The 242539-nt window shown below is 38.2% G+C and overlaps 1 protein-coding gene and 1 long non-coding RNA gene across 9 annotated transcripts; one reads left to right on the top strand and one right to left on the bottom strand.

Annotated features, from left to right (window-relative positions):
* Positions 1-23702: 23702 nt before the first annotated feature.
* adamts17 (ADAM metallopeptidase with thrombospondin type 1 motif, 17) lies at positions 23703-239847 on the bottom strand. Of its 3 annotated transcripts, XM_065294289.2 has the most exons (25): positions 239659-239847; positions 237893-238239; positions 224141-224303; positions 203798-203854; positions 202308-202480; positions 193054-193137; positions 192307-192461; positions 177768-177811; positions 137534-137639; positions 125522-125662; positions 119598-119748; positions 117812-117913; positions 114085-114230; positions 112103-112272; positions 105935-106062; positions 97751-97871; positions 97493-97567; positions 88385-88465; positions 82335-82492; positions 76857-77016; positions 67814-67949; positions 56037-56241; positions 48843-48995; positions 25760-25937; positions 23703-24220 (listed from the first exon to the last, which is right to left on the bottom strand). In XM_065294289.2, exons 1-25 carry the CDS (start codon positions 239732-239734, stop codon positions 24069-24071), a joined length of 3462 nt encoding a protein of 1153 aa, XP_065150361.1. In that variant the 5' UTR covers positions 239735-239847; the 3' UTR covers positions 23703-24068. The 3 variants fall into 3 exon arrangements, with proteins under 3 accessions (XP_065150361.1, XP_073667992.1, XP_065150362.1); XM_073811891.1 differs by lacking the exon at positions 203798-203854; XM_065294290.2 differs by lacking the exon at positions 97493-97567.
* LOC135783533 (uncharacterized) lies at positions 210083-216058 on the top strand. 6 transcript variants are annotated; one of them, XR_012335088.1, is made up of 10 exons: positions 210083-210361; positions 210555-210717; positions 211048-211109; positions 211218-211270; positions 211405-211466; positions 211555-211629; positions 211742-211790; positions 211878-211954; positions 212135-212196; positions 215652-216058. It is a non-coding gene; the product is annotated as an uncharacterized lncRNA (long non-coding RNA). The 6 variants fall into 6 exon arrangements; XR_010545663.2 differs by having other exon boundaries at positions 210087-210361; positions 210555-210696; XR_010545664.2 differs by having other exon boundaries at positions 210088-210361; positions 211218-211291.
* Positions 239848-242539: the final 2692 nt, after the last annotated feature.

Raw genomic sequence — 242539 nt, forward strand, 5'->3', positions numbered from 1 at the left:
TTCTGGGTTGGCAAAGTGCGCGAAGCCTGCTGTAGTGCGGGCTTCGCTGAAGACCGCATCAAGGGGGCAAAGGAGGCACTGATGAGCACACTTCAAAGCGTAAAAATGACAGATGGGACACCCTACGGACTCGTAGACTAAGCGAGAACGCGCAATTTAAGGCCACGAGACCGAAAGTCCACATGAAGTGCGCCATTTGGGACAGGGCCTTAGACTCCTTGAAACAACTTACTTCCTGTCATGAGGAATTGTGTGAGGGTGGGGCCCAGAAAACAATAGCAGTGATTAGCAAATAGCAAAATGACCCAACTTACAACTTTTCACTAGCATATACGTCACAACATGGAAAATAAGACAACCGCTACTTCCGTTTCATGACGACTTAAAGCACTGTATCTTTTCTAGAAATTTTAGGACCATGAATTGTTCTTCAATCACTGCATTTAGTTTGAAATTGCCTCCACTAGCTTTAAATTCATGAAGAATATGCAGGATACTTGATTTTAAAAATCATAAAGGGGTCAAGCCACACTTCAAGACGAGTTGCTCACACTACAGACCGTTAAACAGTCAATGATAATTTTCACCTCATGCACACAGTTTGGCCTGGAATTCATCAGGTCACAACAGGCAGTTGTAAACAGTCCAGACTAGTTTAAATATGTCAACCCAACGATTTGTCATTGTGCTTTATTGCAGGTATGCACATAGGGGACTGGATTGACCTTTTGGTGAATCTGCTCCAAAGTGATTTCTTGGATTTACAGCACCATCCATTCTATGAAGTGCAGCATTTGTCTTTATGTCACAAGGCCTCAGCTGCCCCTTTTTCCATCAGAGCTGAAAGCAACAGAGAAACTGCAGCTCTATTGGAGAGATGTTGTGATTGCAGGTGTTTACCTCAGGAAAGGTTCAGAAGAGAACAACAGCCATTTGTCATCAGAACGTCACAAGTACCTCATATCGCACTGCTTGTTTCATGGTCGAGGCTCACTGCTTTGCCATGGCAACGGTACATTTATCAGGTGCTCATTGGGGAAATCAAAAGTGGCAATTTAGCCAAATGCATCCACAGTTTGGGACCAACGTCATGAGGTCAGCTAGTACAAACATTAAGAGGAATAATCAGCGGCGATGGGCAGACCGTTTTTGATTCCAGTACTCTGCCATTTTAAAATCCTCTCTTTACGTTCTTGTAGCACCTATGAAAAGGATTGCAAATTCATTCAATCTCAGGTATAAATAAGCTTGTCTGACAGGAGCAGGGATGGAGATTCTTTGTCATTCTTGAGCTTGGCAGATAATGGATTGGGTATATATGCCATGCAGTCTTGAGTGAATGGCACAAAGAGGTTGGTCCGGTATAGTTATGGTAAAGTGCTCTTTAAAAGGTCACACTTGATGTGCTGTCCGTGACCGTCTCCCCAGAGCTTTAATGTGAAGAAAATCGACCGTGAATATGACAGTCGGCTATATATGCAGTATAGCACTTAAAGGGCGATTTGCAGGTAAAATTTTTCAACGAATTTGTGCAATTTGCTTGTTGATAATAAACATTTAAACTGTTATCCATTGTATTTTATGTTGTTGGGTATCACAAAACCCGAAAAAGTATGAAAAAGTACAGCGGTTTGCAATGATTCTCCTTTCCCCCACAACGCACTGTATGACGTCACGCTGGGGAGAGAATTTCCCAAAGCCGCATTGAGAGCATTGAGAATGACTATAGAAAGACGAGTAAAGTACAGTTCTGATAGCGCAGATTATAGATAGATAGATAGATAGATAGATAGACAGACAGACAGACAGACAGACAGACAGACAGACAGACAGATGGATAGGCTAGTATAGAGAGATAGGCAGACAGACAGCCAGATAGCATAACGTTAGCATATCTTCGTGTAGAAAGTAAACAAACAATTAACATACTCGTGCATGCTGGCTTGAGGGGGATGATCCTGCCTGAAATGGGTGTAACTTTATGCGATCTTCAGCACAAACGGTTTTGGCAGCATGTCTCTAATCCTGGAAGGTGAGTGAGGCACGTCACATCTGTTCGCGGGGACCAGCGACCCAAACGCACTCACTTTCTTACAACCAGTAGCGGAATGGCAATCGAGAGAGTCGGGACGTTCCCGGTGGGTTGATCTGATAATAGTTATACATCTCGAGTTAACACAGTCTGGCGGCGTATATGCGTCCGGTTCCCGCAGCCCGCTGGTCAAACTGCTCAACCTCTCTGCTAAACAAAGTATATGAAAGTCCTCAACCTGTTCGGCAGGTCCAAACATGTACAGGATTTATAAAAATACGGTGATCAATGAGCGGTTCCTCCTCAAATGGCATAGTCTGTCGTGATGTAAAAAGCCGCTGAACGCCTGTTTATTACAGTATGTTTGCGGTCGGATCCGAGTGTGCTGCAGCTGCTGACTGCTGCGTATAAAATGATCGTGTGATTCGTTATCGCATAAACAATATAACAAAGCATTCTTTTATTTCACAAAACAATATATTTGAGATATTATTTGATAGACTAGTAAGTGTGGATTAGGGATGTTTAAAAATCTCTAGCCTGGTGGTCAGGACATGAATGGATCAAATCAGCAGATTTGCGAAGTTTTATTTATTTCCACAGATATCATAAATAATAATTATCATGGTAACTTTGCAGTATAACACATTATATATTTACTACGATGTATATATGATTTCCAAATTGTATACGTAAGTATTAAACAGCAATAAATGTCTCATCTATCTCTATGGCTCTGGCTGAGGCTTCCTTCACTTCTCCCCAACGTGACGTCATCGCAGAATTGCGTAAATAAACCGTTAATACCAAAAACTTAAAAAAAGTGGTCTTTAAGACCATTTTTGAGACATTTTAAAAATTATACACATATCTTGAGTGATTTATGTACCCATTAATCGACAGTGGTGGTTAACCTGCAAGACGCACTTTAAACGTTTCAGTGGAAGATTGGGGTAACTGCCCTGTGAAATTCCAATTAACAAATTATTACAGAAGGATTTTGAGCCAAACACCTGTAACTTCATCATAGTCATACTGTCATGTCATAAAGGAGCACTGCAATGTATCCATACAGATGTATACAAAGATGGCACATAGCAACTTTTTAAACTTAACACTTTTTTTTTTCCATAAATGGATGCTGGCATTATAACCACAATTTTCTTCAATGGATAACATAAAATAAAAATAGGCCACCTGTTAACTAAAGGTGCATTGTTGAGTTCGCCGTTCACCTACTCTAGACAGTTTATTCTGTTTGTCCAACTGAAATAATGAATAAAAACACATATTTTATTGTATCTACTTTTTGAAGAACTTTTGACTGAAAGAGTTAAAACGTAACTTTCAACAACACAAAACATACTTTTGGTATGTTTAAATTAGGGCTGTCAAAATTAATGTGTTAATAGCGCATTTACACAAATTCATTTTAACGCCACTAATTTCAATAACGGGCAATAAATGTGACCCGTATACTGTCTAAATTAGTCAGAGGTTTTCATAAAAATAAGAACATTAAGCCCAAGTGATCGCAATGCTTTAAATGGTCATTGAACATCTAAAATGATCTCTTGTGTTTTCTGAGAGGTGTACCGTCCAAAACGCTTAACTAACTCACTAATTCAAAGGATGGTTTTTCATCCACTTGCGGTCTGACATTTTGGTTTCGGTTTTAAAAACGCAGGAGTAGAAAATAGCATGCAGAACTTGGTTGATGTTAAAGCTCACGTAACACACACTGTTTCTGCATTTCTGATGTTAATCTGGAGTACCTATGGAGTAGTATGACATCCTTTATATCTCCGAAAAGTCTTTAGTTTAATCAGATTTATAAAAGAAAGATTAGCTTTAACGAATCTTTCCGATAACGTACGAAACAATGAAGAAGGAGGAGTTACTACCCTGGGAGGAGCGAGTACGAGTCATGCAACACTATACAACACTTATAACTTATGATTCACTACATGTTCGTGTCATTTATATAATATGCACGCACATATTTCCAACATAAGACAGAAGTCTTACTTACCGCGTGCAACTCGTCATGACCCGGTTGGGAAAATCCAGCGCATCAAACACACAAGCAAAACTCCGCTGCTACCCCGGATAATAAACTTTATCCATTGTTTTCATAAGGCTGGCTTTCTTCTCCTTACATCCAAAAACACATTTCTTCGTTCGTGCCATTGTTAAGTTTTGAAATTAAACAAAGCTGTCGCGTGATGTGAATGTTTGTACTGTAAGTTCTAGCGTCTCCCGCTGATTGACGGGTGGGCGGGGTTTTCCGGGGGAAGTGCCCATATAAAGAAGTGATATGTATAGAAAACCCCTGAAACATCAGTTGGACCTGTAATCGAAAAAAACTTTCTGAAACTTGTACGAACCCTGGCGAAGTGCATTCAGCACAGAAATACTCTGTAACACGTCCAACTGCTTTTTTGACACTTTGCCTACGTTTAGCATGAGGAAACAACTCTATAACTGTGTTAATAAGTCAGAATGCATGAAATACCATTGCCCCCCCCCTTTAAAAGAGTAAATAAGAGAGATAAAGTTTGATTAATGTAAAAATGTTATTAGGAGCGACAATGCTGACTGACACAACTAAAACGCATGACCCTTATAATATATATTATATTATATAAACATATAAACAGAATTAGATTTTTAAAATGTATCTCAAAATATCTGTTTTGACGAGAATTCATGCAGATGTCTTAGATAATTGTTTGGTTAACTGTTGGAAAACATATCTGATGTGAAACATTATATTAGACCCTTGCATTACTGTAGATCTTAAAGCTGTCGGTCTCAATGCCAATCAAACAATAAAAGAAAAAAAGTTTAACATATATTGATGTTTTTTTTTAACTTTGTGTGTGCCCAATCAAATTTTTTACGGTATGGATGTGATAACTTTTGTGGTAATTTAGAATTTTTCTCAAAATTAACTTAGCTGACTCTGTCAAATTCAAACAGGTGTATTTTTGTCATGTTTTGTCAGATTCCAACAAATCATGGATTGTTTTATAGTTTTATTTTAATAGAGAATTTCAAAATATAAATAACTCACACTGTAAACCCGAACAGTACAATGTACTCATTTAAAATGAGTGAACTGAACTCAATACTGTGAAAAAGTTTATTGAGCTTAAAATTTTTATGTGTTTTCAACAAGTTCGCCATTTTAAGTTCCACAAACTCAAATAAAATGAGTCAAAGAACTCAAAAAATTTATTTATTACTTCCAAACGGAGTCATTTCAATACCACAGCCTCATTGTAACAAACACTGCAAATAAGTACAAACTTTTGGTGATTGTGATCAGTTCAATTTGCCAGGTTAGCTAAGAAAGAGTCTGGCACTGCAAATTTACTTCAGTTTAAAGTTAAATCAACACGATTGGTTGAGGAGGTTCCAGTTCCCAGCATGCTTTGCATGAGCCTGCAATACGAGAGCATTTTTTTGAAATTAAGTGCTATTTTATGTGTTTTTTAGTAAAGAGAAAGACTAAATGGTGTTAAACATTTATTTATGTTGGAGATTTAGAAGAGTTTGCTATTTTTTAGTTTTGTGGTTACCATTGTTCAGAAGTGTAGTGCCTGTGCTTAGGCTGTAGGTCGGATACATGTTGGTTTATCATATAAACCATGATGACTGTGTGAAAGTCTGCACTGAGTTCAGTCTCAACACACTTTCAGTGGTATTACATTTTCATAAGTCACATGATCTATTTCTGTGACTTGTGAACAAAATTTAATGGTAAAAAGAGGTTTTAAGTACGGTATACAAAAAATATTTATCGTAAACAGTCCTTATAATAAACAGTAGTTTTATGTATATTGTACTTGAAGAATTAATAAAATGAAGCGTAAACTTTTAAATTTGGGTTAACTGAAATTTTTTAAGTTATCTTTACTTAAAATTTTTGATGTTGGCTTACTTAAAAAAAATTATGTAATCAGTTTCAACAAAATTTTTGAGTACTCTGAACTTGTCGGGTTTTACAGTGCAGTTTTGAAAATGTACTCATTCTGACTAATTTTGCCAGCACGGGTCACAAATGACGCAAACAGAAAGAAAGAAAAGAGTCTTCTGTAAGGAAAATTCATACTATATAAAACAATAGCTGATGGTTCTGTCAAAAATGTAAACAGGCAGGTGTAAACATACATTTGTATATTTGTCCACACCCATGTTGATAAGAGTATTGTTAAAATAAGGTGTTCAAATAAGGTAAATTAAAAACAGTTTAAAAAGTGTGATTAATTTGTGATAAAACGTAAGTTAACTCATGACAATCATTAATTGTCAGACAGCGATTAATCTAGATTAAATATTTTATTGACAGCCCTAGTTTAAATAGATGCTAAAACGTACAATGTAGATGTATTTGCAACATTTAATCATAGCATTATTACGTTTTTACAGCTACAAAACGTAAAACATTTCGTCTTTCATACCATAAAGATTGCTTTATAATTTCCTTTTACCAATTTTTTATCAATAGCCTACCCCTAACCTTACCCTAAACACAGACATTTAAAAAGCAAAAATTTTATATATTCTTTTATATTATGCAATGTAACGGACAGAAATGTGTAGGAAATTTTTTTAACAATAGTTACAATATAGCATTTAAAAGCCGCTAATACAGTCCTACCCCTAAACCTACCCAAAACAATTTATCAAAATAATGTACTGTTAGAAATAAAAAGCATAATAGATAGAATCACAATAGTGTAATCACAATAACCTATTTATTGCGAAATTTCAAAAACAGTACCAAAAGAAGTTAAAATGACGATGTGCTGCTGCCACGGTCTTCTCTGGAGTATAAGTACAGAGAAAAATTAAAGTTATTAATCCACGAGAACATTAATCTGGCTTCTCTCTGCCAATTTTTTAATTTCAAAATTACATCGACTAAAAGACGGCAAAGTCGCAAATCTGTGACGTAGGACCCAAGAGCCAATGAGTGTTTGATATCACTGCCGTAAAGCAATGTGTCTTGAGGCGCAATATTTGAATTCAAATTCATAGATTTGATGGCATCAAGATCACTGGATAAAGGGCTGACTTTGGATCTATTCCTTTGCAATTGTATGAATGTTAAAGATGTGGACTACAGAGAATGAATAATATGTATATATTTTGTGAATTTATTTTGTTTTTTGGTGTAATTATTGTTGAATAGGAGCACTGTAAAAAGTAATACCTAAATCTAACTCATAAAAATTGAGGCAAGTGGCTGCATTGGATGTTTTAAGTTGAGTAAACTTGCAGCCTTTTTAAGTATGATAAACACTGTAATATTACTTAATACAAACGCAACACAATTAAGTTGGGTTAACTAATAGTTCTAGTATTACTCTATTTAGTTTAATTTGCTTTTCTTGGTACAGGTAACTTTTTAATGGTTGTTTGTTGTTTCCATAAACATTGATTTAGACTTCATCTTTATGTGAGATGAGGGCACGAATTGTTTATTCAATCAACCCGCCCACCCAGTTTGGATTGGGGCAGCTGTAAACTACGAGTCCACTAGGCCTGGCAAACTCGATTCCTTTTAAGGATCCGGGTTATTGTGAGTCACTCACTAAAGTGATCCGGGTTGTGCGAGTCACTTGAGTCACTTGAGTCAGTATTGCTAAATTGCCAAGGAAACTCAGTACAGACCCACTTGTAACCGGCTGATCCACGCGACTCGAGATTCTCAGAGCCGGAAACATTGCAGACTCGCAGACCATGGGCATGAGACTCGCTCTACAGATCCACTAACCGGCTGATTCGCGTGGATCAGCCGGAGCCTGTTAGTTAGTGGATCTATAGAGCGACTGAAGTCTCCTCAAAAGCAAATCCATAACAAAAGCCTTTCAATTCTGAAATAACATGCTTATAGGTTTTAGGTTTGGTGTGTATGGTCGACCATTTAAAAAAGAAGCCTAACAATAGCATAATAATATAGAGAAAATGTAGAAAAAAACTGTCCTGCTTATGTAGCCCCCAGAGCCGGAGAGACAGTTCGCGCAGATCAGCCGGTTACGGATCAGCCGGTTACGAGTTGAGAGACTCTCGAGTCAGAGCAGATTCGCATGTCTCTCGAGTTTGCAATGTTTCCGGCTCTGAGTGAGAATCTCGGGTCAATTCGCGGATCCGCAGGTCTCTCGAGTTTGCAATGTTTCCGGCTCCGAGTGAGAATCTCGGGTCAGTTCTCGCGCAAATCAGCCGGTTACGAGTGGATCTGTAGTGCGAGCGAAGTCTCATCAATAATGTTGAAAGAGGTTTGTGTGTGTGGTGGCGCTGTTTATGGTTTTACATTGAATTGTAGTAGGACTCAACTGATCCGGGTAAATGACACTAGAGACTCGCGACTCATGAGTTAATTTAAAGATCCGGGTTAAAGATCCGAGTGAGTCACGACTCGAACAGGTCTAGAGTCCACTGCCTAGTTAGCTATGTTTACTAAAATCATTCATGTAGTTTCAACACAAAACGAATAAGTTAATTTCCTTCTTACAAATTTAAGTGGATTTTAAATGATAAAATGAAGCTGAATTTACTCAATAAAGTGTTCATTTAGAATTACTCAAATTATTCAACTTTTTATGTTATTTTAACTCAAATTTCGATAATTAAAAAATATATATTCTTGTTTTTTTATAGTTTACTCATTTTATCTTTGTTAAATCTACCAAGGCACAAAAACACTTTTTACAGTGAGGAGAAAAACGCCTTTTGGGTGTCATGGCAAACAAACTTAGCATTACAAAATGGTTAAATGATTTCAGAAATGTTATTTATTTTAAGGTTTAAGATAGTAGTCTTGTTTAATATTATGTAAATCTCTGAAAGTCATGAACATTTCATTAGGTAAACTGTCTTAAATAAGCCATAAAATACGAATTTAACATGTCATTTTAATGAGTAAGAAACGCCAAAGCCCACAATTTTAATATTTATGAAAAGGAATACGTACAAATTTGTAAACCTGTACATCTGTAAAATACGTTTGAGTGTGTATTAAAACGTGAATAAATGTATGTGTGGTAGCACAACACTATACGTAAAAATACATACATATTCTCATGCGATTACTTTGGATATAGCTGTGATTGCCTCCGGCATTCATTCTTATATTTTAATCCAAGGAGAAACATTAATATGTCACATTTGAAGAATTTTTTTTTAAATGTTTAAAAAACAAAACATAAAAAACACAAAATTTCAACATGTATACAATATTTGTGACCCTGGACCACAAAGCCAGTTATAAGGGTAATTTGTTTGAAATTGAGATTTATACATCGGTTGAATGATTTGCTATCTTTAACGGTCCACCCAGAAACAACACAAAAGCGTCTAATTGAGGCATGTTTAAAGGCGGGGTGCACGATTTTTGAAAGACAATGTTGAATTTTTAAATCACCTAAACAAACACGCCAATAGAATCCTAGACCCGCCACACACATACGCAATCCAGACAACGATGCCGGTTAGTAGACACACCCCTTACTGCTGATTGGCTAAAAGTGTGTTTTGGTACCTGGCCCGTCTCTCTTTTCCAAAGTGTTTTTCAAAAATCATGCAGCCCGCCTTTAAATATGCAAGGTATTTTAACGTGTTGGCCATTGTTGATATAAATGAGATGTTCGTGAATGATGGTTACACACTGTTGTGTTATTGTGGTAGCGTCTCCATGCCCCTAAACATGTTTCAGTACCAAGCGAAATGTGTTTGGATGCTTTATGTGTCAGTCATATGACCTCTTGGGTAGTTATTGGCCATTCAAAGCTGTCATGTTTCCCAGACCTTCAGTGTTCTCATTATGGCCACTCTTCAAGCAAGCTTTTTTAATTTATTGTATTTTTTAAATTGCATGTATGTATTGGGTCTCACGTGCAGTACAGTTGTAATAAAAATGCCTGATCCAGACCGGTAGTTTTGGCTGAAATATGACATCCATTCGATCCATTGTTTAATCTGTAAAGTTGTGAAAAAGATGATCTTGACATCTTTTTCAAGGTTATTCAATGTCGGTAAATGTCAGAACGCCTCTATCTAAAGGTCATTATAGCACCAATCATCTCCCACCCTGCTACATTCAGAGAAGGACAAAGCTTATGGGCTGCTAGTGACTTGGTTGTTTTTGCTGTGTGAGGTGAATTAAATGAGTCTAGAGAGAGAAACTTGTCAGAAATGGCTTACAGATCTGCTGTTTAATAGCTGCATTGATCTCTTTGTCCTAGAGGTCATCTCCCAGAATCCTTTGGAGATGTAATTATAGTGGTGGCTGCTTTCACAGAATCCCCCTTACTTGTATCAGGTTGTCACTGAGGTGGTACCTTTTAAAAAACGACACTTTTGTACCTAATAGGTGCATATTGGTACGTATCTGTACAAGAAAGGTACAAAATTAGGACCTTTTGAAAAGGAACTGTCCCAGTGACAACTTTTGAACCGTTTATTCTGAGAGTGTACTTTATTACATATAAATTAAATATTTTTAATGTATTATTCATTATATCAGAGGGAATTTCAGGGGGTTTGTGAGTTAATGAAAACAATTAATTCATTACTTATAATTAAATCATAACATGTAAATAAATAACTTTACCAGAAAACTGAGTACTCATGCAAAATTGACTCATGCTTTTTAGTGTATATAATAATACACATGTAAAGAAAATAAGTAATTTTACATAATTATATCAGAAAGATTTAATCAAAGAAGTCAGCTTTTAAAAGTACTTAAATAATGATGTATAATATTGTTACCAATATTATTTTTACAGCTAACTTTACAAAATAAAAATTAGGTCAATTTTACAGTTTTTTCAGTGTATAAATGGCATATTTAACAAAGGTGCAACAGAATCAAGATGATCCATGTGATGGTCACTTCAATTTAACATTATATTTGCTTCATAAAAGGTGTCTGAAAAGGGTTTTGTAGAGCATGGCTTAAAAATAATTTCTAATGCTGTCACATTAGTTTCTTTTGGATTCACTGGGAGGTCTTTCCAAAAAAGGATGAACAGAACATGATGAACACTAGAACAAAGACATTAGCTAGACTGTGACAACCCCTCTGCCATTCCATTTTAATCGAACAGAAGAGGAAGGCATCAGTGCACTGAACATAATTGAGCTTTTGAAAACACTAAAGACTCCTGCTGAGAAAGTGAAGGGCATGTGTGACTTTGATACAGGCCCGGAATTGGCTAATCGAGAGCACCGGGAGAGAATTCCCAGTGGGCCGGTCTGTTTCTTTAAATGAGAGGGCCGATGTTATCAAGTCACCGGGTTGAAGGTTGCTGTCCCTAGGCTGCCTGCACTCACAAGCATCCCACTCTCACCATTTGTGGGTGGGAGATGTCCCCACCACTTTATTATACCCAAGTTGTGTCCCACACACAATTGGGCCTTAAGTGTGCCAGTCTTAAGCATGAAACTCGAGGGCTAAAAAATTAGTCTGACTCCGACCCTGCTTTGATGATGTGTAAACTTTTTTGAGTGGTGCGGCATCTTGAACGGTGTGAGCGTCAAGGAGAGTTGAAATCAGCTCAACTTTATGGTAATGAGCTATGACGTGGTTCGTCGGCAACCAATCGGAAGGCAGAAACGTTTGGCGCAACCAATCAAAATGGAAAAAGCAATATAAGTCCTCCACTTGAGAGGATTCCAGAAAATGAATTTGAGCATCCGAGCGCCCACTACTCTTTTTGTAGAGCGTCGTTGGGCAGCCAGAGCAATTATTATTAATTAATTTAAGGCAGATCCAGAAACATTTTTAGTCATGCTGGTTGAAAGTCTCCTCACATCCTTATAGCAGTCACTATGTTTAAATGTATTTGTATAAATACCTGTATGTGTCATCTGTTAAAAGCATAGGACCAAAAAATGTTCAATAAACCATAGAACTCGGACCGAATGCAATCATTGGACGCTTACAATTTTTGTTTCTCTTCTGTGAATGTGTTTTGCATGCCACTGCGCACCCTGTTTACACAGACATCATACATCATCAGCGTGTTCACTACCTTTCTGTAAACAGAGGAAAACAAACTTTCCTGCTGACTTGACAACCTGCAAAGGAGCCGCCAAACTGCAATTGTTTTTTTTGTTTTTTTTGCATTTTTTTCGAGCCCCAAGTTCAAATTCCCCTGTGGTAAGACAGATGAGGAAAGAGCAAAACTAAGGAGTAGATTTGGGGAGGAGGAGGGATGCCGGATGAATTGTCACTGGAAAGATGTGGAAACCTTGTCTAAATAGGCTCTCAGGGTGACTGACGGGACAGATTGTTAAGGCGCCTACCGAACCTTCGTTTAGAACTTCACAAATGTAAGTTTGTAATAGCATCTCAACTATCACTGCAAAAAAACTAACTGTACTATAAATGTATACAATGTTAACTACAAACCAGCTGCTAAACCTCCCTTCACATAGTGCTGATTCATGATCGCCATCTCCCCCTTCTTTAGGAAACCAAAACATTTGTTATTTTTGACGAGGTATTTGTTGCAGTGTTCAGTTTAGCCACTAGTCAGACCATTAAACAAACAGAAACCGGAAGTAAAGTTCTGACCAGATGCGTGACCGCGACAACGCATGTGCGTCCGATAAAACCGCCTACAGTATACAACTGGTAATATATTACTATGATGTATTTTAAATCCTTATACGTCAGTGACCCATAAACATCTTTACACAGTTATTCTATTTCTTAATAAAAATTGTTTATAAATCAAAGTGTCCCAATATCATATAATACAAGTTAGGAAATACGACTTACCAGTTGCTAGATGTAGTCTTTGTCCAAAACATTGCAATTGTGTCCAAGCGTGACAGCCTTTAGTAGCCTACTATATAACACCCATTTTCTGTGCTGATAGACATTTGCTAGAAGCTTCCTTTAAATCTTGAGACATATTTTCTTCAGTATGCTCTTCTAGAAAAATGTAGTTTGCAAGCAACTATCAATTTAAAACAAAATATACAATTACAAAATGAACTCATATACGACGCTGTTGTTCTGCTTGACCAGATATTCAGCTTGAAATCAACACTTAAAAATCAACACTTCAGGGATAGCAATTCATGAGTAATGGCAGTTGGCATATTGGGTGTTTGTATTGTTTTTTGTAAACAGACTTTACTGCACGCTCGCGGTGTAAAGCGCGTCCACGCTATTCTCTGAGATGTTTATCAACTGGCTAGTTATCCTCCAGACAGTGACGGTCTGGACCACGTCTTTCTCATTTTGGCCGTGTGGCGCGCGTGCACGCTCGCGGTGTGTGAAGCGTGTCGGTGGTATTCTCCGAGATGCACTTGACAGCCTTTTGTGCAGCAAATTTTTTGGACGACCTAGTTAAGGCGTTACTGTGGATTCACACCAGCCGCGGAAGAGGCGGCAAGCTCGGATGATTTACATGTTAAGTCAATGCAAACACGCGATTAGGCATCCTGCGGCGCGGTACACGCGGTAGCCGCGGCGCGGATGTCGCGGAACGCGTGGAAGGCGCGGGGCGTTCCGCGCGTTCTGCGTGAATTGAGCGTTGCCGCGGGAAACGCGCGAGTTCAAAAATCTGAACTTTGGCGGAATTCCGCGCCGCGTTAACCAATCAGGAGCTTGCTGTAGTAGTGACGTGATTACAGGAAGCGAGCGGAGTGGTGTAGTCTCCGCGGAGTCGCAGAAGCCCCTCCCATGACGCGGATTTCCGCGTGAATTTCTCGAATGACTAGAATTTCACGCGCGGCGTTCACGCGCGGATTAAGCGAGTAAACTCAAAATGTTCAAGCGGCAAACTGGACGCGGTTCACGCGTTTTTGCCGCCTCTTCCGCGGCTGGTGTGAACCTACAGTTAGGGTTTCCAAGCTTAGGCAGGCCACCCAAACTACAAAATGCTGCGGGGAAACCCTGCTATATAAAATCATCCTATATAATGTAAAAAAAAGTAAAAATATGACCTTACTCTGTCAATATTAAATAAATCATGGTTATGTCAAATATTGAAAAGGCAAATTGAGTGCATTAACTAAGTAAAAGTTTCATATATAATTTTATGTGGACTTCAAGAAAAGTTAAGGGGTGGGGGGTTATGAAACTATCTCATACATTTTGACTTATTAACACTGTTTAACTCTTTCCCCGCCATTGACGAGATATCTCGTCAATTAAGAGAAAACGCTTCCCCGCCAATGACGAGATTTTCCGTCTTTCCGCAATACCGCTATTATCCACCAGGTGGCGCCCTTCCGCAACTTTTAAAAACCGGAAGTATTGCCCTATGGCAAGCGGCTGCATGTCCGTGTCTGTTTTAAAGATCGCTCTGAATGGGATCTCTATGAAAAGTCCGTCACAAAAATGGAATTATCTCTGCTTTTTGCTCAAAATATGGTGTTTTTGCAAAAACCTACCCATATTCAAAAGCTGATTGCAAAAGAACCACTAAAGGTAGGATGAAACGGTTTTTTTTGTTTGAAAGCAGAGGGTCTGTTCTTTCATTTGGTATATTGTATGTTTATATATTTAAAGAAGAACATTTTCTGGAAGGCATTAAACTTTGGTGAAAATCATGAAAAACGCTGGCGCTGGCTGGCAACTTTTTTTAAAAACGCTGGCGGTGAAAGAGTTAAAGGGACACTCCACTTTTTTTGAAAATAGGCTCCCCTAGAGTTTTGCTGATCTCTGTGTCTCCCGGTACCACTTGTAGCATAGCTTAGCATTATCCATTGAATCCGATTAGACCATTAGCATTGAGCTCAAAAGTTTCGATATTTTTTCCCATTTAAAACTTGACTCTTCTGAAGTTACATTGTGTACTAAGACCGACGGAAAATTAAAAGTTGGGATTTTCTAGGCCGATATGGCTAGGAACTATACTCTCATTCTGGCGTAATAATAAAGGACTTTGCTGCCTTAGCATAGCTGCAGCAGGCACACTGATATTACGCACTGCCAAAAATAGTCCCCTGCTATTGAAAGTAACCAAGAGGACTTTTTTCAGGTGCTGCGTAATATCATTGCACCTGCTGCAGCCATGGAAAGTTCTATTTTCAAAAAAAGTGTAGTGTCCCTTTAAGAGTTGGATTCCTCATATTAAACATACTGTAGGCAAAGTTTTACTAAAGCAGTTGGATGTATGAGTATTTCAGTGCCAAATGCACTTCGCCAGGGTTCGTATACGTTTCAGAAAGCTTCATGTGTAAAAATCTTGCTTTATTCTTTTATAGGCAGATTCATTACAGTGAAAGTCCTTATATGGGCACTTTAACCGGAGAGTCATGATTCGCAGGCCATAAGTAAAACTGCATCATAAGTCTGTGTTTTGTTGGCAATCGGTGCGCAAGTGCATATAATGTAAATTACACAAACCTGTATGTGTTGCATACTCATGACTTGCTCGCTCGCCTAAGGTACGCCTCCAGGAGCTCGGGTTTATTCAGAAAGAATCCGTACAGCTGATCTGTCTTTTATTAATCTGATAAAGACTCGTTGGATATATGAAGGGTGTAATCCTACTCTATATGTATTTAAGATTAACATAAGATAAGCAGAAACAGCATGTGTTATTGGAGCTTTAATGTGAGATTCTGCATACCGAGGGCTTCCGACCATCACGTGAACCTGCAGTGACTTTCTGCTGGTGTCCTTCACAGCCTTGCTGGAGTCATTACACCGACAGCAGGAGATTTACAGGTGAGAACAGCCGGCTGTACTACCATTAGTCAAGAACACGCTTACAGTTCATCTAACCGTAATATTTTCACAGCGGTGTCATGAAGAACGTGCTGCAGAATGAGCCATGCAATTTCAAAAGGTTGCAACAGTGATGATTGTAAATCCACAGAGCTGTCATCTAAGAAGATCACATAGAAAACATTTTGACTAAAATGAATGAATTATTTTGTATTTACTTTATTTTTAAAGAAGGGTATTATTTACTGCCATCAGAAAACATGCAAACCTACACAAATATAAACCGTAAAAGTGACCGCACATTTAGTTGCCTTGCCGGAAGTTCTCGATTCATTTTCTTAGTCACTATTCCAGCACTGATCACAATTTTTTTTACATTTTGAGGATTCAAACCTAAAACTATTTGAAAATAGTTTGAAGAATTTACAAGGCAAGTAATGGCATCTCATCCCATGAAGCACTAGGATGGATGTTATCGTGTCAGAAAAGTAAAAATAACTATAGCTTAAGAAAACTAACATGCAATGAACTTCTTGTCACAATTTGGCAGCTTCGCAGCTTCTTTAGCCTCATGGGACATCTTGCTTCGAGACCTCACATTTTTGAATATGCTTATCTTTTCACATACTGTATAAATGAGAAAACGATAAATGATATCAGACACAGTCACATCAAGATATTTAAATATATATAACATCAAGATATATCATATTTTTATTTAAAAAATAAAAACTATTTATTTTTTTATGTTTAAACCATGCTCTTGGGCTGTAAGTAAATAATATAACAGATATACACAAAAATGATTGGACTACACAATAATATGTATATTTGACATATTTATTATATATTTTTATGAACAGTTTAAAATTTTCAAAAAAGCACCATAAAATGTGGCAGTTAATGTACAGGTACCAATCACATGTGCAATGACATACAGTACTGGAATACCAAAGCTAATTTCACTACAGCTGTATATTATATATGAAGCTTTTGCACAAGTTAGATCTGACACAAGCAGGTAGTTAATTTTTTTATCATGTATTAAATAATCCTAACAAACACGTTTTATTTAAATACAAACAAAGGTACAAGAACAAAACGTGAATAGAAAAACAACTGAATTTCACAGTAGTGAAATCTGTCTAGCACCTTTTGCAACCTTGTGCTGCCTTTAAAGATAGGAGCCAAGGTCTCTAAACCAACAATCTCAAAGACACACGCACACGAAACTCCAAAATCCAGGGATAGCATTTTAAATGACATCATCATTTTGAAGGCTGTTCCAAAAGAAAAGCTCCAACCTTGTATCCCCTTTTGTTGCTTAATTTTATGGCACTATCGTATGCAGCATACTTATGTACACAACAATGTTTAATATCCAACCTATCATCCAATCCATATGACCGTTAAAGGTACATTCACATTATAAGCCACTTTGTCGCTGTGTGTCGCTCTTCTTTTTCAAAAGAAAAATCCACTCCACTAACTGACGAGAGACAGATGACGTGAACTCCCCTGCTTCGTTCTCATTGGTAGTCGCTCCCGAATGTCGCTCATAATTTGCATTAAGTTAACTATTTCTCAACTTTGTCGCGCGACTGGACACGCCCATCCATCCGTAACTGACGAGAGACAGATGACGTGAACTCCCCTGCTTCGTTCTCATTGGTAGTCGCTCCCGAATGTCGCTCATAATTTGCATTAAGTTAACTATTTCTCAACTTTGTCGCGCGACTGGACACGCCCATCCATCCGTAACTGACGAGAGACAGATGACGTGAACTCCCCTGCTTCGTTCTCAATGGTAGTCGCTCCCGAATGTCGCTCATAATTTGCATTAAGTTAACTATTTCTCCACTTTGTCACGCGACTAGACACGCCCATCCATCCGTAAACGGTCACTGTCGCCGGATGCCGCCGAGCTTCCATTGAAATCAATGAGATTGTATCGCTCTGCTGGTGCTAGTCGCTTATAATGTGAATGTACCTTTAAGCTGTTTGTCGCCAGAAGAAGCGATACATCATCTTTGATTGTGCAATAGCATTGTCTCTCCTGTGTCTTGTGATCGATTATATCATTACATCATCTTGGAATGTTCCTGTTTATGTTTGAATGAGATCTGACTGTGTGCATTGTGTTCACTTCATATAAAGTGATCTTATGGCTTCAGTTCGCTCGATTTGACGCAAGTTGTTTGTATATCTTTGAATTTGATGATAAACTATTTCCGACCTATTGGCGACTTATCTCGTCAATTAACTCATTCACCGCCATTGACGAGTTATCTCGTCAATTATGAGTTAATATTTAACTAATAAATAAGCCTTTCTGGACGAATTTCAAAGTGAAAGTGTAAAACCGAATTTATCAAAAACGGAAGTTAAAATTTTATGATTTATTTTAACTGCCTTTATGTTTGATAGTCATTCTGAGTCTGATCTCTAACATAAATTCCTTTACAAAAACGCAATTTTTTAAGCTTTTTGCTCAAAATGTTGTATTTTTGAAGAGAAATATCCATATTTCAGTGGTTAAATTAAATGGAAAAAGTAAATATATAATGAAACGTTTTTTCCCCATTTTTTTTGTTTGTTTGTTTGTTTAATGTTTGTTTGAAAGCAGAAGGTGTGTTCTTTATTTGGATATAATTTGTATGTTTATATATTTATAGAAGATAATTTTTCCTGCAAGGAATTTTGTGAAACTTTTGTTAAAATCACAAAAATGCAGGTGGGCAACTTTTCTCAAAAAGGCAGGCGGTGAATGAGTTAATAAAAACGCTTCCCTGCCAATGACGAGTTTTTAGGGCAAATCATATTCTGCTATCCACTAGGTGGCGCTCTTACCCAACTTATAAAACACTAACTTTTGTGAAAATCACATAAATGCTGGCACTTGCTGGCAACTTTCTTTTTAAATGCTGGCGGGAAAAGAGTTAAGAAGTGGTTGGGTTTAAGGTAAGGGTTGGGGTTAGATGCTCCAAAATATCTTTAAAACTATAAATGTATATGAAATAATTTCTAATTTAACAAATGGAGACAATTAAATCTGTCTAATCTGACGCATAAGGCAAACGACCTTGAAACATAAATGTAGGTCGTAAGAAGCTGCTAGAGGGCAATTATCAATAAAACGTTACTGTACATAGTAATAAGCTGCTGGCAAAATGGCCCATGGGGGTCGTTATTTTTGGAGGACAGTCTCTTGATATTTCTGGCATGTGAGGTACTGTTAGGATATCATCAGGCTGCGAACTATGTTTTGGAACAGAGCCTTATACCCTTACAAATATACACACACACACATACATAAATACACACACAATGCAGTGTTGCTTTTGGCCATGTGGCTATTGTATGTAATACAAACTTACGATCTTAAGTTCACATTTTATTCACATCTGACATCCTAACCCATTATTACTCATGTGGGTATATAAGTACAATGTGTCCTCTTGAAACATGAAACAATTCTTGCACCCAAATATTAGGTTTTGGCCCCAAAGTGCAATTCATGTAACAAATCTGTAGCTGTTCTGACAAAAGCACTCATGATTTTAAACCCTGGGTTAACATAATCTCACATTTTTCACAAGGTTAAAAAAATATTAACTTTGGGTTAAAGGGCACATATTATGCACATTTTTACAAGATGTAATAGAAGTCTCAGGTGTGCCTAGAATGTGTCTGTGAAGTTTTGGCTTAAAATAGCCCACAGATAATTTATTGTAGCACATCCAAAATGCCCCTATTTGGGTGGGAGCAAACAAGCACTGTTTCGTGTGTGTGTGCTAGAGTACAAATGAGTTACAGCTCCTCACTCCCTTATGCTGCGTTTACACCAGCCGCGGTAGAGGCGTCAAGCGCGAGTGATTTCAATGTTAAGTCAATGCGAAGACGCGTTGACGCGCGTCTGGAGATCTTGCGGCACTAATGAGGCATTTAGCACGGTAGATGCAATTCCGCCTCATTCGCACGTCTAGTTTGTGTGAATTGAGCATCTGGCTCGGTACGCGCGAATGGTGCTTTTTGTGCACTTTGCGTTTTTGACGCAAATTTGCGGCTGATGCCCGAGTTGAAAAATTTGACCTTTGGCGGATTTTCACACTGCGTTTACCAATCAGGAGCCTGCTTGCTGCTGTGGCGGCAGCCCCGCCCGTCACTCATTCAACATTGAGGAACGCTTGATATTGTCCGTGATTAGTCACCCGGGGCCATACGACACAAGTTCTTATTTCTAGAGACAGGAATAAAAAGGACCTCGGTTGGAAGAGTGTCAGTGAGGACATTGGGCAACCTGGTAAGTTGTTAATACACATTTCACTTTTGAGTCACGTGACGTATATCGAACCACGGCATTTCCACCGTTTTTTTTAAAGATTTTCCCCCTATAGTAAGGTGACCAAATACAAACCGGTAACTCTCTCGATAAATGCCATCTTGCAAACAGACAACCGCATAGCACTTGCCCCTCCCACAAGAAGCGGATTTTGCCTCTGATGCGTGTCAAATGCTTGCTTTTTCTGCGCGTCTACTTCCCTCTAGACGCGCGAATGCATTCAAACTGTTCAAGTTGCAAACTAGACGCAGTAGCAATTTTGACGCCTAATGCTGAATTTACACCAAACACGTTTTGGGTGTCAAAATCGCGTCTACCGCGCGTGGTTTGCCGCTTGAACAATTTGGATGCATTCGCGCGTATAGAGCGGAGTAGACGCGCGGATAAAAGCAAGCATTTGACGCGCGTCAGAGGCAAACTCCGCTTCTTGTGGGAGGGGCAAGTGCTATGCGGTTGTCTGTTTGCAAAATGACTGATGTAGATTGTGCCTTTATCGAGAGAGTTACCAGTTTGTATTTGGTAACCTTACTATGGGGAAAATAAACGACACGGGTCGATAAACGTCACGTGCCTCAAAAGTGAAGTGTGTACAATTACCAGGTTGCCCAATGTCCTCACTGACACTCTTCCAAGCGAGGTCCTTTTTATTCCTGTCTCCTCTATAGAAATAAGAACTTGTGTCGTATAGCTCCGGGTGTCTGCTTATGGACAATATCAAGCCTTGGTTGAATGAGTGACTCTGGGCTGGGCTGCCACCACAGCAGCAAGCAGGCTCCTGATTGGTTAACGCGGCGCGAAATTCCGCCAAAGTTCAAATTTTTCAACTCGGGCGTCAGCCGCAAATTCGCGTGAACCGCAAGATGCACAAAAACCACCATTCGCGCTTACCGCGCACAACGCTCAATTCGCGCGAGCTTCACACGCGAAAGAGGCGGAAACGCGTCTTCCACGCCGAACGCCTCTTCCGCGCCGAGGGACCTCCTGACGCGCGTCAACGCGTCTTCATATTGACTTAACATTAAAATCACTCGCGCTTCACGCCTCTACCGCGGTTGGTGTAAATGCAGCATTACAAACAGACAGTGAGTGCTTTCGGCTAAAAATAGATCTGATTCCTATGAATACAGTCTGTATTTAGCCATATTAGCGCTGGAATGTGCTAACAAACACGTTTAGAAATGCTTTTGGGTAATATTAAACTGTCAGTCAGTGGCCATGGGTGGGGCTTTGTTTGTGTGAAGTCACATTAACAAGAAAATCAGAACAGCGTGTCTAAGCACTTTGGTTTAAAGGGCAATAAAAAAGAAGAAGAGGGTGGATATTTTTCATAGTAGGGTTGTTGTGTTCACAAACTGCCAACATATATTTATTTCTAAACACCTTGTAAAAGTGGATTTTGCATAATATGTGTCCTTAAAGCATGGTGTGAAAAGCCTTCAAGAATATTCAGTTTATTTCTAAGAATATTGCTAGATTAGGACACACATGGTGTATTATTTTCTTATATTCAGGTAGATGACATGCTGTGAAAATCGGATTGTTAAAGCACCAAAGTCAATTGTTGGCAGCTAAGTGCATTCATTGTGACAACAAAGCACCATTAGACCGACAGATGATCTTAAAATAAGACACATAAAGGACACCATGATTTCACTGAACCTTAAAGGAAAAAGAAATGTAAATTCGCTCATCATTTACTAATCCCTTTGTTGTTCCAAATACTTATTTTAATTGTAATTGGCTCGCTCATATATTTAAAACATCCTTTAGAGGTTTGGAAAGACACGAAGGTGAGTAAATAATGAGAGAATGATCATTTATCAGGGTCAATTGAACACCTTAATGTTTTATGAGACACATCTTTGGTCTTTTTTTCACTTTACACTGCACCAGAGATCATGTATATTAAAAATGTATAAAACAGCACGACGACAAACATCTAACACATATACAAAGTTTGATTAATAATGTGATTATAAACAGCATATGGGCCACTGTTTAATTGCACCATGAATAACCTACATGAGAAAAGAAAGGTGGCCACATCCTGGGTCATCTCCTCAGGACCCTCCAATTAGCCATTGGTTGTTATAAAAAAATACTTTCTTTTGACTAATGGGTCACCTGTTTGTACAGAGAGCGTAAAGGTGACACTTTATGCAAAAACAACGCTAGGCGTTTCATTGTAATTATGGCTCTGTTCCCAAATCTAGTGAGGCAGTATTGCACTGTAAAGATTGGCAGTGGCACGATGACAGCAATGGAGCTCACATGCTTTTGTAACAGAGCCTATATAACAATACAAATCAGAAAAAAAATTAGAGTTCATATGATTTTGGCCAACCAGTGGCCTTAAGAAAGCACTCAGCTGGCTATCTTTGGAAACGATTCATTATCCAGCTTTACACAGTGCAACAGGCAGGCCAGTATTGCTGAAAAAAATATTTTCCAGAGCCAAGTTTGATTTACAGCAAAACACGACAAACATGGAGCTCTTTCCAAATCAAATAAAGTTTTCAGGTCCGAAACATACTTCACGCAAACATGCAAACACGTATGCGCTCCTAAATGACAATGGTGCTGACTCAAGGAGCCCTACAGATAATACTATATCTTTATACATTTAATGAATCAAGATTTAATCTTCAATCTGCTGCACCACCACCACGGGAAATGAATAAGTGTACAGTCAGGACGTCCTTATTGTAAAACCAACCATTCGCAAGAGGACACAGTGTGAAGGCGGCTTAAGTCCTCATCAAAGATCAATAACTATAAACATGATTATGTTTATATAACTTTATGAGCATCCACACCAACAGACGACAACATTGTGCTATCATTTAATTATGTTTGATCATTTTTCAGCTGTAAAAATCAATCTAAAAGTGATCCCAGCTAGCACTAGGTGGTATATTGGGTTTTGGTAATTTCAGATGCGGCTGCTGACTTCTTTTCCGAGGAGGCACGGATGTGAAACTCGTCAAAACATTGTCGTGTGTGGATCGTCATGTCAAAATATGTGAACCTATAGACCCTTTAACAGCTCACGTGATCAAATAGCCTGGGCGCGCATTTTGGCAACGGATGTGGTGTTGTTTCCCAGTGGTTCTAATGTGTTAGCAACTCAGAAAGTTTATCAAAACGGTTTTCCAGCATCAAAATGCCTGGTTGTTGTGTTTGGTTGCACTAATATTACATACTAATATACGTATATATGTATTATATTTGGCCATCTGCTAACGTCTTCTATCCACTCCACTATAGTACACGGATCTGGTAGCTGTGTTGAAAAAGTTGATAAGTCAACTTTTTAAAAATAACTTTGTGTTGCTTCACTGCTGATTCTTGCCATACTTTCGTTGCCAAAATGCGCGCGCAAACGTTGCCACGTCATCATTGTGTATAAACAGTAAAAGGGTTTATGTGCATTGCACATCAAGTCAAAATATGTTCCTGCTACAGTCGCATCGTAATGGTTTATGATAAAAGAGACAATCGTGTTTGCTAGATAGTTGCTCAATCTCCTTATTATCTCCTTGTTATCGTCTTTGGTGTGACTGGGCTTTAACACAACTACTTGCCGCATAAGTATTTGGAAAAAATACTAATCCACGTTAATTGTTAAGCAATTAAGTAGCACCAATAAAGTAGTCCACATGATTTGTGCTGGTTATTCGATTGAACGGTATATATTCGACTGTTGGATGATGTGACTGACCAATCAGAATTGAGTATTCCAGATAATGCCTGCTATAGCACCCCTGGCTGCAATGCTGAGATAACACACTTTCGTTGCTTTGTGAATTGCAGTCAGACATTTCAGACATTGCATAGTTAAATGTATTCACATATGTGAATAAAGAATGTTTAGGTCCTTTTGTGCATCTTGTTAGTTTTTCCACTGCTGATTTCAATTTATAAAACATTATTTTGACAGTACAAATATAATAGGCAAAAATAAACCTCTGTGTTTATGTGTGGGATCATTAACTCTTGGGTGGCATTTTGCTGGTGTAAAAGTCTCTGCAGGTTTGGCAGCAGCGCTGGTACCAGCGCATGTCCTGGCACAGGTTCTTCTCTCGGACCACCTTGCAATATACCGCCCACTGGTCTCCTGTGCACTTGTATGTCAACGCAGCTGTCAGGAATGAAACAAAGAAAAGACATGGTATAAATTAAGCACATGGTATAAATAAAGTCTTAAAAATGCCATAAAAATGACAAAAATATGTAATTTGTGTTGATTATAATGGTTATAGACTAAGCCTTCAAAGAAACATTACTTAAACTTTTATTTATAGCATTGAGGACACTACGACATCAAGGACACTACGTCAGTCTATGGACAAAACTTTAAAAATTTTTGTGCCAAAAATACAGAAATTTTTTATCGTCTTTGTGTTCACTATAGGCACAGAAACACCTCATTTTTTATCATTCGTTTTAGGAACCTCTTTATTATCATTAGAAAGTGAAAAATACTATAATTTTAATTTGCATAAGCGACAATCACGTCCGTGCCAGACAAGGCATAAAAATTGCGACTTTAGCTGGGTTCTCATTTTTGTGTGGATAGATTACCGAAATTTCAAGAACAGCTTATCTGTTAAAATAATTAAGTTTTTGGATGCAGATGTGTTATCTTTGTCAATATTAAAGAAACCAAAGTGATATTTTCACAGAATGATCTTTACTTTATATCTTTATATCTCTCAATAGGTATTGTTTCGGAATAGTGAAAACTTGTAACTTGGTATAAGCAACTTACAAATTGTTTCCTAATCTTTGTAAGTAACTTTAGATAAAAGTGACTGCTAAATGCCTAAATTTAAATGTAATGTAAATGAAATAATTTGTATAAAAAAACAGAAAAATAATGAACACCCACGGACCATTTCTCAACCAATCAGAATAAAGCATTCAACAGGCCCGTGGAATAAGTTCAGTTCAATTCAGTACATAATTTTTTTAATCAAATGAATTAAACTGAAAAGTAACTTGCATTACTTTTTTAAAAAAAGTAACTCAAATATTAATGTGTACATTTATAAAGAAATGCGTTCCTTTACTCGTTACTTCAGAAAAGTAATATTATTATGTAATGCAAGTTACTTGTAATGCGTTACCCCCAACACTGAAGATCGATATATTATAGCAACAGGCCTAATTTTAAGATGATGACTTGGCAACATACTGTACATGTACTTACTGAGATGAACAGATTTATGAAACGCAAATGTTAAAAGCAAATATGGCTCTGTTTCAAAACCTAGTGAGCTACCTTGCTTTCTGCTGCCTACATAGGCAGCTACATAGGCAAAGGGACTGATCTGGATTACTAGATAGGCAACAAATCATAGAAATAAAAATTGGATGCTGAAATGAACTCGTGCTGTTCACACAGTATGCGTAAATCTGGTTTTATAAAATTCTCTCTACGATTATCTGTCCTAAAATGTTGCCCTTATAAGCAGCTCAGCAGGTTTTGGACCACAGCGGAAATATTAATAATTCATTAAACTAAAAATATCATAGCTAATTGAAACACTAGCAATACCCTGAAAAACGCAGTGATGAAAACAAACAGTGGCTTAGATCTCAAGCATGATAAAAGAATATGAAAACAAACATTGTTTTCCTCATGTTTCACGTCATTAACTAAATGATGAAGTCTTACCGAGTCTAGGGGACGTGATGGTGTTGACGTTGACTTTGACATTACACATCCCCTGTTGACACTGTCTGTATGCGGGTGGCTTCTGAACTCCTGGACAGTCGCTGCCATGGCGACCTGTCACTATGTGCATACACTGAACAACTCTGGATTGCAAGCCCCGCCCACATGATGATGAGCACTGAAAGAAATCGATTGACACTGACATTTCATCATAGATGAAAAACTATATTTTCCACATTACATCCATCTCTGTCAGCTTGAAATGACAGGACTCATTTTATCCATCAAAACATTCACCAAGGGCAAAGTAACATTTCTGAGGTTCTTTCAAGTAGATTTAGAAAATGACATTTTTGTGTTTTTTTCTATAGTGTGTTTTTTGTTGATTGATTTGGCTTTGGGCTAATTCTCATTTTTTTTAAACTGTATAGCACATTTACATGTTCAAATTAAAAACTGTTTTCCATTTTTTTCAGTAGATTTTTTTTACGTAGTTATATATTGTAGTGTTTTTACATTTTTAAATTATTAATGTACATTTTAAGATTTAATTGTAATTATTTAATTGTTTTCATCAACTAACGAACCCCCTGCAATTTCCCCGCAAACCACAAGGGGCCAGTTGCACCAGCTGGGCGTAAACCCGGTCGTAAGACTATTCTGGACGTAAAATGCGATTTACGTCGGACATAGAATTCACACCTGTTGCACCCTCTAGCCGTATTGCACGTCTGAGACTTAAAGGTGCTCTAAGCGAATTCACGCGTTTTAGACCATAAAACATTTTTTGTTACATACAGCAAACATCTCCTTACTATCTGCTTGCTGCCTGTCTGCTGATCAAACTGTAAAAAAACGCGATCTCTGTAGACAGCCCAGGCTGTACAAACTTCAATATACACACAGTGGCCAAACCTGCACCACGAAACAAAACAAAGTTTTCCAGCCAATAAACGCCAAGAAGGATTTGGGGGTTGGGTTTGGGCGCGTTCATGAAAGCACAGAAGGGAGGGGGAGGGGGAGGAGTTAACTACACTCAGTTTGTTTGAAAACACATTTCAAAAATCAACACACCGATTTGCTTAGAATGCCTTTAAAGCAACACTAAAGGGTTTTTGCTCTTTGCTCCCCCTACAGGTTTGAAGCGGAATTGTCCATTACCACTGTCGTAAATAATTTAGCCTACTGCAGCAAAGCTGGCTCTGATTGGATTGTAGGTCTGCCGTAAAGCAAGTTTTTGTAGTTTTCACTCGAACTACAGGACCGCGACCCGACGGTTGGAAATTTCTTTAGTGCGGTTTTGGCCGATAGAGGGCTGCAAAGCGAATGTGAAAGTGCCAGTCACCCTGTTTCGAGTGGATGAACCACTGAAACTTTTTTGGAAAGGTTATTTAAGGTAAAAAAAACTCTTTGGTGTTTTTTGGTGTTAAACTTACGTCTAGTCAAGGGTAGGCGTAAGAATAAAGTATTGACTTTTTTCTGTGTCAAAAAAGAAATAACGAATTGTGCAGAGACATTGGCCCGTCTAATGCACAGAATACGTGACACGCGCATCTTGAGGGAGAGCGCACTGGTAAACATGAGAAAAGCTCTCATATGTCATCTTTTAGCTGGTGGCAAAAAGTGTATGTTTTTAACCATAGTAAACTTGAATGGCATCTAAATATCACCGAGGTTAAATGAATACGCGGGGGCGCGCATCATCTACGCTCAGTGTAGCTGCGTCTGGTCGTAGTTTCAGATGGTGCAACAGGAGTAAATATTTATCACAATGTCAAGCCCGACGTAGGACTTACACCCAACTTTTTTACATCCGGCTGGTGAAACCGGCCCCAGGGGTTTGTGAACCCCAGTTTGGGAAACCCTGCGGTAGTTTATGATTTAATCAGAAGGAAAAATGTACAGTGGTTTTTCAAGTTAGAAATCGCAGATAATAAGCAAACAAAAATCCACCAAGTGCACGATTACAATTACATTACACACCGTGTGGTGTCTTTACAAGTTCTTTACAGGATGTGTGTGAATGCATTGGAATATAGTGCATAAATAAAGTAACTACTGTAATTGTAGTTCCTTGTTAAATTCATAACTTTAATGGGGTAACAGTGGATCCTTCTCACGTTTGTGATTTGTTTTTGCACCACACCATTGTTTCTTATTTTTCCCTGAAACATTAAATTATGCATCGTGGCGGTAGGCCAGTGTGTTGTTGTTGTGTGGCAGGATTTAGGTGTGCGTGGTTTACCCGCTAATAAGGTAGACCTGGCAGCATTTGATTTACATTACTTTATTCAGTACTTTGTCAAAGCTTTAATGGGGTTTTCTGTAGCATTTATGGTCACTCATATAAACTGTTGTATGGAAAAGACTTTCATCATTCTGCTTTCTGCTGAAAAAGAACCACATACAGGTTTGGAATGACATGAGGGAATTAATAATAAACTTTTCATTTAATTGAACTGTCGACTCAGGAGGAGGCTGTAGTTTCTGACTCTGAACTAATGCTAGTCTTTGTATTAAAGGCAGGGGGTGTTAATGGTACCCTAATGAGCAATGTTATCTCCAGGCAAAACTTTCAGTTTCCACTTTTCTGTTATGAAACAAATCAGTTAATGAGCCTGGCCGGATCTCATTGTCTGCTGTAAGCGCTCAACGCCTCTCAAACATCTTTGGGCTTCACTTGACATTTCTTTTGATGATGCCTTATAATGACACTATATTAATGCAAACCACTATACATCACAGCTTGGATGAGAGAACACAGATGGCTCTGCACGACATTCCTCCAAACCCTCTTACACATCTACACCCCATCAAGACCCTTGAAGTAAGCAAATAAGCGATGTCTTGTGGTACCTACACAAAGTCATTCTCCAGCTCGTTCACCATGACTTTGATGTTTATGTTTTAAGCATAAAGGCATCTGCTAAATGCCTTAAATGAGTCATATGACCCGATTTTAGTTTAAAGTTTCAAATCCAAAGAGATCTTCTTTTTAAAAGCAAAGCCTCATTCACGCCTACCTAAAACGGCTAGCTCAAACACGCATATGCAGTTAGACGTCATACTGGTTTGAACATTGGCATAACACCGCCCTAATGTATACGCAAAGATAGAGGGTGTAACTTTCAATCACGCTGTAGTAATGTTGTTTCCGCCATGTCGAGTGGATGCTGTGTGTTTTGTTTGGCCGTCCAATAGAGAAAACAACAAAAAACCTGGGATTAGGTTTTATTTACAACGCTGTTTCAGAACAACACAGCCCAAATGTTCGATTGTGTGCTGAGCATTATAGGACAACTTTCTAAACATGGGAAAGTTACGAGGCTGGATGTACACCAAGGCTTTGTCTAAAAAGTGGAGCAATTCCAAGTTTGCAACTACACTCTGGTTCTTCTGACGGACAGCCGATGTTTTCATATTTAATTAATTTCCTACTGATGATTCAAACGCAAGTTTTGTATGGTAATATGGTAGTAAAGACGATATTATCTCCTGGCTTTCACTATTGCTTTGGGAGCTCCATCTTTCAAACATGGTACTAAGGATCATCACATTTCCATTTACATAATTGAGGTATTTGGCCAATCACAACGCACTGGATTGCTATGATACCAAACGTGACGCGAAAACACCGTAGATCACTGATTGGTCTGAGAGAATCGTCACTTCCAGCATCATCGCTATAATGTAAAGATTAGCTTTACCTTAGCTTGCGCTGTCTCGAGCAAACATGTTGTCATCTGTGCTCTGCTATAAGTTCCCAAACTCCCTTTAAGGCTATATCCACATGAAGCCAGTGCATTCCCTATCCGATCATTTTTTTTCCTTGCTCTAAAAAAATATGCCGGACCAGTATGGGGCGCTGTAATTCTGCCACAGATATACACTATACACGGAGAAGAAGACTTTGAGCATGCGCATAGCCAACGTATGGTGTTGTCCATTATCGCTTGTTGGTCACCACAATTGCATAGAAGCAATAGATTTTGCTGTAATAAAGCTAGTAGGCTTTAGTAGCTTCTGTAGCACGAACACAATCACGTAGTCTGCTGTTATTGTTGTTGCTGTTACGTGTGACGCTTCCGAAACGTGATGTGATGACGTTTTCGCTTCACAAAATATACGGATTGGCTGTACAGACGAAACCGCAAGGGTGTCATCTTCAGATTTATCCACTTTAGGACCTGGTTTCAAAAAATAGCGGATTCAGTCTCCCAAAACGCCGGATCCGTGTGGATGAAATGCCAATACAATAACAAATTTATACGTATACAGTGATACGCGTCTCCGTGTGGACAGCCCCTAAGTGATGAAAAACATCCACAGGTTGAGAACCAGGAAAACCATACCAGTTTTTTCCAGACTTGCAGTTTGTAGCGGTACATTAGCAACACACGTGCGCATTATATGTGTATATGCAACTTAAATGAGGCTCAGTGGGGCGCGTCAAATGACGACGCCACCAGTGTTTGTGCAGAAACTGTCATGTGATACAGAGGTAGTGATAAACACGATGTGCAAACATCTTTGTGGTGGTCAATTTTAATTTGTGGCAGACTGAAAAATAAATAAATGTATGGAGATGTTTAGCATTCCAACAATTCTCTCACTTGTATGATACAGTAGCAGGAGCGCAAATATAACGACACGCCCTATAATCCCTCCCACTGCGAAGTGTTACTTAACTCGATGGAAAAGCTAACCAAGCAAAAGTGAGGTGAGCTGACCCGACCTGACCCAAACCAAACCCTGGGGTACTATGCAATGGAAAAGCCCCATAAGAGGTGCTACAAAAATGTACGGTATGTGGAAAATAATGCGTTTTTTAAACATGAACCACGCCAACACTTTGTATTACACCAAATAAACAAAGTGATGTGATTTTTAGCCACGAAATATGGGCCCTTTAATGTAAATCCAAATGGAAACCACCTTTATAAATATTTCAACATTTTTGCGCACTTCAACCTAACTGCATTTGATATATCATTCGATATGCCTGACGCAACTGACAAAATGAAATTACAATATATTCAATTCAATTTTAAATATACACACACCTGTGACTGCACAATAACTAAATCTATTTTGATACTTGGTATTTTAAACACAATAAGAGTAACAATCAAACCAATTGTTACCCAACTTATAAAACAATGAAGCATCCACTGTTCCAGAAACAGTAGAAACTCTATGTATGTTTTGATCATGGTTCTGAATCTGATCTTTTTATTTGCTTATTTTTTCATTGTCTGAATATTAGCCGTGATCCTGCACATAAGGTTAAGACCCAAACAAAGTTTTTCCAAAAACCCAGCAGCACAATTTAAAAAACAACTCTCAGTGAATATTTAAAGGATTTTAATAAACTTCAACTTTGACAGTACAGAAACTAATTCAGCTTTTGTTGCCAACCTTAATCGATTTACCATTGAGTTTGCTTTATTTGACTCTTGTGAAAGTACATTTCTGAACCCGAATACCAATACCATACAAATGAACTCTTTTACCGTTCGCGACTGCTAACAGAGTAATCTGTCCTGACCTGTGGAAGTGAGCTGATACTGATTATATTAGTTTTCAACTTTGTTTCTCCCAGTCACACTTATTATGCTATGATGCATGTCTCGCTGTTGCTTTTCTCCAAATAAATTGCATTCAAAGAGCATTTTTACATTACTTGCAATATAACTGGGAAAGACAGTAATATGCTATTCTGTGTGTGTAAAATTTAAAGAGACAAATCCTTAATAACATTGAAACTGTTCATAAAAATGTTCCTTTTTCAAAACATCACTACTTAAAGTAATATTTGTGTTGCAAAAGGACCCCAAAAACAAACAACTATAGGCCAATCATTCAAAATACTAAAATATACTTATATTTAAATCCAAAAAATACAATGGGTCAGTGGTCAAGAAAGATAGATGCTATGCAACTTGTTACTATGGTTACAGACGACACGAACATGTTTCCAAAGTGGCAAAAAAGGAAAATAAAGCACCATACTTTTTTCAATGCCATACAAATCCTTGCTTTACAAGGGATGACAGGCTGTAGAAATCAGTGTGGCAGCATTAGTGTTAAGCTCTGCCTGTCGTCTTAGTCTAGTAAACAACTCATCAAGAGTGTGACTTATATAGGCTTGAGTGATTTGAGAGCGGCTTGCTGATCCAGACATGATATCGCGCAAACTGGCGTCTAACCCAAACACCTGACAGAAAAAAATCGAATGCACTAATCAAACGCAGGGCATGTCTCCTTCTAGAGAAGTCACTGTTGTACTAGAAATATGATAAAAATATGGCAGAAATGCTCAGATTACGTTCAGACTGGTTTCAATTGAAACTGCTTGAAATAAAAGCCCCCGTCAGTGGAAAAGAAATGCAGAAAAACATTGCAAATCTCATGGCAAATGAATTTCAGAATTTTGTATAACTGTAATGTTTGAAAAAATGGTCAAAATATGTTCCTCAGCTGTCACTGGGGATATCCCCTTTAATAAGGTCCTAATACATACCATTAGGTACAGGCCAAAATCAGTATTATATCAGGTCAGTATTTAAAAGTAAATTCTTAATTTTACACAAAATGCAATATCCGCCATGTTATTCTGTCATGTTTTCTCCCTTTTTTCCCAAAACGCAATAAACGCCACTCCTCTTTTTCGCGGAATGCAAATAACAAATAACAGCACACCATTCCATGCATTGTAAACAAAAATTGGCGTCGCTTTGAGTATACAAAATCCTCATCTTGTACTTCGTGATCAACAAACAAACAAAAACTAAATAATACTTTAATGGCATTGATAAACCTGTGATGGTGTCTTTGATGGGAAAGAAACGTAAGCCATCAACATCTAATTATTTACACGAGAGGCACCTGGGAGCCGGTTGCTTGTTCTCCAGACAGCATCAAGCTTCTGTCATGCTAACATATATATATATATATATATATATATATATATATATATATATATATCTTTGTGGTACCAACCTCTGATAAACTATTGAACTCTTTAGGTCCAAAGGTGTACTTTGTTGAAAGTACTATGGTACATATTTTGATCATTTGTGACCCTGGACCCTGGAGTAAATTATTTTGAAATTGAGATTCATATATCATCTGAATATTTGCTGTGATCCTGCACATAAGGTTAAGACCCAAACAAAGTTTCTTTAACTCATTCACCGCCATTGACGAGTTATCTCGTCAATTATGAGTTAATATTTAAAGCGTAACTAAACCCCTGGTCGGAGCCTGACTCCACCCACTGCAATATTTGAAAAATGCAAGAAAAGTGGGCAGATCCCAACGGAGATAGAGGGGACGAACTAAGTGTGTGGTGAGATCGTAACAAGGGCGTGGTGAGCTTGAACCTGCTTACGTCACGAGTCATTTCTTGGACCCAACATCCAATAGGAAAATTCAACTGCAGTAGCCACCGTTCAACCTCAAGAGGGCAGCACTCAGACGTTTTTACACCATATATTGTAGTATTGAAACACTTTATATCCAAATGTCAAAAAACTTACTAAAATCAATGAACAGCACTAATAAAACATCATTCTTACAGATCATTAACTAAAAAAAGTTGGTTTGGGGTTTAGTTACTCTTTAACTAATAAATATGCCTTTCTGGAAGAAATTCAAAGTGAAAGTGTAATACCACTTTTATCCACTAGCCCAAACCGAATTTATCAAAAACGGAAGTTAAAAAGATTTAATGATTTATTTTAACTGCCTTTATGTTTGATAGTCATTCTGAGTCTGATCTCTAACATAAATTCCTTTACAAAAACGCAATTGTTTAAGCTTTTTGCTCAAAATGTTGTATTTTTGAAGAGAAATATCCATATTTCAGTGGTTAAATTAAGTGGAAAAAGTAAATATATAATGAAACGTTTTTTTTTTCCCATTTTGTTTGTTTGTTTGTTTGTTTTTTGTTTGTTTGAAAGCAGAAGGTGTGTTCTTTAATTTGATATAATTTGTATGTTTATATATTTATAGAAGATAATTTTTCCTGCAAGGAATTTTGTGAAACTTTTGTTAAAATCACAAAAATGCAGGTGGGCAACTTTTCTCAAAAAGGCAGGCGGTGAATGAGTTAAAAACCCAGCAGCACAATTTAATCAACAACTCTCAGCGAATATTTAAAATATTTTAATAAACTTCAAGCTAAATAAAATTTTTTAAATGAAATAAAATAAAAAACTAGCTTGTCATGATGTATTGTTTGTTAGGATAGGATAGGAAATCACCTTTAAAGTTGTCCAAATTAAGTCCTTAGCACTTTTATATAGGAAGATAAAAAGAAAAAAGTAGGAAATTCATTTAGATTCATGATCATTTTGACCCATACAGTGTATTTTTGGCTATTGCTACAAATATACCCGTGCTACTTCTGATTGGTTTTGTGGTCAACAATTTTTTTCTGACAGTGTACTGTAAAACAGTAGTTTTTGATTTTTTGTTGACTTGAATTTACTCACTTATATTCCCGTGCAAATCTTCTGAAGGATATAAAGTCAAATTTATTGCAATCTTTCAGTTCATTAATAAACATAATATCTAATTGTCATTTTGTGCCAGTAATAACAATGTGGTCCCCGTAATTGAAAAAAGAGGACACTCACAGCCCGGATAAAAGGGAACAGCTGCCAAATCATTTCATTTTAAATTGGCTGTTTCTTTAAAGCAGTCAGTTCAAGTCATGTCGGCCACACAGACTGAAAGGGTAATATTCATCTGTGTAAATCCCTGCTTGTAATAGTCTGGCAAGATTCAGTAGTCATTTATGTTGTGATAGCTGGTCTGTCCACGGAGGCTCTGTGGATTGCATTACAGAGAGGAAGAAACTCTACAGAGGAAACATCTGTTCTTTAGATAGATAACAACAAACACAGAAATAGAACAAGCTTTCTGTACCTATATTCAGTAACGAGAGTGAGATTTTTTTCTGTTTTATTTTGTCCCAAAAAAGCTACAGCCGACACAAGCAAATGTAGAACCTTGTATACTGGATACTGAGTTTACTTCGATACGTGTAAAAACAAGCCATGCCAGCCTGTATGTTACCACTCTTTACTCTGAGCACAACAAATATTAAATGAAATGAGTCTTACTGTTTTTATCCTTAAATATTTGGTCTGTCAACCTTGTGCTACAGCAGCACATCTCTCTGGCATAGTGTCAATATGTTTTCTCAAAACTTTATTAGTAATGTTACGCCTTCTGCAACTCCAGCCAATGGCTTATTTTGACATTTGATTTAAAGCATTTGGATTTATTTCAGTTTATTATTTGACTTTTATTGTTCACTGTATTTTTCGTGCAAGATTTGGCAACACTAGTAAATAAACGCTTGTGCCCCTGCCATTTTCTGCATCGCGCATAAAAAAAACGTTTTTCATTAGAGACCTGTCATGTCCATGATGCACGTTTAAATACTTCATCAACAACTAGTTGTTCAGTTAAGCCTGGTTCACACGGCAGGATAATTAGGCCGATTTTAGCCCCGATTCACCCTTTCCGACAATCTTAAGGATGCTCCGATTATCGTTAAATAATCTGATCAGATATTCCTGCGGTGTGTGGTGTGTTAAGACTGCTCTCGTCTACTCGGAAGGACCTCAGGACCGCTCCGATCTCAAATCGGGGATATCCAACATGTTGGATTTTTTGGTCTGATTTCTTCTTGTGTGTGGTGTCTCCCCGGGACAAACGAGCAGGCAGCCTGTGGACTACGACGTGTAGCCAATCAGAAAGTGATGTGACGAGGCAGCGATGAAGCACCGGGAAACAAAATCAAAACAGCCGGCGGCATGGTGCACCAGAAAGTCCGGTTGACGTCGGAGATGGAGGACCAATTCGTCGACCTGTGGCAACACCGTGAATGTTTGTGCAACGTTTCGTGTAAAGAATATTATAACCGATCAATGCATCCAACTATGGGCTAGACCAAGGGTAAAACAGAAATTGCGATTTGCGTTAAGCGCACGTTAATAAAATGAGTGGCGTTAAAACGATTTTTAAATGAAAAGTACGTAACAACATTTCTATCAGAAAAAACAACAACTCACTATCATAACATGATGTAGCAAGTATAGTCCATGCTCGCGTTGTCTCTACTTCTTGGACCATCGCCTTTTCTTTTGATAACGTTTTTTTTTTCGGTTAAAAACAAACTACAAAAAAATCGCCACTGCATCCTCTTCGTCCGCCATGATTGTTTACTCTGAAATCATGTTTGATCTCGAGAGATTTTGCGAGATTTCCCATCTGACCTGGGAATGCTCGGGAGTCAAATCGGTTCGTGTATGATGTGTTGATTTTGCCACGTGGCTGCGCACCACTCAATGTACGACCAAAACTGTTAGATCCGTGATGTTTTATCGCTGTGTGTGGGGTCTCTCAGAGTTGGAAAATCGGCCAACGATTTTAAATTTGTCCCATCTGAACCAGCCTTTAGGTTCTGTACACACTACGCAGTGTTTCTACCTGGGAGCTAATTTGGTAGTAGAATGTGGTTGTCATTTCCGTAAATGTGTGAAGTGTGTGTGTGCAGAACAGGATTAAGCCCTAAAAGGTGAAGTGACAACCAAATTTATATGAAGTGTCTATGAGGCCAAAGGTTCATTAAAGGGAAACTTCTTTTTTTGAAAATATACTCATGTTCCCCTAGAGCAAAACATTTGATTTTTACAGTTTTGAAATCCATTCAGCTGGTCTCTGGGTCTGGCGGAACTGCTTTTAGCATAGCTTAGCATAATCCATTGAATCTGATTAGACCATTAGCATCGTGCTCAAAAATGACCAAAGTGTTTCTATATTTTTCCTATTTAAAACTTCTCTGTCGGTCTTAGAGCAGATTGTAACTACAGAAGAGTCAAGTTTTAAATAGGAAAAATATTGGTCATTTTTGAGCACGATGCTAATGGTCTAATCAGATTCAATGGATTGTGCTAAGCTATGCTAAAAGCGGTTTCGCCAGACCAAGAGACCAGCTGAATGGATTTCAAAATGGTAAAAATAAAATGTTTAACTCTAGGAGAGCTGGAAAATGAAACTATTTTCAAAAAAGTGGAGTGTCCCTTTAAGGTGAAAAAAGGTTATTCAGATTATAAAAATGTATAAAAGAAATGGTTCTTTAAAGAACCTTTGACTAAATGGTTATTTGAGGAAACCAAAAAGGTTATTCCATGGCATTGCTGTAAAGCACCTTTATAAAGATCATATTCAAAGATTCCTACCAAATTCATATAATTGCAGAAAACCAGTCCTAAATAATCATAATGGAATAAAAAAAATCTAGAAATCACTCTAAGGTCCAACCACAGACTTCTCGTCAGTATGAAAACTGAAACCATATTAGACACAACCTTCAAATGTCTTTCTGAGCCTCCATCTCAGACGAATTCAACATCTGTGGCCACTGATGCAGAGCAGTGGGAAGGTGAATCCAGCACTTAGAAGCTCAGAAAGAAACATAATCCTCAAACAGGAACCTCCTACTGATCCTGAGGCTCCAATTAGCTGTGCACTGTTGAGATGTAATTTAAAAAGTAACAAATTTCAATGTGATTTGCTTATTAGTATAACTAGATGTTATAAGGCAGAAGTGAGGGCTCTTAGTGTAAGCTGCTCTGTAGGTAGCATTTTAAAGGGGCTGTTACTTTTAGGGTCGTCACCAGAACATGCAGAACAGAGGGGCATTCTGTTTTCATGGAAAGGCAAAACTTTTATGACCTAAACAATTCGACATTCAACAAAACAAAACAAAAATCTGTATTTGAAATAGACCAAGTTTTATATTACAACGTAACTCCAAATAACAAGGTCATGCAGACTAGAACTACAACTGTATAAACATCTTATTTAATTTTTATATCTACTGTACATCATGCTACAAACAAACTGCATATTCTAATTAAACAGAACTACTTCTAAAAACAAAAATATAAAAATAATTAAAGGTTCACAGCTGGGGACTTGCAATTGGCTTTGCATTAAAATAAATAATGGGGTGAATCTATATAAGTGAGCACTTCTCCTTTGCCGAGACAATCCATCCACCTCAAATGCTGCTTAATGCACAGGTGTGCCTTAGGCTGAGCCTAATAAAAGGCCACTCTAAAATGTGCAGCTTTACTATATTGGGGGTGGGGTCCAAAAACAGTCAGTATCTGGTTTAAACACCAAAAGTGTTGCACTTATAATTTTGGTCGTGTATGTAAATGCTAATGAACATTTTTAGTCAGTATTTGTGACCGTCACGGAAACCAGTGTCACAAGTTGGCAGCACAAGTTTCGAGAAAATGAGAAACAAAGTTTTTTTTTTTTTTTTTTTGATTTTCGTTTTATTGCAGAATCTGTTAGTTGAGATCACGAAGAAGCCTCTCCATGTTTGAGATAGCAGTTTTTGTACATTTAAAAGCGTACATTTTTCGGTTGAAATCGGCTTGTTTTTCCAGAGATTCTAGCGTGCAGCGGGGGGCGTCATTGTCTGTGTGTATGTTTACATACTGTATAAGCTTGTGTTTTCGCCTCGTCCCTCAGACATGTTTGCTAAGTTGATTGTTTTTCAAATTTAAAAATTGTGCGTCTCCCCAGACTTTAAACAAAGCTCGGGCGAACACAACAGAAGAAAAATAAAAGAAGCTGGGGGGCGTTACAGATAACAGTCAGCCGCCTCGTACGTCAGTCGCGTCACTGACTTTTCACAGCGCCGCAGTCGGATGACGTCAAAGTACCGCGAGAGGGAAATCTTACGGAGTAGTTTCATTTGGACTCGCTCTCGCGGTACTTTGACGTCATGTCTCTGTCAGTTCTTGCAGTGCAGCATGAAGTCAAACACATAATTTACACAGATTGTTGAATTCTTTATATAATTGGCTACATGTTTTGTCTATCAATATTTTCCATGAAGTCATTGGCTGATGGAGGAACGAGCGAGCAATTGGCAACATCTCTAAAGGACATCACGTTTTCAACGGCGCTGTTTGGATTATCTATTATACTACCTCCCTATTTTAAATACAAACTTTGAAGGCGGGTTCATGTGTTTAACGGAACGTACCGGAGTGTAATCTCATATACCCCTACATGTTACGATGTAAATAGTCCTCAGATTGTATATTATATTCTATTACCATACGGTCATGCGAAATCTGATGTAAACAATAGACTATATATCTATATTTCACGAATAATACGCATTTGTGGACAAAAAGATCATTGAATGATTCACACATCTGAAACAGACTGGATTTGACTTGTGATCCCCACAAAGGTAAAAAGTTCTGTTTATTTTTGCATGTTGTCATACGGACTTCTTTCACAAAATACTACATATGATGCTAGAACACCTGTATCTCAATACGGCTTTACAGGGGGTATGGCTTAGCTAAATGAGATGTAAATGAGCCCTATTGTCTCTCCAGGCCGGGAAAAGTGTTAACTCTTCTTTCTCAAATTTCTAAGCATTCTCTTTCTTGAATGTGTTATATTCAAATGGCCACAACTTCTCCAAATCTTATCAGATTTTCATGTGTTACACATCGTTGGAAAGCTTAGAAACTGCACTTGCAGAATCTGTGAATAACTCAAAATGCCCCAGATCCGACTTGTGTCACTACTTTCCGTGACTGGTCACATATTATCTTCTTTTTTAATTATTATTGATCTTAGCTCTGCATTTGACACATTCTCCCATAAGCTCCTTATTTCACCTCTCTCCGACATTTGTATCTCTGGTTCAGCACTGTCCTGGCTTATTTCTTATATTAATGATATACATTTTTATCTCATCATACAGGGGCCATAACTTTAAATTCATATGCTGTTCCTCAAGGTTCAGTCCTGGGTCCACTACTGTTTATTATATACATACTGTATATCCACTTGGTTACATTAAACACAGGCATGGAATTCAATTTCATTTCTATGCTGATTATGTCCAAATCTATCTTACTAGCAGTTCCTATCAGCCACAACTTCCTGACTCACTTATTTCATGCACCAGGGACATCAAGCACTGGTTGCCCTTGGACATTCTTAAATTAAATAATAACAACACCGAAATACGGATGAGTGGCTCTGACAAATCAGTCAATAGGATGGATTTGTCCTTTAAACTGGATAATGATCATGTTAAGCCTTCTAACTTTGTACATAACCTTGTGTGTCTTATTTCACTCATCTCTCTCTTTTGCCTCTCACATCTGTCGTTGTTGTTAAAACCTTGTTTTTCATCTTCGAAAATATTGCACGTCTTCAATCTTCTCTATCTGATACTGAAATCCTAATTCATGCCTTATTCTCACATCCACCAGGCGCAAAGCTCACATAACTCCTGTACTGCATGTTCTTCACTGGTTGCCGTTGGCATCATGTATCCATTTTAAGTTCTTATTGCTTACATTAAAGACATTAAATGGTCTTGCACCTCCTTATCTTTCTGAGCTACTTCACATCTACTCTCCTACAGGTCCCTCAGATTGGCTGAACAGGGTCTTTTGTCCATTCCTCGCTATCGGTTGTCTGATGCAAGTCATTTGGGGCTAATACCCCAAAATTGTAGAATTCTTTACCATTTACTTTCCCTAAACATTTATCTTTGTTTTCCTTCAAGACTCAGCTAAAACGTATCTCTTTAATTTGTACTTTGGAAAAACTTGTACTGTACTGTACAGTATGTTGTATCTGGAAGTATTAACTCTTTCACCGCCATTGACGAGATTTTCCGTCTTTCCGCAATACCACTATTATCCACAAGATATAGTGCGACTTATCGCACTTCCGCAACTTATACAACCCGGAATTAGCGCCTCACGTGAAAGAGAAAGAACTCGGTGTATGTTTTAAAGATCGCTCTGAATCTGATCTCTATCAAAAGTCCTTCACAAAAATTTAATTATCTCAGCTTTTTGCTCAAAATTGGGTGTTTTTAAAGAAACCTACCCATGTTTGAGAGGTGATTACTACCGGAAGGTATTTATTTTCGTTAATAAAGTTTAAATATGGATATTTCTACAACAACACCGCGCGGATTACACTCAGAAGACCTTTGTTTATCATCTTGGAGCCGTTTGGATTTAATTTGTGAAGGATGGACGCACTTTTTTTGGACTTGAAGGTCGTGGACTATGGGTGGACCCCGTAACATTACATTTAATCAACTGAAAGATCTAAAACATTTTATAAAATATCCGAAAATGTGTTTGTCTGAAAAACGATGGACATATGCAACTCGGACAGCTTGGTGGGTGAGTAAATCATGGGTTTAATATCATTTTTGGCCGAACTATCCCTTTAATATCAGACACAAAATAGATAGAATTAGCATGAAAAAGGCTGATGTAGCAAGAGCTTGTTATTTACAAAACGAGAAAGAGAGATAGAAAGAGAGAGAGAATAAGATAGAGAGGCTGTGTCCAAAAAAACTATTAACTGCTGCCGTCAGAAGCAGCATTCCAAAGCAGTAAGGGGCTGTGTACACCAAAACTTTTAAACGCGTCTGAAAACGCGTTGAGGACGCCCAATGCCAGCTGTTTTTCAGCTGAGTGCCAGCTTTCATCAGCTGAGCGCTTTGATAGCTGTGATACTTCAGCTGCGAGCCGGTTGGTTGCTGTGGTAATGTCCCACCCCTGCTCCACTGTGATTGGGCGGCCGTGTGAGAACTGACATTGACGAGCGGAGCTTTTCTCCCAAAGTTGAATCTCTTTCAACTCTAGACTCTCAGCGCCGAGCGCGTGAAAACCACCGAGCGCCGGTTTTCAGCGCGGAAAAAACCCGCTCGCTGCTGGCTTATTTGAAAAACGCCGAGCTTCCATTGGAAACAATTGAAAACATGCGCCGGCCGCGGGCGTAAAAGTTTTGGTGTACACAACCCCTAAGGCATCAAGACACGTCCAAATCCAATGTTTGCTTTACTTGCCGACTCCTGAGATACCTCATTGTCTTTTCCTACAATTTTATGTGTGTGTGCACCAGGAATGTGATTGGTCAAGTAAAAAAAATTTAATGGCGACAATAAAAGCATGTGGAGCTCAAATTTATAAATAATGGTACACTTTCACTTTTACACCTTTTGATTGCATTTCTAGTGAGAAATTAGTATTGCAGTTTTCAAATATGGGATTAGTTATCACAAAGGCGCTCTCTGTTTATATTTCTAACAGAATTCAAATACACTGCCTATGAAGGCTGTCCAAATGCATTTCCCGGAGCTGCCTCCATGCCCCTAAAGTCATTGCCTAATGAGGCAACAGGGCAACAAGTCAGCTGCCTTGTGTTTCGGACGCAGGCAGAGAGAGAGAGAGCGATAGAGCAGATGGTTGATCTTGATCCTGTGTTACTGCTGTGACTGCAGTAAGGTAATTGGTGACAAGCAACATGCTTCCCATTCACCATTAAAACCTGGCCACCAATGCCAAATCCAAACACTGGTTTAGCTGAAGATTTCCTGATACATGCACACCACTGTCTTACTGGCTTCAGTTTGACTTTCTTTGTATGCCTGTTTTCAGACTATCAAAGACACGCTTTGTTGTTTTGTTAATTATAGTTAAGTGTCCTTTTTCACTTTCTAACTACATTGTTATTTCTTTGACACTCTTGTGAGTTAAATGAGAAAACTGGTGTAGTTACAGCTAGCTTTTAACAGGTATACGCAGTAAACCAGACACAGTAATGTTACACAAACATTTCAAAGTGCTACAGCAACAGGCATTTACAGTACATTGTATAATTTTGTACACCTCATCTTGAGCAGGTGCATTGAGATTATAAAAATCTTCGCATATCTCTTCAGTCTTAATCTGGCCCAAACCAGACAGAACTGTGACAAGAAATGCGTGACAAGACATTTTGTCAGTCTGTTTCTATTTTTATTGTATAAACCCCACAGCGAAATCTAAAAGTCTCACTTCACAAACAATAGCTGCATATTAAACATCAAACATGTTCCGATTTGTTGTCGTTTTCTATCTTTCATTCAAGACAGAAAAAATTCTTGGCCTAGGGATTTCAAAAATTCCAGCTATTTGGTACAAAATCAACGCTAAAATACAATGTAGAGATATTTGGCTCCCATGGGTATTCCCATAAACGATCTGTGAAGCGATCGTGACTTGCTGTAATGTGGCTAGAGTTTAACCCAGGGGAGGCCTTCAAGGTTATCTCAAAAATAAATAACGCAGCAGGGTCCCAACAGGGAGACTAGCGGTTGGTCTATCTGAATAGATGAGATGCATCGATATGCTGAATAAACATACAAAATATGCTGTTTTTGTTCTGGAAAACTTTTTGTCCTCAAATCTATGTTTGACATATTTATTTGAAGAGTATTGTGTTTGCTGCCAAAAATTTTTTAGTGCAGTCACAGAAATTTGATATTTGACAGTAAGATTGCCTTACAGAAAATGAATGTAAAGGCATGACAAGAAAACAGAAATACGTCATAACGTCTGTGTGACTTCAGTATTTCAAAATTTAGTTGAATAATCGCAACTGCTGTTGGATACCTGAACACCTGTATACTCAAACAATGAGTATTTAGTAACATCATTTAAGTGAGTAGTTTAAGTTTAATTACATTTGTTTTAAATTCATGTATTTGGTAGACACAGTTTACAATGCATTCAAGATATACATTTTATTAGCGTTCGAATACGGCTTATTACGTCTGCCGCCATGTTGATTTTAAACAAAGGCTGTGAGGAATAGACGTCCAGAGAGTACACAGAGTTTTCTATGTTGTTAAATTAGTTGATGCGTTAGCTATTTATAAGTGGTGTAAGAGCGCCCCCTAGTGGATAATAGCGGAATTATAAATTACCGTAAAAACTAGTCAGGGAAGCTTCATTGGCAGGGAATAACTCATAAATGGCAGGGAAAGAGTTAAAACACCAATATACTGCAACAATACAATATTTTATAAACTAAGGCTGTTTCTCAATTCTAAGAACACAAAGAATAGACTTGTGTTCTCGTGGAGATCGGTCTTGCCAGGCGACCTTGCCTGAAGATCGCGAGAACACAGAATGCACTTGTGAGAATTGAGATATGTGCGATCTTCCTGTTGGTCACCTGACCTACGCCATTGTTTTGCCGCAATGACTTATGGGGTGTAAAGCGATTTCAGCGTCCAAGGCTGCGTCCGAAACCGCATACTGTACAGTAGGTACTGAATAAGATGAAGTACCTACTTACTTGCCGTTAAAACAGTAGGTACTGTATAGTATGAATCCTAGTAGTATGAATGAGATTCAGACATACTACATCCGCCATGTTGCTACATCACGTGACATACGTCGTCGTCATGTCATTCCAGCGCGAAAACAGCCGCATACCTCTTCTTCTTCGTTTTATAACTCCTCTCCCGGGGCATCATGGGATAGTGAAGTGTCCATTGTATGCACACTGCAAAATCTAACCGGAAGTAGTAGGTCATCCGGGTACTTTTCGCATACTGTATTTCGAATACTATGTATTCAGAAATACTACTTGACTCGCCTATTGCTTTTCGCGTACTATATAGTATGAAGTAGGCGGTTTCGAACGCAGCACAAGTCTGCACTCGCTGCATCTTTGATATCAAGAACACATCCGTGTATTTTCTGTACTTGCGTTCTTGAGAATTGGAATTGAACTTCGACAGTTAATGATGCATAAAGCGAGGTTCAGAAGGACGCAAGATCGATAAAGAACGCATATTGAGAAACAGCCTAAATATACATCTCCAGTATGTACAGAACATAAGAGGATGTCTCATGTATCCATCCATTATGTTTTCTAAGACATGCACATAAGCTTAATAACATTTGATTGACTTATTACATTAAAACACTTCACCCTGCTCAAATAATATCATTTTTAAACATTATGCTCTCAAGAAACATGTTTTGTGTGGCTGGGGTATAGGAAGAAATCCAACTAATCTAGTAAAAAGTCTGTGCCAGTGGTTGTATGGCAGCAGGATCTCATTCAGTTTCAAATTAATAAGTTATGTTACTGGTTTGATTCATTTGACATTACAGCAATGACAAACTTGACATTTTGCGTGGCGGCTTAACTTGAACATAATGACAAACTAAATACCTAAAAATATCTGCTGTTCAGCACACAGTAAACAGATGTTTGTGTATGATAAATTAAAAATTATAGATCTGTGTGGTTAAAATACACTTAGTGGACACTTTATTGGATGCTTTTTAATTGCTTGTTAACACAAATTGCTAATCAGCCAATCATATGGCAGTATCTCAATTCATTTAGGTATCTAGATGTGGTGAAGACGACTTGTTAAAGTTCGACTCAAACATCAGAATGGAGAAGAAAGAGGATTTAGGTGACTCTGAACATAGCATGGTTGTCGGTGCCAGACGGTCGGGTTTGAGTATTTCAAAAACTACTGATCTACTGGGATTTTCACACCCCAACCATCTCTAGGGTTTATAGAGAATGGTCTGAAAAAGAGAAAATATCCAGTAAGCTCCGATTGTGTGAACAAAAAAGTCTTGTTGATGTCAGAGGTCTGAATATTGGGCAGACTGGTTTGAGATGATAGAAAGGCAACAATAACTCAAACAATCCCTTGCTGCAACCAAGGTATGCAGAAAATCATCTCCGAACACACAACATGTCAAACCTTAAAGCAGCACGAGAACACACCACACTGTCAGAAATAAAGGTACAAAACTGTACCTTTACTGTCACTGGGGGTGTACCCCAAGTTTCCGTTTGGTACCTTTACATGAATAAAAAACAGAATACAATTTTGGGTAGATTACCAGACCTTTAGAACCTACATTGTTAAAAAAAAGTCAAAATATGTACCCTAGCTGTCAGTGAGGTAGCACCCTTTAAGTAGGTAATTGTATGGACCATTAGTTACAGATATGTAAACATTTAGTACCAATATGTACCTTTGAAATACTTATATGTATTTTTGAAATGAAAAATTAAATCCTTTGGTGTAAAGTTGTATTTTTTGAAAGGGTACAGCCCCAGTGACAGAAAAGGTACAGTTTTGTACCTTTATTTCTGAGAGTACGGGTGCCACTCCTGTCAGCTAAGAACAGAAAACTGAAGCTACAATTCACACAGGCTCAGCAAAATTGGAAAACAGAATATTGCCTGGACTGATAAGTCTTGATTATAGCTGCGACATTCAGATGGTAGGGTTATAATTTATTACATAAAACATGAAGCATGGATCCATCCTGCCTAGTATTAATGGTTCAGGCTGGTGGTGTGATAGTGTAAGGGGTAATATTTTATAGGAAAGGGGTCTCAAACTCAAACTGGCTTGGGACCATTTCTAAAACAGACATTTTATTGGGGGGCCGCAAAGCTATTTTAACGTTAAGAAAAGTACTATATTTCTGTAAATGTCATGTTTATTTTCAATTATTTAATGTATAATAATACTTGAAAATATATAAGCAGTGGTTTTATCTTTTTAAAATACATTATTTTATAAAAGTAAGTAAATCTTTTCTTAACCTTATCTTAAATAATCTTAAAATTAAGACCTATTAAAACCTTGCACTAAACTAACAAATTTAATTCCTGTATAGATTTATAAACTATTATAAAAAAATTACCACCAGTAAGTGTTTCTGTTTTGATTTATTTTGGACTGTTTTCAGTCATAGTATTGACTTCATTATGTTTTTTGTTATTTCAGTTTTAATTAATTTTCTATTATTATGTAGAAAAATATTAATAAGTGAAAGTGATCACATACATTTTGAATGGGTAGTCAATGTTACACAAGCTAGTTTGACAAAAAAAATAATACTGCTCTATGTGTAATTGAATAGTAAGCTACATAATAATATTTTATACTTCGTTATATATTCGGCCAGATTATGTTATATTTTTGAAAGGTGACGCGGGCCGCAGAGAGAGGGAGGGCGGGCCGCAAATGGCCCGCGGGCCGGGAGTTTGAGACCACTGTATAGGGGATTATTACGCTTCCGTGTTTCGTGGGCGGAACTTGTCAACTTTGTGCATGGCCACTTCCGGCAAGCATACCCAAGTATTGTTACTGACCATGTCAATCCCTTTATGACCACAGTGTACCATTGTCTGATGGCTACTTCTAGCAGGATAATGAACCATGTCACAAAGCTCAAATCATCTCAATCTTGTTTGTTAACACTCTGGGGTCGGCTGCGGCGCGGGCGCCGCAAACTCTTTATTTTTCAATCACTCCCTAAAGAGACTTAGATAACTCTGCTGATTTTGGACATACAGATATGACTTATACATCATTTAAAACGTTAAATTGTCTAGTTTTTTTCTGTCCACTCCCAATAAAAACAGCATGTTGTGCTTTTCGCAAAATTAAGAAAATAAACATAATGCGCGTTTTGTTCTCTCTCCCTCAGTAAATTCCTTTCAGAAACACGTCAGAAAAATGAACTGTAACTTAACGAATACTTGTCATACAAACAAAAGATAAATGTCTACATAATGCTTGGAATGTCTACTTTTGGAAGATGTAAGTGAAATCGAAAAACAAATATTGTAATTCGTTGTTAACTGTATTAGAAGAGAGATATGTACCGTCTTTCTTCTGTTGCTTCATTATCTATAATGAGCCACGCCCCACTCCATTGAAGAGAAGAGCAGAGATCATCCATATTCATTAGTCAACCCCACAGTCAATGGACATTCCGTCTCTGCAGCCATTCACTGCTGTGTTGAGTTTTAATCCGAGTGCTGGAAACATGACATCTACTTGTTTACTCGCGACTGTAACTAAAGTTATCTCCAGACGCGAGTGTGACTCGATCGACGTCCAAACGCACACACAAACACACAATGCCTCATATTTGAAGCGCTTTGTGGTATAATTATAAAAAAATGCGATTGCACACATCACATAACTGTTTACTCGCGCCTAAATCTCCAGACAGACGCGAGTGCGTGTGCTTCGTCAGTGTGATGGGGTCGATGTCCAGACTCACACACAAACACACGATGCCTCATATTTGACGCGCTTTGTGATATTCTTATAAAAGATGCAAGTGTGTGTGCTTAGTCTGTGTGACGCAATGTCCAAATGCACACACAAAGACACGATGCCTCATTTGACGTGCTGTTTGGTATTCTTATAAAAGAGGATTGCAAACATCACATCTACTTGGTTACTCTCGCCTAGTAAATAAAAGTTATCTCCATGCGCCCATGTTTTCTTTGTGCTTCCGTCAGACGCGATCAACGGCCAAACGCACACACAAACACAAACACACAATGCCTCATATTTGACGCACTTTGTCTTAAGACGCATCTAAACACATCTAAAACCCAGTTTATTCGCGTATATCTCTGCACAGTAAGTTTATTTAACACAGGATCATGCATGTGAAGGCATTTCTTTTGTGTTGCTTTCACAAACAAACACGTAACAATAATGGCATCTTCACATTCCTGCCTAAAGGCTCATTATGCAGCTCATTATGCAATTGTTTTGTTCTTCAGCTGTCAATCACAGATTATTCAAGAGCTTCCAGCCTCCTTGCATATTGCCTTCCTAACCAAAAAGTGACGTTGAAATTGTAAATCAATATATTGTGTTATGTGAAGGAGTAAGCAGAATGATTTTCACATCATTTTAAAGAAAAAACTCTAGACTACTAGATCCTGTTTTGAAAAGTCTTGGGAAAACATGTTTAGAATGAGTTTTGTGGAGTTATATCAGTCACCTCAATTTTTTTCTTTTTCAAAAACCATGCATAAACATTTTTCTATCAAAAATACAAACATGTACATACATGTTAATCATATAATATAGTAACCCAGTTTGTGCTGAATGCAGTGTTATAAGACTTTTGCCATTACTATGTTTTTAAGCAACTGAAAAAAGCACAAATGTCAGGGCAGGTCAAAACTTCTCCAGGGCCCTAAAAACCCCTTAGACCCCAGAGGGTTAAACATGACAATTAGTCCACCATACTCAAAATGCTTCCAGAGTCACTAGATCTCAGTCCAACAAAGCATCTTTGGGATGTTTTTTGAAATTCTGAAAGAAAATTCATTAGCTCAGGTATCGTGTAAATCTTACCTTAGACCATTCACCGGTCTTCCACTCATAACATTTGGTGTGATCCTCACAGGTCTCCTCTTTTGGAGGGCAAGATGCAGGATCACAAAGGCCCTGAGGATTTCTGCAGGTCACCGTCCTCTTCCTGATGCCTCGACCACATTCAGAGGAGCACTGAAAGAGAGGGGGGGGGGGGTCATTCAGTGAGTGACAATATAACACATAGCAAATGAGAGAGCAAGTGAGCAATTGCGTGAAAAAGCAAAGGATGGAGAAATATAAAGTCGTAAACAAGAGATGAAAACGGGACAACTCGTGGTCATTAAAACCGAACTCCTGCAGAGTCCCATTAAAGCTTCTCTACGCTGGCTGAATCCACTCTAATTAAGTGCTTATAACACCAATATGATGAGCTGAAAAAGACATAGACATAGAAAAACAGCCACAGTGCCCCCCGCAGGCCAGGCCAAAGTCTCACAGACACAATCAAACACATCCCATAGGCTCTTCTGACGCCGCAATATAATCGTGTCCCTCAAACTTTTCAGAAACTTTTTTGATTGAACTTTCAAGCACCACCTATTCAAAGTTTCTACATCTAGCAGGTTGAATCTTTGGTTGCCTCAGTAGCTTAATTGCAATGAGTGGCATAATGATGTGTTTTGATTAATAACTACAGTCTTGTAGTCAAATTATGGTGATCCATCAAAACCACCATTAGTCCCTTGACTGGGCCTTTCCAAATTGGAGCAGTATCAGAGCAGTATCAAAAACATTTTTATAGAGCAATATGCAAATTGAATATGCAAATCTTGCAGCACATTCCAAAGGCAATAATACAAAATATAGGCCTAAATAATATATCGACATACTATGCTCCAAATGATTTCAATGCTGAATCCAGTGTTGAATCGGTCATTCTAGAGCCTCTAGATACATACAGGACAGTTAGAAGAATACCCCTGTAGTTGAATGGCTCAGTCTTTTAAGAACTATCCTGTTTTCCATGATATGCAGGGCTGGGGTCAGTGTGAATGATGCTCAGGACAGAACTGCCCCTTGCCTGATCAGGGAAGTGCTGCAAAATTATAACTGCACTTTTTCAGGCCTTGCCAATAAAAAATTCAAGCAATGACGTGAAAGAGATTTCAATGCCCTACTCGTGCCGTTTGAGAAGCACACATCCGAAGGAAAGCCGCATTGAAAGGCTTCAGAAAGCGTTCAAATACACACAAATAGTTTATACAGTGCCCAAATACAGAGTTTACGTTTCATTGCGCTTGAACCGACATATTTAGAAAAAATTCTCTCAAAATTACTGGGTTATGACCATTAATTTGATATGTGACCCGTCACGGAAACCAGGGACTCAAGTCGACAGCACAAGTTTCGAGAAAATGAGAAACAAAGTTTTTTTTTCGAAATTTGTGATTTTCGTTTTATTGCAGAATCTGTTAGTTGAGATCACGAAGAAGCCTCTCCATGTTTGAGATAGCAGTTTTTGTATATTTAAAAGCGTACATTTTGCGGTTAAAATAGGCTTGTTTTTCCGGAGATTCTAGCGTGCAGCGGGGGGCGTCATTGTCTGTGTGTATATTTACATACTGTATAAGCTTGTGTTTTCGCCTCCGCCCCCAAAGGGAACAGCGTGACTACTAAATAAGGATAGTTCGCCCAAAAATGACAATAATGTAAGTAATGACTCACCCTTATGTCGTTCTAAACTCGGAAGACCTCCGTTCATCTTCGGAACACAGTTTAAGATGTTTTATCGTTAGATTTAGTCCGAGAGCTTTACCCTTCATTGAAAATCTATGTATGGTTTCCATGTCCAGAAAGTTAATAAAAACATCATCAAAGTAGTCCATGTGACATCAGTGGGTCAGTAAGATTGTGTTGATGCATCGAAAATACAGTTTGGTCCAAAAATAGCAGAATTACGACTTTATTCAGCATTGTCTTCTCTTCCGGCTCGAGCGTGAAGTCACGTGACTGTAGTGACGCGGCTGCCCTGTTCCTCAGACATGTTTGCTAAGTTTTTTTTTTTTTCAAACTTATAGCCTGCGTCTCCCCAGACTGTAAAGCTCGGGCGCACAAAACAAAAGAAAAATAAAAGAAGCTGGGGCGGAACAAATAACAGTCAGCCGCATCGTACGTCAGCCGCGTCACTGACTTTATGCGGCGCCGCAGTCGGATGACGTCAAAGTACCGCGAGAGCTCTTCAAGAAATCTTACGGAGTAGTTTAATGTAGACTCGCTCTCGCGGTACTTTGACGTCATCTGTATGTCAGTTCTTGCAGCGCAGCATGAGTCCAAACACACAGAAGTTACACAGATATCGTTGTATTCTTCATATAATTGGCTACATGTTTTGTCTATCAATATTTTCCATGAAGTCATTGGCTGATGGAGGAACGAGCGAGCCATTGGTAACCTCTCTAAAGGATGTCACGTTTTCGACGGCGCTGTTTGGATGATCTATTATACTACTTCCCTATTTTAAATACAAACTTTGAAGGCGGGTTCATGTGTTTAACGAAGTGTAAGCTCATATACCCTTACATGTTACGATTTAAATAGTCTTCAGATTATATATTATATTGTATTACCAGACATTCATGCGAAATCTGATGTAAACAATAGACTATACATCTACATTTCACGGATTATACGCATTTGTGGACAAATATGGTTATTGGATAATCTGAAACAGACTGGATTCGACTTGTGATCCCCACAAAGGTAAAAGAGTCATGTTTATTTTTGCGGGTTGTCATTTGGTCATAAAATACTACGTATGATGCTAGAACATCTCAAAAAGGGTTTTACAGGGGGCATGGCTTAGCTAAATGAGATGTAAATGAGCCCTATTGTCTCCCCCAGCTGAAAAGAAGAGTCCCTTTCGTCTCGATTTTCTCGGTTTGAGTATTTCTGAGTTCCTATATTCAAATGGCCACAACTTCTCCAAATCTTATCAGATTTCCATGTGTTACACATCGTTGGAAAGCTTAGAAACTGCACTTTCAGAATCTGTGAATAACTCAAAATGCCCAGATCCGACTTGTGTCCCTACTTTCCGTGACTGGTCACATATTCATGGGTTATTAGCATTAAATTAGAATATTCCACTTTCATAAAAAAATCTGATAATTTACTCATCCCATGTCATCCAAGATGTTTATGTCTTTCTTTGTTCAGTTGAGAAGAAATTAACTTTTTATAGAAAAATGTTCCAGGGTTTTTCTTCATATACTAGACTTTAGTGGACCTTAACAGCTGACAGTTTCAGTGCAGTTTAAAATTGTAGTTTCAATCCAGTTTGAAAGGGCTCTAAACCATGGGTCTTCAACCGGGGGAACTGCAGGGGGTCCGCCAAATGATGTTTCACCACAAGCTATTTTTTGCTAAAGCCGCGAAGGCGCGCGTTCAGTTTAGCAAGCGGACCAAAATAAAATATCTGAAGATTATAATGTACACTCAGGAAGCAGCAGTAGCGACAGAAAAGGCATCATAAAACAGGTAAACCTTATAGGTATGTGTGACTTTCTTTCAGAAAGTTATTTTAGAATCAGTGCGACATTGTCTCATCTAAGTTATATTTCTGAACTTGGACGGCTGTTTCACGCGGTTCAGATTTAAAGCGCAAACTCAACAGGCAAATGACACCACACCGCGTCTGCATTATAAACTTTGACAAACTATCGCTCGCATTTAAAAATGTATGAAACGCGCTCCGTGATGGTGCTTTGTGCAAGATTCATAGTCAGGTTGAAATCCGCCTCTCAAAAAGTTGCCCCAAAGAGATGTGCGCGGACTCAATGCATGTTTTCTCCTGAGTCTGATATTAAGCAATGCAAAAAATAAACCTGCGTTAGTCAAACTCGTGACAATGACGATACACAAGAAAGGGCAACAAACCTCTGAATTATAAAGTAGCACAACCTCTATCCCCACCAGAATAGACAGTCTTTGTTCACCATGGTCTGTCATCTTTATAAACTGAAAGCCCAAGTTCAGGTAAATTCACAGTAAAATGAAAATCTATTACACTGCAAATACCTTAAAATAATATTATATTAGTATTATTATATTCATATTATTATTATTATTCATATAAAAACTAAATCTACTTTAACAAAAAAATTATGCATGTACAACAGTAGCATAATAGTGCCAATGTACTGTTTTAATATAGTATGGCTGTGTGACAATATGGTTTGTTTCTATTTATAAAACAGCTCCAGTCCTTGATTCTGATTGGTCATCAGTTGTACTTTACTCCACTTTGCGTTGTGCCTAATACGAAAAGGCAGCCTCTCGTACCTTACTGATTACTTAAATATCAGTTTTACACATTTAGTATCAGGGGGTCCCTGCTCCATGCCTTTCTCATCTAAGGGGTCCCCGACCCAAAAAACGTTGAAGACCCCTGCTCTAAACAATCCCAACCGAGGTATAAGGGTCTTATCTAGCAAATCAATCATCATTTTTGGCAAAAAAATTAAAAATAAGTGCTTCTCATCCACAACTTCTGGTCTTGCACTAGCCTTGTGATGCACCAGCATGACCTTACTCTGAGGAGCTCGATCACGGCTTGCATCAACGGCGTGGGGCAGCCTTGTGACACGGAGGACACAACATCTCATTCCCATGGTTACAGTCATAACAAAGATGTTTCCTTTCTGTTTCCTTTCTGTCATCCACTCACCGTTGTGTATATGATGACAATAGGGGTCCTTATGGAGCGCCACAGCGCTGCTCCCTGTCTTGTTGTCCATAAAGCTGGTACAGGCAGGTCAGCACATGCCATATTGAACGCTTAATGACATCACAACCTCCTAGTAAAGTGCAAGGGGGTCCTCGTCAGAAAGGAGGAGAAGTAGACCCTATACCAGTATCACCAGCAGTGCATTTCAAGAAGATAATATCAGCATCTGCAGGGTACTGAGAGAAAACTGGTAAGCGCTATCTAATTCACACAAAAAAAGAGGCAAAACTCACTGCACACCTCGCACCATTAGTATGAGAAAAGATGCCATTAAAGGGCACAGAGCCACCTAGTAGAGGGGGCTCTAACTTGGGCGATTGTCTCAGCCACAGCTGGCGAAAGGCCAGCTAAAACGTCTTCGTCCCATCTAAGAGCCAGATATTCAGAGGCCTGACAATGGGTGCCAGATCGTGCCCTACCCTTTAAGAAGGTCCTGCCTCAGAGGGACCGCCAGGGAGGAGCGGTTAATAGAAGTGAGAGCTCCGAAAACTAGGTCTAATTGGGCCAAAGAGGCACAAACACAAGCGCCTGTTGCTCCTCTACCCTGGTCTTCCTCAGAACTTAAGCAATGAGGCTCACTCGGGGAAGGCATATTTCTTCAGGTGACGTGGCCAGGTGTGCACTAAAGCGTTCATACTGAGGGAACCCTTGGTCAGGGCAAATCCTAGCGGGCAATGAATGTTGATCACTAGACAATCACAGGTGGTTAAGTTTGATTAGGGTTGGAGCTAAACTATGCAGTGCTCGGCCCTCCAGGGTAAAATGAATAGCCCTGCAATAGGGTGTCGGTATGGTATATGTTTATACTTCTCATCCAACCACAATCAAATTTACTCTATCCAGATGGCGTGAATTATCTGGATAGGTGATTTTTTAACAATAACAAGCCAATGTGAAATAGGAGTAACAAGGCTATTTTTTAAAGTGCCCGTATTATGAAAAACTCACTTTTTCTGGGTTTTGGGGTGTTATTTTGTGTCTCTGATGCTCCCACACGCATACAAACTTGGAAAAAAATCCATCCATGCTGTTTTGAGTGAGATACAGGTTTCTGAATGTCCTCTGCCTTGAGTCTCAGATTGCGGGAGTTCAAACTCAGCTCCGTTGTGACGTAACAAAAAGTTTCGTCACATTCAGTTTGAGGTAGCTAGAGAGCATAGAGCAGTCACTTGAATGAGACCCTCTGTGCTGTTATCATCTCTCACGGAAATAACAGCGCTATTTGGATATTATGGATTATACTCCCACCTACTTTTAAAAACAAAGTTTTAACGCGTGGTTATTGGAACCCGGAGTAATCTTATATACACTATGTTACGACGCAAACAGTCCTCAGATTGTAGGCGATAAGACCTTCATGCGAAATCTGATGTAAACAACAGACTATGTATCTATATTTCACGGATTATAAGCATTTGTGGACAAAAATGGTAATTGGATGTATTTTATTGGACTTTCATGGATCATTCACACATCTGAAACAGACTGGATTCGATTCGCGATCGCGTTGTTTCATCACAAAAGGTAAGAAGTCACGTTATATTTTGCATGTTGTCATCTTCTGTCACAAAATACTACATTTATGATGCTAGAGCTAAAAGCTTTTTGCCAAACTAACCGAGACCGTACGCCCCGGCTTTTCTGACGAGGCGAGCCTCTTAATAACTTTACGGTCCGCTTAGATATATACACGGTCGGTCCGGACCTCCCGCTAGCTTCTAGCAAATAGCACGCGGTCCACAAGCAGTATACACCCCCCGCCGGGTCTTAATTTCTGTAATTTGCGAAAATAATGCACATGAAAATGTTTTATAATGGGAATATGTTAGCATTGTCCAGGGAAAACAAGTTTATTGTTGTGACTGTTAACGTAACATCACAATTTACTCTGGAATCATTGTGTGTCATGAGTTTCTTCTCCTGTAGTGTACTTATTAGTGATACTTTTCTGCATGATTTGTCTGTTGGCAACATAAACCGTTAATAATAATAATAATATATAAAATAATAACACAGTATGGTCTGTACTGCTCACGATACCACTGAGCATGCGCACGGGCACATGACGTTAGTAGTGGGGCGTGATCAAAGGAGCAGCAGCTCATAAATATGTAAGACTAGCTTAAAACGGCACAATCTGAACTGCTCTGAAACAGAGGCTACTAGAGATGGGTAACAATCTTTTCCTACAAGCTATTTCGAGCAAACAACTTTTGAAACATGCTTTATGGAACTCATACACCTATATAACTTGTGGAAAAGCAGTCATAAGATGGGCACTTTAAATGTAATGAGTAGAAAGTACAGATAGTTGCATAAAAATGTAAGTAGTACAAGTTAAAAGTTGTCTGAAAAATAATTATTCCAGTAAAGTATAGTATATATGGTATATAACCATACATTGGTCATTACGTCACTTTCACTAAATTTGAATGTTATGCACAAACCTTGGACCACTCGGAGGCCTCCCAAACGGTTAGACAGTCTCGACCCTCACAGTGTTGTACGCCGGCTGGTTTGGAGCTGACGCAGTACAGGTCTCTGGTGTGAATGTACGTGCCATTCTGCAGCTGGTATACGCAGCCAACTTCCCGCTCCTGCAGACCTTTACCGCAAGTTGCTGAACACTGCCCCCAGTCACCAGTGACCCACCTGAGAGCACGAAAGAGAGACAGACATTAATACAACAGTTTAAGACATGGGTCAAACCCTTCTCAATACATTGAAATATCTGGAGTAAAGGATTAAGATACAGCTACAGTAGTCTTGAATAGCCAAACATTAGGGGGCATTTTCCCAGACAAGGATTCGCTTAACCCAGGACTAGGCCTATATAACTAGTTTTAACAAAAATGTCTTAAGCCCAGGATACACTGCACGATTATTGGTTGTCCCAAACGAAAGATTGCCATCGTGAAACAATCGTTGCGATTTCTGTGATCATGGCTCTTCATCGGTGGTCCTATGTCATACAATGAGAGAGGTTCAAAGAGTGCCGTTTTCCCGGTCTTGCATCCAAAGATAGCCTACGATAGTTTTCTGACAGTGTCAGAAATTCAGCATGATCACCGCACAGTGTGTTTGCTGCAACGACCTGCGCGCCGATATTTGTTTACCACGAGCGCATGCTGGTGACGTTGCGCAATGTGTGACGCTGACGCCGAAGCTTACGTGTCATCGTCGTACAGTCTACATGCCTCTCGTACCCGAGTTTAAACGATACATGTCGCACAGTGTGATAAGGTAATGATCTTATAGGAGGGCAAAAATCGTGCAGTGTATTCCCGGCTTTACAAAAAACATAACTTTAGTGCTCTTTGTTTTGCCTCAAAATGCACACATGTATTTTAAGATACGTCACTGCAAGTTGTTTTCAGTTTGAACACCTCTAACATTTATTTTAGTCTAGGACTAGTCTAATCCCTGTCCGGGAAACCGCCCCCCAAATTTGTTGGATAATTTTGTCCAGGACTCAATCGTTCAAAGTGGAAAAATTAGCCTGGCTGATATAAAATACCCAGCTTAAGTTTTTTTAGTTAAAGGCGCTCTAAGCGAATTCACGCGTTTTAGACCATAAAACATTTTTTGTTACATACAGCAAACATCTCCTTACTATCTGCTTGCTGCCTGTCCGCTGATCAAACTGTAAAAAACCGCAATCTCTTTAGACAGCCCAGGCTCTACAAACTTCAATATAAACACAGTGGCCAAACCTGGACCAAGAAACAAAGTGTTCCAGCCAATAAATGACAAGAAGGATTTGGGGGTTGGGTTTGGGCGCGTTCATGAAAGCACGGAAGGGAGGGGGAGGGGGAGGAGTTAACTACGCTCAGTTTGTTTGAAAACAGATTTCAAAAATCAACACATCGATTCGCTTAGAATGCCTTTAAGGTTCATACTGTTTACGGATGAGTTATCTCAAAACAGCTGGCACCACCATAAAAGACTAGCAAAAATACACATTAAAAAAATGCCAAAGGTCAAACACAAGGAGTAAATGTTTAGAAACGTGAGTTTCCTTTTTTATTAGAATTAATGTCTGTCCTAAAGTATTGATTATTTTACAAAGTAAAGTTTACAATTTTTTCTTATTTTTTCAAGAACTTGTATTCACTACCATGTATCTCCATTAAAGCCCTGCATTTCAGCCCTAGCCCGACATGTCACAGCTGATATTTTTTAGCTGTGGCATTTTTTTTCTTGTTTGAGATTGGACTTTATTTTTAATACGCTCTCATATCGAATTAAGCAAGATATTTCATCAGTTTTACAACACAATGTAAATATATATTTTTCTTGTAAACAGATTTGAAATGGTTAAGGACTGTCGTGTCACGTAGAGAAGATTGAGATCTACTTAACTTCTCAGAGGTAAGATTTATTTCAAGTTTCACATATCAAATATTAAATGGTTTGTGCTTTCTCTAACAAAAAAAAGTCACAGCAAACAGCACAGACGACTTCTACTCACAAACACAAACGCGCGGTATGTATGCTTATCAGTTGCTTATCAGCTGATAAGCTGTCGGGCAAGGGCCAGGTTTAAGCGTCTCAGCGCAGGGCCTAGACTTAAGGCAGGGCTCTAGTCTCCATTAATCAAATTTACTGAGTATCATTCAAAGGTTTAATACCACTAACTACGGTGGTACTTAATTTGAATCTGGTCATTATCTCGGCTGGGTAGCTTGTAAATGTAACTTTTCCAGCTGGACTGTTGCAGCCGACTGCCCAAAAAACTGCACAAAGGCCAGCCAGTTGTTACTTAGCAACCTCGTAAAAGCTCTTATGTGATGCTATCAGGATTACTTTATGTGGAGGTCACATGAAGCTTGTGTTGAGAGGTATGTTGTAGTCCTGACATGAGTCTGACTGGCTTATTGGCTTCTGGGCAATCTATGGCAATCTGTCTGCACCAGTCTTCCTGATAAAACCCTAAAAATCAGCTGAACAATGGCCACCATTTATTTCTTTTGATTTTTTTTCTGAACAGTGCACAAAAACAGGAACAAATTTTAATAAAGTAAATCATGGAAATTTTTATTTTAGACTAAGGTCTGAAAGCTTAAGAGCTTTTCAGGATAATAATATCAGTGTGCTAATACCATCAACACCCTTATATCCCATCCCAGGTGTATATGACTTCCTTTTCTTCAGCTAAATACAATTGGAGTTATATGAAATAATATCCTCTTGTAAGCTTTGTAATACCACTGAAGGGTGTACAACACATCTATCATTAACTCATTCCCTGCCAGCTTTTTTTTTAAAGTTGCCCGCCAGCATTTTTGTGACTTGCACAAAAGTTTCACAAAATGCCTTCCAGGAAAATTTTCTTCTACAAATATATAAACATACAATATAACAAATGAAATAACAGACCCTGCTTTCAAACAAAACTGAAAAAAAAACATTTTATCCTATCTTCATTTGTTCTCTTTTGTAACCTCAAAAATATAAGTAGGTTTCTTTAAAAATACCAAATTTTGAGCAAAAAGCTGAAATAATTGAATTTTTGTGCTTTTTTAGAGATCAGATTCAGACCGATGAATTCAGAAAATTTGGGGTGTGTCCTTTTCAATGCAACTGAGCTGATGAAATGCAAACACTGATTACCATGATAGTGGTTTGTTGAAAATGTAACTAAATGGTAGTGCTGTGGTTGGATAGTGCAGATTAAGGGGCGGTATTATCATAATAAGATCCCTTACTCGCCATCACAAGGGTAGCCAAATTTCACATACTTGCAGAGAATGGTTTGACAAAACTAAGTTACAGGGTTGTTCTTTTTCACATTTTCTAGGTTGATAGAAGCAAGGGGGACCCGCATGTCAAAAAGTCATATTTGAATGATATGTCCCCTTTAACTCTGGCCAGTCACAACCACCCAGAAAACCATAGTGACTGGCATTAAAAAAATGAAGATTTGCACAGGCAAGCAACACTATATCTCATATTCTACAAAAAACATATAAATCTAGTTGACATTCTTCAAAGTTCACACGCAACTAAAAAAGAAATCGGCATCTGGAGTCCAAACAATAAGATAAGATTGAAGGTGTTGGTTAGAATATGCCCTTTGAAAAATCTGCTTTCCAAAAAAAGTGTTGAATGATGCGAACCATGCATTCACATGTCGGTACAGCTAAGATTAATAACTCTTGACTTGCATGAAGCTGGGAAGCCCTGATGTTCATCAGACCATGAGACAAATTGTTTATCACTGTTATTGCTTCTTCTAAAAATGGGTGCCCTGTAATATTACTCAACTTAAGTCAAGTAAAGACTTACACACTTTAAGAAAATCATTTAAGTGAAAAAAAAAAACAAGTAACGTAGATCAGCCCAACATTACAACACGACAAATTACTTTCAAACATCGAAAGTCGAGTGCTTTAAACAACCGTGCGTTATCTGGTGTGTCTTTTGATCACAAAATGAGATAGAAAACTATTTTAGAGAACTATTTTATGCTCGATTGTTATAAAATACCCACCATAGCGTGAAGAACACAGATAAACCGTATGACATCTCAATCGTGTTTAATGTCTCTATGCTTTAAAACATCACAACATCTAAATTTGCCTGTTATTGAATAAAGTGGCGATCTCCATGTGACACTACGTCTTCTTCATTAAGTTATGAGACAGTCTGTCATAAGTGCCCTCTAGAGTCACGTATGAATAAAACAGATGTCATTCTCAATGACAGTGACTGAGGGTCATACTTAAAAATTAAATACAAATTCATAACTCCTGAAAAAAATGAAGACATTACTGTCACTATTGGATTTTCTGAATAAAATAAAGGTCAAAAACTGAATCTTAAGTCTTAACGCTTTTTAATGCCATATAGTTCTTTGAGGTTAGTATACTTAAACTAACAGTAACTTTGAATTAATGTAAATAAAGAACTCTTTAGGATGCCAGTGTCCTCGTACGGGTTAACAGGGTTGGGTGCTTGTAAAACTGCGGCGTTAAATGTGATGCAGTCAAAAATTTGGGTGCACCTAACTTTTGTTCTGGTGCACCTTAGAAACGCACCAGTGAACCAGTAAAAAAAGTTAGTCTCAAGGCCTGTTTTTACAGTAGAGCCCGACCGATATGCATTTTTTGGGACCGATGCCGATACAGATATTAGGGAGTAAAAAAACACAGATAACGATATATCGGCCGATATTCTTTATGTGTATATTATAGTACAGTACATATACTACAGTATATTATACTACAGCAGGCTTCTGTACATATAATACACTATATACATTAACAGAATATACTATATATAAATACTTTTTTTGCAGTGATCACTCACAAATGTGGTGATCAAACACTTAAAATGACGTGACAAAGATATGTAATATAGGCAGGTGTGTTTTACAAGTTAACAATAAACTTTATTATCCAAAATGATTCTGATATAAGTGCACAAAACCATGAGAAAATGCCATTCATAATGAGAAACCAAAAAACTGTGGATTATTTGGATCTGTTGATAGATGAAACTAAAGCTAATGTTTTGGGGAGAAAATCCAACCAACATGTAGAAAATGTCATTCATAGTGGGACACCAAACAACTGTGGATTATTTGGATCTGTTGACAGATGAAACCCAAGCTAATTTTAAGGGGAGAAAAACAAACCAACATGTAGAAACGAGGAACAATCTCACATCATCAATTAAACCTCATCTAAGCTGTCAAATATGGTAAAGGGGCCATCAGGGCTTGGGGATGCTTGGCTGCTTCAGGGTCAGCACAGCATGCCATCATCAACGAAAATATGAATTCCCATGTTTATTGGGACAGTTTGCAGGAGTATGTGGGACCATCTGTCTGCCAAGTGAAGCTGGGTGATGCGAAGGGACAACGACCCAAAGCACAGGAATAAATCATCAGCGAGTGGCTTCAACAGAGGAAAAGACACCTGGAGTGGCCCAGATGTCAACAGAGTGATTAACATCACACATCTCAAGAATACTCCTGAGATGAAATAGCTTTGTAAAGAGGAATGGTGCCAAATTCTTCCTGACTGGTGTGTAACGCTGAGCCACGATTACGGGAACTGTTTGGTAAAGGTTTTTGCTGCCAAAATAAAATATCTATAAATCCAAATGGTGCTCATACTTACAGTTACATTGCATTTATGCAATAGACTTTATGCCCAGCTGCACTACTTCCTGAACTTCAGCCAGCTCCTTGTTTCCTGTCTGCCATTATTGGACAAACTGATTAATCCAGGTGTGTCTGATTATTGTTGTGATTAATCAGTTTGTCCAATAATGGCAGACAGGAAACAAGGAGCTGACTAAAGTTCAGGAAGTAGTGCAGTAGGGCATAAAGCCTATTGGCATAAATCCAAAGTGACTTTTAATGCATTACAAGGTATTTTTTAATCAGTATCTGTGCCTATGACCTTTTGCACTGTTAATGCAATGCTCTACCACTTAGCCATACAGGAACACACATTTCTGGTGTATAAATAAACACTATGGGCCCTATTTTAACGATCTGAAACGCATGTACGAAGCGCAATGCGCAAGTGACTTTGTGGGCGGATCTTGGGCGCTGTTGCTATTTTACCGGCGTGAGAAATAACTCTTGCGCCGGGCGCAAATCAATAAGAGGTTGGTCTGAAGTAGGTTCATTATTCATAGGCGTGGTTTGGGCGTAACGTCAAATAAACCAATCAGAACGCTATCCAACATTCCCTTTAAACGCAAGGGCGCAAGTTCCATGGCGGGTTGCTATTATTATGACGGATTTACCAGGCGCACGCCAGGAGCGGTTCACAGCCGAGGAGACCGACGTTCTTGTAAGAGCAGTCAAAGACAGAGAAGTTGTTTTGTATGGGGATAGGAGAAACCCGCCCAAATCAGCATAGGTTAAACAGGCGTGAGAGGAAATAGCCACAGTCTCATCAGCTGGCATCCCCATCGTTGCGCCAAGCACTACAATGATGTCAGGAGACGGGGAATCCCAAGCTTGCCAGCATAAATCGGGCACGCCGTGTAACGGGAGGTGGATCTGCCTCAGGACCTGACGCCAGCAGAGGACATCGCTGCGTCCACCCTCACCGCTGAAAGGGTTTGGGGGCTTTGAAATCGGACCCAAGAAACGCAAGCAAGGTCCAACCCCAAAGTACTCTTACAAATCAAGTTCATATACATTAAGGTTTCTTATGAAAACATTTTAATTATTATTTACATAAAATAAACGTAATACAGCCACACAACAAACTTATGAAAATATTTTAATCGTTATTTGCATGAGAATTTTTTAACGCAGCCACACAATAAATAAAAACTATCACCACAATGCTCACCACTATGATTCCCCTTATCTCGTGTATTAATATTTTTAAGTGTAACAATTTATGATTTGCAAAAAAAACTGTTGCATCTGTGTAGATTAGATAAGCAAATTGTGTGCGCGTTGTGCACGCTATACATTATGGTCAAGCATGCGCCCTTAAAATAGCATAATGAACCACGCGCAACGCGCCACTGACTTTAAACTTTTTTTTTCTGGTCAGTGGCGCAATTGTTTTTTGAAACTGCAAAATAGCACCAGGGATGGTTTGCGCCGGAACACGCCTCTTTTTTGCGCTGAACCGCCGAGGGAGCGCAAGTTCATTCCCTAGTTTGCCGACGTGCATCTGTGGAGGGAAAAACCCGCTGTGCGCCGGTGCAAAATACGAATGATACATGCGTCACTGACAAAGTCAATTGCGCTGGCTGCAAGATAGGGCCCTATAAGTGAACATATGCCAATTAATCTGGATAATCGAATTGCATCCAAAGAAAAGTGCAACGCTTTCATAAAACCGCCAGTTAGAGAGAGACAAATATTTATTCCTGCTTTTATTTTAATGAGAGGATAATACTTCATAATGTGTATTTTCAGGGACAACCCTTTATCATTTCAATAGCACTACACGTTTTGTCAATGCAGCATCCCTTTGATTTATATTCTTCCTAGAAAACAATGATTTTGTGTTTTTCATCTTTACAGAGATGATGGGAACAGAAGAGGTTATGTATTATGTTTGGGTGTCCTTGTGTCCTGCCCGGAACCAGGTTTGATCGAAGGGAAATCGAGTTTGTTGAACACATTATTCATAAGTGCAATATTGTCTCCCGAGTGCTCTAGAGAGAGAAAAAAAAGAGAGAGAGAGAGAGGCCATGGCTCTGTGCCAAAACCAAATTCACAATTGTCTTGCTGTCTACTGCCTACATAAGCAGCTGCCTTCCAAAAGGTCCATTACTCTTTTGCATATTTATAAATTTGTGTTTATATGTTTGTAGTTGCCTTGGTGTATCTGCGTCATTATGCAAGTCCACAGCCAAAATCTAGATGGTGGTGTTCATTTTTATAATGCCATGGTCACACAATACGTGACCTTTTCATGAAATTCAAAATGGAGGAATCATTAAAAGTAGCTGTGTCGCACAATCCTGTATTGTTCAACACTGCTTTGAACAGTCCCTCCTGTTTTTCACAAATTCTTGATTGTGGAACACAGCGCAAAATCAACAAAATATTGGGTTATTTTGCTATCCTGCATAATTTGTTATTTCATCGCAAAAAATTAAAAAGGTCTCAATATTTGTATAAAATGATCTAATATTCTGTCATGATACAGTGTAGACAACTTGGTGAACATTTCTAGCTTTATTTTGCCATGAACAATCTTTCTCTCCAGAAGCAATGAAGCAATGTCATGCATTTCAATTTACTGTTTTGTATTCCTTATATGAAGTTGTTGGGGACTTGGGACACAAAAGAAAGGCATCTGTCCACTATCATCTCATCTCAGCAAACATGTGCGCATGCCGCCTGTCAGTGCATAAGGACCGAACTGTTCTCCATTCGGGATTTGCACTGGAACAGTCACATACACGCATAATAATAACGCATTTTAGGGAAACTGTAGTTTTGTACTTGTGGCTATTGTGCATTACTGTAGGTCAGTTACTTTCAAACATTTTAAAGTGTGACCCTAAAATATAAAAAAAATAGGATAACACAACGCACCTCTCTTATTGTTTGGGATAAGGATTGATTCATATGTTCAAACATTAATTATACATTTATGCAACTTAAATGGTTTATTATTTGAATACAATTTTTAAAACTACTGTGTTACAGCTGTATATGTTAATTAAAAAACAAACAGTGTCCTAAAGATATATTCATTTGTCATATTTCTTTTATTTTGTTTCTCTGTTCACTGACTGTTTACTTAATTATTTAATTAATTAGAACTTCATTTTGATCACAAAAATAAATCATGAAATCCTGGAGGGACTGTTTGAAAGATTATAAAAATATATTAGAAGCGGCTTGGATGACACTGTCGCTGTATACTGGACTAGATGGTATATTTTAACATTTAAACAAATATGTTTAAATTTTTTTTTCAAAGGCAATGGCTTACCGTGTAACGTCATATCCGTTTTCTCAGAGTTCTAGAAGAACTTGCAAAAAATGGAAAAAATGGAAGTGTGACGGTGGCATTATGCTGGAGGATGTGGCTTTACTCAAAGATTTAATATAGTAATACTATAGTAATACACGGTCTGTGGGCCCTATCATACACCCAGCGCAATGCGCGACGCAAGTGTCTTTTGCTAGTTTCTATCCAGGCGCAATTATCATTTTCACGTTTAGCACCACGTTGTTTAAATAGCAAATGCATTTGCGCCCAATTTTGCGACCGTGGGTGTTCTGGTCTTAAAACGAGGTGTGTTCAGGCGCATTGTTGGCGCGCTGCTATTTTGAGGCAACTAAAATAGACTACGCCATTGACCAACTAAAACCTGGTCTAAAGTCTAAAGTCTATGGTGCAATAGTGTTTTTGTTATTTAATGAGCGCATTAGAAATATGCGCCTATAAACGGGATGACAGCGCGGGTTTGCTTATCATGCACATGGATGCGCAGCAGCACAAAAAAGTTTTAAAATATGAAAAATTGAAGATTACTATTGAGTCTCTTGGACATAAATGATTACCGATTATGAGACATTATAAGGCGTAAAGAGCTGCTTCACCTGTAGCCTGGTAAGTAAATAAATGCTTTGCTTTAAACAAATGCATCTGTTTTTAAATGTTTTTTATACCCCATGGATATATTGTATATGATGACTTTGTACCTGTGGATATGGTGAGATGAGAAAATTTTTTAAGTAATGCTTAAAAAAACCTCATGGCGCTGTCCGAGTGCTGAAACGGCCCTCCGCACATTTGTTAATTCTTTATGTCTTGTTTGTATTTTTTGAGTACAAACCTTTTCTTGAACATTTGCAAATTATTTTATGATATTACAATGATTATGTACAATATCAATAAATTTGCAGCAATTAAAAGCCTCCTATTTTTACTTTCATGACTGAAAGAAAATGGCTTTTAAAGGTTTTAATACAAAAAAATAATTTTTCAATACAAATAAAAGCAATAATTTTTTTTAAATATTATTCTTAAACTGGGGGTCTTCTTCCTCCTCTTAGTTTTTCAGTTTACAAATTCTCCTTTCTAAATATGTTTTAGGCATGGCGCCATGCGCAACTTGCTTTTAAAGGGGTGAGAGCTGAGGCTCTCATTGGTTTACAGCACGTTATGCCCAAAACACACTCATCCCTCATTACAAGAATAGGAACCACTCTTTTAGGGCGTGCGCCTGCCGCATAAACCATTTTTCCCATCGTTAAATTAGCAAAAGTGGGTTCGGAAATGCCATTTTAGACCGTGAGCTTTATGCCGAGTTCAGACTGCACGATTTTAGCCCTGATTTTGACTCGCCGACAGGTTTTGAGAAATCGCCGACAAACGCACGAAATCACAGGCAAATCGCAATAACACAGTGTGAATTATAAAAAACGCGTTCTGAGAAAATCGCAGACGATTCACAGACACCCGTGGGATATTTGGCATGCTAAATATCTGGACCGGTCGGCGATTCCAATCATGCCGTGTGAAATTTGTTTTGACTGACAATAACATCGCTGATGACCTACAGCCAATGAGAGGGCAACATACAGGGCAGCTGGAAGTTCGGGGAGGAGTCTCTCAAAACATTTCCTCCTTCATAATCTTTATTTCTTCTTCTTTCTGCTGCAAATGAGCGCACATGCAATTTGTATGGTAAGCTTCTTGCGAGCTACCATTTTTTATAATAATCCCACTCTCACGTGAGGTCCGGTCTTGCAAGTGTGACCTCGCGTTGTTTCCTTCACGTCACTACTCGTGTGCGTTTGGTTGTGAGACGTAGTTTGCGTACCGGCACAAAGTTATCGGCGATTCTTCTTACGGTAAAGTCATGCAGTATAAAAAAAAACCCGTCGCCAATCCACATGCAGTCTGAAACAGCAGCGACTGAACGCTACCCCAGATAATCACGCAGTGAGACCCGACTAGTTTAAAAATCATGCAGTCTGAACTCGGCATTAGACAATGCCCTTAGATCGTTAAAATAGGGCCCTGTATTTATTTCAGTCTGGCTAGTGGCCAAACTGATCTCTGAAACAAATACCATGTCAAAAATAAAATGTTTTCGTTTGCTAAAGAGGAGGGGAGACGACGAGCATGGATTACAACTGTGTGGAGAGGTTTGGCAGCCAGGCAAGAATTCAAGGACCTGTACAGTAGCTAACATTATTTATATATATATATATATATATATTTCACACAGTATCGTTTGCTCAGTTTAATACTTAATACGCGTTAGATATGATATATAAACAAAGGTAATGTACTTGTCATTTATTTCCCTTGTAATCGGAAATAAACTACTGTAAAGGGACTCTATTGTTATTGATCCTATGTGGAAGTCTACAGAGAGTTACGTTTAGTCCACAAAAGCCGTTTGTTTATGTTGTTGAAACGGTCTATTAAAGTATAGTGCTCAAGATGTGTGGACTACTGTATGTGTGATGTGTTGGATGAGTAAATTAATAAATAATGATAGACACCTTGGGATAGATTATTACTTTAAACAAGTGGTTTTCAAGCTTTTCGGCAATGGACCCCTCCCTTGTGTAGGGTGCATCCCTTCGCGGCCCCCTCCGGAGAAAAATGAAATGAAATAATCTCAAACTCTAAATATGAATTAAACAAAGCATATTAAATGATTCAATGCAGTGCCCCCTGGCACTATCTCATGCCCCCCAAGTTGGAGAACCACTGCTTTACACCATTCAAAGCAATATTTCAGTGTTTTTAGTTTATACCTGTACTGGCAGGGGTGTGTGTTGCACTGGCGAATCTGTGGCGGAGGTCTGTTATCCACCTGACAATAGCTGTCGTTCACTTGGGTCATGGTCTTGTTGACAATCCTCATGCACGAGACCACAGTCCTTCTCTCTCCTGAAACAGTGAGCGGCCAAAGATTAATGTCACAACAGAAAAGATTAACGACTTAGATTGTGAGTTTGAACAAGAGGTTTGAGAATCTTTTGTTTGTGAGAATTGCCAAGTTGTAGACACAGACTAATTCAATTCAACATAATTCAGAAGGAATATTACACACCAGAGAGACAAGGTAATAAGATAAGTGTTACTTATTCTGAACACCGCGCAGGTGTAAAGTAGAGGTGGGCACATTATTACATATGCTGTGAGGGTGTGGGAAATTAAAAAATTCTTGGAGAGGATGTTACATAATATTTATAAAATCACTCAGGACTGCACAATGAGAATCTATTGAACCTATGAATCTGTTGAAAATGCAGATGTGTGGTTTACAGAGTTGCATGAGATTTGTTAGCTTCTTGTTATATACTGTAGCCCACTTTATTTTGTTATTACAGAGCTAAACAAGACAGACAAGGAAAACGAAACGAATCATAAAACATTTACTATATGCTGTGCTCTGTGGAACCAGAAAACTGCAGATGTCTGTTTAACAGCAAATAGTAGCAATAGCTCCATCTTTGAGAAGTGTTGTTAAACTAAGCTCGTAACCTTGCGCAGTCAGCAATAAGGTATCAGTTCACCTCACGTTATTAGCCGCCGGTGACTTCTTTTTCAAGGGCGTTCGATGCAAATTTCGTCACAACATGTATGTAGCCCATCATGTGTGTGGTTCTGTTTTTCTAAATATGTAGGGCCCTATAAAATCCGTTTTATTTTTTCCCAAATTTCGTTTTCTCCGTTTAAATTTTTGCAAATTCCGTTTTATCCGTTTTAATTTTTGGCAATAATTTTTTTTGCCCTTTACTGTTATTTTAGTCATAAAAAGCGTGTGCCTTTAATGTTAATGATTAAAATGTAAATGATTTGGGGAAAAACGGGATAACACGATTACTTAATGACTGTAAAACATGCATTTACACACGCACGCACACACACGCGCGCACGCACACACAACTCAATTCAATGCATTGTTTAGTGTTGTTGCAGAAGGCTACGCGTGCACAGTCCCTTGAAATGCATATAACTTCGGACAGCATGAGCGCGCAGCTCTTTGCACATGTGAGCGAAAGACAGACAGAGAGCAGCGCCATGACGCAGATGATTATATTTTAAATGCGAGGGATATTTAGTTTGCCTCAGCTCGCTTGAAATGCAGAAAACTGAACAAATACATGAGGATTTGTGTTCGGACTTCGGACAGATGCATGAGTGCGTGCACGTGAGAGAGGTGCAGTGAGACAGACGTTAATGAGAGTGTGCATGTATCTTTGCGCTCACAGTGAACAGAGTGTTGACAAAACTTACAAAATAACACTTCTCCGGTCACATAAAAGTCATGTGGGAACTGCTCGGAACTAAGTGCTTAGCATCGAATTTCTTAATTTTTTCGCTGACGAAAGCAGAGTCGTGGAGAGCCGCTTTGCCATGGTTTCAGTGTTTTAAAGGGGGTCTGAAACTACGGGAGGGGGTGCGTCGCCCAGATTTACTTCCCCCGGTCTGTATTTCCCCCAGACATATGTTCGTCTCCCACACAAAAACAGAATTTTATTCAAAATATGTAAAATTCCGTGAAATTACGCATTAACACTAGATTCCGTTAATTTGCCAATTTTGCTATTCCGTAAATTATAGGGCCCTAAATATGTGTACTGTGCATCTAGAGATCCTGTGTGCATCACGTGTCTTGTCAAAATAAGGGCCTGCTGCAGACGCGTCTAAAGGGTTTATGATAAAAGAGACGCTCTCATACGTAATCAGAGTTTACTGTTAAGGGAGTGTCTTGCGTGTATTTTGTGAATGTGAGCGTCTCTTTTATCGGTTTTAACGCGTCTGCACAGGAACTTATATTTTAAAAACACAAGCAACACACATGACACTCCGAACACTTATTTTGAACTAGCGCCCCTTGAATTGGCAGTAAAGAGCCACTACTGGTTATTTGTTAAATAATGTTAAATTCAGATCTTGTTAGATCTGTCTGTTGTTCTTCCTGGAAAACCACTGAGCGGAGTGCATTCTCCACAACTGGCATTATTGTAAAACAGGCTTTCACCAGACCAGGTAGGCTAAATACGATTGTCTGTCTTCACAAAAACATGTCAAAGTAAATAAAAACTGTGCATATGCAGAATGTGCAGTCTGTTATGTAGCCTATGTTTTTCGTTTGCTCCGAGCTCTCACTTGGTGTTTCGAGTTTGACTTTGTCAAGTCCTCAATCTTTAAACTTTGCTTGGGTATAATATTTGGTATAATATAATTTCTGTAAGAACTTAATTTGTACTAACGACCCACTTGAAAAAGCAAAGATTTAAACTCAGATTTCGCTTATCGTGGGGTTTTAACGCCATTTTCCTCTAGGCTATTATTTAAAGCGTAACTAAACCCCTGTTCAGAGCCTGACTCCACCCACTGGCAATATTTGAAAAGTGGGCAGATCCCAACGGAGATAGAGGGGATACAAACGGTGCTATATAGCACCAAAAGTGGTTCTTTGCTCGTAATCATAGAAGAACCGTTTTTTAGTGCCATATAGCACCGGTGAAGCACCAGTGAAGCACCTGTGTAGAACCATATAGTGCTATGTAGAACCATATGTGGTGCTATATGGCCCCTATTTGGTTCTACACAGGTGCTTCACTGGTGCTTTACTGGTGCTATATGGCACTAAAAACGGTTCTTCTATGATTACGAGCAAAGAACCACTTTTGGTGCTATATAGCACCGTTTGTTTTTAGAGTGTAAGCTCGTACCAAGTGTGTGGTGAGATCGTAACAAGGGCGTGGTGCAAATGTCAAAAAACGTACTAAAATCAATGAACAGCACTAATAAAGAATCATTCTTACAGATCATTAACTGAAAAAAGTTGGTTTAGGGTTAAGCTACTCTTTAAAATAAAAATAAAAAAGTTATCCAACCATGAGTTATAATAACTAGGGATGGGCATTTTACAGTAATATAATATTCAAATATTTGAGCTAATAAAAACAAATATTCGAAAATGTGTTTATTTAAATGACGTTTATAAAGAAGTTTAATATATTTTTCATTTTGTCACAATTTCAAAACTTCTGTGAAATTACGACAAAATTAAAAATACATAAAACTTCAAAAACGTTTTAATAAACATCATTTAAATAAACAAATATTACAATATCAGTTTTTTAATAGCTCAAATGTTTGAATATTATTTTACTAAAAAAGGCCCTTTCCTAGTTATTTTAACCCATGGTTGTATAACAACAACCCAACATTGGGTCATTTTTAAACCAGCATGTGTTCTGTCCAATATTAACCCAGCATGGTTAAAAAATAACCCAGCCATTTATACAGTGTTGAAACTTTTCCACTATTTCTTCACTTTTATTACACATGAATATTCTCTTAATTATTTTCTTGTAAAACAAAGTATATAGTAAAACATCCAATTTTGTTTCAGAATATTTTTGTTTTAATTTACAACAAAATGGGGCGGTTTCCTGGACAAAAAAATCCTTGTTTGAGCTGCCTTCAGTTAAAACATCTTGCAATGACATATCTTAACAAATATCAGTGCCATTGTTTTGTCTCAAGTTGAACACCAGTATTGTTTTTTGTAAGGTATGTTTGTAAAAATATAACTAAGGCCTATTCCTGGATTAATCTAAACCCTGTCTGGGAAACCGTCCCATAATTCATTCCCATAACAGGATGCATTACAGTAATGAGACTGACAGCAGCAAAAGCAATAAAATACAAAAATAATTCATATCTATGTTGAAATTACTCAAGGTAGAGAACACAATTGTTTTTTATGGTAATTTTTTGTGCTACTGAACGTTTCAGTGGTTTCGTAAGAATGACACAAATATACTTTACAGTTTATGCAAGCGTTTATATTAGTGAAATAACAAAAGCATCATATGGATGCATTTTTAGATCCTTCCAAAAACAGATACGCCTTAGGTTAGAAAGCCTGCGATTTGCAGCTGGTGTCGACAATATAAAGAAGTCCTATTAATCACACTAAAACAATACCCATAAAAAAGAACCTCATGTTATTTAGATGCAATAGCACATCAATTGCTTTAAAAATAGATTTGACTCGTATTATATTGCATGTAAATTTAGATGCTTACGCAATGGCGAAAAACCCTTCTTAGATCCAATTACACTACAATTCACAGCTCTTAGGAAGCAATTACCCGGTAAAATGAACAAGTAAATCAGTTTTTAAAAGGGAGCTATTTTAGATGAAAAGTTTTTTTTTTGAGACTGCATGCTGGGGTATCACAGATAAACGTCTGTCTGTCACATTCAGTACTCAAGAGAATGGAACAAACAGAACTGTCACACTCGGGCAGCCTTCGAAAATGAGACACTTGGGTTTATTTTATGCATGCAGTTGACATGTTCTCAGTCTCAAGTGAATATCAATTCCGCCACACTGGAGAGCTAATGAAAGATAATTTGTTGAGAAAAAACATCATTACCGGGATAATCCATTAGAAAAAAATGTATTATGTTATCATTTACACAACCTAACATCATGATTGTCTTGCATTTAAATAAAAAGCACCTATTCAATTTATTCAGTAGCTTGGACATTCAGCTCAGGAAGAAAAGTTGTCTTCCTGTAGCTAAACTTTTTTTTTTTTTTTTTTTTTTTTTACCGTACCTCACAGCACATCTTTTTTTTTTTTTTTTTTTTTTTTATTGTGCTTTAAACAAGAATACAACAACTCGTAGAGGTAACAGCATAAAAAAACTCAAAGACAAACAACACCAGGGGATACACACTAATTGCAAGGAGTGGAAAAAAAAATTATAATACATACATACAATTTTAGAGGACAAGAAATTTAGATATGTTTGTGGACAATTTCAAAGCATGACAGTTCTTCAGTAGTTTCAGTGAAGAGTGAAATAGTTTAAATTCACTCATAAAGTGTTGAAAACATGGGTGAGAATTTCTCCATTTGCAACAATGGATATGATATTTACCAAAAAGAAGAACAATGTTTACAATGTCTGATAAAGGATTCTTTAAACCATCAACGTAATATAAAATGTGGTGTATGTTAAATACAGGGATGTTTGGCATTTTTGAAATCAGCCAATTTCTGACATCATTCCAAAACTGGTTTGAAATAGGACAGGTGAAAAACAAATGATCTAAAGATTCATCAGAAAAGTCACAAAAAACACATCCCGCCTTGTCAAATTTAAAACGCTTATGAAGAAAAGTGGAGACTGGGTAGATCTTGTGACAAATTTTAAAGTGTGTTTCTTTGACCTTAGGTGGAATTGGCCATTTAACATACTTAGAAAAAGACTTTTTCTCCTGTAGCTAAACTAGTAGAGCAGTGCTCTAGTTTTGGTAACACATCTGCTGTTAAAAATTTATATTTTGAAACCATAGTTCAAACGAGCATACGCAAGCTGTATCTCAAACATGTGTGGTTTGAACGAAAGCTCTTCACCTGTGGTTAGATGCATAGTTCCTTGTTATAATAATATGTTAACTCACATTTGATCATGCTTTTGAACAAAATAAGCAAAAAACATATAGTGCATTCTATATTCATCATTCTAAATATATACAAAATATTTTATTTTACATCTTTAAGTTTGTAAACAGAATTAAGCGTTTTATTTCAAAACTGCGCATGTGCGCATCCTACGAGTTTTAAGACCTTGAGGAATCCCTGGGAGAAGTGACAAAAGAGGGAACTTGCACATTAATGAAATATCCTTAAAGGACAAGTTTGGTATTTTACACTTAAAGCCCTTTTTTCAGATTGTTTATGATGAAATAGAACGGTTTTGACTGAAATTTGGACATATGATGCTTTCTTGTATCACCTCCCACCTCTATAATGGCTTTATAGGTGCACAGGAACAATCCTTCCTAAAATGCATTAAATTTTCGTTTACAAAGACGTGAAACTCACCGAGTGGTCAGGGGTGTTCACTGATATCCTCACACAAAAATCGCTTTCCAACAGGTTTTATCGTAGTTTTTACCAACTCCATTGACTTGTATTAGATGTGCTGTGAGGTACGGTATTACTCCGCGTCGGGAACTTTGTTTCTATTCTTGCAATTGACAAAGGCGGATTATCGCCACCAACTGGGCTGGAGTGTCTATTATTTAAGCTCTCAGCGGAAGAATGTACGGGTGTGAGGCGTTGGGAAAAATAGGTCCACAAGTTTACAACGAATGCTAAAACACCTGTTGGAAAGCATCTTTTGCAGCGATTTTTGCGTGAGCATATCAGTGAAGACCCCTGACCACTCGGTGAGTTTCAAGTCTTTGTAAACGAAAGTTTAATGCATTTTAGGAAGGATTGTTCCTGTGCACCATTAAACCCATTGTAGAGGTGTGAGGGGAAACACAAACACGCGAAAATTCTCGGGGCAGCCGCATATGTCCAAATTTCAGTCAAAACCGTTCTATTTCATCATAAACAATCTGAAAACAGGGCTTTAAGTGTAAAATACAGAACTTGTCCTTTAAATAAAACAACAAGGAACTATATCACCGTGGTTCAATGGTTCTAATGACAAATGTGCGACAAAGTTACTATGTTTTTGGGACAAGGACCTTCGTTTTTCCAACTATGCATTGTACTATGGTGGTCCCGTTGTTCGGGAACCGCACCCCTGGACGTTTTTTGCTAACAATTTAGCCTAATTTTAGTCCGACAACTTAGTTTTTTCCTTTCAATCCTGAAATTATAGAAATATTATAATTATGATGATATGGGATGTACATTATACAACAAATAAATCTAATTTAAAATAAAATAACACCTATGTTTTATCTTTGATCATTAAAAAAATATTGGTTCAACTTAAAAAAGTGCTCATGCGGTCACTTAAGCCTGTTAGCAAGCAAATAAAAATTTTGTTCATGTACACGTTTAGTCTTTCTTGTCTGTTGCTTAAACAAAGATTTTTTTGGGTGATCTGTTACTTTAACTTCTATTGAGAATGTCTCTATAACAACTGTAATCTTGAGCCACATAATCAGAGACTTGAGTCAACTTACATAATAAGGACTGTTTCCCCATTTGAACTATAATAAAGATTGCAAAAAAAAAAAAAATGCAAAATAGTACATTTTTTGTTTTGCATATACTAAATAAAATTTGCCAAAACTTGTCGCTAACAAAGATTTACTGGACAAACTATTTTACATTTTTAACAAGGGCTTTGAAAGTTCCCATCATGCATTATGGCATGTTAAAGGAATAGTCTACCCTTTTGCCATATTAAACTATGTTATTACCTCAAATTAGACGAATTAATACATATCTATCTTTTTACAATGCGTGCACTGTACAGCGCGTCGTGAATGTGTTAGCATTTAGCCTAGACCCATTCATTCCTATGGTACCAAACAGGGAAGCCACCAAACACTTCCGTGTTTTCCCTATTTAAAGACTGTTACATGAGGAGTTATACCAGTAAGTATGGTGCCACAAAATAAAACTTTTTTATATTCATAGGAATGAATGGGGCTAGGCTAAATGCTAACACATTCACAACGCGCTGTACAGTGCACGCATTGAAAAAAGATAGATATGTATTCATTCGTCTAAGTTGAGGTAATAACATAGTTCAATATGGCAAAAGAGTAGACTATTCCTTTAATTTCGGTTGTTAATTTTTTAAAGGGGACAGAGAATGACAAACCATTTTTACCTTGTCTTTGTTGAATAATGGTAGTCTTCCCGCATTCACGAACATACAAAAAGTGCTAGACATGCTAAACATCTCAGTCTCATAGAAATTCCTCTTTAAGAAATGTCAGCCAGAAAACGGCCCAATCTGAAAAACTGATGCTTATGACATCACAGGCATCTCACTGCCCCTCCACTTTAAAATAATTGGCTACATTTTTTGAGTGGCAGCAAAGTCAGCCAATCAGTAATGAGATTGCAAGTTAAGCCAGTAGGGGGAGCCAAATAGGTGCAAAACCACTTGTTTAAAATCCCCCTCCCTAATAGAGCTATCTGAGAGAGGTTTTTAGGAAGCTTCTAAGGCATAACAGACCCAAACAAAAAAATCTTTGTCTACATGTGACATCACAGCACAAGGATAAATACCCCGTTCAACCTTTAAGATTTCTAGCAAAGTCTGATCACAAAATTTAAGATTATAACAAGACGGTTCATTCGTGATATTATTTTTATAAATTAGAATAAATGTAGAGTAGAGTAAATGAAGAGTAGAGTAATGCAATGTGCTATACTGCCCTACAAAGCCAAAGCGCAGTAACTACGCATTTGGTCAAAATTGAGTTAAGGATTGAAATGGGCTTTTTGAGATCTGATGTGTCTTTTGACAAAGTCTCCTAATTCAATTTTGCCCCATTTCAGAGAAACGTGTGTGCCAAAATTGGAGGGCAGTATAGGCGGACAGTCGTGACTTTGAAAACAAGAGCTAATTGTCAATTGCCATAGAAACAAGAAGCAAGCTTTGATACTGCACATGCGCTAAAGCTAGGGTCTTGGGTCTTTGAGTCTTTTGTTAATAGAGTTTATATTTTTATTGCATCTAACCTGCAATGACAGAAACACAGCTGTACTATACAACAGGCCTGCATTCTGTGTGCTTTCTGTCAACAATTTATCTTGATTTATGTGCTCTGCAATGAAAATCAGCGGGTGTATGTATGGATTTAAAGACGTAAAGTTAATTTAAACTTTAGGAGATTTGGAAATTTCTTTGATCAGCTCTGAATGGCTAAGAATAAACTGTGGTGTAACTTGATACTAATATACAAGGCCATATACTGTACAAGTGTACTGCTGCACCACAGCTCTCACTATGCTGAACACTTCATAAAAATGGGTAACGTCTGTTGATACTGACCTCCACCGCAGTACACGGTGCAGTCCTCCCAGCTGCTATGAGTCCACAGGTACATGTGATCAGGTTCTTTTACTGTCTCGCTGCGGTTCTCCTGCGATTGGTTAAGGGCAACAGTGTACTCATAGTGGATCCCATACGTCTGATCGTGAAACAGAAGAACCTTGGGGCACATGGAAAAACATGAAGAAAATGTTGAAAAATAGCTGCAAGAAGACTTTCAAAAAATACTTCAAAAAAGTATTTCAGTTAGGACAAACATAAGGATGGAAAAAGATATACTACAATTGTTTTATTTTTGAGTGATTTAGTAGCTCTGTTCCACCGTTGGAACCTAACCCTAAGAAACGGCAAGGAACAATTATATTTATGTTACCATTTGAGCCTGGTTTCAGCATGGCACGATTACATGGTTGTGCAATGATGTCCCGGTTCAGGATTCGTCACCCGTCTGTCATTTAAAAATTTGTCCTTAAAAAACTATTCTTCTCCACAATACCCTCAATATCGCATGCAATCTTCAAACTCTTGCATTGTCATGAAAACGACTGACACGCTTGTGTTAAATTGTAAAGGAATCTATTATGAACCTCTAGGTTGAAAATGAAACCATAACCGTACTGGCTTGGCTGGATCGGCACATAATGGCGCAGGTAAGTGGCCCCCTCCAATAAGTCTTTCACAGAAATATAATTTTCTTGACTTGGTTTCTGCTTGAAAACATACTCCAGACATTGAACCACCTCCAGAGGCCTGGGAACAAGCATGATGTCAGATTCCAAGTGGCTACCCAGACGCCAGGAGAAAAGAGAGAGCTCACTACCATTCATTCCCTGTAATCGCTTCCAGTGACAGGATGAGGCAGAGAGCCCTTTGCTCTATCACAGGTTCCATCTGATGAGAGTCATTTTCCTCCCTTATTGTGCAGCCAGTGGAGGTTAATAGCCTGTGAGCTGACCATAAGCCCATCCTCTCAAAAAGACCCCTTTCATTCAATGCCTAATGACATGAATGAAACTATACGGGCAACTAGGCCTGCATGATAAATCGCATGCGTTAGTCAAGTGCATCTTGCAGTAAAAGCAGGTTCCTTAATTAGCAGTAAATCGCCATCACCTGCTTTTAGAAGGAGCAGCATTTACTGCACAAAGCTGACAAGACGTGATACGTCTGCGATTATTAATGCGAAATTGCCCCGATTGTCATTGAACTATGGCTTTGTGTAGTAAATGCTGCTCTATCTGAAAGCAGGTGATGGCGATTTACTAATCAAGGAACCGGCTTTATTGACGAGATGCGCATGACAATCACATGCGATTATTTGTGCAGCCCTACGGGCAACAATACGTTTAAGCCTATTAACGAACAAGAACACAATGGTCATTGGTCTCTGATTTTGTGCTGCAACTAATAAAAAGCTAAAATGTTACATTGTAGCCCAAAATCAAACACAAATTTTTTGCTGTTCTTTTGCTGTTAAAAGAATGACTGGGGGAAACATGCTTAAGCCCAATTTGTACTTCTGCGTTGAGTGTACGGTGTAGCCTACCCTATTTTCATTTGTTCTCTTTTTATCACCTCTCAAATGGGGGTAGGTTTCTTCAAAAATACCAAATTTTGAACAAAAAATTGCATTTTCGTAGAGGACTTTTGTTAGAGATAAGATTCAGAGCGATGTTCAAAACATACACAGAGTTTTTATTGTTTTTGGCTTTAGTGGATGTGTCAGTGTTTTATAAGTTGGGTAAGAGTGCCACCTAGTGCAGAGTTTCCCGCAGCACATTTCAGTTCAGGAGGCCCGCCTAAGCTTGGAAACCCTACCGCCTTAACTAAGTCATCCAAAAAAAAAGAATTGCTGCACAAAAGGCCGTCAAGTGCATCTCGGAGAATAGCGCGTACACGCTTCAAACTGTGAGCAAGGACACGCGCCACATGGCCGAAATGAGAAAGACGTGGTCCGGATAGTCACTGTTTCAAAGATAACTAGCCAATTGATAAAACATCTCGAAGAATAGCGCGGGCGCGCTTCACACGGCCGAAATGAGAGAAAGACGTGGTCGGTCATGTCTGGAGGATAGCCAGTTGATAAAACGCGTGTCCGTGAGAACTGTAAGTGGACTTATGTTTTGGGGTTGTTTAAGCCTGTTATTGTATTAGTCTATAATTCTTTCAAATTTAAAGTAAGTTAGCTGGTGATTTGTTGTTTGTGCAACCTGCTAGCTAGGTTTCACGTGCCTGTTGATTAGATATAATTGTTGAGCGCTCTTGCTCACTTTATTTATGAGAATTATTTACATGCTACAGTAGTTACACTCCTTTAAGATAATGTAAGTAATAGTGGGAAATAATCAGTTTTTAAAATATTTGCGCCATCTATCATCGTTCGCCTGACGTTCTACAACATCTGCTTTAGTTTGTGTTTATTAACCCTTTAGTTTCACTTCATCACGCAGCTATTCCCATTAGAGGTATCTGTTAAAAAACATTTAATTCATTAATAATCTATTATGTGTTCATTTTCTGTCATAGTTTCGTCAAAATTAAGTTTTATTTGAGTGCTTTAAATAAAAATATTTAAATTTTCATCATGATGCATACGCCCCGCCCCCTTGATTGCCACACCCTCTCCACCCCGCCCACTCGCCCAGCCCTACCACCTTAACTAACAATTTTGATAATAGTGGATAATAGCGGAAATATGTAATTAATATCAATTTCTTAATTGATGAGATAACTTGTCAATGGCGGTGAAAGAGTTAGCAACTCAAGCTGCAACAAAATTTGCTGTCTATTTACCTCCATCACTTCCGTTGCTTCATCCACTATGTACACAACAACAAGCTTCTTCTTTGGCTTTTGTCTTGATACTTTATTTCCATGAGCATGTTACACGTAATACGCTCATGGACATTGCCTACTAGCAATCTGCATATGTAATTGCACGTCTGCATGAACATCAACGCAGAAGTATAAATGAAAACTGATGTGTAGCCTACGGCATAGAGGCTACGGTGTAGGCCCTACCCATAAGTATATGGGTGATTCTCACGAAAACTTGGTTTTAAAAATGTCAAGCATGAAAATGTAAAAATTGCTTAAATTTACTTTTTTCCCCACCAGACATTGAAAAACAAAGTCTGGAGTAAATGGGAACATTAATTTAAACACTTTTACTTATCATTTAACACTTTTTGTAACATAATTAAAAAAATTAGTCCTAAAAAATCTCATTACCGCAACAGTCAGAAAACATCAACACTGACATATTTTCAAAATGACATGACAAACCTGAAAGAACATAATTTGGAGATTCTGCACATGCATTTAAAATCAAAGTATTATGCTTCTATTAATTAAATTAACATTTAATAAGCATCTGTTGCGGTAATGATAATCAAAATGTCGTGTAAGCATTCTGACAAGACAATATTTCAAATTAACTGTAAAAAAATTATCTTACCTGGTAGCCATCTTGAAGTAACTGGTCCATGTGTTTGGTCACTCAAAATCAAACTTTATTAAAATTCTGTATGTGTGCTTAAACTGTTCTCAAAAAGTGTTGCGGAGGATGAGAACATCAGGCATGGACACATAATTTTCCTAATTTTTCTTCATTATTATTATACATGAATATTCAGTAAATATTTTTTCTGTCATCTAAAGTAGTCTAGCAAAACATCCATTAATTTTTTTTCTAAATATTTTTGTGTTAATTTGATTAAATTACAACATAACACATGTTCAAACACAGCCGGACACATTGCGGTAATGAGAATTTCAGCAGAAAATGAGATAAAATTGACAAATTATAAATTCTTATGTTGAAATCACACATTGTGCAAGGTAGAACACAGTATTGTGTTAATTCTGATGCTTTTTAATATTACTATATTACACATTTTATAGCTAAAATCATTAGTGCCGTGGTGTTTCAATGGTTTCGTGAGAATCACCCATTATATCAGATTTTAACTGTCACAAGTCACGACAATAACATAAATATTCCAAAGTCAACAGCGCACATTTACTACAATACTACAACTAGCACGCCAATGTGTAGTACAATGGCAACTGCTGTAATAACCTTAAATCTACCTTTATTTTCTTTAAGAAAAACAAACTTTTTAAATTAAGTTAAATTTTTGGGTGATATTGAACCAGACATGCTGTGACATTTCCCTCAAATTACAAAACATTTCCATTCATACAGCCTGCCACTCAAATGTCTAAGAACTGTAAAACTATTAATTGTGCACGGCTAATGTTTACTTTTTTAACCTAATTATCTTGCAAACTTTTTTGGAATATTTTGCATCTATTCATTCAAGGTCAGACAAAAACTTCTGTCAGCAGTCTCTAAGCTGACCAAAGGCACATTACCAATTACGCTAAAATATTCTAGGCGAGGACGTAAGCACCTTCAAAACGTTTGAAGTCGGGCATCAGTGTGCCAAAAAACTTCTCAGCGGCTGGCATCTTTTAAAGCCTGTTTCATTGCTTAATTGTACTATTAGGGATCTCTGAGGATGACTTCTGGCATTCTAGACTAAACAAACCTTTTCCTTTAAACTCTTTCTGACTGCGAAGGGAACTGGAGATTATGCACCCAATCGTCAAGGGATTCGGTAAGATATTTACTGAAACAATGTGCTAAGAGGATTGCATTTCATTTGAAAGCGAGATTTAATGTGTTACCAAAGCACTAACGCAAGATGACGTCATAATCACAGATGATGTCCGCACGGGCGCAATAGGTGGAAAGCAGTTCCAGATGTTCGTAAAGGTGAAGGCTCCAGGTTCAGCTGTGGCTCCAAAACATCTGCATTAATGCTTTTAAAACATTTCAAGCGTCCTGTTTTCCATTCATTTCATATATTTGTTTTGGATGGAGGCTAGAATGTTTTCCAAATATAAAACAGCATCTTGTATTAATCGTGAACATGTCTTAGGTTTCTTAGATCATTGGAAGCCACTTGCAAGAAACTCTTTATGGTGAGGAAGAAAAATTAAGAACATGTAATGTTAAATTTAACATTAAATCATAATTGACAAATTTTTATTATTGTTGCATGTCATTATTGTGCATTAATCTGACTTCCTGAACTTCAGCCAGCTCCTTGTTTCCTGTCTGCCATTATTGGACAAACTGATTAATCCAGGTGTGTCTGATTATTGTTGTTGTGACTACTGAGGTCAGGCACACCTGGATTAATCAGTTTGTCCAATAATCGCAGACAGGAAACAAGGAGCTGGCTGAAGTTCAGGAAGTAGTGCAGCTGGGCATAAAGCCAATTAATAAAATCCTGCCCAATATGTTTTGTTCTACAATTTTTCTTCAATCTGTGTTTAATTCTGAATCATGTCGTATTACGGAAACAAAATAGATTGCGTATTGCATTTCTTGAGTGCACCTCATTAATCAACATCTGACAAAAAGCTCAGTGTCTCCCAGGGGGTGTGTGTTAGGACCTAAAGTTTTACCATGAGATGAAGTGGCATCTTAGTAGGTCCCTTGGCAGACATCTTTTCCCACAGTCCTCTCCTCACATATCGGACCGTAGTACCAGCAATTTCAAACTCTCCAGGCAGCTCGATTTTCCAGTCACTATTTATGGATCGTTTGCTGGAGTCCTTCAAGGCTAAACCAGCCAATCAGAAATGAAGAAGTATATTTATCTAAATGAACAAGCATCACAATACAAAACTGATGGTACAGTGGTTTTCTAGTATCAAAATGCATAGGGAAAGAGTTAAAAATTTACTAGATTTTTTTCTCTTACAGGCACAATATGTAATTTTCACCGCAAGGGTCTTCATGCAAAAACAAAATCGCTGCATTCAAACATTGCAGAAAACATTTGGGATAATGTAAGTACACATGTGAACTAAATATATAATGTTGTGCCAGTAGTTTTTGGAAATTTAAATGCAAAAAATATTACATATTGTGCCTTACGAAAAGATAATTTCAAAAAGGTTATATTTGTAAAATACATGCTCTCTAATTTAAATACAGTTAACGCTAACAACAACGTACCTTATGATAAAATATGTAATCAATTTTACACTTATTTCTTTTATACGTATTCATCAATTTCAAGTACATGACTTCAAGTACAGGTAATGATAATGCACTGTATATTTGCTCTTGACTTTAACCAGGAAAGATAATACAATACCTCTGCCATTACATTCAATTCGGACTGCAAGCTCACATTTCAGATAAAGCATTTCGTTTGCAGTGGTATTTTAGATTCAAGTAGTTTAATGCTTATATTGCCTAACACCCAATATATGTTTTCTATTTGGCTATTAACACTGCCATTAAGATTTCCTAAAATGATTAAATGATTATCTTAATTGAAAAATTAGGATCTTAAAACTGAAAAGATATCATTATCATACCACTTTGCATATTATTGCCTCCTAGGAAAAATCGCTTTGTAGCGTTTCTCAATTTAGTAGATCACTATGCATAAAAGCTTTTGGTGGAGCGCGTCCTCTTAGAAAATACCAGCCTGATCTCAAGAATTTCCGTGGGATAGTCACAGAATTTTTTGCTTCTTTTTTCCATGGCATTCTCACGGAATTTTCGCATTTTGCGTGGCCCTGCTACGGACTGTCTTTTTCCGCGGCATTCTCACGGATTGGTTACTCAACTGTTTTGTCCTATTTCTTACCATTTTCGCTTCAGTTTAGGGTTAGATTTACATGAAATGACATCCCTACCCAAACCCAACTCTAACCCCAACGCCAGGCAACAATTGTTTAAAGTTTAGAAAATATAAACGAATACATCAGAATAAACCAATATTTAAAGTGACATACTAACGCAAACACCAAATCTAACCCTAAACCGAACCGAAAATGGTTTGAAAATAGGAACAAGCAGTTAAGTAACCAATCCGTGAGAATGCCATGGAAAAAAACAGTTAGTAGCAGGGCCACAGAAAAATGCGGAGATCCGTGAGAATGCCACGGAAAAATTTGCAAAAAATTCTGGGACTATCTCAGGTTGGAAAATACACATATCTCTGTAAAAGCAATGAGAGAAGACCAAATCTGCCCATCGCACATGAGCAACGGGTTATAAAAATACTTGCACTACGTAAAAATGCTCTCTAACTGTAGCCGCATTCAGGAGCCCTATGATGACAAACGTAAAAACTCAAAGATCGGACCATGAGATCGGCAAATTTAGCGAGTACAGATCATGTAATTTAATGTCGTTATTAGCCGATACCGATCTGCGGTCGATCGATCGCAGCATCCCTACCCAAATCACATTTTACCCGAACCCGATGTTCATAAATTTTTTTTTAAAGAAAGACCCGCCTCGACCCGAGACAAACGCAAGAAAAAAAGACCTGAGTCTGACCAGACCATAGACTGTAAAAAAAGATGGACGATGCGACGTCGCGTCCCACTAGTGTAATGAATTGAAGCCAAAAATGTCCGACCACGGTCGCCGCCATGTTACGTAAAAACTTTGGAGCCAAGGCATGCGCAGAAGGAATCGTCCGTGGAGCCAGAGGCGAAGCCGCGGTATCAAAGTTCCGCCCAAACACCCGCTCGACCAATTCGACCACGCCAATCATAACGTCACGCCCCGTTTCTATTGCATCAAATTACATGCTAAAATGAAACTTACCACAATAATGAAGACTTGAACATATACAAGCGTGATAAAAACTACTTAAAAGAACCAAAACCATCTTTCGGAAACTTTTATTGGAAGAGTAAATATTTGTTTTATTTACAGTAGAGTCCCGAGTCCCATTCGTTTGAATGGAGAGGGCGGGGTTTATGACTTGTACTGCAGCCAGCCACCAGGGGGCGATCAAAGAGCCAGAGGCTTCACTTTTCAAGGCTTATGAGGCACAGCCGGACCAGACCCAGTGGCAATTTTTTTAACCCAATTCTGCAGCCACGCACACAACAGTCAGAAAGAAACCCTGGTGGCCTTGCAACCCATTTGTCCCGCTGCTTCTTTTATTTTCATTTGTTTTCTGACAACGACACCAAGATGACAGCTAAAATTGACTGACAGGTCTGGCTCAACAAAAATTAACCTACTGCCAGCCACACAATGTCACAAGCACTCTTGGCAAACAAAGAAGGGGTTGGAAAAGGACGCCATGCACACATGCCAGATAGATCGGGTCTTCTCTTGTCTTTTTGGCAAAAACACATTTATTTTAAATTACCTGAGACCTGATCCCACTAATAATATACCTGACGTGTGTCCGAGGCACACATTAAACTTTTAGACCCGAATTTGCTCGGGTCTTGGGTCGGACCCTGGGTTTTCGGCTCTAAGTGGACCAGTGAAGACATCTAGTGCAAACCACAACTGTAAGTTACAATAAAGCTATTTTGAAGGATCTCTTTCAACTAATGAATTTAAATGACATGGATTTTAGAGTCCTAGGTGTATTCAAATTAATAGTAGGACAAATTAAGAAATTGCTTGCATGCACCACTGGTAATGTGGTAGAAACTGTTAATGTTATTATGAAATTTAAACAATTAATGTTGTTTTGATTGTCTTTCATCATTCTCACTGTCTAGCCAATTAACACTAACACTCCCGTCAATCACTTCTTGTCTTTTATGTCTAGCAAGAACAAATCCCTGATTTGACAGAGGTGCTATGAGTACTGTGATTTTAACATTATGTGTGGTAGTCCAACTGTAGGACAGGCACTTAACTTGTCTTGAATATCGTATTATTTCAAAAGTTTAACTCAGTACCAACAGCACCTGCACCTGAAAAGAGGTGCAAAGTCAGTTCTTCTTGATGATTGATTTAATAGATTGTGTAAAAAAGGGTTGAAATTTGAAGTTACTTTTAACACAGAAAACATATCTTTCTTCACCTATGTTCCCAGCATTTACCGTGTAATGGGGCCACAATAAAATATATGCACTGGCCTTATCTGTGTCGACCTTATCTGCTGAAAAACACTAAACTGGTTTGATTTAGAGAGGAGGGCTTTGCTTTCATAAAACTTCATGTACATTTTTTTTGGCTGTTATTCAAAATTATCTCCTGTCCTCTGACTAAAGATAGCAGACTAAACCATAATTGAATGCTATATTTACACCCCCGCACATATAAATTGGCACATTTCTGCATTTCTGACTTCCAGACTGCCCTCCACAAGATAAAATATTTTATGAATCAACAATGACAACAATGAGTCTATAAACATGAAAATCTTAAACCGTTGTCATTGTACAACTAAAAGGTCATATAACCAGGGGTGTAAACTTGTGATACGTGTAGATCCGATGAGTTTTTGAAAATGGGGGTAGAAGGGGGTCTGCGACAGGGTTGCTGTGAATTAAATTTTAAAATTCGTGTCCAGCTATTGCGTAACAATGTCAAATCACAAACCATTTTGGCAGGTTATGTTTTACAATTTATAGTTATTTTATTGTTGCCAAAGTTTAAGCAGTCTGTGCAGATTGAGCGCACATACTCAACTCTCATCATGGCAATGGCAACATGCTTTATTAAGGTAGCGTTAATGGTGTCATGCCCTGTACATTCTGCAGATTGTGTCTTTTATAAATTTACATAAAGCAATAAAGTAGCGTTCTACACAAGAAATCTATCGTACACAAGCTAAAAAAAGTTTGAGAATCACTGCAGTAGTAGATGTCCTTTAAGGTATCTAGAACACCAAAGCGTTTACACTACCAGCTGGTGTATGTTTTCAATTCTTTCCAATGGAAGCACTAGGCTTTTCAAAATTGACAGCATCTGGTGTTTTTTCTGCGCTAAGCTCTGCGTTTTTCCACTCTGAGTGTTAAAGGGGACAGAGAATGAAAAACCATTTTACCTTGTCTTTGTTGAATAATGGTAGTCTACCCGCATTCACGAACATACAAAAAGTGCTAGACATGCTAAACATCTCAGTCTCATAGAAATTCCTCTTTTAGAAATGTCAGCCAGAAAACGGCCCAATCTGAAAAACTGATGCTTATGACATCACAGGCATCTCACTGCCCCTCCACTTTAAAATAATTGGCTAAATTTTTTGAGTGGCAGCAAAGTCAGCCAATCAGTAATGAGATTGCAAGTTAAGCCAGTAGGGGGAGCCAAATAGGTGCAAAACCACTTGTTTAAAATCCCCCACGCTAATAAAGCTATCTGAGAGAGGTTTTTAGGAAGCTTCTAAGGCATTACAGACCCAAACAAAAACTTTTTTATCTACATGTCACATCACAGAAAAAGGATAAATACCCCATTCAATCATTCTATGTCACCTTTATGCGCCCAGAGTTGAAAATTGTTCAGAGTTGAAAATTGTAAATGTCACTTCTTACTTGGTCGTCCAATCACAGTGGAAGAGGGGCGAGACAAATATCACAACAACCAACCGCCGCATCAGTCAACGTCTGATTAACAAATCAGAAGTATCCTAGCAAACCAAAGAACTTAGCTAAAAAACTGTTGGCAAGCTCCCACAGTCGGCGTCCGCCTGCCGTTTTCAGCTGCGTTTAAACGCTTTGATGTACGCGCCTAAGACAACATCCCAACAGAAATGACTAACCTAAAAACAAAAGCAGCATCTCTACGTGCCATACAAAAAGCATTCCTCAAGTAAAGCGCACAATGCATTCTGCGATTGCCTTATTCATGAAAAAAAATGTGATTATGCCTCGGAAAGCAGCTTAATGTTTGAAACAGCTTCTGCCTATAAAGTTCACTAGGTATTGGAACAAAACTACTGCTTTTATCCAGAATAAAGAACCTCATTTGTCTGAATCTCACAATGTAATGAAGTCTGTGATTTACGACAGCCTGTCATTTTTAATAACTTATTACCCAGGCAATCAAATAATACTAACCTTGGGAGAAGAGATGTTTATTTAAGAATATGGAGTGTAAAATGTTATTATGACTTGCCAAGTATTACTGTTTTGAAGTTGGATGGCAGGACACATTAATTCTGAAAGCTGAAGGCGTCCTTTCCAAAACCTCTAACTGATCAGGATGGATTGCATTACCATAAATATGCCAGACGAATCACGTCTTAATTAAGTTTTACAGGATTTAGAACATTAAATGAGTTCCAATAAATAGAGTCAGTTTCACAAACCCTGTCAAGATGACGTCTGGGTGAATGTTTTAAACAAAGGAAAATGTAATGGAAAAATATAAACGCCTATTTTAGTACTAAAGCCTATTTTAGGAATAAGAATCTTTGTATTCTTTAAGTTCTTTAAAATGTATTTGGTCCACTTAAAATATGTCCTCTAATTAGTATTGTGTGTTTGCAGTTGCATATCTACAAATACACATCTACAATACGCATCTCATGGTGTTATAAATCATTATTGTGACAAGCAGCTTCACAAGTCACCTGCAGCGGAGAAAAGTCATTTGTCACAGTGTAGCAAAACACCTGGCATAGTCAAAGCCATTATCCAGTTCCTGTTCTGCTGAGTCTAGTCTCAATGAGATCCATTTGTGTGGTCATTTGGAACGCAGTTGTTATGGCAACAGGTTGAGTAATTACCCAGAAAGCTATGGGACGGTTTGTCCTCCACAATTTTGATTCTCCGTGCTCCCACCGGAATGACCACTGCCTCGATGTAACCTTTGAGGAGGAAACAAAACAAAAGGAAATGATAGAAAGAGAGATGGAAAAGCAAGAACATCAATGTTTAACAATAGTGCATACAAATGCATGCTTGTGTGCGCATGTTTGTATGCAATTGTAGATAAGCAACTTCCCATTGTATTGAAAAACAAGTTCATATAGAACAAAAGTGTGTGTCCACATAAAAAAGTGTGTCCTCCCTGTCCAATCAGAGCAGACCATTCACAATGATTACAAAATGTTTAAATCATAACTAAGGCTTACATGGCTAAATTGTCTGGGTCTTTCAAACCTGACAAGCAAAACATGCTCCACACCGTCAGTAGTCTCCTAATTGATTGTGCCTCACACCAGATTTGGTGTAAAGTCTACTGCACACCACAAGACAGAAGCTCTTCTCCCGGTCATGTTTTACAAAAAGCACCAGATTGTAGCCAGCTGTGCCTGTAAATTAAATGATGGGACCTGTCGCATATGCTACGGTAAATTAAAAATGGTTTGAAATCATGTGTGCACACCGTCTCTGATGAGCAAGAGACCAGCAGTGAGCATCAACCAATGAAACTGTGATCATGCATACTGTTGCTGGGGAACCTTGTAATTTTACATCTATAATGGGAAATATTGTAGAGTAAAATGTGATTTTTATAATTGTATGATGAAAAGTGAGCACTAAAAACAACAGTCCAGGCCCAGATTGGCTAATCGGGACAATTCTCGCAGCCTTACTGCTTTTCATTTATTATTTTCTCACAGCCCCACTTGCAGTGCATGTTTGACTCTTTAAAAAAAATTACATCAGTTGTTGGAGATACTAATGCGAGTAAAAAATAAGAGATAAAATTTGATAATAGAAGGCTAAAAACCACAGAATGAAAGTGGAAGCTTTGGAAACTTTCCTTAAAACAAGAAAGAGTACAACGAATGAAGACAATGAGATGCACGGTAAGCTAACATTAAGCTAGTTTGGAGCAGTGCAAGATGCTAACAGGCCTGAACACTAATTCTAATGCTAGGTACACACCACACTCACTCTAGATTACTCGCGGGATTTAACTTCGAGTCATGGGAATTTTCCGCCCGAGTTAAATATTTTCGCAAATAGCGCGTGTTTTCACGGCAAACGCGCCGCCCATATCGGGTCATTCACATCGCCCAATGCGAGAACGCTTCTGATCGCGTCTTTGCATTGACTTTGTATGTAATCTACTCACGCAAATCATTGAACTTGCGTCCGGTATAAACCCACAGTTATGCTGCATTACACCAGCCGCGGTAGAGGTGGCAAGCGCGGGTGATTTACATGTTAAGTCAATGCAAAGACACGATTAGGCATCCTGCGGCGCGGTACACGCGGTAAGCACGGCACGAATGGTGCGGAACGCGCGGCAGGTGCAGTGCGGAACGAGCGAATTGAGTGTTGCCGTGGGAAACTCGTGAGTTGAAAAATCTGAAGTACGGCGGATTTCCGCGCCGCGTTAACCGATCAGCCCCTTGCTGTAGTAGTGACGTGATTACAAGAAGTCTCAGCGGAGTCGCAGAAGCCCCTCCCATGACGCAAATTTCCACGTGAATCTCTCGAATGACTAGAATTTCACGCGCAAATGAAGCGGGTGAACTCAAATGTTCAAGTGTCCAACAACCTCTACCGCGGCTGGTGTAAATGCAGCATTAGAGATTGAAGCATTTATTTATTTATAAAAAAATAAATATAAAAAAGGTGATTAAAAAAAAAAATACGGCCAATTTGAATAGTAAAAGTGCACAGGACAGCAAAAATCTGTCTTGAAGAGTGCGCTTAGCCTCAAGCCTGCACGCTCCATGATGCGTTCTTGCATACTTAGGGCTCACATAAAGGACCAGCGTGAGAAATGCTCAGGCCCGTAAACAGTATTGTCACTTGCCCCGATCGGGCCGGTAATTCGCCCTCAGTCCCTAAAATATATATTTTCTGCCGGTGGCCGTTTGGCTGTACTGTATGTATTCTTATGAAATTTAAAATTGCCAATTGTCTTAACAAATGATAAGTAAATAAATGTACAGGTATACAATTATACACTGCTTAAAAAAATAAAGGGAACACTTAAACAACACAATGTAACTCCAAGTCAATCACACTTCTGTGAAATCAAACTGTCCACTTAGGAAGCAACATTGATTGACAATTAATTTCACATGCTGTTGTGGAAATGGAATAGATTACCGGTGGAAATTATAGGCAATTAGCAAGACACCCCTAATAAAAGAGCGGTTCTGCAGGTGTTGACCACAGACCAATTCTCAGTTCCTATGCTTCCTGGCTGATGTTTTGGTCACTTTTGAATGCTGGCAGTGCTTTTACTCTATTTGTAGCATGAGACGGAGTCTACAACCCACACAAGTGGCTCAGGTAGTGCAGCTCATCAATGCGAGCTGTGGCAAAAAGGTTTGCTGTGTCTGTCAGCGTAGTGTCCAGAGCATGGAGGCGCTACCAGGAGATAGGCCAGTACATCAGGAGACGTGGAGAAGGCTGTAGGAGGGCAACAACCCAGCAGCAGGACTGCTACTTCCACCTTTGTGCAAGGAGGAGCAAGAGGAGCACTGCCAGAGCCCTGAAAAATGACCTCCAGAAGGCCACAAATGTGCATGTGTCTGCTCAAACGGTCAGAAAAAGACTCCATGAGGGTGGTTTGAGCGACCGATGTCCACAGGTGGAGGTTGTGCTTAGAGCCCAACACCGTGCAGAACGTTTGGCATTTGCCAGATAACACCAAGATTGGTAAATTCACCACTGGCGCCCTGTGCTCTTCACAGATGAAAGCAGGTTCACACTGAGCATGTGACAGAGTCTGGAGATGCCGTGGATAACGTTCTGCTGCCTACAACATCCTCTAGCATGACCGGTTTGGCGATTGGTCATTAATGGTGTGGGGTGGCATTTCTTTGGGGGGGGCACACAGCCCTCCATGTGCTTGCCAGAGGTAGCCTGACGGCCATTAGGTACGGAGATGAGATCCTCAGACCCCTTGTGAGACCATATGCTGGTGCAGTTGGCCCTGGGATCCTCCTAATGCAAGACAATGCTAGACCTCATGTGGCTGGAGTGTGTCAGCAGTTCCTGCAAGAGGAAGGCATTGATGGTATGGACTGACCCGCCCATTCCCAAGACCTGAATCCAATTGACCACATTCGGGACATCATCCACCAACACCATGTTGCACCACAGACTGTCCAGGAGTTGGGGGATGCTTTAGTCCAGGTCTGGGAGGAGATCCCTCAGGAGACCATTCGCCACCTCTTCAGGAGCATGCCCACGCGTTGTAGGGATGTCATACCGGCACGTGAAGGCCACAAACAATACCAAACCTCATTTTGACTTGTTTAAAGACATTACATCAAAGTTGGATCAGCCTGTAGTGTAGTTTTCCAATTCAATTTGAGTGTGAGTTCAAATCCAGACCTCCATGGGTTGATAAATTTGATTTCCATTGATAATTTTTGTGTGATCTTGTTGTCAACACTTTCAACTATGCAAAGAAAAAAGTATTTAATAAAATTATTTTATTCATTCAGATCTAGGATGTGTTATTTTAGTGTTCCCTTTATTTTTTGAGCAGTGTATTTGACTTTTAAATTATTTTTAAATATGTGAAACTGAAATCTTTTTTTTTTGTGGGGCCCTGATACCCCAAAAAATGCTGGGTTATTTTCAATCAGTTGGATGAGAATGGTACAATGGTACCCAGGTATTGGGGCAAATTAACACAGAAAATATTTATATTTGACCCAACAATGGATTAAAACAACCCAGCATTGTACAGCCAACGTGCCAGCATTACAACCCAACGTGTTGCATTCGTCCATTTTTGACAAAACGCTGGGTTGAAAATAAATCAGCATTTGTACACTGATAAAGGGTTTTAGACTGTGAAGCTAATATACATTATAATAAGTTGATTTGGATTTTAAAATGGTAAACTCTGAATGGAACCAGGATTTTCCACTGAGACACACAATTTCCCCTTCCGACCCACTGGTGCCACAAAGTGTCTGGGCAGTAATGATAAAACAAATCGCCTGTTTTATTAAGTATACACAGTGTCCAAATTAAGAATTAACCTTATCTAGACATTGCTTAAAGTTTTTTCCATGCTGGGTATGGAAAAGGGCCTTTAAAAAAGAATAATAGCTCACATATAGCTGATGGTGCTTCTGTATTCTGAACGACTCCTATCAGTCCATCTCCTTTTAAAGGCCAGAACTGGACTATTTCAATAGCACCATTGATACCGTGATCTGTGGTCTTTTTTAAAGATTTCCCATATGAAAGTGCTTGAGATAAGGTGCTGTGACCCAGATTGAGATCAATGAGCTGTGGTTTGTATGCCAGCCTGAAGCAGTTTTTGTAAAGTGCTGGAGGCTTTTACTTTCTCAGGATATAAATAGCTTTTCTTTACTGCCCCACACTTTGCACCAAGCCTGATTTACATATGCAGTATTTCTCCTGATGTAATCACAAACATGCAGATATCACTCCACACGTGAAAGATCACCACCACCACCCCTACAAACCAATATTAAACCGAACCCAAGACACCTGGATTTCCAGCTCGATATTAGCATAAAAAACACCAACCCCAGAGCAGAAACACATTAATTTCCACCACTTTCATGTGTATGATAAAGGATAACTTCAATATGTTGGACTCTTTGTTTCAAATTCAGTCAGATTTTTTTTTTAAGAAAGTAAGAGGTTTCATTTTTGTCCACTGATCGTAAAACAAAGAGAGTTGATAATAGGAAACGTTAGCGATAGATTTTCTTCCAAAGGTTTATTGGCCTCTCCTGAAAGACGGAGCAAAATGCAGGAAATGTCAGGAAACACTATCGTAACACAAATGTCGACTGTTCTAAGATAGAAATAGTTTCCCCCAATAATGAACAAGTTGTCATCGTTTACTCATTTTCTTCCATGAAACACAAAAGGATATTTCGGGCAGAACATCTGAATATTTTTATCGGAGTAATGCCATACAAGGTAAATGGATGGATGTATACTGCTTACTGAGAAACAGTCAATAAATGGTACTGCGGCAGTACCCTTTAAAATAAGTCCTAAAATATAATTTAGATTGAGATAATACATATGTTTCTTTGAGGTGCAATGGTGTACTTTTTGAAGTTATAGCGAAAGACTATAAAATGTCACTAGCGTAGATGTTTAGTTTAAAAATGGTTGCAGGGTTTTATGAGAATAACATCAAGGCATTGGTTCTCAGAAAATATCGAATTTGATTTAAAAGCTTCAGACGATTTTAAGTCAATAACCGTCTTTTAAAGACTATAGAGACAGAGCGCATTTATGCTAATTTGAAACCCACGCCCAACCATTTCCATTGACTTTGTATTGCGTGAGGCTGCCTCCTTGTCATTTCTGGCTTATAACAAAAAACAGAATAATGCCTAAAAGCTGATGTGTGACAGGATGTACAGCTAACAAGCCAATAAAACCCAGAAATATGTTTTTATAAGCTGTCAAGCCGTAAAACCCAGCCTTTGAAGGGACACTTCACCCATTTGCATTAAGCTTTGTATAGTTAGAACCCCGGTCATGTTTTTGAATGGTCAAGCATAATTTCTTCAGTTGCCGCTGAGACAGGAGAAATACAGATTTCAGTGTTGCACTTCCTTCTTTCAATGATGTAAAAATCATCATTTTGCATCATTGAAAGCAGGAAGTCCGATATCTTTGTTGAAGGGGTGAGACTACAAACACCCCTTTTCTCGGTCAAACAGGCACCAAGTTCGAAATTACATTTCGACTACAAATATGACGCACTTTCAATAAAGATTCATGTTTCTACGGGTGAAATGCTCCTTTAAGTAGAAAAAAGTGGATCACAGACATCGTTTCCCTCTAGAGGGGGCTCTTCTACTAATAGTAGTACTGTGAAAAGTTGCTTGTTTCCACTTTTGTGTCTTTAAACGCTCGTTTTTTGGGGTCGACAGTTTATAAAAACGTATTTACAGATAAAACTTAAAAACAGAATAATGCCTTATGCTATGTTTACACCAACCGCGTTTGAGGCGTCAAAATCGTGTCTACCGCGCCTAGTTTGCTGCTGGAACAGTTTGAATGCATTCGCGGTCAGTAGAGCGAAGTAGACGTACGGAAAAAGCAAGCATTTGACGCGTGTCAGAGGCAAAATCCGATTTTGTGAGAGGAGCAAGTGCAATGCGGTTGTCTGTTTGCAAGATGGCTGATGTTGATTGTGCATTTATCAAGAGAGTTACCGGTTTGTATTTGGTAACCTTACTATAGGGGGAAAATAAACGGCGCGGGTCGATAACCGTAACGTGACTCAAAAGTGAAATGTGTATCACAACTTACCAGGTTGCCCAATGTCCTCACTGACACTCTTCCAAGCGAGGTCCTTTTTAATTCCTGTCTCTATAGAAATAAGAACTTGTGTCGTATAGCTCCGGGTGACTGCTTCGGACAATATCAGACCTCCAGGCGTGCGTCAAAGCATCTTCACATTGACTTAGCATTGAAATCACTCACGCGGCTGGTGTAAACGCAGCATATAAAAGCTGCTGTGTGACATGGTGTACAGCTAACAAGCCAAAAAACCCAGAAATAAGTTTTTATAAGCTGGCTTGCTGTAAAACCCAGCCTTTAAGGAGAAAAAAGTGGATCACTGACTACGTTTCCCCCTAGTGGGCGCAGTTCTACTAATAGAAGTACTATGAAAAGTTGCCTGTTTCCACTTTTGTGTCTTTAAACGCTTGTTTTTGGGGGTCGACAGCTTATAAAAATATATTTCTGTTTTTTGGCTTGTAAGCTGTACATCCTGTCACACAGCAGCTTTTAGGCATTATTCTGTTTTTTGTTATAAGCCAGAAATGACAAGGAGACGGCCTCTCGCAATAGAAAGTCAATGGAGACAGATGGATTGTTTTCCCCTCCTGGTGGCCGTGGTTTTCAGGTTATGATGCGCTGTGGTCTGTCTCTATAGCGTGTACTGTTATTATATGGCATTTTTGTCAACTTTTGTCATACAAAAATTGGAAGCATGGGTATCATATTGTTTTTCGGACAAAGAAAATAATGAGGTCGTAAAAACTTTAAGGTTATGGGAGTGATGACAAAATGTTCATTTTGGTTGATCTTATGATATCAGACAATAGTAAAGATATTAGTAGCTGTATTTTAGCATTCAGTATAGGAAATGTATATAGCTTCATGTCTTTTAATTTACATACATCAGTGGTCAAACGATCATGTTTTTGCGTAAACAATCTGGTTAACAAGTATCTGAGTTTAACAAAACAGAGAAATTGAGAAAGACTGAATCACTGAGTGGTATAAAACTGCTTGGTACTTCTTCTAGGAGGGCTTTTATTTTGATACATACACTCTGAAAATACACTCTGTTTATCTAGTGTGACCTTAATAGAGTGACAGGTCCAGAAGTAAAAATCCCATTCATATTCTTCATAGAGAAACTAAAAAAATATTTGTTATGTTAGCAGCCAAATTTCCAGAGAACTATGTTACCCAAGAGTGATATACCTAAGAAGTTGTTGTTGCTATGGAAACCATGAGCAGTCTCCTATACTCTATATTATTATATATTATATATTTTTTCTATATACTAGAGTGTCTGTAGCTACTTTCTGATTTAGGTAAGTTATTCATAAATTTTTTTATTTCTGAGTTGCTTGATTTGGTTCAATTTTGAAACTTTATTAAAAATAATGAGTATTCAAATCCCTATGTAGAAAATAAATGGGGTAAATACTTTTGGAACCAAATTCGGACGGTCACTGCTGACCCAAGCACTTAAAAGGAAAAGAGTGAGACAAAGGCATACATGCATCCATTGAAGCTCTTTTAAACACACCTTTACCCAGAGAGAGAGAGTTTTAAAAGCCTCATCCAGCTTTTGATCTCTACCAAAACTTTTGGTACTCAACCTGCGAATTGTGGGCATCATTGCATCATAGTGTTCTTTGCAAAATAATTTATAACATTTTCTTCAACACGGTACTATTTTTGACAGTCTGCCACATTAATGATTGCTGCAGCAAAGAGACAAGATTTTTTTTTTTCAAATTTATACCAATGGATTTATACCGTTAAGTATATGACTGTTGCTGTCAATATTATAGCTAATTGAAATTTGCTAAGCAAGCCATTGTGCTGTGACATCAGAATTTTTAAATCACTTGACGACCATGTCACCAAGAAATTGTTAACTTCGATATTGTAGCAAACATCATATAGTGTGCATCCAGTATTTTGGTTTGAACCTAAGGCTGTCCTTGGTGCCAAAATTTGCTGTCCTTGGTTTGGTCCCTGTATGCCTTTGCATGCATTCTCTGACATTCAGTATTGTATAGATGATAATGGCCTAAAGCTAGAGGAGCAGTTGTCCAATGGGACATCTGGAATTAAAGCAGTTTTAGGAGGCACAGTGACCTTGGAGTTATCCGGACTGAATTTAGTGTATGATGGAAAACCCAAGAGTGATTGGAGGTTGCTTCCTTAGCTGAGGATAAGGGGAACAAAAGAGCTGTTTGGCATGACAAAAGTTTCATCTGCATCCCTTCCTGAAATTTCAAACCAAACTGGCCTCATTAGCAACAGCACTGTGTCCGAATCCAGATCAAAGTAGGTTTAAAAAAATTTGGGCAGGGGTGGTATAATTTAATATTTTATGGGCCTGTAAGTCTCCAGTATACAATATTTGATCATCAGTTACTGCCAAACTGTGAATACAATTTGTTAAACAAGTAATAGCACACACGAGTCTGGCAGATTGGTGAAAGTATCTTGGAAGCTAAAGTTACACATTTTTATATATTTTTGTCTAGGGGTTTTGCTAAACAATTTGGGAATCCAGGGCTTCTAAAGAAGAAAGTGAAATCTCATAGCTTAAAGGTGTGTTTAATAGAGCTTGAGTAGTTGGTTGACAGTCTTATAGAGTAGTTTGGATGAAAACAGCTTTGCACACATGCACAGCAAGCCATGCATCTTACATGAGAAACACTTGAGAACAGCTCTGGGTTTCGACATCACACACGTAGAAACCTTCTTACAATGGCTACGGGGGACTGAGAGACACAAAACCAAAACTGTAAAACTAAAAACAAACTGAGATGATATCCTGTGGGGGTCTGTCAGAGGAGGCATGACTGATTCTACATGTACTGCTGCAATAACCATAAACAGGCCCGATGATGCACTAAAGCAAATATAAAAATAAGAAAAAAGTGCCTCTTTTTCTTTGCACTCACCCATCCCTCTGGAGTGGTTGAAGTCTCCTTTGATGATTTTGCACGACTTGCCGTCCCCGTTGCAGACACCGCACCGATCTTCTTTAGCGGATGAACCGATAATGCTGTCACATCCGATTTTCTAAAGAAGTTCATTTAGAAAGGGAACCAAACACCACATAAATACTAGTCTTACTTATCCATACATTTGCGGCAAAAGTGCTTTTTCGCAGCTTTGACTGGCTGTTCACATTATATTGATAACTATAACGTTAACCAGTTGTGGCCAGTGACTTCTTTTTTCGAGGGTACACGATGCGAAGTTTGTCACAACCTGTATGTAGCCCGTCATGTGTGTGGTTCGTAACTTCAAAATGTTAGTCGTGTCTGCAGATGCGTCTAAAGGGTTTATGATAAAAAAGACGCTTGCGTTTGCCAGATACTCGCTTAACCTCATACGTAATCAGAGTTTAATGTTAAGTTGGTGTCTTGCGTGTTTTTTGTGAATGTGAGCGTCTCTTTTATCATAAACAATTTTGATGCATGTGCAGCAGGCACTTATTTTGACAAAACACGTGATGCACATGATTCACATGACACTCTGTACACATTTTTTGAATTTGCGCCCATCAGAAGAGCAGTCACGAGGCGCCACTTACATTAACTGTAATGATAACTATATTAGTATCCACAAAACAATAACTTTATGGTAATTAGCTTGCGAGGGGCAGTTTCCTTTAACAAAAACTTTTGTAATTGTTCACATGTCATTAAATGTATAAATATGCTGTTCTTGTTGCATTTACAGTGGCTATAACCAGCAGATGTTCTTAACACCCTGCATTTTGCGTATCTGACCAGTGAATACATTTTTTATATAGTCTTTGTAGTCAAATAAAAATGTTATGAAGCCAATTTCACTGAAACATCACTGGACACCTGAGGTAATTTTATGTAATAGACCTCAGCAATGAGCTTTTACACGGCAAAAAATGACAAGCAAAAAAATCTGCCAATGGAATAATAAATTTTTTCTTGAATTTACCTAATACAAGTAAAATAGGGTGACCATACCTGCCATTCTTCCCGGACGGGTCCTGGCCAGGATTTCGGTTTCGTCTTTCAAAAAGTCGTATTTGTCAACTGCATACTTCATAGAGGATTATTATTATTATTATTACAGAAAAGCAACCGTTACATTTTAAGGTAAGAATAAAACTACGATTGCATGTCTTATGTTTTAACTGAATGGCATATGCAGTCAACAAATACGACTTCCGGAAGACGCACCAAAATCCTGGCCAGGATGCGTCCGGGAAGAATGGCACGTATGGTCACCCTAAGTAAAATTAAGCAAAAAATTTATTTTTCCATTTGCAGATTTTTTTGCTTGTTTTAAGGACAAATTCGCTTAAATTTGATATGTTTTGTCCAAAAACTAGACTTATTTTCTTAGGTAATTTGCTCATCAAGAAAATACATCTTGATTTAGAAATTTTTGGATATTTCTACTGAAAACAAGACAAGTAAGAAAGTCATTTTTTTGCAGTGTACACAGTGTCATCTGCCATTTCAAATGCGCTTGCACTTTAAATAAAAAAATTTGATTGGCTGTCAATGGTTTATCGTTCATCAGTTGTGGTGTGAACGCCGCTATTCTCCAAGTAAAACAATTTTTAAAATGACTTTTTTACAATTATCGTTATTATGTGAATGGCCCTTTAAAGTTTGCTTTGTTTAACATGACATTTAGGGGCAGAGTAAAAGGGATAGTTCTGCCAAAAATGATATTAAACCCATGATTTACTCACCCTGAAGCCTTCCGAGATCCACATGTCCATCGTTTTTCAGACAAACACATTTTCAGTTATTTTAGAAAATGTCTTATATCTTTCAGCTGCTTAACAGTAAAGTTACCGGGTCCACATCCTTTAAGTCCAAAAAATTTGTATATATCCTATCCCAAAGAAATCCAAACGCCTCCAGGATGATAAACAAAGGTCTTCTGAGGGTTATCCGTGTTGTTGTAGAAATATCCATATTCAAAACTTTATAATCGAAAATAACTACCTTGCAGTAGCGCCACTATCTTATGCTGCATTTACACCAACCGCGTTTCAGGCGTCAAAATCACGTCTACCGCGCCGAACAGTTTGAATGCATTCGCGGGTGTAGAGCGGAGTAGACGCGCAGAAAAAGCAAGCATTTCACGCGCGTCAGAGGCAAACTCTGCTTCTTGTGGGAGTTCCTGTTTGCAAGATGACTGATGTAGATTGTGCATTTATCGAGAGAGTTACCGGTTTGTATTTGGTAACCTTACTACAGGGGGAAAATAAACGGCTTGGGTCGATAAACGTCACGTGGCTCAAAAGTGAAATGTGTTTTACAACTTACCAGGTTGCCCAATGTCCTAACTGACACTCTTCCAAGCAAGGTCCTTTTAATTCCTCTCTCCTCTATAGAAATAAAAACTTGTGTCGTATAGCTCTGGGTGACTACTCACGGACAATATCAAGCGTGGGTTGAATGAGTGACTCCGAGCGGGGTTGCCACCACAGCAGCAAGCAGGCTCCTGATTGGTTAACGCGGCGCGAAATTCCGCCAAAGTTCACATTTTTCAACTCGGGCGTCAGCCGCAAATTTGCATGAACCGCAAAATGCACAAAAAGCACCATTCGCGCGTACCGGGCACAAAGCTAATTTAGAGCCTTTCGCGTGAAGAAGACGCGCGAATGAGGCGGAAACGTGCCACACGCCTCATCCGCGCTGAGGGACCTCCAGATGCATGTCAACGCATCTTCACATTGACTTAACATTGAAATCACTCACGCTTCACGCCTCTACCGCGGTTGGTGTAAACACAGCATTAGACTCCTCTGTATTCAGGCGAGAGTATCAGGGTAGTGAACGCACTTTTCTTAGTGACGTACGACAAATAGGAAGGGCGGGGGCAAAGAGCAGCAGCAGAGAAACCTCCGTAAGCTGCGTACGCTCTCATCTTGAACGCGGACACGACGAAGATGGCGGCATTACCGGAAGCGAGTTATATTCGTTTATAAAGTTTTAAATGTGGATTTTCTACAACAAAACTGCGCGGATTACCCTCAGGATACCTTTGTATATCATCGCGGAGCCGTTTGGATTTACATATTTTGTGAAGGATTGATGCACATTTTTTGGACTTGAAGGACGTGGACCCCATAACTTCACATTTGATAAACTGAAAGATCTAAAACATTTTTGTAAATAACTGAAAATGTGTTCGTCTGAAAAACGATGGACATATGCATCTCAGACAGCTTCGGAATGAGTAAATCATGGGTTTAATATCATTTTTGGCTGAACTATCCCTCTAAGGCCGTTGCACACTAGAAGATAACAGGCCCAAATTTGGGCTGATTTTCTCCCTTTGACAATCTTAGGTCAAGCCCAATCAGGGCATAACATAAAGGACTGCCTGGTGGCCCGGAGCAAGCGTGAGAGACGTTCGGCCCAGTGCTTCACCCTTAGTCACTAAAATATATTTTCTTCAATGTATATTATTAAACATCTTGAAAGCAGACATTTACTTGGGTATAACATGACGAAAGAAACAATGCAATATTTAGCAAAATTTTCTGTCAGTTTACAGGTAAAGCAGAAAAGTTGGACGCCTTTTTTTCGTTGGAACATGTCTGTTGTATGTGTATACAATTATATTTGACACACAGAGTATTTTTTTTATTGGGGCCAGAGACATTTTTGGCCAAAACCTGCCAATGGTTTTGGTGATTGTACCGATTGCCTCATCAGATTTTTCTGTGGTGTGTTAAGAGTGATTTAATCTGTTCGAAAGCATGTCAGGGCTGTTCCAATCGCACATCGTAAATATACAACATGTTGAATTTATGATCACAAATGCTGTTGTGTGCGGGGAACCCCAAAGACAAACGCGCTTACACACACAGTGGATTTTTCTGTGAAACAAAACAATGCCCAATCAGAAAGCAAGCTACTGAATGATTTTGTCTGAGTAATAAAGCAAATACTCTCTGGTTTCTAATGTGACAATGAGGGGTTTTGGGTACACTGAGGACATGGAAACAGCCAAGGGCTGAGAGATACTTTCATTACAGAGAGTTTGTGTCTTCCACTAATCCAATGTGCATTACAACTACAGAAGTTTCTCAAACACATCGCAACCTTCTCCTATTTCTTTATAATATATAAAATCTTTTGTCTAATAAAATGCAAACCCAGACACACACATTATGACACAATTAATCTCAGAACTCAAACAGAATTAATATAGCAACCTAGGTACATGCTAAAGTTTTAGGATTGCCAAAAGACCCACAATAGTGTGCCACTACTTTTATTACAGAGCAATTTGGGCATTTTTAAACTGGGCTTGTTTGTTTGTCTTTTTATATTTTACTTTGCTGTGGGATTCATCAGTTTTCATGGTAATCGTGCGTTGTGGAACTAATGATCGTCTTAATTGGCTAAAACGCATGCACAGGTTACTTTGCTTCCTGGACTAGTGCCACCCGAGGTACTTTCACATTCACATCTCATTTTTCAGCTCCCCTGGAGTTAAACATTTGATTCTTACTGTTACTAATCCATTCAGCTGGTCTCTGGGTCTGGCGCTAGCACTTTTAGCGTAGCTTAGCACAATCCATTGAATCTGATTAGACCATTAGCATCGCGCTAAATATAACCAAAGAGTTTCAATATTTTTTCTATTTAAAACTTGACTCTTCTGTAGTTACATCGTGTACTAAGACTGACAGGAAATTAAAGTTGGTTATTTTTTTGCGCGATGCTAATGGTCTAATCAGATTCAATGGATTGTGCTAAGTTATGCTAAAAGTGTCTGAAATGGTCCACAAGTGTGCATCACATGGCTACTGACTATTAAATACTTTTCCCCCTTTTTTTCAAACATGAGGATCGTTTCACTACATAAGACCCTTATGCCTTAGTTGGGATTGTTTACAGCCCCCTGAAGCTGCAATTTTAAACTGCATGAAAATGTAAACTGTTGAGGTCGGTCCAAAAAAGTCTATTAAATTGAGAATAATCCTGGAATGTTTTCTTCAAAAAAAAAAAAAAAAAAAAACTGAACAAAAAAAAGACATAAACTTCTTAGATAACATGGAGGTGAGTAAATGATCAGGATTTTTTATGAAAGTGGAGTAATCATTTAACATTTTTAAAACCCAAAGCAAAGATTTTCTTCTTAAAGGGACATTCCACTTTTTTTGAAAATATGCTCATTTTCCAGCTCCCCTAGAGTTAAACATTTGAGGCAGATATGGTTAGGACTATACCCTCATAGCGTAATAATCAAGGACTTTGCTGATGTAATATGGCTGCAGCAGGCGTAGTGATATTATGCACTGCCCGAAAATAGTCCCCTGCCATTGGAAGGCCCCAAATAGCGCACTTCATGTGGACTTTCGGTCTCGTGGCCTTAAATTGCGCGTTCTCGCTTAGTCTACGAGTCCGTAGGGTGTCCCATCTGTCATTTTTACGCTTTGAAGTGTGCTCATCAGCGCCTCCTTTGCCCCCTTAATGTGGTCTTCAGCGAAGCCCGTACTGCAGCAGGCTTCGCGCACTTTGCCAACCCAGAAGTCCTTGCGAAAGGGCAATCAGACCAATCAGACGACAGAAGGGAGGAGTTCACACTGACGGGCAACTTCTCTACCTATTTCCGGTGTGATGCTCGAGTCTGTCCCAAAATACGACTCCGGTGCACCCACGTGGACTCGCATCAAGGGTCCCTAAAGTCTGGACTACGTGATGTCATCAAAGTGTGGACTCTGAGGAGGACCACAAGTCCGGAGTGTGCCATTTGGGACAGGGCGAAAGTAACCAAGGGGACTATTTTCGGGCAGTGTGTAATATCACTACGCCTGCTGCAGCCATGTTACATCAGCAAAGTCACTGATTATTACACCAGTTTGAGAGTGTAGTTCCTAACCATATCTGCCTAGAAAATCGCAGCTTTTTATTTTCTGTCGGTCTTAGTACATGATGTAACTGCAGAAGAGTCAAGTTTTCAATAGGAAAAATTATTTTATTTGCGCGATGCTAATGGTCTAATCAGATTCAATGGATTATGCTAAGCTATGCTAAGTGTTAGCGCCAGACCCAGAGATCAGCTGAATGGATTTCAAAACGGTAAGAATCAAATGTTTAACTCTAGGGGAGCTGGAAAATGAGCATATTTTCAAAAAAGTGGAATGTCCCTTTAAGTGGCTAGCTTTTAGGTAAAATCCAAACAAGCTACAATCCAGTAAACAAACAGCAAATTGTTGTTTAAATCTTCATTTCGGCTCTCTAGAAGTTTTTAAAACACACATGTCTGGGAATACATAAGCACTGACACTAGATCAGTGCTGCTATGATTGTGCTCTGCATAAACCAGAAAAGATTCTGAGCCTGAATCAGTATATCTCTTTCTAAATAAACTACGTCCTTTACAGGCGCCAAGGCAGAGTCTTGTTTATATTATAGCATGAAGTGATGTATGTTCAGGCCTGATGAACCCCTCAACTTTGAGTGTTTTACAGTAACAACACGTGCGCTTGTGTGTGTGTAAAATCATCAGACACTTTGACCTTGCAGGCCTGCTTAAAATACAGTAAGTCCAGCTGGATTGCACACTGTGACCTGCTTTCAGTCCTGCACTCTTTCTGGTGCTTTATTGGTATTTTTGTGATATTATCCCTGCTGATATCTAAAAAAATATCTAATAACTAATTTAAGATGTATTTTTTGATAAGCAAAATGATCTAAGAAAATAATTTTACTTTTTAGACAATAAACATACAATTTAAAAGAATTTGTTCTTAAACAAGCAAAAAAATATGCCAGTGGAATAAGAAAAAAAATCAATTCAATTCAAGAAAAATGTAAGAAAAAAATCCCTATCCCATTGACAGATTTGTTTGCTTGTTTTAGCACAAATTCACTTAAATTATATATTTCTTAGGTCAGTTTGCTCATCAAGAAAATACATCTTGATTAGGGCTGGGCAAAAAAATCGATATTTCGATTAATCGTTTTTTAAAATGTGGTCGATTCAGAATCGATTCTTAAAGAGCAGAATCGATTTTTTTCTTTCATATTTATTTCTGCAAACATTAAACGAAAGATTAACGTAAATCGAATTACTAGTCTTCTTCACTAGATGTCACCCTATTTTTTGCTTTGTGCGAGGTTACCAAGGAGCGAGAGGCAAGCCTGTCATTCATTAATTCAGTGCTTAAAATGGCGGTTTCAGGTGCTTCATCGATTTTAATAATTAATTACCCACTTGAAACCTGCTGTTCACTGTTCTTTTTATTAGTATAGTATTTGTATTTAATCTATATTTATTGAGTTGAATCGAGAATTGAGTATAAAAACTGCCCGAGAACCGGAATCGAAAATTGAATCGAGAATCGAAATCGAATCGATTTGACAGCTTGTGAATCGAAATTGAATCGATCTGGAAAATCTGAATCGATACCCAGCCCTAATCTTGATATAGGAATTTTTAGATATTTGTACTGAAAACAAAACAAAAACACTAAGTAAGAAAGTCATTTTTTACTGTGTACAGCTAAATATACTGTACATGATACCCACAGGACTCAAAAACCCAATTCGTAAATCCCTGAATCGATTCCTAATGTACGTGCTTTACTTCAGGTAGGCTTCGTAAGGACAGCCCGATGGCCTGAGGCAAACGTGAACAATGCTCAGGACAGTCACTTGCTCGCATGGGCCAGCGCTACATTATCACGAAAGTTCATCATTTGCATGTGTTTTAGGCCATGCCAATTAAAATATCTAAGCAAAGAAGATGCGAAACAGATTTCAATGCGCTAAGTTTGTATGCACGCATCCAAAGCCTGCATACAAGGCAAGCCTCATCTCAAGGTTTCAGACTGCAACGCAAATACTGAGTTCATGTTTCCTTGCACTTGAAGAGACATATTTACACAAAATATATATTTAAAATGCCGCAATTATCCTCATAAACGTAGTCTGTAAAGTGACAGCACACCAAATAAATGCCATGTGTGCAAAACTAAACTATTTAATGAAATATTGATAACTAATCCATATTGGACTGAATCGAAACAAAAGCATATACAAATCAAATTGAATTGCCAAACTGGTCCCAATAACCAGCCCTATTGTATTGTAACACAAACCACAGATACATACCTGACACTTTCCGCTTACACACATGTCGCTCTCGTAGGGTCCACATGGCGTACCATCCTGCACGCGCTCCGCCACTAAAACTGAAGCATCTTTGCCCACTGGCGTACAATACAGAGTGCACGGCTTTTCTGGAAATTGACATAAACACACACACAAGTACATTTATACCTTTTCCAATCATATTAAAAAAATATTTTGACAGAAATGCAATATAAGATACATTACTGCAGGTCCACGCCGCCATGTTTCTACAGTAGCCCTAAACGGATAAACTGCTCTACAAAGTGTGTTTTGTCACTACTTTGTCTCATACAGTGACATGTTTGTCCTGTGGCGGCTACCGTAGCTTCTCTTTGCATTTCGAAAGGGAGGGGTGAGCTATGTACTGAGCCGTTGGTTGCAATTCACAATCTTACCACTAGATGCGCTAAAAATCTACACAGTACTAGAGTCAAAGTACAAAGATCAGATTTCTCTGGGTATTGAACCCTTTGACCTTTAGGATCTTTGAGTGTTTTTACCACTGTGGTTAGGGTTAGTCAACCAGTGGAGATACAGGAACTCTAAAAAGAGTATATCGTCGCCGTCCGATGAAAACCACGTATGTCCATTTTGCCGATTTTGAGATTTTTCGACGATTGAATGTCCAGGTTCATATCCGTATACAGTATGCTTCACATATCTAAATGGCCTATGAAAAGTTGTGAAATCATGTCATCTGATTTTCACGTATATCCATTTGGTGTCAAAGCTGTCAATCACGCCGCGTATTCCCCGCCCTGTGGAAGCATCTTGCCGGTGTCGCGAATTACGGAAAATTACGGTAGGACTGTACAAACAAAGTATCTGTCTAGCATTACCATGACAGTGTATTGTTTCGTTGTCCCTTCATAGTTTGCAAGAGACATTAAATAAATGTATAATTAATATTAAATAAACTAAGAATATTTAATAAACTAAGACATAGGCTATTTAATAAACTGAGCGTATTCATCTGTTAACTCTTTCCCCGCCAGCATTTTTTTTTAAAGTTGCCAGCCAGCGCCAGCATTTTTCATGATTTTCACAAAAGTTTAATGCCTTCCAGAAAATGTTCTTCTTTAAATATATAAACAAACAATATATCAGATGAAAGAACAGACCCTCTGCTTTCAAAAAAAAAAAAAAAAACTTTCATCCTACCTTCATTAGTTCTCTTGTAATCACCTCTCAAACATGGGTAGGTTTCTTCAAAAACACCCAATTTTGAGCAAAAAGCTGAGATAATTCCAGGTTTGCGAAGGACTTTTGATAGAGATCAGATGCAGAGCAATCTTTAAAACATACACGGAGTTCTTTCTCTTTCACGAGAGGCGCTACTTCCGGGTTGTATAAGTTGTTGCCACCTGGTGGATAATAGCGGTATTGCGGAAAGACGGAATATCTCGTCATTGGCGGGGAAGCGTTTTCTCTTAATTGACGAGATATCTCGTCAATGGCGGTGAAAGAGTTAATATCAACGCTAAATTTAACTGCTTTTGAAATACAGTGGTTTTTTTCACTTCCTGAAAAGTAACTGTTTTTGACATAAGTGAGTTTCATCGGGCATCGACGATATATGATTTGTTTTTTAATGTGGTAACAAAATTGTGTTTTACCAGACCCAATCTGCCTTTGAATAAATGCTCTGAAACTGAAAGAGCCGTACAATTTTTTTACTTTCAACTCTAAAACATATAGTATCAAGTGCACTGATGGTATTACAAGCTGTATTTGTTCTGAAAAGTCTACTTAAGAAGATCAGAGGCCTGTTTTGTCAGTGACATGTTTTGATTTGAGCGCAATCTGGTGAAGATGAAAGTTGCTGGGACTCATATTGATAAAATGAATGCTTGTAAGAGACTCTTGAGCTATCAGAGTTTTGAAAGCATGTGTTTTGTATCGTGAATGAAGGGCTTTCAGGTGCTCCGCAGAATGCACTTGGCCTCTTTTGTGAATTTGCATATAGTGCTTATATTGTAATTGGAATGCGTGCTTCTCTCTGAAATAATATTGCGACCGCGCTGCTTTCCTCCTTCTTTCCAATGTGCTCTAGGTGTGTGTGTGTGTGTGTGTGTGTGTGTGTGTGTGTGCGTGTTCACTACTCACTGGGATGGGTTAACTTTATGGGTTACCATACTTGACAAAACATGTCACACTTACGCTTTTACTAAATCGGTGCCTGAATAAAGCTCACGTACACTAAAACAAGTTTGGCCAATTTACACTTTGGCAAGCACACAGTTGAGAGATTATAAATGACAGCAAGCTTATATGTTGGAATCCACTGAACTGCTTCATTCCAGATTATATAAAAACCCTGATCTGCAAGGACACTGGATAAAACAAGGCGATTTAGTAAATGAATTTCAGCTATGTGTTTGGACTCATCTAAGCTTTAACAAGACACATTCACCCTGTAGCTCATAGGCTGCCTAGTAATGAACATGTGTCCTTGATCAAGAGCTTGGAGTTTAAAATTAGGCCGTGTTTTTAATCTAGTTTAGACAGCAAAGCTCCATGAATAGGGTATAATGTGGCCTGAAACGTCCTTTTTTTGTCAACCAGAAATGCCTCCCAATGACCTCATTGAAGAGTCGGGCGACACACAGCGACAAAGTTCGTGAAAAACCTATAGAAAATGTTGATCGTCAACTTAAAGTATTAGGGCCAAATATACTTCATCAATTAAATATATTTTTTTTCTCCCACCCCTAGGTAATAGTTGATGTGTTATCAACTAAACAAGATACTACAGAACATTTTTGATCTTATACAGATTCTCAATATAGCAGTGTGTGCTTTTATCACTTTTTATTGACGTGGACCAAAAACAGAGAGGGGACAGAATAGGATTACGACAGGACACAGGCTTAATTTAAATTCATTGTTTACCGCATGAGCACCACATGTTAACACATCCGCAAGGCCTTGACTCTGATCAACTCAATGGCCTTTTGGAAAAGTTGGGATTGAAAAATTGTTCACGTTGGACTTGAACTCACAGAACCTGCTGAGCACATGTGCTACTGTTATTGCTTGGCTTTGACCATTTTTATGTCTTCTGTTTATATATTATACTGTAGTTACACAGTGATGTTAAAAAGAGTTGGCCCGTCCTGATTTTTTTGGCATGTTTGTCACATGTTTATCACACCTGAGTTTAGTTTCTCTAACCATAAAGACCTGATTACAGCCAAACCTCAACAAATCACTCAAATAGGACCTGCCGAAAGATCCTTAAAAGCTACACATCATTTTGAGATCCAAATTAATTTAGGAACAAATGAGAAAGAAAGTAATTGAGATCTATCAATCAAGGTTATAAAGCCATTTCTAAAGCTTTGGCACTGCAGCAAACCACAGTGAGAACCATTATCCACAAATGGCGAAAACATGAAACAGTGGTGAACCTTCCAAGAAGTGGCCATCTGACCAAAATTACCACAAGAGCGCAGCGACGACTCATCCAGGCTCTTCTCAGTTTGGCCAGAAAACATCTTGATGATCCCCAAGACTTTTGTGAAAATACACTCCGGACTGACGAGACAAAAGTTTAACTTTTTGGAAGGCGTGTGTCCCATTACATCTGGCGTAAAAGTAACGTTAACTGAAATCTGACACCTGCTGCTCTGTGACGTGACGCGCTTTCAGCTCCGCTGAATTCAGGCAGCAGACACATTCAGTTGTTAGTGTTTGCTCTCTCTAATGAAACTAAATTATTTAATTACAAGAAAATATCAAAATGACGGTGAAAGACGGTGGGAAAGTGGTCTAACCGGTAAGCACCGTTTCACCGACTATCGCGACAAGCCTAGTGGTGGTAGTGTGATGGTCTGGGGCTGTTTTGCTGCTTCAGGACTTGCTGTGATAAATAGAACCATGAATTCTGCTGTCTACCAAAAAATCCTGAAGGGCAATGTCTGGCCATCTGTTTGTGACCTCAAGCTGAAGCGAACTTGAGTTCTGCAGCAGGACAAAACATAACAGCAAGTCCACCTCTGAATGGCTGAAGTGGCCTAGTCAAAGTCCTGACCTCAATCTTATTGAGGCGCTGTGAAATGACCTTAAAAAAGTGGTTTGTGCCCGAAAACCCTTTAATATGACTAAATTACATTCTGCAAAGATGAGTGGGCCAAAATTCCTCCACAGCGCTGTAACAGCAGAGCCGGCGCCAGACCATAACTAACAGGGGGGCATTTGGCTTCCAACGGGGGGCACGCAATAGCAACAATAACTTGCAAAAACAAGACATTAAACAACAAATACAGTTCAAGCACACACTCATACAACTGGTACAGCCTGTCAGCTCATTTCCTGTATAAAGTGCAAAGACCACAAACTATGCGCAAAACTATTGAACTTCGACCACGGCGTAAGCGCAAGCTGAGCTCCGCTGCGCTCGCGCTACTCGACGCAACAACAAACCGTCCTCGCGCGGCGCAAGCCATTGGAATGAATGGGTTTCATAGCGCATCGCATAGCGCAGCGCACACCGCGTCCTGGCTTGAAAAAAGCCGCTTTACCATAATCACGTCGTAATGCTGTTAACGGTCTATAGCCACACTTCACATTTAAGCTTACGTAATTTAAAACAACGCTAACTTACCTTTAAAATAGCTGAAGACGGCGTGTACGAACATAAACTTCCTTAAAACAGGGTCCTGTAGATTTGTAAATTCCAACTCGACCTCTAATCTCTGAGTTTGAGCCAGTCTGTGTTTGCATGAAGTCAGATGAAGCAGGCGGTGCTGATTCGTTCTAAATGTTCTAATATCCATATTTTACACGATCCATAAAATGCCGCGAAAAAAAACGTTGCTAGTATCAAGTCACAAATATGCTAAAGACGTAAGACGGGTGAGACGCGGCAATACATCCAATCAGAGAAACTGGTCTATTTTAATTAAAGAAAACATATATCAACTATATTTTCCTCATTTGATTTCATTACAAGTCACGAAACATTCAATGTTTAATTTATTTTAATCATTCTTGATATATATAAAATTAATAAAAAACATTTTAGGGGGGCACAACAACCTGTTTGGGGGGGCCCTGCCCGTGAATGCCCCCCCTTGACGCCGGCCCTGTGTAACAGACTCATTGCAAGTTATTGCAAAAGCTTAACTGCAGTTCTTACTGCTACGGGTGGGCCAACCAGTTATTAGGTTTAGGGGGATTGCACTTTTTCACACAGGGCCATGTGGGTTTGGATTTTGTTTTCCCTTCATAATAAAAACCTTCATTTAAAAACTGCATGTTGTGTTTACTTGTGCTATCTTTGAATAATATTTACATTTGTTTCATGATCTGAAACGAAACAAAACAAAAAAAATCAGGAAGGGTGACAACACCTTTTCACACCACTGTATTATTATATTAAAGGAGTAGTATTATTATATTAAAGGAGTAGTCCACTTTAAAGATGTGGTCCATTGACTTTTCATAGTAGGACAAAAATATACTATGGTAAGTCAATGGGACCCATCTATAAAGTGGACTACTCCTTTAATACATTATATATCATATTTATTTATTTATTTATTAATAATTCTTATTAAACAACACTCTAAAATGCTTGATTCTGATTGGCTAACCACAACATTCCAAAGTTAGTTCTTTTTAGATAACTACCACTCAAAACTAATAAAAATGCTGGCGCATCACAAGGCTAGTGCAAGATGAGAAGTTGTGGTAAAAAAGTACATATTATTTTGGCGAACATGACAATCGTTTCGCTAGATAAGACCCTTATGCCTCGGTTTGGATCATTTACAGCCCTTTGAAGCTGCATTAAAAAAGTCCACTTAAAGTCCATATGGAGAAAAATCCTGCAATGTTTTCTTCAAAAAAAAAAAAACTTAATTTATCCTCGACTCAACAAAGAAAAAAAATAAACATCTTGGATGACATGGGGGTGAGTAAATCAAATATTTTTTATGAAAGTAGAGAAATCCTTTAACGATTACGCCAAAGTGTCCTAAACTCATAGTTGCTTTACTCACAAGCAGCACAGCTTTAGTACAGAATGTTCCTAACACTTTTACAACATCTTTGCTAGAATTTTGACAACAGAAAAAAGCCATCATTTAAAGTCAATATAACAGACTGTGTCTATACTCTTGTAAAGTGTATTTCTGACCTTACCATCATTGATCACAGCTGTCCACATTTGGTTTTTCTTCTTACTGGCCTGGCGGTCATGAGACTGACACTGCTGGTCTCTAAACGTGGGCAGACCTTTCGAACAGGGTGGTCCCTCACACACTTTGTGCTCCACACTTGCTTTCTGACAGTACTTTCCTCCTGGGCCGGGCCTGGAGCACCAGAACAAAAATAAATACAATTATATATTTTGTCTATATTAATGATTTGTAACATTATGTATGAACTGTAACAAGCTCCCTCCTCAACAAGAAAATTGAAATTATGTTTTTCTTTTTAATAGAAAAACCCTTAAAATGCACATAGATTACCCTTACGCAGAACGTAACAGTAAAACCTTAGACAAATACAAAACTGCACTTTCAATACCTTTTCAATATTCCAGCTCAATTGTTTGTTTGTTTTTTTGGCCCATGCTTTGTTAGGCTAAGTATGATGTAAGTGTGAAGAACTCAGAACAGGCACAGTGAAAGCTAATAAAAACTGAATGTAAACAGATTTATTAAGAGAAACGAAATGAAAATGACCAATAATAAGGAAATATTACTCTGCTGTAAGCCCAAGCTCTACATGGACTTGGTTTAGTGTGGTAAAAAACAAAACACTGTTACTACAGTTACCCATTCATTTTTATAAGAAAAATTAAATGATCACAAAAGTGGGTTCCAGTGTTAAGAGAGCGTTTTACTTCCTGCTTTTTTCAAAACAATTGCATCTTAATGGCGAAAGGGCGCCCGGGCTCGGATCCATAAAAGTACAGTGTGAGTGCGTGCATCTCGGGGAGTAGGGAGGGGTGACAATCACGCTGGGGCATGGTTTGGTTTGGATAGTGCAGATTAAGGGGTGGTATTATTATAAATTTCAACAACCAATTTTTTCATGTGCTTTTAGAGAATGGTTAACCAAAACTAAGTTACTGGGTTGATCTTTTTCGCATTTTCTAGGTTGATAGAAGCACTGGGAACCCAATCATAGCACTTAAAAGGGGACAGAGAATGAAAAACCATTTGACCTTGTCTTTGTTGAATAATGGTAGTCTACCCGCATTCACAAACATACAAAAAGTACTAGACATGCTAAACATCTCAGTCTCATAGAAATTCCTCTTTTAGAAATGTCAGCCAGAAAACAGCCCAATCTGAAAAACTGATGCTTATGACATCACAGGCATCTAACTGCCCCTCCACTTTAAAATAATTGGCTACATTTTTTGAGTGGCAGCAAAGTCAGCCAATCAGTAATGAGATTGCAAGTTAAGCCAGTAGGGGGAGCCAAATAGGTGCAAAACCGCTTGTTTAAAATCCCCCACCCTAATAGAGCTATCTGAGAGAGGTTTTTAGGAAGCTTCTAAGGCATTACAGACCCAAACAACAAAATTTTGTCTACATGTCACATCACAGAACAAGAATAAATACTCCGTTCAATCATTCTATGTCACCTTTAAACATGGAAAAAGTCCCCTTTAACTATCTTCTCTATTCATTTTTATTCATCTTCTGTCTTTCTCAGTTAGAACGTGACTTTTACAGTGTTTTTCCTTTACTTTTTTCATTTCCATTTGCTTAATGAAACCCCAGGAGTTTAACAGCCCAAGGTGGGCCCATGCTCCAAAGAATGATTACCTCACAAACACAGCAAAGAACACGAGTTTTGTTCGCTAATGGCACGCCGGTCTGTGCTGGCAATAACCGAAAAGCTGAGTTTTCCCCTCTAAAATATTATGTCATGTTTCTAATGTATAACAAACCCATAACAAGCTCTGACAGGCTGTGAGAGGCAGATTTTAGAAAAAAGAAATCCTTAGAAGGAGAAGTAGAGCGAAGAAAAAGATGGTTTGTGCCAGGATTATTGCGGTGCAGGGGGTTTGGATAGTGACTAAGCCTCATCATCTCTGGATAGGGAGTGCAGTGAGGTTACGGTGTGTGTGTGTTCATGAAAATAGGGAGAAATATGGAAAGGCTTACGGGGGATTGTCGCATTTCCTCTGCCTGAAACGTGCTCCGGTGCCACACGATCGACTGCACATGCTCCACGCGCCCCATGGACTCCAGTCTCCATCCACATGTTGAGGGATTGGAGTTTTGCTGACACACTCACCGGCCCTGCACCACTGAAACACACACATGCACACACACCTGCTTGTTAATCTAGCTATGTGTATAAGGACAAAACATAGACTTCTGTTGTTTTTAGGGCTACAACAACTAAACGATAAAATCAATAAAAATCGATAATGAAATTTGTTGTCGGACAGCGCAGACACGCGTGTGCTTTATACAGCGTGAACTGTGCACTTAGAATTAAAGTCAGACGCTGTTTCTTCATACAGGGTCAGCGGCATGCTCAGAGTCAGCCATGTTTTATTTCATACAACACAAGCTGCACGTTTATCAGGCGTTTCTTCTTCTCACCGCACAACCAGCTTGTTTTAAAGTTGCCAGGTTCAGAGCCTTTTGGCGGAGTTGTAAATTGGGCTACTGTTAAAGTGTTTTTGCAGGTTGATGTTTTTCTGTCTAGCATTACCATGTCAGTGTATTGATTCATTGTCCCTTCATAGTTTGCAAGAGACATTTAATAAATGTATAATTAATATTAAATAAACTAAGTGTATTTAATAAACTAAGACGTAGGCTATTTCATAACTGAGCGTTTTTATCTGTCAATATGAAACGCGAATTGGCCATTCTAATTAATAATCGAAAGAACGCGTATCGACCACCGTTACTGTAAAATATGCACGTATGTCCATTTAAACTCAATTTTGGTCAAATGTGGATTATATCATTACATTGGCAAGAATATGATTACATGTTAAGATGCCGTATCAAGTATGACAATGCTACATTCAACTGCTTTTTTTGCGGTGTTTTTTTTTCACTTGCTTAAAAGTAACCGTTTTGGACATACGTGAGTTTCATTGGGCAGCGACGACGATATGTTAAACTTTTTTTTCTTTTGTTTGATTGACCTTGAGACAGACAACTTTAAGATCTACTATAATGCAAGGATCTTAATGTTAACACATCAGATATTTTTCCACAGTTAACCAAACATTCACTTCAGATATAACAGATTATAGGTTCTACCTGCGTGAATTCTTGTCAAAACAGATATTTTAAAAACTGTAATTTTGTGTAGATGTCTACATATCGGGGTTGCACACTTGTGCCTCAGTGTGCACACAGGGAAGATAGTTTTTGAGTATTGTCATTTTTAATAACTCTTTAAACATTAATCAGGTCCCAAACTTTATCTTTCTTAATAGCCCTTTTAACATCAAGCAAGTCTTTTTACATTTCTGCATGCTTTAAAAGCGAAACGAAAATACATGGATGGAGACCCATCTTTGCATTAGATCATTTATGATGGTTCACCTCTCAGAAAACGTACAAATAAATCATTTTAGATGTTTAATGACTATTTAGAGCATTGGATTTGCTAGACGAGAGCTTAACTCTTTCACCACCATTGACGAGATATCTGATCAATTAAGAGAAAACGCTTCCCCGCCAATGACGAGATTTTCCGTCTTTCCGCAATACCGCTATTATTTCCGCAACTTTTTAAACCCGGAAGTATTGCCCTATGGCAAGCGGCTGCATGTCCGTGTCTGTTTTAAAGATCGCTCTGAATGGGATCTCTATGAAAACTCTGTCACAAAAATGGAATTATCTCTGCTTTTTGCTCAAAATGTGGTGTTTTTGCAGAAACCTACCCATATTCAAAAGCTGATTGCAAAAGAACCACTAAAGGTAGGATGAAACGGTTTTTTTGTTTGAAAGCAGAGGGTCTGTTCTTTCATTTGGTATATTGTATGTTTATAAATTTAAAGAAGAACATTTTCTGGAAGGCATTAAACTTTGGTAAAAATCATGAAAAACGCTGGCACTGGCTGGCAACTTTTTTTAAAAAACGCTGGCGGTGAAAGAGTTAATGTTCTTATTTTATGAAAACCTTTGACTCATATAGACAACACGGGTCACAGTAAGGCTGCGTCCTAATATATCCAACTAGCCTATAGGCTGCAGGGCTCCAGACTAATTTTTTTCACTAGGAGCACACATGGCCCCCAACTGAACATTTTAGGGGCGCAACCAGAAAATTTAGGGGCACATACCGTAAATCAACATGCTAACCAAATATTCAAATTTCTACTAAGTAATACACTGTATTACTAATAAGTACTTTGATGATAGATGCAGAAATTACAATGTGCTGTTTTAAATTTAGTGTCACATCACAAAAAAAGGTCAAATTTACTGGTCGCACATGTGCGACTGGATGTAAAATTCAGTGGCACACTCTCAAATTTTGGTGGCAAAATGCCACCATTTGGTGGCAGTCTGGAGCCCTGGGCTGGACCAAGGGTGTTGCGTTAATAAAATTAGTGGCGTTAAAATTAATTTACGTTAACGCGTTATTTTGACAGCCCTAGTGAATACCCTATTTTAGTGCCTTATTTAGCTATATTAAGTTGAAAAATTTAATTGAGTAATTTTCATGTTTTTATCCGATTAGTCGATTAAACGAAAAAATTATCGCCCAATTAATTAATTATGAAAATAGTCGCTTTTTTGCAGCCCTAATTGTTTATAAATTAAGTTTATTTAACTAAGTTCACAACCAATCAGCACGAAGAGGTGCCTATAAATAGCCGTTCCTCCGTCACTAAACTTAATAACCAAACTTAATAAAGCACCCCTGTATGATGTTCCTCAAACTTTACCGTAGGCTTTGTTCTTGGTCTCTGCATATATTTAAACATTATTGCTGTCTTCACACTGCACATTGAAGATCAAATTTTCGACTAATGCTGTCTCCAGCTTCTCTTTTATTTTAAGTCTCAAATTTCATTTCCAATTCTTCCAAGACCAATTTATCTAAACTGTGTCTACAAAAGCTTTCTTACTGCCTATAATCTTACTATATGTCAACAGCTGTCTCATTTATTTCTTTTTAAGACTTTTAGGAGGAACATGATAAGAAATTGATACTCAAATAAAACGTAATTAAGACGTACAGCTCTTAAAGACCAAGTGCAATGTTTCGCTGGATACTGTTTATACTCTTCATGAAGTCACTACTCTTCACTACTAAAGGCTTTTTTATAGCTATAGCATTTCTGCACTTTTAACTAGTATAGGGGGAAAAACACTATTTACTATTCCAAGGTTGACTTTAAGGTGAACATAGTACTATATAATGTCCTATATAAATAAATATATACACCATGGCAATATAACACATATAAGGCATTACAAATATCTTTAAAATGCATCATTCAGTATAAAATGTCTTTACCAACAGACAGTGAGCGCTTTCAGTTAAAAATAGATATACTTCCTGTACATTCAATAGTATCTTTAGCCTCATTAGCTCTACAACATGCCAACAAACACATTTTCAATTTAAAAAAACGTATGGGTAAAATGAATCAGTCAGTCAGTGGCTGTGCACGGGGCTTTATCAGAGTGATGTCACATTAACAAGAGAATCAAAACAGAATGTCTAATGAGACTGCTTTGGTTTAATAAATGGATTAAAAAAGAATGAGAGGGTAAATTTTGGTGTGTTCACACACTGCCAACACACATTTACAGTCAAACTTTTCCTTCATATGTACCCTTTAAATGGATGTTTCTTTAAAATTGATACACAACATCAAAAGAGCTGTGTTATTTTAATATCTACCTTGTCAGCACCACATTCAGTGCCATCGAGAGGTGGATCCAGTTTAGTCTTACATGATGCGTCTCCTTCAACCAAACACCAAAGACCCGCACACATCAGGTGCTGAAACAACAATCACAGTTTGCAGTACAGGCGAGAAAATTAACTTTATGCAAATGAGAAACGATAGAGTAAAGACATTGAGTCCATCTCCTGTGAGATACTAGATGTGATGGACTTGGTCTGTGCCCATATACAAGGAAATGATTAAAAAATGATGCATGGAAAATCGTGGTAGGAATTGCATTATGAATAAGTCTGATTCATGAATTATGCATTGCACTTTCCAATTTATATACAAATGCTTTTCTTCAATAAAGGTTCATTTTTAGCAGCAAAAAGTATTTTTATTATTTTTTTACTGCCTATATGAACCATGTGTCAAATACTTAAATACTCAAATACTACTATACATTTCACATACAGATCTTTGCATACAACGTATGTAACATGTAAACGTGCATGTTCAGTGCAAAATATTACATTACAGTTATTGTCACATAACCATGATGTTTGTAATCCTGCAAACATTTGATGTATTTACATAAACGTCTCCATCTCAAACAAAGAGACTCCTTTACCCTACAGCCCTTAAGATGGACAGAATTTTCCATGTCAGTGTGACAAGGTGTCCATTTGTTTTCCCCCAGCATAACCACTCAATCACTTTTTCCAATCTTAAAGAGAGAAACATGTCAAAGGTTGCAAGACGGATATTACACAGCTTTTTTATACCTTATTGTAGACATCTCTAATGTTTGAAGATGGACCACTCATCTTTCAAATTCCTGTCTTACATGTATGTAGCACCCCACATCTAAGCATCTGGTCTAGAACGTGACAGGATGGTTTACAGGCATTTAAATGTTCTGATGAATGGGGAGCAAGTGATGATTTGAACATTTACAGTCAATGATTACATGCTCAGAAAAGCATGAACTTACTCGGTGAGCTGATCAAATCGAGCCTGATATGGCAGCACCTGATGTTCCCATTGCAGTTGCAACTTTAGACCTCCGGTGATCTACAAGGGATTGTGTGGGAGGTGGGATTGCGTGGAAAATGTGATTTATGATTGAAACTGGCATTTCTTTTATGTTCCCCAACTGCTACAACTGTAACTTTGACAGTTTTATATCTTTACTAGGTACGTGGGGAAATTATTTGAAAGCTGGAACAACAGCTTGACAGCCTGTAGGGGCTGCATGCAGGGGCGTCATGCACCTATTTTTATTTTTAAGGGGGCACTGGTGACTGTCCTTGCTTACTTGTGCCATTGGTAAGAGAAAAACAACACTTTTTAACGCTTACATTTATGCTTTACCACTTCTTATATTGCATTCAAGTTTGACATTTTATTAATAATAGATTAAAAATCCAACATTGGAATTGCTACCACAATGCTCTAACATAACAAAAGTAGATTTTCACACATGGAATATGAATTGCTCAGATGCAAAAGCTGCCAAACGTCACCTTTGTCAAAAAATGAATTAATGATATTAACCGAGATTTATTATACATTCATCAAAAATGTTTGCTTCAAATTTGCTTAATCCTTGCCTCATGCTATTCAGAAATACAGATTTTTGGGAGAATGATGAAAAATGCTCATTTACAAGAAAACATGTCAGATGCACTTAGCGATTTTGAATCTGAGCTCTTCATACACAGTAAAACGTTAATGCAAAAAATGATGTTTATGTACACTGCATATCAGTATTGGTATCAGCTGAAAGACACAAACCTCCATATCAGTGCAGAAGGTTGCGTTGGTGCCGAACAGAATCTGGCACTGTTCGTCAGCGCTGTAGTGCATCCCGGGTAGTTTGGCTGGCAGGCGAACAAGGTAGCGGTTACGGGGGTCTGTGTGCAGCAGACAGGAACTCGACTTGGATCTGAAAGGAAATTAGATGTCAGGGTAGAGGTTCGCTGATATTACCATAAATGTGAGTTTAGGAAGTGGTACTTCAAATTTTACTCAATAAAACTGTCAGGAGAAATACCGCCTAATTCCTTGAGGGGTTACGGGTACGTCCCATTTCTCTACAGGTAAAATCCCACTGTCTGAAAGCCCACTTCTTTCACATTCTTCATTTTGTATGTCTTGTGAAAGTAGACAGCTTGTTAGGCCACAGTTTACTGAACAGCACTGCCATTTCCAAGCTCTTATTCATTCTTAAATACGTCTGCTTGCTGTTAATATTCTAACACAAAAGTTCACTATAAAAAAATTAGATTTAACTTAACTCTTTCCCCACCATTGAGTTATTTCTTCAATTAAGAGAAATGCTTCCCAGCCAATGATGCGTTTTTACGGCAATCCATATTTCCACTATTATCCACCAGGTGGTGCACTTACCCAACTTATAAAACACTAAATCATCTACGGATCCAAAATCAGTAAATACTGTGTCTATGTTTTGATCTTCGTTCTGAATCTGGACCCGTATTTATGAAAAATCTTAACGCAAAGAGTTGCTCCTAGTAACAAAATTCTTAGAAAGTTCTTACAAACGTGGGTGTTTCCCTTTAAAATTGAAGAAAAAAATCTTAAGTAATTCAGAAAGCATTTTAACCCATAAAAGAACGTCCAAAATTGTTAGGAGGATCGACGAGGACTTTTAAGAGGCTTAAGAGTTTCTTTAGCAGCAGGGAAAGTGGACAAAAAGAGAAGAGAACATAATGCATGACAGTGGGTTAATAAAACACAACACATTAGATTGTGCAGGGATTATGTTTGTGACCGATCTTATTAGAGACATGCTAACATCTCAGACACAATGCAGAAATGCCATAATGGCAGAAACAGAAGTAATCACTACATTAAGTACAGTAACAGATTCAACAAACTAGAAAAAAAGCAACTATGCAGCAGAGATGATTTGGGTTTGTTAGATCCCGTACACACTGTATTTTAATTTGGTTGTCACTTCACCTTTTACTGCTTAATCCTGTTCTGTACACACACAGTTCAGTAATTTACGGGACTGACAACCGCATTCTACAACTGAATTAACTCCCGCAAAATGCACGTAGTGACAACCGCATTTACAGAAACTCTGCACAGTGTGTACATAACCGAACTGAACAACTAGTAGTTAATCAAGTTTAAATGTGCATCATAAACATGACAGATCTCTCTTCTGAAAAAATAAATTCCTAGAAGGGGAAAAAGTCTTCTCTGTATGTGCGGTTCAGAAAATGGCACAAGCGTTTGCTGACTAGTGTTGCCGGATCTTGCACTAAAAAAAACAGCCAACAAGAAAAATCCAATAATAAACCAAAATAAATCTAAATGCTTTACCTCAAAGATCAAAATATTGGGACTGGAACCTTCACACTTTATTAACACCAAAAACAAGATCGCCTCATGAGCCAAAAGCCATAAACGGTTAAGCGCCAAAAATGGGATTTACGTACAAAAAAGACGAGGACCTGGCAACACTGCAAGACCGCGCGCTGTGAAGCAGCCTCACAAAAGCGTACAATAAACAACGCCAAGATGGAGGATTATTGCAAAACACAATGCTGTTTAATTGTTTTGGTCAAAGCTGTGAGTGATAAGCACGTGAGACGGCAGAACGTTGCTATGGTTATTTCGGTGTCAATCATCACATTTTCGGGAGTGAGTCCAGACATGTTCCGTACAGACATGAAATTAACATTTAGGGGATTCACTCCCGTATTTAAATGCGGTTGTCACTCCCGAAAGTTTGCATTGTGTACGAGACCTTACAGACTTGTATTATTGTGTTCTTTTATGATGCGTTTTGTAATTTTTATTATTTATTAATGTATTATGTATGGTTGTACAGCACTTTGGTTGTTGAAATAGTGCTTTAGAACTAAACTACCACTACTTCTACTACTATTTGTATAAGCAAACTGATCACACAAACTTACAGAACCTTGTGTCGCTGGCAGTTTATTTCCTATTAAATACATATGAAGAGTTTCGTTGCAAAACGAGATAACTCAGTTATTTTAATTTTTCAGAAATCTCGTTTTTTGGTTGTGCATTCCAATTAATATAAATTCAACTGCAGTTGGTTTGTTTTGATTTAAACCTTTATAACTTAAAAAATACAGCTAAGAAGCACCATAAAACAAAATAATAACATGATAACATAATGATAAACATGTTTTGACAAAAATGTTAAAAACTGAGTTATCTCATTTTTCAACAAAACTCTTCATATATATATATATATATATATATATTTAAGCAATATCGCTCGAGTAGGAGTGTGATATAGCTCTATATCATCACGGCTGTGATTAGGCCAGAGGCACGAGGCCGTAGGCCGAGTGCCGGAGGCAATCACAGCCGTGATGATATAGAGCTATATCACACGACTCCGAGAGCGATATTGCTTTTATACAACAGTTCGACGGCACACGTTTGAAAAACGAAAACTAAAAAACAACAACGGAGTTATTTTAAAAGCCTCTTTGTTTGAGAACTACTTCTTCCGCCACGGATTTGAGGGCGGCCAGAATGACAGGTAAAACTTTCGGCTGCTTTGAAGCTCATAACAACTCAATGGACGGAAAAGCCGTTTCTTTATATTACCGTTTCTTGGTCACAAAGTGTAGTTTTAAGATTAGTTTAGTCGAGAATGTATATGTATTATATTTAAATCTGCAGTCGATTAGTAAAGATAGCGCCTGTTTGAACGAGTGCTTACTGAGATTCGGTACGAATGAGAACCAAAGCATGAGCGGACGTGAGTGTTCACTCGCCCCGCTGACCACCGCCCTCTCTGGGCTACATCTCTGACAGAGATACCCTGGCTCTCATGTTGGCCTTGTTTGTTTATGATCGTCAAAATGAGATCAAATCAGCAGTATGTGGTGTCATGATCAAACGATTACTTGTTTTTTTATTCATATTTAGTGTCTTTTGTGTTGTTATTGTTTTGGCGCGAGGTAAAAGTTAATAAAACTATACTTGTTTAACGTTACTATTGCTTTCTCATATATTCTTAACGCGATACGAGCAATCGATTATTATTATTAAACTTTGTTCTTGTCAGTACTATACAAAATGGTTTTTTATAAGTGTCAGAGAAATGTTTTTGCATGCTGCTTATAAATATACCAGTGGCGATATCTCATAACATGTTTTAATAGTCACATCACGATAAAGTAAATGATCAATGTCCACATTTAAAAGCTGCGGTGCTTACCTGCATTTCCACAGTGTTTTCGCGTTCTGATAAAAGATATAGCTCCAGAAAAAAACGAGTGTTTATATTCCTCTTTCCAAGTGTTAATCGTCCACACGATGTGACAAGACATTTCTCCCATTAACTTTAACGTAACATCCAAGAGCGCTGATCTTTGACAGAATAATTACTTCCGATTGGGGATTCACAGACTGATTTATGAGCTAGTAAACTAATGAGACACACGGAGAGTGATTCAAAACAGCGCGTCTGTGTTTTTCCATTCAGAGATGAGCCTGCTTAGGACCTCCATTCACTAGGTGGCGGAATGATACAGTGAAGGTGATGCGGTTATAGTGCCGTTATCAGCACAATATCGCATGGCTCTTAGCCAATCAGATTCGAGAACCAGAAAGAACTGTTGTATAAATATATATATATATATATATATATATATATATATATATATATATATATATATATATATATATATATATATATATATATATATATATATATATATATATATACACACAGTTTGGCAAATCAGGAAAAAGTATACCTGTAATTTCAAACTGATTGCTTATAATAGACCCTATTCTCAAAAGCCCTCTTTTATTCCTTCTTGGAAACCCAACAAATTACAGTCTTCAAAAGACTGTGTTGTTCATAGGAACAAGGTCAGCCCGGCCTCCTTACTAAGATGAAGTTTTTTTTATTTTGTCAGATTGGTTCTGAATCGATCCTAAGCTAAGAATCTTATACGTTTTTAAGCTAAATTAGGAGCTCTCTGAGAGGATTTTACAGTGTAAGTAGCTTTAAAAATACAGGCCCTGATCTCTAACAAAAGTCCTTTACAAAAATGCAATTATGTATGTTATTTTTAGAATTAACTAACATTTTTGAGTCAAGTCAACTAAAAAAATGTAAGGCAACCAAGTAGCTTACTCTTTTAAGTTGAACCAACACAATTTTTACACTAATAAATTAACCAAAACCAGGATGGCATGGCCTGAATTTTAGAATGTATCAGATTAATTAATAAATAAAACTTTATGTGGAGTATTCAATACATAAAGGTATAAATTATTTATAAATACAATGTAAAAAGTGAAAGCTGCTCTACTTAAACAACCTTATAAACTTACATCTTCTCACTTAAAATTTTCTCACTAAAATTACAATAATTGGTAACACCTAAAATATTTAAACATTTTCACTTATAGTGAGAAAATTTAAGTTGAAAAACTTCACATTTTTAGGCGTTACCATTTTTTTTGTTAATCCAACTTTTACTTTTTAGAGTGTAAACTGTGAGTTGACTTAAAAAATAATAATAATAAAAATTATGACTAAACAGACAACATCTGTTTTTTATGACCAACTATAAACATGCCACTTGCTTTACATCATGTTTCGCACAGTGTGTAAAAAATCTACTTTAAAGACTCAAAAACAACAAAAGAGGTGAATTAAAATGCAGTTTTTAAACGTGTGACATTTTGCTACGAGTCCCTCATCAAGGAAACCACCAACTGTAAACTCTTATCACCTATGAGTGTGATGACCTACCTTTGGGTTTCAAAGCCAATCAGATGCTGGAAAAATTGCAAGCTTCCACACAGCAGGGGTGATTCTGATTTACCATTCGTGCAACATCAAGCTATGCATTAAACAGGCACCAGAGTAAAGTTCTCTCATAAAGTTTTGAATGTGAATGTTTGTGTCCGTACTTGAGTGACAATGTGCAGTTAGTGTTCATCCCATGTGACATTTAGCCTCTTTTGCCAGGGCTTTACTGTACTGTATTTGCTACACATAAATATCTATAAAGTTATAATATGCACTCTTTGGTACCAATATGTATGCCTGAGTTACTAATATACTCTTTAGGTGCAAAGATATACTTTTTTCAGATAGTGTGTAGTACTGGTGTCTCCACAAGGCTTTTTTATTTGGTTAATTAGCTATAGTTTTGACATTGCTAGTTAGTCTACCAGCTGGAAAAGCACCAAATCAGTATAAACCAGCATAGAATGACACAGAATTTTTATCGGTGCATGCCTCCTTAAAATATTTTTAAGATGAAGTATCTTAAAAGTTCAAGTATATTCTTCCTGACCTTGCTGTTCAATATGTGCATATTATGCAACAAAATGCTGTTTAAAGAGGCAGCTGAAAAGGTTTTTGAAAAAGGGTGAATATAGTTTAAAATGAGATTTGCACCACTCAAAATTGTATTATTATTATGTCAATGGCTGCCGTATTTCCACGTATTTTGTGTTTATAGAGCCGGAGCAGACATTATTAAGCTTGAACTTCGTGAATGAACTCTCTTAGTTAAAAGCCTAAATAAATATTTTGCTTTTCGTCTTTCTCAAGGACATTTGGAGTCACAAGCTAAAAAATGAAAATAGCCTATATTTCGTTTGCTAGTAACACCTAAAGCAGATGCTGGTTTTGAGATTTATTCCTTAGGGCAAAATGTCCAGATTCTCACCTCAGAAACTTTTCCAGGTCATCACGACTGCAGGTCGACCAGGACAGGTCGCTGGGGTTACGACCCTTAACCCATTCACCAGACATGATGTGAGAGTGGCCTGTGCACCTGGGATGGTCATCATCGTGGCTTATCCCTATGCTGAACAGAGAAAACGGTAACATACCACAAATGTGATATTTTCTGTAAAATTCAGGCTTAAGTCTCATAATCAAATAATGAGAATCTCTGACGTGACCTTACTAGTCAATATTAAAAATAACAAGGTTAAAACAACTAAAACATTTTAGCTGGGTTTTCATTTATAATTTTAGTTTATATAATTATTTATTGGATTACTAGGAAAATGTAATTGCATTGTAAAATGTAACTTACTGGGACATAAATGAGTTTTGTTGTTAAACATGTATATTCCCATGTAATAAATATTATTATTCTTGTTAAACAAAACAGTACAGAACAAAAGCTACACTAGAGTCAGAAAGGATGGTAACAATACACTTTCTGTTAAGCTCTGACCCACATTTCCCAAATTAAAAACAAGCAAAACTTAAGCAGCGGCAGTGAACATAGGAACTAATAACGAGAGCGGTGTAGATTTCTAGGGTTTGTCTTAGCCCCGCTAAAGACCGAAGCAATAAAAGTCCAAAGACGCACATTTAGCACAAAAGAAATCAGATAGTTGCCACGGCAAGCTAAATTAACAAGAGGAAAAATGCGAACGCTACAACGATTTCTTTAAAGCTTGACATGGATGGGTGATTTTTGAGTCAATTGGGCGATTTAGTTCAAAACTGGACTGAGATCACAATCTAAATAGACATCTTTCTTGCTCTCACACCCCTTTAAACTAAAACAATAGTGGGAGGTTCTGAGAAGATGCCAAATGCCTGTTTTGATGTAGTTGTTTAAGTGGAAAAATGGCGTTTCAATGCCAAGCTTATAACACTGTAAGCTAAACACCTTTACAAGCCAAATATTCTCACAGAACCTACAGTAAAAGCCTGGGAAGGAAAAACAAAGGTTGTAGGTTTAAACTCTATAAGAAATGATCCATGAACTGTACCATTTATAGTTAAAGCTTTACAATACACCCACGTTATGGGTCACGCAAGGTCAAAGATAATGGAAATAACAAGATTGTGCACTGCTATTACGATGAATAGCAGACCATGCAAGGCTCAGTATGGCTGATCTGGTGATGGTAGTCCAACCTTACAGTTAAAAGAAAACTTTGGTCACATTAATGCCAGAACTTGAGTCTCTTTCATTGAATGAACCATATGCGAATCATATTTATGGCGTGCGTTACCATAAGATGTTGTTTATAGGTTAGTTAAAACGTGAATATTTTTCTAATTAAAACCCATCATTTCACTTCAGAAGACGTTCATTAAATCGCTTTAGTCCTATGGATTACTATAATGGATGAATGTGCTTTTGGAGCATTAAAAACTCGGGCATTATTTAATACCATTACAAGCTGGGAAAAGTCGTGATATAATTCAAAATGTGTTCGGCTAAAAGAAAAAACTCATATACGCTTAGGAGGATAGTCCCGGCTGGGTCAGGTGGCCTTTCTGTGTAGAGTTTGTGGGTTAGTGTCAGCATCAAACGTGCCGCACAAGCCCTGAAAAGTGAAGCCATAACATCTGGATCGACCCCCAGTGACTGGTCCCAGTAAAGGTCATAAACCCTGCCTCCCCCATGTTATTCATTGGGACTTGAGACCAACTAAACAATTTAATTACACTACAATTATCTTTTTTCCGAAGCTGGTTTCTATCATTTACTGTAGTTTTCATCACGTTGATGTAAACTCAAGTGTTTTTTTTAAATAAGCTTGTTTTTATAATACTAATAATTAGGGATGCACCGATACCGATACTGGTATCGGCCTCGATACCACATTTCTTAAGTACTCGTACTCGTTAAAAGTCCCCCGATACCTGGAATCGATACCACGGTCTGAGAAATGTCTATGTTTGAGCGGCGTGTAAGGGGTTAATGCCTCTTGTGTTGTCCAAAGAGGCAGAGTTTACAACAAACTGGAAAACTAGTCCTTTGTTTTTTTGTTAAATTATATGACTAAAGCTGTTACCTGTAAATTTAAATCATGTTTTTTTATTAAGTACTCGGTATCGGCAAGTACTGAAATGCAAGTACTCGTACTCGTACTTGTATTCCTAAAAAGTGGTATCGGTATACATTTTATTTATAGCGCACTTTACATCAACTCAATGACCTCAAAGTGCTACAAAACACACAAAACATCATAAAAGACTAAAACAACAAAAACATTAAAAATAGCAATATTAGGCATATGCTTTTCTAAAAAGATGAGTTTTGAGGCCTTTTTTAAAAGAGTCCACAGTCTGTGGGGACCTTAGATGGACAGGGAGAGTGTTCCACAAACTGGGTGCTGCTGAGCAAAAGGCACGGCACCCATTGTTCGAAGCCTTGTCCTCAGAGGCTGGAGGAGGTTGGCCTGTCCAGAGCGGAGCTGGCGTGAAAAGGAAAGGGGATTGATGAGCTGTTTAAGGTATAAGGGTGCAGTGCCATTGAGGCACTGGTAAGTCAAAAGGGAAATTTTATATTCAATCCTGTACTGATCAGGAAGCCAGTGGAGGGATTTGAGGATGGGTGTGATATGATGATACTTCCGTACCCCCATCAGAATCCTGGCAGCACAGTTCTGAATGTCCTGCAACTGTTGGATGTTCTTGCTAGGGATCCCGATGAGGAGTGCGTTGTAATAATCCATCCTGGAGGAGACAAAGGGCATGGACAAGTTTTTCAGCATCAGTGAGAGTAAGTATGGGGCGGAGTTTTGCAATGTTCCTGATGTGGAAAAAGAAGGTTTTGCAAAGATGTTTAATGTGGGCCTCAAAAGTCAGGTGAGGGTCCATTATAACACCGATGTTTGTGACTGAGAACAAGAGGTGGATGTCATGACCGGAGAAGGTGATACTGGAGATAGTGGATGACTGGATCTGATGTGGGGTGCCAACAAGAATGGCTTCCTTTTTTGAACTGTTAAGTTGCAGAAAGTTAGCCTTCATCCATGTCTTTATCTCCTCCAGGCAAGTGGAAAGTGTAGAAAGGTCTGCAGAGTGGGTTGGGTTTGTCTTGATGTAAAGTTGGGTGTCATCAGCGTAGCAATGGAAAGATATTCCATGTCGGCTAATGACACGACCAAGGGGGAGCATGTACAGCGTGAAGAGGGTGGGGCCAAGGACTGATCCTTGAGGGACACCACAGGTGACAAAGTGTGTGTCCGATTTAGCACCACCTAGTGATACATACTCTGTTCTGTCCATGAGATATGATGTAAACCAGGTAAGAGTAGTTTCAGAGAGGCCAATGGAGGAGCGAAGGCGGTGTAACAGGATGTGGTGATCCACGGTGTCAAATGCTGCGGTGAGGTCAAGAAGGATAAGAAGTAAGGGAAAGCCAGCATCAGCCATCATCAGCAAATCATTTGTGACCCTGACCAGGGCAGTTTCTGTACTGTGGCCAGGGCGAAAACCAGATTTAAACTTCTCGTAAAGACTGTTTGTTATGAGATGGTTTTGAAGTTGGGCAGAAACTACCTTTTCCAACACCATTGACAGGAAAGGGAGGTTGGAGATGGGACGGTAGTTGGCAGGTACTTTAGGGTCAAGGCTGGGCTTTTTGAGTAGTGGTTTGATGACAGCAGTTTTCAAAGACATGGAGACATGTCCGGACCGGAGGGACTGATTGATGATTTTAGTGATCAAGGGACATATTGCAGAGGAATGCCTTTTTATCAGGGCTGAGGGAAATGGGTCCAGATCACAAGTGGAGGGCTTCATCTTCTTTAAGAGGTCTTCGATCTTTTGCTGAGTGATGTCTGTAAAACAGCAGAGGAGTTGAGTAGTCCTAGATTGAGGATTTAGGTGGGGGGTGGATGGTGGGGAGGCAGGGGGGATGGAGAGAAGGGAGCGGATGTTCTCTACTTTCATTTTAAAGAAAGAGATGAAGCTGTTGCACCGCTCCTGCATGTTATCTAAGTGTAGTGAGGTCTGAGGTTTGAGGAGATGATTTATTGTTGAGAACAGTTGCTTGGAGTTTCCATGGCTATTTCACTAAGGGACTTGCTGTAGGCCTTCTGGTGTTCCCAGTAGTTCCAGGACACGTCCCATTCTCTTCTTTTGCCGCAGCTCCTTTGTATACCAGGGGGCTGAGCATGTGAAAGTGATGGTTCTGAGTTTGACTGGAGCACGGCGATCCAGAAGGGTACAGAGTGATGAATTATACAAATCCACAGATTCAGTGACGGAGAGTGGGGTAGCCACAGAGAGATGACAGGGGTCAGTAGTCAGGGTGACTGGGTTGATGTTTTTAAGATTCCTGAAACTGATTTGTCTACTGGGCTTACTGAGGGGAGACTGGATAAGTAACTCCATTGAGATGGCCTTATGGTCGGACACGCCCAGGTCGTGCACAGAGAGCTTGCTGATGGATGTGGAATTAGTAATCAGCAAATCAAGAGTATGGCCTCTGGAGTGTGTTGGAACATTCACGTGTTGGGTGAGGTTAAGACTGTCAAGAAGATTGATAAATTCAGCTGCAAGTAGGAAGGGGGATTGTTAACATGGATATTAAAATCGCCAAGTATGACGATATTTCCTGGGGTTGTATAACATGTAGAGAAAAATCATGTATCTCGGGAATAAAATCTGGATTTGGTTTGGGGGGCTGGTAAATCAGAAAAATTGTGGTGGACATTGGCGGTTTGCATTTAAAAGCAAGGCTTTCACATGAAGAATTGGTAGGCTAGGACAGAAGGGACAACTCAAAATCTACCCAGTAAAAAACGGCAAGCAGTACTGCAGGCTTTGCTAAGGTAGCCATAGCCAGGGGGACATGCTTTATTGAGACACGAATAAACCTCAGGTTGTTGCCAGGTTTCAACTAGGCACATGAAGTGTATCTGCTCATTGATGATATGGTCATAAATAAAAGATGTCTTATTGTTGAGGGATTGTGTATTTAAAAATTCAATTTTAACAGGGGGTGCTTGGTTGGTGGTAGCAGAGTAGGCTGTAATCCACTCCACGTTTTCTGTCCTGCTTGCATTGAAAAAGCCTCTGGGTGGCAGTGTTCTGATGACGTATCAGTTGTGCGACAGGCATCCAGATTGAAGGAATGCACTGCTCAGGTTGCTGGTGATAAACAAAACTTCTGCGTGTACTCCGATGGACATAACGACTAACGAGAGCGACTCAAAATTTCAGAGTGTTTTTTTTAGTTAGTTATTTTGATATGCGCATTCTGCGAGAGCGAGGCCTTGATTTCACGGCTTTACTTTCTGCTCACTACTGGGCAGTACTTCTCCCGAAATCGCTTCTGCAGGACTTTTCACCAATGGAAGAGAGCAAACAGGCGTCATCCATCTTTTTTACAGTCTATGGTCAGCATGGGTTTCCTTGGCGCAACTCGAGTTCCCTCCGGGTCTCACAGGCCAAAAACATGCAAACTGGAGAATCTTAGGTGTCAAATTGCCCTTTCCCCAGTAGATAAACTTGTGTATAGATTAGCTTAGTGGTCTCCAACATTGTGCCCGCAGACACGAGGTTGTCTACACAGAGTCTGTGAGTTGCCAGCCAAAGCACATTCTTACAGGGTTCCCACACCTTAGTTAACTTCAAATTTAAGGACATTTCAAGAATTTTCCAGGTCCAATACCCTCAAATTCAAGAACTAAATGTAGGGACACATTACAAGTAAGAGCAAGGTAACATCGTGTAACATTTTAAGATATATTGTTACAGTTCCCTTTCGAGGGAACTCGCCCTGCGTCACTGCAGTGACTCTTTGGGGACGCCTCCAGGGGTAAGTGGGTCTGAATGTGTATATCAAATTAAACCAATGGTAAGGCTTAACAACAATGACAGGGTGGCGTGGGAGTCAAAAAGTATATCGCTATCTGAAATATTGCCAAAGACGCCGTTACAGGGACGCAGGAAGTATGGCAAGGGAGACGCAGTGTCTCGTTCCCTTCTCAGGGAACAACAGTTCAGGGTTGCTGCAGGTTTCACCAAGTCAAATTTAAGACTTTTTAAGACCTTTTTAAGACCATTATGAGTGAAATTTAGGACCAATGTGACACAATGATCTCAGAAATTCTCAAAACATATTTTTATTATATCTTTTTTTTTACAAATAAAATCCACTACTATGGGAAGATCAGTATGGTCAGCTGCTGATATGTGCCTTGTAAACCTGTTTTACACTTTCTCCACCCATACGTTATATGCATAAATATGCGCTATACCGCCATCGCATTTATTCGCCTCTCTAATTAACTCTTTCCCCGCCATTGACGAGATTTCTCGTCAATTAAGAGAAAACGCTTCCCCGCCAATGACGAGATATTCCGTCTTTCCGCAATACCGCTATTATCCACCAGGTGGCGCCCTTCCGCAACTTTTTAAAACCGGAAGTATTGCCCTATGACAAGCTGCTGCATGTCCGTGTCTGTTTTAAAGATCGCTCTGAATCGGATCTCTATGAAAAGTCCGTCATAAAAATGGAATTATTTCTGCTTTTTGCTCAAAATATGGTGTTTTTGCAAAAACCTACCCATATTCAAAAGCTGATTGCAAAAGAACCACTAAAGGTAGGATGAAACGGTTTTTTTTGTTTGAAAGCAGAGGGTCTGTTCTTTCATTTGGTATATTGTATGTTTATATATTTAAAGAAGAACATTTTCTGGAAGGCATTAAACTTTGGTGAAAATCATGAAAAACGCTGGCGCTGGCTGGCAACTTTTTTTAAAAACGCTGGCGGTGAAAGAGTTAAACAATAATTAAATGAAAAGGAAATTTACCATTAAAAGGCTGTTCCTGGTTCGTTTTGTGTTGCTAACAAGGCCGTTTCTAAATCCGAAGACTGTAGCTCCAGAGGTTGCATTTGTAGGCTGCATATGCCTAAGTGAAAACTGTGTAACACTAACGTTGACTTCTTGTTGGTGGCTCGGGACTCGACGGCTGACTGTTTAAGGTGATTTTCAATTAAGCAGTGTTGATTTTTTCGCAGGTAAGCCACGGGCTAGTTGGTTAAATTAACACAGAAAATATTTTTGCTTATAAAAAACTGCATTTAAGGTTTGTTTCTTGCCAAACCTACAGTATACAGTCAGATCACAACACCTGAAATATAGCTTATGGCATGAATTGCGTGGATTATAATAGCTTACATTCGTATCCTCTTTAAAAACTAATGATTAAAAACTGGATTAAAGTGACATTCAGTGACACGCGAAGTGCAGAACTTTTCTTTTTAGAGGCCCACCCATCAAATACTTTCTTCCTCCGTCACTGATTAGTTCTACAGCATTTTAATTTACTATTTTATTTTTTCGGACAATTCTTTTCGGGAATAAATGGAGGTAAGAAATTTAAGACTTGGGTTAATTAAATTTAAGACCTAGGATGAAAATCTGGCCATTTTTAAGATTTTTATGGCCTTAAATATAACTTTCTAAATTTCAGACTTTTTAAGACCCCGCGGTAACCCTTCAGTTACATACGTAACCCGAGACGTTTTCATGTGTCAAACATAACTATGCAAAAAAGCATTTTGGTATGAATCAACATTCGCATACAGAAAATATAAGCATTTAAAGAGAACAGTTTAGCATGTGTGCTTAAAAGTCTAGAATTTTTATGGTATTATCCTACACTACACAGGGAATAATATGATTTTTTTTCCAGAAAACTTAGATTAAAGATAAAATAGATTAAAGCACTTCAATGACCTGTATCTATGTATGTATATTTTCAAAAATCTTCCCAGGGCCTTGATTTTTTTCCCCCAGATTCACAAACTTTCAAGGATTTTAACGCCCAGTGGGAACCCTGATTTATTATATATTTTTATATTAGCTTGGCTTTTTATTAGGGATGTCCCGATCCAATCACGTGATCGGAAATCGGCCACGATCACGTGGTTTCAGACTCGATTGGAATCGGACGTTATCTTCCGATCAGGACTCGGATACATATGCAGGGTTTAAATTGGGCCAGGACCGCACACATACTGAAGGTCTCGCTCTGCTCCGCGCCAGTGTACGCGCTGTGCTGGTGCATGTGCAGTGACGCGAATAATAACGTGTTTTCATTCATAGGCTTCAGACACTCGTGCATGCGCGACAAAAACGGGTTTTTACCGCTCATTTAAACAACGCGTCGACCGTTTTTTGTCACTATGAGCTCAGTTAATCTACATCAGTACGCAGCTCCGTGTCTCACTCAGAACCTCAAGAAGGGGCATTCGCGCAGGATTATCACATTACACATTGTAGAGATGAGAGATAGAGAGAGAGAGAGAGGTAAGAATGGTGCACACGTCGAAAAAACTTAAAAGAAGTCTAGAAACAAAGTATTAAAGTATGTATAGCCATGTCAATCATTTTATTAAAATATGTTATCTAGATAACTGGATACAACTTATTGTATAGTTTAATAAAATTATGTATTTTGATTATACAAATCAATTACGACCTAACTATAGTGATTGTTTAACTAACTGCTGACCAGCTTAGGGAATCTCTATGGCTAATTTATAAGACATATTGCTGAATCAGTTTGTTGTTTTTCTTGTTAATTTAGTCTTTTTGGGTAGTCTATCTTATGCCTAGAATTAGTCAAGGAGGTCTTATAACTTCCTTCAAAGTTTGATCAATACTGCATAATGACATGTGCAACAAATTCATATAGGGTGTCAGACTCATAGATTTGCATAATTTAAAGTTCAGGTTTTAAAGTTTGGGTCAACATGTGGCACAGCTTTAAAGCTGAAACTAAAATCAGAGGTCCAAAATGTCATTGAAACACACCAGTGGCTTTGCTGTCATCAGGATAAAACATGTTACCCCTCGAACCCTCCCTCCCAATAGAGCATCCCCACAAAACAAACCCCAATTTAACCCCTGAACATATATACTATATTCTCATTATTTTTTAACACATCAATAGTTATGTGCTGGCACAGAGTTAGACCCGTTTGACTCCACACAGAAACAGCAATGTGTGCGGCATGACATAAGGAGCATCCTGGTTCTGTTTTTTCGCTCTTCTTTATTCTTTTTTTTATGTATTATAGAAGTATCGGATCGGGACTCGGTATCGGCAGATCCTCAAAATCAAATGACTCGGAGGCAAAAAAACCTGACCGGGACATTCCTACTTTTTATGTATGTTAACATTTAAAGGCGGGGTGCATGATTCTTGAGAAACGCTTTGAAAAAGGTAGTCAGGCCGAGTACCAAAACACACTTGTAGCCAATTAGCAGAAAGGGGCGTATCTACTAACCGACATCTCTGCCTGGGTTGCGTATGTGTGGGGCGGGTCTATCAAAAGAAGGTCCAGATTCTACTGGGGTAGGGGCGTGTTTGTATAGGTGATTTCAAATGTCAACATTGGCTGTCAGAGATCGTGCACTCCGACTTTAAGTAGAATTAACAAGTAAAAGAAAAAAGTTGGGTCCATGTGTTTACTAGTGACAATTGTTAGTCAGAACGTTAAGAAAAATAACACGCCTGTAAAGTTGTGTTTCATAACCCTCATCACTATTGGGATTCATTATTTAATAAGCACTGCAGAACCACATGGCGACCTACGTTAGCAACCATTACATCCATTCATTAGAAAGAAACTCATTTATCTTTATGCTGAAAGGTACTTTGACTAATGACCAGACAGTGATGACTCTCTAAAGTGTGGATTGTGGGTAGACTGAAATATGAACTGTTGTGTGCAGGATATTTTCATTTTGAACGAGTTAATCAATACGGGGAACCCTATTAGTGATTTGCCAATGTTTGGAGATAAAGGGAATTGTGTTCTATGGCTGAGATTATTGGAAAATGATCAGCATAGTGTTGATGAAGTAAGACAAATGGAGCAACGCTGAAACAAGAATACAAGCCATTTATTAAACTTTGTTGTGCCTGTGCGGCGAATCAAAAGGTCACGACTAGATCCCACCAGATGGACTTGCGATAAAAGATGACAAATGAGGCATTGAGCTAAATAAGACCGGAGAGAGTGAAACATGGCCGTGGATGCTTTTTCGAAGCCAGTAAATGGCATGCTGACAGTAGCTGGGTTTCCATCACCCAAATTGCATGCACATTTTAAAGTATCGCATACAAAACGGATGATGGAAATGCCACATCTCAAATAAAAATCCCTTAATTCGCAAAAACTTTTTACGCTTGCTTCAGGTGGTTTTTACCGAGCCCCTAAGGTGACATTGGAGTAAAAAAAATCTAAAGTTTAGTTTCATGTGCTCACGTGAAACTTTCATGTGCTCACGCAAAACCTTCATGTGCAGAAGTTTAGTTTCGTGTCCTCGCGTGATAGTTTCGGGTGAGCAAGCAATAGTTTCACGTGCTTGCGCGATAGTTCATGTGAGCACGCGATAGCTTCACTTGAGCACGCAAAACTAAACTTTAAAAAAAAATTCTGCATATGAAGGTTTTGCGTGAGCACATGAAAGTTTCACGTGAGCACATGAAAGTTTCACGTGAGCACATGAAAGTTTCACGTGAGCACATGAAACTAAAATTTATTAAATTTTTGCTCCATGTCCCCTTAGGGGCTCCGTAGGTTTTTGACTTTTGCGAAAAAGATTAAATGTGAATAATGGGAGATGGGAAGCATTTGTTGAATAAATTCTGACATAGCGAACATTAAACCCACGTGACTGATTCTGCACACCGCATTCAGCTTGGCAATTACAAGCTGCACTGCTAATAAATTTATAACTTGCCCAATCGTAACTTGATGCAGTCCTGTCTCCATTTTCTAAGCATGGCTTGATTTATTTACTGTTGGTTACTTGATTACCAATTCCATTGTTATTCGCTCTAACAACTTGAAGGAAACGCACCTATTTCGCACGTGTTTTTTTTTTTAATTTTGAAAAGATTCGCTTTACATTTGGATGGAAACCCCACTATTTAACAACATGCTATTTCTGACGACTCTATTAAAATATCTGGAAAATTTCGGAAAATAGCTTTATAGTAATTTTAAAGGCAAAAGTGCTCATAAAAACATAATATACATGAATACTTTTTAGACAATGAAGCCCTGTGTTGGCGTGATAAAGGTGCCCTGGTATCAGTACCAGTCGGGCGTGCTACATGCCAGCTCATAACTGTTGGGCATTAAAGCTGGCTTTTGCCAGGTGTCTCGCTTCACGCTACTGCAGCAGGTAGAGCGATAACTCCTCAAGTCTGGTGCTGCTACAAAGAGTGCGCTAATGTTAATGTAGCTTGGCCATTTTTCCAGACACATTTTGGTGTTGGCTGCCCATCATTGTTCAATCAAAAGGAGCTTTATGTTAGCAAAGAGATGAAGGGAAGTGATTGTAAAGAACCACGTATGAGTAGCTAAGGGTGAAACTTGTTTCTGTGGCATTCAGTTCAAAGCAATGAATTCATTTAAGTGATGTGTGAATGTGAAATGTTTTACAGTATGTTCTTTTCATGAATTTCACTAGACCTTCCCAAGTACACAATGGGAAAGGATGTTAGTTTGAAGCCTGGTTATGGTTTTAAAGTCACTGTTATGAAGAGACAACTGATATACCTACACAAGTAACATGTAGTTAATATTTGAAAAAAGTATTTAAATTTGGCACAAGAAGCCATTTCAAACATTAATTTATATGGGGAGGTGGAATATTGTAATAATTACTAGATCTTACATTTTTTTAATCTTGTTAAATTTGAACTATTTTAGATTTTGTCTGAATTGTGCATTCATGTCTAAAGATTATAGCAACCTGTGAAAATAACACATTGACATTCAGTGACATCAAACATGGCACAACACATCATGATAGGTACATCCAAATCGCACACTTATGCACTATTCTACACCATTTTCTAGTATAATTAGTGTAAGTAGTGTGCTCACCCTGAAAATACCAAGAAAATAAACTGCACTTTAAGCATTTGTGATTGAACTCACCTGTGACCCAGCTCGTGAGCGATAGTGAAAGCCAGGTTGAGTCCGTTGTCCTCCGCCAGTACACACTTCCTCTTGGCACTGCAGGTGCCGCCCAAATAAGCAATTCCTGTAGAAAAACCAAAGCTGAGATGATAATGAACAGTCAAAAAATCTGAACCACAATTTAATTCTTAATGGTGTGGTCACCATGACACTTATTTACTCTTTCCCCACCATTGACAAGTTAACTTGTCAATTAAGAGAAAACGCTTCCCCGCCAATGACAAGTTTTTCTGGCAATCCGTATTTGAGTACCAAGCGGTGCTCTTACCCAAGTTACAAAACCTGGAAGCAACCCCTTGTGGCAAACAAAAAGAAATCTATGCCATCGCTCTTAAAGGAACACACACACATTTTGGGAATTTAGCTTATTCACCGTATCCCCCAGAGTTGGATAAGTCCATACATACCTCTCTCATCTCCGTGCGTGCTTTAACTCTGTCTGACGCAGCCCCCACTAGCTTAGCACAAAGACTGGAAGTGAATGGCTCCAGCTAGCAAACTACTCCCAATAAGTGACAAAATAACGCGAACATTTTCCTATTTATGTGTTGTGATTTATATAATCACACCTTGTACAAATAACAAGGCCATATGAGACACAGCCATCTTTTAACAGTATTCATACTGGGAACTATATTCTCAGACGGCAAAGCTCTGCTACTTGGGCGGAGTGATTTGTACAACTCTGACCGAACTCTCTGCTCCTCACCAAGGGGCTTTTCGGGTGCTGTGAGCAAATCACTTCATCCAAGTAGCAGTGCTTCCCAGTATGTATACTGTTAAAGATGGCTGTGTCTCATATGACCTTGTTATTTGTGTACACGGTGTGACTATACAAATCATAACACATAAATAGGAAATGTTCGCGTTATTTTGTGACTTATTGAGAGCATTGGAGCCATTCAATTCCAGTCTTTGTGCTAAGCTAAGCTAGCGGGGGCTGCATCAGACAGAGGTAAAGCACACACAGATGAGAATAGTATGTATGGACTTATCTAACTCTGGGGGATACGGTGAATAAGCTAAATTCCCAAAATGTGGGCGTGTTCCTTTAATCTAATCTCTATCAAATGAAGGTAGGATGAAATGGTTTATTTTTGAAAGCATTAAAATTATTTGATATATTGTATGTTTATATATTTAAAGAATAACATTTTCTGGAAGGCATAAAACTTTTGTAAAAATCATAAAAAATGCTGCCGCTGGCAGGCAACTTAAAAGAAACGCTGACAGAGAAAGCGTTATTAACTAGAGGTCTAAATGTCCGCACTTCTATTGGCTTTAAAACTCAACTCTATTATTGTCACATCACTACTGGTTGCTGACTGAAAATGGTCAATTCACGTTGAAATTTGTTTTGTAAATGCAAAAAACCCTTTACACTGACTTGTAATTTGTAATCTGATCAAACCATAGCATGACTATTTTAATGTACTAGTTGTCTAAGCCAGTAGTTTTTAAACTTTTTCAGAGAAAATTGTGCCGCTTTGGGTGTGTCCTAACTGCAAATGAGCTGATCTCTGCACTAAATGGAAGTGTTGTGGTTGGATAGTGCAGATTTAGGGGCACTATTATCCTCTTCTGACATCACAGGGGGAGCCAAATTTAAAGGGGCCATGGCACAAGACTTTTTTAAGATGTCAATTAAATCTTTGGTATCCCCAGAGCACATATGTGAAGTTTTAGCTCAAAATACCTTATAAATAATTTATTATAGCATGTTAAAATTGTCACTTTGTAGGTGTGTTCAAAAATGTGCCGTTTTGGGTGTGTCCTTTAAAATGCAAATGAGCTGATGAAATTCATACACTGATCAACATGATGGTGGTTTGTTGCAATTAAAACTCAATTGTGCTTTTCTCTGCACTAAATGGCAGTGCTGTGGTTGGATAGTGCAGATTAAGGGGTGGTATTATTATAATAAGAGCTCCTTAAGGAGAGCCAAATTTCAACGACCTATTTTTTCATGTGCTTGTAGAGAATGGTTTACCAAAACTAAGTTACTGGGTTGATCTTTTTCACATTTTCTAGGTTGATAAAAGAACTGGGAACCCAATCATAGCACTTAAACATGGAAAAAGTCAGATTTTCATGCCATGGCCCCTTTAAGTGACCTATTTTTTCACATTCTTGCAGAGAATGGTTTACCAAAAACTAAGTTACTGGGTTGATCTTTTTCACATTTTCTAGGTAGATAGAAGCACTGGGGACCCAATTATAGCACTTAAACATGAAAAAAGACAGATTTTCATGATATGTCCCCTTTAAGTTATAAAATATATGCTTTTAGTTAGTAGCCTTATTTTTCTGAGGTTTAATTACACAGAATTCATGATAGGTTAATGTATTTTATAAAATACCATAAAACTGGGGCCCGCTGGCAGTTTGAGAACCACTGGTCTAAGCTTTATTGCAATATAAAAGCTTGAAATTACTTGCGTGTTGGTCAAATCAACTACAAATCCAATTTCACAGTCATTTATAATATGACACACAACTGACATGTAGTCATATATGTACAGTAAAATACTGAAATAATAAACAATACACTTGATTGTCTATGACAAATCTCATACACTGATAGCAAACTCATGCTCTTACAGTTTAAAAACACTAAATGAGGCAACAAATATGGCATCAGATGGGCTATATTACATCACAGACCAATGTGAAAATGTAAAGCAACTGGTCTGTGCCTGACGCTGGACGAAACTGAGAAATCAATAACAAAAAAGAAGTCTTGCCCAGATGCTATCATAAAAAATGTAAAACAAAAATAAAAATATGGTAAAAGATGTTTGTATATGTTTGTCTTGTTTCAGCGCTATTCCAATTTCTCTAGTAATATGTGCCACTTTTTGTATTGTTATGCTCGTAGATTAGAAACATGCTTTGACTTTGAGGAAAACTGAAATAATTGAAGATATGAAACGTTCAACGGGTCATATCCAATTGACGGTGTCGCACGCCAGCAGATGGTAAAGCTCCAGCTATTCCTACATGTATTATGATTAAAGGCAGTGGGGTGTAACTAACATACTGGAGTGAGCGCAGACAGACACGGCAGGTGTGGCTGTCATGCACTGATGTGGCATTTATATTACAAAAGCGTAAATCTGAAAGGACGGCTTCCTGTCAGATAGTTGTAGCACGTTTCTAATTTAGCGAAGCAATTTTTCTAATTATCATAAAAATAATGGCTGTCAATCAAAGAAAATCTTTAATCTGAATGAATGATCTACGTTGCTATAATGTTACCAGGGATATCAAATGGGTTCAAATTAGAGCTGATCCGATTACCAGTTTATGAACTTTAAAGCTTTGGTAATAATCAACACCGAATGTTCAAAGCTTCGGTTGGAGGGGGCTGAACATACTCTTTTTAATACAGGCAGAAATCTCTGTGTGTCTGTCTGTCTGTCTGTTTCCATTTTAATTATGTTGAGAATCGTTCATCCTATCAACTTCAGGTGTTGCTGAGAAGCAAAAGGGAGTGCAGTTTTTGCATTTTGGTGCAATATGGGCACACAACATGTTCAAAATAAACTTTTACACAGGCAGGGCTTAGGTCGGGTATAATATTAGTAGCCTCGGGTAATTTAAAATTAATGTGTTTTTGCAGAATAAACCCAAGAAGACCTGAACTATCTTGTGTGTGTGTGTGCATCGAGTCCTTTTCCAACCCCTCCTCTGTTTACATTGAGACAGACCTGTCAATCAATTTTGAATGCACATTTTAGTGAAAACCTTGGAGCCATCGACAGACAACAAATGAAATAAATGGAGCAGCGGGCCAAATTGGTTGCGAGGCTACAGGGGATTGTGTCAGTGTCGTTTAAATTCGGGTCAAGTGGGGTTAAAAAAGTGACATGGCCAGACACTAATACCATTAATACACATACCTGTCCATACACACAAGCACACAGCGAATCTTTGTTGGCAGAAGCAATGTTTGCTTGAATAATATACAGCTGGTTATTATCACAAAATGACACCAGTGATCTACCCGTGGGCCCACAGAGAAAACGAAGTGATATACAAGCACTTCACACATCTAAAGGAAAAGAAATGAGACTTGAAAGAAGATGATCTCATATGTTTTATGCAGTGCTACAGTAAATGTTGTTGTATTTAAAATAAACCCTGCTTGAGTTTTAAAGCCTCTTTTGTGATACCGAGGAGGACAGTGGATGACAAATTTGGAATCTCCGTCGTGGCCCATAAATTGTTGTTCCTTTAATGTATGCTTATGAAGTTTTATGGCTGATCGTAAAAATAATTCCCATGTAGAACCCACTGAAGATTCATTCAAAAGATCTGTGCTTGATCATTCTTCATTTTGGCAAGTATAATCTGTCCAAACTCTTTATTCTTCCCCAGCTATTTATATACTAATAATAAACAGTTTTAAATCAATCAAACATACTGTATCATTTAAAACATGAATTGCTTTGCCTGTTTAAAATAAAATGATTCAAACGAATTACACTGTATTCAATTTATATCAAGTAAATCATATTAACTCTTTCGCCACCAGCATTTTAAAAAAAAAGTTGCCAGCCAGCGCCAGCGTTTTTCATGATTTTCACAAAAGTTTAATGCCTTCCAGAAAATGTTCTTCTTTAAATATATAAACATACAATATACCAAATGAAAGAACAGACCCTCTGCTTTCAAACAAAAAAAAATGTTTCATCCTACCTTCAGTTGTTCTTTTGTAATTAGCTTTTAAATATGGGTAGGTTTCTGCAAAAACACCACATTTTGAGCAAAAAGCAGAGATAATTCCAGTTTTGTGACGGACTTTTCATAGAGATCCCATTCAGAGCGATCTTTAAAACAGACACGGACATGCAGCCGCTTGCCATAGGGCAATACTTCCGGGTTTAAAAAGATGTGGAAGGGCGCCACCTGGTGAATAATAGCGGTATTGCGGAAAGCCGGAAATACTCGTCACTGGCAGGGAAGCATTTTCTCTTGATTGACGAGATATCTCGTCAATGGCAGTGAAAGAGTTAAAACTGATTATAAGAAGAATATAAAGATGCCCCAACCCTAACCACGCCCCTAAACCTTAAAATTACAGGGGCAAAATCACAAAAAGTAAAAATTTTTACAAAATAGCCACTTTGTAAAATACTGTATGTTTTAATTGCCGTGAGTTTGTGTTGGAAACTTCATAAGTAACCTGCTTTGAAATGCGAAATTTCACAAAGCCACTCTTTATTTATATATACACTCCTTATAAAATCACCGGTTAAATCATAACCTACTAATAGGCTCTGGGATAACGAAACTGGATAGGACCGCTTAAAGGACACATACAGGTATTATGCCTTTTTCAAGATCCCGATGTGCCTAAAATGTGTCTGTTATACAGTCCTTCCAAAAAAAGTTTTTTTGTGATTGTTGCAAACAAAAATCCTTGATCTTGCGGCACGTTTTCTTAAAGGAATAGTCTACTCATTTTCAATATTAAACTATGTTGTTACCTTAACTAAGAATTGTTGATGCATCCCTCTATCATCTGTGTGCTTGCACGTAAGCGCTGGGGCGCGCTGCGACACTTCGATAGCATTTAGCTTAGCCCCATTCATTCAATGGTACCACTCAGAGATAAAGTTAGAAGTGACCAAACACATCAACGTTTTTCCTATTTAAGGATTTAAAAGGGTAACTATATTGTATGGCGGAACAGCACTTTTGGGAGTACTTCGACTCGCCTGAAAAATCCGCTCCCCTTCTCCCTCTCATAATGGGAGAGGGAGGGTGTTACTGCGCCGAGTCGAAGTACTCCCAAAAGTGCTGTTCCGCCATACAATATAGTTCCTCTTTTAAATCCGCTCAGAAAAGCGTTACGTTTTATTTTGTACCACCAAACTTGCTCGTATAAATACTCGTCTTAAATAGGAAAAACGTTGATGTGTTTGGTCACTTCTAACTTTATCTCTGAGTGGTACCATTGAATGAATGGGCTAAGCTAAATGCTATCGAAGTGTCGCAGTGCGCTCCAGCGCTTACGTGCATGCACACAGATGATAGAGGGATGTATCAACTCTTCTTAGTTAAGGTAATAACATAGTTTAATATTGAAAATGAGTAGACTATTCCTTTAAAAAATGCGATGGAATATGCAGGATATTTATGCAATTTTATCCGATGAAAACAGCATGCCCAACGAGCCTGCTTTGGTTTAATGGAGATTAAAAAAGAAGGAGAGGTTCATGGCTCAAAATTCACTTTTTTATTTGGTAGCACTGGTGCTTCCAACTTTAAAGAGTTAGGAGCACCAGCAAAAATTTAGGCGCATCCATCCAAAAATTTAAAAGCACCACAACTACAATGTATATGTTAATAGATTTATTTTATTATTACTATAATTATTAGTATAGTATATAATAATCTAATTATTATTTAATATAAATTAATACGCAAATACTGTTGAAATAGTAGAGCAGCAATAATAATTTAACAATTACAGGTAACATGATTAAGATTACAATAAAAGAATCTAGCAAACACGTAAAAAACTGATTAAATGGGACATTACAAAAGTGACCTTAATATAGAAGGCTAATATACATTGGTATTGATAACTGCATTACCAAAATGCTATTACTACTAAATAGGCAATGTTTTAAAAAATACAACAAAAACATACCATCAGCATTGTCATGTTCCACATCAATATGTGTTCTATTGGACAAGCTTATTTAATATATTCATGACTATAGCCAATGGTTGATTGCCAGAAATGATCATGGGTGTATCCTTTTTCACATATGGAGTGATTGGTGTAGGAACCTATAAGAGGCATTAGCGCCTTATGACGTGTTTCGAAGTTGTGACACTGATGATGGGCTAAGCCCGAAACGTTTGTCTTTGTGTTTGTTATGGCCTGTGAACACGATTCGGTATTTTAATACAGTTTTTGTATTTGATTCAGTCCCTGAGTGCGGTCTCTTTTTTACCATTATATTCATTTCCCTTGGAGTTACGCACCGGGCATATAATATAGACATTAGGCGCAGACGCCATTTTTTCTCACACATTTTGTCCTTTGGATGTTTCTGCTGCCACCACATTTTATAGTGGAGTATGTCTTCTTTTGCCGAAATCAGAGGCCTGACAGACGCACAAGCCCGCACTTTATCTTATACTGAAGCGGACATTGAAAATATACTGTTCCCTGACGCAGGATCATTATTTGTGATGAATCCTACCACAGAGGATTTTACACGGAATATGAAGCATCTTCTATTTAAAGAGGTGAGACTACAGCTCCATGGTATTACGCTGAGTGAATATGTTCGGTCTAAAAGAATCCCTAGAGGTTTACGTATACAAAAGGCACCAACATTGGGCTGCACCGATGATGAATTCTGCACTAAGTGGTGCGAAATCATGAATAAAGCCTCGCTAGATCTAATGGTTTTGATTATTGACCATACACAAAAGGAACTGACAAAAACACAGAAAGATATAGCTGAAATGAAGGAGAAGATCCAGACATCTATTGAACCACCGGCTTTTAAAACATTGGAAGATGAACTCAAGAGCATAACAGGGAAGTACAAGGAAGAGACGCACAAAATGAAGCTTAGTAAGTTACGAAGGGACACCATTGATTACCGTGATGGAAAGGTGTATCCTTGGCGTCTCCAGGCCGTTTCTTTTATGAGTAGGCCTAAGAAACAGGTACGTTTCAGGAATACGCAGGCTTTTACCTCCGGATCCAGCTCCGAATACCCTTCCGATTCAGATCAGGATTTTTTAAGAGAGGAAGAATTACGACAGAAGACTACCCCTCCAGTTGGGAAAACTTACCGCACAAGACAAAGAGGAAGACTCGAAGAGGCCAACGGGGCAAACATCACAGTAAGAGGAAAGGGAAGGAGGATACTCAATTGACAGATGAAAATTATATTCACAATCAAGAGCAATTGGTATTTAATCTTTCTGAAACACAACTGTCCTCATCTGAATTACGGGTTTTAAATAAAGGTTTATCGTATGTTCCTCCTACCCCGACGGATCCTTTTAAGCTTAAATTGGAAATGTTCAAGTTTTACAGATCCATAAAATTGAAATACTTTTTTTTACAAGGATAACACACGGGAATATGTCTCTTTGGATAAGCAACAATGCAGGCTGAAACCAAGAAGTACCTTTTGCCCCCCTGTTAATTGTGCAGCGATTACCACCTTTTGCAACTTGGTTGATGGTGATATTGATAAGATTCTATCTGGAAATGATGGCACGTATTATGGCAATGAGGAGCGGAGAATATAGTCCCAATTGGGTAAAAATCAAGACATCATTTGGAAACCAGCTGATAAAGGAGGGGGCATTGTCCTAATGGACAGAGTGCAATACACTTCGGAAATACAATCGCAGCTATCTAATGAAGTTTGTTATATGAAACTGGAACGGAATCCGACGGAGGACTTTAAACAAGATATCAACAACTTTCTACAAGACTCGTGTGAGAGAGGTTATATTACCCAGACAGAATTGAAATGTCTCAAGAAAGACCATCCTACCACACCAGTGATGTATGTTTTACTCAAAGTCCACAAAACTTTGAAAAACCCCCCAGGACGTCCTATCGTTGCGTGTAGCGACAGCCTGATGGAACCTATATCGCTATGTATCGATCGGATCCTTAGACCTCTGGTGGTGACGTTACCCTCTTATTTAAGAGATACAGGTGACTTTATTGAACAACTGTCTAAGACACGTATAGATCAGGAGATCCAGGATATTTATCTTATAACGATGGATGTGGTGTCTCTCTACACGAACATTCCACATGACAAAGGTATGATCGCTATGGAACATTTTCTGAATTTAAGAACTGATAAAAATCCCCCCACATTGTTTCTGCTGGAGATGATATCTATTCTGCTATATAAGAATTTTTTTCTGTTTGGAAATGAATATTATTTACAGAAACAAGGGGCTGCCATGGGCTCCAGATTTTCTCCTGATTATGCTTGTCTGTTTATGGGCTATTTGGAAGAAAGATATGTATGGAATAATAATCCTTTTTATGATAACATACTTTTGTGGAAGAGATATGTGGATGATGTATTTTGTATATTTAAGGGCACAGTGGAATTGTTTCATGATTTTTGTCCCACTTGAACAACATGGTGGACTCCATTAAATTCAGTGCGCTCATTGACGTGAAATCCGTTTCGTTTCTTGACACCACTGTGTTTTTGGAGGGTGGCACTTTATCGACCAGTTTATACACGAAGCCTACTGATAAGAATAGCATTTTACATGCTTCAAGTGCGCATCCGACATATTTAAAAAGAGGTCTTCCGTATACACAGTTCCTTAGAATTAAACGGATATGCACTAGGGAATCCGATTTTAATAACGAAATAAGGAAAATGTACAAACAATTTAGCCTGAGAGGATACCCGTCTACTTGGCTAAATGAAGCCCTGGAAAAAGTTCATAACAACGAAACTACTCTTAAGACGGTGAGGCGTGCTCCGGTAGTTTGCACTACCACATACACAAGACAGAGTTCCCTAATCAAAGAATCCATACGAAAACATTGGCATATACTCGGTAGTGAACCTATAGGCCGTGTTCTTTTTTCCTGAACTTCCTCTTTTTTCCCATTACAGAGCGAGTAACATCAGAGATTTTTTGGTAAGAGCGGACAGTTACAATACACATGATAACAGAGAGGGACGGCTAAAGAATATCTCCGGTTTTTTCCCATGTCGTACTTGCGCAGCATGCAGAAACAACACTCGAAAAACAACTTCTTTTACATGTTCGGTCACAGAAAGGAGCTACAAAATTAAACAATTCACTACATGTCGTACAACTAATGTAGTATATCTGATCACATGTCCATGTAAGAAACAATACGTTGGGAAAACAAATAGACCGATTAAAACACGCATGATTGAGCACAATAGTGCAATCAGACGTAAGAATGAGAAATCTTCGGTAGCTAGACATTTTGTTGAAGCTAACCATTCTCTATCTTCTCTTGCTTTCACTGTTATTGAACACATAAAAGCGGCACGTAGGGGTGGAGATATTGAAAATAAACTTTTGCAAAGAGAATGTTTCTGGATCTCTACTCTCAAAACCTTACATCCGAGTGGTATGAATGAAGAATTGGATTTTACATGTTTTTTGTAAGAGAAATATTTATTGATTGGTTACCTGTATGTATATATGCCCTGGTTTTTGCTCTGTTGTTCTTTTTCTTTTTCTCCTTTTTTTTGCTCTAGTATGGTATTATATGATAGATGGTTGACTATTGAGCATTATGTTTCACTTTTGTATTTTTCGCTTTTGGCTTATTTAGTTTTCTCTATGGTATTATTAGTGTATTTTGATATATATATATAAAACATTTTGGTTGTTTAAAAAATTTGGTTTAAAAATTTTTTTTTGTTTTCTTGAAGTTTATTATATTTTTGTCTCTCGTAGTACATTTTATCATGGTTGGGATTGATAGGATGTTCTATTGGACAAGCTTATTTAATATATTCATGACTATAGCCAATGGTTGATTGCCAGTAATTATCATGGGTGTATCCTTTTTCACATATGGAGTGATTGGTGTAGGAACCTATAAGAGGCATTAGCGCCTTATGACGTGTTTCGAAGTTGTGACACTGATGATGGGCTAAGCCCGAAACGTTTGTCTTTGTGTTTGTTATGGCCTGTGAACACGATTCGGTATTTTAATACAGTTTTTGTATTTGATTCAGTCCCTGAGTGCGGTCTCTTTTTTACCATTATATTCATTTCCCTTGGAGTTACGCACCGGGCATATAATATAGACATTAGGCGCAGATGCCATTTTTTCTCCCACATCAATATGGACCACAAGGATGTCAAACACTCTTTGACAGACAGGTCGGTGTCTCCATCAATAATGAACACATTTGTCATGACACTTCTTGTGTTTTCGGCACTTTCGCCATGTTTAAGCAAGGTCTGGCGCTTAAAATGTTTTGATTCCGCCACCAACGCCATTTTACAGGATTTACAGTAAACACAGTAAGTTACATCGAGCCATTTTCATAGCGGAGACACTCGAAATCTTTAAGCCACTCTCTCCGAAAGGTTTAACGTTAAGTCGTATTTTCCGGTGGTGGAGTCGCATTTGAATCTGGATCGGTGTCATTAATTACAGTAGTAACAGTGGCTGTAATCGGCTCGTTCTCGTCACGCTCGCCGTTCGTCTTTTCACATTTTCGCGCTTGATGTTCCAACGTAGCACGGCAACAAGGAATGATTGACGCTCATATTAGCCAATCTGCGGTCTTCATTAAACGCAAGAACTTAATGGTAACATTTTATTGGCTATGTAACCTTGGAGAGAACACTGAACCTGGGACAGCAGCACGCAGCATCAAAATCTAAATCAAGTCGCACCCGGTCGCACCCCAACAAAATGGGCAGTCGCACAAATGCTCTCAAATATATTTTAAGGTCGCACAGATTACATTTCGGGCGCATATGCGACCAAAATAGTCGCAATTTCGAGCCCTGGAGGTTGTTTTTATTGTAGGGTTGTTGTGTTCACACACTGCAAACACACATTTATGTCCAAATACCTTGTAAAAAGACACCCAGTAAATCGAATTGAATTCACAGTATCAAATTGAAACCGGATTAAAAAAAAATTATGATGGTTTTGTTACAAAGATATTAAAATATTTATTTTTGGTGTACACAGTCACAGTCACATACTACTACACTATTTGCTGAATAGATTATATATATATATATATATATATATATATATATATATATATATATATATATATATATATATATATATATATATTTAAATCAAACAATATTTGGAGGACCCTGTTTAAGACCCATGGGATAGAGTAAGATAATAACTTTGAATTCAGTAAGTACACATAACTTTTAAGATGCATATCCACAATGAATTACAGACTATTTAACATTTGCTAAAATCTTGTTCATCTGTTGCACAATTAAAAAAACGTCATTACAAATAGACTAAAACATCCAGTATGTTGAAAAAAAACGGGCCATTCCAATGTTTTTTTACAATGACCGGAATTCAATGATTAAATTTTTTTTCCTTGAATGCCATTAAAACAGCAGGTTGTTTGGAAAACAGATGTTGTTTGAAATTCCTCTATAGACTTTTATTCTTCATTTTTCCCCTTTTTATAACCATGCATACTTAGAAAAAGCTACAATTATCTCTGCTGTGTCTGTCATCGGATGATTTACCGTTTGAGGTCAACTAGGATCATATTTCTGTCTGCAAGTCTCTGCAGTCGTACTGTGCGGTGTAACGCGCTGTGGAAGTGGAAGTTATTTTAATAGCTCACTGTGAGTTGTGTTATCTGTAAAAGTCAAACCTGTAATGATTGTCTGGCTGATTAAACTACACTGACTTTATAGAAATAACTTTCATCGCATGAGCTTGCATACACATGATGTTTCTCATTCAGCTCCCTAGCTCATGAATCAGTTTGGGCACAGGTAAGGACCCTAGCTCACCTCACATTGGGACACTGTTCACTTATTTTCCCTGTCACATGGCTGCTTTTGTGTTGTGATAATTTACAGCTGTTATTCATCAACATCCAGCAAATCCAACATCTAATAACACAAATGCCGCTACATCCAAAAACCAGAGAGGGCGCTTTCATAGAAACTAAATATGCGCCATGAGAGAAGTACCATTACACAGCGATCTCCAGGAAATGAATAAGCATATATAATCGCTGACGACGCGTATGACTCAAACTCAATAATTTTAGATTGATAAGGACTTCCTACTGATTAAAGAGCAGTAGAACATGAAAGAGCTGTGCATAATATCATCTTTGCGATTCAGAATTGATATCGGACAGGTATTATTAGTGTGTAGCGTGAATTATTGTTACACCTTTAGCAAGAATGTTTAGGTAACATGTAACTTATGCCCCAAAAGAGTCTCTCCACGTCGGTGGCAAGTAATTCTGATCTAATAAAGCACCTCACGTCGCCACATGTTGCCACAAGATTTGTGCTTTCTCTTTAGTTTCCATTACTGTAGCTGATTACCCGCAGGCCTTTTTTTAAAAGTTGCCCGCCAGCATTTTTTTGTGATTTTCACAAAAGTTTCACAAAATGCCTTCCAGGATAATCAGTCCAAGGACCCCTTAATGGATAGAGAGGAGGACCAAGGACCCCCAGTACATGAATCAAATTAAACTGGATTTACATTCTTTGTTATGATTGGTAGGTTACAAATATATCAAATTATCTTTTTTTGTATACATAGATACATACAGTTGACTACATGACTACATTTATTTTAGTAAAGTTTATATTTTTATATAAAGGAACTTTCATTTCAATCAAGTTTAGTTTTTTATCATTTCTGATAAAAGCCTATTAACTCTTTCCCCGCCATTGACGAGTTCAACTCTTCAATTAAGAGAAAACGCTTCCCTGCCAATGACAAGAATTTCTGGCAATCCATATTTCCACTATTATCCAGCAGCTGGCGCTCTTACCTAACTTATAAATCCCAAAAGCAACCCCTTACGTCAAACAGTTCAAACTACGTGTATGTTTTGATCTCTCTGAATATGATCCCTAGCAAAAGTCCTTTTGTCCAATTTTATTATCTCAAAAAAAAAAGGGTATTTTTGAAGAAACGTACTCATATTTGAGAGGTGATAAAAAGAGAACAAATGAAGGTTTTTTCATATGATTGATCATAAAAAATGCTAGCGCTGGCTGGTAACTAAAAAAAAAAAAAAAACGCTGGCAGGGAAAGAGTTAATTTTTGTTTAATGCCTAATATTATCCCCTCCCCCCCCAAAAAATGAATTCAAATAATATTTGAAGGACACCCAGTAATACCACCACGGACCCCCATGGGGCCCTGGACCCCCTGTTGAAGACCCATGATCTAGTGGATAATCGCGGCATTACAGATTACTCGTCAATGGCGGGGAATGAGTTAATATTGGGTGCATTCAAGTTATTTGACATATTTTTATATTATTTTATAAAAATCCATCAAAAAATGTATCTATATACTAAACCGTATAAATATATAAATAAGATTATATTAAATTTTTTCTTAAAGTTTTAATATCTACATAACAAAACCTTTTATACGAGAGAAAGGGGACGGACAAATAATGTAAATTGTGGAAAAATATTGCCATTATTGAGAGTCCCCCACTGCTATAAAAGTTGTAATGGGTCACAGTAGTGCTGGGCGATAATTCGATAACGATAATTTTACCGGTATAAACTTTTTCGATAAAACGATAAGGACAGTTCGATAAGTGATCGATAATGTTTACGCACTGTGCGTAATGTTGCGCGAGCACTTCCGGATGCGGCACGCGCTCTTGGTTTACGATCACAGTGTCAGTTAGACTTGAAGGAGTGGAAGATGAGGCAAGTTATTCATTTATTAGTAGAGACCTATGATTTTCGCCATGCGGATGACGCGGACGGAATCACGGAACCCAAATGCGCGGAAACATTTTCTTGTGTGTTATGTTGGACGCGCAAACAGGGTTCGTCAAACACAGCAGACACATGAGGTGCAGTATACTGTACTTTCATTCAGCGTCCGCCTTGCACACACACACATCGGCACAGCTTTAAAAGTATATTTACAGGACATTCACAAATTCAGGAAACTGAGGAAAAGCAGCAGATCCAACACTGCAGTGAATATAGTGTTTGCGTATGTGCGCTCCCACAGCAACGTGACACTCTTGACATACATTTATCAGCGTGTATAGCTCGTATATGTATAACACACGCGTGATCACTGAACTAAGTTTTCTTTTTTGTTTAAGTGAACATAAACAGCTGTTACTCAGTATATTGAAACTTAAATCAGTCTGTCTTGGGTCTTAAAGTGACAGTGGTCTGCTGCTTTTGTGTCAGAAATGTGTTGATTTCATAACAAATAGATTTACATTTAATACAATACAGATGCATTAAAACAAGATTTTAGTATTTGTATTTGTCATGTTCTGAATATAAAATAGTTCAAAACCATTATTAAATGTCTGGTTTTTACAATTTTCATTCAGGAGCAAAAATCTGCCTTTAAATTTGACAGGAGTAAAGATTTGTTATTTATCATGATAATTATCGATATCGACTGATAAGGAAAACATTTTCTCGAAATTTTTTTGGGTCATATCGCCCAGCCCTAGGTCACAGCAAGTTTTTAAATTCAATAAAGATTGAAAAAATAACTGTGCACCAGTCAACTAAGAAATTATGACAAGAAACATTTACTACGAAATTAACTGGGATCGACCGCACCATAAACACTTTATTTTTCAATCACTGCGCAAAGATTCTTAGATTATTCTGCTGATTTTGGACATACAGATATGATTTATACAATGTTTAAAACATTAAAAAGTGTCTAGTGTTGAGCTTTCTGTAAAATTAAGAAAATAAACATGATCCGTGTTCTGTTCTCTCTCCCTCCGTGAAGTCCTTTCAGAAACGCTTCACAAAATTAATTTAATAATTAGTTACATTTATATAGCGCTTTTCCAGTGCTCAAAGCGCTTTACATATGAATGGGGGAATCTCCTCAACCACCACCAATGTGCAGCATCCACCTGGATGATGCGACGGCAGCCATATTGCGCCAGAACGCCCACCACACACCAGCTTATTAGTGGAGAGGAGACCGAGTGATATAGCCAATTAGTATGAGGGATGATTAGTAGGCCAATGGGCAAGTTTGGCCAGGATGCCGGGGCACACCCCTACTCTTTTTCGAAGGACATCCTGGGATTTTTAATGACCACAGAGAGTCAGGACCTCGATTTAACGTCTCATCCGAAGGCAATCCGTTAACTGTAACTTAACAAATACTTGTCATACAAACAAAAGATAAATGTCTACATAATGCTTGGAATGTCTTCTTTTAAATGATGTAAAACACAAATGTCAGTGCAAGTCAAGGATGCAAAATCAGCTAAGACCCCAGAGGGGTAAGATCTGTTACATTTCGACTTCATATAAATGTCAGGATGTCAGCACAACCAATTACAGAAGCTCCGCTACAGTAAAACAACTTCACAGAGCGGTGACATCACCAGATTTGTTTGACTCAGCGTTTGTCGGATCAAACGTGACCACAGGCCCCATAGCTCAAAGCTGGAGCGTCCTGCCAGACAGACTCAGAAAGCCATGCCTAAGTACACATGCCACAGAGAAATATTTTCACCATTATTTATCTGGGGTTAATTTGCCGTTAGCACATGAAGAGTGGTTTGCATTCACAAGCTGAGCCCTTTTGTGATGAGAACAGCAAATCTACCCATTTAGCAGCCTGAGCGGCCCGGCTGAACTGGGACAAATTCTTTGTTATTAGTTGTGAGATGCGCCTTTTGTCAGCTGGTTTAACAATCTTTACTGACAACAAGCATGCCAGAGACAGCAATGTCATTTAGAATTCACTTTACTTATTTTATCTTTCTATCCTTAGTTTTCTTATAAACCAAAAAAATCCAGAGGAAACAGAATAAAATAAAAATAAAAAAGTTCTTCACAGCAATGCCATAGAAGAACAATTTCTAGTTCCTTAAAGAACCATTATGTCAAAGGTTATTAAAAGAACAATTTCTTTCTTTCATGCATTTTTATAATTTACAGTAGTGAGTCACGCAAGATAAATAAGGGAAATTCCTTCACCGCGACAGCCCCAATCTAAAGAACCTTTTTTCATTACAAAAAGTTTTTGTGCAACACAAAGTTCTTCAGATGTTAAAGGATTTTTTCATCCAGAAATGGTTCTTCTATGGCATTTATAAGGAAATAATTTCCCTAGTTTCTCACAGTGCAAGAAAACAAACTGAATTCAAACCCTGGAGCAACAAACATCCAAGCAAACTCAAAAAGTTTGATTTATTATTTCACTCTTGTCACTCAGAAGCAGGCCCGGCCCCACGAGGGGGGCATTGCCCCCCAGATCTGATTTGTGCCCCCTCGGTTTCATTTCTGTATTCATGGTTACAAATAAAATGTTCAACCTTTTGAGTTAAATAATAATTTAACCTTATCCCCATACGGGATTTAGAATGTTAAGTGACGTGACATTACTGCCAGATTCAAACGTCTTTCGCATTGGTTGGCGCTGAGCCAGACGGACGAGCTCTGTGCTGTCATATATCAACACTATGCAGTGTTTTCAACCTCAATGCTTATTTTAGATTTCAGACATTTAAATACACATAAGCACTGGTAAAACAAAAGCCTACATTTAGTTTGTAAAATACACACTGATTTCTGTGGAAGCAGCAATAATCTATTCAAAATCTATTCAAAATAAGATAATAATTTGCAAACTTATAAATAAATATTATTTTCAAATAATAATAATTTGGCGACGTGTGTTATTTATATCAGACAAACACAGTGGAAGTAAATATAAAGTTTACTCTTTTGTTAAAGGTTATAATGATACCTGTTTGAAAGACGTGGCTGCGCACCTGTCAAGCTATTAAATAACAGAGCGAGGCCAGAGACGAACGTGCTCTTAAACAGGAATTAATATATGGGATAATTTGTGCATCTTTGAATAACTATAAAAATAAATTTCCTTTAAATATCATTTTTGTCATATAAAGTTTTAAGAGATATAATGTTTTTTCCACTTTTATTGCTTATTAAGCATGTCACATTTACCTCAGAGTTTATTTCAGTAATATTGCTGTTTTTCCGGTAATAATAATACAATTTACATGTCAATCCTGCTTCCTTGTCTGTTTATTAATTTCATTGTGCTGTTATGTTAAGTTATATGTGGATATTTATTTGCCATATGAGACGTTCATTGGCGTTATATGAATACTCTCGTCTAATATTCAAATCATATGCGGAATAATGTGTGCATCTTTGAATAACTGTAAGAATACAGTTCCTTTGAAATTCATTTTTGTCAAAGTTTTGAGAAATAATAATGTTGTGAGGATATTTATTGCCATATGAGACTTTGCCGTTGAATATTCTTGTCTATAATATGGAAATCACATAGGAAATATATAATGTCGTGCTAATTTTAATTAATATGTGGAGATAAATAAAACTTTTGCAAATCTGCTGATTTGATGTTTCATGTCCTGACCACCAGACTAGAGATTTTAAAAATCCTTAAAGGGATAGTTTGGCCAAAAATGATATTAAACCCATGATTTACTCACCCCCAAGCTGTCCGAGAAGCATATGTCCATCGTTTTTCAGACAAACACATTTTCAGATATTTTAAAAAATGTTTTAGATCTTTCAGTTGATTAAATGTGAAGGTACGGGGTCCACGTCCTTCAAGTCTAAAAAATGTGCGTCCATCCTTCACAAAATAAATCCAAACGGCTCCAGGATGATAAACAAAGGTCTTCTAAGGGTAATCCGCGCGATGTTGTTGTAGAAATATCCATATTTAAAACGAAAATAACAACCTTCCGGTAGCGCTGCCATCTTAGACTCCTCTGTATTCAGGAGAGAGTATTAGCGTAGTGTACGCACTTTTCTTAGTGACGTATGACAAATTCGAAGGGCGGGGGCACAGAGCAGCAGCAGAGTAACCTCCGTAAGAGGCGTAAAGCTCTGATCTTGAATGCGGAGGTGACTAAGATGGCGGCGCTGCCGGAAGGTATTTATTTTTGTTTATAAAGTTTTAAATATGGATATTTCTACAACAACACCGCGCGGATTACCCTCAGAAGACCTTTGTTTATCATCCTGGAGCCGTTTGGATTTATTTTGTGAAGAATGGATGCATATTTTTTGGACTTGAAGGACGTGGACCCTGTTACTTCACAATTAATTAACTGAAAGATCTAAAACATTTTCTAAAATATCCGAAAATGTGTTTGTCTGAAAAACGATAGAAATATGCATCTCGAACAGCTTGGGGGTGAGTAAATCATGGGTTTAATATCATTTTTGGCCGAACTATCCCTTTAATCCACACTTACTAGTATAACAAATAATATCTCATGATCTATCATCTTTACGCTGTTCAAATTTTGCTAATTTCTGTGCAGTTGCATATGGAGTGTTTTATGGAGCGCTGCATTTAAAAATCTGTCGTTCCAAAGTTAGATCTCAGTGTGTATTATTCATTGATGGTATAGAGTTAAGCCCCCTCAACAATTTCAAAAACCCCCTCAGTCATTTCATCCTACAGCCGGGCCTGCTCAGAAGCTCCCTAATCCATAGAGAAAAAACTTTAATAAACTGTCTGTAATATCTCATATGTTTCTCTAAGACACACCTCATCACATCTCATTTTACTTTCATAACAGAAGTAAAAAAAAATTAGGACCTGACCTAATTCTATCCAGCAGCAAAAAATTCAGGTGTAATCAAAAGAAACAGAAAATCCAGACCAAATTATAACTACATTCCCCTTTTCTGAAAATGTTCCCTGACAAACAGGAAACACAAAAGAAAAAAACACATTAATCTTTCATATTTCTCCTTGACAGCAATAAGATTAAAGGAAAACCAAATAAAGACTTATAAATAATTTCAATAACAGAACAGACCTTAACAATCTCACAATGTGTTCTGCAATCAAAACAAGTCAGAGATTTCAATGAGAACTTTCAGTTCTACCAATATCACATTACTTGACCTACAGTATTCTGTCCATGTTCATTAAAAGCGCTATACTTTTGTACCTTTATGCATTTATACTTTTGTGTGCTAAACTTATATTAAAACAAAGCCAGGAAAGACTTACAGCAGGTGTATTATTACTATTTCCCACATTTTAAAATAAAAGTCACAAAAAATACCCAACGTGATCTCATGAGAATATGTGTATATTTTTACATAAAAGTGCAGTTATACCACACATACTTTTTTAACTTACGTTTTAAAACACACTGAAATGTATACAGGACTAACACACTCACCTAAAGGATTAATAGGAACACCATACTAATACAGTGTTTAACCCCCTTTCACCTTCAGAACTGCCTTAATTCTACGTAGCATTGATTCAACAAGGTGCCGAAAGCATTTTTTAGAAATGTTGGCTCATATTAATAGGATAGCATCTTGCAGTTGATGGAGATTTGGGGGATGCACATCTAGGGCATGAAGCTCCCGTTCGACCACATCCAAAAGATGCTCTGTTGGGTTGAGATCTGTTGACTGTGGGGGCCATTTTAGTACAGTGAACTCATTGTCATGTTCAAGAAACCAATTTGAAATGATTCAAGCTTTGTGACATGGTGCATTGTCCTGCTGAAAGTAGCCATCAGAGGATGAGTGAGTACATGGTGGTCATAAAGGGATGGACATGGTCAGAAACAATGCTCAGGTAGGCCATGGCATTTAAAAGATGCCCAATTGGCACTAAGGGGCCTAAAGTGTGCCAAGAAAACATCCCCCAAACCATTACACCACCACCAGCAGCCTGCACAGTGGTAACAAGGGTTGATGGATCCATGTTCTCATTCCGTTTACACCAAATTCTGACTCTATCATCTGAATGTCTCAACAGAAATCTAGACTCATCAGACCAGGCAACATTTTTCCAGTCTTCAACTGTCCAATTTTGTTGAGTTCATGCAAATTGTAGCCTCTTTTCCCTATTTGTAGTGGAGATGAGTGGTACCCGGTGGGGTCTTCTGATGTTGTAGCCCTTCCGCCTCAAGGTTGTGTGTGTTGTGGTTTCACAAATGCTTTGCTGCATACCTCGGTTGTAACGAGTGGTAATTTCAGTTAAAGTTGCTCTTCTATCAGCTTAAATCAGTCGGCCCATTCTCCTCTGACCTCTGGCATCAACAAGGCATTTTTGCCCACAGGACTGCCGCATACTGGATGATTTTCCCTTTTCACACCATTTTTTGTAAACCCTAGAAATGGTTGTGCGTGAAAATCCCAGTAACTGTGCAGATTGTGAAATACTCAGACCGGCCCGTCTGGCACCAACAACCATGCCACGCTCAAAATCGCTTAAATCATCTTTCTTTCCCATTCTGACATTCAGTTTGGAGTTTAGGAGATTGTCTTGACCAGGACCACACCCCTAAATGCATTGAAGCAACTGCCATGTGATTGGTTGATTAGATAATTGCATTAATGAGAAATTAAACAGGTGTTCCTAATAATCCTTTAGGTGAGTGTATGTGTACACTGTACGCTTAAGCATCTATTTAAATGTATAAAAAAGTACTTTTGTGTTTTTGAAAGTTGGTAGTATTAACAGTAAGACAATGCAGAAATACCACATGCATAAAAAGCAGCATCCTTTGCATGGATCTGCATAATTTACAGCTCTGCATATCTGGACTAACTTCACGAGGTGCATTATGATATATTTTTTAAACAGTATTGAAGTATCTACTTTATGTGTGCTGCATACTAGCTAGATGCAATTACTTTAATTTCTGTTCTAATGAAAAAAGAACCTCTTAGCAACAAAACGTTTCCTCTGGGAAATTACTGATGGTTACATAAACAGTTTATTTCTTTTTACTCAAAAGATCTTGGTTTGAAAATAGTCCATTGGGTTCATTTTACACGGGAGATCTTAAAATCCAGTTCATATATTCAATGCATGTTCTGTGAGAAGTTAGACAGGGAGGAATAGACTTTAGGCAAAGGCCAACCAAAACTATGGTACAATATATATATAGAGATATAAATGGGAGAAATAAAAATGCATTCTGCATCACTACAAGAGAAGTATTTGAGCGGGCCTTGAATGGCTCGGGAACAACATTCATGTATAATTTTTAAAATAATTGGTCTTGGAGGACTGCAGAGAAAAGTTTCATATTTAAATTCAGGAGATCAGAAAATATCCAGTTTTTCACCAACTGCTTCCTTTAAAATGCCAATCCTCTCCATAACTCATATGGGCAACAGAAAACAGGAAACGGTGAACCTTCTGCGCAGGAGTGCTTACAAAAAACACAGAGATGTTCCACAGAACTGAGAGTCAGGATCATTTCCATATTTCCCAGTATACTGCGCTTCACTATTCCTCACATAACTGAAATTCCAATACATATGAAACAGAAGTGAGCAACGGGGCAATGGAAACTTCAAACAAACTCAAACCAGCATTGACACTCCCAGTCCACACATGAATGCAGGTCTGTGGGTTTCTTTCGACTGCTAGGTTCCCCCTGGCCTACAGCTGAATGTCTCCATTATGTTCAATGAAGGATGTCTCAGACCATCATTTAAAGTTCAGCTTATGGCAATGAAGCAAAAATCAATAAACACTGAAAAGTAGGAACGGCTGAAACGGAGTAGGTCCAAGTATCCCACATCCGTGTCAGGACACGATGGAAATCCTGACACCCCAAAGGATATCTGTCTGTTTTCACAAGAAATAGGTCAGCTTCGGAAACTACAGTATGAGGCCTCAAAGTATCAAAAGCAAAACTATTACTACAACTATTGTTCATAATTACGTTTTGAGTAATTCAAGGGTCCACTTAGATCTGAAAAGCCTGAGCGGGTTTGGGTTTAAAAGTTTCATGTATTTTGGGTATAATATAATGGCCTTGGGTAATTTAAAATGAATGTGTTTTTGGTGAACGGCCCCGATAAGACTATCTTGCGTGTGTGAATCGAGTCCCTTTTTAACCCCCTGATTGCCAAAAGCGTTTGCGACATCGTGGCTGGTGGTAGGTTCGTTTTCATTAAGCCAGACCTGTCAATCAATTTTGAATACACACAAACAATAAAAAAAACTAATGGAAACAAATGGAGCAGCGGGCAGCATTGGTTGTGAGGCCACGGGAGTGTCTTTCTGTCTGACTGGTGCGTGTGGGGCTGCAAACTGCACAGACGTCGGTTATGTTCGGGTCAGACTCTGGTCTAATTTTGTTAGGTTTGTCTTAAATCGGGTCTTTATTTAAAAAAAGGATTTATGCATGTTGGGTTTGTGTAAAAAGTGATTTCAGGCCATTTGGCTTTGGGGTACATTTCTTTGGACCTGGGAAGACCTCTAGTGTGGGTGTTGCACAAACACCTTACCCAAACTGTTTCTGCTACGTACATGAATGATACAGTGTACAGGGTTTTTCAGTTCGGGCGGCCCGCCTAAGCTGGAAAACCCTACCACCTTAACTAGGTCGTCCAAAAAAAAAAAATGTTTTTGCTGCACAAAAGGCTGTCAAGTGCATTTGGAGAAAAGGCGCGTACCCACTCACACCTCGAGCGGAGACGCGCACCTCATGGCCGAAATGAGAAAGACATGGTCCGGACCGTCACTGTCTCGAGGATAACTAGCCAGTTGATAAAACATCTCGGAGAATAACACGGACGCGCTTCACACCGCCAGCGTGCACGCGCGCCATACGGCTGATATTAGATAAAGACGTGGTTCGTCGTGTCTGGAGGATAGCCAGTTGATAAAACGCGTGTCCGTAAGAACTGTAAGTGGACTTATGTTTTGGGATTATTTAAGCCTGTTATTGTATTAGTCTATAGTTCTTGCAAATTTAAAGTAAGTTAGCTGGTGATTTTGTTGTTTGAGCAACCTGCTAGCTAGGTTTCATGCGCCTGGTGATTAGATATAATTGTTGAGCGGTCTTGCTGACTTTATTCATGTGCATTATTTAAATGCTACAGTAGTTACACTCCTTTAAGATGATGTAATTCGTAGTGGGAAATAATCAGCTTTTGCGCTATCTATCATCGTTCCCCAGACGTTCTACAACATCTGCTTTAGTTTGTGTTTTTTAACCCTTTAGTTTCACTTTATCACGCAGCTATTCCCATGAAGAGGTAAAAACATTTAATGTATGAATGATCTAGTATGTGTTAATTTTTTGTCATGGTTTCTTCAAAATTACGTTTTATTTGATTGTTTTTAATAAAAATATTTTAATTTTCATCATGGCGCGTACACCCCGCCCCTTTGATTGCCACGCCCTTGGCCCCACCCACCCAGCCAACCCTACCATCTTAACTAACAAATTTTCTGTGGGAAACCCTGGTGTACCTTAAGTTGCATAACAAATTGTTGGAGAGAGATGTTTCCAAGTCACGGTTTCATCTGGCGAAAAAGTAGTTTTTATATAACACTCAGAACACCTAAGCAACCGCACAGCAACACCGAAGATATTGGATAAAACATGCACCATTATTATTATGAATAGGGGACAATGCAACGTGGCCGCTCTGGCAACATAAGCGCCGCCTTTAAGATAAAACATTGCAAATATGTTTGCTGAGTGGTGTGACTTCCCTTAAGAGACTTTGGCAACACTCTGGTGAACACCCATAACAGCCTAGTGTTGCTGAGGCAAATTTTGGACAAACATGGGCTAGCAAATATTAAAAAAGCTTGGCTTTCTTCAGAGTTCAGCAAAAATAAATCACTTTGTTTAAAGAGCACCTATTATCCCATTCAAAAATTTTACCTTTTCTTTGGTGAGTAAGTGTGTACATGTCAACTATATGAATAGGTACAAATCCCAAAGTTAACAATGATGTGAGTTATCGTCACCAACTTAAATCTCTTTTTTTGGACTACAACAAACACACGGGTTGTAAGCTTTCAGTTTACTTCCGCGGCCTGTTGACGTGGACACGACGGTCATTATTATAATTCTGCCTTTTATATTTAAAGAATTTACTACTGACTGAACCATACTACTTTAAACCATGACTCAAACACAATTTTTGATCAGTGCAGAGTAGCGCATTTTGTTTGTCGTTTTTACAGTCACAAATGAAGACATGGTTTTATGTTTTAGTATCATTACTTTACAAATCTGTTATGTTCTGCTCAAGCCGCGCTGGTAAAGTTGATCGATTAGCTTGATCATCGGCATTCAGATTCGGCTCGTATTGATAAGGTAGTAAAGATGATATTAAATAATGCATAGACAGTAATGCATTGGTAGCTGATCTTCCAAATACGGTAAGGAGCGTAATATTTCAGGCTGACGACAGAGGTATTCAGGCCAATCACAACATTCTGGTTAGCTGGCCAATCGGAGGACACTGCGCTTTTCAGAACGATGAGCTTCGCACAAAATCAATGTGTTTCAGGGAGACAGGGCATAGTGGAGCAATATGTACTGTATGTGGAAAATAATGTGGTTTTTGAACCACAAATCACGCAAACACTTTGTATTACAGCAAATACATAAAATAACGCTTTTTTGCAATGTTATAGGTCATCTTTAATGTTTGTACCTGTTTTTGTTTGTCTTGTTTTATCTCTATATTTATTTACTATATAAAATAATGCATCGGACCCCAGTTCAGATACAGGTTTACTGTAGTATAGAGTCTTGTGGGGCAGCTGTAAAAGTAGAAACTCTCATATCAGATCTCGCATAAATTGCCGACCGTTGCTTAGGGCAAGAAGCGTAGACTTCAAAAGCCAGGAAGTGAATGAGAGATTGGAGACGTTAAGCCTGAGGTATGAGCTTATCCCTTCTCAAATCCAGCTATATCTCAATGGGATCCTTGTACATCAATTGAAAAGAGAGGAGCTTCATCTTTCCGTTAAAAGATCACCAAGACAAGACGTCTGTGATCCTGGGTCACCTTTAAAACAGTCGTCATACCTGACTGAATGGGAAATTACTTTCGATAATTGTAACCTTTAACCCGATTTAAAAGGGTGATTCCAGACAGTTAGACATGAGTTTGAATAGGTGGGGCCTGAAGCTTTAAAAGGATTGAAAACCAGATGAGGTTACATGGTGTTTTCATTAAACAATTCCACATGCTTGATTTGACATCTTTTCTAGGCAAATCCGTCTTGTGTCGTAATCCCATGAGCGCATCTTGGCCGATTTTCTGCACGTTTATACACAATAATGATCTTCAAAATTGCAAAATTGTCTTTTTGACTTTTTAAAGGAGTTTTTGAGTGCAAATAAATTGTAGTTTGCATTGGATAATCTCCAGCATTGCATAATCTGGCGAGGATTCCTTGGTGCTTACCTAATTTGTAAACCACTGGATTTGAAACAGTACCATTTTGTAAGTTACACAGACTTACTTTTGTGCTAAGATAAACACTACTAATAAGCAGGCAGATATGATTTTCAATCTGAAAGCTAACATCATAACCCAACAGATTTTTCGTGCACCCTTGCTAATAGGCAGAAAACATGCTTATCTTTAACACTGGCATTGAAGCGTCTGCAGAATGTTTAAGGTTATCAAGCTATGGCAGCTAAATGCACGTCTCATTTTAAAACACATCAAGCCTGACGCCACACACCACAGTGTTGCTAACGCTAATGATTTAAACTTGACTTGAGAATGGATCGTCTGTTTTTCTAAGTTAACACTGCTGGTGAGGAATGAGGTGGACTTGATGCCTGTGAGATCATTGATTTGGTCAAATTCCACGCCTGGGCTTTGTGAATGTTAAAATTGCTGTCACTAAACGTCATTCGGTTACTCTGAACCTAATACCAATCGACTCGAGACAACCATATACAGTAAAATAACTGTACAGTGGCATCATCTAAGTGTTAAATCAGAAACAAAGACATGAAACAAAAATTGAAAGTCTGCTTATCCAGCGTGTAGTTTTCACGATTAATGTCAACATTGCCCCGATGGGAAACCGGGCCACCCATAAAGAGTGACATCCGCTTAAACTAGTTATGCTAGGGATGCCATTCCAGCCCTACCATGACCAAATTATTTCCATCATGCCATAACAATTATGTCCGCTTCGATTGTCTGAAACTTACAATATGGCCTTGAGGTACATTCCCTGCTTTCAATCCACAGAGAAAACGATTTAGATGTGATGGTTGAGGTAGCAAACAGAATGCAAAACTGTCATTGTTCACAAGCCATTTTTACAGAAACAATAGTTGATAATATTAATAAATTAATTCTAAAATAAATAAAGCGTGGATCAAAGTTTAGGGTCACTTGCGTATTTTACTATTTTTCCACATATGCATGCCAAACTACACGTGAAAATCAAAACCATCTGACAAAAATCCTTTCAGTATGTGTGATATAAATACAGTATATACACTATGGTTTTGTGTCACTCACTTATTTTCTTCATGCTTTAGTGTATTAGTAAACTCAAAACTTCGTAATGGCACAAATGTAACTATGTAAATTAAAGGGGACATTTCACAAGGCTTTTTTAAGATGCCAAATAAATCTTTGGTGTCCCCAGAGAACGTATGTGAAGTTTTAGTATACAGATAATTTATTATAACATGTTAAAATTGCCACTTTGTAGGTGTAAGCAAAAACATGCCGTTTTTGAGTGCGTCCTTTTAAATGAAAATGAGCTGATCTCTGCACTAAATGTCTGTGCAGTGGTTGCGTAGTGCAGATTAAGGGGCAGTATCATCCCCTTCTGACATCACAAGGGAACCCGCATTTTTAAAGGCGCTCTAAGCGAATCTGTGAGACGTCACTTTTTGTTGATGTTTGAACTGTTTTCAAAGAAACGGAGCGTAGCAAACTCCTCCCCCTCCCTTCTGTGCCTTTATGAACGCGCCCAACCCCCACCCCCAAATCCTTCTTGTCGTTTATTGGCTGGAACACTTTGTTTTGTTTTCGTGGTGCTAGGTTTGGCCACTGTGTTTATATTGAAGTTTGTAGAGCCTGGGCTGTCTACAGAAATCAAAAAATGTGTTACTGGGTTGATCTTTTTCACATTTTCACTGGGGACCCGATTATAGCACTTAAACATGGAAAAGTCCGATTTTAATGGTATGTCCCCTTTAAGTTGATTGAAATTTCAAAATAAAGTGTATAAATCTGTATATATTTAGAATTTTTAAAGCAGTCACCCTGCAATTTTCAAAAATGTCTTGGCATTTAATCAACCGGCTTCTTGAGGTCTCACGCTGAGATGCTTTTTATCCAAATAAAGAAATAAATTTATATGTTAGCATTTTTCTCCTCAAAACGAATTTCAAACACTCAAATAACAAGTTTTAAAGATCATGAAAAACATTTCAGTGAAGTGACCCTAAAATTTTGAATAGTAATACGTGCACACATTAATTAAGTATTTGTCACGGTTTGCACACAGATGAGAAGAGGACGGATCCAAATGCAGTTTAAACAAATATTATTTTCCTCAGGTAGCAAAACAAACACGAAAACTCAGAGCACAAACACCGTAACATAACACAATAGACCGTGACAAAGGGGTGAACAGGAAGTGGATATATACACAACATTGACCAATGAATTAACCAGAACAATGAAACACTATGACAACAAACAAGGAGAGGAGCATGAAGACAATGAGTAACCAGGGTAACAAAGGACTAGGCGGAGACAATAAATCAACACGAGGAGCAACAGACAAGACTCAAATACAAACATAATCACTAGAAATAATACTTTAACCACAGGGACAAAACTACTCAAATACAAAGACAGGGTAAGAAACAAAACAAGATATAATACAAATCAAAAACCATAATCAAAGACCCCAATCAAAAAACAGTACATAATACAGTAAACAAGGAACACAGGTAACAATAAGTAAAATAAAACAAAACATGACAAGGAAATAATAAATCTCAAAAACACACAAACCGAATCCCAACAGTACCCCCCCTACGGAAACGGATACCAGACGTTTACATGAAACAGGTAACAAATCAGGTGGGAGGTGGAGCAGAGGCGGAACGGGGGAGGGATGGAGGGCCAACAAAAGTCCAATAACCAAAATCCAAGGCGGAGCCGGCAGGGCAGGGGGCCAGGGCGGCGCCGGCAGGGCAGGGGGCCAGGGCGGCGCCGCGGGCAGCGACAGAGTCCAGGGCGTCGCCGCGGGCAGCGACAGAGTCCAGGGCGTCGCCGCGGGCAGCGACAGAGTCCAGGGCGTCGCCGCGGGCAGCGACAGAGTCCAGGGCGGCGCCGCGGGCAGCGACAGAGTCCAGGGCGGCGCCGCGGGCAGCGACAGAGTCCAGGGCGGCGCCGCGGGCACTCTGGACCTGTAGACAGGAACAGGGCAAAGAGAGGCTGGCAAAGCCAGGGAAACAGGACACAAAGACAACACAGGGAAAGTGGTCAATTCGAACACATTTAACTTAGCCCCAGCAGGAAGTTCATGACTGGCCATTATAAGTGTGGCAGAGAGTTCAACGCCAGTAATCTTGTCCTGGGCAAAGAGTTCGTAACTCTTCATCTTATGTGGGACACAGAGTTCAAAATCAGTCAAGTTAGACGATGCAGAGAGCTCATCACTGGGCGTAACAGACAATGTTGACTCACGTGTCCCTTGTAACTCAGGTGGCTCAAAAGTGACATAAGCTTGACTTGTGACAGAATGGGTGAGATTCTCAGGTTCGGACCCCCTAACTATGACAGGAGGAGAAACCGGTGAGTCCGATGGCTCAACCTCAGGAGCTTGAAAAACATCACAGGAGGTAGAAGAGCAAAAGACAGACCACACACACCCCAGGGCTATGGCAAATGCAGGAAGTAGAGAGTTCAAAAGGCATACCTCAGATCTCGTAGACATCACAGAGCTAAAGACCATCGGACAGGGAATGCCAGCCGCCCGTACAGACACCAATGGGGTGTCATCCAGACCGGCAATTAATCGATGGGTCTTAGTCCATACAGGAGAGATCAAAGAGGCAATCGATTGATAAATAGGTGCGGGTGTGGCAGCCACTTTAAGTTCTGGTGCAGACATAAAGACAGCTCTTTCCAGAACTGGTGTTGTCGTGACGATGGCTCTCTGAAAAATAGGTGAAAGGATGATGGGCGCCATCTTGAAGACAGGTGCAGGCAAAACAACAGCCGTTCTGGGAACGGAGACAGACGTGATGGCGGCCATCTTGATAGCGGTATCGGATGTCAACACAGGATGAACGGGATCACCACTGACCGTGGACCTCCTCCTCCGTCGACCGCGGGAACAGCGCGAGGGAGTCGTGCTCACCGGCTCGGCGTACGCGGACGCTGCAGCCTTCGCCTCGGGCAACTCTGGCATGTACCCAGCACGTCCTCTGCAAAGGGAATCAGCATGGCGAGCGAAGAGAAAAAAATCCATCTCATCAAACTCATAAATCGCGTGCATCGGGATCGGCTCACCAAGGCAATGGTTAAACCAAATGATCATCTCGGAGTCGTTTAAGAGAAGACCGCGAGAATCTGCCCAAAACCTCCGAGCGAACTCGTCCACTGTTTCACCCCGTGGACGTAGCGAAGCCAACTTGGTGCGCCTCTTTCTGAACTCCTTCTCCGAAATTGCAGGGGATATACGCACAGAGGAACAAACTACTCCCTTAACTGGGCTCGTGGATACTGCTGGATCCTGGTATGGATGGTCCATTCTGTCACGGTTTGCACACAGATGAGAAGAGGACGGATCCAAATGCAGTTTAAACAAATATTATTTTCCTCAGGTAGCAAAACAAACACGAAAACTCAGAGCACAAACACCGTAACATAACACAATGGACCTTGACAAAGGGGTGAACAGGAAGTGGATATATACACAACATTGACCAATGAATTAACCAGAACAATGAAACACTATGACAACAAACAAGGAGAGGAGCATGAAGACAATGAGTAACCAGGGTAACAAAGGACTAGGCGGAGACAATAAATCAACACGAGGAGCAACAGACAAGACTCAAATACAAACATAATCACTAGAAATAATACTTTAACCACAGGGACAAAACTACTCAAATACAAAGACAGGGTAAGAAACAAAACAAGATATAATACAAATCAAAAACCATAATCAAAGACCCCAATCAAAAAACAGTACATAATACAGTAAACAAGGAACACAGGTAACAATAAGTAAAATAAAACAAAACATGACAAGGAAATAATAAATCTCAAAAACACACAAACCGAATCCCAACAGTATTAATATACACTCCTCTAGATGTAATAAATGCAGTTTCTTCTTGTGTACATTTCAGTCTGCTGCTGAGTGTGAGCTTTAAACCTATTGTTTTGTATCAGGATGCTGTTCGTTCAGCCACCAAAACACAGAAAATACATCGATTTACAAATTCCCACAGGAAAAAGAACCTCAGAAATCTTATATTGTTAAAATTAAAAGAGACATAAGACCTAATTTGAAATGAGTATAGCACATTGTGTACATAATATCTGTTTTGGATACTAGCCTGTTGGCTGCTTAGGGTGGCCATTCAAGCCAGTTCTGCCGGACACGTCCCAAACATGTTTTCGGGTGCGTTCTCCGGAAGTCGCGTTGGGCGACCGCATAGGTCATCAAGGTTTAATATTTCGAGTTCAATTTCAGAAAAGGAACCGTTACATTTCAAGGTAAACTACAATGAATGTATGTCTTAAAAGAAATAAATCTAAATTTTCTAATGTTTTTTAACTGAAATGTGAGAACCTCAATGACGTATGTGGTCGTGCAAAACGACTTCCGGAGAACGAACCCGAAAACATGTTTGGGATGTGTCCGGCGGAACTGGCACAAATGGCCAACCTATGGCTATTGCTTACAGTATGTTTTATGTTGTAAGCATGTTTGCTTTGCTTTAAAACACCAATATAGTGCAACAATACAATATTTTATGACAACAACTAAGTATACATCTCCAGTTTGTATAGAAAATAAGAGTATGTCCCATGTATTTTCTCTGAACATTGACTTAATAATGTGTGATTAACTTGATAACAAGCTATTTGTGTGATAGTTTGTTGTGTGCAAGTATTGGTAGAGGTAAAACCCTATGAACCCCCAAAAGTTGTGTACAAATGTTATTTAGTTAAAAATAAATCCTGCTTCTGCTGAATAAGGTATATGGCAAAAATTTTATATCTAAAATTCTTTGATAATTAAGCTGAATAAGGGACGCTTCACATTTCGTGTCTAAAACAGATACACCACTTTCCTCCTTCTTTCCAAAGCGTTTGGGCACTCCCATCTCCTGTCTGTTATAGCCCCAGTCGGTCTACTTCCCTTGGTATTTGTCATTTGCCCTTACCTGAACTACATTTCCTATCATCCTTTACGCTTCCTCACCTGTTCATTGTCTGCAATAATCCTCACCTGCCAGCCATTCTGCCTGAAAATCCCCATTATATAAGCTCACTTTGTTAACTCTTTGTTGTCCAGTCTCGATTGTCACTGTGTTACAGTATGTTAGTTTGTATATTTGTATCATTGTTTTTAGTTCATTAAACCTGTTGCTTTTATATATATTCTCGTCTCTCCTTCTTCCTACACCACACTACCATAGTCTTATTTCACAGAAATTTTAACTTAACATCAAACACCACTGCTAAAGAGGTGAGGTTGTAATCTCTCAGCTACGTCAAACAATTTTCACTCCAGGCTTAACTGTGGTTTTGTTTTGCATTCCCTAAAGGGAAGGGTATGCTGGGATACAGGTAATTGTCACCTGGCTCTGCTATTCAATGCCTGGAATTGAAGGGGTCAGGAGATGGGAAGAAAGACGACTATTTTCGAATCCCCCACACTATTTTTACAACAGCAGGTTGCCGTGCAGTTTTAAGATTTTGTTTTGTTTGTGGGAGGACAACATTGATATATCATGTTTTTTTACAGTACCAAGATCAAAGGCATTCTTAAACAACAACTCAATACTGACGATATATCAGACATTTTCTAGTATTTGATACTTTTTTATCAAATAGTATTTTAGTAAACTTCATATTCTCTGAATTTGATTGTCTGAAGGGGGCATAAAGATTTTTTAAAGAGAATTTGGCGTTTGTGGGTGGTGTTTGTGTCTATATAACCTCCCACCCCAAAACTTGGGTGTTCTGTTTCTCAGGTGCAGTTCCTGACATGTTTAAATGCATTTTTAGTATGTTTTTGGCTGTGGTGAAAATGATATGCATTGTTATGCTTATATTTTTTTGGACCCTGTGTCCCAGATTGTCGTCATACTGTACTTTAAAAAAAGCATTTGATGCATTTGGCAGGTTTAGGGTTAGGGGTGGGTTTAGGGTTTGCGATAGGGTCAAGAGGATAATTACGTAAGGGATAATGTAGAGGCAGCCGGTAGTTATTGGGAAATAAGCCCCGACAGTGTGTTGGCTTCGTAGCTGTCATGCTCTATTTTGTCAAGTTCAGTCTCAGTAAGCTCTCTGTGTCTTGTCGTGGTTGTCGAGTGTTTGTCACAAGATGGCGCCAAACAGACAGTCATCTTTATTGATCTTTATTGGCGCGGAGCGATTTTACTCGTGCAAGTAGTCCGGCTATGCGTTATTATTTTGGAGCGGTTATTATTTGAAAAGAACGAACCTGCAAATGTCTCAACTGACCAATCAGAATCAAGCATTCCAGAGAGCCGTGTCATAAATCCAGATATCATTCACGGCTGTAGTACAGATATGCAGGAAGAGATACATGCTAGATTTCAGGACTTTTACCTTAAGGTTTCTTTAAATCTCTTATCTCTAGAAATGAGATAACAAATACTAAACTGCAAAAAATTGCAATTACACTGCAAAAAATTTTCTTTCTTAGTATTTTTATCTTTTTTTCAATAGAAATATCTAAAAATTCTTAAATTAAGTTGTTTTTTCTTGATGAGCAAAACGAAGTAAATAAGTCTAGTTTTAAGACAAATAATATACAATTTAAGTGAAATTGTCCTTAAAAAAAGCTAAATTATCTGCCAATGGGGTGAGAAAAAAAATTGTGAAATAAGATTTCTTTTTTCTTAAACACTTAATTCAAGTAAAATTTTCTCACCCCATTGGCAGATATTTTTGTTTGTTTTATGCACAAATTCACTTAATTTGTATATTTTTTGTCTAAAAACTAGTATTATTTTCTTAGGTCATTTTGCTCATCAAGAAAATACATCTTGATTTAAGAATTTTTAGATATTTCTACTGAAAACAAGACAAAAATACTAAGTAAGAAAGTCATTTTTTGCAGTGTACTTAGTATTTTTGTTTTGTTTACAGTATAAATATAAAAAAATATTCAAATTAAGATGCATTTTCTTGATGAGCAAAATGACCTAGGAAAATAAATCTGCCAATGGGGTAAGAAATCTTGATCTTTTTTTCTTAAACACTTAATTCAAGAAACTTTAAGAATTTTTTTACCCCATTGTCAGATTTAGCTTGTTTTAAAACTAGACTTATTTTCAGAGGGCAGTTTGCCCATAAAGAAAATACAGTCAAATACACACAGCGGCTTGAAGTAGCTGTGATCTGAAACGGTTCGTATTTCCGTAAAATCCTGATGTCAGGAATACAGTCGCCACCTTCAGTCTCCACCCCGAACACTCTCCACGTCCACCTCCCCACCCCCTTTTTTCCAAACAAACCCCTAAGGAATATAGCACCATGTGAGAAAATGCAGTTCAAACGATGGATGTCAGGAAACTTAATCATTGCACAGGCTTCTGAAAAACATTAATATACGAGAACAATGGCTAATGTTCATTTATTCAGAAATTTCTCAACAATTAGTTCGTCTTTAGCCGTCTGTCCTAAACATTTCACAAGTGACTGCTTCAGTGTGCCAGTTCAATGCTGGTTTCTCCAAGTACAGTAAGTACAGTAGGGCTGCATGATAAATTGCACGTGATTCTTGCGCACATCTCATTGATTAGTAGTGAAGCGGCATCACCTGCTTTCGGAAATGGCTGCCGGTTGCCAAATCTAAAAGCAGCTGATGTTGATTTACTACTAATCAATTAACTTGCTTTACTGACGAGGTAAGCGAAACAATCGTATGCGATTTATCGCCGGCCCTGTTGGTGTCTGTTTGTTTATGGAGTTAAAGACCCTTGTGATGATACATCAACTTAAAATAGGTTGAATGGCATGTCCATCGTAGCCTGATGGGGTCTGTATCGCTTTTACTCGTACTTTTAAACTTGGGGTTTCGGGTAGTAACACGAGCACATAAAAAGAAAAATGGCCTACGTCACTTCCTCCACTTCCTCAAATTCGGACGTGAGAGCGCAACTATTTATTTTCCTGATGTTTTTGTAATGGCCGAAGCAGCAACTAAGAAAAGAAACCTAAGGTTTTGTCGGAGGAGACCAGAAAGAGAAAACGGGAGAGTGACAGAATAAAAGAAAGGACGAGGATCAGTATTGGGTCAGCGTTTACTCACTGGCACGAACAAAAAGAGGAGGAGGGGTTCCTAACCGATGCTGACTTGGCCGTCATGCTTTTGGACTAGTAAGTAATGATATATTGCTTGCATATATAAGTCCTGTCTGGCACCCGAACACAAATTTTTTTAACATGAATTTCGCTGAAGGCTACTGTTGAGAGTTTAGAGAATGACTTGTAGTGTCACGGACCTACGACACAGCTTTGACTTCAATCTTCTTTTATTTGTTAATGTTCGTTCTCCTGAAGGTGATTGTATATTTCATCTAACTTCTTAAATCAAAAACCTAAAGAGTTGTTTTATTTTCCTTTGCGACAGTGTGCAGCGCTTGTGGCCTCTAGGGGGGCTAGACATGAAAAATACATGTCTAGCGCCCCTAGTGGCCAAAAAGTTCTGCGGTGTGCCTTTAAACATGGAAAGGTTAAAATCTCCTAGTATCTGTGTCTGTTGGTTTATTAACCTTTACTAATGCTGCGTTTACACCAACCGCGTTTCGGGCGTCAAAATCGCGTCTACCACGCCTAGTTTTCCGCTTGAACAGTTTGAATGCATTCGCGCATCTAGAGCAAAGTAGACACGCGGAAAAAGCAAGCATTTGATGCGCTTCAGAAGCAAAATCCGCTTCTTGTGGGAGGGGCAAGTGCTATGCAGTTGTCTGTTTACAGGATGGCTGATGTTGATTGTGCATTTATCGAGAGAGTTACTGGTTTGTATTTAGTCACCTTACTATAGGGGAAAAGAAACGGCGCTGGTCAATAAACGTCACGTGAAATGTGTATTTACAACTTACCAGGTTGCCCAATGTCCTCGTTGACACTCTTCCAAGCGAGGTCCTTTTTATTCCTGTCTCTATAGAAATAAGAACTTGTATAGCTCCAGGGGACTGCTCATGGACAATATCAAGCATTCATGCTGAATGAGTGACTCAGGACGGGGCTGCCTCCACAGCAGCAAGCAGGCTCCTGATTGGTTAACACTGCGTGAAAATCCCCCAAAGTTCAAACTTTTCAACTCAGGCATCAGCCGCAAATTCGCGTCAAACACAAAATGTATCGCAAACTAGACGCACGAATGAGGCGGAAACGCGTATACCGCGCCACGCTAAACGCCTCATCCGCGCCGCAGGACCTCCAGACGCGCGTCAACGCATCTTCACATTGACTTAACATTGAAATCACTTGAGCTTGCCGCCTCTAACGCGTCTGGTGTAAGCGCAGCATTAGTGTACTTCCATGAGTAACGTTATTTCAACTACATATTTCACTCATAAAACTCAAAACTACATTCCAATCAGAGGAGAGGCTCAGTAACATTACTTATTATTACTTTATTTATCTTCTTGTTTAATATGACCCAGGCTTTGTAAAATTAAACTGGTAATGCATAGTACACCACTTACAATGCCAAGGTCATGGGATGGCAGGCCAAAACGACCTGTTCTTAGCAGAGCTCCTGAAAGAGGAGCTGTGAAAAATATATAGAGATTGATTTTGGTCCATAAACTGCACATATATATTCTAAAGCAACACTATGTAGTTTCCATGTAAAAATGACTTACAGCACCCCCATGTGGTTGAAAAGTGCAACAGTGCCTGGTATCAGACACTCTTCTGCAGGCAGGGGGAGTGGCGTTGCTGTGTTTCCCACCCTCCACCGCCACTTTCAGAGTGTGCTTGTAGCAGCTAGGAGGCTGCTCAGGTTGCAGCAACAGTACAATTTGTCCAGTTAAAAGTTGTTCTATCACTGAAATAATTTTAGAGACATTATTTAAAGGTAAAAAACTACATCCAAGGTTCTCAACAGGCGGCCCGCGGGCCGAATACGGCCCGTGTCCCTTTAAGATGTGGCACGCAGCCTCGCGGACTTGAATTGCTCTCACGGGACTTTTACGTCATACGCCGAGCGGTCTGCGCAGTGAAGTGGAGCACACTTTTTTAAGTCATGAACACCAACAAAAACTTTTACATTTTATTATTAAAATTATGTGATCACAACAGAACAAATCATTATATTTATTATATAACTTAAATAATTTAAAAAAATAAATTACATGTGTAAAATGTTCATGCAACCTATCGCGAGACTAGTCTGTAAGCGCCAACTCAGTTTACTTCATTAGCAAAACCCACAGAACTTTTTCAACTCTTACGTTTTTATTTTGATGGCGACCAAAAAACGAAAAGTGGACGATGAAAACAGGACTTTTAACCCTGCGTGGGAATCTGAATTTGCTTTCCTTGAGGTAAAGGGCAAACCAGTCTGTCTCATCTGTCAAAAGACGATTGCTGTATTAAAGCGGGCTAATCTGCAACGACACCACGAAAAACTTCACCCGGACTTCAAGGACGTGTATCCTCCTGACAGTAATCTCAGAAAACATAAAATACAGACTTTGCGAGATGGCTTTCAGTCACAACAATCGCTGTTTCACCGTCATGTTAAATGCAGTGACAGTGTTACGGAGGCATCGTTCAAAATCGCCTGGAATATTGCAAAAGCAAAAAAGCCAGCTACAGAAGGAGAATTTCTGAAAAATACATTTATGGACTGCGCGGAAACACTATTTTCAGATTTCAAGAACAAGGATGACATTATTAGACAAATTTCTAAACTACAGTTGTCCGACTCAACAATTACCAGGCGAGTAGAGGTCATTACAGATGATCTCTTCTCGCAGCTTTTAAAAGACATTGAACGTGCGGAGTATTTTAGTCTGGCATTGGATGAATGCACCGACGGCACAGACATTGCACAGCTTATAGTCTGGGTACGTTTTCTCAAAGGAGAAAAGTTTGCCGAAGAAATGCTGACTTTGTTACCATTAAAAGGCCAGACGCGAGGAGAGGACATTTACTCTGCGTTAAAAAACTTTTTCCATGGTCCAGGCAACAGCATCAATCTTAAAAACCTTGTTTCTGTGACCACCGATGGAGCTCCTTCAATGGTCGGAAAGGAGAAAGGTTTAATTGCTCTGCTAAGAAAAGATCCTGAAATGTCGGCATTCTTTTCATATCATTGCATTCTGCATCAGGAGCAATTATGCAGCAAACTAAGAGGCGGAGCACTCAAAGAAACAATGGACAGTGTGGTACGTATAGTGAACTTTATTCTTGCACACAAAACAAAACTGGAACTATTTGTTCAACAACTTAAGGAAAAGGACCTGACACACTTCCCTGTTCTGCAGTCCGTTGCACGATCATTGTCACCTATTGCCTACTGCCCATACATCACTGAACTAAAAGAGCAGTTTTCTCGACGATTTGCAGACATCAAGGCCATGAAACCTGTGCTGGCATTTACAGAAAATCCGTTTGCTTGTGACGTACTTTCTACTTCACTGTCAGTCAGAGATCTCCAGCTTGGAGTCGAAAGGGCTGTGTTTGAGGAGCAGCTAATCGACTTGCAGCACAATACCATTCTCAAAGAAAGGCACAAGGAAGAAAGCGCAGACAGATTCTGGATATCCTTCGTTCCTAAGGACAAATATCCCACACTATTTCAGTGTGCTCAGAAAATCCTGACCTGCTTTGGATCTACATATGTTTGTGAGAGCTCCTTCTCTGCCATGGGAATTATAAAATCAAAGCTCCGCTCCCGTCTAACTGATAGACATCTCACAGACTATCTCAGAGCAGCTACAAGTGAACAACAACCAGAACTTAAAGTACTTGTGAAAAATATGCAGACTCAAATCTCTCACTAGTAAAAATCCACAATGCAACCATACTGGGACTGCAAGAAAATACCACTTCATGTACTTTTCAACTTAGTTTTTAAGATGTGTGGAAATATCATTTGGAGTTCATTGTTTTTACTGTTTCCATGAAAAGAAAAGTATTGTGCAGTTTATGCATTATTTTAAAAATAATAAGTAAACATCAGTAATGCTTTGTGCTTATTAAGCTATGAAGTAATGTGTAGTTATAGTTTTCTCATACTCTTTTCCCATGCAACAATGTGCTTTATCTAGAAAACTGTTTTCACTGTTTCCATGAAAAGAAAAGTATTGTGCAGTTTGTGCATTATTTGAAAAATAATAAGTAAACATCAGTAATGTTTTGTGCTTATTAAGCTATGAAGTAATGTATAGTTATAGTTTTCTCATACTCCTTTCCCATGCAACAATGTGCTTTATCTAGAAAACCTGGTTCAAACGAATAAAAAAGGTTAAATAAAAATTTAAAATCCAGTGGCCCTTTGTATCTTATGTGATCAAAATGTGGCCCTCTAGGCCCTTGAAGTTGAGTACCTCTGAACTACATAGTGTTGCTTTAAGGACATCATAACCTAAATAAAACTTTAGAAAGATTAGAAATATGTGACCTTTAAAAAAATGCATATTAGATGCCATATGTTGACTTTTAGGCTATGTTTACACGTGATCGGCTACTTTCATAAACGGACATTTCAACCTCTTCGGTTTCAAAAATAACATCGTGCACACATGTCAGTTTTCAGAAAGTGTTCATTTACACTTACCCGTGTATGTATGCCATCAAGAGCATGCCAAACTTGTAGGTGGTGGTGTACTGAGAAGCTCAAGCCCACGTAAGCCAATCAGAAACCCGAAAATAGCAACAAATCCCTTTCTCTTCCTCTTTTGAACAAGGTTGCACTTTTGACGTAGGTGCCAGCTCTAGAGCATATTGTGACGTTGGCTGGCTAAACATCCGTTTGTCTCAGTTTACATACAAACGTGCAAATGAAGATTTTCAAAATCTCCACTCTGGCCGGAGTTTTTAGAAAGAATCGGTTTTAGAGTTTAATTCTCCATTTGCATGTAAACGAAGGGAAATGTTTTTCAAAATAACCATGTATGTGTAAACGGGGCCTTAGATCAAGTTTCCAATATCTCACACGGTTCAATATGGCTTTGCAGCACAACAAATCAAAACCCTGAGAAATCTTTAATGGCTGTGTGCTACAGTGATGTTTTTACTGTTAACTAGGCATTGTACCGTTCAATGTGACATTGTGAGTTTTAATAATGAAAACATTTAGCTTTTTCAAAGATTTTTGAGATTTTTAGTAGATGACAAGAGATTATCATCAAAATCTTGAGAATTATTCACCAAAATATGCAAAAAAAGCAGTTTAGGAGGACATACTCACCAACTGTATCACAAGGCTCATTTTTGTGGACACAAAAATCTGTTCTAGAGAAAGAAAACAAGAGGGGAAAGAAAAAAAGAGTTGTCAGCCCATAGGAAAACATCACAAACGAGTTTTATGTCTGTTGAGCTTTAAGTGAATAAGGAATCAGAGCGTGATATAGCTTTGTATGTAACAATGAACAAAATTTGGGAATTTTCTTTAGCTGTTGTTTTGATTGGATGCTATCTGTATCTGACCTTTGATTGTAAAACTGTTCAGTGTGGGAAATATTCGGTGCTGCTGTTGTAACTGTACACTACTTGTCCTCTGATGTGATCTTACACCATCACTCTCGAAAGTACAGCAAATAATCAAATCCAGCTCATATCCTGTCCAACTCCTGAAACTATTTTGTTTATATGAGGGTGGACCCCGCCACAAATGTTCAAGAGGTCACAATAACAAGACAAAAGTGGCATGTGCTCGACATGACACCAAAACCAGTAATGTTTATGTGACGACTGATGTGAAATTACAATCAAGAGCTTAGAAGAGGCTTTACTCTGAAGTACCTTAAGTATATTCAAGCTAAACAATTACAAGCAACAGTATGTGTTTTTGGTAAGCTTAAACCCATGACCTTAGGGAATTTTACAAAGCCTGGGTCATATTTAACAAGAATAGATCAATAAAAAAGGAATTTTTATAAAACCTTTTCATATTTATATCTATATTATCTGTTTTTGTATTGCAGTATTTTTATGACAATCCACATTCCCTATATTTAAATTGTAAGGCATCTACATTTTAATTAATTATATGCAGAGGATGTTTCTATATATGTATTGAATTTACAGTACAACGCATTATTTTATTTTCAAATTTTGAATTTGATTTATCTCCCGATAATTTATACATATTTTATGACTTGGCTAATTCCTATGAATTAGTACAACGATAATCGTGCAAAAACCCCCAAAAATTACAAAACCCCACCCCTAACAGCAAAGTCACAGGGATCAAGGCAAATTGTACAAAAATGTACGAATATGGTAGTATGAATTAAAGGGATAGTTGACCCAAAAATTTAAATTCTGTCATCATTTTCACTAGCCTGGCTCTGCCCTCCTACGTGCTTCCGGTTAATTTTCATTTCGCTTCAGCGGTACGTCTGGGATTTCTCTATAGAGTTTCATTTTCTCCTGCAAAAATCTGCAGGACCAATCAGCGAACAGATGGGGGTGGCTAAGAACGATGACATTGAGGTCGTGCGTCAGTTTAAATTGTAGTTCAGTAATGGCAGCGGAGAAAGACGTGAGAAAAGCTATTCGGTCCGTTGTTGCAAAACTGCCGAATATACAGAAGTTAAAGCCGGAGCAAGAACCAGGTTTGCCAAGTTTTGTTTGTCTGATTATTCTGACTTCTTGTTTCCGGGCGGTTTTGGTGCATGATATACGTCACGACCACACGTTAGCGATTGGCTTTTGCAGATCCTGAGTGACTCTGGGCAGATCCAATAGTTTTAAACTTCAACAATGGACCCTCCTTAATGAAAGTAACGCTTTGCAGTGGAGCGTGACCAGACTCTCTGTACAAATGAAATGAATGTACGAGAATCTGGTTGGACCAGGCTACATTTTCACATCCTCATGTTGTTCTAAACCTGTATTCATTTATTTTTCTGATGAACACAAAAGAAGATGTTTTGACAAATGGTAAGCACACAGCTGATTGTAACCATTGACTTCCATAGTAGGAAAACAAATAGTATGGAAGTGATTAAATGATAAAGAAGTTGTTTTCCTACTATAAGCTGTGAGCATCATTTATCAAAATATCTTTTGTGTTCATCAGAAAACAGACATTTATACAGATGTAGAACAACATGAGAATGAGAAATGACAGAATTTAAATTTTTAGGTGAACTATCCCTTTAATACAAATGAGCCACCTCGTAAATATGTAGTTATTATGAATTAGACAGAGAGCATATATGGGTCGGGTTGGGTGTGCAATGGCAAACAGATGCTTTACAAAGAGGTGTTTTCCCACGCACCCCTATAGTGAGCCTTCTGACTGACCAAGGTGCTGACAGCTTCTCGTCAGCGTGTGAGTATGAATAAATGTGAAGTGCACTAAGCATATATCATGGATTAGGGTGTTGCCGGAGGTGCGGACAGATAGAAGAAAGACGGCGGTGAAAGCAGGAGACACCAGAAACAGACTGAGACAAAAGCAAGCACTTGACGTCTGGATATCGTCCAGCTCCGCTTGCGAAAACGAACGATGGCCCCCGCTTCCCGACTGGCCTGAATTCAAACAGATTCGTCCCCACATAACAACCCCATCTTCTCCTCCTCTCCAAAGGAAACCCAGCTGACATCCAAGAGAATTTGTTTTTGCTTTCCCAGCCTGCTGCAAATACCAGGCGCTTGCAGGTCCCTTAAAGATTTGGCTCCTGCTAACAGCTAAAACACAATGAAACGGCCAATCCCGAAGGGTCAATGTTAGTTCAAGCAGACGATACCTTTTGAATCACTCAATTATCAGTCAAAAAGGGGTGGGGAGGACTGAAAAGCATTCCTGAGACTAGCACAACCATGTCAGATGGCTCCAACTCTGCAAACAACAATGGGTTAATGTCGTCTGAGATGCTTCCTCTTGTAATTGTATTTGGCAGGGCTAAAAAGGCAGTGGCTACAACCTCCAACCCTGCAATTTGCCTTTACCAAAACCGTATTTTTCAGCTTAACAATGAATAAGAGGTAAGGAACCTAGAGAGATACTTTTAAGTGTTAACAAATCAGAAGCAGAGGCGATTGTGCTGAGATTGCGCTGAGTTTAAGTCATCAAAGGTCATTCTGGTCCGAAGCTGATTTATTTCATATGTTTTTTACTTTAGTTTTTGTTCTTTCACAGCTTCAGTGAATTTGACACACATCTAGGTGAAGAAAGATCATGTTCAGAAACAAACAGGTTGGGATGGATAAATATAAGAACGGTGATATCTAGCACAGATGATATGACATAATACCCATGATCTGTCTTCTGACTGTCACAAAGCTGAGCAATAGTGAACAGCGATGACGGATGCATTTCAGATTCTTTCTTGTTTCTTGCTTTATAGTACAACAACACATAAGAAAAAAATAAGAAAAAATAAAAGTATAAAAAACACATCAATCATTTACATTTGAAAGTTTGACAGCACTTGGCACAAAAGATAATTGATAATTTTTCCTTATTGCTTGTGGTTGCCTATAACGTCTTCCTGATGGAAACAACTGAAACTCTGTGTAGGGGGTGAGACACATCCTCGACTATTATTAAAGCCTTTTTCTTGACTTTACATCAATAGAGATCATTCAATTGTCTCTGTGTCTTACGGTACATTCACACGGGGCGTAAGCGTTAACGCTTTACGGAAGGCTTGTCTGAAGCGTGGCCAACAGCCAATCACTGTGGCCGCAACACAAGCTCCGGCAGGGCTCCAGACTGCCACCAAATGGGGGCATTTTGCCACCAAAATTTGAGATTGTGCCACTGAATTTTACATCCAGTCGCACATGTGCAACCAGTATATTTGACCTTTTTTTTGTGATGTGACACTGAATTTGAAACAGCACATTGTACTTTCTGCATCTATCATCAAAGTATTAATTAGTAATACAGTGTTAATTAGTAAAAATGTGATTATTTGGTTAGCATGTTGATTTACGGTGTGCCCCTAAATTTTTTGGTTGCGCCCCTAAAATTTTCAAATTTCCACTGTGCTCCTAGTAAAAAAAGTTAGTCTGGAGCCCTGTCCGGTCTTCCATAAACGTAATTGGCTGGCTCTGCCTAGGTTATTTGCATAAGGCGATATGATTGGCTGACGCACGCGTTGCCGCTTGAAAAGTTGAGAAATGTTCAACTTCTGCCGCGAGCAACGGCACTGACGCGGCGCCGACGGATCCACAATTCAGTTCGCCAACGCTTGACGTCACCCATTAAAAGTGAATGGGAAGCGTCAATGCTTACGCCCCGTGTGAATGCGCCGTTACCTTCTTACTTGCCTCATTCACAATCTTGGACAACTTAGCTTTATTTACAACACCCAGGTTACCATACACAATGTTTCACAAATTTTTTATAAACTATTTCAAGTATAATCTTTCTCACACCAAAGTAATTCAACCTTCTAATTAAATATAATTTTTGCTAAGCTTGCTTACAAATGTTGTCAGTATTCTCTAAAACAGTGTTTCTCAATCCTGGTCCTCAAGTACCCCCTTCCAGAAAGTTTTAGATGTCTCCTTATTTAAAACACCTGATTCAACTCATCAGCTTGTTCGGGAGACAATTGAACCATTCTGAAAGGAGACTGATGAGTTGATCAGGTGTTTTAAATAGGGAGATATCTAAAACTTTCTGGAGGGGGGTACTTGAGGACCAGGATTGGGAAACACTGCTCTAAAAAGTTGAGCATCAATATATGAAGAGTTGGTCCCATTTAAAAAAAAATTGTTACCCAAAATCCAATATCCGGCATGTTATTCTGTCATCTTTTCTCGCTTTTTTCCAAACCGCGACAAACGCCAGTCCTTCTTTTCTGCATAATGTGATACATCCGCTTAACCAATCACAGCACACCATTCCATGCATTGTAAAAATAATGGTGGTGCTTTGAATACAGACTGATTACTAGTTATCCTCATCTACTTCGTAATCAACAAACAAACAAAAACAAAATAATACTTTGATGGCATTGATAAACCTGTGGTGGTTTTCTGTGGCGGGGAAGAAACGTAAGCAATCAAAATCGAATAATTTACATGAGAGGCACTCTGGCGAAGGAAAAATGCCGGCTGTTGCTTGTTCACCTGACAGCATCAAGCTTCTGTCATGCTAACACATTGACCCCAGGGAATCTTATGAAAAACTTTTATTATTTTACTCGAAGTCAATAAAAATCAAGCAGGACCAAAACATTTTACAGCTGATCGCTGTCAAAAAAGTTCTACGATCATGTGTGATACATTTTGAATTTAGTTGGCGCGAAGGGGAAGATGTCAATAAACGGCTGAGAATGTCTAAAGTTTGGGATCATTACATTCTTATCATTACATTACATTCAGCATCTGAAACGAAAACATCCACTGCTGTCTCACCAAGCGTCGCTGAAACATGGTAACGTAGCCTAAGTGTATTGATGTTGATTTTAATCCCAAACTCTATTTGTAGCAATGTCGTTATGCTGTTTGACTAGATATTATGTTAAGCTTTGATGTTTTTAAGTAGTAAACTTATTCACGTTCAATTGCCAGAGAGTATAGCCTAAAAAAGAACCCCTTCACACACACACAAACGCATGCACCCTCGTCTCTCTCACGCGAGTCAGACCAATCGCGCAATGCATCACATATGCTTAAACTTTTATGTAGCCACCCAACAATAATTTCAGCATGCATTCACTGTATACACTGTGACGTGATGTTGTAATTTTTCGAACGGATGCTTCACCTAAAATTGTAGTTTTGTTTTTAATTTTTTTTTTATATATATTTCCTGTATTTTCTGTTTGTATATTAAAAAAGAGTGAAATATACATATGGATGGACATTAAAACTTTGTTAAAGGACAAGTTCGGTATTTTACACTTAAAGCCCTGTTTTCAGATTGTTTATGATCAAATAGAACGGTTTTGACTGAAATTTGGACATAGGATGCTGGCCCGAGAATTTTCGGTTTCTGTTGTATCAGCCCCCACCTCTGCAATGGCTGTATAGGTGCACTGGAACAATCCTTCCTAAAATGCATTTAACTTTCGTTGACAAAAACGTGAAGTGGTCAGGGGTGTTCACTTATATGCTCACACAAAAATCGCTGCAAAAGATGCTCTATTGACAAAAATGTTAAAAACTGAGTTATCTCGTTTTGCAATATATATAGTTTGTGTCTTTGTCACCCCTGATGAGTTTGTACCCCTGACTTTCTGAGTTGAATCGGGCATGGCATCAATTTTTATCAAGTAAGATCAAATTAGAAATGCTTTCTGTCACCTAAAGTCTAGGATCTGTGAACTTCTTTTAGAAGCAGTCAAAGTTTCCACTGACTTGAGAGCCAAATTACATAACTGACCTGCCCACAAGTAACATAGGTGTTTCTGTATAAGTCTTTTAAGTTTTGAACCCATTTTAACATTTAATGTAATACAAAGAGCTACTGTTTGGCTATTTGACATTTCTACTTTCTTTAGTCTGCAAAGTTTCAAGTCCACTCCAAACGGAGACAGACTACAATAAATGTCTCATTAGCTATGTTTTCATCCACCAATTTTTATGAACATTTTGGCGTATTGCATTAAAAAAAATTGCTGGATGAAAATGGTAAGATGTGCATAAACTCTAAAAATGTGCATAAAAACATATGCGATCAATTAAATGGGAATAAATTTTTATTCATAGAATATCTATGGAAAACATGTGCATGAACTACAATGAAAACACTAAATAAATCGCATCAAAAAGTTATGTGACTTTGCACGTTGGATTGCATAACTGGACCAGCCAATTTACGAAACAGTTCTAAAATGTATTTTTTAAACTTTACATCGCCTTTTCAAACAATGAAGATTCCTATTCTGATTCAGGGACTAATTGATTTGGGGTAAATGGGGGACTTACAGTATTTGGTGGATCAAAGATTTTCTTTTAAATCGCCCACAAAGAGTTCCTATCAATAGCTGGGTTTCCATCCAAACATAAAGCGAATCTTTTCACAAAAGAAAAACAAACAAATGTGATTTAGGTGCATTTCCATCAAGTTGTTTGAGCGAATGAATGGTATTGGTAACCTAGTAACAAACAGTAAATAAAACAAGGCACGTTTGGAAAATGGAGACAGGACTGCATGTAGTCACAATGGGGCAAGTTATCACTTTATTAGCAGTGCAGCTTGTAATTGCCAAACTGAATATGGTGCACAAAAGAAGAAATGCTGAATTTTTGATACAGGCAATAGCAGCAATGGCATTCCGAAAACGTCGAGCCCCATATATGGTGAAGCAACCAGGGGTCCACTGCCCACATGGTGTCTGCCAAATTATGTTTAATCTATATATATATCGTAGCTGTCCGATGAAAACCACGTATGTCCATTTTGCCGATTTTGAGATTTTTCGACGGATTGAATGTCCAGGTTAATTTCTGTATACAGTATGCTTCACGTATCTAAATGGCCAAAGAAAAGTTGTAAAACAATGTCATTTGATTTTCACGTATATCCATTTGGTGTCAAAGCTGTCAATCACGCCGCGTATCTCACGCCCTGTGGAAACATCTCGCCGGTCTCGTGAAGTTTCATCGAGCACTGGATAGCCAAATAAACATAGCTTGGTATGACTTTCCTTCATCAAGGTAAACGTTTCCCCCCTGACGCCAGACGTACGTCTAGGAGTGACAAAATTATGGTAGGACTATGCAAACAAAGTATCTGTCTAGCTTACAAGGGTGTCCAATACGCTGATTATATATTCCGATCATTAATTAAAATGGCCAAGTCGCATTTCATATTGACAGATGAATACGCTCAGTTTATTAAAAAGCCTACGTCTTAGTTTATTAAATACGCTTAGTTTATTTAATATTAATTATAAATTTATTAAATGTCTCTTGCAAACTATGTAGGGACAATTAATGTATATATGAAGAATTTGGTTCCAAAACGCAATAAATCAATTTTGACAAATTTCGGTAAAAACGTGTTTTCTATATCAGGAAAGTGACAAGATGAAAACCACTATTTTCTGTTACAAACATTCACATAGCATCTTTAGGTTATAAAAACAAAAAATTCAAATCCATAACTTGATTTTCAAAGATTTATTATAAAAATGAATTATTTTTCCACAAAATGCAATAAATCCATGACGGTTTTTTTTTCAAAATTCTATGAATCTATTCAATCAGTGTATAAATGTGCATTAATTTTTGCCATTTTATATTCATTTAGTTGAACAGTTGTACACACTGGTTAAAAAAATAAACATTAATGGCATTAATTAAAACACTTACTTTGTCATATTATGAACACTATCATTGCTGCGGTTATACTTGACGTTGTCGCTTAACATTTTTCGCAGCGATCAGCTGTGCTTCTCGTTGACTTTGAGTACAATTATGGAAATTATGGGGTCTATGTGTTAGCACGAGAGAAGCTTGATGCTGTCGGGAGAACAAGCGATCGTCTCCCGAGTGCCTCTCGCGTAAATTATTAGATGTTGATGGCTTACGTTTCTTTCCCGTCACAGAAAACCACAGGTTTATCAATGCTATTAAAGTATTATTTCGTTTTTGTTTGTTTGTTGATTATGAAGTACAAAGTAGATGAGGAAAACTAGAACTCTGTGTGCTCAACGCGCCACCATTGTTTGTTTACAGTGCGTGGAATGATGCGCTGTAATTAAGCATAACACGGCGGATATTGGATTTTGCGTAAAATTAATAATTTACTTTTAAATCCTGCCCTGATATAATACTGATTTTGGTATATATACTAATATATATATATATATATACTAATATATATATATATATATATATATATATATATATATATATATATATATATATATATATATATATATATATATATATATATATATATATATATATATATATATATATTCTAAATAATTTTCGTTGTTTTTACAGTTTTTTTCTTTTTCTCATCAGTTTCTTACTGTATACGTTGTTTACAGTTTGGTACTGTAGATTTGTTGTTTCTACAGTATTATTAATGTATTTTCAACAGTTTTTATTGCATAAACTTTGTACAGTAGGCTACTGTAGTTTTCCAGTGCATTATAAGAAATATTACTCTGAATACAGTATTACCAACCAACTGTAAAACACATTGACAAACATCCATTTACATCTTAAATGCGTTATTTTTTGTGAGATATTTGGTTTAATGTATGTTTTCACATCAGATGCTCGGTATGTTCCTTTAACATAAATCACAAGACCTTTTCTGAGGCTTCAGACCCTTTCTCACCTATTTTCAAAAACTCATCGGATCTAGACGAATTACAAGAATGACCTTTTTTGAATCTAAATCGGCAAATTTTGCAGAAAGGTGAACAGTTTGCACCCCTGAAAAAGTTATCATTACAAAATTTCCACTTAAAAAAGGAGTGGGATGACAACTCAAAAATCGACATTTGTACTAAATTGCAAATTTAACACTTTGCATTTACAAGAAAAATTATAAATGATATTCAAACGCATCAAAGTTCCTATCACTTTAAAAAATACTGAGAATTTTTGTAAATTCAACAATTTTTTATGTTACTTTAACTTAAAACATCAAGTTGAAATTGTTTCATTTTTTAAGTTATGTTAACTTTTCACAAACCAAAACTTACAATAGTAGGTTGAGTTGATTTGCAAAACCAAGCTGTTTTAACTTTAAGCTGCATTTTTTACAGTGTTTTACAGTGTTATTAATAATAATACTTTACTCTGAAAGTAAATACAAAATAAAATGTATTATTTACCTCATAGGTCGAAAGGTTAAACATTACTTATTAGCACCTCACACACATGCAGTCTTTATTTGTAAATTACTAAATTAATGATAATTAGAGATCATGTGTGAACAGGAACTTTTCAAAAGTACCAGTAAATCAATCCTGGAAACTTTTGGGTATAAGAAGTTTTAACAACCAGTAAATAACTAAAATGATTCTATATGTTTACAGTATGAAATCATATTGTAGGAGGTCAAAAATTTGCCCATAAGAATATATCTGGGCTAAACATGACATCTAACGCAGAAGATGTGTTTACTCAGCACTGTTTACGAAATGAAAGCAAGCATTTTTTCCTTGCAGTTCAGTAGTTCCCTTTGAACTCACCGAATATGATGTCAGTGGGTCAAAAGCAGATCCATGAATATAAACATTTACAACAAAAAAAATGTAAACATCAGCAAATATGCAGACCGAGTACGCTTGAAAACAGTCATACCTAGCTATTATTTCAAACACGACACCGGCAGTGATGCAGCTGTTTAAAGTTCAGTGTCTGTTAATAACATTGCAGTCTTAACTGTTATTTTGGTTCTCGTGTGTGAATGATGTCTTACCAAAACTGCCAAATTTTCCATATACTCTACCTATTATTTGTATTACTTTAAAACTGTACACTTCTGCAATATGGATACACTAAATTACTCGTAATTGTAACAGACATTTCATTTGTGTAAATCTGCTTTCTGAAATTTGTACAGTATTATGAAAACTGCTATTTAAATAAATGTGAATTTAACTGAAATGTGAATTATTAAACAACATTGCTTCTGTTGACAGCACAATTGTGTATTTTTTGGAAAAGTAATTCTGGTTATTTAACAGTAATTTACCAGGATTACTACCTGACTCCTCCATCAAAATATTACATAAGGATATTAACCGAATGCTCTGGGCATGTATTATATGTTTTTCAGATATATTCAAATCTGTTTAATCCCCACTTCAGGCCATTCAGAAATACAGCTTTGTTGGCAGAATCCCCTAAACGCCACATCAATTTTCAGCAAAATCCTCTAACTGCATTACGGTTAACTGATAAGATTTTAATATTAACTCATTCTGACAAGCCTTTTTTTAAAAGTTTCCCGCCAGCATTTTTTTGTGATTTTAACAAAAGTTTCAGGAAACGCTTCCAGGAAAATTTTCTTCTATAAATATATAAACAAACAAATATATCAAATGAAAGAACAGACCCTCTGCTTTCAATCAAATAAACAAACAAACAAAGTGGGAAAAACATCCTATCTTCATTTGTTTTCTTTTTGTAACCACTTAAATATGGGTATCATATTAATCAATCTTTGTTGTTTACTTTTGTCATCATAGGGCTCCTGAAATCGGCCGCAATTGGAGACCATTTTTTACACAGTGCCATCCGTCTTTACATCCCCATCACACAGCGTATCCATATCGTAACACATATCAATCGCGGACAGTTTTTTTTTTGCATGCGTTTAAAGTTTTGACAGTTTTAACTTTAATTTTCCTCACAGCTGTTCTTTCCGCATATACACGATGCACGCATACACAGCAGCCTGTCATCAGCGCACATGTACAGAGCGATCCCTCTCTCATCTTAAAGCTACAGTAACCTAAATGTTCTCTTAATAAAATCACTCTCTGCTCTTTACTGAAGAACTGTTGTACTTTATACGCATATGTGTATATTTAATTCATACAATAAAGTGATATATTTGCATTCATTTTAACAGGCAATAAAGTGCTCTTTGTAGAATTTTGTAAATTATTGTGCTTATTAATCTGATTATCTATTAAAACAATAATATAGGCTACCTTATTACTACAAGCGGTATAACAAAAACAACATCTGTAGTATTACTATATCTAGAATTTTTTTTACAGGTACAGTCATCAAAGGGCTTGCATATTAGCATGAAGAATCAGTACCGGCTATTGGTAACAACCGATCATGAATTAGTACTCAGTACTGGCTGCAAAAATCCTGATCTGAGCATCCCTATTAGGGTTGTTCAAAAATATCAAATTTAACTCCAAAAGTTGGGAAAATTGAATTATTAGCAATCAATTTTAGAACAATGATCAAAACAAACCTGCTTTTTTACCGCTTTTGGATCTGTAGAAAATGTAATTTTTTAAGTTGGGTAAGAGCACCACCTAGTGCAGGGGTCGGCAACAGGCGGCCCGCGGGCCAAGAGTGGCCCGCCAGCAATATTTTCTGGCCCGCCGGATTATTTTGGAAGTCTGTTTTTTTATCAGACTATTTTTATTTTACAATAACAGTTTGCAAATATGGCTCCTATCATTCCTTCATTCGTTTTTTCAAATTTAAACCAAAAAGAAAACAAAGAAAAACGACTTGTTTTTCTATTATTTATTTTCTGAACTAAAAAGAAAAAAAAAACAAATAGGCCTAACGACTCGTTTTCCGATTTTCTGCTTGTGCGCTCAGATCAAAAATAGAAAAAATTAATGAAACGGGTTAAGACAAATTTTTATTTAACACCTTAGCAGACATATACTAATGAAATAATTTTAAACAGATCAGGTACTATTGTGGTAACAGATTATAGCCGTTTTAATAATGGTTTGAATAGCAACCATGCGCCAGTTTTATTCGCTTACAGTCCGACTTTTGAACTTTTTTCATTATTATTTATTTGTAATAAATAATATGTATTACCTGATAAAACATATTTTCACTAAATGCTGCACAAAACTCTTCCACTAGCCTACTTGAGAAAAGCCGTAGCCGCGCGGCGATTTCCCCGCTGCATAGTGTATGAAACATCCAAAAGGATTCATGCGGTGCATGATGAAATTTTAAAGTATAAAGACGGTAGCGGAACTCTGGGGTACCTATACTTTGGACGGAGCGGGTGGTCTGACTGACAGCCCTCGCTTGACAGCGTATCCGCACTTCATTCTGACCACCTGTACAGCTTTAGGAGCTATTTGGTACTGAAACCATTGTCAGCCAACAACATTATTTTTGTGCAAGTATGTTTGAAATAGTTTGGCAGAAAATAGCTTACTTCATTTGTCAGTAGGGCAATATGGTTTCAGTTTATGTTGGTTAGATATTTGAGTTATAGGCGTCCTATTTAATATGTTATTTATATTTCATAATTTTTTCTGTGACATTTTTTCTCTGCTGACAGTACAATGTTAAAATAATATTTATATTGACACGAACACAATTTTTGTATAGCATTTATAATTGTTATAGGCTACTTAATCTCTCTCTTTCAGTTAGAGACATTTGAATTTGAGATTCTGGAAACGAGATTTAGGTTTTGCGGACCCGTCAGGTCGGGAAATAAAGCGGGTGAACAGAGTGTATTTTAAGCGTTGCTGAATAGAAACTTGTGGGAGCTGGACGAAAAAAAAAATAACAGTCCAGCACATACCTCCTTAAACCTTAGGTGTGTATGTGTGTGTCCCGTATAAATGATAATTAAAAAAGGAATAAAGTTCAAAAGCCGGACTGTAAGAGACTTTTATGGGAGCATAAATGCCTGTAAAATGTTACCACTATAGCACTTGATCTGCTTAAAATGATTTCATTGATATATGCATATAAAGGTGTTAAGGAATAAATAATGGAAAAACAAGTCGTTTTTTTCATTTTTTTTATTTTTGTTTTTAATTTGAAGAAAAACGATTGAACAAATGATACACGGACCCATCATATTCCATGATTATAGGCCTATTGTGGGTGCAAATAGACAAAGAAACAGCAGAACAACCATGTTTTAAGCAATTTTTAATGCCGTCTTTCGTCTTTTAAATAGGAAATAAAAACGTTTCTTGACAAAAGATTAGATTAAATTTAAAAAAAATCAGCTGGCCCGCCATCTACTGGCTAAAAAAAATATTGGCCCGCGGCCAAAGTTACTTGCCGACCCCTGACCTAGTGGATAATAGCGGAAATATGGATTGGCATAAAAACTCGTCATTGGCAGGGAAGCGCTTTCTCTTAATTGACAAGATAACTCGTCAATGTCGGGGAAAGAGTGAAATTTCTGAACCTTAACATAAGAGCCTGAATAAAATGCATATTTACAAGAAAACATGTCAAACGCACTTAGATGGTTTTGCATCTAAGCTCCTCATTTACACCTTTATGTAAACCTGCTTACAGTTCATTCAAGCTATGCAATTCTTCACCTTTGCAGTGCAAACGCAATGCTCTACCAATGAGCTACAGTACAGAAACTCTTCTGTACATACAGAAACATTTCTAAACATTCATCCATATCAAAAGTTTCTTTATTTCTGCTCCTGCGGGAACCCTTTAATAACATTGTCGGATCATCTGCCATAGATGTGTTAAGAAGATAATCTTTCTTCTCAGTCACTAAGTGCCGCGGGAACTCGGAACCAGCCGCTGACATCTCCAAAGAAGCAGTGAGAGGAAAAAACCGAGCCACACCTTGTCATGCCTTAATTTGCCTTTGATGCATTCCCACCGCCTTGAGCCGTCTTGGCATGCATGCCGAGACAGATGTTGCTCCTGTATGCCGCATCCTTATAGACAGTTGCTTTTGTATGCTGGCGGAGATCATATTTAACCCGGCACAGGGGGAACAAAAGCCCCCTCTGTGCGCGATCACTCTCCCTGTGAGCTCCTCGGGCCCAGGAAGACAGATACTATCTGACAGGCTCTCATAACCAGGACATTTTAACAAAAGAATCTGACTCTTTGGACTCTGAAAATTACAGCAGGCTAATAACACCTAATCCCAAACTGGGAATGCAATGTTTTTGGCTACCGGTAGTAATCTGTTGTACTGAAAAGGAGACGATTGGGAACAAACTCGTCTTGATGACAGAAGGATGATTAAGTGGATTATTAGGGTCTGTCAGAGCTCAGATACTGATTTGAATTTGCATCGGATCTGAATTAAAGGAGCTAAGTATTTAATCTGTCACAAATTGCAAAAGCTGAAAGATACTGCACTTCAAAGAAGGATGCAATGTCAAAGTGAGGTTGAGAGGTACCTGGTGACCAGCACGGCCGCATCCACAGGAGGTGGATCATCTCTGCTTCCGGGAACGTGATTGTTGCCCAGGAAACGAGCACCGTATTCCTCGTGCTGCCAGTGACAGAAGCTCTCCAGGGCTTTTTCTCCATGATGGCCCACCTTTAACTTTTCCTGAGAAAGCCAACATTTTCACATTACACTATAACTTACAAACTATGGTGCAATAAAACATCAAAATAGACTTTTAAAGGGTCAAAGCATTGAAAGTACTGACATTGGCCAGCAAGGACCCTAAATGGGCCACCATAATTAATTGGAAGTTGTGTTTAAAGCTAGTGAAATTCATTGAGACTAACAAAGAGATTTTTTCCAAGAATCTAAATCCCCTATATTTTTGATGTAACAGGTTGTGAGTTTAAAAGGTTTGCCCTGCAGCAGCACTATATATATTTAGACTAATGGCTATTCAATGATATCCTGACATACATCATCTTAGACTTTAGAGGTGCACACTCAAAACAAAGCATTCTTTCTGGCAGACTTTATGGAGAACACAATCCAGCAATAAATGTAGGGGAAAACCAGTCATTAAAACACACACACATAAGAGGCAGATAAGATCACAGGTCCTAAGGATACGGATAAAACAGAGAAGGAACGGAACAAAAATTTGCTAGTTAAGTCAAGACGTACTGAATTTGGATCTTAATTTTGTGTTTGTAGATCTCAGGGGTCAAATTCAAGGTTTACAGATGTTTCTTACCGGACGGCTGTGCAAGAGAACCAGCTTGGTGACTCGGATATTCAACCTCACACCCAAATTCTGGTGCAGAAACATGTTGTACACCTGTGGGGGAAAGGGCATGGAAATGAGACATATTGATAGATTTAAGTTTCTGTTTATTACATGTATCGAGACACTGGATGTTATGTTTGAAGTTGTTGTATTGTTTGGTGTTATACTCATATAGGGTTATTTTGGCTGTCAGTGATTTAATTTAAAAGAATATTCCACTTTTATTAAAATATACAATTCTGATAATTTACTCACCCCCATGTCATCAAAGATGTTTATGTCTTTCTTTGTTCAGTAGAGAAGATTTTTTTTGTTGAGGAAAACAAAGTGGACCTCAACAGTTTACAGTTTCAATGCAGTTTCAAATTGCAGTTTAAAATGGCTCTAAATCAGTGTTCTTCACATCCAACCCTGGAGAGCCGGTGCCCTGCAGAGTTGATCTCCAACCTTAATCAAACACATATACCTGTGATTTTCTAGGGATCATGAAGACATTGATTAGCTTGCTCAGGTGTGTTTGATTAAGGTTGGAGCTAAACTGTGCAGGGCACCGGCTCTCCAGGGTTGGATGTGAAGAACAATGCTCTAAATGATCCCAAATGAGGCATAAGGGTCTTATCTAGCAAAACGATCATAATTTTCGCCAAAAAATAAAAATAAATAAATAAATATGTACTTTTAAAGGGACATTCCACTTTTTTTGGAAATAAGCCCGTTTTCTAGCTACCCTAGAGTTAAACATTTGATTCTTCCCATTTTGGAATCCATTCAGCTGAACTCCGGGTCTGGCGCTAGCACTTTTAGCATAGCTTAGCACAATCCATTGAATCTGATTAGACCATTAGCATCGTGCTAAAAAAATAACAAAAGAGTTTTGATATTTCTCCTATTTAAAACTTGACTTTTCTGTAGGTACATCGTGTACTTAGACCGACAGAAAATTAAAAGCTGCGAATTTCTAGGACGTAGTGTAGTAGGCGTAGTGATATTACGCACTGCCCGAAAATAGTCCCCTGCTATTGAAAGTAACCAAGGGGACTATTTTCGGTTTTATTATGTGGCTTTATTAAGTGCAAAAATGATGCAGAGAGTTTTGCATGTCCATTTTAACCCTAGGATTTGCCAGATTGAAATGGTCTATTATTACCTAATTTGAAAGGGTCATGAATAATAATGTTGAGCTCTGCTCTGATTGGCTGTTTCTCAGAGCGGTTCAATTCAGTAGCTCTGTGTGTGTAAACAGACCTTATGTTTAAGCCTGTATTAGACGAAAATATGGAATTAAAGGAATAATCAATTGTTTGAAGATTGTTAATGGAAGTTTCTGAGTGGTTAGTTTTTGTTTTTTCAGTATGGACCTGCAAAACATAACTGTAATGTCAATAGTAGTACTTCAGCCTCAACGCTAGCATATAGCATTAATTAGCATATGCGCTAACTCAGCAGTCACAACTTTGTTTTAATTTAATGTGTAATTTAAAGGAGCAGTGAATCAAAGAATTAAATTTGAACTTAGAGGTCATTGTACATAAACGAACACCTGCAAGTTTCAGAACTGAAAATGTCCTTGTTACTGAAATATAAGAGTTTTGACACCAAGCCCAAAAAACAGTCAGTTCAGGTCAGGCCAATGTGTGACGTTCTAGAGATTTTAAACACCACCTCAAGTCGAATAGCAACGTCTGCTTTTGTAGCCCTAACCACAGTTTCACGTGTAGGGAAGTAACACATGTGGGGGCCAGGGGCAAAGCAAACCATATCCAGTGTCCCAATAATCAGCAAACATGCCTTTAAAGTTGCCAAAGTTTTTGCTTTGCCTGGTTGTGGAAGAACCGGTATAAACCTAACATTAGCAATGTGTGGTTGAAGTTTGTTTTTAAAGAAGTTCTAGCTCGCATGGGGAAAACAGAGAGTTTGCCCCTTTAATGTTGGGGCGTACATCACGACTTTTTCCTCACAATTAATGTTATGTTGGGATTGGCGTGTTTTACTGCAGTCTTTTGTATGCACAAGGTTTACATAAGAAGGAGGAAACAAGGCTTTTTGACGTGATTACGCAATACGCACGGTTGCGCTGGCGCGTCACATGGCTAGTGCAAGACGAGAAGTTCTGGTTTAGAAGTACTTTTTTTGTCGAAAATGCCGATCGTTTTGCTAGATAAGACCCTTATGCCTTGGTTGGGATCATTTAGAGCCCTTTAAAACTACAGCAATCTATTGAGGTCCACTAAAGTCCACTATATGGAGAAAAATAAAATGTTTTCCTTAAAAAAATTTATTTCTTTTCGAAATGAACAAAGAAAAACATAAACATCTTGGATGACATGGGGGTGAGTAAATTATCAGGATCTTTTTAATGAAAATGGAGTAATCCTTTAATAGACATCTAACCATAGCCCAAAAATAAAATAAATAAATGAAACCAAACACTGTTATTTTATCAAAAGAAGGTGAAAATGACAGCTATTGCTTGCTGTGTATTGACCGTGTGACCATTTTGGGAGAGAATGATAAAGATTAAAGACTGTAGACTGTTAGAAGCTGAACTTTAGGGAGGGCTCAGATATTGAGAAGCAACTAACAGATGTAAGGAAAGTCACCTAAGAGATACTCTTAAAATCAGCGTTTATCTAAATAACAGCACAAATTTTTCCAGGGTTGTCGACCTTCTGTGTAAAACATGTAAATCTCAGGCCCTTAGGGAGAACAAAAGAAGGCTTATTTTTCACCAAATCACACACATCTGGACGATTCCTGTAATTTTATATTCATCATCTCATGACTCACCATTGAAGAGAAGAAACGGTCAATTTGTAAAATAGCTTTGCATTTTCCCAAAAGATTACAGAGAAACATCTCACAGCATACAAACCTGTTCTGCATAACTGACAAGACATAGTGAGGTAATTCACTCTGGGATAGAGCTGAAATTACACAAAACATACGTTTTTGACTTTCGAAGCTAGACGCAAACTTATGATCTTGTACAACAGATTATGTAGACAAGCTGCTTTGTTCTAGTTTACATCAAACCTATTTATCATCTTAATGTAAGTTTCTGTTGTTTTTGCATGTTCTTATTTCACAATATTCCAAAAACAAATGTTTTTCTTTGTGATCTTTGATCAACCACACTGCAGGACTTTTTGATTAGTGCTGATGTCAAACTGGTATGGTGTTCCTTATTCTCAACCTGTGGATGTTTTTCATCGCTAAAAGGGAGTTTGGGAACTTACAGCAAAGCACAGATGACAACACGTTTACTCGAGACATCCAAGCAAGCACAAAGGTATAGTAGGGCACTATAAAATCCGTTTTATTTTTTCCCAAATTCCGTTTTATTTTTTCCCAAATTCCGTTTTCTCCGTTTAAATTTTTGCAAATTCCGTTTTATCCGTTTTAATTTTGGCAATTATATTTTTTACCCATGCATATAAAATGCATATAACTTTACAAACATACACAGGATAGTGATCTGACTTAGGACAGCATGAGCATGCAGCTCTTTGCACGTGCGAGCGAAAGAGAGACAGAGAGCAGCGCCATGATGCAGATGGTTATATTTTAAATGCGAGGGATAGTTAGTTTGCCTCAGATCGCTTGAAATGCATAAAACTGAACAAATACATGAGGATTTGTGTTCACACTTCGGACAGATGCGTGAGCGCGTGCACGTGTGAGAGGTGCAGTGAGACAGACGTGGATGAGAGAGTGCATGTATCTTTGCGCTCACCGTGAACAGAGTGTAGACAAAACTTACAAAATAACAGTTCTCCGGTCACATAAAAGTGATGTGAGACCTGCTCAGAACTAGGTGCTTAGCATCAAATTTCTTAATTTTTTCGCTGACGAAAGCAGAGTCGTGGAGAGCCGCTTCGCCATGGTTTCAGTGTTTTGGAGGGGTTCTGAAACGACGGGAGGGGGCGTGTCGCCCAGATTTACTTCCCCCGGTCTGCATTTCCCCAGACATACATTCGTCTCCCACACAAAAACATAATTTTATTCAAAATATATGTAAAATTCCGTGAAATTCCACGTTAATACTAGATTCCGTGTTAATTAGCCTATTCCGCAATTCCGTCCGCGATTCCGTTATTGTGGAAATTATAGGGCCCTAGTATAGTGATGACGCTGGTTTTGATGATTCTCTCAGACCAATCAGTAATCTACAGTGTTTTCACATCAAGTTTTGGTATCAGCTCAAGTCGCTTGGAACCCCAACCGAGGTGGTACTAAAAAAAGTAAGTATCGGGTACTACGTACTGCACCCAGTGGAAAAGCCCCCAAAAGTAAGCTGACCCGACCTAAACCATGGGGTACTATGCAATGGAAAAGCGCCATTATACAGTGAAGATTTCTTTCACTTTGTCTGCCATCTTGGAAGGATATTTTTTTGTATAGAGGTCGTAAAAATGCATTATGGGATTGCCTTTTCAGTAAAAGATATATGAGACATTGCCTTGAAATCTGACCAAAAGAAGATATGAGGAGCTCAGATGGGTTAGGTTATGGCGCTTTTCCATTGCATAGTACCCCACGGTTTGGTTTGGTTTAGTTTGGGTCGGGTCAGCTTACTTTTGGGAGCTTTTTCTATTGGGTGCAGTATGTAGTACCCAATACTTTTTTCGTACCGTCTCGGTTGGGGTTCCAAGCGACCCGAGCTGATACCAAACGTGACGCAAAAACACAGTAGATCACTGATTGGTCTGAGAAAATCGTCATCTACTTGCGTCATCGCTATAATGTAAAAGATTAGCTTTACCTTTAGTGCTAGCTTGCACTGTCTTGAGCAAGTATGTTGTCATCTGTGCTCTGCTATAAGTTCCCAAACTCCCTTATAGCGATTAAAAACATCCACAGGTTGAGAATCTGGAACACCATAACAGTGTTTTCCAAACTTGCAGTTTGTGGCGGAACATTCGCGACGAGCACGTCAGCATTATATGCTTAAATGCAACCTTTAATGCGTTCAGCGGAGTGCGTCGACTACTGGCGCCACTGGTGTTTGAACAGAAACTGTCATGTGAGACTGAGGTAACATTAGTGATAAAAACGCGATGTGCAAACATCTATTTGTGGTGGCCAATTTTAATTTTGTAGCGAACTGAGAAATAATAAATGTATGGGAATGTACAAGGACGCTTTCACTTGTATGATGTCACAGCAGTAGGCAGCGCAAATATAACGACACACCTATAATCCCTCCCACTGCGAAGTGTTACTAAACTCGATGGAAAAGCTAACCAAGCAAAAGTGAGGTGGGCTGACCCGACCCGACTAAACTAAACCGTGGATGCAACTATGCAATGGAAAAGCGCCATTAGTGTCGCTAAATGCCACCTTCGTCAAAAATGGGATAATGATATTAACCGAATGCTATCAGCACGTATTATATATTGATAAAATACTTTCTTTTCAAATCTGCTTAATCCTGGACTAGGGCAATTTAGAAAAAACACATTGTTGGCAGAATCCTGATAAAAATGAATTTACAAGAAAACATGTCAGACACACTTAGAGGGTTTTGCATCTGAGCTTTCTATATCTTAAAAGAAAGCATAATTTAACGGCCAACGTTTCAGAACAGCTTGTGATGCTTTGAAATGCTGCCTAAGTAAGCATCTTACTAGCTTTTGGAACAGAGCCAGAGCTATTATTCTTTGTTTTTGAGGAAAAATACAGGTGTGTATGTGTGTGTGTCAGAGAGCTGTCGACTCATGAATATCACACATTGCACAGCTGTGGTCAGCAGAGCAAATGTTACACACATTTCTCACCCCTGGCTGTCTCTCTGTCTCGTTCTCTTTCCTGCTTCTCATTTTTTTTTTACTTTTGCTAGGAGCTACACGAGTGTCCATAAGCTCTGATTTAATCCCCATGAGCTGTCTGTCTATAAATCATAGGTAAGCTTTTGCCGTGAGAGCTGTTTAAAGGCGGAAAAATGGGAAGTCTGCACAAAGGGAATCTGATGCTACGCTCAAATTTAAGAACATGTGTGATTAAAGTCCGAGAGACTACCGTACAGTGGTGTGAAAGAGTGTTGGCCCCCTTCCTGATTTTTATTTTTTATTTGTCACACTTTAATTTTCAGATCATCAAACAAATTTAAATATTAATCAAAGATAACTCAAGTGAACACAACATGCAGTTTTTAAATGAAGGTTTTTATTAGGGATGCACCGATACCGATACTGGTATCGGGTATCGGCCTCGATACAACATTTTCTAAAGTATTCGTACTAGTTAAAAGTGCCCCGATACAAGGGATCGATACCAGGTCTGAGAAATGTCTATGTTTAAGCGGCGTGTAAGGGGTTAATGCCTCTTGTGTTGTCCAAAGAGGCAGAGTTTAAACAAACTGGAAAACTAGTCCCTTGTTTTTTTGTCAAATGATATGACTAAAGCTGTTACCTGTAAATTTAAATCATGTTTTTACTCGGTACTCGGTATCGGCAAGTACTGAAATGCAAGTACTCGTACTCGTACTCGTATTCCAAAAAAGTGGTATCGGTGCATCCCTAGTTTTTATTATGAAAGGAAAACAAAATCCAAACCCCATGTCCCTGTGTGAAAAAGTGCTCCCCCGCCACAGCTCCCGTTAAAACATAACTTAACTATGGTTTATTACACCTGAGTTCAGTTTCTCTAGCCACACCCAGGCCTGATTACTACCACACCTGTTTGCAATCAAGAAATCAGTTAAATAGGGCCTGCCTGACAATGTGAAGTAGACCAAAAGATCCTCAAAAAGCTACACATCATGTTGAGATCCCAACAAAAACAGGAACAAACGAGAAAGAAAGTAATTGAGATCTATCAATCTGGAAAAGGTTATAAAGCTATTTCTAAAGCTTTGGGACTCCAGGGAACCACAATGAGAGCCATTATCCACAAATAGCGAAAACATGGAACAGTGGTGAACCTTCCCAGGAGTGGCCGGCCGACCAAAATGAACCCAAGAGTGCAGCGACGACTCATCCAGGAGGTCACAAACAGCCCTACAACAACATACAAAGAACTGCAGGCCTCACTTGCCTCAGTTACGGTCAGTGTTCATGACTCCACCATAAGAAAGAAACTGGGCGTTGGAGCCGGTGGTGTAGTGGACAGTGCTCCGACATATGGTGCAGACGCACTTCCGGCGACCCAAGTTCAAATCACTCGAGGTCCTTTGCCGATCCTATACCCCTCTCTCCACCCTGTACTTTCCTGTCATTTCTCTAACTACTGTCTATCAAATAAAGGCAAAATGGGCCAAAAAATAATATTTAAAAAAGAAAAAAAAAGAAAGAAACTGGGCAAAAATGGCCTGCATGGCAGAGTTACAAGACGAAAACCGCTGCTGAGCAAAAAGAACATAAAGGCTCATTCCAGTTTTGCCAGAAAACAAGACTTTTGGAAAAATACTCTGTGGACTGACGAGACACAAGTTTGACTTTTTGGAAGGTGTGTGTCCCATTACGTCTGGCGTCAACAACATCATCCAGAAGTAAAATATGGTGGTGGTAGTGTGATGATTTGGGGCTGTTTTGTTGCTTCATTGGGCTGGAGGATTTGCTGTGATAAATAGAACCATGAATTATTCTGTCTACCAAAAAATCAGGACAGTGGGTCTCATTCACTAAGCATAAGTATGCACAAATTTGTGCGTGGGATGTGCGTATGGATGTTTTTACGAACAAATCGTGATTAAACAAAAACTTTCCTATAAAATTGTCTTCTAAATACTAAAACCACTCATATGCAATAATCCCGTACGCTATAATTCAATACTAGGCTTTAATTATAATGTTTATGATAATGTTGATATATACAATTTACATAATTATATTTTATATTATAATATTTTCTGTATTATATATATATATATATATATATATATATATATATATATATATATATATATATATATATATATATATATATTATACATGATCTATATTATTATAATAATAATTATTATTATATACATTATAGTATACATTATTATAGCCTTCTTTTTTTCTACACATATATAAATGTACGTAATGACTTCACACTTTCCTCCCTCACTTTTTAAATCTCTATATAAAAGCGCCTGCTTAATGCCTAATGTAAACATCATCTTAATGTAATGAGATGTCTTAACATCAATCAATTGATCTCCTGTCTGTTTTATTTTAGATACAGATGCGCGTCTCTGTCATATTAATTAAATGTCATATTTGTTAACGCATCCAATACTTTAATGTTTCTCCGGCTTTCTCCAGCGACAGCAAAACCCCCCAAATAAAAAATGCAAAGCAAACGCAAAGCTTTACCGATAATAAACATGATCATGGATTTCTTTTAGAGCTCTTTTGCTTCTATTACAAACTGCTCAAATTTTTCTGTGGACCAGCGCTGCGGAAAACCCTTATATGTAGCTGGTTTGGGCATTTTTATGCAAATTACCAACCTTGTGCACGCAGCAGCTCATGTAAAACACTCCAAATTCACTAATGTAAGAACAAACTAATTTGTGTTGTGAATTAGGCGGAAAGTTTTCATGAGGAGTTCAAGTGTGCGTATAAATATACGAAAAACGTACGCAATTATTAGAGAATGAGACCCAATGTCTGGCCATTTGTTTGTGTCTCAGAACTTTGGTTCTGCAGCAGTACAATGATCCAAAACACATCAGTAAGTCCACCTCTGAATGGCTGAAGAAAAACAAAATGAAGACTTTGGAGTGGCCTAGTCAAAGTCCTGACCTTAAAAAGGCGGTATATTCTCAAAAACCCTCTGATGTGGGTGAATTACAACCTTTTCTGCAAAGATGACTGGCCCAAAACTCTTTCACAGCGCTGTAAAAGCAAGTTACTGCAAAAGCATGACTGCAGTTGTTTCAGCTAAGTGTGGTCCAACCAGTTATTTGCTTTAGGGGGTAAGCACTTTTTCACACAGGGCCATGTGTGTTTGGGTTTTGTTTTTCCTTCAAAATACAAACCTTCATCTAAAATTCTTCATCTGCATTTTGTGTTTACTTGTGTTATCTTTGATTAATATTTAAATTTGTTTGATAATCTGAAACATTAAAGTGTGACAAACATGCAAAAAAAGGGGGCCAACACTTTTCACACCACTGTTATTTGAGACATTTTTATAGTTGGACCATGTTGTGAAATTTTGGATAGTAAATTGTTTAGAAAAACATAATTTTTAGTTTAAGAACATTATTTGGAATAAAGTGTGCATCTCACCATGTTCATGATGGTGAGCAGGAAGCGTTGGGCAGCCTCTGCACCATGGTAATGCACCATGTTTGCATCGGCCACCACTAGCGTCTCTACCGTGTACTCTCTGGTCAGACGGATGGCGTTCCTCCTGCCCCTCGCCTCCTCTGCCCCTTTCATCTTTTTCTCCTTCTTTTTGTCTAACACACACACAGGTACACAAAACGCAAGAACTCTGTAAGATTAAAGAAAAAAACTTTACACAATTTAGCAAACGCAAGCCAATGTAGTGAGTATCCTGTGGTTTTCCCCTCTCACCCTTACTCGTATACTCACTCGTCCCAGAGCGACACCCCATAAGAACCAACACACTCACAAATGCGTACAGTATGCATCCACTTGTAAATAAAAGCATTCTGAATGACTGCATATATGTTATCATCATGTCTTCAGTTTATAATAAGCAAGAAAAGACAGGCTTTTACAGCTGGAGAGAATGGACTGATATTTAGACTGCTTTAGTGTTTCCATCTTGACCATCTTGTAATATTAGACACTAAAACACTTAGACACTAAAACCAAAGTGGATAAGATAAAAATTAATTAACGGGTTTGATATGAACATGAATTACCTCACACAGGTTTAAGATCCTGTACATTCAAATCTTGAACGTAGATATATAAATGAACACTTTTCAGAAGGAAAGTTTAACCTGCTGAAAGTGGAACTTTGGCTCACTCAAGTGAGCATGCTAATGGTTTACATGTCAATTTATGAATACAATTTTGAAAGTTCTAAGTTGTTACATATCCTCATGCTTTTTCAAGTGGGTATACGGAAATCCTTGACCTTTCCTAGTGGGTATACGGCATATACCTGCGTATCACGTAGACTACACCACTGACTGCAGTCTTCAGGCTCACGGAATCAAAGATAGCAAATTTATATACACTCACCTAAAGGATTATTAGGAACACCTGTTCAATTTCTCATTAATGCAATTATCTTATCGACCAATCACATGGAAGTTTCTTCAATGCATTTAGGTGTGTGGTCCTGGTCAAGACAATCTCCTGAGCTCCAAATTGAATGTCAGAATGGGAAAGAAAGGTGATTTAAGCAATTTTGAGCGTGGCATGGTTGTTGGTGCCAGACAGGCCGGTCTGAGTATTTCACAATCTTCTCAGTTACTGGGATTTTTGCACAACCATTTCTAGGGTTTACATAGAATCGTGTGAAAAGGGAAAAACATCCAGTATGTGGCAGTCATGTGGGCTAAAATGCCCTGTTGACGCTAGAGGTCAGAGGAGAATGGGCCGACTGTTTCAAGCTGATAGAAGAACAACTTTGACTGAAATAAACACTCGTTACAACTGAGGTATGCAGCAAAGCATTTGTGAAGCCACAACACGCACAACCTTGAGGCGGATGGGCTACAACAGCAGAAGACCCCACCGGGGAACCACTCATCTCCACTACAAATAGGAAAAAGAGGCTACAATTTGCACAAGCTCACCAAAATTGGACAGTTGAAGACTGGAAAAATGTTGTCTGGTCTGATGAGTCTGGATTTCTGTTGAGACATTCAGATGGTAGAGTCAGAATTTGGCATAAACAGAATGAGAACATTGATTCATTATGACTTGTTACCACTGTGCAGGCTGGTGGTGTAATTGTGTGGGGGATGTTTTCTTGGCACACTTTAGGCCTCTTAGTGCCAATTGGGCACCGTTTAAAAGCCATAGCCTACCTGAGCATTGTTTCTGACCATGTCCATCCCTTTATGATCACCATGTACACATCCTCTGATGGCTACTCTCAGCAGGATAATGCACCATGTCACAAAGCTCGAATCATATCAAATTGGTTTCTTGAACATGACAATGAGTTCACTGTACTAAAATGGCCCCCACAGTCACCAGATCTCAACCCAATGTGGTGGAACGGGAGCTTCGTGCCCTGGATGTGTATCCCACAAATCTCCATCAACTGCATGATGCTATCCTATCAATATGGGCCAACATTTCTAAAGAATGCTTTCAGCACCTTGTTGAATCAATGCCACGTAGAATTGAGGCAGTTCTGAAGCCGAAAGAGGGTCAAACACAGTATTAGTATGGTGTTCCTAATAATCCTTTAGGTGAGTGTATATATATATATATATATATCGTTAAAAATCCATGAGTCCCTGTCTAATCATCTCTAGTATAAACTAGGATCAGGTGTTTTTGTTACTTTTCCATTATGATACGAGTGTATATCAGCATGTTTTTTTATTTTTTCCCTATGGAATTCGGGATCGGTTGGACCTGGAAGTGCTACATGACGTCCTAACGTAACAAGCGGATAAAGTAACCAGTGACACATTAACATACACTACAAGTTGAGAATGAAAATGTATTTTTATTGTATAATTAAGAAAAAATCATTTTAGACTTACAATGTAGTAAAACATAAAAAGTACAATATAAAAGCCTTGTTTAGCACAAAACAACATTTAACAGATTCCTAAATTCTGGTCATTCCTAAAACTAATGCACAAATTAAAAACAAGCAAAATGAAAGTATTCAGCCGTGTAATTGTTATGACAGGGTGTTCGACCCATTATGCAGTGTGTTGTAAACAGAAGCTTTATTTTGGCTTTATTTCTTTTCTTTTATTTTGTCCAATTAGACCTGATCATAAAAAAATGCAATAGAGTTACTGTAACTGAACCTAATCAACCCTGATTAAAAACAGATCCATATCCTAGAGTAGCTTAATGAGGGCGTTCAGAGGGCTTTGGGGGGAGGTTTGTGGTGCTGGAAGCAAGATTTTTTACACCAAAGTTTACACCAAAAATCAAGGCAAGACTACATTAAACTTTAAATATTGTCTGCAAGCATGTAGCAACCGAAGGGGACTGAAGAACACATCCCAGTTGCGGAGGCACAGAGATGCTGGCATGGCTAAAAAAAATAACGCTATACCATTTTGTCTCGTCTTGTTTTGGTCAACGAAAATCATAAGACTTTTTAGCATAGTTTTTATTTTGTAAACCATTTTTAGTCTCGTTTTTATTCGTCAACAATACTGCATTATACATTTAATTATAGTCATCGTCACATGTGGTGGGGGCACTTGAAAAATAGATAAGGGGGCGATGACCCAACAAAGGTTGAGAACCACTGGAATAGAGGCATGAATCAAACACAATGGTATGCAAATCCAAACTGGCCCTTTTATTCTTTCAATAAACATCCTTGTTTTTGACTGTTCCTCTGGATCCATTTGTTCTCACTGATGGTGAAAGCAAAATTGCGTGTTTCCCATTAAGTGCCATTGTTGCTATCAAATTATTGGGGTTTATAAAAGGCTATAGTTTAATTTCTGCCATGATTTTATAGCTATATTGTTGATTTTAAAAATTGTGGTTTTAGTTAGTTTGTTTTGTGCCATTTTCATGTTTCCTCTGTTTTCCCTCTGTTACAATGTTTTCTGTAAAGCTGCTTTGCAAAAGTGCATTTACCTTACATTTACATCTAACATTTACATACATTTAGTTTTAGCAATTGGTGTTGGGTGATATGCCCTCTTTTGAGATCGTCATATTGGGGGGCGAGCAGCAGTTTATACATTTATTTGTTTTTATTTCCTTATTTATGACAAGTCACTTGATTGGTGGACTAAAAAAGGAAAGGCAACACTGTCATAACCGCAACCTTCTTAAAACTGATAAATCCATTAATCCATCCACGTCATTATGTCCTCTAAAATTTCCTACGTGCCAGGGAGTGGGAACGTCAAACTTGCTGGTTTTAACCCATTACGCGCTTAACAACCTCTCTAGTGAAAGGTCAGAGCCGCGAGTATTACAAGTTCAGGTGCTAGAAGGAGTCCATGCCATCCGCATTTAAGTCCGAGCAGGGGTCCAAAACCTGCGCATTGAATCCACGTGCATGCGAGAAGGAATCCGCTCACTTTACAAACTCTCTAGCGCAAAGTAAGCCCATAATCCCTTTCATGCGAAAAGCATGCAATGCGCATGATAATAACAATATCTTTCGCCAGCTATCATCATGAAAGCCCGCTATTAGCGATATGTCTGACAATCGTCGATACACGCTACCATCATCTATCAGCACAACGCTACTAGAAACTATACTCTCATTCTGGTGTAACAATCAAGTACTTTGATGCCATACCATGGCTGCAGCAGGCGCAATGATATTACGCAGCGCCCGGAAATAATCCCCTTGGTTACTTTTAATAGCAAGGGACTAATTTAGTCTCAGGCCATTCAAAAATACCTGTTTGTTGGCAGAATCCATTAAAATTAAAAAAATTATCATTTACAAGAAAACATGTCAGAGGCACTTACGGGGTTTTGCATCTGAGCTCATCAATTGCTGCTGTAAGGCGGAGAGGGAAAGTAATAGAGGAATAGAAGATTTTGAAAATAAAGTGAGCGTACAACATGTTTCTGTCAAGTGTTCACAGAAAAGATGAGCGTTTTCTGTTTCTGGAATATTGTGAGGGACGTGCTTATAAGGTTAGGAGGATCAATGCACATACATTTACAATATAAGCTACCGAAATAAAACTGAATTGTCCTCTTTAACAAATCTGCAAATGCTAAATCCACCATTAAGTAGTTAGCTGACAGTTGTGTGGATTTGTACTGTATTTCTGTACAACCATGAGTGTGTGTTTAAAGAATATATCTGTAACAATCCGCAAAGGAACATTTAATCAAGTCATTAAGCAAAGCCTTCTTTTCTGAAGTAACAAGCTTAGTATTGTTGCCCATGATCTGGAGCCAAGTTTCGTTGTTTGTTGGGTTGCACAAACAATGAGGCAGCTATATCCGTAAAAGGCCCTGAGATTTTTCAATGATGCCAGCTTAAAATTGGATGTCTTTATATGGCATAATATCTACAAAACAAGTTTGCATATGAAATTAAACAATAGTTGTGTCTCATACAAAAAAATTAAGTGTAACTTTGTTTTTGAAGTATTTATTAAAGAATTCGGTCATTACAGAATAGTAATATAAAGTATGAAGTGACAGTTTAACAAGTCTGATCCAGTACATGACTGCTGCGAGCTGTCTACTGTCAAGAATGATGACATACAGTATGAGCTGCAAGAAATCATGAAGTCATCTATGCGAATAAATATGACAAGATAATGGTGGCTTTGAAGAATCCTTCGGGGCAGCGTGAGGTCACGAGTGTTATCCCAAACTGCCACATGTATTGTACTGTACGACAGCTGTACATACGGCTTTCAATGGCCAATGACCAGAGGCCAACTGCAAATTAGGCATGGGCCGGTATAAGATTCTGGCGGTATGATAACCTTTAGCAAAAATACCACGGTTTCACGGTGTTACGGTTTTGCCATTGCAACACAAAAATGTGTTATTTTTTAAATGCCAGGTAAATAAAGCCTTTAAATTATAATATGCTTTCAAAAAATATATAATATTTTTGTAATGTATATTAAATGTAAACATCAAATCAATCACATGACTTAATGATTTAATGAATTTTGTATAAACACAGCTCATACCTTAGAGACGGTATCACAGAATATTTCAGTGGTTTTGAAACCTTGACTGTTTAAAACCTCGGTATACCTTGAAGCCGGTAATCGGCCCATGCCTACTGCAAATATAATATCAATACCTTCAAATCCATTTGAGATCTATACAAACCCTGCAAGCAATAGCTGCCATTTTTACGACATAGTTCACGTATGAGTAACCCACTTCTAGTCAAAATAAATTTAATTTGGGTTACATGTTACTTTTGCCAAAATAACTTGCAAGATATTGCATCATGTAAGCAAAGTCAAAAGTGATTGCAAGGTGTTTTGGTTTCATATATTTATTTATTTTATTTCATTTATTTTTGGTCTATGGTTAGACATCTAATAAAGTTTCACTGACAGCCCAAATTTTGCCTCAATTTAGCGTTTAGTCTGGGCAGTGTTTGGACGACTATAAGACATCTTTTAACACAAAACTGCTTGCTGGAAAAGGTACTTCTTTACACAATATAAAACATTTAAATCATTCATAAATCTCATTACAACATTGATTATCTATAGAGAAAAATAGTCATGGAAAACCTGGAGGTCTCAGCGCATTTTTAAATTGCAACATCTAGGCCTAAAATTAAATATCATAAATTTCATAAAAGTTTAATAGTTTCAATAGTTTAGGACTAAGTTTTGATACTTTTACAGTATAGAAAGCTTTTGATAATGCCTGGAAAAGTCAAGGAAATTAAATTTTTGGACTGTTTGTTTCCCAGAATTCAGCTGGACTCTGATGGAGGTCCCTCTGATGGGGGTCTCTGCTATATGTTTACAGGTGTTTGGGAGTAGAAGTGTGTTTTTTGTGTTTGTGTAGGAGCGAACACTTGTACAATGCCTAACGACACAACATAAGGTACCAGTGTGACATGCCCTTTTTGCAGCGCAAGCATTTTTTCCATTCTCAGCTGTTTTTGCTGAGATCTGTACAAAGATAATGAAAACTAATGGTGCCTTGGGCCACATAAATATCACAGAGAAGAATTCGTTCTCTAGCAACAATTTCTACTGTCGGATTCAATCATAAAACAAAGGAGCCACCTAAATGAGTAACACCAAAGCAGTATTAATGGTCAGGAGCTCTAAACTCTAGTCTTCGGAAAAGCCAAAGAAAGCATACAGCCCAGTAATGTGTCATTTATGCTGTTCTGACATACTAAAGGGATTTAGTTGAAATGACCAAAAGGAAAATGAATTAAAGAGAGCACTACAAAAGTGTAGGTGATCCATATGACGTATATGCTTTTTCCGAGACTTCTTAAGCCATTTGCTAGTTTTGTATAAGTAACAGGCTGACATTTATATTCTTAAATCTTGTTCTCACCTCATCTATTTCATCCATGTCTCTACATATTCAAACTTGCTGTGTCAAGATCAGTTTCAAACCCATCTGACATTGTTATTTTTGGAGCAGTTGCAGTCCATGAACAAAGCTTGAGAAGGATCTGCAGATAACTTTAATAAATTCACAAATGAAAACATGAATTCCTGGCATGGGATTACAACAAACAAAACAAGACACATTACATAACAAAAAAGCAACACATTACAAGAAACAATAACAAACAAGAAACAATGGCAAACAACATCCCAGATAGCAAAGTTTCTGGCACAAATCTGGCTTACATTGGGCATTTATGGCTAAATTTAGGCTCTCTTTTGTTCACACCTTTGTGTGAAACAGCTTTCGGGGGAGTTGTGGGGTGAGGCTAGCCAGCCAAAAGCAAAAGGTACATTTTTGGCTGAGTCCTGGCTTGAGTGTTGTCTGCCAGAAAATAGTAAATATCTGGCAGAGTTCTGGCTAAGGTTTGGTTGGCCAAAGAGTAAAAAAAACACACCAAAAAGTTTTTGTAAATGTAAAAAGTCTAAATTAAATGGCTTTGTCATGTCAAAAACCATTGACAATATTTATTTATTAAATAGCAGACACTTTTCAAAACCTATTTATATAAAATCATATTTACAATTGATAAAAACATCAAAGTTAATATTTAAGGCAATAATAAATATGTTTATCCTTATTGAAAGACAAAATGTAGAAAATGTTATTTTGGGCAGTTAATCCAAAGGGGTCAATGTGCAATATACAAACAATGCAATAAACAGATAAATGAATAATGCAGTTTGTTCTAATATACATCAAACAAAAGTATTTTAAGTATGTGTGCTTGTTTAAGTCTTTTTAGTTTTGTATTTTATTTTTTATAAATAAATAAGACTTTACATTAAATTGTGTTTAAATTTAAAAATACGACTTACTAATACTAATATTTATTGGTGCACTTTCGTTCCTAAAACAATGACATATATTGCAATGCATCTTGGAAATAGTAGTCATTTAACCTCAGGAGCGTTCAATACGCCGTGGAAAATGGACTACCTTTCCCATAATGCAACTGGTCATGATCAGGAACTTCCGCGAATTTCAAACCCCTGCTGTGTACTGGACGGAGGACGCGCGATCTTTTGTCTTTTTGGAGTTTTATATAACACAGTAAGGTAAGTTATTAAGATACTTTTCTTTTTCTTTTAAATCTACGTATATTGCACTTATTGTTCTACAGCGCGATACCCAGTTGGTTTTCCTTTTTGTTTGTTATTCTTTTCTGTGATGTATTTTCGTGTAAGTGCAAGTATTTTATCATCAGTCGCCATTTAACGTAGCTAACGTTAAACATGCATGTTTTTACAGTAAAATAAGCAACATGCATGACGGGGATGATAAAATAATCAATAAGAAGTTTGAATCTTTAAAAATAAATGAATGCTGAACCCAAAGAAGCCAACCAAAGATGAGATGTTTTCTGTACCAAACCACAAATCACCATTTGCTGGTAATCATAACAGATAGCCAAGTGACTCATTCCTACTATTTATATCTTAGTAAAACAATGTTTTTGATATTCTAGAAAGGCATGTATTCAAGTTTTAGCTTAATAAAGATGGTTTACTATGATCTCTTATTCTCTTCAGTCCTGGTCAGTGCAGTTTACAAGATTGTGTTGTTAAAAGGCCAGATTTATTTGCTTTATTTTATGGTGTAACATAACCAACCCCTGCTTGAAGAATAACCACATGCTTTTGTAAAGGAATTTAATACGCAAGAGTCATGCATTTTGTATGTGTTTGTTTTAATCTTTTATTTTACAGTATAAAGTTTAATTATATTTGCGTTTTGTTTGCAGAAGTCATGTACCACACTTTGTCAACAATAAATGTTGTTTCTGCAATCTGGATAAAGAATAATGTGAGTAAAGAATAATAATGAGGTTAATACACTTAATTTAAAAACTTAACCGTTTAAATAATAAACAAATGTGTATGTGTTAAGATGTTTGACTCCTCTATTTAATAGATATTACTGCCTCTTGGAGAACAGCCGACCGTACTTCAGACAGAGACAAAGACGTGAGGACATCCATTGCTTTTGTAAAGGAATTTTATTCCCAAGAGTTATAAATGTTGTCTTTATTGTTTGTCTTAATCTTTTATTTGACATTTTAACAATATAAAGTTTACTTGTACTTGTTTTTTGTTTCTAGAAGTCATGTACCACACTTTGTCAACAATGCATGTTGTTCCTGCAATCTGGATGAAGAATAATGTGAGTTTAATACTTCATTTAAAATGTAATAGTTTAAGTATTAAACAAATGTGTATCTGATCATATGTTTGACTTCTCTATTTAATAGATATTACTGCCTCTTGGGAAAACAGCAGACTGTACTCCAGACAGAGACAAAGACATGAAGACATCCATTGCTTTTGTAAAGGAATTTTATACCTCAGAGTTATAAATGTTGTCTTTATTGCTTGTCTTAATCTTTTATTTGACCTTTTACAATATAAACTTTACTTATACTTGTTTTTTGTTTGCAGAAGTCCTATACCAGACTATGTTGTTCCAGCTGTCTGGGTAAAGACTGATGTGAGTTTTAACTTCGTTAAAAAATGTATCAGTTTAAAAGAGTAAACAAATGTGGGTGATTAGATTTTTGACTTCTGTATTTGATAGACATTACTGCCTCTTGGAGAACAGCAAACCATTCTCCAGACAGAGACAAAGACATGGACATCAAAACAGAAAATAAAGTAAGATGATGTATATTATGTTCATTATTTATCTTTGTGCAGTTTGATTTGATGAATTACATTATTGTCTATATCTAATTTGTTAAGTCTCTTATTAGGGTAATTTGTCTAATATTCATATAAGTTACAAAAGCACAAGTTTTGGCTTAAAAGTGACACCATGTTTTAAAAATGTTCCAGGTACTTGATCTTGGATTGTTTGGGGCGAGTGCTGGCAAATAATGAAGCAGGAAATGAAAATGGTAATAATTGGTAATTTAGAAATCCTTCTGGAACTCTGAAATCTGCAAACATATCTTTTCCCATTTAAAGAACTTAAAAGTATCAGTTCTTGGACTGGCAGTGTGTACTATTAGGGTTGGGCGATGTCCCCATAAATTGGCAGTTGACGATGGTTACGTAAACCATCGCGATGGACGATGATATCGTTAGGCGGGGGGGGGGGGGGGGGGGTATTTTAATTTTTCATTATGATTCGTTATTATATAATTATTATTCGTTATTTTACTTTATTACTTCCACTTAAGAAGAGTTGTGCACTTTTTATTTTAATATATATTTTACATAAATACTATTCTGTACTTAAAGGTAGGGTAACAGATTTGATCCTGAAACATTTTTAGTTATGCTGGTTAAAAGTCTCCTCACATCCTGATAGCAATCACTGTGTTAAGTTGTTTAAATGTATTTGTAAAAATTTATATCATCTGTGAAAGGCGTAGGACCAAAAAATGTTCAACAAATCATAGATTTCGGTCCGAACGGACGTTTCCTTTTATGTCCCTCATACGTAAGCGTAATTTGAATTCCCACCGCGCAGCGAGTCCACGCAGATACCATACGTCATCGGCGCGTTCACGGGCGCTCTGTCTGTAAACAGCGAGAACACCAAACTTTTCTGCTGAATTGACAACCTACACAGGAGCAACAAAACTAAATGCATCTTTTATAACAACAACAGCAAAAACTGCCTGGATCAGCAAGAGCAAAAACCCAAATTAACATCTGTAACTTTACTGCTTTACCACGAGATGCAAACAGCTACAGGAGGCAAAGGGTCTGAAAGGGTCGTTGCACTGTTTATTTTGGTAAGGTAGGTACGCGATATGTTTGTATTGAGATGGATTCAGATATTATACTTTGATGAAACGTTGTGTTGCTTATGAAATTTGTGTTCGTTTACGGATTAGCATAACGATATAGTTACTACGTCTACACAACCGAACGTGTGCTTAAACTAATTCTGATGTAAACCAGTTGTTTATGTTGGTTATTTTGGAAGTGTTATTCACTTTGTACTGCAAAGTTTTCTCACTGGTGAATGAGACATGAGACGTGACCGTCTGATCTGTGCGTGTTCATGTGTTTGGAAAGAGGCGTGACTTTGGAGAGCGATTTGACTTGAGGGTGGGATCGGGATTTCATTGCTAGGCGGCTACCGTTAGCATTTTTCCAAATGTGTTACCCTACCTTTAAAATCTATAATTTTGTTATTTTACTATCCCAACTAATGTCTCTTTCCTATAGGTTGCACATAAGGGGAAAAAGTAGCTTTAATCCACTGAAGAAGAGTTGTGCACTTTTAAGCACTTTTTAATCTCTTTACATAAATATTTTTTTCTATTTAAAAGCTATAATTTCATTATTTTACTAACCCAACGACTCCTCCGCGCTTTCCAAATTTTGCACGTAAATATCTGTGCATATGTGCCACCAGTACTCCGTCAGAGAGCGGGTCTTCAGCACCGCGGGGAGCAGCCAGCACTTCAATCCGCAGCTTATTAAAACTAGACAAAGTGAACAGGGCCAGACACATCTAAATTTAAACATGTCTGTGTATGTAAATCCCGCGTTTCGGTCGGAGTGTTGTTCCCGTTTTCTTGTTCTTGACGTTCCCTGAATTCTGGGTTTATATCTTAATCTGCCGCTTGAGTGCAGTATAGCCTCAATGTAACAATGAGCACGATCTCCCGAGACACTACAAAAGGCTACTAATAAATGATTAATATGGGCTGTTTTCTTGTACAAAATTAAATATTTTAAGATAAATGTACAACATGTAAAAAGACAAGATTCTAGCAATGTCAAGATTAGGGATGGGCATTTTCCAGTAATTTACAAATTTTTTTAATATTTAATTTTTCGAATATTTAAGCTCTTAAAGAACGAATATTCGTTTATTTAAATTATGTTTATTAAGACATGCGTGTTTTGTATTTTTCATTTAGTCATAATTTCACAGAAGGCTTATAATTAGGAAATATCCACAGCAAGCTAAACTTATATTCTGTATGTATATATATGTATGTATTTTAAGTTGAAAACATTGTAAATATATATATATATATATTATAAATTCTTCTTAAAAAATATCCTTCAGAAAAAAATGCGTTAAAACTTAATGCGGAGCGAAGTCTAGTCAAATCCTTAGTTTCAAGTCGGTCGTTAGTATTAATTCATTACTGTTTGATGTTACATACATTATATTATACCAAATATTATACACTAACCCCAAATCTAAGCGAAGTTTGAGGACTTGCGAAGTTTAAAGTTTGAGCCCGGAGCAAACGAAAAAACACATCTACATAACCGACTGCTCATCGCCATATAAATATCTTCTCAGTTTAGTTTGACGTATTTGTGAATAAAGAAAACCATATTTATCCTACCTGCTTCGGTGAAAGCCCGTTCTTCTGACTAGATACAATATGTGCTGCGGAGAAAACTCTTCCTGATGATGGTTATCCGATAAAAACAACAGACGGATTGAACAAGATTGAAAATCTGTATTTAACATTATTTTACAAATAACGTAAGCTGGCTCGATACATTATTTTTGACTGTGCAAAGTTACTAACGTTAGCTTAATTTAACAACATTTTACAAAGACGGTGCTTTGCTTTAAACTGCCATGTGCAGTTATCCGGTTCATTTTCGAAAGAGCACCGCATATAATAAATGTTCTCCGTTTCATTTCGTTCTCCGTGTCTGTCTCTTTATTAACAAAATAAAGTAGACTTTATAACAGAAAGCTTACAAATCTCTCATGATGTGTTGATTCGGGCGGCGGAGAAGTGAGCCCTCACTGAGCCAGTGGCCAAATACGGCGCGGCGCGGACAAACCCGGAGATAAAAGGAAAAACTTAAATTCGTCTGCAATCTGCATTGCCAAACAATCAGAAATACAAACAAATTAATGTTCATGTATATTTTACATTTAAGTCTGTAAAAGACAGTATAGATGAAGTGAAAAAGCATTAAATAAGTTGTTACCCTTTGGTGGCACATTAAAAACAAACAAACATTCGAATAGCATTTTTTAAATTCGAATTATTATTGCCATTCGAATATTCGTGCCCATCCCTAGTCAAGATCAAATGCCTGACAGGATATTTTCACAGACTAACACACGTCACGTCTCACGTGTTCTATTTAATTTATAGAGCCATTCACGCAAAGATATTAGGTTAACTATAGTCTATATAGAAGAGAGTAAGTGTATGTCGACTCGCAGCGGAGTGGGGAGGGGGCGTGGCATCACGATGGTGTCTCTCCATCGTGATGTCAGTCAACCATCACGATGGACGATGATATCGTCTATCGGCACAACCCTATGTACTATGTCATTTTTGTCCTTACTCTTATGCATTTTATGTAAATGTATTTTCTAACTGTATTTTATGCTCTTATTCTGTAGGCTGTAAGAAGTCCTTTGTGTGCACAGACATGACTGGAGATTAAAGTTACTAAATGTTGCTTGTTTTCTAGCTGGTGACATAACATTGTATTATTTTCAAATGTATTTATCTAACACACATTTACACATCTGTAAACATTCATTTTATATTGCATGTTTTTTATATTTAACCAATTGTTGTATATTGCTTTCTGTTATTACATCTGTTTTTTATTGCATGTTTATTGTTTAAAACAATTAAGTTAATGTTTCTCTGTTAGCTTTTATGTTACTTTGGCTATTTCTTTGCTTTTATTTGATCCTTCTACTGTTATTTGTTTATTTGGCAGAACATTTGACATTTCATTTATTTTGCTGTTATCTGAAATTATTCTTGTCAGCATCAATAAAACTCTATATTTGCTTTATATCTGTGTTTTTCAATTATACATTATACGGTATATAAATATATTTTGGTCACTTTATGGCTATTTTCTGGGGCATCTGGATAAGTTGCGGGTGGGTTCTGGGGTTAATATGGTAATTTTGGTTATTTTCTGGGTTACATTTGGGGTTTCTGGAAAAGTTGTGGGTAAGTTTGGGGATAAATGTGGTAATTTGGGCTCTTTTCTGGTTGTTATCTGGAAATTCCGGGAGAGCTGTGGCTGATTTTTTCGAGGTGTGAAAGGGTTGCGGCTAAGTTACGGTCTGCTTTCGGCTAGATTCTGGATTACTTAAGGCAAGCAGCTTTGGGACCAATCAAGGGCCGTAAGCCGTGGCAGCATGTGTGCCAAAAGCCTGAACTCAGCCATTTCTGGCCCTGAAAAATTTTGCTAGCTGGGATACCTCCCCTACATCAGAAATCGCTGTAGCTGTGTATTCATTAAAGATCTGCCCAAAACTTTAGTGTTATTTTCTAGATGACGACAAAAAACAATTGCAAAATGACAGCGTTTCCATTAACCAATGTTATGTGACTAAAACAACTAATTTTGTTGTCTTGTGATAAGTCATTTAAAAAATGGCGACGGGTGTGTTCGACTTCATATGGCACTGTGCAGACCGACATGCAAATGACAATCAAAATACCGCCTCACCCAAGTGTAAAAACCTTTTTGCGATATATAAGAGTTTATGCAAAATTGCAGTGTTTACATTGGCATATTTTCAATTTGCTATTTCAATTTGCGCAATTTGAAGGGTAATGGAAACGCAGCTAGTGACAATACGTACTGAATTTGATGAAGTACCAACTCATCGACCATTAAAACACTCTATATAATATGAATATGGGTAGTGTGAACAAAATTCAGACGTTGATGTGTCATGTGACATAAGTTGTGATGATAACAAGTGAGACGTTAGCTATGTCCCAATAAGAAGGCTGAGACCTTCTAAGGAAGCGACCTCAGAAAGCGATCACTTTGTCATGGAAGGTCGCAACCTCCAAAGTCTACAAAGAGAAATGAAATGAGACGGTCTAGCCTTCGGAGGATTCATAATTTGTTTCACCTGCTGTACGCGCACACCGTGCCTGTCAGCAGGACACAGCAGAGACGTTTCTGACTTATTAAAAAAAAATGTAGCCAGAAAAATATACATTTTGTTTTAGAAAATATGACACGTTAATGTAGATTAACTCAATCCCCACCAGCATTTTTTTTTTTAAGTTGCCTCCCAGCAATTTTTGTGATTTTCAACAAAATGCCTTCAGGAAAATTTTCAAATTTACAAATAAATCAAATGAAAGAACAGACCCTCTGCTTTCAAACAAACAATAACAAACAAAACAGGAAAAAAACGTTCATCCTATCTATATTTTTTCTCTGCGTATACATTCTTAAATGTAAATTCTCCAAGCAAAAAGCTGAAATAATTTCATTTTTGTGAAGAAATTTTGTTAGAGATCAGATTCAGAATGATTATAAAAACATAAACGGATTGTAAAATTAGTAAATCATTTTTCGTTTTTTTATAAATTGGCTAATCTTGCCATCTAGTTGACAATTGCAGCATTACAGATAACCATAAAAACTCATCAGGAACACGTTTTTTCATGCAAATGTTTTCTCCTAATTGACGAGATAACTCGTCAATGGCGGGGAAATAGTTAAACTAACAAACAGTATATTAAATTAATCAACCTTAGAAATATACGCAACATACACAGAATAATGTTGATACAAACATAACTTATAATACTAAAACAGTGACAAGACACTTTTTTCTGCTTAATACACACATTTATTTAAAAAAGATTATATGTTTATTTTAAAATGTCCTAGGCTGTGAAGGATCCATTTGTTTTATCCTTAGCAGTGTGAAGAAATAAAGACTCATTTTGAGGCTTTATTTTAAAGGGATAGTTCCCTTAAAAATGAAAGCAGCGTTGAATGTCAGAGTGTTGAATGTCAGCAGCGTGACTTTGCATGCGCATTCGCAACAGACACGGAAGAGAAGTCAATGCTGAATAAAGTCGTAATTTTGTTATTTTTGGACCAAATTGAAATTTTCGATTCTTCAACAAATTCTAACTGACCCACTGATGTCACATGGACTACTTTGATGATGTTTTTATTACCTTTCTGGACATGGACAGTATACCGTACATAGATCTTCAATGGAGGGTCAGAAAGTATTTGGACTAAATCTTAAACATCTTAAACTGTGTTTCCAAAGATGAACGGAGGTCTTATGAGTTGGGAATGACATAAGGGTGAGTCATTAATGAAAATGTTTTTGGGTGAACTAAACCTTTAAACAGCCTTCGAATTGGGACACAGCTGTTGACTTGATTTATGTTAAACAAGTGTAATTTAACTACAAGGAACAATTCTTCTTCTTTGTTGGGTGACTCCTCTTCCGGGTGCTCACAGGATAGTAAAGCGTCTATCGAATGCGCACTTTAAAATCTTGACGAAAGTCGTAGGTAATCCAGGTACTTTTACAGACTGTTTTTCGATTATTATGAATTCTGACACACTACTTGCATTGGCAACTGCTATATAGAAGGCGGCGATTCCTGACACAGCGCTGGAGATAATTGACCTATGGCTTAACCACGCCCCATCCACTCACTCAGACAAACAATCAATATTTGGTGACAGGCACTATGGCAGCTGTCACAGTAGGAGACATTTCACAGGAGGGAATTGATGATTTTTGGAGACAGAAAGACTATATATAATTTCGAAGTCACGAAAAGAGCCTCAACTATGCATCGGAGGGTTATATTAATAATTTTATTGTTGAGAAGGTCGGTAAAAAGCTTTAGCTCCAGGCAAAAATTTACAGGTCACAGTGTAAACGCGATAAACCCCATCTCGTTGCCATCATGATCAAATTAAATATGTACAGGTCTAAGTTGCATACATTTCCAGGACAAGGAAACGTTAACGTTTTCTAATGTTAGGCTAACGTTACGTTAGAAATGTTAAAGATAACGTTCAAATATGTTGTTAACTTAGCTTAGAAAAGTTGTAGACATCCTTGTTTAAGTTATCCACGTTTAGTTGGTGTTGTGGTGTACCACATAACTTAATCCAGAGAAAACGGTTGAAATGTGGCTTGGGAAAGGGTAAAAAATACACAACATTGCCCAGCCTCTCAGAATACCTAGTGTCGGAGTTGCAAGTACCCCATGCACACCGTTTGACCAATTTAAACTTAAAATGACAAGAAATGCATTTCAAAGGACGGGTAAGCAGAGAATGTCCGAGAGTATTGGGTTAGCTATGCGCACTGTGAGATTAGTTCATTGCGTTTGGGGGCGTGGCTTAGCCATAGGTCAATTAGTGTGGGAAAACATGACAAGACTACAAAGACCATGAACTAAGGACTACAAAGTGACAAAACGGTTTTAAAATAAAAGACATGAACATGAAAAGACAAAAACCCTATCATTATCACAGTCTCTTCTCACTTTTATTGCATGGAAATGGGCATGTTAACATTCTGCAAACATCACATTTTGTGCTCTGCAAAAGAAAGAAAGCTGTGATTTGGATTGTCATGGGTAACCTACAAAATGTTTAGGTATTTTTAAAACAGTTTTAGCTTGAGAATATAATGTTCATAAATCTTCATAAAACTCAATAAAACGTATATAACAGCCTCAACATAAAACCTGATTTAAGACTTTGATTTGTCTATTCCAAACTACTGAAATTAACATTCAAACTGCAGATAAATCTCACAGTCAAGAACCTAAAGCTTTCAGGGGCCCATTATGGTGAAAAGTGTGCAGTTGACTATAAATAATACTTTTTGCTGAAGGCGATACATAAACCACATACCCCACACCTGCTAAATCTCTGTGTGTGTGGTGTGTGTGTGTGTGTGTGTGTGTGTGTGTGTGTGTGTGGCGTGGTGTGTGTGTGTGGTGTGTGTGTGTGTGTGTGTGTGTGTGTGGCGTGGTGTGTGTGTGTGGTGTGTGTGTGTGTGTGTGTGTGTGTGTGTGTGTGTGGCGTGGTGTGTGTGTGTGGTGTGTGTGTGTGTGTGTGTGTGTGTGTGTGTGTGTGTGTGTGTGTGTGTGTGTGTGTGTGGCGTGGTGTGTGTGTGTGCCTACATGCTGTGCATGGGCCAGAAAATTGATAGGTAGTAGAAAAATGTTTACCGGCATAGCAGAGAAGCTGAATTTAAAGGATTATGGATAAACACAAAAATGCTGGTTTGCCAAATAATATGGCAGATTTTGTCAAATTGGGAATGATAATGTCTTGATCCTAATTAAAGATTTGTATTTGCCTTTTTACAGCATAGGAGAGGTTCTCACTTGTGTCTCACTATCATCTTTGTCTCTGAGAAGCACTGTCAGAAAAAAAAGGTACAAAGTTGTTCCTTTTTCTGTCGCTGGGGTGGTACCCTAAAAGGTACCTTTTTGTACCTTTATGGGTATAAAACACATTGAAATGTTGTACCGTAAGGGGTACACTATTATACTTTAAGGACCTATTGTGTACCTTAAGGAACAATTTTGTACCAGTTAAATTTTAGGGGTAAAAAACAGTTAACTGTACCTTTAAGGGTACAAAATAGATCCTTAAGAAACAGTAATGTACCCCAAAAGGTCCAACATTGTATTATGTTTATATACCTGTAAAGGTACAAAATGGGCGTACCACCCCAGCGACAAAAAAGGTACAGTTTTGTACTTTGTTTTCTGACAGTGTGGTTGTCCTTAAATTTCTTTAAAGACATAAAACTGACACAAACGAGACACATGCCGGACTACAGTAGAAATATATAAAATTAAATAGGTGAAGCATAAGTTTGATAATTGGGTCAGAAAATGTCATACTAAGGTGCACATTAAATCAGAGTTTCGACTACAGTCCTGGTATCAGATCACAGTTTAAGACATTGTTGAATTTCTAGGAAGAGGAGACATGTTAGATTACCGGTGTTATTTTCTCAGGAGAAACATCTGTGAAACAGGATACACCTGAGGAAATCTTTCCATTGGCTTATCATTTAATGTTATTGATGTTTAATTGTATCCTGGTGTAGCCTAGTAGTTAACCTGGGACCTGGGTTGATGTTGAAGCGCTGGCTTTGTGGTAACGTGCATTAGCATACCATGTGCTATGAGACATTGAGACATTGCCTACAGTATGTGGGAAATGTGTGTTTGATAACATGTTGCAATTTTTATTCCTCCTCTCTCTGCAAACAGACTAAAACTAGACTATAATCTAAATGATACACTATTACTAGTATCCCTAAATAAATTCAAAGTGATAAATGAGTCTTTGTGGTTTCAGGTAGGTTCTATTCTGGCCAGACACCAAATAAGCACGTCCGGTGTTAACTCATTCCCAATATTCAGTCGGGACTGTGGATCTAAGCAAGCACACAGTATAAATCAATCAACTTCTTTCTTGGATCAGTACTAGAGATTTCACACGTTGTATCCTCCAAACTCAAATCCTCCTTTGTGTTTGCTCACAGATCAGTGTTCCTGTTCTCAACGTGGATACTTGATCCTCTCTAACCCACTCACAACGTGAATGTATTGACATTTCAGTCGCGTTTCAGTGTGGCGAACTCAAGCTTCCCGGCATGCAAGGGTGGGAAGACCGGATCAACGGACGCACGTCTCTGCAGATTAGACCAACCGATTAGAAGTGCTAAGTGCATTTGGTCCAGATCGTATTTCAATGGGCATGAAAAAGGGGAACCATTGAAGAAAAGCCGCAGCTCACCTTTTTCATTGCTGTAAACACTTCTACCTCAACCGCCATGCAATATGATCCAGACAGTCAGTGTGTGTACAAGCCCATGAGGGGCATTTGGAGTTTAATGGATATAAAGTCTGTCTCTGTGAGTATCCTTCTGTAGAAGCCGCTTGGTTTTGGGGGTGGGGTTTCTGTTTAGGGCTTTTCGACAATGGTTGTGGTAATAAGACAGAGAACCCTGGCCCACTATACAGCCTCCGACAGACATGAGCGCAGAGGAAAGAATTTTCCCTAAAATCTGTCTCCTTTTCACATACTGGTCTATCTTCCAGGCCGAATGAATGCCTTGCAGACACCAGGTGCTGCGGGAAGCTGAATTGCTAATGCACCTGGAGCTTTTTTACGGCAGATAAAGGGTTGGTGGAGTCCAACAGCATGCCTGAAACACATGTGCACACACACACACACACACACATTTCTTGCAGAGACTACTACCTACTTAGGGTGGGGGGTATATTGGATGTCCACAATACATTTGCAATGATTTTAATGGGGATAAGAAATTACACAATGTTGTGGATATTGTCTGGATCTTATTGCCCTTAAAATTTGATCATAAATTTCATAAAGTACCATTAGAATAGTTTTGTGCATGCAAATAGCAGCATCACTAATGAATTCGATTCATTACTTTTAATCAGTTAAACATTTCAAAAATAAATTTAAAATGTAGTTTGTGCCTACTTTTTGCTTTTGCTGTTTAATACACAAAATGTTATTATATAAATATGCAAATGCTGTTGTTTATATATTTATTTAGTTTTTTGCTATAAACTGTTTAATTGTTGCATTACGAGAAACACATTACATCACATACTTTGAAGTAGATTGTTTTACTCTGTTAAAAAATTAAACATTTGGAATATGCTTGGTAACAAATGGCTGTTTGGTTGGTAACTGAGTGAAAACATCACTCCTTCAAGCCAATTCGAAGCGAATACACATATTGTCAAAAGGCTGAACAATATCAAGACAGTTTTTAGCTATATCAGCCAGCCTTACAACAAACTCACCCTTTATTAAAGCGGTTTGGGTTACTTCAATTCCCAGATATTGACATATGGAAAAAATCTACTTGTCAAACGTCCCGGTGGTCTTCCATGTCTGGGTTATGTAACATTCAAAGCCAAAGCCAGCAAAAGGTTCAGGGGTAATTCAAGTCTGCGTTGAGAATAATCAGCCGCAAACTAGGGTAGCGTACGACTGGAAATTCCATAATCTGTTTTGATTGGCCGGTAACGTTGTACTGTACATACTGGTGCACATGGGTACACAAACTCAAAATTTTGGATAATTGCTGTTTCACTTCAGGCTGACAAAGGGTAAACTACAAATTCAATAATGCAATGAGCTCAGACAAAACTTCCTGCCCCAGAAACTTTGCAGAGGTTAAAGGATTTCAAAGCCTCAGAAGGCGGACAAGTGCCAGTACTCAAATATGTGAAGTCTTTTCGGTAAGAAAATCTATAATCCTGGCAAAGGAAAAGGGCTGGAAAATATGCATGGCATTATTAATGTACGCAAGCAAGCCAAAAGGATCCTGGACAGTATTTCAATGACAAAACAGGAGTTTACTTTCATTTAGCAGTGAGATAAAAGCATTAAAGAGCAAAACAGCTGAGCTTTCTCTCTTCCAACATCTTTTAACATTGGTAAAAAGATGAAGACATCAAAGAGTTATAAATGTTGCTATGAAACAGTTGATTTATGAAGTTGACAACTCCTGAATTTTAAGCAGTCCTGGCGGAAAGAGAAAGACGGAGACACATGGCAAGCCAAGTGTTAGATTATCATAACAGACTCCAAGTGGTTTTCAAACTGGTGAGTGAAAAATGACGAAAACCACATAAAAAAAGCACAACACGCTTTAAAAACAAGAACATTTCAAAAGCAAAATACGCTGCCCTATTCGATCCGTCAGGTTAATGTTGTTTTATTTTATGCATTTTTGTTTGCTTTCACATGCAGTTCTGGTACAGGGTTAGGTTGCTACTTGATAGCAGATCTGTTGCAAATCCATTAGAGAAGCACTTTCGTAGAGGAACAAGTGAGTGTGAGGCATTCTGAATGAAATGTGAAATATGGCACAACCTGCAATAACTATTCCAAGATAATGTAATAGAAACTGACCGGTATTGTGTACAGAAACTGGTCACAAACGGGTCATTTTCCGTGCACCCACAATTTACGAACAGAAGCTAAATGACCTCTAAATCTGCTTGCAACACTTGACACGCTTAAGCTGGCTGTATTTCAGCACGTTGACCTTCTCACCTTGGATGGTTTGGCAGAATTTGGAGCTGCTGTCTCCAGCAGATGTGTCTGAGGAAGAATGCTTGCGCCGAATCACTCGGTGTTCAGAGCCAGAGAAGGAATCCACAGTCTGGCCCACTGGCTCGATGAACAGGCTGTCATCTGCAGTCTTAACCAGGCCGGTCTGCGAGAAAACATGGGGTGGAATGATCAACAATGGCATGTTAAGAAAGCATGGATCTTCTTATCATTCATGACTGTGGCTACTCAAGTAACATTCTTCCTGTTAATATAAGTTTTATTGTTTGTTTAAAGTGACACTCCACTTTTTTAGAAAATATTCTCATTTTCCAGCTCCCCTAGATTTAAACATTTGATTTGACCGTTTTTTGAAATCCATTCAGCTGATCTCCAGGTCTGGCTGTTCCACTTTTAGCATAGCTTAGCATAATCCATTGAATCTGATTAGACCATAAGCATTGCACAAAAAAGCTGAATGGATTCCAAAAACGGTTAAAATCAAATGTTTAACCCTAGGGGAGCTGGAAAATTAGCATATTTTCAAAAAAGTCCCTTTGTTTAAAATATGTTGTTTTCGACTCCCAGACAGAACAGTGAAAATACTGTATTAAATCAAGACTCAACGATGCAAACCTGTGTTACCTGCATCAGAAATAATCATAGCGTCAAATGTTTCTTTTGTCTAACCGTGCGTTTACACCAGCCACGGTAGAGGCGGCAAAAACGCGCCATTCGCGCGTGGTTTGACAATTGAACATTTGAGTTCACTCGCTTCATTCTCGTGTGAAATTCTAGTCATTCAAGAAATTCACGCGGAGATTTGCAACATGGGAGGGGCTTATGCGACTCTGCTGAGACTCCGCCATTCCTTTCGCTTCCTGTAATCACGTCACTACTACAGCAAGGTCCTGATTGGTTAAAACGCGTCGCGGAAATCCGCCGAAGTTCAGATTATTGAACTCGAGTGTTTCCCGCGACAACGCTCAATTCGCGCAGAACGGTACCGCTGCAGGATGCTTAATCGCATCTTTGCATTGACTTAACATGTAAATCATCCACGCTTGCCGCCTCTACCGCGGCTGGTGTAAACGCAGCATAAGTCTGTGTGTTAACTCTTTCCCTGCCATTGACGAGTTATCTTGTTAATTAAAGGCGGGGTAAACAATCTCTGAAAGCCAATGTAGACATTTGAACTCACCTAAACAAACACAACCCTACCCCAATAGAATCTGGACGTTCTTCTCATAGACCCGCCTCAAACATATTCAACCCAGGCAACAATGTAGGTTAGCAGACATGCCTCTTATTGCTCATTGGCTACAAGTAGGGGTGGGCGATAAACCGGTAGACAAAATTAACCGGTAGAAATTTGTCAACCGGTAGAGATTTTGGACTATCGTTTCTATCGAGGTTACGTGCCCACGTCACGCTCCTGTGTGTGTGGTCGCGAAAACGTAACGTTTGTACACGTATTTAAGCACTGCAGTTTTAAAACAAGTTATTTTAAGCCATTGAAACACAGACAACAGATCTGTATGCGTGCGTTCTTTCTGTGTGTCAGGAGCGGACAAGTCGCGCAACCGCTGCTCTTTCTGTCTGTGAGGAGCGCGCAAGTCGCGCGACCTCTGCTTATTAAGCTCGTGAGCATTTTTCCCGCTTTATTGGCCTTAAATACACATATGCGTCAAAATTCCCGTCTTTGCAAGCATCATCATAAACACGACCAGTAAGGTCTTAAGAGAAAGTAAACAGCTAAAAGAGAAAGCGCATGTGTAACAGTGTATTGGATCCGGACTTTGGTCTTAAAGGGGAAGTTACCTAATTTTGCTCCTGTCTGTCACTCGTGTTAATCAAACAGCATTGAGAAAAAAATCTCTCGCTCCTGATTAAATCACTTTTCTACCTTAAATAAAAATATATATAGGCCTATACATACATGCATAATTATTTATTATCATTCTTATTGACTGTGTATCTTCAGAGAGCTTGAGTTTTGTTTGTTTTTATCTTCTTTCTATGCTTGTATATGTTTTTTGTGAGAATTATGAACATTTCTATGGTATTAAAGATTTAAACCTTATTAAAACATAAAAAACTCTACCGTGATACATATCGTTATCATGATATAAAATTAATCCTATCGTGATAGAAGATTTTGGTCATATCGCCCACCCCTAGCTACAAGTGTGTTTTGGTACTCGGCCCGACTCCATTTAACAAAACGTTACTCAAAAAACAAGCACTCTGCCTTTAAAAGAAAATGCTTCCCTGCAAATGATGAGTTTTTATGGCAATCCATATTCTGCTATTATCCAATAGGTGGTGCTCTTACCCAGCTAATAAAACCCTGAATCCACTGATCCGAAAACACTAAAAACTCTGTGTATGGTTTGAACATCGTTCTGAATCTGATCTCTAACAAAAGTCCTTTACAAAAATGCAATTATCTATTACCAAAATTTGGTACTTTTGAAGAAACCTTTGGGGACATCATGAAAAAGCATTCAACTTTTGTTATGATCATAAAAAATGCTGGCGCTGGCTGGCAACTTAAAAAAAAAACTCTGGTGGGGAAAGAGTTAAAATGAATAGCAACATCCTGTAAAATCCCTGCAAAAATGTACACAATATTTTCAACCGAAATTGTTAAAGTGTTATGCAGTTTGATTGTTCGTTTACACAACAACAGCATTTTAGGTCACGAGAACACAAACTTTTGAAGATAGGTTTCAAAGTTTTATTAAAAAAGTGGCTATTTACACTAAGTTCAACAATTCTGCACCCAGAACCCCATGAACGTAGGGTGTTATGATTAAGGCGCATCAATTTTGCACCCTGTATGTGCATAAAAAGTCGGGTCAAACGCATAATTCCCCAAATAACCATCTGCACAGTAAAGCTTTTTTACTATGACAGTTTTACTTTTTACAATTAAGTATTATTAAAAATATTAAGCATACTTAATCGATCAAACGCACCTATTATATGTTCTCCTAAACACTGTCATGATCAATATTTACTAATGTTTTCTGTAACTTGTAAATCATTTTAAATTATTGATTTTAACATTTAAAATTATACTAGATGTAGCAGAAAGACCTATACACATTTAATTACTGTAGTATCAGACAGATATCGGTATCGGCTGCTATACGGATTTCTGGTATCGGAAATGAAAAAGTGGGATCGGGACATCCTTACTTGGGGCCAGGTTTACTAACAGCTTGGGCCAATGGCAGTGCAAATCATAATTTTGTTCTTAAATAACGACTGTTGAGATTTACTAAAGACGCATAGTGGAAAATTAGCGCTGAAAAGGTGTGGACTGGATTGACCTTATTGCATTTGCATTTTTAAGTGTTTCTCTTTATTACACTGATTGTATGCAGCACTTCTTTACAAAGTAATATTGCCATCTACTGGCCTGGCATACATAATATATGTTGTAATGTGCATTTGAAGTTTTCCAAAACACAAAAACTTTATTTTTACTAAATTATAGTCATGTAAACGTCTTAGATGATGGGGTTTGAGCTGACAAACAGTGATTTATTTTTAACCCTCATGAAAAGCTTGCCTTGTTTTTAGCTCTCTAACTGCTTTGCACATTGTGTCTTCAAAAAGATGTGAAATCTAAGACAAATTTATATCCAGGGAATACTGAGTGCTGACTAAAAAAAAAAAACTACAGAGTTCGGTGAGAGTATTAAATCAAGCAAGCTTGTTTAGCTTGACGAAGGTGTCAATGGGGATAAAGAGCTGTAAACCAACACGTACATGGCTGCTGGAGGTGAGCGATCGGTGCCTTCAGCTGGGTGGTGGAGGCGGATAGAGAGGAACAGAAGATAGTAATGCTGACAGGAAGCTGCCCACAGAGACTGAAAAGCACACGCTTTCATCACAACATGTACAGACAAACCCTGCATGTTCCAGGTTAAACAGAGTACAGTTACATATGGCTTGAGCAGTAATGACATTTACAGACTTTTTTGTTCTTCACAAACTTCAACTCTGTTTGAGGGAGTTTACTAAAAGCAGTGATTTAATGCATAAATTAGTCTAATACTCTGACTCCTCTGGGCTGAAGGGATGGTTGGCCATATGCATTTAGGCTCTGTCCTAAAACCTTGTAAGCTGTCCACACGGGCAGCATGTCAATGCTCACCATAGTTGTTTAAGTTGAAAATGCACTCAACAGGTTTAGTCCTAACAAAATGAACCTTGTTTTTAAAACAGTTTTTAATAGTCTTCAACATGTTTAGGCCACTCTAAAGATAGGTAAATTGAGATATAATGTAAAGTATATCAAAGACAGACAATATAGGCCTATAAAGCATAAGTATAAATAAATGTGCAATCAGGTTAAATGCTGGTTTATCAAAGATGGATTTTGAGAGACAGGTGAGCTAAAATATGGCAATTGTGGAGTCTATCCATCTCACTTGCTGTTTTTGTTTTTATCATCTTTCTTGTTAAAGTGCACATTGGTTTTATCTTTTCTTCAGTGTGTAAGGTGCCGTTTACACGATAATGGTTTCAACCATAAACAGGAACGTTTTTATGCGGTTTGGCAGTTCGTTTTAACACCGACTGTGTTCTTTTGGGGTCCTGAAAATGCAAACTTTAAAAAATGTGTTTCAACGTTTTTGACAACGACCCCTTGTCGTTGTCTTAGTGTAAACAAATTCATAATGGTGTGATAATGCTGTGATAATGGTGAGGTCATGCACATGTTTTATTTCAATCTATAGGCATGCATGAGTAAAAACAAAACAACAATGGTGGCCTACAGGACTGTGTTTGTGCTGCTCAAGATACAGAGTAGTGATTGCTGATAGTTTCTCGTCATTGTGGAGAGCGCAGTTCATGGTTGCATACGTTTATGGTTGTTAACGCGGAGTTTCGCGGAATTTTCGTCAGCGAAAATAAGAAATTCGACCCAAAGCACTTAGTTCCAAACAGTTCACACATGACTTTTATGTGACCGGAGAAGTGTTTTTTTGTAAGTTTTGTCAACATTTCCGTTCACTGGGAGCGCAAAGATACATGCCCTCTCTCATCCATGTCTCACTGCACCTCTCCCACGTGCACGCGCTCTATTATCTGACCGAAGTCCGTACACAAATCCTCATGTATTTGTTCAGTTTTATGCGTTTTAAGCGAGCTGAGGCAAACTAACTATCCCTCCCATTTATTATAGGGCACTAGGGTGTGTGAGCTACAGAAGTGGGGCATTTGGCATGTTATTCAGAATTCTTAAGTTGTTTTTTGATCAGTATTGCTGTTTACATTTTCCTTGTCTTCTTATTAAAGACATTTGCTCTACAAGAGATTAAGTTAAGTGCACTAAAACTTAGACCTAAGCATTAAATAGGTTGTAAATAGTTGGTTACTTTCATGGATAAAGTAAAGTGTTCCCCTTGTTATGCTGCTTGGTTGCTGCTATTGTGTGCAATGGTGTAATTATTATTTTATTTATGTATTTTAAGCTGCACTGAATTTTCTTACTTGTTCTACCTCAGCTTTTCTTACTATTTGTTAAATATAGTTCAGTAAATGTTCCTTTTTTAAATTAAGAGTTGTAACATTTGGTTTTATCATTGTGTCATTTTTATGATATAAACTGAATGAGAAAAAGCAGTATCAGCTCCAAATATCGGCTAAAGAAAATCGGCAGCCTGTATCGGTCATCGTCTAAGGCTGATGGAAAAAAATCGGTATCGGCATCGGCACAAAAAAATCCATATCGGTCGATCCCTAATACAGAGTTTATTAAAGCTTCTCCAACAAAGTTGCGTTTTTGTGCTTTATAGTCTGTAATATATTATGGACATAGTAATGAACCTACCTCATTGTCCATCTTAACAAAACTGTTTGTCCTGACTGTTTGTATTTATTACTCTGTAGATTAATGTATATGTGCGCATGCGTGTAGTGTTTCTTCACATCTTGCAATCTACTGGTCTGGCATACGTAATACAGTGGATTTAGTTGTCTTCGCAGATTTGTGTAAATGCAGATTTTTTTGACAGCTCCTGTATTTCACTTTTATAAGTCAAGTCTCTGTTGACCACTCGTAGTTCTGTCAATAAAAATTCAGCTACACCCAGGATCTTCAGGACTTTATCATCCACTGTGAATGGGAGTTTCGGTGACCTAACATGCAGTAGGGTTTACACAAATTTTTTTTAATCTACAATAAAAACCTATTCTAGTGCTCTTTAAAGATGATGTATTATAAGCGCTTGATAGATTTTTACCACAAGCAAATAGTTTTTATGCAAAAACTCTTATAGTGCCGACATATTGTGGTGTCATTTGTGTTCCAAAGTAGCACTTTAAAGGTTTTACTTTTGCAAATAATTAACAGTTTTATGCAGCGGTCAAAAGTTTAGAAATACGTGAGAATACACTTTCTTTACAGGCAGGCACAGCTTGCTATGAAGTATGCAAAGTTTGAACTTATGTCCAAATTTCAGGCAATACAGTGCATTCTTTATATGGTTAACTTCCTTGGGCCAAATTCTGTTGCAGTATCAAATGTATCCATTGCAGAGAAAGAAATAATAGGAATCCAAGTAGGAAATTCCAACTTTCCGTATTAAATAGAATACAATTTTCCTAGCAAGGATTCTGTGATGCAGTTGAGCTGGACTGACAGTGTAGAACCACAAAACACACAAAGAACTTCACATAAAGCCCCAAAAACAATGAAAAAAAATTCAACTAAGGGCCAGATTTACTTAACGGTGCAAATAAGCGTGAGAGCACAATTCCAAAAAAGCATAGATGGGAGCGGTAATACCTCTGGGTTAATTACTAAAAAAGTGCAAATTAATTAACACAGGCACAAAAGATGATTTCCATAATGACCAACGCAATTTACTAAAGCAGTGCAAATTAGTCCAGGGTAACAAATAAGCAGAGCTGATGAGGTGCGCTTGAGTTCAGCACCACAGACATCGCAGCGGAAAATTTGGGGTGTGTAATTCCAGCTAACCAAGCCATAGTACACTGAATAGAACTGGAGGGATGGTTTCCAAACGATTTGTAACGTCTGGTATTGTGTGACTTCTCCTACTTATTTACTTCAGCAAATAAAAAATAACATGGCTTGGCAAACAATATTTTTGGATAATATGTTCCTCTGGCATTCCAAATAAACTGTTGCATGTTAAAACAATCCTCTGCCTTGTATCTTGCTCTCTCTGTGATGCATCTTTTGGCGCAAAATTATTTAAGACATGCTATTTTCGGCTTTAAATAATGGAACAAATACCAGTAATATCACACGTGCAAACATAAATAAATTGCGTTGCGTGAATCATTTAAATACTCTCCTCCCAAAAGTGTTGCGTCTAAAAGGGAAACTCCTAGAAATGCGTATGCAATAAGGTCAGTCGCAAAAATAACTAGACCCCACCTTTCAGCTCTAATTATCTACTGCCCGTCTTTATTAAATCCCAACAGTCATTATTTAACGCCACAGTTATGGTTGTTAGTAAAGCTGTTAGTAAATCTGGCCCCTAATTCAACTAATGATAGACTACAAGTATTGGTCCTGTGCAGCAGGGATGTAACGATTAAATCGCGGGTCCCATTAAAAATGCCTGTCTGAATCGATTCTGAATTGCAAGGCTGTGATTCTTTGTTTCATGCACAGCTTGTGCGTGTACTACGGCATTTGGTCAGTAGGAAGTCCTTTTCAATCTAAAATCATTATTCGGATTATGAGTCAGAGTCGTTTATAACGTGCATTTATAAAAGCAACACTCGTTAAATAAAAATATTCTTTATATTCTTTATTATCATGAAAATACCTGAAACAATTTGAAGAACAGCAATAGAAATATTCCTGTAGACATTTCCTGAATAGTGTTTGTAATGCTACTTCTTCTTTGGCACAAAGGGAGCTTCTGCATGAGAGCGCCCCCTGGCGTTCGGATGTGCCGTGATTTCACCGTAATTCATTCAAATTCATTCACTGAGAAAACGCGCATTTGCACGGTTAATCGTTACATCCCTACTGTGCAGAGCAGCTGACATCCAAAACAAAAGAGGAATTCACCAAGTAAATTTGCACACACGTTTTATATTGTTTCACCAGCAGATTCTGCAATAACGGCACAAACACACCAAATGTGGCATGAATAATAACTGTAGTATATTTCACTGCATATTTCACTGCAAATGTACATCATCATTCGATTAATTTTTCGATTAATCTGTTTTTTTACGTGGTCGATTCTCAAAGGCCACAAATCGATTTATTTATTTCAACAAACATTGAACGTAAGATTAACGTTAATCTAATTAGTAGTCTTCTCCACTAGATGACACGCTCTGTTACCAAGGAGCGAGAGGCGAGGCTGTCACTCATTCATTCATTCAGTGCTTAATATAGCGGTTTCAGGTGCTTTGTCGACGTTGATGCCACCTTCACATAAAAAGTCAGAGGTATGGAAGCATTTAGATTTTGCAAGCAAGACGACAACGATAGTGTTGTGGCTTTTAATTTCTTTTAATTACCCCCTTGTAAACTTCTCTTCACTGTTCTTTTTAATAAATATAGTATTTGTATTAATTCTATATTCATGGAGTTGAATCGAGAACCGAGTATAAAAATTAGTCCGAGAACCGGAATCGAAAAATGAAATCGAATTGATCTGGAGGGTGCAGTGGCTCAGTGGGTAGCACTGTTGCCTCACAGGAAGAAGGTCCCCAGTTCGAGCCTCGGCTAGGGCAGGTGGCCTTTCTGTGTGGAGTTTGCATGTTCCCACTGTGTCAGTGTGGGTTTAATCTGGGTACTCTGGTTTCCTCCCACATGCCAAAAACATGCAAGTTAGGCAGATTGGAGATGCCAAATTGTCCCGCCCCCCAACCTGTGTATGTATCAACTTGTCTAAATTAAACTTGTTTATGGATTACCTTGTTCTCGCCATATATATAGCCGTAGATGCTGGAATGGGGTAAAGGAAGAAGAATCGATCCGGAACATCTGAATCGATACCCAGCCCTATTAAAAATGAAGATCCCTGATTGGCCAGCTAATCTGTATGTTTTGATTGGTCTGAATACCTCTGACGTCAGCCGGAAATGTGCCGCTCCTTACCATGTTTGAAAAATTTTTTCACAATGCAAGGCTAACGGGTTAATTTACAGGCTGAGTTTGAAGCAGGAGGAATTATGATAAGGTCGGTCTACATCACTAACAGTGTTGGGTGTAACTAGTTACAAAGTAACTAGTTACTGTAATAAAATTACTTTTTTCAGTAACTAGTAGTGTAAGGCATTACCCGTCTGAAAATGGTAATATTATTACAGTTTTCCCGAGCTAGTTACTTAAGTTACATTCGCCAGTAGCACCTTCATCACACAAGGCACAAAACACAGAGAACAAAAGGGAAGGGGAGGAGGGCGTGAATGGAACAGTGATTGGTCTAAGTTTGGCACGAGGTATCATTTACCATCACCGATTGGTCGACACCCGGTAGCCAGCAGCACAGAGCGGCAGCAGCACAAAGACAGATCGGGTAAATGGAAGCGTCAACAACGGCAAGCTCTTTTTCAGAGGAAGGTTCCCAGCAACAGAAAGCTAGTTTCGACGGGTGGAGATTCAGTCATATTTTATTATGTTCAACGGAAGGAAAATAACTTGACGGTGAAGTGCACACTCTTTAATGTTTCTCCGAACGCTGTGCCCCACGTCCTGTAGCGGGTAAGGAAGCCAGCATTTTCTTGGCCGTGGCTTGCCCAAATAAAAATTCTTGTCCAGAAAAAAATGTAACTAGTAATATAACTAGTAATATAACTAGTTACTTTCTCCAGGGAGTAATAAAGTAAAGTAAGGCATTACTATTTTTGAGAGTAATATGTAATACGTAATATATTACTTTTTTGAGTAACTAGCCCCAACACTGATCACTAATCCCAGAAAGTAAACTGTTGCCTACAATCCATGTGTTTGTTGTAGTCCAAAAAAAGTGATTACGTTTAGGACGATAACCCGTGTCATCATTTACTTTGGGGTTTGTACCTTTTGCATATCGTTAACATGTACTAACACACACTTACCATAGGAAATGTAAAATCGTGAATTGGCTCTTGATTGGCATGTATCAATATTTGTCTAATTATAATGCCCTTCTCCAAGCTTTGATCATCATTGCTGCAAGGATCACTAGAACACGTTCCCCAACATCCCTTGTAATTTTTACCAACTGCTTTTAGTTGACAGTTAAACAAAGGATTACTTATCTGGTGTGTACCAATTTAAGCTTCATATGCATAAACAGGAGGTGTGTTTGCCAAAAAGCAATGACAATGGCTGAGTTCCAAAACCTAGTAGGCTGCCTACGTAAACAGCATTTTAGGGCATCAAAGGTATTTTTTTGACACAAAGATTTTTTTTCTGTGCAATTTGCACCTGGTGAAACTGGACTGCGAATGGCAGTGTGAATTCACCCCATTTTTTCCCAAAACCACTTTAATTCCAGCGATCCATGAAAGACACAACACAACTGTGTTTTAGCGATTAGAAATATTGATCTTGATAAAGACTGTGTTTGTTTAAAGCTTTTGCCTTTATTAATAGGACAGCAGAGACCAGACAGTAAAGTAGGGGTGAGAGAGGGGAAGTGAGATATGATCCAGGTCAAATCATGGTCCCTGTGAACCAATAGCACTTATATGTTAAAGTATGTACACAGTCCACTGCACCACATCTCTAAGTTAAAATCTAACCAAAACAAAAGCAAGCTCTAGATACACACACACAGAGAGAGAGAGAGAGAGAGAGAGAGAGAGAGAGAGAGAGAGAGAGAGAGACAGAGAGAGAGCATTGTGCCAAGGGATGACAAATCTTTACTCTATTTTCAAGTTGGCTGACACCATTGTCATTGTAACCACTATACCATAGGTTTTTTCTCACCTGCAGATGACCCATGGTGACCTCTGCAGAGGAGAAAACGGTCCGCGTCACAGGCGGCTGTCAGGCGGTGCTAGTTAAAACATCCAGCTGATCTCTGGCTTGTCTGCACAGCCGTCAAACTCACGTCTGCTCACTGTCGCTCTGCTTTTAGGTGTCAGAAATGTCTGACCCAGTCCCTTACCACATATGGAATAAACATTTACAATAACTATGACCTCATTTTCCACAAATCATCCAATAGACGACACATTTACCTTTATGGAGTTTAAATAACTAAAGGTCGCTGAGGCTGTGTTAATAAAATATTATTCAACTGAACACTGTGCAGTATATACTGTGCTGTTTAAAAATGATTATTTAAATTTATTAAAATGGGTAGCCGTGATCATTGTGAACTTTGAATTCCAATCACATAATTGCCATCCAGTGTGTGCGGGATATGAGGATTTGGCAAGGAGACAGGCACAGTTGACCTTTAAAACCACCACAGGATTTTTAAAGAGTCACAAACACAACCTCAAACTTACAAACAAACACATTGTAAAATCCACTAGACTTGGATGCAAGACTAATTGCCCTAATATAGTCTCTATTACGCACATCCAAACAAAAACTTAATATGACACATATGGAAAAAAGATGATGTTTAATCAGACGGTGAAATGCTGTGCCTCGCCAGTTAAATGGGTGGGAAACTTTTTTCTCTGGCCAAACAGACGGCTGGGAACGTCCCCTTTCTGGTCAATCAGAAGGCCTGAAAATTCTGTTCTTTGATTAATCACAGAGCTCCTGTAAGTGCTCCTGTATAGCTCAGTGGTAGAGCAATACGTTAGCAGCACAAAAGGTTGTGGGTTTGAACCCAGGGAACACACTTTGGTAAAAAATGTATGCCTTGTAATGCACTGTAAGTCGCTCTGGATGAACCTATGCTCTTTGGCCAATCAGATGGCTAGGAATGCTTGCTGTCTGGCCAATCATAAGGCCTGAAAACTCTGCTCTTTGATTCATCAGAAGCTGGGAACCTATGCTCTCTGGCCAATCAGATGGCTAGGAATGTCTGCTGTCTGGCCAATCATAAGGCCTGAAAACTCTGCTCTTTGATTCATCAGAAGCTGGGAACCTATGCTCTCTGGCCAATCAGATGGCTAGGAATGTCTGCTGTTTGGCCAATCATAAGGCCTGAAAACTCTGCTCTTTGATTCATCAGAAGCTGGGAACCTATGCTCTCTGGCCAATCAGATGGCTAGGAATGTCTGCTGTCTGGCCAGTCAGAAGGCCCCATACTCTGCTGTTTGATCAATCAGAAGGCTGGGAACCTCAAGTCTTTGACCAGTCAGAAGCTTGGGAACCTCTGCTCTCTGGCCAATCAGAGAGCTAGATATATCTGCTGTCTGGCCAGTCAGAAGGCTGCATACTCTGCTGTATGATCAGTCAGAAGGCCTGAACCTTTGCTCTCTGGCCAATCAGATGTCTGGGAACCTCTGGTCTTTGATCAATTAGGAGGCAGGGAGCCTCTGGTTTCTGACCAGTCAGAAGGCTTGTTTGACTTCGTGCGGCGCTGCAAGAACCAACAGAAGATGACATCAAAGTATGCAAGAGCGATTCGACAGCAGACTCCTCTTTATGATTTCTTGAATCGATCTTGCGTTATTTGATATCATCAGCCTGTTGGTTCTTACGGCACCACATGAAGTCCAACAGACCTCTGCTGTCTGGCCAATCAAAAGGCCTGAAAACTCTGCACTTTTATCAGTCAGAAGGCTGGGAACCTTTGCTCTCAGGCCAATCAGATGTCTGGGAACCTGGTCTTTGATCAATTAGGAGGCAGGGAGCCTCTGGTTTCTGACCAGTCAGAAGGCTTGTTTGACTTTGTGCGGCGCTGCAAGAACCAACAGCAGATGACATCAAAGTATGCAAGAGCGATCCGACAGCAGACTCCTCTTTATGATTTCTTGAATCAATCTTGCGTTATTTTGATGTCATCAGCCTGTCGGTTCTTACGGCACCACATGAAGTCCAACAGACCTCTGCTGTCTGGCCAATCAAAAGGCCTGAAAACTCTGCACTTTTATCAGTCAGAAGGCTGGGAACCTTTGCTCTCTGGCCAATCAGATGGCTGGGAACCTATTCTCTCTGCCAATTAGATGGCTAAGAAGCTCAGCTCTATGGCCATTCTAGATAGTATGACAACTTGTGACAATATCAATGTTTTATTCTTTTACACAGCTGTTAAAGCAACATTTTGTAGTTTTTTGACCGTAAAATAATGTCTCTATTTCACGTCTCTATGGTAGAACAACTCTTAAACAGAAAAATCCTAGCAGCTAAAACTGTGTAAGTTGCGTGTGTGGGTAGAAACACACAGCCCCGCCCATCCTCCGCCCATTTCTGCATTCACCAGTTCCAGCAGCTTAGTCAACAAATTCACGTGTATTGCCCTGCCCAAGGGGAGGCTATACAACAGTATTTACAACACTGGTAACAGACAGTTGCACTTATCAACCATATGGGAAAACCGTGAGCCAATGTTACATAGTATTGCTTTAAAACAGCTCTTCAAAGGAAGATGAATATGGATTGATCTTAAAGCGACCAAAGTCAGAGTAGCTCTTTCTTAAACAACATAAATAACCCTCTTCCACTGGGTGGGCCGGGATTGCTAACAACCACAAAAAGGCACAAAAAAAACCTAACACATACTGTAGTGCGGCTGTATAAAGTTTGTGGGAGTTCAAGGCACAGTGACCCTGAAAAGTTCAACTCACACACTGAACAAAACGACACTTGCATGCAAACACATTCCCACAACCAAGCCCACTCACCAGTCCACCACAGGCGTCCAATGAGGCGAAAGAGTCTGTGTGATTGAGAACAGATCCAGTATACAGACACCGCCGGACCCCAAAAGCCGGCTCGTGCTGAACGCTACCCCCCTCGCTCCTTTCCTCCGTCACAAACCCCTCAGCCAGGAAAGAGTCGTCCCTCTGGAGCTCCAAGTACAGTTCCTTTCCGAAAGCTGGCAGCCGCAAAAACAGGTGGTCTTCCTGCTGATGGTTCGAACGTCGTCTACGACCTCTGCTCCACCTGTAGTCTCCCCGGAGCAGGTGCACCTCCTCTTGTCGCAGCTCCTGCGGTATAACCACGTCTGTTTCGTACATGGCAGACTGTGCTAAAAGGAGAAATACATGCAGTTCATTGTGACTTGTGAAGCAGTGCAAGCCAAAAACTTAAAAATAAAAAAAATTTGAGGACATTTTTGTCTCAAATTTAATAGACTTTATTGGACCTCAACAGTTGACAGTTTCAATGCAGTTTAAAATTTGCGGTTTCAAAAGGCTTTAAATGATCCCAAACAAGCCACAGGGGTCATATAGCGAAACAATAGTAATTTTCGACAAGAGAAATAAAATTATGCACTTTTAAAACAGCTTCTAGTCTTGCACTAGCCATGTGACACGCTAGCGCGACATATTGCGTAGTCACATGGAAAGGTCATATGCGAATCTACCGCTTCAGTCTTTACATGTGTGGAGAAAGAGGACCAATCCAATGTTTTTGTATGTGGAATGATACTAATTAACGTCTTTGTGTCAGTTTATGGTTTAAATAGAGAAAAATCTTGGAATGTTTTCCTCAAAAAACTAAATTTCTTCTGGACTTGAAAAAGAAAGACATAAACACCTTGGATGACATGGGGTGAGTACATTTTCAGGATTTTTTAATGAAAGTGGAATATTCCTTTAAGTGATCATGTTGTGTTAATTTCTGGTAAAAAATCTCATACATTATGAAAACATAAAGCTGCATATTTGTAAAAGAATCCGCTTGTTAAGTCTGACGTCATGCACCGCTTCCGGATCCAACCGCTCTCAAATGTCAAAGGGAAATAACAAGAAAAGTATGCATAAATACACTAAAGTAAAACTATGACTTTACAAGCGGATTATTGCAACCGTGTGACACCACAGGACATGTCATCTACCCTGATTTCATCCCAACTATCCAGTTGCTTAAACTCACGTGCACGCTCAGCATTATGTGACGTCACGCGCACTCTCTGCCAAGAAAGCGTACGTGACGTCACTTATTTTCTTTTCTTATGATGGCCCGAAGCTTTTTTGAGACATGGCCAAGACCTCGAACGTAACCTGGAAACTTAAACTGTGTGGCAAGACCTATTTGGCTCTTAAATAAACACTTTCGTCCTAATTGAAACAGCATGTCTGAAGAAACTAACTTTTTAAAAGCAGCAGGAACTAGCTACAGTTTGCAGTTGAATAAAATGCAATTAACAAGCTATTGCATCGCAACAAAAGGAAACAAGTAGTTGTTAGTCACTGCTGATTGACCCTTACGAAAAATTACCATGGTAACCGCAGTTTTCGCACGCAGTTACATTTATTGCTGTTACTGCAAAACACAATAAATGAATATAGGAAAACTATACGAAGTTTTCGTATTCTTTCTGTCATTTTACTTGTTTACGTATCTCCCAACAACAAAAACTGTACTGCTTGTGGTATTTAGACAGAAATTTGGTAACCACGGTGAATTTCTGAGAGGAAAATCGCAGGTGCTGCAGTCTTACCTGAAGTTGCTGTCTGCCCAATGCAGAGAAGAATAAAAGACAGGACATGCGATAGAGCGTCATTGCCGTGCATCATTACTATGATTAATAACAATGAATCGTGAAGAAAAGACGATGCAGAGAGTGCAGGCAGCGTGCGCTGGCGGAGCAACAACCTGACTGAAGCGAACTTTCACAAAGTTAAATTTCTGCAGAAGAGGAAAAGAACTTGAGGCGAAAAGAGCACGCCTCCTGAAGCCGACGCTCCGCCCTCCTGTTTCCGGATTGGCTGATAAAATTTGTGTAACTACACACCAGTGGCTAAAAGAGCTGTCAGTTTGAAAGGTGGGCTGGAACCGTACACGCGGTCTCTTGGATGCATTGAGAGAGGCAGGCAGCGGTCGATAAGAGTGAAGTTGTGCAGGACAGCTAGTAAGTCTACAGTTTAATGGCCTTTGTTAGTCTGACCAACTGTTTTAATCAACATAATGTCAGGTTCAGAATGCGAAAGAGTAACAAACAACTTAGTTAAACGTTCGTTTATGTTTTATTTTACAAACAGCACTGCAAACGGTCTGTCTCACCCTTTACATAATCATAGATCACAGCAGCCTTTTGTTTGAAGATACAATCTTTCAAAATGAATTATTATACTTTTAATTATTGTTATTTAATAATAATGAGTAATGGCATATAAAAAATTATATGTATATGTTACATTGTTTATCTTTTTAGCAAATGCTTAATCAAAAATTTGAAAAAAAGCTTTTTTTCGATTTTTGTAGACAAGACGACGCTATGTAAGAACATCTTTACTGACTCATGCAGAGACAATATTGCAAAGAAAACCATAGTGGCTGTACCAAGTAAAATAGGCCTACTAATCTAAAAAAGCTTATTAAGTTACATTCAGAGATAAGGCCTGTATAAAGATACACAGCACAAAACGCAATGTCCAACTCCAATAGCTGTCAACAGCATTGCAACATTACAAAAATTGTTAACTTAAACATCTAAAATAACAAAGATTTTACAAGCACAAATATCCTTTAATCAATGGTGTACAAGAACAGAGCTTAATAGGAAAGTGAAATCCAATATCATTGTGTTATGACATTCTTAATTTTCAGATAATAGTTTTCTCATACTGCATATAACATGATTCAATCTTCATGCCGTATGTTGGCAGCAATGCCTGGTTACTATAATTGTGCCTGGTCATCAGTCTTAGACATAACACATGTGGGGCATTATTAGTAATGTATAGCATATGTAACCTCGGATGATGCTATGGGTTTTTGATGCAAGCATCGGATTATATATATTTTATATTTGAGCTGAAAATTTAAGTCATTGTATAGTAGAACTGGTGTATTCAATAAATAGTCTATAGTAGCCTATATGATAAAAATGCAGAATGTGACGCAAAATAGTATTATTTGCTCTATCCACTCATCAGATAAGTCATCAGACAGGCACTAGCAGCTAGCTACAAAAACGCAAAGGAACAGATGGATTCAAGTCTGCGTGTGGTTTGAGGTCAAATGCTAGTGGTTTGACACAAGCTTTTGAAAGTGTGATATTTACAATAAGATATGCTTTAATAAGCCACACAAAATTTTTTTTTAATGAACCTACCACATAGTACCACCACATGTTAATGAATCTGGATAAACACATAGCGTACTGAACATTAATTTGAAGTTGAATATGACGTTCAGATGCTAAATGTGTCTGACAAGTTTTCATGTAAATAAGCCTTTTTTCAAAAGGCTCTTATGTTTAGGTTCAGTAATTTCCCCTTAAATGTAATGATAAGGTTATTAGTTAGTAACTGAAATGTCTAATTTTCACAAATTTCACTTAAATACATTCAAGGTTATTTAACAAATTTGATTGCCTTTCGCTGCAGAACCCTCTTACTGCATGCAAGCTTATTTGGCACTTCCCCCCCAAAAAAATACTTTGGACAAAACTGTTTCTCAAAACCAAGTACGTCAAGTTCATATATATGTATGTATATGTATGTATATGTATATGTATATATGTATATGTGTATGTATATGTATATATGTGTATATATATATATATACATACATAATTTTTATATATATATATATATGGTTCAGGCAACACGTGCATAAAGTACGCTGATTAGCTTTAATGTATTTATTACAAATAGTATGATATGAGTATGATATAAAACACAACCATTTATTTTAATATATTTGTACAACATAAAATAAACACAAGAAAAACACCCAGTTAAAGCAACACTATGTAGTTTCCATGTAAAAATGACTTACAGCTCCCCCATGTGGTTGAAAAGCGCAACAGTGCCTGGTATCAGACACTCTTCTGCAGGCAGGGGGAGGGGCGGGGCTGTGTGCTCTACCCTCCACCCCCACTTTCAGAGTGTTCTTGTAGCAGCTAGGAGGCTGCTCAGGTTGCAGCAAAAGTACAATTTGTCCAGTTAAAAGTTGTTCTATCACTGAAATAATTTTAGGGACGTTATTTAAAGGTAAAAAAAACTACATAGTGTTGCTTTAAAGTAAACAGCAGTGATTTACTACAGTGTTAAAATTCTATAAAAAATATTTGATTTAAGTTATGAAACTTAACTTTAGCATCAGTTAAGAGGAAAATAACAAATAACAGACTTCATATAAAGAATACAGAAAAATAAATTGATTAGACAGAAAATGCCAGTTAGATTTATCCAAAGGGAATAGTTTATGTTTGACCATCAGACATCAGAGGGCAGTGATTCCCTGGAACTCACATATCCAAAAGGAAACTTAAATATAGGCGCTATCTTTTTTACAGTAACTGACCACATATTTGAAGTTAATTTTTATATATTCTCGACAAAACAGCTCTTAAAACAAAATTTTATGCCAAC

This window comes from Paramisgurnus dabryanus, chromosome 2 (assembly GCF_030506205.2).
Source record: "Paramisgurnus dabryanus chromosome 2, PD_genome_1.1, whole genome shotgun sequence".
Taxonomy (NCBI): Eukaryota; Metazoa; Chordata; class Actinopteri; order Cypriniformes; family Cobitidae; genus Paramisgurnus; species Paramisgurnus dabryanus.

Bases quoted from the DNA above. Each gene is read 5' to 3' on its own strand.
- adamts17 (XM_065294289.2), bottom strand. From the start codon at position 239,734: ATGATGCACGGCAATGACGCTCTATCGCATGTCCTGTCTTTTATTCTT. The intron at 177,812-192,306 runs GTACCTCTCAAC...TTCTTTCTCTAG, and splicing joins GCGGCCGTGCTGGTCACCAG to AACAGATTTTTGTGTCCACA. The intron at 137,640-177,767 runs GTGAGTATGTCC...GTTTTTCTACAG, and splicing joins TGAGCCTTGTGATACAGTTG to GAATTGCTTATTTGGGCGGC.